Source organism: Oncorhynchus tshawytscha, linkage group LG04 (assembly GCF_018296145.1).
Source record: "Oncorhynchus tshawytscha isolate Ot180627B linkage group LG04, Otsh_v2.0, whole genome shotgun sequence".
In the NCBI taxonomy this organism is placed as follows: Eukaryota; Metazoa; Chordata; class Actinopteri; order Salmoniformes; family Salmonidae; genus Oncorhynchus; species Oncorhynchus tshawytscha.
The window spans coordinates 60,468,463-60,756,820 of NC_056432.1; the positions used below are offsets into that span (position 1 = coordinate 60,468,463).

Genomic DNA, 288,358 nt, shown 5'->3' on the forward strand with positions numbered 1-288,358 from the left:
ATCCCCCTCCGTCCTCACCTCTCTAACTATTCCTCCCTATGCCCCCCCACCCCCACTACATCCTCACCCCTTTAACTATCCCTCTCTACGCCCCACACCCCCTATGTCCTCGCCCCACACCCCCTCGCCCCACACCCCTCTAACTGTCCCTCCCTCTTCAACTGGCCCTGGAGACAGCTGGGCAAACACTGACCCGTATCGCCCCTTTATCCTCACGACCCCCAGATTCCCTGGTCGCTTCCCAGCCTCACTCCCAGCCTCGCCCCTGGCTCCACCCTCTACCTCGCCAGCCTAGCAACGGGGACAGTGGCCCACCTATGGCACCAGGGCCCTCTGTGGGACTATACACATGAGACGCTGGAATTCTAACACCCTAAGAGCTCTGGCAAACAGCAAAGGTCAGGCAGAGACACAGACACTGAAGCAGGGTCCGGAATCTGAATGTGTGTGAATCTGGCTGAAAATTCCATTCAGGCTACAGCCAGCGATAAGCAAAGATAGCAAGGCAGTGTGAGTTCTGCCACAGACAGTGAGAAGAATATAGGAGGATGAGAGAAGACAAGCTGCCCTCTTTCCTCCTTTGTGGGTAGATGGGAAGATGAGGCGCTCCATTGAGTAGGGTTAAGCGTGGTGTTCCTGCGGCTGTGTTTATCCAGTGGTATGGCGACAGAGCTCAGAGTATTGACGGCCTGCCACCTTGTCCTCTCCCCGAGGGCAGGGCAGAAGGACACATTTTCATGACAACTACACATGTGCACACAGTGAAATAGGATGACTGGAATAAAAACACTACACCCCTCTCCTCTCCCCCTCTCTCTCTCCCTCTCATTCTCATTCCTCCCCTATCATCATTTATGCTATTTGTGTCCGTACAAATTCCCCTACCTCTCTGCATCGCTCTCCCCCAGTCTAGCTGTATGTTCTCTTTGTCTGAACACATCCCTTTTCATTCCACCATCTCTCCCTCTACCTTTCTCTCTAATGCTGATGAATGCACACATCATCTCTGTAGAGAAATGAAAGACAGAAAGGGATATAAGGAGGGCAAATGGTGAAGCGCTAATGATGTGCTGTACTATACCTGCAGTAGTCATTATCTAAAGTGGCAGTAGATAAAAGAGCCAAGGCTTGACCAAGATGTTACTTAGTCAAGTAGAGTTCCACCGAGCTTTATTTCTGTCAGTGACTAACATGGTGCATTTCTTAAACTGATACACATATGAAGAGAGAATGTCTAACACACACACTTGCAGACACTAACACAGATACACCCCCCCCCCCCGAGCCTGCTCCATTCCCCAGTGGTTTCAGTAATTAACCCCGCGCAGTGCTTATACAGGCTTATATAGTCTGTGAAGTACACATTTGCATACATAATACGTGGAGTTCTGCATCGGTTCCACCCAACAAAACAGTCCTGATGCCTGATGCTTGTCTTTTATTAAAGAATGTGCATTGAAGTGAGAGAACAGGGCTCAGAAATGCCTGTACTCTGGCAATGCAAACAGGAAACAGCCCAGTGTATAGGCTAGGCTAGTATAGTACAGACTAGCAGCCTGCCTGCCGTCCCATCCTCTAAATTGACAGCTAAAGCAAGGATCATTAGCGCCATGACGAGTCTGGAGGAGACGCGAAAGTGGCTTCATTCGAGACACTGACCTGTAGTCAGGCACCATGCAGCAGCAACGGACCGATCGATGACCACACCACAGCACCTGACAAACACAGGCCACTGCTAAATATAGACCTGCGAATTAGGGCTGCATCTGTGTACATTTACTTCTATTTTAATTATAAGGCTCACACAGAGATGAGGGCAGTATAACCCCATATTGGACAGGATCTGAACACACAGTGAGACTTCTAAGGACTGGATAGCCATAAAAAGGATAATTTCAATCAATGTAATGCACCTTGAGGACAAAATTGTACTTTTTCAACGAGCTATATACAATAATTCAAAAATCCCATTTCCCCAAATATAGATTATTTTAATTAGACCAGGAGTCACCCAGCAGTAAGATCAGATCAAATCTGTTGCTTCCCTCCAAGTGCAACCAGCAAACCATCACACAAACTGAGCCAATCGTTCAACCAAGCACAGCGGCTTTCACAACACAGCTGAGGGGTGATGGTGGTGGTGATGGTGGTGGCCATGATCCTGCTCAAAAACAAAGCTGATCTGTCAGGTGAAATAGGTCAGGTAGCCATTTTCTCCTGGGAGGGAGGTAGACTCTCTCACACTGCCTCTCCTCTCCTCCACCGGTAGCCTAGCGAGTGAGTCAGTGTGTGAGCTGCTGCTCTAGGGTCTAATTAATGCAGCACACTGTGCACCCATATGGCTACATGTGATTAAACAGATCGAAAAGAGAAGAGAGAGAGTCAACCACATGGGTCCCCATCTCCCTCTCTCTGGCCATGCAGCCTGGATTGCTGCGTTAGCTTGTTTTCTCTCTCTCTCTCATGGGGCTAAGACAGTGATTCGACCTTGACACAAAGGAGTTAGATTAGACCCAGGGAAATCAATACTGAAAATGTCCAAGTCAGTCAAACATACAATTAATTCTATATTTTGTCATGTCATTATGCCCAGGCTCTTTTTCATCTCCAAGGCCAAAGCAAGGTAAATATGTATTTGTATGTTCCTGTGGGGACAAAGGCTGCATGCGTTTCTCAGCCAGCTGAGCAGGCTGGGGCTCCGTCTCTATCTCCCAGCTATTACTGGTGCCATGGCTGCTGGCTTTCACTCTGTGTGCATGTGTTTGATTAGGGAGGGGCTCCCTGGGCTCACGGATGGGTGCTTTTGGAGATGTCATTTCTCTTCCTCCTCCTCCTCCTCCTCCTCCTCCCCTCCCAGCTTCCCTCTCTCTCTCCCCTCTTTGTCCTGCTTCACACATCTCAGGCATCAGGCGCTTTGGGGATGCGATATCTCTGCCTGCCTGCCTGTCCAATGACAGCAGCTCTCCTCCCCTTCCTTCCTTCCTTCCTTCCTTCCTTCCTTCCTTCCTTCCTTCCTTCCTTCCTTCCTTCCTTCCTTCCTTCCTTCCTTCCTTCCTTCCTTCCTTCCTTCCTTCCTTCCCTTTCCTTTTCCCTTTCTTTCTTTCTTTCTTCAGGGGCTGATGTGTGTGTACTGTATGTGTGTGGGGGAGAGGGAGAGGGAGAGGGAGAGGGAGAGGGAGAGGGAGAGGGAGAGGGAGAGGGAGAGGGAGAGGGAGAGGGAGAGGGAGAGGGAGAGGGAGAGGGAGAAATAGATGGAGAGGGAGGGAGAGAGAAAGAGATAAGTGCATGTGTCAGAGATATGATTCCATATCTGTGCATGTGAGACATTCACTCACTGCCACTGAAAAGGTCACTAGATTTATTTCCGGCAAAAACATAGAAGTGTGTTATAGGGGCAGCCATTTTACTCCTTCATAGCAATTCCCTCGGCACTGTCTGCAATTACATCAGTCCTCCTTTCTGGGGAGAACCAGTCACTCCATTAATGCGTTCAGTGCCACATCTCCTGTGGCTTCCCAAAGTTAATGCATACATCCTCCATCACACATGACACAATGTGAGCTAGCACTGCAATCCTATATCACTCCACCATGACCAAAGGGAAGAAATGTCAGTCCAGCACCAACCGAAGGGGATGGGAAGGGTAGCGGTCAAAATTACTGTAACTCATCTGTGCTTAGTATGAGGCCATTCCAGAAATGTCAAAACACCACCCCTACAATTAGAAAAATACACAAAAAGACACAAAGACAAACAGAGGACCCACTCCAAAACCAGAGGAGCTGACAAGATGGTTTTGATTATTTGCGATGTGTGAGGAGGTACGTTTCCCCTTCACAGTCACCTGGGAATTGTGTTACGGCTGGGAAATCTGGAAGCAGTAAAAAAAGCAGAAAACTTCAGAGGGAGGTGGGCATGAAAGTTGGCTGGTCTGACCTGTGACCCCCTTCTCTCTCGACTGCTCCCTTTGAGCTGCTAAAAGGCGTGCGTTGTGAGAATCCAAAAGACAGCTGCGCCCCCCTTTCTTGAAGCGCTCTTGGGGAGTGCAGAGGTCGCCCTCTCTTAGTTCGGGCCTAAATGATGTGGGGTCAGGGGGGGCTGGTTGACCCCCAGTGGAGGTGGTCCGGCTGCGGCCGGGGATAGAGTATATCTGTTATGTGGTTGAGGGGCCATCCATCCTGCCTGTGAACACAGCTCCCTGTTTTCTCTGATTTACTATCGCAAGGGATAATGAAGAAACCAGCGCCGCAGGGCTCTCTCTCACACACTCTCTCTCACACACACTCTCATACACTCTCTCTCACATACTCTCTCTCACACACTCTCTCTCGCACACTCTCTCATACACTCTCACACACACTCTCATACACTCTCTCTCACACACTCTCTCATACACTCTCACACACACTCTCATACACTCTCACACACTCTCTCTCACACACACTCTCACACACTCTCATACACTCTCACACACTCTCATACACTCTCACACACTCTCTCTCACACTCTCTCACACACACTCTCATACACTCTCTCTCACACACTCTCTCATACACTCTCACACACACTCTCATACACTCTCACACACTCTCTCTCACACTCTCTCACACACACTCTCATACACTCTCTCTCACACACTCTCTCACACACACTCTCATACACTCTCTCTCACACACACTCTCATACACTCTCTCTCACACACACTCTCATACACTCTCTCTCACACACTCTCATACACTCTCTCTCACACACTCTCATACACACATACACGTACACACCACACAGATACATGTAAACGCCACACAGATACATACACACATACACACCGCACACAGATACACATACACAACACATCACAGGACGCTGCTGAGGGGAGAATGGCCATAATAATGGCCGGAACGGAGTGAATGGGATGGCATCAAACACATGTAAACTGTGTGTTTGATGTATTTGAAACCATTCCACCAATACCGCTCCAGCCATTACAACGAGCCCATCCTCCCCAATGAAGGTGACACCAGCATCCAGTGACTGCAACATATACGACAGTCACATCTAGGAGTGTGTGTGTGTGTGTGTATGTATATGTGTGTATACGTGTGTGTGTGTGTGCTGCATGGACAAGTTAATCTCATACCTCATATCTCTAGTTGAAACAATGCTGTACAATCAAATGCACTAAGATCAATGTTATTCATAGTGCTGTTATTGATCTCATGCATCGGGGAGCGAGGCAGAGTCAGGGTGCCTCAGATTACAGGGGCATTCACATGCATTTCATACTGTACTATACCCAGGGGGGCCCACTGAGCCAGCCCATACTGACAAACAGGACTGTTAATGTCATTACTGGGACAGCGTGGCAGTGTGAGACTGCACTGTGGGGCTTAGGGAACATACACGTACATACACACAAATAGCAGACCACTTTAGACTAATATAGTGTGCACACTACTAGCGATGGGGGAAAAGAAATCGATGTAGTTACATATCTGGACCTTATTTTTGACAATATATCGTATCGTTTCGACAATACATATAGAATCGTGAGAATCGCAATACATACCGTATCTGCACCTAAGTACCATGATAATATGGTATTGTGAGTTCCCTGGCTATTCCCAGCCCTAGTACACACAGTTACTGCCACATGAAGACGTACATGTTTTACCAAAGTAAATAACTACACACTTTTTACTCGTCATCCATGGCTTAACCGGATAAATGATGGATATCCCCTCGCTAGTAAAGTAAGGGATTCTAAAAGTTTAGGATTACGGTAACAATATGTTCCGATTTAGAATTTACAATTAGGATTAAGGAGTGGAGGGTAAAGAAGGTGTTGAATTAGATAGAGAGGTTTTGGTGCTGGTTTTCTCTCCAGGAAATACATTTAAGCAAGTGAACTGGATGATGAAACTAGTATTGAAACAGGCTTCAGATTATCATTTACAGCCCAAATAAGCGAGATGCAGAGAGAGTTTGATTTAGATTCCGAGTCTTTCTTAAAGTCTGACTATGTTGGATTGACTAGAAATCCGTCAGCATTTCCCATCCTGTTCAATAGTCCCAGACTTCACCTGCAGCCTTAACGTGGTAAACACTGCACATGGCATGTTGTGCAGTACCAAGGACACAATCTGCATTCGGTAATGAGCGTATTATAAACCAACGACATGAATGGGGTTCATCGTGGTAGAATGTGAGGCATTGTAGGATGCAGCTTCGATGTACTGTAAGGCATTAAGAGTACAGGGTTAATAACCTTGTGTTTCCACTTTCTGCTATGCCTTATTTAACCGGATGTGTCATGAGCGTGAATGTGCTTTTGATGAAGGCCGTCAATTTCTTCATTATAATATGTGAGACAAATGCAAAGATAATTGTGTCGCCAAAACAACCACGCGCCCATGCACACACATCCACACGCAGAGTAAGAAACACTTCACACCTGTCCTTTTAATTACTAGAGCTAGTTTATTAACATTGTTGTTGTCGTCTTTTGCCTTTAATCAGCGTGGCACAATGACTTCTAAAACAATACAAACCACTAAAAAATATCTAGTCTGTCTTTATACACATATACACATACATACAGTATTATACATATGTATACACATGTGAATCACGACCAACTACAGATACTGTATCATAGAGAACACACATTTGTGGACACATACAAGTGATCCCTGATGGGAAAAATGATCTAAAATCTCTTAAAATCATTTCATATTGACCTGAATTTGATTGTGGGACACTTGGGCAGGCAGAGGCACTGACCACAGCAGACATATAGCCAGACAGACATATATACAGACATATAGCCAGACAGACATATATACAGACAGATACACAGACAGACATATAGACGGATAGACATATAGACGGATAGACATATAGACGGATAGACATATAGACAGACAGACGTATAGACCGACAGACAGACAGGCAGACAAACAGACAGACAGATGTGACTGAACAGCTCCCCACAGACAATATGCAGCTGATTATACTATACTGTACAGGTTTGTGCTCTCTTAGTTCCTTCTCCATAGCCTGGCTATTCTCATCACACCAGCTCTGTCCCTATATCAAACCCAACACAAGCACTAAAAACCGAGGCGCCTTTGCCCCCATTAAAAGTACAGTGAGGCTATAGAAACTGGCTGGGCACTGTATTTGGCATTTGGTTTAGGTTAGCACCCTGGCAGCGATACCATAACCCAATGGCATGGTAGTAGCAGTAGCAACAATGACTTTGACAGTCGTACGAATAATATCTGTATGAGAAAGCCTTTTCCCCTTGCCCTGTGCGATGTGCCTGGTGGCTTCTGTGACTGGTGGAGAGAATGCCACAGGTTTGTGAGGACGCGAGGAGGGATACAGTCAGTATTGCCAACCAAACTGCGTAAGAGGAGATCAAATATGACAGTAACACCACCTGTGTAAGCTCAACTGTAGCTACAGTAAGTTGGCACAAGTTTACCTGGAGATACAAGCAGCTCTCGTATCTCTGCTGATGCCGTAACAACGCAGGTCTGTACTGTAGATTAAAGCTGTGCATACTCTGTGTGTATTTCCATAAGCTTCTCTAAAGCACAGCTTTAACATGAACACATGTTGACAAGACGTTTGTATGGAGAGGTTCATGCTTTATTGTCTCCACGGTTTAGTGACCATGACCTCGATTTTACGGTTTGACGGTGAATCAATTACATCTCTTAGTGGTGGAAAAGGGATCAAACAGGACAACGTGAGTGATAATAACAGGTAAGACGATATGAAGAGGATCAACAAGCAGTCAAGATGATACACGACGATGTCTTTCTGAGTAGAAACAGTTCCAGCAAATAAACACTGTCAAATATGTAGACTAACGGTGTGGAGTAGAAACATCAACAGCATCATGGTAAGATGACAATATTTGCCCTATTCCAATGGCTAAATGTCACAGTGTCACCATCGCAAATCCAGTAATGACAAACTAACACTTTAGCAGCCTGCTAAAACAGCAACATTTGCGAATAGCTGAGAAAGATATGGTTTGAAAAAACGACTTCTCTCTGTGGCCCATGCTGAAATACATTGGATTTAACGTGTTTCTCGACAGAGGTGCAAATATACTACTGATCTCAAACATGCTTTAAGTTACAATTCCATTAATTCACCACTAAATGACAAGAATTCAAATTATTTGAAAATCTTCAAATCAGCATTATCTGACATGTACAGTCAGCGAGTTTTTTTGGGGGGGAGAATATCTGAGAGATAATAGCACCAGAAATGTAATCAATTTACAATCAAAAGTATATTCATTTGGTGCCACAGTGATCAATACAGCACATATTAACAGATCAATACATCTGAACTGTGTGGTGTTACAGCATGACACAAAGGCCAATCCCTCAACAGGCCTTGTTCGTCGGTTACACCGTCAGACATGTCAACAATGAGATATTGCTGTAATCGTTTTCGCTACAAGTTCCTACAATATGTAGCTCGCTTTCTCCTGTTTCTACAACATGAACAAAAATGTGGCATACATGGACAGACTTGGAGTTGTACCTCATGTAGCTTCAACACCACACCATATTTCACGGACGTGTTGCAACAAATCTTACTGAGATACTAACTCATGCACAAACCAGTTTGGGGAGAGGGTTACCTTCGTCGTTTTAAGATGTCAGGCCAGTGTGGCATACCGTGAGTACCTACTCCTACAGTAACTTGAACTAAAATTGAAACAATCACTTCTACAAGATTGTGCAAGTGTCTATATTAGTTTTGGTAGATACTTGACTATTTCCTTTGTGGCCACTGGTCAGCAACTGCCAGTTAAGAGAGTTCCTAACTTGTCAGGAGTCCTAATTAGCATGTATAGCATCTGCAAAAACAGAAAGAAACAAAAAAGAGGAAAATAACATGGCCAGCAGTAGTTTCAGAGTTTCCCCTCGCCTTCCAAGGCTGGGTTAGAGAACAGAGAAAACAGTTGAACATTTAATCCCTTTCACGAAGAGGCTTAAAAAGCTGAAATGGTAACATTATTGTCACACAGAAAAAAATGTTTGTTTTACAGAGTCCCAGTTTGACGTGTTTACTCTCCAGTTCTCAATAGGCTTGTGTGGCCAGAGATAAACCAGCTAATGTCTCTCCCCTGATTCTCTCTGGGGAGAGCTGGGGCACTGGGGTAATTCTGACAAACACTCCTTTCTTTACAAAGATGTGTGTGTGTCGCTGGTGTGTGTGTGTGTGTAGGGAGAGGTGGCATTACAGAGAGGGGCAAGGAAGAGAGACAAAAGGAGACAAAACCGTACTAAGAAGAGCGGTTGTGAACTTCATTCATGAATCCCTATATACGTGGCTCACAGAGGCTACACATCTTCATGCATGGAGGATTACCATTATCTGCTCAGTATGTGTGACAGTGGACAGATTATCTCCTTGATTATTTGCCTAGTCGATAAACAAAAAAAGGCAGTCCCTCCCCCTAAACTGGTTGAATAGGGCACAGTCAGAGCACTGTGAGAGGAAGATTGTACTAAATGACATGGACTCTCATAGTGGAGCGCCCAGTCCGTGTTCCGCTGTGGCGAATACAACATAAGGATTAGATAGATGTTCCCTGAGCACAGTCAGCCCACTCTCTCTTTGTCCAGAGAAACAAACTCAGCGGATGGGAATCTCACGAGAGGAAGAAGCAGGGCTGAGAATAGATAGTGGGAGAATCTCATCTCACCAGCCAATGGAGTGGTAATAAGTCAGAATAGACTAGAGCAGCTTCAGCAGTTGATCACAGAGGGCAGCTCTTAACATTGATCTATAGGAGTGTAAAAGCACTGGGAGAATCATGATCGTATCAATCATGTAAACATGACGCCCCATTTTACAGCTCGGCATTCTGGGTGAAGGGTAAATAAGTTGTGCACTGTATGGCACTAAAACCTGTCAAATCAGGGATGAGATGTGGGCAATTTCCAGCATCGGAAATGAACCGTAAATTATTAAGAAAAAGTACCTCTGGTTTCTCTGGAGAGACCCCTCCTCACAAACATCTTTTACGCTTTTAAAGACGCACATGAGAGAACATTATTACATCAACAGTTCATAAATACACGCGTGTAACATTGAGGCATTTCTTTCTGCTAGTTTGACAACTATCGTTATTGTTTACTAAGACTTGCAATGTAAATCTACCATCATGTACAATAACAATACAAGAAATGAAGACCCGCGAGACAATAAAAGAAACGTACGGTGAAGAAACAAACAAACACAAAGTACAGAATTACTGCAGGCGAGTTCTGGTTCCACTTTTTCGGCAACAATGCAAAGCATTAACAACAACGACTTCTACTGCATCGTACAATAAAAACCCTCTGCCGGAGGAGCACACACTGACACACAGTCTCTGGAATGTAATGTGCATTACAACTGTACAATAGATAGTCCAACAGAAACACAGTTCTACAGCCCGGCTTTAACACAGGCGTCCCATTTATTTAAGCAGTCCGTTTCAGGCTTGTGTCGCTACCATATCAAATCTAGAATGGACCAAGCGCTGCACACACTTCCTCTAATCAGCCAACTGCAAAGGGATGAGAGCACTGGCTGCTCTAAACTATCTAACTCAAACATATTGGACCAACAAATTACTACAATTCAATCGATGACTGCAGCCTAGGAAGGTAGGAATATGTGTGTGTCTTTACAGGAGAGGTTTTATATGAAAGGTACAGTATTTCATATCTAATGGAGTTACTCCATCTATTGACACAATTTGAGTGCAGAAATCCCTTGCAATAAATCAGGGATGAGAACTGGTGACTGTTCATTATCTGTATTTACAAACACCTGTTGCTGCACATCATCTGTGAGGAGGGTTCTGGGAGTAAAAGAGTAGTAGCTGTACTACAGTTTATACTGAGTAGCTGTACTACAGTCTGCAGTGAGTAGCTGTACTACAGTTTATACTGAGTAGCTGTACGACAGTCTGCAGTGAGTAGCTGTACTACAGTTTATACTGAGTAGCTGTACTACAGTCTGCAGTGAGTAGCTGTACTACAGTTTATACTGAGTAGCTGTACGACAGTCTGCAGTGAGTAGCTGTACTACAGTTTATACTGAGTAGCTGTACGACAGTCTGCAGTGAGTAGCTGTACTACAGTTTATACTGAGTAGCTGTACGACAGTCTGCAGTGAGTAGCTGTACTACAGTTTATACTGAGTAGCTGTACGACAGTCTGCAGTGAGTAGCTGTACTACAGTTTATACTGAGTAGCTGTACTACAGTCTGCAGTGAGTAGCTGTACTACAGTTTATACTGAGTAGCTGTACGACAGTCTGCAGTGAGTAGCTGTACTACAGTTTATACTGAGTAGCTATACTACAGTTTGCAGTGAGTGCTTGATGTCCTCGTTTATTAGTCCATAACAGACACATGTTCAAAGACAGTCAAGGCTGAGTGGAAAAACAAAAACGTAAAAGCTTCTGATACAACAAAAATGTAATAAAAACAATTGTGATACATTCACATCCACAAAAGCTAAGCATAAAGACAAAAACAACTGTTTTTCTGTCACACAACTGCACTACCACAAGGCCCTGAAGACATCCTCCCTTCCCTAGGAGTGTGTGTGTCATTACGTTTGTGTGTGTGTGTGTGGTGTATATTTATGCACATATAGAAGTGTGAGAAGGAGCAACCTGAGAGCAGGCCTGTCGTGTCGGGGTTGAGGTAGGTACCAGAGTAATACTGCTTTAGGCCATTATGTGACTGAGACACAGTAGAGAGCATAGAGTTCATAGGGGATCTATCTCTACAGAAGAGAGAGCCAGTGAGAAGACAGGGTGTCCGTCGGACAGCGGCCCTAACCCAGGCTACCGTAAGAGTACTGGCCTGGCTCAGGTTGGCTCTGCCTCAGGGAAGCTCCAGCTCCAGAGAGCATGGTTCTGGAGGAACAGGTGGAGCAGTGGTGGTGGCACTCCCAGATCTGACCCTGGATCAGATCCAAGTCTAATAACATCAAGTTGACTGTGTGTTTGCTCAGGAAGATGACAGCATGAGCACACTGAACTCAGACCTGTGAGTTAATACCTGTGGTCCACCTGTTAAACCATCTCCCTCTGGATTTACATGCAGCAGTGTGATAAAGGTTTTCCTGAAGCACTTTCATTTGTCAGTCTGGAGGAGGGATGGAGTGAGGGATGGAGTGAGGGATGGAGTGAGGGATCTGGGATGGACAGGCTCGATAAGTCTGGGCTATTCCTTTATGACAGAAGGGAATTGATTTGATTTGAGCCCTGATTAAATATAACAAAGGAGTGCACTGTGCCACAGCTTCGAGTGAGTGACAGGCAGGCCAAAAATCAGATTAGAACGACTCTATGGTCAATTAAAGAGCCAATTACCTGGTATCATATCAGATACATTAACATTTGTGGTTGTCAATGCCTAGAATGACATTGTGATACATTTGTGCTTCATTTTCTTAATACATCACATTCACTCGGTATCTAGCGCACACACACACACACACACACACACACACACACACACACACAAACGCAGGCAGGCAGACAAGTACGCACGCGCGCACACATACAGTTCCATCACGCAATCATTCATAAATACACATATGATGTATGTCAATCGAGTGTAAATGTAACTAAAACCTCACCTGCCCAATGGAATATCTGCAGCAGTTCTCACATAGCAGTAAAACTGTGATTAGTGGCAGTGCAGTGCATCGCTAACAGTCTTTTCAATCAACAGAAGCAACTAAGATTCAAATAAAACAAAGACAAAATATCTCAGACAAACACGATGGAAAACGCTGAGAAATGTCTTTTACAAGTAGAATGCATACAACAATATCGTCTGTCAACTTGCATGAGGTACTGACATATCCACAAACAGCAATTCATCAACGGAGGGAAGCCAGGAGCTCTCACAACAGAAGTACATGTTTCATTATGAAAGAAAGAACAACTACAACATTGTTATCTTGAGGTAGAACGTGGACTTCAGCGTTTTCTCGAAGTGCTTTTCCGTTAGATTTTTTCTCTCTCCTTTTTCCGTCTTTCGACAAGCAGGAGAGCGGCGGTTCTTGACATCTGAGGTAGCGTGGCACCTGTTCTCGTGTTTTACGAACCGATCGCTCTACATGTAAAAGTAACTGAACGCAGGGGGAGAAGACGGATCCAAAAGGTTTCCCACGTCACATTCATTCCGGCTGAGGTAGGTTTTTGTTGAATCCTAAGGTTCACAGAGAAAGTTGAGAACCTGTATGAAGGCCGAGAACTAAAAGAAAAAAAACGATATCACTGAAAATAAAAGTCCTGAGACAGAGAATATATGAAATCACTGGAAGAAGGCCTTAGTCTTCGTTGGATGCGTTTGTGGAATCCTTGCTAGGCTATGAGGAGGCAGCAGTCTTTGACATTGAAAGAAAAAGTAGAAATAAGGCCAATAACTTAAAACCTTTTTGTGAGATAGTAGAGAAATAAAAACATATTAGATTCTGAGATAAAATGACGAGTGTATAACAAAGACATTCTGGACATCTATTCTGTGTGCTGCCGGCAACCAGAAAATGAAGGAAGTAAAAAAAACCCAAGAACACATCATTCACCTGCCAAAGCTAAAACCTAGCCGTCCATCACAAAAGCGCACCAAAAACCTAGGCCGGGGACACCTCCAAGAACGAGTCCAAGACCCTATAACTTTTCCAGAAAGCGACTTATTTAACTTACCAATAATACAATTATTTGCACAAAGAAAAAACGAATATGAAAGGAAATGCTTCGGTCGACCTGAGTGTGATACGAGTCTGAGGTGACACTGTGACCGTGTCACAGACTTGACCTTCATGCTTCCATCAGGTCTGGTCCTGCTGGGTGACCCCGGCCACAGCCCTGTCACTGGCCCCCCGGCCCTCTGCTGGAGGCCTCTGGAACTGTGTCTCTCTGTCCTCCTCCACAAGGCTGAAGTCATCCAACGGCAGAGTGGACAACTGGGTCTCGTTCAGCGCACAGGACACCAGGGACTTATCCAACTGGAAACACACACACAGTAATGTAGTTAAAGATGGAATGTGTAGTAGGGGAAACAGCGCTACCGTCCACTCCACTGCCGTTGCTGTTGTTCTGTTGACGAGGTGAAAATTGCAGTAGAAATAGTGCTGTTCTATCGCGAGTGCAATGAGGGGAAAACTGTGTTAGTTGTTTGCAGTAACTATGCTGTTGTTGTAATATTGTTAACGGGCGTGGCAGTTTCACCAATGAACGATTCCAGCTTTAATATGGTAATATAGAAAATGGCCAATCTAATGTAAATCTAACGTAAATCTAACGTAAATCTAGCCCATTGCATCATTCTAGACTTGGATAAATTGAACTCTTTTGACTTGATTTCAGTTGACTACTTGGTGTCTGGCCCTCTACTCACCATGCGTGAACTGTCTGCTAGGTCTCCACAGTGGGACGGGCCTGAGAAGAGTCTCTCCAGCTCGTTACTGTCTCCCCTGCTCTTCCCAGCAAGGCTGCCGTTCCCTTCCATGCCTGACCTGCTCACCCCGTTTAAGGCCAGGGCCCCCTGGGAGGAGGACGACGATTGTAGGGAAATGTTACGCCCGGCCTGGGGGGTGGCCTGCACTGTCTTACACGTCATCAACCTGGAGGAACACAATTCCCACAAAAACCCACCGTCAGGCCCCCTGCCAGGATCAAGCCCACACAGACAGACATAGTCCCCTTGTTGTTGCACCAATACTCACCTCCCCCTGTAGCTGAACATGAGGAAGAGCACGCAGAATACGATGCAGGTGACTCCTATATGGATGCCGATGATGATGCCGGCTGTAGAGGTCTTGCTCTGTTCATCCTTCAGACAGTCACAGGGGGTGTTCAGCACTGTAGAGACACACACACACACACACACACACACACACACACACACACACACACACACACACACACACACACACACACACACACACACACACACACACACACACACACACACACACACACACACACCCAGTAAGGACAACAGCAATGCCACGCAGCACAGTGACACACACATACACACAGAGAAACAAAGCCCACAGCACAGAGCTGTCATACAGTACACCCCCAATCTAATCTAGTGCTGCCAGCCAGACTACCAATGCTGTGGCAGCATGGAGTGATCCAGTCAAACGGAGAGCTGTAAACACACAACAGCAGCCTGCATGAGGCCTGTTCAACGCTGCTCTGAAAAGATTACAGGACGTGTGAGCCCTGGTCTGCGTGGGTGTTTGTGTGTGCGGGCAGCAGGAAGTCACCTGATTTCTCCACAGCCTCCTTCAGTGAGACGAAGCGCATGGTGGCGTTGCCGTCTCCGTGTTGGTTGAAGGCCAGAACCTTAATCTCATACACCAGGGTTGGATCTGAGGAGAGGAGGAACAGAGAGAGAGAGAGAGAGAGAGAGAGAGAGAGAGAGAGAGAGAGCAGTTGAGACATAGCCACATGAATAGAGTTGGCTTCTAATGTACAATCATTCAAGGCATCACGTTAAACACTGTGTAACAATCCCTTCAACACATCTCCATGGATCATCCGACCCCCATCCCCTAGCCCCCGTCCCTAGCCCCTGTCCCTAGCCCCTGTCCCTAGTCCCTAGCCCCTAGCCCCCAGCCCCTAGTCCCTAGCCTCTAGCCCCCAGTCCCTAGCCCCCAGCCTAGCCCCCAGTCCCTAGCCCCCTGTCCCTAGCCCCCAGTCCCTAGCCCCCTGTCCCTAGCCCCCAGCCCCTAGCCCCCTGTCCCTAGCCCCCAGCCCCCTAGTCCCCCAGCCCCCAGTCCCTAGCCCCTAGCCCCCTGTCCCTAGCCCCCTGTCCCCAGCCCCCCTGTCCCTAGCCCCTAGCCCCCTGTCCCCAGCCCCTGTCCCTGCCCCCTGTCCCTAGCCCCCTGTCCCCAGCCCCCTGTCCCTAGCCCCCAGTCCCTAGCCCACAGCCCCCAGTCCCTAGCCCCTGCCCCCCTGTCCCTAGCCCCTGTCCCCAGCCCCCTGTCCCTAGTCCCTAGCCCTGTCCCTAGCCCCCTGTCCCTAGCCCCTAGCCCCAGTCCCTAGCCCCCTAGCCCCCAGTCCCTAGCCCCCCCTAGCCCTAGCCCCCAGTCCCTAGCCCCCCCTGTCCCTAGCCCCTGTCCCTAGCCCCTGTCCCTAGCCCCCTGTCCCTAGCCCCCCCTGTCCCTGTCCCAGCCCCCAAGCCCCCTAGCCCCCTGTCCCTAGCCCCCTGTCCCTAGCCCCCCCTAGCCCCCTCCCTAGCCCCCAGCCCCCTAGCCCCTAGCCCCCTGTCCCTAGCCCCCTGTCCCTAGCCCCCTGTCCCTAGCCCCCAGCCCCCTGTCCCTAGCCCCCTGTCCCTAGTCCCTAGCCCCCAGCCCCCCTGCCCCTAGCCCCCCCCCCAGCCCCCTGTCCCTAGCCCCCTGTCCCCTAGCCCCCAGCCCCCAGTCCCTAGCCCCCTCCCTAGCCCCCAGTCCCTAGCCCCCTGTCCCTAGCCCCCTGTCCCTAGCCCCCTGTCCCTAGCCCCCTGTCCCTAGCCCCCCCTGCCCCTGCCCCCCCTGTCCCCTAGCCCCCCCCAGTCCCCAGCCCCCTGTCCCCCTAGCCCCCTGTCCCTAGCCCCTGTCCCCAGCCCCTGTCCCTAGCCCCTCCCTAGCCCCCTGTCCCTAGCCCCCTGCCCCTAGCCCCTGTCCCTAGCCCCCAGTCCCTAGCCCCCAGCCCCTAGCCCCCTGTCCCTAGCCCCCTGCCCCTAGCCCTAAGCCCCTCCCTAGCCCCCTAGCCCCTGTCCCTAGCCCCTAGCCCCCAGCCCCCCCCCTAGCCCCCTGCCCCCTAGCCCCCCTGCCCCTGCCCCCAGCCCCCAGCCCCTGCCCCCAGTCCCCCTAGCCCCCTGTCCCTAGCCCCCAGCCCCTGTCCCTAGCCCCCTGTCCCTAGCCCCCTGTCCCTAGCCCCCTGTCCCTAGCCCCCTGCCCCCAGTCCCTCCCTAGCCCCCTGTCCCTAGCCCCCTGTCCCTAGCCCCCTGTCCCCAGCCCCTAGCCCCTGTCCCTAGCCCCCTGTCCCTAGCCCCCTGTCCCTAGCCCCTGTCCCTAGCCCCCTGTCCCTAGCCCCTGCCCCCCCCTAGCCCCCTGTCCCCAGCCCCTGTCCCTAGCCCCCTGTCCCTAGCCCCCCCTGTCCCTAGCCCCCTGTCCCTCCCTAGCCCCCTGTCCTAGCCCCCTGTCCCCAGCCCCTCCCCTAGCCCCCCCAGTCCCTAGCCCCCTGCCCCTGCCCCTAGCCCCCTGTCCCCCTAGCCCCCTGTCCCTAGCCCCGACCCTAGCCCCTGTCCCTAGCCCCTAGCCCCCAGTCCCTAGCCCCCAGCCCCCCTCTTCCTAGCCCCTAGCCCCCAGCCCCTAGCCCCCAGTCCCTAGCCCCCTGTCCCTAGCCCCCAGCCCCCAGTCCCTAGCCCCCAGTCCCTAGCCCCCAGTCCCTAGCCCCTAGCCCCTGTCCCTAGCCCCCAGACCCTAGCCCCTGGTCCTAGCCCCCTGTCCCCAGCCCCCTGTCCTAGCCCCCTGTTCCTAGCCCCCAGCCCCCAGTCCCTAGCCCCCAGTCCCTAGCCCCCTGTCCCTAGCCCCCTGTCCCCAGCCCCCTGTCCCTAGCCCCCTGTCCCTAGCCCCCTGTCCCTAGCCCCCTGTCCCCAGCCCCTGCCCCTCCCCCAGTCCCTAGCCCCCTGTCCCTAGCCCCTGTCCCCAGCCCCCAGTCCCTAGCCCCCTGTCCCTAGCCCCCTGTCCCTAGCCCCCCTGCCCCTAGCCCCCTGTCCCTAGCCCCCTGTCCCTAGCCCCCTGTCCCTAGCCCCTAGCCCCCAGCCCCTAGCCCCTTCCTAGCCCCTAGCCCCCCCCTAGCCCCCTGTCCCTAGCCCCTAGCCCCCAGCCCCTAGCCCCCTGTCCCTAGCCCCTGTCCCTAGCCCCCAGCCCCTAGCCCCCTAGCCCCCAGTCCCTAGCCCCCTGTCCCTAGCCCCCAGCCCCCAGTCCCTAGCCCCCAGCCCCCAGTCCCTAGCCCTGAGCCCCCAGTCCCTAGCACCCAGCCCCTAGCCCCCAGTCCCTAGCCCCCTGTCCCTAGCCCCCAGCCCCCAGTCCCTAGCCCCCCTAGTCCCTAGCCCCCAGCCCCCAGTCCCTAGCCCCCTGTCCCTAGCCCCCTGTCCCTAGCCCCCTGTCCCTAGCCCCTGCCCCTGCCCCTAGCCCCCTTCCCTAGCCCCCTGTCCCCAGCCCCTAGCCCCCTGTCCCTAGCCCCCAGACCCTAGCCCCGGCCCTAGCCCCCTGTCCCCAGCCCCCTGTCCCTAGCCCTTGTCCCTAGCCCCCAGCCCCCAGTCCCTAGACCCCAGCCCCCAGTCCCCAGCCCCCAGTCCCTAGCCCCTAGCCCCCTGTCCCTAGCCCCCTGTCCCTAGCCCCCTGTCCCTAGCCCCTGTCCCCAGCCCCCTGTCCCTAGCCCCCTGTCCCTAGCCCCCTGTCCCCAGCCCCTAGCCCCCAGCCCCCCTGTCCCTAGCCCCCAGTCCTAGCCCCCTGTCCCTAGCCCCCTGTCCCCAGCCCCCTGTCCCTAGCCCCCAGCCCCCTGTCCCTAGCCCCCTGTCCCTAGCCCCTAGCCCCCTGGCCCTAGCCCCCTGTTCCTAGCCCCCTGTCCCCAGCTCCTAGCCCCTGTCCCTAGCCCCCTGTCCCTAGCCCCCTGTCCCTAGCTCCTAGCCCCCAGCTCCTAGCCCCTGTCCCTAGCCCCCTGTCCCTAGCCCCCAGCCCCTAGCCCCCAGCCCTCTTCCTAGCCCCTAGCCCCCAGCCCCTAGCCCCTAGCCCCCTGTCCCTAGCCCCCTGTCCCTAGCCCCTAGCCCCCAGCCCCTGTCCCTAGCCCCCAGCCCCTAGACCCCAGCCCCTAGCCCCCTGTCCCTAGCCCCCAGCCCCTAGCCCCCAGCCCCTAGCCCCTGTCCCTAGCCCCCTGTCCCTAGCCCCCAGCCCCTAGCCCCAGCCCCCAGTCCCTAGCCCCTGTCCCCAGTCCCTAGCCCCCTGTCCCCAGAACCTAGCCCCCTGTCCCTAGCCCCTAGCCCCCTGTACCTAGCCCCCTGTCCCTAGCCCCTAGCCCCCTGCCCCCTAGCCCCCAGCCCCCAGTCCCCAGTCCCTAGCCCCTAACCCTGTCCCCAGTCCCCTGTCCCCAGTCCCTAGCCCCCTGTCCCCAGTCCCTAGCCCCCAGCCCCCAGCCCCCCTGTCCCTAGCTCCTAGCCCCTGTCCCCAGTCCCTAGCCCCCTGTCCCCAGTCCCTAGCCCCCTGTCCCCAGTCCCTAGCCCCCTGTCCCTAGCCCCCTGTCCCCAGTCCCCAGCCCCTAGCCCCCAGCCCCTGTCCCTAGCCCCAGTCCCTAGCCCCCTGTCCCCAGTCCCTAGCCCCCTGTCCCCAGTCCCTAGCCCCCTGTCCCCAGTCCCTAGCCCCCAGCCCCCTGTCCCTAGCCCCCAGCCCCCAGTCCCTAGCCCCCTGTCCCCAGTCCCTAGCCCCTGTCCCCATCCCTAGCCCCCTGTCCCTAGCCCCTAGCCCCCTGTCCCCAGTCCCTAGCCCCCTGTCCCTAGCCCCCTGTCCCCAGTCCCTGCCCCCTGTCCCTAGCCTCTAGCCCCCAGCCTCTAGCCCCCTGTCCCTAGCCCCCAGCCCCCTCCCTAGCCCCTGTCCCCAGTCCCTAGCCCCCTGTCCCTAGCCCCTGTCCCCAGTCCCTAGCCCCCTGTTCCTAGCCCCTGTCCCTAGCCCCCTAAGTCCCCAGCCCCCTGTCCCTAGCCCCCAGCCCCCTGTCCCTAGCCCCCTGTCCCCAGCCCCTAGCCCCTCTCCCCAGCCCCCTGTCCCTAGCCCCTAGCCCCCAGCCCCCTGTCCCTAAGCCCCTGTCCCTAGTCCCCAGCCCCCTGTCCCTAGCCCCTAGCCCCCTGTCCCTAGCCCCTGCCCCCTGTCCCTAGCCCCCTGCCCCCTGTCCCTAGCCCCCTGTCCCTAGCCCCTAGCCCCCTGTCCCCAGCCCCCTGTCCCTATCCCCAGCCCCTGTCCCTAGTCCCCAGCCCCCTGCCCCTAGCCCCCTGTCCCTAGCCCCCTGTCCCTAGCCCCTAGCCCCCTGTTCCTTATCCCCTGCCCCCTGTCCCTAGCCCCCTGTCCCTAGCCCCTAGCCCCCTGTCCCTAGCCCCCTGCCCCCTGTCCCTGCCCCTAGCCCCCTGCCCCCTAGCCCCCTGTCCCTAGCCCCTGTCCCTAGTCCCCTGCCCCCTGTCCCTAGCCCCTAGTCCCCTGCCCCCTGTCCCTAGCCCCTGTCCCTAGCCCCCTAGCCCCCTGTCCCTAGCCCCTGTCCCTAGCCCCCTGTCCCTAGCACCTAGCCCCCTGCCCCCTAGCCCCCTGCCCTAGCCCCCTGTCCCTAGCCCCCAGCCCCTAGCCCCCTGCCCCTAGCCCCCTGCCCCTGTCCCTAGCCCCCTGTCCCTAGCCCCCTGCCCCTGTCCCTAGCCCCTGATCCTAGCCCCCTGTCCCTAGCCCCCTGCCCCCTGTCCCTAGCCCCCAGCCCCTAGCCCCCTGTCCCTAGCCCCCTGTCCCTAGCCCCCTGCCCCCTAATCCCCAGCACCTAGCCCCCTGCCCCCTGTCCCTAGCCCCTGTCCCTAGCCCCCAGCCCTTAGCCCCCTGTCCCTAGCCCCTAGCCCCCTGTCCCTAGCCCCCAGCCCCTAGCCCCTGTCCCTAGCCCCCTGTCCCTAGCCCCCAGCCCCCTGTCCCTAGCCCCCAGCCCCTAGCCCCCAGCCCCCTGTCACTAGCCCCCAGCCCCCTGTCCCTAGCCCCTAGTCCCTAGCCCCAGCCCCTAGCCCCTGTCCCCCTGTCTCACCCAGCTGGGTGATGTTGTACTGGGTGACGTTGCGGGTGAAGGTGAGTGGTCCGGTGAAGAGGGGGGTGTGGACCCTCCTGTAGTACAGCCTGAAGCCCTCATGTTGGCCCATCTTAGAGGATGGCTCCCACACGGCCTGCACCACACTGCTGTTCACCAATTTAATGAACAGTGACGGGGGTGCTGGCACTGAAACACACACAGTGGTGTTAGAATCCACTAAACATCCATATAACAAAAACAAACTACTCGATACATTAAATTAAACACAAGCCATCAGGCTTGTTAAGTCAACCATGTTTTAGTCTATAAAACAGGTCTTTAGTACTTTCTCAGTATATCTCAGTCAGGTATGTGGCTACAGTACTACAGACTCCTGTAGGTGTTTTACAGAACCTTTACAATAAACAACTCATATAAACCTTTTTTGGTCCATGTAATTACCACCAATTAAGTGAGCGTTTATATGTGTGTGTGCGCAAGTCTTTGTGTGTGCTGTTTGCTGTTTGCGTTCGCAAGGCACACCTTCGCCGAGTGTGCTCTCGGTGGCGCTCTCGGAGGGCTTGCTGGCTCCGCGGGACGTGTAGGCCTTCACATAGAAGGTATAGCCGGTGGAGGGCTCCAGATCACCCACGACCTGCTGTAGTGTCACCTTACTGACGGCTTCCTGGTACTCCATCTCCACTGGGTCTGAGAGAGGGATGGACATGGAGGGAGAAAGAGAGAGAAAAAGAGAGAGCGAGATTGTTCAATTTAACTGTAAAAAATTGAGTTGTTTCAACTAATTATTACTAAGTAACTATTTTTGTAAGGGGTAGATCAGCTTTAATATTGCAGATAAATTGTGGCTTCTATCAACGTAATTATCTGCATCATTTCCAACCCCCCCATATATTTTTATGGAAAAAATATTTAAAAAAATAAATAATATATATTAAAAATATATATATTTTCCTAACCCTACCAACCCTGCCCTAATTGCAGTAAACTAATGAACAACAACACTTAGGCTTCTACTTCCAGCTTATAAATAGGCAAAAATGCAGTACATTTTTGCTCAACTTGTCTCATATGTTCATTCAGCTATACATTATGATTTGAGCATCTTAACTAAAAGAGGCTGTGAAACTGGTTAACCACACAGTGCTTTTCAACTTACATATTTGAGATACATTATTACATGAATCATTATTCAACATGTCCTCAAGTGGGATTTGAACTCACAACCTCACGGTCCACAGCATTCCAAGCTTCCTGCTACACCACCATGTCTGTGTTAATTCTTTATTAGTCACATGCGCCGAATACAACAAGTGTAGACTTTACTGTGAAATGCTTACTTACAAGCCCTTAACCAACAGTGCAGTTCAAGAAGAAGAAAATATTTACCAAGTAGACTAAAATAAAAAGTCATAATAAAAGTAACACAAAAGGAATAACGAAACTATATACAGGGGGCCCCGGTACTATACAGTTTTTCTGAATAGTCGGCATATTACTCTGTCCTAATATTACTACTTAATCACTATAATAAATAAAAATCGTTTTTCTTGAGTGTACTTTTAACAGAGCTGAGATTTACTTTGAAGTGCAAAGTGTAGCAATAGAGATGAACTCCACTATTGACAAAGACATGGTGGTGTAGCAGGAGAATTGTACTGCCATGAACCAAGAGGTTGTGAGTTCAAATCCCAGGTGAGGACATGTTGGGTATGAATTACTGTAAAAATGCACACTGTCAAATGAGTTGAAAATATTCTATGTTGAAAGCACTGTGTGTGAAACTAGTTCCACAGGTTATTTTTAGGTAAGATGCCCAAATAAGAATTTTTAGTTGACTGAACCTATGAGACAATTTGAGCAAACACATCATTTTAAGTTGCTTGAATCTTTGCCTTCATTTTCTTAAGGTGGAGCTACAGTAAGTTTGGGCCAACTCATTCTATATTTTTGGGGGTAATACCTGGACCAGAAATGTTTGTAAACACACAAACAAAGGCTGCGGAACTAGTTACTTAATAATAATTAGTTGAAACAATTAGATTTTATTTTACAGTGTACTGTCAGGATTTGGTAATAGGGTCTGTGACTGTGAACAACAGAGCTTAGTGAATCGAGGGGGTGGCTCTAGGTGAGTGCTTGTTAAATTTGAAGAGAGAGGGGGTTACAGTTCGTTATGGCCCTTAAGTCAAAGTTCCTCACCCATAACCATTATCTATCTACCTCTAGCTCTCAGCCCATTGGGGCAGCCTGTCTTTGGTAGGTAATTAAAGCAGTTCCTATAGGCTAGCCCCTGGGGCCTTTAATTATACATCTGATAGCACTACAGAAGAGAGAGCAGCAGCTGTGCCTGGGTGACGTACTCCTTCGCTGCTGCACACACACACATGTCAGCACACATGTCACACACACACACACACACACACACACACACACACACACACACACACACACACACACACACACACACACACACACACACACACACACACACACACACACACACACACACACACACACACACACACACACACACACACACACACACACACACACAATCAAACAACCACACACACACTGGAGATTACCACCCCAAACACACCTCACACCCCCAGCAAATAAACACTAACATGGCAACATCAAATTTAGTCTCATTCAATTATCAATTAAAAGCCACTTTTATGGCTCCTCTACATGAAGGATGAGGTTGGCTGAGCGTCCATCCAACCTGGCGTGGCTGGAGAAACAGGTGTCCTGTTACAGTACGTCCTCACTGCTCTCTCCTGCTGTCTGTCTGCTGTTCTCTCCTCTCTCCTGCTGTCTGTCTACTGCTCTCTCCTGCTGCCTGTCTGCTGCTCTCTCCTGCTGTCTGCCTACTGCTCTCTCCTGCTGTCTGTCTACTGCTCTCTCCTGCTGTCTGTCTACTGCTCTCTCCTGCTGTCTGTCTACTGCTCTCTCTTGCTGTCTGTCTACTGCTCTCTCCTGCTGTTTGTCTACTGCTCTCTCCTCTCTCCTGCTGTCTGTCTACTGCTCTCTCCCGATGCCTGTCTACTGCTCTCTCCTCTCTCCTGCTGTCTGTCTACTGCTCTCTCCTGCTGCCTGTCTACTGCTCTCTCCTGCTGTCTGTCTACTGCTCTCTCCTGCTGTCTGTCTACTGCTCTCTCCTCTCTCCTGCTGTCTGTCTACTGCTCTCTCCTGCTGTCTGTCAACTGCTCTCTCCTGCTGTCTGTCTACCGCTCTCTCCTGCGGTCTGTCTACTGCTCTCTCCTGCTGTCTGTCTACTGCTCTCTCCTCTCTCCTGCTGTCTGTCTACTGCTCTCTCCTCTCTCCTGCTGTCTGTCTACTGCTCTCTCCTGCTGTCTGTCTACTGCTCTCTCCTCTCTCCTGCTGTCTGCCTACTGCTCTCTCCTGCTGTCTGTCTACTGCTCTCTCCTGCTGTCTGTCTACTGCTCTCTCCTCCCTCCTCTCTCCTGCTGTCTGTCTACTGCTCTCTCCTCCCTCCTCTCTCCTGCTGTCTGTCTACTGCTCTCTCCTCCCTCCTCTCTCCTGCTGTCTGTCTACTGCTCTCTCCTCCCTCCTCTCTCCTGCTGTCTGTCTACTGCTCTCTCCTCCCTCCTCTCTCCTGCTGTCTGTCTACTGCTCTCTCCTCCCTCCTGCTGTCTCCTGTTTTCTCATTCTCATTTTCTACCTCTTACTCTTTTCTTTTTCCTCTCCCTTCCCATCCTCTCTTCAGTTCTCTCCTGCTCTTTCATCCTCTCTCCTGCTATCTCCTCTTTGTAGCTTCCCTTCTGCTTTTTCCTGCTCTCTCCTCCTCTCACCTACACTCTCCCCTCCTATTCCAGCTCTCAGCTCAGTGAGGGCCCAGGGGAAGAGGAGCTAGAGGAGGGGTGACGCTGGAAGAGAAGCTCTAGTCAGCCCAAGGGGAAGCCAGCCTCCCCTCCCCAGCACAACCACCTGGTGCCCCATACAGTCTACACCAACCCACCGCTCCATAACACACAGACCACTCTACCTACTGTACACACCACACTCCCTACGGTTCAGTATCATCTCTACCACACGCTAAGGGCAGACATCCCAATAACCTCAGTAAAACAACATACGTCTCATAGAGAGCTAATGCATTGAAGCAAAACACCTTTCTTTCAGGTGACAGCTAGATGGTAGAGAATGTACTACAATGACTCAGTATCTAGTCTCCCCATAGTGAACCAGTTCACCTGAGGCAGAGCAGTATTGTGTGTTTCAGACGGTGTTACCCACGAACCTGTGGTCCTGCGGATGTGGAGCACGTAGCCGATGATCTCCTGAGTGTTCTGGGCAGACTCCTTCCAGGACACCTGGATGGCGTTGGGTGAGAGGGCCTCGGCCCGCACCACACTAGGCATCCCTGGCAGGCCGTCTGCCCACAGCACGGTGAGACGGGCACTGGCCTGGGTGGAGCCGGCGCTGTTCTCAGCGATGCACTGGTAGATGGCTTCGTCCTCCTGACTGATGCCATAGATGGTCAGCGTGCTTGAGGAAGAAGAGGAGGGAGGAAGAGGAGGCCGAGGTGGAGGGAAGAAGGAGGGGTAAAGGAAGAGGGAGGAAAGGAGACATAGGAAAGACGTGAGTCTCTGGTTTGCAGCGAGAAGGATTAGGATATTATTGGGTTGTGTAGAGAAAGCAAACAGGAAGCTCTCAGAGATGAATATTGATTTCGAAGATGACTGTATTGTGCGTGCGGTGGCATTTTCTGAGGAAGACAAAGCCGGCAAAACCTGACAAGGGCTTTGTTTAAAACTCTCACAGCAGGCAGTCAAGCAAATAATAGAATACGGTATGAAATCCGTCTGTGTAGCATCTGAATCAGTCTTATTTACAGTACCCCAGTAGTAGGGCATTTCTACTAGCCGGTTCCCTCCTCTTTTATGTCTCAATCCTAAGCAGATACACTGTCACTACAGAATGAGCCTGCTGGGAGTGGATTAGTCGTTACTCGAGGATGGGATGGAGGTGGAGGCTGGTGGTGCACACCTAACTCCCCTGCTTTCAATGTTTCTCTCTCCACCCTTCTTCCCCTCTGCCTCCCTTCCAATCCCTCCTTCCTCCCTCTATCTGCCATTGCTGAAGGATGACTTGATGGTGTGTGTGTGTAGTATGGGGTGATGTGTGTGGGGGGTGGAGGGCATGGGGGGGGGGTATTATTAGAGCTGAATACATAATCATCCGCTCTTCTCCTCTTAATCCTGGGGGGATGAGAAAATAAAAGATTTAACACAGAGCATAATATGGAAATGAAGCCCTCCAGCATATTGCATTTCTTTGGGATAGACGCCGACAGCTAGTGTGAGAAGTGCGTTTTTGAAAAGCTTCAAGGTGGGAGTGTAAGATCAATCATTGTTTGCAAATGAACGCCTTATATTCTATCCATTTCTCACGTCTTGCCTGCTGATTAGGTCTGCTATTCTACAGAAAGGCCTCAAACACAAACTTCAATCTATCTCTTCTCTCCGTATCATTGTGTGTCTGACTCCAGTTGACTTAGATATGTCTGCAGTTGTTTAAACGGGCTGGAGGTGTCCACACAGACAGATGGGCCACATCCGTCTTCACTACCTTTCCAGGGCACCTCGAGCCCGTTTAAATGTGGGAGGAAAAGGGGCCAGTTTGTTCATGCTGTAGGTGTGTGGTCTCTGAATGAGAAACCTGTGGGTCTTTAGGGTTTCCCGATTCAATGAACAAAGTCGTTGACGTGGAAAGACTGAATGAATTCAAGGACACAACATGAGCATAAGGACAAGATCATTTAGGGTTGCTGGTTTGTAATCTCCGAGCCGACTAGATGAAAATGACTTACATGTAAATGCCTATACTGTACCCCTCACAATAAAGCCCCACAGTGGAGGTGTCATAATACCCATAAAACCTAGCGGTCAAACAAGGAAATGGTTCCAATTGTTTTTCCCTTAGGGGATTTTAGAAACACTTAAAATAAGGGCTGTGTTTCATGTAGGCTTACCCTGGTGTGACGTTTTGATAACTGTTGTAAATCTCTCTCGGACAAGGTGACTTTTATCAATATATTCAGCTCTATTTACTCTCAGATTTGAAAATGCAAATTAGCATCAAAGTAGACATCATGCAAGACTACAAATCCCTGCAAGCTCCTGCACGTCATCTCTTAATCCACAGATTCTTACCTTCGCCTCGATTCGGCAGTCTTGTCCAGATCATCATGATATTTGTAGTTCTATATGATATCCACATGAGCAGCTAATTCGCATTTCATTTGTTGGGGGTAAATACAGGCAAATATATTGATAAAGGTCCCCTTGTCCGAAAGAGATTTACATGATTATCAAAACGTCATGCCGGGGCAAGCTTACACGAAACACAGCCCTTAATTTAGGTGTTTCTAAAATCCCCTATGGGAAACACTTATGGTGGAAAAACAATTGGAACCATTTCCCTGTTTTGGCTGCTAGGTATTATGGGTATTATGACTCATATTGTGGTACTCTATGAGGAACCATGAGGGGAGAATGTAGTCCGGTTTAATTACTGAGGTAAAGAACAGTGACTTTATATACCTGACGTTTCACAAGTGAAGGGGAGGAGGGGACTGGTGTTGAGACAAAGAGAGAGAGAGAGAGGGTTGGGTTGTGAGGAGAGCCATTATTCCAGAGGATAGGTTGGCCCAGGGTCTGCCAGGTGGAATCAATCTCACCAGGCCTGTCTAGTTATTTATTAGGACGGAAAAGGCTTTCTGTTTCACCTTCCTGATGGGTTATGGCTAGAAAGAATGCACCTTTAATTAAAAAAAATATTTATTTTGCATTTTAGCTCACCCTAACCATAACCCTTTGACCCACCTTCACCTGATTCTCCTAACCTGCTACATACAATTTCCTAACCTGCTGCATAAGTTAGGAAGTCTGAGAAAAGCTGTAACCCTTATTAGTCAAAACCCTCCTGAGGCACACCTTCCTTCTCCTTCTCCAGGCCAATCTCACCTTTGACCTCTCAGGTGGCAGCAGTCGAGCGCCCTCAGTCGTCACATTTCTGACAGCCTTTCAAGTGAGGGATGGATGGAGTGTTTTCAGCCAGGCAACCTGACCAGACGCCACAGACACACACCAAAGAGGCCCCAAGGGAGGAACTATTGAACGTCAGCCTGGCCTGAACAGATCAGAGCAGGAAGGGGATTCTGGGAAATTTCACAAGGCACTGCATATTTCAGACAGTCCGGCAGCAGCCCCCTGGCCCTGTAGTTCCCCAACACTGTTCTCTCTCCCAGTTTACATACACACACACCTGGGTTTCCGTTTGGAAAAGGTGGTGCTGGAAATTTGACCGGCAACATTTACATTTACCGGACATTAGAGAAACTACGTCCCAAGGATCCCGGTTAGCACGGACCCAATTGAACCACGACTTACATTCGAGCAATGAGGAAAAAGTAGGTGGTTGTATTCGGTAAACGTTTTTATTAAAAGTATGAATTTCAGCAACCCGTGAAGGACCGCAATTGTATAGGACAAACACAAGTACAGCTAAGCGTTTTCAGAATATAATGTTTACGAACTGTTTTACCCTATTCATATGTATATACTATATTCTAATCAAGGCTCATATAACTACTGCTGTACACACCTTTTCTATTCATATACTGCCCATAATGTCTATAGACACCATCACACTGTACATATACAGTTGAAGTTGGAGGTTTACATACACCTTAGCCAAAAATATTTAAATGCAGTTTTTCACAATTCCTGACATTTAATCCCAGTAAAAAATTCTTAGGTCAGTTAGGGTCACCACTTTATTTTAAGAATGTGAAATGTCAGAATAATAGTAGAGAGAATGATTTATTTCAGCCTTTATTTCTTTCATCACATTCCCAGTGGGTCAGAAGTCTACATACACTCAATTAGTATTTGGTAGCATTGCCTTTAAATTGTTTAACTTGAGTCAAATGTTTTGGGTAGCCTTCCACAAGCTTCCCACAATAAGTTGGATGAATTTCGTCCCATTCCTCCTGACAGAGCTGGTGTAACTGAGTCAGGTTTGAAGGCCTCCTTGCTCGCACATGCTTTTTCAGGTTTGGCCACATATTTTCTTTAGGATTGAGGTCAGGGCTTTGTGATGGCCACTCCAATACCTTGACTTTGTTGTCCTTAGGCCATTTTGCCACAACTTTGGAAGTATGCTTTGGGTCATTGTCCATTTGGAAGACCCATTTGCGACCAAAGTTTAACTTCCTGACTGATGTATTGAGATGTTGCCTCAATATATCCACCTAATTTTCCTCCCTCATGATGCCATCTATTTTGTGAAGTACACCAGTCCCTCCTGCAGCAAAGCACCCCCACAACATGATGCTGCCACCTTCGTGCTTCACGGTTGGGATGGTGATCTTCAACTTGCAAGCCTCCCTCTTTTTCCTCCACAACATAATGATGGTCATTATGGCCATTTTTGTTTCATCAGACCAGAGGACATTTCTCCAAAAAGTACGATCTTTGTCCCCATGTGCAGTTGCAAACTGTAGTCTGCCTTTTTTAAGGCGGTTTAGGAGCAGTGGCTTCTTCCTTGCTGAGCAGCCTTTCAGGTTATGTCGATATAGGACTAGTTTTACTGTGGATATAGCAGTATAACGGCTGCGGGGTCCCATGGTGTTTATACTTGCGTACTATTGTTTGTACAGATGAACGTGGTACCTTCAGGCGTTTGGAAATTGCTCTCAGTGATGAACCAAACTGCAATCAGGTCTACAATTTTTTTTCTGATTTCTTGGCTGATTTCTTCTGATTTTCCCATGATGTCAAGCAAAGAGGCACTGAGTTTGAAGGTAGGCCTTGAAATACATCCACAGGTACACCACCAATTGATTCAAATTATGTCAATTAGCATTTCAGAAGCTTGTAAAGCCATGACATCAATTTCTGGAATTTTCCAAGCTATTTAAAGACACCGTCAACTTAGTGTATGTAAACTTCTGACCCACTGGAATTGTGATACAGTGAATTATAAGTGAAATAATCTGTCTGTAAACAATTGTTGGAAAAATGACTTGTGTCATGCACAAAGTAGATGTCCTAACCGACTTGCCAAAACTATAGTTTGTTAACAAGAAATTTGTGGAGTGGTTGAAAAACGAGTTTTAATGACTCCAACCTAAGTGTATGTAAACTTCTGACTTCAACTGTATATTAGATTCCAGACTCCGACATTGCTCGTTCTAATAGTTATTTATTTATTAATTCCTTTCTTTTAATGTTTAGGATTTACATGTGTTGTTTTGTATTGTTAGTTACTACTGCAGTGTTGAAGCTAGGAACATAAGCATTTCGCTACACCCGCTGTAGCATCTGCAAAATATGTGTACCCGACCAATACAATGTAATTACATTTTATTTGAATTTTTGCTTTACTACTAGAATCGAATGATGGTGGCTCAATGCTGTTGCTAGAAAATCCCACAACCAGTTATCAAAACGCAACTCCGACCTCGATGCAAGAAAACAGAGTTGAGCACTCAGCGAGCGACATTCCTGCCCCTCTTCCCAGAGACCTTATGCTTTGAGGTTGGATGGGTCTGACCAGACTTATAACGTGACTCCTGTGCTGTACCCTCTTCAGCAGCTCTGACTAGCAACCATTGGGCTGCCAGGCAGACTGAGGAACCGGATGCTGCTGCTCCCTAGGATTGTGTCAATCATCTGGCAGATCACACAGAGTCTTTGACTGGTTAAAGAAAGAAACTATAGCTACTGCAGTCAGAGGAACAATAGCATCACACAGGAGGACAACCAACGCATAGAGGCTTTGAAGTGCGAGAGAGAGAGAGACTGAGAAAAAGAGAGAAAAGGAGAGAAAGAGCATGCCAGAAAGAGAGTGAGAGAAAACCATTCCTGATAAGGGGGGGGGGGGAGGAAGAGAGAGAGAGCATCTTAGAAACAGAAAGATAGAGTGTGAGTCAGTGTTTTGGGCAAAGTGTGTGTAAGTTGGGAAGAAAAGATCTGTGGTTGGGCCATCTGCCTGGTCTTGCTGTCATGACAGACCGGCAGGTTGACAGCATCATTTACTCATCAGTTCAAGGCCACTTCATCGATTAATGGATTCCCCCCCAGGCTGGGTGAGGGGGCTGGAGCTGTGTGGTCTCACTGGGCTGGGGCTAGGGAGCTGTGTGGGCTCACTGGGCTGGGGCTAGGGAGCTGTGTGGTCTCACTGGGCTGGGGCTAGGGAGCTGTGTGGGCTCACTGGGCTGGGGCTAGGGAGCTGTGTGGGCTCACTGGGTTGGGGATAGGGAGCTGTGGGCTCACTGGGCTGGGGCTATGGAGCTGTGTGGGCTCACTGGGCTGGGGCTAGGGAGCTGTGTGGGCTCACTGGGCTGGGGATAGGGAGCTGTGTGGGCTCACTGGGCTGGGGCTAGGGAGCTGTGTGGGCTCACTGGGTTGGGGCTAGGGAGCTGTGTGGGCTCACTGGGCTGGGGCTAGGGAGCTGTGTGGGCTCACTGGGCTGGGGATAGGGGGCTCAGCTGTGTGGGCTCACTGGGCTGGGGCTAGAGAGCTGTGTGGGCTTACTGGGCTGGGGATAGGGAGCTGGATGGGCTCACTGGGCTGGGGCTAGGGAGCTGTGTGGGCTCACTGGGCTGGGGCTAGGGCCTGGGGCTAGCTGTGTGGTCTCACTGGGCTGGGGCTAGGGAGCTGTGTGGGCTCACTGGGCTGGGGCTAGGGAGCTGTGTGGGCTCACTGGGCTGGGGCTAGGGAGCTGTGTGGGCTCACTGGGCTGGGGATAGGGAGCTGTGTGGGATCACTGGGCTGGAGCTAGGGAGCTGTGTGGGCTTACTGGGCTGGGGATCGGGAGCTGGATGGGCTCACTGGGCTGGGGCTAGGGAGCTGTGTGGTCTCACTGGCCTGGGGCTAGGGAGCTGTGTGGTCTCACTGGGCTGGGGCTAGGGAGCTGTGTGGGCTCACTGGGCTGGGGCTAGGGAGCTGTGTGGGCTCACTGGGCTGGGGCTAGGGAGCTGTGTGGGCTCACTGGGCTGGGGCTAGGGAGCTGTGTGGGCTCACTGGGTTGGGGCTAGGGAGCTGTGTGGGCTCACTGGGTTGGGGATAGGGAGCTGTGTGGGCTCACTGGGCTGGGGCTAGGGAGCTGTGTGGGCTCACTGGGCTGGAGAGCTGTGTGGGCTCACTGGGCTGGGGAGCTGTGTGGACTCACTGGGCTGGGGCTAGGGAGCTGTGTGGTCTCACTGGGTTGGGGATAGGGAGCTGTCTGGGCTTACTGGGACGGGGCTAGGGGCTGTGGGCACTGGGCTCACTGGGCTGGGCTAGGGAGCTGTGTGGGCTCACTGGGTTGGGGCTAGGGAGCTGTGTGGGCTCACTGGGCTGGGGCTAGGGTGGACTCACTGGGCTGGGGCTAGGGTGGGCTTACTTGGCTGGGGATAGGGTTAGCTCACTGGGCTGGGGCTAGGGTTGGCTCACTGGGCTGGGGCTAGGGTTGGCTCACTGGGCTGGGGCTAGGGTTGGCTCACTGGGCTGGGGCTAGGGATCTGTGTGGGCTCACTGGACTCAGTGGGCTGGGGGTGAGGGGGCGTGGGAGGGTTCTGTTACTCAGCCACTGTGGCCGTGTGTTTGCAATGTTGTCACTGAACGAAGGCCCGTGAAAGGCAAGGGGTGGCCATTCCAGTTCTCACCACTCTAAACTAGAGAGAGGGATATAGGGAAAAAAGGGAAGAAAGGAGGGAACAGGGGGAGAGCAGGGGCTTTGAAGAGGGAGTAGCGATGAGCTGTCTCTAGCTCACAGAAGGCCCACGGAAATGACTGATTTCAGGGTTAGAGGTCAAGGCCAATGCCCAGGTCCCAGCTCGCTGGAATAACAAGACAGGGCTTCCACAGAAGGAAAACAGAAAAAAAGGAAAACATATTTCCTTTTAATAGGTTCAGATACACAACAACAAAAAATGCAGTCCAGTGGAATATTCCTAGAGGGAGTAGGACACATCTCTTCACTGAAACTTACTCACACAAATAAATCATAGAAGTCTTCATTCCCCATAAAAACATAGGAGAAGATTAGTCAGTTTAGAGTCAATTCTCACCTGTCAAAACTATTCCACAAATCATGCCATTTCTACAACATATACTAGGCTGCCATTCTACCCAGGAACTCTGTTACTTTGCAGTGTAAATAGTCTGGGTAGCCATTTGATTAGATGTTCAGGAGTTTTATGGCTTGGGGGTAGAAGCTGTTTAGAAGCCTTTTGGACCTAGACTTGGCACTCCGGTACCGCTTGCTGTGCGGTAGTAGAGAGAACAATCTATGACTAGCGTAGCCGGAGTCTTCTAAATTTTGTAGGGCCTTCCTCTGACACCGCCTGGTATAAAGGACCTGGATGGCAGGACGCTTGGCCCCGGTGATGTACTGGGCCGTACACACTACCCTCTGTAGTGCCTTGCTGTCGGAGGCCGAGCAGTTGCATTACCAGGCAGTGATGCAACCTGTCAGGATGCTCTCGATGGTGCAGATTAGTGAGAGCATACTGGTTCAGATTATCCTGACTATGTCATGGGCGGGCCAGGCTGGTTTAGATATTCCTATTAACAGTCCTTTCATACTGTAAGTGTCGTACTCCCCTGAAAGCAGCCAGAGCAGCACATTCTGAGGCCATGATTCTAATGGCGGTCAGCCAGGCATTTTCATTACTGGGGTAATGGTGTTTCATGTTTATGGAACAGCCCGTGACCACCCCTCAGTGCCCTGCGTGAGAAGAACATCAACTCTCTGCCCTTCTAAGTCAACCAACCAACATCCAGCAACCAACATCCAGCACACACACACACACACACACACACACACACACACACACACACACACACACACACACACACACACACACACACCTACCCACACGAAGTAAGTCCATCGTCAAAACAATATAATCCTACTGTTATATTTGCATTAGCTGCCAATCTGAATTTATTGTGACACCATTTTAGCTCACACAGAGTTCACACCTGTCAGACTGTCACAGTGTGTAATTGGGTACAGTGTGTAATTGGATACAGCGTGCTGCAGGGAGACAGTCTAAAGGGCAATGCACGGGAGAACTGGCATGTTTGATATGTGTGTGTATGTATGCATGTGAACGTGTGTGTGTGCTTACGTGCGTTCCTTGATTAATGTGAGTAAAATACACAATCGATCCCCTTGCTTTCTTATCCTATCCTCTCTGGCAGGTCTACAGCATGAGACAATCCTGTAGGGAACAATATGCAGTATGTGCATATATCTCTGGTGTTGTCCCTTCCATCTTCCGTTAGGAAAATCTGGCATCGGCCAACATGACCGGTAAGATTTTAATTTACTGGCCATTTGAGACATTTACCGGACCCATATGCATTGGCTGCGTAACCCATCGGTGTCCACAGTGCTCAGAATGACAGACATCACATTTACAGTAGATGATGGTAATTCATCTGAACAGAACTCCTGTAAGGAAGCAGCCAATAAAATATTTGCCAAAATGCAATTCGTGGGAAAACAGCATTCTAAACAGTTCACCTGATGAGAGCGTCTCCATATGGGACCGAGATGAAAACCTCAGTTAGAAACATAGAGGAGGAATCTATTAGCAACAACTAGGATGAGTTGCTAATATGACCAGGATTGTGCCTTTGGGTTCTGAACAGCGAAAGAAAGTTGATATGAAAACCAATAGAACAACAGAGAAATGCTGGTTAATGGCATCAGGAAGTCTTTCTGAAATAACTGCTTCCACATTTCTATGGTTGGATTTTAACTAGGCTACTTTGAAGCAAGGCAAGACATGGCTCATAATATGTTTCTATGGTTAATTTTAACTAGGCTACTTTGAAGCAAGGCAAGACATGGCTCATAATATGAAGTAGAACGTTCAGGTTTCAAACAATGAAGTATATGTTTTCAAAATTCATACTGCCTCCAGCTCACACTGCAAAGTAGTGGGTGGCGTGCTGATAGCCTGCCTACCGTTGCCCACACACGCACACACACACACACACACACACACACACGCACACACACACACACGCACGCACGCACGCACGCACGCACGCACACACACACACACACACACGCACGCACGCACGCACGCACGCACGTACACACACACACACACACACACACACACACACACACACACACACGCACACATACACGCAGGCACGCACACACACACACACACGCACATGCACGCACGCACACACGCACACACACACCGCTAGGAACATTCTAATTAGAATCACACTGCTAGGTAATCTTGCACAGAGGCAGGACTCCAATATTAGATACAAGCTTTCTATATAACAGCAGAAACAGTGAGCTGTAGGGGCATATCATTACCTCTGCCTTGCACCTGTAAGGAAGACTGGGGCCTGTTGAATGTGGTTGTCTATCCTTTCATTCACTCCTCCATAGGAAAGGAAAACAGAAGGATCTGCTGTGACGACAACAGAAAATAAGGGCTACTTGGGCTTGAACTGGGCTTGCATTGCTCGCCCAACCAAGAGACTGAGTTCCTTGAGCAATCCGACAAAGACTTCTGTAGAACTAATACTGTAGCGCACCAGATGGAGACGTACGATGAGCTGTAGGAATGTATCAGAATAGCAATGAGGTAAGCTACCAGCCTCATACCCAAACACTTACCGCACAACAGTAAAACTCAGCACTTACTGTAGTCCTACTAAGTAAGTTAGGATGCCACGTAAAGTTATGTTCCATAAATGGCTACATTTTGTGTTCGGCTACCTCAGTTTATGAGCCAATTAGCTAATGGTGGTGCTGGAACTCTGGCCTCCATACTTAACCAGTCACAGCGTAGTGGGTGTGATGCATGAGAGGCTCCAGAGAGAGATGCAGAGCAGTGTCAGGTGGAGGTCTATCACTAGGCTGCCCTCTAACCCCTCTCCATCTCTCTTTCTCTCCCTCCCTCTCTCTCCATCTATCTTTCCCTACAACACAGTCTGCTTCCGCCATCCAACTCCAGTGCCTAATGTGCTCTCCCACTCTCTCTCTCTCTCTCTCTCCCTCTCTCTTGCTGTCTACCCCCTCCTCTCTCTCTCTGCCCCTCGCTCCTCTTCACCTCTGCCTGGCCCTCTCTCTCTCTGTCGCTGTCTGCCCCACCCCTCTCTCTCTCTCTCTCTCTCTCTCTCTCTCTCGCTGTCTAACCCCCCTCTCTCTGCCCCTCACTCCTCCTCACCTCTGCCTGGCCCTCTCTCTCTCTCACTGTCTCCCTCTCTCTCTCTCTCTCTCTCTCTGCTGCGCCCTCTCTCTCTCGCTCCTCTTCACCTCTGCCTGGCCCTCTCTCTCTCTCTCTCTCTCGCTGTCTGCCCCACCCCTCTCTCTCTCTCCCTCTCTCTCACTCTCTCCCCTCTCTCTCTGCTGTCTGCCCCACCCCTCTCTGTCTCTCGCTGTCTACCCCCCTTTCTGTCTGCCCCTCGCTCCTCTTCACCTCTGCCTGGCCCTCTCTCTCTCTCGCTGTCTGCCCCTCCCCCTCTCTCTGTCTCTCTCTGCCCCTCGCTCCTCTTCACCTCTGCCTGGCCCTCTCTCTCTCTCTGTCTGCCCCCCTCTCGCTCTCTCTCTCTCTCTCTCTCTCTCTCTCTCTCGCTGTCTGTCACGCCCCCTCTCTCTGTCTCTCTCTGCCCCTCACTCCTCTTCACCTCTGCCTGGCCCTCTCAATTCAATTCAAGGGCTTTATTGGCATGGGAAACATGTGTTAACATTGCCAAAGCAAGTGAGGTAGATAATATATAAAGTGAATATATAAAGTGAAATAAACAAAAATTAACAGTAAACATTACACATACAAAAGTTTCAAAACAATAAAGACATTACCTCTCTCTCTCGCTGTCTGCCCCACCCCTCTCTCTCTCTCCCGCTGTCTACCCCCCTCTCTCTCTGCCCCTCGCTCCTCTTCACCTCTGCCTGGCCCTCTCTCTCTCTTGCTGTCTGCCCCACCCCTCTCTCGCTCTACCCCCCTCTGTCTGCCCCTCTACCCTGCCTGGCCCTGTCTGCCCCCTCTCTGTCTCCTCTTCACCTCTGCCTGGCCCTCTCTCTCTCGCTGTCTGCCCCCTGTCTGCCCCTCGCTCATCTGTCTCTCTCTCTCGCCCCCCTCCCCCTCTCTGCTCCTCTTCACCTCTGCCTGGCCCTCTCTCTTTCTCGCTGTCTGCCCCCCCCTCTCTGTCTGCCCCTCGCTCATCTTCACCTCTGCCTGGCCCGCTCTCTCTCTCGCTGTCTGCCCCTCCCCCTCTCTGTCTCTCTCTGCCCCTCGCTCCTCTTCACCTCTGCCTGGCCCTCTCTCTTTCTCTATCTCTGTGACTGTTAGAGGGGAGCAGTGTGTCTGAGTGATGGTAGTGCCTCGGCCTCTCTCTCCCCATGTACCACTAGGTCTGGAACACCTGCATCATTTACATGTACTTCACTGTCCCACTTTATTGATTTTCTTGTGCATATGTAATGTAATCACTTCACCATCCGTTGCATTTATAAATATTAACACACACAGATGGATTCTCACTTTGGAAAACACGACTGGTGTCCGTACAGCACTGAACTCATCATGTATACTGCAATCAACCTGTATATAGAACAGACCTTCTTTCATTTCCCACAGCCAGAAAGAAATCTAACCTATAAATCTTTCAAAGGCTGACAGTTAAAATGTATAAATAATACGATCTCCCCTGTCTGCATGAACAAATATAGGTCAGCTTCATATGTCACGACATGCGGAATATTCTTTGTGTTATGGGCTCTGGTCAAAACTAGTGCACCATATAGGGATTAGGTGCTGTGAAATCTTCAACTGGAAAACATCCAAACACATGCAGGACATTGACGAAATACCTTGAACAGTATGCGCACCAAATTCAGGAGAACCATATTACTGAGCTATAACTCCTAGCTATGTTTGGAGTCTACTCTTGGACCTGAATGAGAAGCATTCTGACACCGGCCACCAGGCTGTCTGGCTCCGTGTTTAACAGTTCTGGGGAAACACCGGTGGTGACAACCACTCAGGACAATAAAACAGCAAAGCTCCAAATACAGTAGCAGACTTGAATCATTATCACGACACAGAGCCACTCTCCTAGACCTGGAGCGAGGCCAGTCCCAGGCTCATTACAACCCTCCCGTCTCTCCCTGCCTGCCCCAACCCGCCCGCCCGCCCGCCCAACACAACACTAAACACAATAGCCTGGCCTCATAATCTCTCATATGGAGAATGTTAAATGACACAATACACTGGCCGGCCCTTCTGTTCTGTTCCTGGAAATTCCACCGGACAGCCTTGGGAGCCGGTCCAGCAGTGATTCGATAGATACCCTCGTAATGTAATGTTTTAAATGGAGCTGTGACAAGTTAGTGTATCTCTTGGCAGACATCTTGGCCAGCTGTTTCATTAGTGCAGTAGATCAGCTCAGAAATAATGGAGCGTTTGATTACGCCGATGACACTGCCAGCCATACACATACGGCATGTAGCTTTGTTACAGTGGATGGATGGCTGCATGCATGAACGGATATAGTGTTATTACCATACAGAATGAGTACAGTCCCTGTTGCTTTCAGCACATAATTCAATAGAACACACTTAGTGTATGTATCTCCATGGCTGTATGTTAACTCACGTGTTGTTGTTCCTGAGCTTGACGTGACCTCCAGGCTCCAGGATCTGCCCCGTTCTTCAGCCAGGTGAGCTGGGGCACAGGGTCACCCTGCGCCTGGCAGGTGAAGATAGCAGTGGTGCCCACCGGCCGGGAGATGGACTGGGGAGGCTGCACAAACTCTGCTGGGGCTGTGGGCAGACGCAGAGGAAAGACAGATAGTGGGCTACTTACTAACTGAATATAAAGTGCCTTGCTACATAGATACAGTAACTTGCTGACAGGGCCTTTCTCATTCCCCATACTATGCTGCACAACAACTATGTTTTTTCACTAGTGGTTTGAAAACATAAGCTACCAAGGTATATTGAAAAAGCAGGAAGCTCCCAGAGCCTTCTAGAGGGAAGGAAAAGAGGAGAGAGGAATGAAGGCGTATTATCCTGGGCTTAATCCAGCCTAATCACATTCATCAGAATTAGATTGTGTGTGTGTGTGTGTGTGGGGGGGGGGAGTCTGCGACAGAGTCTGGCAAAACAATTATTAGCTGTGGATCAGATTGACGTCATCGGAACTGAGAAGAAGATCTGGGAACACAAAAGGAGGAGGAGAGGGAACGGGGAATCTATTCACAAACGCAGACTACCTATTATAGAACACAAACGGAGTAAAAGGCAATGCAGTGCAGATACAGTATCTTTCCCCCGAAGGTCTTTCAGTATGGCACACTACACAACTACTGACCTTCAGCCTCCAGCCTATGATCCCTCCCTCGTCTCTTTGAGCTATGAGCCATGCTCCGTTTGCGCTAATTGACACAGTGGTACAGGTAATGCAAATCTCTATTACCTCTTAATTAAACAGTGTTTTGTTTCGCCTCAAATTTGTGATTACGCTCCACCCGGATCTGATCCGAGCAGTTGGTTGGTATTGCTGTTGGGGTACTTATCTCCCCTCATTATTCATAGCTACCCGTATTATAAGCCACATCAATATTGTCATTTATGATAGGATGACTTGAGTTATTTTCCTAATAACTTCCTAGTGAGTGGGAAGACAATTAAGACTGCAATTATGGATCATCTAGTCGTAATTTACAACGAGATCATTCCCACAATCAGCAACTATTTTCCTTTCCACTCTCACATTAGCAGGTTTATTTGCCTGTCAGCTATCCTTCTGGTTCTAATATTTCTATCTATACTATCTTCCTGTAAACAAACCCTCCCCTTTCTAGTTCTAGTTATTTAGCATCCTCTATCTATACTATCTTCCTGTAAATAAACCCTCCCCTTTCTAGTTCTAGTTATTTAGCATCCTCTATCTATTCTATCTTCCTGTAAACAAACCCTCCCCTTTCTAGTTCTAGTTATTTAGCATCCTCTATCTATACTATCTTCCTGTAAACAAACCCTCCCCTTTCTAGTTCTAGTTATTTAGCATCCTCTATCTATACTATCTTCCTGTAAACAAACCCTCCCCTTTCTAGTTCTAGTTATTTAGCATCCTCTATCTTTTCCTTTTCTCATCTTAAGAGAAGAGGTGCTATGATGGTTTTCTAATCTCAGCTATCTCTATACTGTGTGTCACCCTGTCAGTAAAAGTGTCGGGACCTGAAATTCACACCGTTCTAGGCACTGTGGTATGATGAGGATTAGGTTGGCTTTATCCTCCTGTCCATCTCTCCCTCCATCTCACTTTTCATCTCTCCGTCTCCACCTTCATCTCTTTCTCTTTCTCTTTCTCTGTCCCTTTTCATCTCTCTCTCTCTCCATCTCTCTCTGTTTGCTCTATAGAGGCTATGTGTATGTGAGTAGGGCCTGGAGGGAAGGGCTGGAGGGAGGCGGAGGGGTGGTGGGTCAGGGAGAGTATTGATGTGCAATTGTGGTGTGGGTCTGATCAGCACTCTTTCCCTCATTCCCTCTCTATCTTTCTCTCTCCCTCTTTCAATCCCCTCCTCTCTCTCTCTCCCTACTCTCTATTACTCTCTTCCCCCAATCTCACTTCTTCCCTCTCTCTCTCCCTCTCCCCCTAATCTCTCCCACTCTCTCTTCTTCCTTCTCTCTCCCTACTCTCTCTTTTTCCATTTCTCTCTCTCTCCCCTCAGTTTCTCACTCTGAGGTAAATGAAGGGTAGTGCAGTGAGCAGAGGGATGCTGTGCCAACCATCTGGCCAGGAAGATCACATCAATTCTCTTAAGAAACAGCCTACCTTACTCTGATCAAAACAGCCGGCCGGACGGCGGGAGGGAGTCACCTGTATGCTGCTACTCTATACAGTCACTGAGGTCTTATCACCATAACAACCCTCTCATAGCAAGTCAGTCAGTCAGTCATATGGTTCCCGACTGTGACATACATCCCCTGCTGCCATGAGAATATGAAGCAATGCTGCTTGAAGGCTGTGTCCACAGCAAGGCTTTAGCCTTTTCGTTTCTTATCATAAAACACATGTATTGTATATCGCATCAGATCATTAGCTGAGGGCGCTTTCTAGTTTTCACTGATCAATAAAGAAACCATAGACATTGACACATAATCAACAGCATGGCTTTCTTCCAGAGCCTTCTATAGCAGGGCCTTGTCTAACAATGGACGGGAAGATTAAATGAAATATTGACTGGGAGCAGTATTGCTATTGGCTGGGGCCAAGGGCAGGGCTCTTTGGCTGATAAGCATGTGAGGCACACGCTGAATGCTTCCTGCTTCGTCGGAAGGCCCTACCCACACTACTAACCACCTCCAATTGGTCAAATATGAGTAAGAAAATCACACAACGAATGAGACACACACACACATTTATCTTACTAACCTTGTGGGGACCTAAAATGTATTTCCATTCAAAATCACACACACACCAGTGGAGGTTGGTGGGAGGAGCTATAAGAGGATGGGCTCATTGTAATGGCTGGAATGGAATGATATCAAACACATCAAACATATGGAAACCGCACATTTAACTCCGTCCCAATAGTACCATTCCAGCCATTACAATGAGCCCGTCCTCTTATAGCTCCTCCCACCAGCCTCCACTGACACACACACACACACACACACACACACACACACACACACACACACACACACACACACACACCATACTGAGTGTGTGTGTAAAGGCTCACCTTGGACCACCAGACGTCCCTGAGCGGTTCTGCGTACACGGGTCCCTGGTTTGTTGGCAGCGCAGACGTAGACGCCAGAGTGCTGGACCCCGACATCTGTGATCATAAGGTTCCCTGTACCCAGCACTTGGATGCCCTCCACACCTATCGGACGGCCATCTGAGGAGAGAGGACAGAGTAGAGGAGAGGAGGAGAAAAGAGAAGAGGAGGAAGGGAGGGGAGGCGAGTAGGGAATAGGAGAGGAGATTAAATGAGGGAAGGGATAGAAATAAAGAGAGAGAGAGAGAGAGAGAGAGAGAGAGAGAGAGAGGAGGAGAGGAGTGAGATAGCAAATTAGCTGAGTTAGTTTAGAATATAAAAAATATGCCCTTTAAATATACACAAAAAGGCTATAAAAAAGGCTATTAAAATACCAAGGGAGATAAATGATTGATTAAACATACTATAATGTACACAAAGGATTAAATGCTGGAGAAGAGGAGATGCTATTTTAGTTCGCCCCATACCGCTGCGAAACACATTCCACAGTAAATATCAGAGCAGTTCTCACAAGTGTGATAGAGCACGTCTTGTGGGAATCACCATATTCAGTACAAAGGTGGCAAACGAGTCGAGTGTATTGGGCGAGGGCCATGGGCCACGCCGACACAGCCAGTCACACAGAGGAACTATGTTGCCATGACTCCATTGTGTGTTAGTGTGTGTGATTGTATGTGTGTGTGAGGGAGTCTGTTATACCTCCCCAGCCCCATCCTCCCCAACCTGCTCTGACAGGCTAGTGACACACACACACACACCCACCCACCCACCCACACACACACACACACACACACACACACACACACACACACACACACACACACACACACACACACACACACACACACACACACACACACACACACACACAGGTTTGATCTCATGGTTTGACAACGCCCTCTACTGCCTTAGGCACACCATGCTTTAAAATGGGGAAATGCCCTCTGAGCAGGCAGAGCTACATGGATAAGCTAGGCTGCCACTCCCCTCTGTCCCTCCATCAAATACCCTGTCCTGCTCTCCATCTCTTCCTATTTCAATGGCCTTATACTGGGGGTAGGACCAACAAAGACATGGCACAGCCAAAGATATTTCAGTCCCTCTTTATATTTGTAACATCTGCGTCCTGTGTGTCCCGGCTTAGAGTGTTAAAGGGCTGTGCGGGGGACATGGCCGCAATGCTAAAAGCCTGCAGAGAAAGCAGACTGGCCATCCTCCTCTCCTCACATCTTCAAACAGACAGCTAGCAGACAGCTAGCAGACAGCTAGCCAGCCAGCCAGAGACTGGGGCCATATGGTCTGGCCCAGGCCTTTTATAGGAGGGCAACACACGTCTCCTCTGTGAACACTGTGAGCAGAGCCACCACAAGGAAAGGGAGGGTCATTTGGAAACATTCCACAAAACCGGGACCTCGACAAGACAATGCACTGTGGGCTGAAGAGAAACATGAGAATGGAAAAAGGTGAACAGTGCATCCAGGCAGAGTTCACGAGAATGCCTTCAAAATAGAATATACAAACCTCAGCCCTTTCCGTGTTTGTGTAGCTGCAACAAACAGCACCAGCAGTGGGCTGTAGGCTACAGGATTTTTAGTAGAACATAGGAACCTATTATTCAGACGTATTTACAATCCAATTGAAACAGCCTGGTCAGCTAAGTCAGCCAGTGGAGTTTCCTATTGACTGTAGTAGAAGCTACGGCTAGTACAGTATAACTTAAACATGCTCCATGGTACTATTAAGTGCAAGCCTCAGGCTCTCAGCCTGACCCTCCCACTCCCAGCCCCAGTCCAGTGTCATAACTAAAGGGACTCAGCTAGGAGTGGCTAAACAACTGTGAACCATATAATGGGCGTTATTACCCCTCTACAATAAGCCTGACTCAAGTCGGGCTAGCTGCTGAGTGAACTGTAAAATCAACAGAGTTGGACACAGTTTACAGTTCCTCCATGGCTACCTCTTATCTCTCCAGACACACTCACTCTCACAGAAACTTGATTTCTCTCTCTCTCTCTCTTTCGATGTGTGTGTGTGTGTGTGTGTGTGTGTGTGTGTGCTGTCTGAATGGATGCAGCCATCTCTATGTCAGTCTGTAATTTAGTTAGTGTCAAAGCGTAGCCCAGAGAGTACCGGTGCTGATGAATGAAAAGCTCCAAACAAACTCTGGCATTAAGGAATGACTGATGTGAATCTATTAAATTAATTATGCAGCTTATTCCCACGCCTTCACTCCCTGTAATCTAATACACGGAAATCCAGAGGCGTCATGCCCACAAGGAGACGTGCCCTTCAGATTTGTCCTGTTTTTACATTTTTCAGATGTTAAATTAATTACTCAACTTAATTGAGCCGGTGATGAGCAGGACTCGCAGGAGGAATGTTTGTAAATTAATTTGATCAAGCTATGTAGCTTATTGATTCCTTCTTGATTAATAAATAAAACAAAACATTTTGTTGTTTCTCTGTAATACTAGCAACCAAGCAATTTTATGAAGTTGGCTTTAGCTAGCCAGCTAAATAGGTTCCCAGTCTCCCAACCTCATAATTAGCTACCGAGCCATTTCAAGTTATTAATCAAGATAGAGTAGCTTGTCTAACTATCTCTGCTGGCAAGCCTGCAGGCAAGGTTGCTAGACTTTAGAAAATACTAAAACAGTTTTAATTATTGGGTTATTGTACTATATACCGATGTGGCAGTTGTAGTAAACTCATATGGCATAAAAGTTCTTAATGCTGCAATATATCACTTTTGGGCAACTTGACCGAATTCACATCGAAATGTGAGTAATAGATCTGTCATTCTCATCGAAAGCAAGTCTAAGAAGCGGTTGATCTGTTCTATGTGCGCTATTTCTATGCTTCCCGTTCTTAAGTTCCGTTTTTGCGGAACGGCGTATTGCTTTCGCCGTATTGTACACCAACTTCAAACAGCTGAAAATACAAAGATATATTTCACAGCGGTTTAGATTGTACAATGATTCTCTACACTATGCATTGCTAGTTTTGTCACAAACTGAAATTGGGTGAAGTATTCTAATTTTAGCAAACAGGAAATGGCAGAGCAAATTTTTTTGAATAATTTTGCATGCCCAATTTTTCAGTTTTTGATTTGTTAAAAAAGTTTGAAATATCCAATAAATGTCGTTCCACTTCATGATTGTGTCCCACTTGTTGTTGATTCTTCACAAAAAAATACAGTTTTATATCTTTATGTTTGAAGCCTGAAATGTGGCAAAAGTTCGCAAAGTTCAAGGGGGCCGAATACTTTCGCAAGGCACTGTAAGTGATTAATTTTATCGCTATTTCTGACTTTTGTAATTCCCTTACTTGGTTGTAAAATGTTTGTATGCTTTTGTAAGCGGGGCGCTGTGCTCAGATAATCGCATGGTATGCTTTCGCCGTAAAGCCTTTTTGAAATCTGGATGAACAAGAAATTCATCTTTAAGCCGATGTATAACACTTGTATTTTTTATGAATGTTTATTATGACTATTTCTGTATTTTGAATTTGGCGCTCTGCAATTTCACTGGAGGTGGGTCGAGGTGGGTCGCTAGCGGAACGCCTGCACCAGAAAGGTTAAATAGCCATCACTAGCGGGCTACCACCCGGTTACTCAATCCTGCACCTTAAAGGCTGCTGCCCTATGTACATAGACTAGAATCACTGGTCACTTTAATAATGTTTACATACTGCTTTACTCATCTCATATGTATATACTGTATTCTATTCCACTGTATTTTAGTCAATGCCACTCCGACATTGCTCCTCCTAATATTGATATATTTCTTAATTCCATTCTTTACTTTTAGATTTGTGTGTATTGTTGTGAATTGTTAGATATTACTACCCTGTTGGAGCTAGGAACACAAGCATTTCACTACACCCACAATAACATCTGGTAAATATGTGACCAATAAAATTTGATTTGATTTTAGATATTTTTTTAACATAAAATTAGACATAATGATTATGGCTCTAGATTGTTTCAGTTTTTTTTTTTTTAAACAGGTGTTTAACATACTTTGTGCCCCCTCTAAAATAGTGGTTGCATGCTGCTGCTGAAATCCCATCCCGTCAGCATTTAATTACAGCAACATTGTGCAAGGCACTATCCACAATCTGATTATAGCTCCTTTCTGGTTGGGGAGGGGCTGCAATTTACATTTTGAACAGCAAATCAGATTGGATAATAGCTTAGAAAAACAAATATCTGATTCCAAAATTGGTAGCGGCAGAGTTTGAGTGATAGCCAAGAGGAACGTGTGAAGTGTGGGGGGCTGAATCCTGCCTGGGCTGAACACCTCTAAGCAATTACGGTGGATCTCCCACCGTGTGTCACTTACTCACTTTCGCGGTTCCCCTCTACCAGGAGAGTAAAGAATGCATTCATCAAAAAATAAGATTGTGTTTAGCCCCCAAAGACTCATATAGGCTGCAATCCCCTACTTCATTTGTACATAAGATGAATGTTCTTTTAGACATTACGTAAAATAACATACTACACGTATGTACACAATGCAGAGACGAGCTAACCCAGACACACATACATACATGCACACTTCCGCAAACACACAAACATCAATGCACATGCACATCCACACAACTGCACGTGCGTACAAAAACACACACAAATACACACTGGACAGCAGTAGCCTACTTAATCACTGTGCTGTACCACATTAGAAGCAGTCACTGAACACTCCATTTTTCCTCCCTTCATTTATATCAAGGTCAGCAAGATAATGTCTGGTAAATAGGCTTTCAACCATCTGGGAAACAATGGGCTCCGTGCACGCTGTGAACACAGCATGCCATGACCAATTTCACACACAAAGCCGCCCTATCTTATTGTATCAGAATGTCCCATTTAACAGAATGTCCTCTTCAATCTCTGTATTTTGCCTGTGTGCTTTAGGTAAATGTATATATAATTCAGCTATACTACTATGGTGACATGTTTTTCTATCAGCTGCAATAGTGATGTATTTCAAGTCGGGTTTCGGATGATTGCAAACTAGACAAGCAATCTAACACGGAACCTTATGGAAGATAGAAGGGTCCTATAGCCCTCAAGGCCTGAGAGGCAGGGGGGGTTAATGCCCGTGCAGCAACCCTGTAGGCTGTAGCTTTGATTGGATGTAAAAGAGAAAGCAGGGTTTTGGTCTTACCAAGCCTGCTCCATGACACGATGGGGCGGGGATATCCTGTAGCAACACATTCCAAGATGGCCGTCTGGTGAACGGTGAGAGTGAGGTTTTCAGGACCCACGAGGATCATGGGCTCTTTGTAAACAGAAGACTGGGAGACTGGGGGAAGAGGGGGGTGACGCAAGCGTAAGTGTACGAGAGCTTTATGGATTGCAACATTTAATTGGATTTCACCGTTGCCCATCATCTCCAGCGCGAGCATCTTGGCGGTGAGGCTGTGTGAGATGATGCATGGCCACATATTTGTGCGGTGGGTGGGTATCCAGGGAAGGTGTGTATGTGTGTGTGTACATATGTATGTACGTAGGACTATTGAGACCTGAGACGGTGAGGCGAGCCCCGGCACTGTGCTTTACTCCTGCACTGTTGTGGGCCACACAGCAGAACACACCACTATCCTCCTGACGCAGACCGGTGATCTGCAGAACACCAGTGGGGAGCAGGGTATACCTGCCAGAGAGAAGGAATGGGAGGAGGGTGGGAGAGAGAGAGGGTGGGGGAGGGAGGGCAGAGAGAGAAAGGGAAAGAGAGAAAAAAATAGAGGGGGGAAGAGAGAGATAGAGGGAGAGAAAAAGAAAGAGAATCAAGGGAGTAGATCATTGTTTGCTTAATTAAGTGTGTTTACACACACAACTTAAACTCCATTTCAAACAGCTAGACAGACACAAGGGAGGCTACAGCACACTGGATACCAGGTGGTGAGGTTTGGCAGGGTAACAGTTAAGTGAAAGTTGTGAAGCTGCTACAGTGAATTTGCGTCTAGACAAGACAGATTTTTGTGTGCAGGTACAGTGGACCTACAGTAGTTGGTAGGGACAGCTGAGGTGATTAACACAGAGGAACCCTACTTTACTGTACCTCTCATCCTTAGTGTCCACGGAGCGGCCATCTTTCTCCCAGCTGATGGCAGGCTCAGGCAGGCCGTGAATCTGGCACTGGAACCGCCCAACGCCCGCCTCCTCCGCACGCACCGACCGCGGCTGGACATGGAACTCTGCCATCGCTGGAGAGAGGGGAGATGCAGCGGTCAATTCAATGTTTGAAAACCTACGCAACATTTTCTTTTTTTCCAGAGCATCTTTCATATATTGCTGCCATGTATAGTAACAGTGTACTACTGTCCTAAACTCAGTGGCACACCAACCCAGTTAATCATAACCAATTACCAGGGAGGTATTACCTACAGTTTATTCATCTTTTTATACCCATCCCCGCACTGGAAGGCAATTAACTTATTGTCCAAAAAAAAGCTATAAAAAAAGGAAATAACGGCTCCATCTTTCAGTGGAATGAGTCATAATGCAGTGGCTTTATCTAAAGCAACACTGGGCAGCTCTTAACCTTGAGCAGACACATTGCAATAAAATGAACCAAATGAGCAGAAGAGACAGCAGTCTGACTAGGGCAGGGAGCTGCCATGTGGTTAGGTAATTACCTGTGTTCTGCTGTCAGCAATCACTGTACAGGAAAGCCTAGTGATCATTACCCCTAGTTCTAGGGGAAAGCCTGTGTTTGGATAATCTGACCCTCATCAGTGACACAGTAAATGAAAGGTTCCTAGTTAGCCATGACACTGAGTAAATCAGAGGCTCCTAGTTAGCTTTGGATCATACCCTATTTTTTTATATTTTCATTTTACCTTTATTTAACTAGGCAAGTCAGTTAAGAAACAATTCTTATTTTCAATGACAGCCTAGGATCAGTGGGTTAACTGCCTTGTTCAGGAGTAGAACAACAGATTTTCACCTTGTCAGGGATTTGATTTTGCAACCTTTCAGTTACTAGTCCAATGCTCTAACCACTAGGCTACCTGCCGCCCCTATGCTATGCTAACAAACACAGCTGGGCTCAGAGAGAGAGAGAGACCGCTGACAACAAAGAGTAAAGAGTAAACACTGAACCACTGTAGTGAGTGCTCCATCAGGTGGGGAGGGACATTTATATACATACAGTAGGGTTCTGGGGGAGAGTAATGACAGTGTGAGTGGCCAGGCCAGGGCTGCAGATGTACTGTAGTGCTGTGGCCAAACAACGGACAATCAGCCAGATAGTCAGCCAGGCCCAGGCAGGCACTTCGCTCCCTGAACTAGATCAAGTCCAATTAGCTCCCTTACTGTGCCCAGTGATTAAACAGTATGGTCAAATAGAGGAAGGGGGCAGGTGAGAGAGGACAGTGATGTAGGGAAGGAAAGGGCCAGGTGGAAGAGGACAGAGATTTAGGGAAGGAAAGGGCCAGGTAGGAGAGGACAGAGATTTAGGGAAGGAAGGGGCCAGGTGGAAGATGAAAAGTGATGTAGGGAAGGAAAGGGTCAGGTGGAAGAGGACAGTGATGTAGGGGAGGAAGGGGCATTTGAAATAATGCTATAATTTCACAAAATGTTACAACAACAGAGAGCACGCAGTTGTTCTCAGGGTGCTATTCTAACAGCAGCCTAGGCTAACAGCAGACTAGGCTTATAACAGACTAAGCTAACAGTAGCCTAGGCTAACAGCAGACTAAGCTAACAACAGACTAGGCTAACAGCAGACTAAGCTAACAGCTGCCTAGGCTAACAGCAGACTAAGCTAACAGCTGCCTAGGCTAACAGCAGACTAAGCTAACAGTAGCCTAGGCTAACAGCAGACTAAGCTAACAGTAGCCTAGGCTAACAGCAGACTAGGCTAACAGCAGACTAAGCTAACAGCTGCCTAGGCTAACAGCAGACTAAGCTAACAGCTGCCTAGGCTAACAGCAGACTAAGCTAACAGCAGCCTAGGCTAACAGCAGACTAGGCTTATAACAGACTAAGCTAACAGTAGCCTAGGCTAACAGCAGACTAAGCTAACATTAGCCTAGGCTAACAGCAGACTAGGCTAACAGCAGACTAAGCTAACAGCTGCCTAGGCTAACAGCAGACTAAGCTAACAGCTGCCTAGGCTAACAGCTGCCTAGGCTAACAGCAGACTAAGCTAACAGCTGCCTAGACTAACAGCTGCCTAGGCTAACAGCAGACTAAGCTAACAGCTGCCTAGGCTAACAGCTGCCTAGGCTAACAGCAGACTAAGCTAACAGCTGCCTAGGCTAACAACAGACTAAGCTAACAGCTGCCTAGGCTAACAGCAGACTAAGCTAACAGCTGCCTAGGCTAACAGCCGACTAAGCTAACAGTAGCCAAGGCTAACAGCAGAAGTGAAGGAGAAGTCTGATGTTCGCCATCATTCTGTTCAACTGATTATGTTAACAAAAACGTTTTCTGGTGAGTGTTTTGCATTGATTAGTGTCAGTCTTGTGGACCGCCTGTAGGTTAATCACTATTTGAATGCGGGGGAAATAGCACACCGTTGTCTGGGCTACATGCGCTTGGACAGTAGAATGCCTTTTCAAGTCAAATGCAACCCATAACCCATTGCCCATGAGAGAGAAAATGAGTTTAAAATAAAAAAATCACTTTGTGCGTCCTCCGAACTGTAGACTACATTTCCAGTGTGCAACTGTAAACAATGCACTGTCAAAGCCACGTGAGGTCTGAAACAGCAGTAGCTGAATGCACCATACATAAACACTACATCCTAAAGTTTGTTGTTTTATTAAATTAAGCATTTCAAATGTCATGAATTATATCCTTGTGTTTAACAATATAACATGGACAATTTAATTTAATTTAAACAACTCTTTTTAAATAGGCGACCCAAAAAATCTAAAAAAAATGAATAATGTCATAAGTGTTTGAATATTCAGTATTCAGATATCTGGATATTTGATTAACCGTGCTCATCCCTAATGTAGGGTAGACGTTACTCACATGGATATAGGAGAATAGTATGAGAAGTGACGCATATAATGTATAGTCTAGATTGCATCATATAGGATCCATTCCAATTCCATCTGATTGGATGATTATACAGTGATGTAGCCCACTGTATAGTGCTTTCAAAAATGCTACAGGATGAGATTCAACATCAAAACCTTTGAAGGTCTGCTGTATCCTCATGCGCTTCAAAGACCCCGATACAACCTTACTTAATGGAACTGACAGTCCAGTCTGGCTCACTCCAATTGTTAACACATACTGTATCAGTGTGAAGCAAACCTCCCCAGAATGACAACACACATAGGCACAGAGAATTTGTTGATCTCCATAGGTGTACATTTACATTTGGGGCGATCTCGCTTTATACATGTAAAATATATGTTTTTTTAAATTTCACCTTTATTTAACCAGGTAGGCCAGTTGAGAACAAGTTCTCATTTACAACTGCGACCTGGCCAAGATGAAGCAAAGCAGTGCGACAAAAACAACACAGAGTTACACATGGGATAAACAAATGTACAGTCAATAACACAATAGAACATCTGTATATAGTGTGTGCAAATGAAGTAACGAGGTAAGACAAGAAATAGGCCATAGTGGCAAAGTATTTACAATTTAGCAATTAACACTGGAGTGATATATGTGCAGATGAGGATGTGCAAGTAGAAATACTGGTGTGCAAAAGAGCAGAAAAATAAATAAATAAATATATATACTGTATCTATATGGAGATGAGGTAGGTAGTTGGTTGGATGGGCTATTTACAGATGGGCTGTGTATAGCTGCAGCGATCGGTAAGCTGCTCTGACAGCCAATGCTTGAAGTTAGTGAGGGAGATATAAGTCTCCAACTTCAGTGATTTTTGCAATTAATTCCAGTCATTGGCAGCAGAGAACTGGAAGGAAAGGTGGCCAAACGAGGTGTTGGCTTTGTGGATGACAGTGAAATATACCTGCTGGAGTGCGTGCTACGGGTGGGTGCTGATATGGTGACCAGTGAGCTGAAATAAGGCGGAGCTTTACCTAGCAAAGACTTGTAAATGAGCCAGTGGGTTTGGCGCCGAATATGTAGCGAGGACCAGCCAATGAGAGCATACAGGTCGCAATGGTGGGTAGTATATGGGGCTTTGGTGACAAAATGGATGGCATTATGATAGACTGCATCCAATTTGCTGAGTAGAGTGTTAGAGGCTATTTTGTAAATAACATCGCCGAAGTCAAGGATCGGCAGGATTCAGTTTTACGAGGGTATGTTTGGCAGCATGAGTGAAGGAGGCCTTGTTTTGCGAAATAGGAAGCCGATTCTATATTTAATTTTGGATTGGAGATTTTTTTTAAAACCTATATTTAACTAGCAAGTCAGTTAAGAACAAATTCTTATTTTCAATGACAGCCTAGGAACAGTGGGTTAACTGCCTTATTCAGGGGCAGAACGACAGATTTGTACCTTGTCATCTTGCAACCTTTAAGTTACTAGTTCAATGCTCTAACCACTAGGCTACGCTGCTGATGCTTAATATGAGTCTGGAAGGAGAGTTTACAGTCTAGCCAGACACCTAGGTATTTATAGTTGTCCACGTATTCTAAGTCAGAACCGTCTAGAGTAGTGATGCTAGGCGGGTGGGCAGGTGCGGGCAGCGATCGGTTGAAGAGCATGCATTTAGTTTCACTAGCATTTAAAAGCAGTTGGAAGCCACGGAAGGAGTGTTGTATGGCATTAAAGCTTGTTTGGAGGTTTGTTAACACAGTGTCCGAAGAAGGACCAGATGTATACAGAATGGTGTCGTCTGCGTAGAGGTGGATCAAAGAATCACCCGCAGCAAGAACGACATCGTTGATATACAGTATACAGAGAAAAGAGTTGGCCCGAGAATTGAACCCTGTGGCACCCCCATAGAGACTGTCAGAGGTCCGGACAACAGGCCCTCCGATTTGACACACTGAACTCTATCTGAGAAGTAGTTAGTGAACCAGGCAAGGCAGTCATTAGAGAAACCAAGGCTGTTGAGTCTGCCGATAAGAATACGGTGATTGACAGAGTCGAAAGCCTAGGCTAGGTAGATGAAAAGACGGCTACACAGTGCTGTTTTTTATCGATGGTGGTTATGATATCGTTTAGGACCTTGAGTGTGGCTGAAGTGCACCCGTGACCAGCTCGGAAACCGGACTGCATAGCGGAGAAGGTACGGTGGGATTCGAGATGGTAGGTGATCTGCTTGTTCACTTGGCTTTCGAAGACTTTAGAAAGGCAGGGCAGGATGGATATAGGTCTGTAAATAACAGAACATACTGTAGGTTTATGCTTCAAACAACGTAATCTATGGAAGAGAACATGGCAGAATCCACAAAAACACCTGTGCAGATACATCCATAATGTGTGCTTCCTAATTCAGCAGCTGCATTTCACATATCAGCTCCCTGTGGAACAAAGCAGTGATGTGGGCTCGGTGCTGTGATGTGGGGGTTGGGGCATGCAACACAAACTCAATTAGAAAGAGGCCTGTCTTTTTCTCAGCTCTCCCACCATCTTCAAGACAAGTGCACTTATTTAAATGTCAACCATAATTAACTTGGACCAAGCAGGACTTATCTGAACACTCTTAGCATAACAAGAGGCCTAGACCCCCTCCTTGCTCTGTTCCTCTGTTCTTTTTCAACTGGTAAATGTATTTAAGCTAAGCTAGAACCCCGCGCGGCTCTACGGATCCCACAGAAAGCTCGCTATGTCCGGAGCGGATCAGCCTTCACACAGTCGTTTTTGTGGCGTGTTGTTTTTGTTAGCCCCAATTCCCCGAAAAACAAAGGCGGAGGGAGGGAGTTAGTAAAAAGAGAAAAAAGTCTGAACTGAAATGAGGCCTAGGAGATGGATGTATAGAGACCACCGTTCTGATTAAAATTTTACCAAGCTCATTTAGAATTCCTCCAACCCTGGCTGTTTGCTCTTCAGAGGTTACATACAGGAAGAAATAAACCTCCTGTAAAGCCCTACACCTATTTTAGTAGCCTAATATTTCTTAATTACCACCAGTACTAAAATTATATTATTACTTTGCCTCTGACACTCTTATTCAGCCTGATAAATGTACTGTACAGGTGGTCAGTTTCTGTTTTGTATTCCCATACACATTATACATTTAAACAGCACATTTTTTAACTGAGGCATTTTAGGATTATTGCCTCTCTCAAGGACCCAACTAAAATATCCTCATCTGGGATTAGCAACCTTGTGTGGCCATAAAGAGATTTGCCTAAACTCCTCCAATTGGCGATCTTCGTGGTCAATATTTGTGGGTATATTAAAAAAAACATTGAACACAATCATGGTACCAATAATTGCTTTTATTTCATCAGATGTATATCCTTGAACCAATTACTTTAAAACCACACACAGATGAAGTTAAAAGGATAATTTAGTTGCTAATTTAATTGCTAATTTAAGCTACTCCATGACGGGGGGCCAGCACTGAGCTAGCCTGCAAAGTCACTTTCTACTGTAGCTCAAACTGCGCATTCTATGTTTCCAAAAACTCTTCCATGTAGCAAAATGGTGACAGGCTGAAACGACACGTTCTGATCTTCAAATGCGCCACTGAGCATTCTCATAGGAAACAATGGGGTGACGTCATCAATGGCTTCGTCCATTACTTTTTTTTACAGTCTATGAGAATCACGTCCCAGTGACAGGCTCTGGGATTAAAACACTGTCAACCCCCTGTGGCTTTACCTTAAAATTACCATATCCAGCAGCACAGCTCTGAGCAGAGCCCCTCATTTACTGTAACTAGTATACCCTATATCATAATAATCAAATCAAAATCAAATCAAATTGTATTTGTCAAATGCTTCGAAAACAACAGGTGTAGACTAACATTGAAATGCTTACCTACGAGCCCTTCCCAAAAATGCAGAGAGAGAAATCGAAAAATAATAGAACAATTATTACACAAGGAATAAATGCTCAATGAGTAACGATAACTTGCCTATTATATAAATATAAGCAGTGGCCACTGTAATCTAGAGCACTATCAGACGGTACGAGTGTCAGCAGAGGCTCCTGTGTAGAGAATTGATTTAAGGGGAGCCTGGAGGCCGTGTGGAGGTGGTGATACATATACGTGTATTGGAACAGTCAGCCAAGGGAGCTTAGTGAACAGAACACCATGTACAGAAACAGAGAGAGAGGACTGAGCACATCACTGATGTGATTAAAGCAGCTCCCTTTCTTTTCACACATGTATTCACAAGCAAGTACGCACGCATACACCGATTACACGCTGCTGTTTGTGCGCAGTCCATGGCCAACGCTGTCACAGGCAAACAGAGGACACCGAGGCAAAAAGAGAGTGGGCAAAGAAAACAACGAGAAAAAGAGGGACGATCACCTCCTTAAAGAGCTTTCATTCTGTTGCATCTGTGCCAAGTAGTCATCATGTCTCCTGATCTGGCTGTTGTGTGTCCCCGTAGACACGATCACCCCCCCGCCCCAGAGGGTTCCTGCCCTCAACCCTCATGCATATAACATGGCGGGCTGCACATAGAGAGAGAGAGAGAAAGAGAAAGAGAGAGAGAGAGAGAGAGAGAGAGAGAGAGAGGGTGAAAGAGGCCCACACCTCCGCTCTGCTCCACACTGCCCGCTGCCATCACAGGAACACAGCCTGCTACAAATCCACACTGACACACAGCCCGGCCACACAGAAACACATAGACGAGAGACACATGCAGTATTTATACACAACAGCACAACACGGCTGGGAGGATTAGTATAAACGTGGCTATATAAAACACAAACACACACACACACACACAGGTTGATCAGCGTGGCAGAAGGCCGGCAGTAGAGTCAGCAGTAGCGGCTCTCCAGTCAGCAGTAGACTTGTTTTTATAACCCTTTTTAGGATTCCTCATAGAGTGTTACTCTGGCAAGTGTTCAGAAACCCTAAGACATTATAACAGATCGTCCGTTCCCAGCACGGAGCCACAGTGTAAATTAAGCAGATCTAATTACGGGGATAGAAGGCTGAGAGAGGACAGAGATCCATCCATTAAGGAGTGCAGGGGGAGAGGAACGTGATGCTTGGATGCAGCTGGTTTCACAATGACAATCACCACAGGAGTGTGAACACTGAGAAAGTGACATGGAGAACAAATCAGCGAGGTCCCACAGACCCTCTATTTATGACACAGTTGCAGAGTGGGTCAAACCTCTCATTTTATCTCAGCCAGGTAGGGACTCCCCTCGACCCTCAGATTCCTGGAAGAGCCCAAAGGGCTTTTTATGGCATTCCACCAAATACCACAAAACCTGCTCAATGTCAAATGTGATCCAACAATTTCACATGGACTCATTGACACAGATACAGACCAACAGACAGTCAATAATGAAAATAGCCCAGACGGACAGAGCTCTTGGGCTTGATTTGATTTAACAGTCAAAACACGTTTATGTGACAACAACATGGGCAGTAAAATATCAAATTCCACCTATATGATATGATAAGGCACTTCACAGGTTATACAGTGTCTCTGTGATGTACAGTACCAGTCAAAAGTTTGGACACTGTCATGCCCTGACCTTAGAGATCCTTTAAATGCTCTATTTGGTAGGTCAGGGTGTGACTAGGGTGGGAAATCTATGTTTATATTTCTTTGTTGGCCGAGTATGGTTCCTAATCAGAGGCAGCTGTCTATCGTTGTCTCTGATTGGGGATCATTCTTAGGCAGCCCTTTTTCCCACCTTCTGTTGTGGGACCTTGTCTTTTTGTGTTGCATGTGTTGCACTCCTAGCTTTACGTTCGTTGAGTTGTTTATTGTGTTTGGTGGAACATTTAATATTAAAGAAAATGTACGCCTACCACGCTGCACCTTGGTCTTCATTTAACGACGGACGTAACAGACACACCTACTCATTCAAGGGTTTTTCTTTATTTTTCCTATTTTTACATTGTAGAATAATAGTGAAGACATCCAAACTATGAAATAACACATGGAATTATGTAGTAACCAAAAAAGTATTAAACAAATCAAAATATATTTTATATTTGAGATTCTTCAAAGTAGCCACCCTGTGTCTTGATGATTCTATATGTGTTACTTCATAGTTTTGATGTCTTCCCTATTATTTTACAATGTAGAACATTGTAAAATGAAAGAAAAACCCTTGAATGAGTGGGATTGTCCAAACTTTTGACTGGTACTGCATGTTTCCCCTGGATTGGATGGGATGAGCCATCCTGATTCATTGATATGACAGAGTTAACGGTGCCAGAAGAGAGACACACGTCGCTCCCCAGCACTCTCAAACCTCCAGCCTTCCAAGTTGTGAGGCTCCATTGAACTCCCATGTTATAATGTTATTGTCCCCCCAACACTCCCCCACCTACCACCCCCACCTCCACTCCCACCCATTCCACCCCCACCACCTCAAACCCTCTGGGCTCCCTCAGGCTCATGGGATCATCAGGCAGGGAGGGCACCCATTGTTCTAGCACTAAAACCTCTTGCTCCTCTCCTCTCCTCCCAGTAAACCAGTATAATGGTAATGGTGGCCATAAATCATGCAGATGGTATATGATGCAAATCCAGCGTGGAGAGTCACTGCTTCAACATGCTTTAAATAGACAACCTGAAATAGCATTTTAGGCACAGGGACTCTAGAGATAGCATTTGAATGCAGATGTGCTGTTTTATCGGCCCTAGACCCTCCTCCTACCCTCCACCCTGACCGCCGCACCCTTGCGATTACTCTGCTGGTCTGTGGCGTGTGTTAATCTCACCGGGAGGGGGGCTTGTATTGATGCTCTATACTGTACTTTGTCTTCTCCTGGCACTGCATCCCATTTTCTTCTTTCAACGCATTAGCCCATAAACGGTGGGACACGGCAGCTTTTGCGTAAGCACACGCATCACTCACCCTCACTGTCTCAGGGCTGGGGGCAGCCAGGCTCCTCCCACACACTTCGCAGTAGATAAGAGGCTGAGGGTGAAGACCCAATGACAAGTAGCACACACACACACACACACACACACACACACACACACACACACACACACACACACACACACACACACACACACACACACACACACACACACACACACACACACACACACACACACACACCTACTATCTCAGCCCAGAGGTGCTGTCTGCATCTCATTCTAGGGTGCTGTACTTATCTAAGACTGGACCCTCTGATACTGATAGTCACCATGGTAATTACTTTCTTGACTTCCTGGCTAGATGGAGATTCACTCTGTGTTTTACTCATCAGTCTACGGTACAGGGCCAATGTGAGTCACTGTCACCTCTCTGTCATTCAGATCAAGTACAACCCAATTTTTCAGCTCAAGTAAAACCCCTTTCCCTATAACATCTGTAATGTGTTTTACAATTGGATTTGGTTCCTCGCTGTATGTGGCTTGTCTGAACCGTGCTTCCTCTAGCCGATTGACGGTGATGCACCTTATTGAGAGGAGCCGTCTGTCCTAAATACAGTTATATTGATGGATTTGCTGGAGCGGGCGCAGTGCACACTATGCTAAATAAAGTTAGATGGATGGGTGTCATTAAGCCTGTCATACAGGGACATGGTGCAGGTAGCAGCAGCGTCAGATACACTCACTGCTGATCTATGGCAGGGCCACCAAAACACACCAGATCTCATCCCATAGACTCACTGCTGATCTATGGCAGGGCCACCAAAACACACCAGATCTCCTCCCATAGACTCACTGCTGATCTATGGCAGGGCCACCAAAACACACCAGATCTCCTCCCATAGACTCACTGCTGATCTATGGCAGGGCCACCAAAACACATCAGATCTCCTCCCATAGACTCACTGCTGATCTTTGATCTCCTCCCATAGACTCCACTATGGCAAAACACACCAGATCTCATCCCATAGACTCACTGCTGATCTATGGCAGGGCCACTCAAAACACACCAGATCTCCTCCCATAGACTCACTGCTGATCTATGGCAGGGCCACCAAAACACACCAGATCTCCTCCCATAGACTCACTGCTGATCTATGGCAGGGCCACCAAAACACACCAGATCTCCTCCCATAGACTCACTGCTGATCTATGGCAGGGCCACCAAAACACACCAGATCTCCTCCCATAGACTCACTGCTGATCTATGGCAGGGCCACCAAAACACACCAGATCTCCTCCCATAGACTCACTGCTGATCTATGGCAGGGCCACCAAAACACATCAGATCTCCTCCCATAAACTCACTGCTGATCTATGGCAGGGCCACCAAAACACACCAGATCTCCTCCCATAGACTCACTGCTGATCTATGGCAGGGCCACCAAAACACTCCAGATCTCCTCCCATAGACCCTCCTTATAGAGCAGGGAACTCTTAGACTATACACAGAGAGAGTCTAGTCTATATCTACCGAGGAGTCTATTTATAGTCTGTTTCAACTAGTCTACTTCTCCCTAAGCACAACCAAATATGTTGCTGATTAGACCACACCAAAGGCTTTGTGTTTGTGTGTGAAGGGTTAGTGTATCTTCATCCTTCTGTAGACGCTGTTGAACAGAAGAAGAGGCCAGCGATGCTCTTCTCTTGTTAAGGATCTCTGGTGTCATAGCTTTATGTGAACATAAAGGCATGGTGGTGACTGAAGGACAAAAACGCCACCGCCACAGAGCAGCTAATTAGCGCATTATTGGGACTACATGTCTTTGAAAAGGACATATAAAGATAAAACCTTTTTCATATTGTTAACAGCAACTGTGGCTGAGGCCTCAGAGCACTCTGTGTTAGTATCCAGAGCTATACATTAGTAGCTGGAAGAGAGGAAGATAGTGAGGTCATTAGGAGACAACCATAAAAGCTTTGTTCTGATGAAATGGAGCCAGCCAGAGAGGCTGCTGGGAAAGCCCTGTCACTCATTATGTAATCTAACGTAGCAGGCGTAAAAATACATCTGTTTTTCAGGGGAAATGGAAGTTAGGTTGAAAATACTGTATCCTTGAAAATCAGAAACATTTGCTTTCTGACGACCCCATGGAGAGTGTTCTGCCAGTTGTAGTGAAGTGAGGCGTTGGCCCCCCTAGCCATCCCTGAGCCCCACAGCAGCCACGGCCCCAACCCTAAGCGAAGAGGAGGCCCCTCTCTCTCTCTCTCTCTCTCTCTCTCTCCCTCCCTCTCTTTCTCTCTCTCTCTCTCTCTCTCTCTCTCTCTCTCTCTCTCTCTCTCTCTCTCTCTCTAACACCGAGCCTCTCTACATACATAAGCATGCAGGCCTAATTAAAGTGGGGCCTATTAAAACTCAACAGATGCTGAAAATTAAGAGATTATTTAAATGACTGCGACAGAAAGGACAGGGGAGGGGAGGAGAAAACCGAGGGAGGTAGATAATAAGAAAAAAAGAAGGACAGAAAGAAAATAGGCAGGCACACGCAAAGTTGCATACCATTACAAATTAATTAGCAGCGTTTTTCCACTGTTGATGCAGTCATTCTTAATATTTTGTGCATGTCATTAGTAGATGTTTACGGGCGCTGTGCGCAAAATGCAACAAAGGCGAGCCTTGATGTGTGAGAATAAAAAACCCCAGAGAGGGCTGTTTGTTTTAATAATTGATTGGCCAGAGATATGCATGCTCATTAAGTCACTTCAAACACCGCAGTTAACAATCACACAGAGACCATATGAGTGGCAGGGACAAACATGCTTAGAGTAGGCTGAGGCAACCCTCACCATGGCCCAGCTCTCGCTGTGTGTGTATGTTTGTGTGTGTGGCAACAGGAGCCCCTGTCTTCCCAGGCTGAATCCCCTCAACCTGCCTGTCACCCACAACACAGAACAGTATGGCAGAACAGAACACATCTGAATACAACAGAGTAGACCAGACCAGAGGCTCAACAGTTCTCAGAAAACTAGGCCGCTGCCACTGACACTCATTTAATATCTCATTAGCTTTGCATCACACCAAGGCCTCACCTCCCCACCCTGGCTTCAGAGGAGCCCTCTTCATTCCACTGTGGAACACAGGAGAGAACAGAGAGACGTGTTTGTGTTCACATTCAGGCTTCGTAACAAAATAAATCACACGGTTACCCTGTGGATGCCTCGGTGCAGTGACAGAGAGGAGATGCATCTTTCAAAAAGATAAAAGTCCTCCAACAAAGTTGGGAACTTCTTAGCTCTGTTGGGAGCGTTTACAGGGCAGCTTGTGGTCACAACGCCTCTGTCAGTTGGGTTAACACCGCCACCTGTTGAGGTGGTGTGGGACAACGGCACACTTTACTTTCACTTTATCTTCACCACAAAAGTTTCTTTCCACGGACTGTAGCCTAAACTGGGACACAACATGACCCATTCAAAGCCTATTATCCTGGGCCTGTATGTAACAAAAATAACCAAGAGGGCTTTCAGCTGGGACACACAGGCAACACTAGTTTACTCCCATTCTATTGGGGCCTGGAATTCTCCACTTGAAAGAACCCGATCTCCTCTTAACCTGCCCCCTCTCAGCGTGGCCCCCCTGCCAAATGACCCCCTCATTAAAGGCTTTGCACTGGGATGGCTCCGGATGCAGCATGCCGATCTGGCTTTGACGGCCCACAGTCTCACTGGCTTGTCATTTCAAATCACCTTCCTCCTCTCAGCAACAACACTGGGGCTGTGGAGAGGGACTCTCTGGTGTTAATGGGGTTACCCCGGGAAAGAATATGGCAGGAGCGCGGCGAGATGTGCCGAGGCTGGGGCTCGCCGTACCAGGAATCATTAAAGCAGCAGTGAGAGAAACACTCCCTGGCCAAGCGACACAGAGCACAGTGAGCTGAAACACTACAGTGTCCCGAGAGAGAGAGAGAGAGAGAGAGAGAACAACAGAGAGGTGGTGGGAGGGGGTATGGGGTGGGGGGGAGATGGGGAACAAATAGGAGTGGAGGAGGGGGGAGAATGAGGGGGAGAGGGAAGAGAGAGGGAGCAGGAAGGGGTGGAGGGATGGAGCGAGGGATCACGAAGACAGGAAAGGCAAACGAGGGAAGCAGAGGGAAAGGGAATGTACGTACAGAGGGGGACACAGTGGATGAGGTAGAGAGGGAAACCTATTCTGCTCTGAACAGATTGGCTGATGAAAGACAAACATTTTCACATTGAATGCCAATTTAATTACACCACTATTATGCACATCCATGTCTTCAGGTTGGCCTTTTCACAGTTTTAATAATCAAATCACGCATCCCCCCTCGTAAAACAATATGCTCAACAAGCCATCCATCTCACTCAACCGTCAAAGCCATTTTCACTTAGTTCCTATCATCATTAGGTACACTACATTATATTTTCCCCTCATGTAGTCCATACTACAATCATCTACCTCTGGAACGGCAAGCAGCCATTCATTCACAGGGGGGCTATACTGAGCCATAACTAATGTACCTTAAAAAAAGATTTCCACTATCTCGTCTTACAGACAGAAAATTATTTCAGCACCTGTTGGTGGAGAGAGACGATACATCCATGCTGTTGCCTAGGGCCACATATCTAATCAATATCACCAATAGCAGTTGATACAACTGGCTGTTATGAATTAAATGAGATGCGCTCTCGCTCTCGCTCTCTCATTCTCTCTCTTGTCCTCCAGTCATTTCATTCACCTCCTCGCCAAGGAAACATTTCTGTTTTATTCCAATGAGGAAAAACCTGCCTCTTAAAGTGCCATTTTCTTTCTTAGTTCCCTTTCATGTGGAGTTTGAAATATCGAAAACGCTTACTGACATCTGGGGTGAAATACCATTTATATTCAAATGGAAATGCCATTAGTTCTTTTCCTTGTCTTTTTTCCCTCCTTGTCACCACAGAAATGAAAAAGATGAATTTGGTGCTGGCTATACAGGCCCAGTTTTGAATAACAAAGTGGATGGACATTTGGCATCACAATCCTCCCCAGCCAAAGGGCCATTACTTCCCCCTCATTAGAGAGTAACTGTTGAGGGCCATTCTTTCTTAGGGCCACAGACGGGATAAATCTCTGATTCTCTTGCACTCAATGTTCATGGTCACCAGATCAGCCTAAACACTAGTCTATTTTCACACATTGGCAGAAGAAGTTAATAAAATGACCTTTATAAAATAGGAGTGCGATACTCTACTGTATGTATGAGAGTTGGTGTCATAGAGCTTGTTCCAGTGTTAGTGTGGTGGCAGTGAACTTGACAGTGGGCCTGGGGCCGGTGGGTCGGTGTGAAGAGGGAGTGTGAACAGGAGGTGACGGATGGCCCCACATCTGGCACTCCCACGTCCCCTATGAAAGGAGTCTTGGCCTGGGCGGGACGGCCCAAGTGCGCTCCACTGCACTTCACAGGACCCTGCATTATTTGGGACCCCAACATGGTGACGTAAATCACTGCCCCCCACCAACACACATGCACACCCACTGTGACACACACACACACACACACACACACACACACACACATGCTTGCGCACAAACCACACACACATACACACACATACATACAGAGCCTTGCAAAAGTATTCATCCCCCTTGGCGTTTTTCCTATTTTGTTGCATTACAACCTGCACTTTAAATTGATTTTTTGGGGGATTTCATGTAATGGACATACACAAAATAGAAAAACATTACTTGTTTCAAAAAATACAATAAAAATCTGGCGCAAACCTAACACCTCTCATCACCCCGAGAACAGGGGATGGGGATGTTTTTCATCTGCAGGGACTGGGAAACTGGTCAGAATTGAAGGAATGATGGATGACGTTAAATAGAGGGAAATTCTTGAGGGAAACGTGTTTCAGTCTTCCAGAGATTTGAGACTGGGACGGAGGTTCACCTTCCAGCAGGACAATGGCCCTAAGCATACTGCTAAAGCAACACTCGATTGGTTTAAGGGGAAACATTTAAATATCTTGGAATGGCCTAGTCAAAGCCCAGACCTCAATCCAATTGAGAATCTGGGGTATGACTTAAAGATTGCTGTACACCAGCGGAACCCATCCAACTTGATGGAGCTGGAGCAGTTTTGCCTTGAAGAATGGGCAAAATCCCAGTGGCTAGATGTGCCAAGCTTATAGAGACATACCCCAAGAGACTTGCAGCTGTAATTGCTGCAAAATGTGGCTCTACAAAGTATTGACTTTGGCGGGGTGAATAGTTATTTTTTTGTCTTATGTGTTTCACAATAAAACATATTTTGCATCTTCAAAGTGGTAGGCATGTTGTGTAAATCAAATTATACACGTTTTAATTCCAGGTTGTAAAACAACAAAATAGGAAAAATGCCAAGGGGGTGAATACTTTCGCAAGCCACTGTACATGCTAGCGCACAAACACAATAGAAGGTCCCATTAGGAATCTAAAGCTCTTGGCTTTGAGAGGGGGAGGTCCACTGCTTCCCCCCTGAGAGACTACTGGCCCAACGTGGGCAAAAGCCATGTGTCATTGTCACTGTTAGGGAGGGTCGCACCCCAGCACCCATGAAGATGAAATATACCCTGGCTCATACTCTCACTGCCTTCACCATCTGTTAGTGGAACCATCCACCTGGTTCATGTGTTGGATGGAACCACCACACAAACCAGACAGTGATGCAACCAGCCAGCTAAACAGGGTATACCTAATGCATGACTTGAAGTGCTTGTTGTGATTGAATTTAAATTGTACCTTTATTTAACTAAGTCAGTGAAGAACAAATTCTTCTTTACAATGACAGCTTACCGAGGAACAGTGGGTTAACTGCCTTGTTCAGGGGCAGAATAACAGATCTTTACCTTGTCAGCACAGGGATTCGATCCAGCAACCTTTCAGTTACTGGCCCAACGCGCTAACCACTAGACTACCTGCCACCCCTAGGTGATGACTAATGGCCATCACCCTAGACGGCACTCTGTGATGAGACCAGAGAAAATCACAGAGATCACAGTTCATGGGAGAATAGTTTGTTTATTATTTTTCTTCCTCTCTCCTCCAACCCTAGCCTCCCAGCCCCTACCCAAATGGTCATACGCTGTTGCAATCTTCGCTCTCTCTCTCTCACTACTCTCTCCTCTTCTATCCTATCATCTATCCCTTCTGCTCAATCCTTCTCCTTCCTGTCTCCTGGTTCTGCCTCTTCAACCCTACCCTCCTCCCTTTCAGCCTCCTTTGACTCCCACTGTTCCCTTTCCTCCCGGCCGCCTCGACCCTCCTCGCCTGCTCTATGGCTGAGAGACCCACTGCATGCTCACAAAATAGGGCTGTGGGCAGCTGAGCAAATATGGCAGAAAACTTCTATTCCAGAGGACATTCTTCCACTCCCTCCTGTCTACCTTCTCTTCCTCTTTATTCGCTGCTCAAGTTGCTTTCTATCACTCTAAATTCCAAGCCTCTGCCTCCAACCCTGGGAAACTCTTTTCCATCTTCTCCTCCCTCAATCCACCCCCTTCCCCTCCCTCTTCCCTCTCTGCGGACGACTTGTCAACCACTGAAAAAAAGGTTGAAGACATCCTCACTTCATTCACTCTGCCTATAGAGTCTACTGTTCCTACTCACACAGAACTACCCTACACCTTGACCTCTGTCTCCCCTCTCTCTCCAGATGTAATTGTGCGACAAGTGACGTCCAGCCAGCCAACAAGCTGCCCACTTGACTCTATCCCCTTTTCCCTTCTCCAGACTATCTCTGGAGACCTCCCATTCCTCACTTCCATCATCAACTCATCCCTGACCACTGGCTGCGTCGCCTCAACACGTGATGTCTCTGACCAACTCTCTCGTTATCACTCTCAGAACGATCTTCTTGACCCTAACCAGACGGGTCACTCAACTGAGACTGCTCTCCTCTGTGTTACGGAGGCTCTCTGCACTGCCAGAGCTGACTCTCTCTCCTCTGTTCTCATCCTCCTACATCTATCTGCTGCTTTCGACACCGTGAACTATCCGTGAACCCTCCTCTCCATCCTCTCAGGGTTGGACGTCTCAGGATCTGCACAGTTCCTAATCAAGGCCCTTGTCATATCCCGTCTGGACTACTGCAACTCTCTGTCGGCTGGGCTCCCTACCTGTGCCATCAAACCACTGCAGCCCATTTGGTGTTCAACCTTCCCAAGTTCTCCCATGTCAACCCGCTCCTCTGTACATTCCACTGGCTTCCAGTCGAAGCTCACATCCACTACAAGACCATGGCACTTGCCTACGGAGCAGCAAGGGGAACTTCCCCTCCCTACCTTCAAGCCTACACCTCAACCTGAGCACTCAGTTCTGGCACCTCTGGTCCCTTGGCCGCCCCACCCCTACTCAGCCTGGTCAAATCTCTTCTCTGCCATGGCACCCCAATGGTGGAACCAGCTTCCCACTGATGCTAGGACAGAAGAGTCCTTGCCCATCTTCCGAAAATGTCTGAAACTCTACCTCTTCAAAGAGTATTTTAAAGAAGACATCTCCGTCTTACCCCCCCCTCCTCCTACTAGCTCTGACTTTGCTGATAACTTCTTTATTGAGGAAAAATGCACTTAATACAACTGTGATATGTGTTTGTCTCACCTAGCTACAGTGTATTGCAAAAGTATTCATCCACCTTGTTGTTTTTCCTATTTTCTGGTCTGTATGGAGGAGTGGGCCAAAATCCCTGCTGCAGTGTGTGCAAACCTGGTCAAGAACTTCAGGAAACGTATGATCTCTAGAATTGCAAACAAAGGTTTCTGTACCAAATATTAAGTTCTGCTTTTCTGATGTATCAAATACTTATGTCATGCAATAAAATGCTAATTAATTACTTAGAAATCATACAATGTGATTTTCTGGATTTTTGTTTTAGATTCGGTCTCTCACAGTTGAAGTGTACCTATGATACAAATTACAGACCTCTACATGCTTTGTAAGTAGGAAAACCTGCAAAATCGGCAGTATATCAAATACTTGTTCTCCCCACTGTATACACCAGTTCTGAAAGGCCCCAGAGTCTGCAACATCACTTAGCAAGGGGCACCACCAAGCAAGCGGCACTATGAAAACCAAGTAGCTCTCCAAACAGGTCTGGGACAAAGTTGTGGAGAAGTACAGATCAGGGTTGGGTTATAAAAAAATATCAAAAACTTTGAACATCCCACCGAGCACCATTAAATCCATCATTAAAAAATGGAAACAATATGGCACCCCAACAAACCTGCCAACAGAGGGCTGAACACCAAAACTCACAGACCAGGCAAGGAGGGCATTAATCAGAGAGGCAACAAAGAGACCAACGATAACGCCGAAGGAGCTGCAGAGCACCACAGCGGAGATTGTAGTACCTGTCCATAGGACCACTTTCAGCCGGTACACTCCACAGAGCTGGGGTTTATGGAAGAGTGGCCAGAAAAAAGCCATTGCTTAAAGAAAAAAATTATCAAACATGTTTGTTGTTCGCCAAAAGGCATATGGGAGACTCCCAAAACATATGGAAGAAGGTACTCTGGTCAGATGAGACTAAAATGTAGCCTAGTCAAAGCCCAGACCTCAATCCAATTGAGAATCTGAGGTATGACTTAAAGATTGCTGTACACCAGCGGAACCCATCCAACTTGAAGGAGCTGGAGCAGTTTTGCCTTGAATAATGGGCAAAAATCCCAGTGGCTAGATGTGTCAAGCTTATAGAGACATACCCCAAGACACTTGCAGCTGTAATTGCTGCAAAAGGTGGCTCTACAAAGTATTGACTTTAGGGGGGTGAATAGTTCTGCACGCTCAAGTTTTCAGTTTTTTCGTCTTATTTCTTGTTTGTCTCACAATAAAAAATATTTGACATCTTCAAAGTGGTAGACATGTTGTGTAAATCAAATGATACAAACCCCCCCAAAATCTATTTTAATTCCAGGTTGTAAGGCAACGAAATGGGAAAAATGCCAAAGGGGTGAATACTTTCGCAAGCCACTGTATCTCAAGATGAATGCACTAACTGTACGTGGCTCTGGATAAGAGCATCCGCTAAATGACTCAAATGTAAACGTAATATGTAGATTAGGTGCTGTGTTGTGTGGGTTCCTGTCGATGTTAAAGCAGAGTTTTACAGAGCGAGGCCCTGCCTGCCTCACAGCCACAATTCATTTCCCTGCTGCACTGATTAAACTCTTCATCCATATTCATGGCTGCCCTCCGCTCTGAGACGAGTCAGATGAAGGGATGACTAAAGGAGGGACCGAGGCTGGGGAAAGAACGAGCAGAGGGAGAGGAAAAAACAGGGGAATATATACCTTTCACATACCTGTATATAAAAAATAATTTATTGTCAACCCACAACCCTTGTCGACCCACAACCCAAGCAGAAGGAGAAGCATTATGTAGGTACTGCACTTGAAGTAGCTCATTTCATATTGAGCGCTGTTGTTAAAAAACATTTAGACTCCCTTCCACTGCCAGCTACAGCTCTCTGTCCCCATGACTCAAAGCTATGCCACCAGCGTTTGGTAAAAAGCATGTGCTGACTGGTTGCCCCGGTGACCATCTGAAATAGGCAGGGAGGATGGCAGAGCCCCAATAGTTAATATTGTGCTGTTTACTGGCAGGCCAGGCTGGCTCCCTGGCTGGCTCCGCGGCTGTCTGTAATACATCACTGTGTGTGGAGCACATGCCTGCCATCCACACTCCACATCTGCACTGGATATAGAACGCTTCCAAATGTTCGGCGTCCTTTGTTGTGTTGGTGAATTTAAGGAAAAAACTCCCATTCTCCCTCTCTCTCAATTGCTCTCTCTCTCTCTCTCTCTCTCTCTCTCTCTACACTCACTCTCTCTTTCTCTCTCTCTCTCACCTGTTCTCCCTCTACCCACTCTCTCTTGCTCTTTTGAAAGGATGGACAAGCAATTATGGATTTTAAATGAAAACCACCACATCGATGGAACATGAATGGGCTCCCACATCAAATACACATTTCCCCATCCCTCTGTATTTACCTAAATGCTGATAAAAGCCAGGGCGCTCCATTAAGGGGATGGATTTGTGAAGAAATACACCAACACAAATCCATCTGTTTCAAACATAAAAGCAGAGGGAAGAGGCTGAGTGAATAGCTCATAAAACAGTGTAATCGATGACCTCAGGATATCCATATATATCCATTATACATTATGAAGCTCAAATCAGAGCTTGTTCGCAAGGTTCTTAGAGAGTCAGGTACACTGCCATTTCTAGGGAATCACCCATGTTACCTTAGAGACAAGCCATACAGAGAATATCCTGCAGCAGTAGCACTGTCCCACTCACACTGAGCCTAAAACACATACTGTATGCAGTGTAAGGCATGATAGCATGTACAGGTGCACATGGAAGCACACGCACAGACACGCACGCACGCACGCACACACACACACACACACACACACACACACACACACACACACACACACACACCCCTGTCTGCTCCGTCAACTCAACTGACAGCAGTAATGAGTTTCTTCTTCTTTCTCCTCTGCGTAAGCCAACTGGCACCGACTCAAGGGAATCTTTTAGGCTGAATTGCGGCCATTAATCACAATCTAGGGCAAAACTGTGCCATCACGTGTATGGCAAGCAGAGATGCATTTACAATGAGAATAGAAGACAGAGGGGGAGCGGGAGCTCAAGAGACAGGGAGGAGGAGGGAGGGAGAAACAAAGAGAGATAGCCAACGAGATGGAGGAGGAGAGCGAGCGAGAGAGAAAAAAAGTAGTACGGTAATGTTGCTTAATTCACCAGAATGACTTCACTGGTGAATCCTGTGTGGCTGCTACAGTGCAGCGGTTGGGTATTCCTCCTCCTTCGCTGACAGACACGTTAAGCTGAATAGAGGATGAGGACATAGAGCAAAACAAAAGCCCAGACGCCACACTATGGATATGAGCTCAATTACTGGGAGGAGCCCCCCCCCCACTGCATCAATCACAGCCAACAAGCCAGACAGATATTGAGTGAGAAGGAGAGGCTATTCCTTACTTCAGCAAGCAACAGCACCCCAAAAAACACTAACCATAGCACGCACGTAACACCCTCTGCCTTGGCGCTGAATAATGATCTTAAATGCATAAATTAGGGAGTGTGCACCGGGGATAAATAAAGAGATACGATTCTCACTGCGCCAAAGGCAACAGCAACACACTTGATGAAGCAGCCAGCTTGTATGTAGTATGTAGTGTATGTCTATGATGGAGGGAAGGACAGAGAGCCAGGAGGCAGAGAGCAGAGCAGAGTAGGAGTGTCTCTACCTCATCATAACTCTACACTGGGCTACTATACTCTATATACGGCCAGCCAGCTAGCAAGCTAGCCAGCCAACCAACCGGCGGCCATCTTAAAATCTGGTTCTTTGTGACACAGAGATGTTGTCAACATCGTGTCCTGCATCATGTCCTCTATCATAAGACAGCTGGCAGTTAGGTGGCTGCTCTCCCTCTTTTCTTTTCGTCCTTCCATTCTCCCTTTCCCTTCTTGTTCTCCGGCGAGCCCTCAAGCTGCCAGCTGACCGCGTTCACCAGGGAAATCATCCCTCCTGTCGATCAGCAGGCCCCGCCCCTCCAGAGCAGGCTAATCCATATGAATTCATGCTAATATGAAGCGCACCGCCTCCCGCCTTTCTCTCGCTCTCAGTGTGTGTGTGTGTGTGTGTGTGTGTGTGTCGTTTCACCATACAGACACACAACCAGATCCTCAGTGTGGGGTCTAGGCCTACGCCAGCACCATGCAGCACACTGACAGCAGGAGGCATGGGAGGGAAATAAATACAAATGATAAATATAGGCTCTGTCACAATCACTTAGTATTCAACCTGGGTTAGATACAAAAGCCTGTTTGCTTGTTCCTCCTTATTCTCCTCCTCCTCCTCCGACCACAAATAATAACAGACAAAGATGACATGTTTATTTGTTATTTGTTTCATTATAAGGTTTTCTTGGTTCCATGAAATGTTGCTATTTCAGTCATACAGTATGTGGACTACCCCAGCTTTTACTTTCTGTCCATCAGAGAAACTATTACAGACCGAACTGAACATTAACACTCATTAAGATTAGAGGGGATTTACAGTCAGGAAAAAACAAACAGTTCTTTGAATAGGCTATAAATCCCACTCAGTGAAGCCGGGTCTTAAACAAATCCAACCCGTAAACATCTGTCCCAGTAATTGTCAAAAACAGCCGTTTAAAACGGGCCACTTCAATCTCCTAATGTCACTCTGAAGCCTGGATTAAATGGGATTAGTTTCATTGTGACTCTACAAGCAGCTCCCTTTGGCTATGTGGCTACAGTCAAGAGGGGTGTGTTTTCACCTGTGAGCTACTTCACTTGAGTTCAGTGTTGAACACAGTATCCATCAAACCCACATACTACACTCCTCTCCAGCTGGTCCTAACACGCCTGGTCTAGTTCTCTCTGCCCTTACCTTCAGTTTGGTCAGCTCTCTTCAACATTTCACATTTCAGATCCACGTCCAACATGTCAGGTGTGTGAAACATACACACACACACACACACACAGGTTCCCTCCTTTTTCTGCTCAGCAAAGCCCATGGCCTCACGGTGGGGACTAAATAAAGGCTAAGCTAGCTAGCAGAGAGACACAGAAACAGTGAAATGACAGAGCAGAGTACATAGCCAGCCTGTCTCTATTCTACCTGCCAGGATGAGGCTCCAGTACAGACCTGTATTGACCCCACGTCTTCCTCCCAGTGATGGGTATAAACGTCTTCCTCCCAGTGATGTGTATCTCCCAGTGATGTGTATCTCCCAGTGATGGGTATAAACGTCTTCCTCCCAGTGATGTGTATCTCCCAGTGATGTGTATCTCCCAGTGATGTGTATCTCCCAGTGATGTGTATCTCCCAGTGATGTGTATAAACGTCTTCCTCCCAGTGATGTGTATAAACGTCTTCCTCCCAGTGATGTGTATAAACGTCTTCCTCCCAGTGATGTGTATCTCCCAGTGATGTGTATCTCCCAGTGATGTGTATAAACGTCTTCCTCCCAGTGATGGGTACAAACGTCTTCCTCCCAGTGATGTGTATCTCCCAGTGATGTGTATGAACGTCTTCCTCCCAGTGATGTGTATAAACGTCTTCCTCCCAGTGATGTGTATAAACGTCTTCCTCCCAGTGATGTGTATCTCCCAGTGATGTGTATCTCCCAGTGATGTGTATAAACGTCTTCCTCCCAGTGATGTGTATAAACGTCTTCCTCCCAGTGGTGGGTATAATAAGAATATACGCCATTTAGCAGGCACTTTTATCCAAAGCATTTTACATATGGGTGGAACCAGGAATCCAACCCACTAAACCGACGTAGCAAGGGCCATGCTACAGAGGATCACGAACTACATATTTGCTAGTCTTAGGCACAGAGAGGGACGGGAGCCACCCCCCTACCACTGCCTTTTCATTCTCAAATGATGCCGCAGCGGGCAAATAGAGTAGTCTAATACACTGTGGGGTTGTTATATCTCTTGGCAGTGCTGGCAATAAAAGAGTGGACTTTATGACTTACTTACACACTTTAATATCGCGTTTATAAATAAAAAAGCCCAAGACACATACATAAATATGATAAAGGCCCCTGGTTGGGAGGTGGATATAAATTCTTTATGTGATAGCAGAACTGAACATATCCTAACCCCTGGCACATAAGGAAACCACAAGAGGCACAGAATGTGACATGGAATCCCCAGGTCCCTGTTAACCTATATTTGACATACATACCAAGCGCATATTAAGTACATTAAAAAAGGTCATAGTGACATCTATCATCTACAGTAGAGGGAATGTACTGTTCTGTTGGAACAGTACATTAACTGTTGGAGTGAACTGCTAATGTGTGTGTGAGGAGAGAGAGAGCGAGAGAGAGAGAGAGAGGGTGAGAGAGAGAGAAAGAAAGAGATAATTTAATTAAGAGAGAGAGTTAGAGAGAGACAGACAGAGAGACAAAGAGAGTGTGCCGTGTTCATGTGTTTGACTTGAACTGTGAGTGTACTATATAGGGGTAAATGTACGTGAAGGTTAGTGTAAGTGTGTAATCTAAGGCCACAGAGGGGCAGGCATGTTGTGTTCTAGCTGCAGAAGCATGAGCGTTCAGCTACAGGTAGTTGGGTCTCTCTCTCTCGCTCTCTCTCTCTGTGCATCACGCCTGCTTCATGTGGAAGGCTGCCGTTTAAACAAAGCTGGCGGGTTCCTCAGCACCACATTGGAATGGAATGTTTCTTCCTGGTTCAAGGTCCAACCTCCAGAGCCAGAAGGGCCCGGAGCTCACTCCTTCCACTTTCATCTTCTTTCAGCCTGTTTAACTCAAGGCTGTTTATTTGACTGTGGCTATTCAGAACTACTCTGTTGTTCAAATTACCGTTGTTATATTACCTAGAGTACGTTACGTTATATTACTGTCATGTTACCTACAGTACGTTAAATTAGTGTCACGTTACCTACAGTACGTTATATTAGTGTCACGTTACCTACAGTACGTTACATTATATTACTGTCACGTTACCTACAGTATGTTATATTACTGTCATGTTACCTACAGAATGTTACGTTATATTACTGTCACGTTACCTAGAGTATGTTATATTACTGTCACGTTACCTACAGTATGTTACGTTATATTACTGTCACTTTACCTACAGTATGTTACGTTATATTACTGTCACGTTACCTACAGTACGTTACGTTATATTACTGTCATGTTACCTACAGTATGTTACGTTATATTACTGTCACGTTACCTAGAGTATGTTACGTTATATTACTGTCACGTTACCTACAGTATGTTACGTTATATTACTGTCACGTTACCTACAGTACGTTACGTTATATTACTGTCATGTTACCTACAGTATGTTACGTTATATTACTGTCACGTTACCTACAGTACATTATATTACTGTCACGTTACCTACAGTATGTTATATTACTGTCACGTTACCTACAGTACGTTACGTTATATTACTGTCACGTTACCTACAGTATGTTATATTACTGTCATGTTACCTACAGTATGTTATATTACTGTCACGTTACCTACAGTATGTTATATTACTGTCATGTTACCTACAGTACGGTACGTTATATTACTGTCACGTTACCTACAGTACGGTACGTTATATTACTGTCACGTTACCTACAGTACGGTACGTTATATTACTGTCACGTTACCTACAGTACGGTACGTTATATTACTGTCACGTTACCTACAGTACGTTATATTACTGTCACGTTACCTACAGTACGGTACGTTATATTACTGTCACGTTACCTACAGTACGTTATATTACTGTCACGTTACCTACAGTATGTTATATTACTGTCACGTTACCTACAGTACGGTACGTTATATTACTGTCACGTTACCTACAGTACGTTATATTACTGTCACGTTACCTACAGTATGTTATATTACTGTCACGTTACCTACAGTACGTTACGTTATATTACTGTCATGTTGTGGAATTGTGGAATTCCATTCCAGACCCAAGTGACCTGATCCACACACAACAGTGTAACTGGCTTTTTAACCCTGTCCATTTCAGCTGCATTGTCCCCCTGTGCCAGAGGACCCAAGGAGGGAAAGGGAAATGCCTGCCCGCTCTCTCTCCTCATCCACTCCTACCTTCTAGTCAGCTTAAGAGAGACTTTCCACTCTAAACATTCTCATCTCACAGAATACAGCTAGCGAATGTACTGAGCAAGCAAAGATGTCGCATTTCATTTCAGACTCTCCTTCATGAAGACAGAGAAAGTAATCAACATATAACCAGATAGATATGGATACAATATGAAGTTCTGCTGTGATCAAAAACACCTCCTAATATGTTCTAAGCTGGCTCTGATGTTGTCGTTCCGCCAACAAGTATGAAAACAACAGCAGCAAAGATGGCCGACCAACTGCCTTTGTACACGAAAAGCGATGTATTCCCACTGACTAACCGTTCAGCCAGCTTGGAGGAACATTAAACCATTGGAACAGATCTCTGGCGACAGCGTGACAAATCAATGTTTTTCTCTGTGTGTGAGAGACTGTTGGTTTGGCTCTGGCCTTTCACAATTCCAAACGGAGGCCGTGGTGTTGGTGTTTGGGGAAAGGGGTCAGGGACTGTGGCAGGCTAGGGCCACTTCATTCACTGCCAAAGCCAAGGTCACTGCAGCTGCCCTGGGGCTATGGGAGAGGGGGATGCCCCCCCCGAGTGGAGAATGGAAGAGAGTGGGAGAGGAGGAGGAGCGTTACGGGGAGGATTGAAAAGGAGGAGGGGTATTCTCCCCTAATGCACACACAGAGGTCACCGTTTCCCAGCTGAACCCTCCCCTTCTCCCCCTGACCTCTGCCTTTCCCATTTCTGAGTATATGCAGAGACAGAGTGGGGGAAGGGTTATGGAGAGGGAGGGGAGAGAAAAACACCCATCTACCCAGGACAGGGCAGAACACAGTAGTGAGGAATGACAAAAGGGGGCCTCAGTCAGCAAGTCAGTCCTTCCGTCAGTCAGTCAGTCAGGAAAGAATAGCGCTATGGTCATTCTCACAAAGAGGAGCCAACCAGAGGGTCTGGTTTTGTTCTGAACAGCATCTCACCCTGTTCCCAGCCACTCCAAAGACTTCAATTCACCCCAACAATGGCTGCTGCAACTCTCTCCCTTGGAGGTACCCAACATAAAGGGGTCTGCGGCTGAGGCCCAGAGAAGGGGAGTGGGGCAGTTAGTTGACTGTGTCCTGTCCTGTCCTCTCTGTCAGATTAGCGCTGTCTCCTGCCTGTCCATCACTCTGGTCTAAGGCTGGGCTTTGTCCCTCTGGTTCATGTGAAGAGGTGTGGAGAGGAGAGCCCATCCTCCACTTACTGGTCTTGGTATTGACAATGTGGCCGACTGTGGGCTCACAGAGAATGGCCAGGCCTGTGGGGCCAGAAAGACAGACAGACAGAGTTGAAAACAGGAACAGCAGCATGCCCTCTAGCCCAGCCACCAGACCCTCTAGCCCAGCCACCAGGCCCTCTAACCCAGCCACCAGACCCTCTAGCCCAGCCACCAGACCCAGATAGACAGACAGACAATGTCTGACGAGACACATCCTCCATCACCTCCTCCTCCCCTCCTGACGCTCTACGTCCTCTTCCTTTCACACTTTTACATGTCTTTACCAATCTCACAGGTTGTACAAAATGTCCTCCAAAGGGGAGGACAGGAAGAGGGAGTTTTTATTGGTGGATGGTGCTGGCCCTGTAAAGCTTTTTAACAGCGTTTTTTGTCCGTAAAGGCAAGTGTAGTCAAGCGTGGTGATGGGGCAGTGGGGAGGGGCCTTTTGAAAGAACTACCACAGAGAGTTGGCAGGAAACCTAGTGAGACATTACATCACAGAACACACACAAGAGTAGACATTGGACAGTAACACTGGTAGTGATGGGTGGATCTGGACCATCACACACTATGGGAAATGTATTTTACTGTCAACACAAAACAGACACTTAGCAGGGCAAGCCAGCAGGCGGGCAGGCCGGCATGCACGGAAACATACACATACACACACACACGTATGCACAGACACACGCATCACGCGCATGCCCGCGTGCAGTGCTCTCACGCACAGATCAAATGACCAAATAACCAGATGTCAACATTTCAGACTCCCAGACTGGTCCTCAGAATCAAAACACATTGGAAATCTGGTAAAAACTCTGGGCTAGACTACAGCCCTCTTGTCTCACCTCTGACCCCACCTCTGCCCTTTTCCCACTCACCTCCAACCTCTATTACTGAGGAATTCCCCCTATGAGCCTTAAAACCAGGGAAGAGGAATTCAGGGCCCTCTTTTAATTAGTTTGTTTGAGAAGGGCTAGGGTGGTCCAGAGACTTCCAGACCAAGACAGAATTCATTAAAAAGATACCACCCCGCCATGTGCCTCCCACGACCTTCCACCCCCTTCCCCCCCCACACACACACTTCACAGAGGGACAAATCCTCACCACAAAGGAGCTGCATTTTAATTTGAACCAAAACCCAGCTGCATGCAGACACTCTGATGGTCATGGTCAAGGTTAGAGCCTTTCATCAACGATTGGCAGAAAGACAACTGAAAAGACACATATTTTGACACAGGCTCTATTTTCTTCAAATGTGCACATTTACAACAACACATTTTCTGAAATCATGTTGTAATGGGTAATTGGGAGAAATATTTAGGACACACTTCGGACAGAATAATCTCCACCAGAGCACGTTGAGCTGCACAGAGGGAGCGGATAGTGGAATTGGAAGAATTTGACATCTAAAATATTTACTTCCAAACTATTAGAGACCTTTCTACCAGCCTCGAGACTGAGACTGAAGCTTGAGTGACAGCGTTTTTTCCTTCTGATCCCATCTCACGTCAATTAGCCACATTCCTCTTCTCACCTCTGGTATGGAACTTGCCGAGTAGCATGGAGAGTAGCATGGAGGGAGGCGTAGAAGGACTGAGAGAAAGATAGCTTGACGAGAGAGAGCGAGATGCTTTGAGACTGCAGGGAGAGAATGATGAAGAAAGAGCGAGAGAACACAGAGAGAGAGAGAGAGAGAATAAGGAAGAATGAAAGATGAAAGAGAGAGCGGGGGGGGTGACATTACTGCCTGGCTCCTCGCTCTTGTCCCTGTGCGATAGCCATTGCCACTCCATCTTTGATTTACAGATTGTGGGAGAGAGAGATAGATTTCAGCTATACCTATACCCGCCGTCCCCCTGGCGGGCGGCCACGCCACAGACATGTTGTTGTGTTTTCACAGCGCCCCTGTCACAACAGTGCTGTGGTCTGCTGTGCTGTGGGAGGCTAGACCTAGGACAAATGGCCTTCCCCTGAGACATGCAGCTGTTTGCCAGGCGTCTCTCTCTCTCTCTCTCTCTGCAGCAGTTGCTTTGTTCTGAAATAAGTGCATTATCAGTTATTGATGTAGCTGGCGCTTTGCCAGCTTTCCCTTCCTCTTCTTAGTAGGAGGGAAGGAAAAAAAAATATCTGCAACTAGGAAGCCTACACTTCCCAGTTATGAATACGACCCGCAAACATATAAAACATATACAACATTATGCCACTTGTGATAATATCACTCCTCGAAAAAAGATATGACGGGGATTTCAATCTTGTTGAACATGAAGCAGCGAGGCGAGGAATCGGGGAACTTTTTGTTTGAGCAGTTCAATATCCCAGGCAGTATCCTTTTCAGTCAACGCACTGCAATCAATGCATTTGGGTCTTTATGCATAAATGATATCCTCTTTAAAGTTCCTTCAGTTTACTGTGAGGCATTGTATACACACGCAAATACTTAGAGAGAGGGTGACATCAAGCCCCAGCCACCAGCCACACTTACTGAGCAATGCTGCTTTCATAGTGTTTACACCCCCACCCTTTCTTTCCCCTCCTCCCTCCTCCTCCCCATACAGTATGACTGTTATAGCCCTGCTCTGCACACCTGGCATTCCCATGACCTGTGTCAGCATAGCCCAGTGATCTGTGATGGTCCCTGTGCATCAGAACGGCTCAGTGGTACAGTAGCTCCTGCCATTCACACAATACAGTACTAAACAGACTCTAATGGTCATTGTGTTGTTCTGCAGCTCCGCTCAAGGTTGCATTCCATAGGATTCCTCTCTCTGGAATGAGAGGCCTTCCAGGGAACGTTCCAAGGATCCTTTCAGGGCTGGGAGAGGGAGCTGAGAGCCCAGGCTGGCAGCTACCGACTGGGGAATGGAGCCTGAGTGAAACTGGGTGGAGGGATGGATGGGTTGGAGGTACTGTAGGCTGGCACATGGCCTAGGGCACTACCTAGGGCACCTCTTTGAGTGAAACGGAGATGCAGAGCCTCCATTTGGCTTGTCTCCTGTGGCTTGTCAGCTGAGGTAGAACTAATTCCAACACTATCTTCTTACTGACGCATATCACATCAGCACCATGTAGGGCATGAAATAAACAGGTAAAGGGGTAATACTGTACAGCCAACCAATAGGAAGAAAGGAGCTCCAATTCCAGAAGCTCCCAGATCTGTGATGTGTTAAAGAAATAATAGAAAATTCTAATTTCTTGATCCCGGTGGGGGACTTGGGTAATCGGAGGTGTTTGTAAATATAATTGCTTCAAGTGTTTTTCCAAGGGTTCATTTCACCTGGCTGTTCGTTCGGCCTTCAGATACAAAAGCATAATGGAGCCAAGGCACACAAAATGGAGACAAGGTAAATACTATTTCCAAGAAAGCCACGAGGAGAGAGAAGAGGAGAGTTCCCTTCCATATCTGGAATGTCCTGCTTTAGATTAAAACAGGCATTGAGAGTATTGGCAGATGAACAGCGCCTGTGTCAGAGCTGAGCTGTTCTATTTCAAGCTGTCACGTCTCATTGACTGCCTTCACACACACACTACCATTCAAAAGATTGGGGTCACTTAGAAATGTCCTTGTTTTTGAAAGAAAAGCACATTATTTTCTCCATTAAAATAACATCAAATTGATCAGAAATACAGTGTAGACATTGTTCATGTTGTAAATTACTATTGTAGCTTGAAACGGTTGATTTTTAATGGAATATCTACATAGGCGTACAGAAGCCCATTATCAGCAACCATCACTCCTGTGTTCCAATGTTACGTTGCGTTAGCTAATCCAAGTTTATAATTTGAAAAGGCTAATTGACCATTAGAAAACCCTTTTGCAATTATGTTAGCACAGCTGAAAACTGTTGTCCTGATTAAAGAAGCAATAAAACTGTCCTTCTTTAATCGAGTTGAGTATCTGGAGCATCGGCATTTGTGGGTTCGATTACAGGCTCAAAATGGCCAGAAACAAAGACTTTCAGCTGAAACCTGTCAGTCTATTCTTGTTCTGAGAAATGAAGGCTATTCCATGCGAGAAATTGTCAACAAACTGAAGATCTCCTTCAATGCTGTGTACTACTCCCTTCACAGAACAGCGCAAACTGGTCCTAACCAGAATAGAAAGAGGAGTGGGAGGCCCCGGTGCACAACTGAGCAAGAGGACAAGTACATTGGAGTGTCTAGTTTGAGAAACAGACGCCTCACAAGTCCTCAACTGGCAGCTTCATTAAATAGTACCTGCAAAACACCAGTCTCACTGTCAACAGTGAAGAGGCGACTCCGGGATGCTGGCCTTCTAGGCAGAGTTGCGAAGAAAAAGACACATTTCAGACTGGCCAATAAAAAGAAAAGATTAAGATGGGCAAAAGAACACAGACACTGGACAGAGGAAGATTGGAAAAAAGTGTTATGGACAGACAAATCTAAGTTTGAGGTGTTCGGATCACTAAGAAGAACATTAGTGAAACAAAGAAAAAATAAAAAGATGCTGGAGGAGTGCTTGACGCCATCTGTCAAGCATGATGGTGGAGGCAATGTGATGTTCTGGGGGTGCTTTGGTGGTGGTAAAGTGGGAGATTTCTACAGGGTAAAAGGGATCTTGAAGAAGGAAGGCTATCACTCCATTTTGCAACGCCATGCCATACCCTGTGGATGGAGCTTAATTGGAGCCAATTTCCTCCTACAACAGGACAATGACCCAAAGCACAGCTCTAAATTATGCAATAACTATTTAGGGAAGAAGCAGTCAGCTGGTATTCTGTCTATAATGGAGTGGCCAACACAGTCACCGGATCTCAACCCTATTGAGCTGTTGTGGGAGTAGCCTGACTGTAGTGTATGTAAGAAGTGCCCATCAAGCCAATCCAACTTGTGGGAGGTTCTTCACGAAGCATGGGGTGAAATCTCTTCAGATTGACAACTAGAATGCCAAAGGACTGCAAGGCTGTAATTGCTGCAAATGGAGGATTCTTTGACGAAAGCAAAGTTTGAAGGACACAATTATTATTTCAATTAAAAATCATTATTTATAACCTTGTCAACATCTTGACTATATTTCATAATCATTTCGCAACTAATTTAATGTATGTTTTCATGGAAAACAAGGACATTTCTAAGCGACCCCAAACTTTTGAACGGTAGTGTATATCTTATGTGATTTCCCTTCCCAGAAGTCTGTTGTTTGCCAAGAAATAATCGTAATAATTTTTCACAGTAATATGTCCCTTGGCTAAATGCACATGAAGATGATAAAGACAATTACATTGATGGAAGCAACAATCTATACGCAATATTAAAGCTGATCCACCCCTTAAAAAAAAGAAAAACAAATAAATAAATGCACTTGAAGATATATCATACGGAACTCCTAAAGTTGGTTGTCCTCTTACATTTATGTACAGAGCCAAAAAAAAGAAAATTGGTTTGGTATACTCTGACATGAATTCATAAATCTAAATAATGAAATGACTTATCTTGACCAGATTGGCATCCATTTAACTCAGATCCGAGTTCTCCATCTGGGAGGTAGATTAGATAGACACCTGTGAAGACGTATAATCAGTCAACAGGCGTCCAGACCTCTGAGCCCTTCAGCCCAACTCGGCATTACAGTTAGAGAAATCATATTATACCTCAATCTCCCAAGAGCAGAGACAGAGCAAGAACCAGAGAGAGAGAGATATGACCATGCACAGCCAGGTAAAATAGACACATTAATCTGCATAGTGCTAACCAGATTGGTCTTTAAGACGTTATATACGCCTGTTTTCCAAGCAGGGACGCAGGCCTTTGGTAAACAGGAAAAAGGGGCATGTCATGTTGCATTTTCTCACTGAGGTGAATTGCAGAGGCAGTGGCAGAAGATCTCAGCAGCACCTCTCTCATCGTGCCTGGGGAGAGGAGTGGAGAGGAGGCTGGGAAGGGGGCGGGGGCACGCTGTCCTGAGCGGTAACAGAATGTTGGTGTGTGTGCATGTAAATACAGTAGATTGATATATTTTAGTGAGGGAAGGAAGGATGAGTGCAGTTTATTCGTTATGGTGTTCGGCAGGTTTTTTCCCATCTGTTTGAGTTGAGAAGTTTGGTAGACAAAGTCTACGCCCGTTCTTCATGGTCAACAGTACTACTCCTAGTAGAAGTGGGAACTATGGACGGGATTCTTCAATTAACTTTTTCATGCAATTTTTTTCACTTGCGAAATACTGCACTAAATATCTAACTAAGACCTTGGCAACAACCTCAAAATGAATGACAGATTCCTTGATTTATCTAAAATTTGGACTGTTTTGAGGAAGTGTATACTGGCTATGTTGTTGCAAACAGTAATATTGTCGTTCTTTTCTCATTTTCCCAGTGAAGGTATTTTAAGGGACTATGCGAAGCACAGGCGTTCTCTTCGCCTAGCCGAGTTCTGCTAGGAGCAAAACGAGCCTAGTATGATGGTTCCTTTACCCTGTTGCCTCCATCACAGATCACTCTCTGAGCACTGAGACCTGTGGTTGTTAGCTCCATTAGGAGAATTACTCTCATTATGTGTCTGTCTACAAAGTATCTGTTACCTTATATCTACCGAAATTGTGAAAGAAAAAAAACACCGGTGTGGTCTACAATCTCTCTCTCTCTCTCTCTCTCTCTCTCTCTCTCTCCCCAAGCCAATTTCCCAGCAGATCCGTAGGGAGGGAGGCCCAGTGTACTGCGGTTCTATTGAGACATTCTCCTGACCTGTGCAGCCCAGTCATTGAGCTGAGTGTCAGTGGGAAGTGCAGCAGCAGGGCAGTTTCAAAGGGCTGGTGGAGGGAGGAAGGGGGGTGAGGGCCGGGCTGGTGGAGGGAGGAAGGGGGGTGAGGGGTTGAGGGGCGGGGTTTCACCCACAGACAAAGGAAACCCGAGGGAGATGGAAGGCTGGCGCTTCAGCGTCCACCCAGTCAGGAGGCTAGGATGAATGGGAGGGGTACGGAGTAGCATCTCCTCCAACTACTCCCACACAAAGACACACACACACAATAACAATCAACCAACGCCTGGAAACACACACACACCTTCGCCCAATACCTGGAAAAACCTTTTAAAGCTGTTACAATGTGTCAACACACTCATCACTCTCCACAGAGGGCTTTCTGGGTGTCTGCCTGAGTAAGTATAGTGTTACTGTTTACCTCTGTGGCTGGCTAACATGCCAGTATTCTTTACATGCACCCCACCTCCTAAGAGGAACTGATAGTTACGTTCACACAAATGACAGCCCTGCAGCGCTGTTACAGGTAGCCTCTCTCTCTCTTCCATTCCGCTCCTCTTTTATCCCTGACAGCCCCTGCAATCTTCTGTTTTATTAATCTCTCATTCAACTCCTGGGAGGAGTAGAAAAGTAGTGTTAAAATCCAAGCAGTGGAGGTTCTACAACGTCTGTCTGGGATACTATACAGTGACTAGTGAAAGTATACACACCACTTACGCAGTCGTCACAATTTGCTGCCATGCTTTAAAGCGACCAAGCTTTAACTTCCTGACTGATGTCTTGAGATGTTGCTTCAATATATCCACATCATTTTCCTCCCTGATGACGCCATCTATTTTGTGAAGTGCACCAGTCCCCCCTGCAGCAAAGCACCCCTACAACATGATGCTGCCACCCCTGTGCTTCACGGTTGGGATGGTGATCCTCGGCTTGCCAGCCTCCGCTTTTCCCCTCCAAACATAACGATGGTCATTATGGCCAAACAGTTCTATTTTTGTTTCATCAGACCAGAGGACATTTCTCCAAAAAGTACGATCTTTGTCCCCATGTGCAGTTGCAAACGATCTTTGTCCCCATGTGCAGTTGCGGTCTTGGAGCAGTGGTTTCTTCCTTGCTGAGAGGCCTTTCATGGTTATGTCGATATAGAACTCGTTTTACTGTGGATACACATACTTTTGTACCTGTTTCTTCCAGCATCTTCACAAGGTCCTTTGCTGTTGTTCTGGGATTGATTTGCACATTTGGCACCAAAGTACATTCATCTCTAGGAGACAGAACGTGTCTCCTTCCTGAGCGGTATGACGGCTGCGTGGTCCCATGGTTATTATATAATCTGTCTGTAAACAATTGTTGGAAAAATGACTTGTGTCATGTACAAAGTAGATGTCCTAACCGACTTGCCAAAACTATAGTTTGTTAACAAGAAATTTGTGGAGTGGTTGAAAAACGAGTTTTAATGACTCCAACCTAAGTGTATGTAAACTTCTGACTTCAACTGTATACTGTATCCTCCAACCTCATCTCCCCCATATACACACATAATAATATTCATCCAATACCTAGAAACACACACCATTGCCAATACCTGGAAAAACCTTTTAAAGCTATTACAATGTGTCAACACACTCACCACTCTCCACAGAGGGCTTTCTGGGTGTCTGACTGAGTAAGTATAGTGTTATAGTTTAGCTCTGTGGCTGGCTAACATGCCAGTATTCTTTACATTGCACCCCTCCTCCTGAGTTAAGCTAAGCTACAAGAGTGTTTTGCTAGCACAGACTGGAATATGTTCTGGGATTCTTCCGACGGCATTGATGAGTACACTGGCTTCATCAATAAGTGCATCGATGACGTCGTCCTCCACAGTGACTGTACGTACATACCCCAACCAGAAGCCATGGAATACAGGCAACATCCGCACTGAGCTAAAGGGTAGAGCTGCCGCTTTCAAGGAGCGGGACTCTAACCCGGAAGCTTATAAGAAATCCCACTATGCCCTCCAACGAACCAGGCAAAGCGTCAATACAGGACGGACTAAGATCGAATCATACTACACCGGCCCCCGACACATGTCGGATGTGGCAGGGCTTGTAAAATATTACAGACTACAAAGGGAAGCACAGCTGAGAGCTGCCCAGTGACACTAGCCTACCAGATGAGCTAATAGATAAGCTAAATAACTTATAATAACTATGCACGCTTCGAGGCAAGTAACACTGAAACATGCATGAGAGCATCAGCTGTTCCGGACGTGTGATCATGCTCTCCGCAGCCGATGTGAGTAAGACCTTTAAACAGGTCAACATTCACAAGGCTGCAGGATGCAAAACTGATACAGGCACCCTAACACATTGTTTATGGTTATGTACCAAAATACAAAGATACTGGTCTGGTGTTCTGCAAGAAATTGAAAAGATCCTAGGGGTTGATCTAGATTTGGACCCAGTTTCTTTACTGTTAGGTCTCCCTAGTAGACATGTTACTTCTGTGGGTAAAAGGAGGCTTTACAACATCTTTACCTTCACAGCGAGGAAAAACATCCTTTTACAGTGGATTAGTGATAAGGTTCCTTCTATTAAAGATTGGCATAAAATACTATTTGAATGGGTGCCTCTGGAATATCTGACATGTACATTGCATTCTAAAAACAGACCAGTTCTACAAAGTATGGGAACCTTATCTAAATTACCTAGAACCTGAGGTATCAGCTATTATGCTGCAAGGATTCTCTTAGAATGGCGGGGATCTATGTATTTCAGAACTACACTGTACGTTCCATGTGTGGAACCTAACTTCTTAGTTTAAACTGAGCTTTTTTGTTTAATTTCTGTTTGTAAATGTGTTTAAAATGTATGTATTGAGAGACGCGTTTGATGGGCATGGGGTGAGAGAAGCACCGAGCGGGAAGAGGAAAATGGTGTACGTATGTATGGGTGTGTGTGTATGTATGTATGTATGTATATAAATCAAATCAAATCATAAATCAAATTTTATTTGTCACATACACATGGTTAGCAGATGTTAATGCGAGTGTAGCGAAATGCTTGTGCTTCTAGTTCCGACAATGCAGTAATAACCAACAAGTAATCTAACTAACAATTCCAAAACTACTGTCTTATACACAGTGTAAGGGGATAAAGAATATGTACATAAGGATATATGAATGAGTGATGGTACAGAGCAGCATAGGCAAGATACAGTAGCTGATATCGAGTACAGTATATACATATGAGATGAGTATGTAAACAAAGTGGCATAGTTTAAGTGGCTAGTGATACGTGTATTACATAAGGATGCAGTCGATGATATAGAGTACAGTATATACGTATGCATATGAGATGAATAATGTAGGGTATGTAAACATTATATAAGGTAGCATTGTTTAAAGTGGCTAGTGATATATTTACATCATTTCCCATCAATTCCCATTATTAAAGTGGCTGGAGTTGAGTCAGTGTCAGTGTCAGTGTGTTGTCAGCAGCCACTCAATGTTAGTGGTGGCTGTTTAACAGTCTGATGGCCTTGAGATAGAAGCTGTTTTTCAGTCTCTCGGTCCCAGCTTTGATGCACCTGTACTGACCTCGCCTTCTGGATGATAGCGGGGTGAACAGGCAGTGGCTCGGGTGGTTGATGTCCTTGATGATCTTTATGGCCTTCCTGTAACATCGGGTGGTGTAGGTGTCCTGGAGGGTAGGTAGTTTGCCCCCGGTGATGCGTTGTGCAGACCTCACTACCCTCTGGAGAGCCTTACGGTTGAGGGCGGAGCAGTTGCCGTACCAGGCGGTGATACAGCCCGCCAGGATGCTCTCGATTGTGCATCTGTAGAAGTTTGTGAGTGCTTTTGGTGACAAGCCGTGTTTCTTCAGCCTCCTGAGGTTGAAGAGGCGCTGCTGCGCCTTCTTTACGATGCTGTCTGTGTGAGTGGACCAATTCAGTTTGTCTGTGATGTGTATGCCGAGGAACTTATAACTTGCTACCCTCTCCACTACTGTTCCATCGATGTGGATAGGGGGGTGTTCCCTCTGCTGTTTCCTGAAGTCCACAATCATCTCTTTAGTTTTGTTGACGTTGAGTGTGAGGTTGTTTTCCTGACACCACACTCCGAGGGCCCTCACCTCCTCCCTGTAGGCCGTCTCGTCGTTGTTGGTAATCAAGCCTACCACTGTTGTGTCGTCCGCAAACTTAATGATTGAGTTGGAGGCGTGCGTGGCCACGCAGTCGTGGGTGAACAGGGAGTACAGGAGAGGGCTCAGAACGCACCCTTGTGGGGCCCCAGTGTTGAGGATCAGCGGGGAGGAGATGTTGTTGCCTACCCTCACCACCTGGGGGCGGCCCGTCAGGAAGTCCAGTATCCAGTTGCACAGGGCGGGGTCGAGACCCAGGGTCTCGAGCTTGATGATGAGCTTGGAGGGTACTATGGTGTTGAATGCCGAGCTGTAGTCGATGAACAGCATTCTCACATAGGTATTCCTCTTGTCCAGATGGGTTAGGGCAGTGTGCAGTGTGGTTGAGATTGCATCGTCTGTGGACCTATTTGGGCGGTAAGCAAATTGGAGTGGGTCTAGGGTGTCAGGTAGGGTGGAGGTGATATGGTCCTTGACTAGTCTCTCAAAGCACTTCATGATGACGGATGTGAGTGCTACGGGGCGGTAGTCGTTTAGCTCAGTTACCTTAGCTTTCTTGGGAACAGGAACAATGGTGCATATATATATATATATATACGTAGGTATGTGAGTGCTGTTTTTTGTTGTTGTTGCTTTGTCTCTGTTGTTGTATCTCTTAAATATGGGTGAAAATTGTGGAATTCCAATAAAAAATACTGTTACACAAGGCTGCAGGGCCAGACGGATTACCAGGACGTGTACTCCGAGCATGCGCTGACCATCTGGCAAGTGTCTTCACTGACATTTTCAACCTCTCCCTGACCGAGTCTGTAATACCAACATGCTTCAAGCAGACCACCATAGGCCCTGTGCCCAAGAACACTAAGATAACCTGCCTAAATGACTACCGACTCGTAGCACTCATGTCTGTAGCCATGAAGTGCTTTGAAAGGATGGTCATGGCTCACATCAACATCATTATCCCAGAAAACCTAGACCCACTCCAATTTGCATACCGCCCCAATAGATCCACAGATGATGCAATCTCTATTGCACTCCACACTGACCTTTCACACCTGGACAAAAGGAACACCTATGTGAGAATGCTATTCATTGACTACAGCTCAGCGTTCAACACCATAGTGTCCTCAAAGCCCATCACTAAGCTAAGGACCCTGGGACTAAACACCTCCTTCTGCAACTGGATCCTGGACTACCTGACGGGCCTCCCCCAGGTGGTAAGGGTAGGTAACAACACATCCGCTTTGCTGATCCTCAACACGAGGGCCTCTCAGGGGTGCTTACTCAGTCCCACCCTGTACTCCTTGTTCACATCCACATCACCAACAAACTAACATGGTCAAAGCACACCAAGACAGTCGTGAAGAGGGCACAACAAAACCTATTCCCCCTCAGGAGACTGAAAAGATTTGGCATGGGTCCTGAGAACCTCAAAAGGTTCTACAGCTGCACCGTCGAGAGCATCCTGACAGGTTGCATCACTGCCTGGTAATGCAACTCCTCGGCCTCCGACAGCAAGGCACTACAGAGGGTAGTGTGTACGGCCCAGTACATCACCGGGGCCAAGCTTCCTGCCATCCAGGACCTCTATTCCAGGCGGTGTCAGAGGAAGGCCCTAAAAATGGTCAAAGACTCCAGCCACCCTAGTCATAGACTGTTCTCTCTGCTACCGCACGGCAAGCCGGAGCGCCAAGTCCAAGAGGCTCCTAAACATCTTCTATCCCCAAGCCATGAGACTCTGCTGCTACTCTCTGTTATTATCCATGCATAGTCACCTTACTAACTCTACCTACATGTACATATTATCTCAATTACCTCGACTAACCAGTGCCCCGCATACTGACTCTGTACCGGTACCCCCTGTACATAGCCTTGCTATTGTTATTTTACTCCTGATTTTGAATTGTTTGTTACTCTTTTTTTTTTTAGGTATTATTTTTAAAACTGCATTGTTGGTTAAGGGCTTTTAAGTAAGCATTTCACTTTAAGGTCTACACCTGTTGTATTCGGCGCATGTAATAAATACAATTTGATTTGATTTGATTGCTCCATGTCAAGGTAGTGGCATCCTTTTTGATCTTGAGGAATTTATGGATATCGTAGATATTGACTATGCCAGAGAAAACAATTATATCTTCTAAATGCCAGTGACGGCTCCTCAGATGAGAATGGGGAGGACCATCCTACTCAGTGAACTCATCCTTTTCAGAAAATAGTCAATTGTGAAACATATTTTTTTTATAAATATTTTTTAGATAGAACTATACTAAATGTATTCACATAACCAAATAACTGATAAAAACACACTGTTTTGCAATGAAGATCTACAGTAGCCTCAATAGCCTACTGTAGATGCCAGGTAGACTAGTGACTGAAAGTCTGTTGGGCCAGTGACTGAAAGGCTGTTGGGCCAGTGACTGAAAGGCTGTTGGATCAAATCCCTGAGCTGACAAGGTAAAAATCTGTTGTTCTGCCCCTGAACAAGGCAGTTAACCCACTGTTCCCCGTTAGGCCGTCATTGTAAATAAGATTTTTTCTTAACTGACTTGCCTAGTTAAATAATTCATTTGAAAAAAGCACTTGCTTGGGTACATTGACTTCAATACAAGAAAAATGGATTTGAGAGGAAATTATAGTTACATTCACACAGATGTCAGCGTTGTTACAGGTAGTCTCTCTCTACCATTCTGCTCCTCTTTTTATCCCTGACAGCCCCTGCAATCTTCTATTTTATAAACTATCATTCAATAGCCCAGCGTTAGGTTGGGAGGGCAATTAAAAACCATCTGTCTGGGATACTCTAAGTATAGAAAACGCACACAAATGGCAGTCAGAATGGAGTTGTACCTATTTGTTTATGTTCAACTTCACTCTTCATGTTTGGCCTCTCCTTTTCTCCACCCAACACCACACCATGCTTCTCTTGATCCCCCAGGGTTACCCAGGTCAATTACAGACTCAGAGCCTGAATGGGCCCCAGAATTCAAATAAATTATAACTTAACAAAGCTTAAACTCTTTCCAATTAATGCATAAAAAAGGGGACAAAAGCCTGTCATTTCGATTGATCCTATTTTGTAAGCGAGGGCTTTTATGATCAGTTGCCTGGTGACAGGCGTGCGGGGTATAAAAGGAGGACCAATCAGTAAACCGCTGGTCCGAACGGTCTACTATACTGAGCGCTGTAATTAATTGAAATGATGAAAAGCTTCCTGAGCCTAAGCTAATGAGGAACTCCAAGAGAAACAGGAGGGAGAGATGGAGAAGGAGAGGGAGAGAGGCAAAGCCATCAAAGAGATAACATTTACAAAAATAAGTGTTTCCTGGACGGCTGGCCAATTGAGCGGGCCGACGGGGAGCCCATGCTGCACCAGCTCCCAGCAGAGAGCTCACACACATGGCAGACAAGTAAATAAGAAGAACAATTTATGGTGGATGGGTTTGAGGGCCGGGCGGAACACTTTATCTGAGGGGGACTATAAAGAGGCTTCACTAATCGCGCCACCATTTGCATGGCAGCACTGCCTGCCTGTGACTGGGACTGCCACGGAGCCGTGGTGCAGGGAGCGAGGCTGTAATGCACACAAATTATCCTAAAGTACAAATTGAGCATGAGCCCCGACACAGACAAATACATCAGACAAAAAAATTGCCTTTGATCTTTAGAAGACTTGAGCAACAGATCTATGCCACCTCTCTTTAAAGGAGAGAAAAAAGGTCTCCACTTCCTTCCCGTCTCAAATGTATTTCTCTATTGGTGGGCCCTAAAAGGATAAAAGAGATCTGAAATGGTTCAAGCCTCTCTCATATGCTAAACTGCCCCTGCTGGAGGTTGCCTATTAGTGTCTTCCCTAGGAGAGGCCTGCTGCACTGACAGAACATAACCCAGCACTCCTGTCTGCCTCTGTGTTCCTTCCTTCCTTATAGCTAATTCACTTTCACACTTCTTCCTGTATCACAATCCTCTGTACCAAGTATTTAGACAACCCCCCCCAAAAGTGCAATAAAGGAACAGCTGAGCGCTAAGTAGATGCATCTAACAGAAATGGAAACAATCAGCACTTCTTCCCTCCACTCCACTGGCTGGTTATAGGTAGACAGACAAGAAAGGCCCTGATGGTGTACCCTGAGATAATCAATATGTAGTTCAAACTCTGAGTGGGAGGAAGGTATGAGAAATACTCCCTTCCTTCACCTGTTCCTCCTCCCTGGGAGGAAAGAAGAGCAGAGATGTTTCATTTTGCCACATCTCTTCTCATGTCTCCTCCAGTGAGTGAGCCAGGGTTGATTCCTACTGCGCTTCATCCATTGATTTATATATACACTAGATAACTGAAGCTACCGCACCCCCATTTTGGCACTCCCCCACTGTTGTAAAAAATATATAGGAAGCTATAGAAATTTATTTATGAATGTCTACATTTGTTTATGCCATGTTTATTCTATTACGGACACCTTAATGCATGCTTTTAAATGATATTATGTGAGCTAAACATACAAATGTAAATTTTTTAAAAGTGTAATTTTTTTTCTCCATAAATATAATTTTGAGATTACTAATGTTACTGTCCTTACTACAACAACAAAAATTCTTAAATACATGTCATTTTTTCCTTGAAACTTTGAAATACTGTATAATTCCATTAATTCCTATGGATGACTGTTTCTACTGGGGAGTACCAATATGGCCGACCGGTGACTTCAAAGCCTCTCAATGGCCAATACATAGCATCAGCAATCCAGGGTTTATATAGGTCATTGGCTCCATTCAGCAGTGAATCACTCCAGTCCATCACATCCTTTTACTGAAGAATAAAAAACAAACTAACAAAGGCTCCAACTGGATGATATAAAAAAAATCAAGAACTCGGCCCACTGCTTTTGAAGAAGGAAATATGGATTTTGCTTCACGTGATAACAATACCCAGTGTGGATTGTTCAAGCCCCCCGCGATGTGTAATGATTCATAGATCAAACTCCATATCTAGCAGGGCATCTGTACATGCTGCTATCAAAGGGACATTGACTCTGGTTTGTAAGCCCAGAAGCATTTCATGTCTGTGACAGTGCACCCAGGAGCACACAGAGACTTTACTGACCTTTACTGAGAGGATCATGCTTTAACCACCATTTCCCCAAACAACAATAGACATGACCACGCCACGATGGGCATCATGGGACTTTGGGGCTGTGAATTCCTGCGGAGCCCATTTGTCCGTTCTCTACCTGGGCATTTCCACTGAAAAAAAACCCATTAGCACCAACTTGTGAAGTTTTTAGGAGCATATCAAATTGGGTGTCAAATGAAAGCTACGAGTCTATATTTATGGGAAATAAAGGCATAGATACGTTTTTCAACAATTTTCCATCTTAGAAATGAGGCATAATAACATATTTGATTTCTGGGTAAACAGATGGAAAAGGGGTCTCAGAAAACATCTACCAGAAAAGGTCTTAAAAGGTATACCTTCTGTAAGTTTAAGAAATATGACCTTGTAATTCCTTTACTAAAAACCCACATATCTTTACACTTTAGGATATTTTCAAATGTCTCTACCTAATGAGAGGATAATGAAAGCTCACAGAAGTAACAAGTAAAGGTAGACCTATCAATTCGTTTTTACGGATATCAATTTTGTTTATGAATTATTGAGTGATTAAAACTCATTATTCCGTTACCAAATCAGTAACTGAATTGGCTACAATGGGAAATCCTAATAGTCACAAACCACAGTTGGGTCACATGCTACTGTTCTCCCTTTTATGTTCAGCTCATAAATGTTTTCTTTGTCTTTCTGGTGTCTGGTGGTAAAACCAAGAGTATTAAAACAGCCTGAGTCTGGACAACTCCTCCCTCTATCTCTCTCTCTCCCTCTCTCTCTTTTTTCCTTTCTCTCTCCCTCTCCAGTTAATGTCACCTCTCCCAGCTCTTACTGACACCTACCCATGAGCCCCATCTCTTTCCATTTCCTGTAACTAGCATCCTCACCCACTGAGCACCGACCAACACCGGAAATGTAGTGGAAATTTGGTCAGTTTACCCATGGCCTTGATGTTAACGTCCACAGATGGACCGGACTGGACCAAATCTATCATAGAGGTATGTTTCACAAGTGTGTGTGTTTGGATAGCACAGTACAGTACAGTGAGTAGAGCACAGTACAGTACAGTCCAATACAATACAGTAGTATAGTACGATAAGGTACAGTACAGTGAAGAAAGGTAGAGTATAGTACAGTAGAATAGAGTATATTGTACTGTACAGAACTATACTATACTTTACTGTACTAAACTCTACTGAACTATACTATACTCTACTGTACTTTACTGAACTCTACTATACTGATCTCTACTGTACTCAACTGAACTCTACACTATCCTACTGTACTCTGCTATTGTACTGCACCGTACTCTACTGTGCTCCAAACTTGTGAAAACATGAGGAGAACGACATTCATATTCATAATTATGCATTTCTGTGTAGTACAGATCAGGGATCCATGATGCAATTCCGTTACCGTAATTCTGTTACCGGGTGTAAATCCACTTTACTTACTGTAGTTCAATAACCAAAATATATATATTTTTAACTCAATGTGCCATATCATAGCTGACACCTCATTCTTTCTGCAGACATCTTTTAATCTTCATTCAGAGCAGATATTTAACAGAGTTTTTAGAAAACATGGCATAAAAACCTGAGGGAGATTTTACCGTAATTCTGTTACCAAAGTTTGCATTTGCACAGTTCTTCCACTAAATGAGCTTTTATGTACATTTTTCAGTGGAAATTGTTAAAAGTAGTCCTTGTGCATAGAGTTGTATGGTTTGATAAACTTTGTCAAAGTGTAATTCCGTTACCGTGAAATTGCCCTGCTGTTCTTTTTCACTATGATTGCTTCCTCCTGTCCTAAAGCCTGGTGTCCTGCAGGCTCAGATAACCAAATAAAGATTCATTAAGGAGAAGGCCCTGCACTTAGCCTCTTTGTCACTCAACAAAGACATCAATTGCCTGAGTCCAGCATCGGCAAGCAAAACACACACACACACACACACACACACACACACACACACACACACACACACACACACACACACACACACACACACACACACACACACACACACACACACACACACACACACACTACTATCATATGGTAGGCATGTCAGGACACAGCGCCTCCCCATTCCCAGCAGGTAAATATCTCATGCTTCATTAGAATGGGGCCCTCTCACAACACACCCTCCTTAGGGGTCAAAGGCCATAATGTCAGAATGTGACCTCCAGACCATCAGTAATCCTTAAGCTAATCAATATGAGTCACAGGGCAGGGGTCATCCATTTAAGCGACCCTGAAGAACAAAAAGGAAGGAAGCCCAGAAGAGAAGAGAGCACAACATTATCTGTTCAAGAGCAGCCAGCGGTGGAAAAAGCCCTACCACCCGAGGTAATGAGCTTGTACTTGACACAGAGAGAAAGAAGCTGTCTGCACATAGCATTACATCCTAGTACATCCTGTAATCAGATTGTGGAGCACATTCAGAGAGATCAGAGAGATCTGTGCTGGCCAGGTGTGGATACATGAGTAGATTCATTGTGTGACACATTCATTGTATCACTGGATATGAAAGGTTGTTTGTAATACCAGCTGTAGACAAGACCAAATATTAGCCATCCCCCTCAGGAGTGAATATTCTAAATGGTCCCAAAATTCTAATTCATCCTTTGTCTTTAGTCTGTACACCTCATAAAATTCCCCTTCTGGTCAATGATTCTATATGCAAAGTCAGCAGGGTCAACCACACAATTAAGAGAATAAAATGCAAATGTTGGCCAACTCTTTCAAATGATAATAGACTCAAAGCTAATCCGATAGGAACAGATAACATAGGTTTTAAAGCAATGCATACTGCATACTGGACTAACATTGCAGAAATAAATAATTCCATTATTATACCTGCTATGGGCATGCTCGAGTGGCGCAGCGGTCTAAGGCACTGCATATCAGTCCCTGGTTCAAATCCAGGCTGTATCACATCCAGCTGTGATTGGAAGTCCCACAGGGCAGCGCACAATTGGCCCAGGTTTGGACGGGGTAGGCCATCTTTGTAAATATGAATTAGTTCTTAACTGACTTGCCCAGTCAAATAAAATAAAAAATATTCCTCAGGTGCTCTCAGCAGAGATTTTCATTTCAACCCCCCGGTTTTACATCCACTCCACCCTCAGACCACTAAATCATAAATAATAATGAATGGAATACCCAAATCCAGGATTTTCTCTCATGTAAAAGCGGGGAGGTGCTGAAATGGTAACTATGGGCTGACTTTTGAGAGAAAGCCTCCCTACGGAGGTTTTAAAAGGTTTCTTGTGTCTAGCGGCACTACTGCGCAGGAATGACTTTTTCCCGTGGCCTGCGAGATGCAAGGCCCTCCCCGTGACCACTTAGCCACCTCGGTCCCATTGAGCAGCGAGGCTGCATGGACACAACAGCACAGCAGTGAGTTGTCTCCTTCCTGGCCTGTGTTACACACAGGGCAGGAATCTAAGCCCTCTGCCAGCCTTTGTCTGTCAGTGTGTAACTCGACGCAGCACAGAAGAGCTTTCAGAAACGTTTAACTGTACAGTATCACAAAGGTGCTGCTTTGATTGCTCCCCACGACCTCTGGAGTGAGAGGATGCCTGTGCATTTGAGTTACTATATTGTAGGCAAGTGTGTGTGTGTGTGTGTGTGTGTGTGTGCAAACACAAGGTTTTTTTAAAAGAATACTGCACATTCAATTTACCCATTGTTCTCAGTTTTTTTCTTATTCCACAGAAACACATGGGTCTGTCTACTGTTCTCCAGCAATGAAGCACTGGAGAACACCACATCATCCTTAACAAACATATGAAGGTACAGAGTCCAACACAAAGGGTCTTCTATTAGCCGTTAAAGGACAAAGGCTGCTGCACAAGCTTGGAGACCACATCAATTAATGTGGCTGCCTTACTTAAACAACTTCTTATGGCTGCAGGGGCAGTATTGAGTAGCTTGGATGAATAAGATGCCCAGAGGTGCCCAGAGTAAACGGCCTGCTCCTCAGTCCCAGTTGCTAATATATGCATATTATTATTAGTATTGGATAGAAACCACTCTGAAGTTTCTAAAACTGTTTGAATGATGTCTGTGAGTATAACAGAACTCATATGGCAGGCAAAAACATGAGAAGAAATCCAAACAGGAAGTGGGAAATCTGAGGTTGGTCGATTTTCAACCCAGCCCCTATTGAATACACAGTGGGATATTGGTTATGTTGCACTTCCTAAGGCTTTCCACTAGATGTTAACCGTCTTTAGAAACTTAAATGAGGCTTCTAATGTGTTGTGGAGCCGGATGGGAGCTGTTTGAGTCAGTGGTCTGGCAGAGAGCCAGGTCCTGGTCATGCGCATTTCACATGATAGCGACCTACGTTCCGTGGCTTTTCTACAGACATAGGAATTCTCTGGATGGAACATTATTGAAGATTTATGATAACAACATCCTAAAGATTGATTCTATACTTAGTTTGACAAGTTTCTTCGACCTGTAATATAACTTTTTGAAGTTTTCGTCCGACGTTCGGCTGGACCTGCACGAGCGTTTGGATTTGTGTACTAAACGCGATATCAAAAGTAACTACTTGGAATAAATAAATAATGGACATTATCGAACAAATGAAGCATTTATTGTGGAACTAGGATTCCTGGGAGTGCATTCTGATGAAGATCGTCAAAGGTAAGGGAATATTTATAATGTTATTTCTGATTTCTGTTGACTCCAACATGGCAGATATTTATTTTTTCTGAGCGCCGTCTCAGATTATCGCATGGTTTGCTTTTTCCGTAAAGTTTTTTTGAAATCTGACACAGCAGTTGCATTAAGGAGAGGTATATCTATATTTCCATGTCTAACAATTGTATTTATCGACATTTATAATGAGCATTTCTGTACAATTACGTGGCTCTCTGCAATATCACCGGATGTTTTTGGAACTAGTGAACGTAACGCGCCAATGTCTACTGAGATTGTTTTTATATAAATATGAACTTTATCAAACAAAAGATACATGTATTGTGTAACATGAAGTCCTATGAGTGTCATCTGATGAAGATCATCAAAGGTTAGTGATTTATTTTATCTCTATTTGTGCTTTTTGTGACTCCTCTCTTTGGCTGGAATAATGGCAGAATTTTTCTGTGAGTTGGTGGTGACCTAACATAATCGTTTGTGGTGCTTTCACAGTAAAGCCTATATGAAATTGGACACTGTGGTGGGATTAACAACAAGATTACCTTAAAAACGGTATAAGATACATGTATGTTTGAGGAATTTTAATTATGAGATTTCTGTTGTTTTGAATTTGGCGCCCTGCACTTTCACTGGCTGTTGTCATATTGATCCCGTTAACGGGATTGCAGCCCTAAGACACCATTAACCCTCTGCTCTATGGTCACTTCACTGTTCAGCTACAATGACCCGAAGCCTCATGAAGCAAGGAGTCAAGACCTTCTGAAAATAACCAGCGCCACATAACATAACACATTCACTTTGAGACCAACTCCGTGGAGGCTGCTGAGGGGAGGACGGCTCATAATAATGGCTGGAATGGAGTCAGTGGAATGGTATCAAACACATCAAAAACATGGTTACCATGTGGTTGATACCACTCCGCTGACTCCATACCAGCCGTTATCATGAGCCGTCCTCCCCTCAGCAGCCTCCAATGGAATAACTCCATGTAAGCTATACTGTCTATGTGTTTAAATTACCATCACCACTAAGTTTTATTCCGTTTCCAGTCAAGTCAAGCACAGCCTTGACAAGGCAATAGCCGTATGTTTACAGTGTAATCTACACATACACTGTGCAGTTTACATAGGTAGCTACAGTATCAGAATGAGAAACGCCAAGGCAGGAATAAGAGACGAGGCAGTGTCCAGCACAGTGCTGTTCTATGTCTCTCTCCAAACAACAGCCACATGTCTGGTCAAACAGAGCAGAGGGCTAGAGGACAGGGGGGTGGATTTTTTTTGACAGAGGGATACACACATGGAGATGGTGATAAAGAGTGAGAGGGGGAGAGAAATGGAACGGGGAGAGAAAAAAGAGAGAAAGAGAGAGAGAGAAGGATAGAGTTCAATAGAGACTGCTCTGAGAGACTGTCTGAACCAAACAGCCACATTTTCTCTCCACCAAAGAGACAGATTGTAAGCATGTTATCACTGTGCCATGGATCCAATGCTTAGCACTTGACGTGGAACTCAGGTGAATCCAAAAAAAGAGCTTTGTGGCTAGAGCAGAGCGCAGAAAATTGATCTTGGTGCCAGCAACCAGCGAGAGGGCCATCAGCAACACATTGAGATTACAGCAGGCACAACAACGCAGTGTGAACGCCAAGTATGAAGGCTTGCTAATAGTAAATTCCAGAGAAGAGCACAGATTAAGTATGAAATATTACTAGGGGCATGCAACATTACACGAAGAGAGGGCAAAATCCAAAATGCTAACGTACCTTTGGAAATAAGGCTTCTTTGTCAAAAGAATGTGGCTCCCTAAGTCGCTCACGTTGGGCTGATCCAAACATAATGTGGCTCCAATATTAAAGCTGGGTAAATACAGTATCCTGCTGGTTACTCTGACTATACAGCCATGTATCCAGCAGCGGTCGGCTACATGAGAGACATACTGTAGACATGGTTTGACAAACCCAACGTCAGATTTCCCCACCTTCCAACAATAGTGATGGCAAAAAGTTCAGCAGATTTAAACTTCAACCTACATATTATTGAGTTATTGTATGCATATTAATTGTATTCCTTGAGTCATACTTGCTAGCAATCAACAAATACCTCTCCGATTACCAATGTTGGTAATATGTTGGTGATTGCTAATTATGCTTTTCAATAACATTGTAATAACATGTTACTACCATGGCAGTAATAACCCCGTAGCAAGGTTATTAAAGGAACACTTACTAGCGGCCTGCACCCTGGCCCTGCGGCTCACCACCAGACCAAAGGAGTTCTGGCCCACGCACTCATAATCCCCTTCATCAGTTGAGCCGTCAGACTTGGTCCTCTGGAAGCGTCCAATCAGCAGAGTGCCGTTGTGGAACATGGTGTAGTATTGGTCATCCACCAGGAGGATTCCATTCCTCCTCCACTGCGTGGTGATTGGTGGGATACCGTCCACCTGACAGTGCAGCATTAGGGGCTGCTCCTGCACCGCGATGATGTCACTGGGCTCCAGGGTGAAGGAGAGCTCTGCTCCCGATGTCACACCTACACCAACAGCAGAGAAATACACACATTACACCTACACAGAAAATACACACAGTGCTCATGAGCAAACAGCCTTAGCAAGCTAGGTTAGAGTTTGGTCTCAAGAGAATTCATTCACACTCACTAGCAAGAACATGCTTTCCAGCACAGTGAAAATGAACTATCCACACCTACAAACACAAGAGAATAGACTGCCAGGTGAATGTAGAAGGAACAGACTGGTCAATCCTTTCTAAACACAGAGCAACCAAGGAGTTGTGGTGGCAGATATTGATGTGTGCTATAGAATATAAAACAAAATAACTGTACACTGTCTGATTACTGTGCATGCTGCTGTCTGCCAGCTTCCAGTCCCATAATAAACCACCTTGATGTGCTGCTGACAATCCGCCTACCTACTGCCTTGGAGACATGATGCACTCAATACCGCCTCGTTCTGCCATTGTGTTAAACGGCACACATTGCTGGCTAGTGATGGAGGAAACAGAAAAAGTACTCAATTGTCATACTTGTGTAAAAGTCAGATACCATAAAATGAAATGACTTAAGTAGAAGTGAAAGTCACCCAGTGAAATACTACTCAAGTAAAAGTAGAGTATTTGGTTTATACTTTAGTATCAAAAGTAAAGGTAAAATTGTAAATTGTATAGCGGCACAATTTAATTACATTTATTTATTTACAGATAGCCAGGGGAACACTCCAACACTCAGACATAATTTACAAATGAAGCATATGTGTTTAGTGAGTCCACTAGATCAGAGGCAGTAAGGATGACCAGGGATGTTCTCTTGATAAGTGTGTGAATTGTACCAATTTCCTGTCGTGCTTTTGGGTGTCAGAGAAAATGTATGAAATAAAAAGTACATTATTTTCAACAGGAATGTAGTGAAGTAAAAGTAAAAGTTTTCCAAAAATTAAATAGTAAAGTACAGACACCCCCCCCCCCAAGAAATTACTTAAGTAGTACTTTAAAGTATTTTTACTTAAGTACTTTACACCACTGCATATCAGGATATTATTTTTGCTGATATATCGTATCGTTAAACAATATCGCAATATTTTTTTTGTGCTAGTTGGCTGTACTTGCACCAAAACTCCAGTATTTGTCCTTCAAAGCTTGTTCTCCATCATTAAAAAAAAAATAGGGAGTCAATTTGTTTTCAGCACTTTTATTTCCATGACTGATTCAAACTTGTTTTCTCATAGCTCTCTCTTTTTCCTCTGCTGCAGACATATGATGAGCAATATGTTTGGAATATGTTTCAAATCGCAATAAAATCACAGTTTCGAATCACAATAGAGATCATGAGAATCGTGGGAATCGCAATACATATTGTATCGGCACATAAGTATCGTGATAACATTATATTGTGAGGTCCCTGGCAATTCCCAGCCCTATTACTGGGCCACTTTGTTTCCTTACTCTGTAATCACCTGCAGGGTCAATCATCAACACCAAGAGCAAGGTCACAGCGATTATGTGATTGTCACTTTGAAATCTGCTTCTTCTGCCAGGAATAAAATGTAATTCAGAAGGTGTTTGTAGGCTGTTAAGGCCCTGAAGGCTGCTGGCACAGAGATGCTGTAATAAACATTCATTTAGGTCAGTAACTCAAACGACTGCATTTTGAATGGCTTGAATACAGATTTGCTCAGATCAATAGTGGAATGCAACAGAGAAGGTTTTGAATTGTCTGCTTTTCAGAGACACAAGCATTGCCTTTTGAGGGCAGATAGAAAAAGAAGCTAAAGATTATGGCCAAGGTCACTGGGGACTGTCGTGTTTTCATAATTTCATCTGCTGCACTCCTTTCATCTTTGTCTTACAGTAACATAACTGGAAGACTATTTACTCTTCCCTTAACCTGTTGATTTGATTTGAACCTGGTGACATATGACAGAGAGAGAGAGAGAGAGAGAGAGAGAGAGAGAGACAGAGAGAAAGAGAGAGAGAGAGACAGAGAGAGCAACAGAGAAAGAGAGACAGAGAGAGACAGACAGAGAGAGAGAGAGAGAGACAGAGAGAGAGCGAGAGAGAGAGAGACACAGAGAGAGACAGAGAGAGACAGAGAGAGAGAGAGACAGAGAGAGACAGAGAGAGAGAGAGAGAGAGAGAGAGAGAGAGAGAGAGAGAGCTGATTGAGGACTATCCAGCTTGTGTCCACCTACACTGAGAAAAATATAAATGCAAAATGAAAAGTGTTGGTCCCATGAGATGGTTCCTGAGCTGAAATAAAATACATTTTCCATATTTACAAATAGCTTATTTCTCTCAAATGTTGTGAACAAATTTGCTTACATCCCTGTTAGTTAGCATTTCTCCTTTGTTAATATTTATACATTTTTTATTTCACCTTTATTTAACCAGGTAGGCCAGTTGAGAACAAGTTTTCATTTACATCTGCAACCTGGCCAAGATAAAGCAAAGCAGTGTGACAAAAACAACAACACATAGGATAAACAAACGTACAGTCAAAATACAACAATACAAAAATCTATATTCAGTGTGTGCAAATGTAGTAAGATTAGGGAGGTAAGGCAATAAATAGGCGATAGTGGTGAAATAATTACAATTTTGCATTAACACTGGAGTGATAGTTGTGCAGTTGATGATGTGCAAGTAGAGATACTCGTGTGGAAAAGAGCAACAACAACAAAAAATAACAATATGGGGATGAGGTAGTTGGGTGGGCTATTTACAGATGGGCTGTGTACGGGTGCAGTGATCGGTTAACTGTTCCGACAGCCGATGCTTAAAGTTAGTGAGGGAGATATAAGTCTCCAGCTTCAGTGATTTTTGCAATTCGTTCCAGTCATTGGCAGCAGAGAACTGGAAGGAAAGGCGGCCAAATGAGGTGTTGGCTTTGGGGATGACCAGTGAAATATACCTGCTGGAGCACGTGCTACGGGTGTGTGTTGCTATGGTGACCAGTGAGCTGGCATATGAAGAAGCCATTTAACAGCATGTGCAGTACACAGGTGCACCTTGTGCTGGGGACAATAAAAGGCCACTCTAAAATGTGCAGTTTTGTCACACAACACAATGCCACAGTTTTGAGGGGCCGTGCAATTGGCATGCTGACTGCAGGAATGTCCACTAGAGCTGTTGCCAGATAATGTAATGTTAATTTTTCTACCATAAGCCGTCTCCAACATCATTTTAGAGAATTTGGCAGTGCGTCCAACCAGCTTCACAACCGCAGACCATGTGTATGGTGTTGTGTGGGCGTGCGGTTTACTGATATCGACGTTGTGAACAGAGTGCCCTATGGTAGCGGTGAGGTTATGGTATGGGCATTTTATCGATGGCAATTTGAATGCACAAAAATACAGTGACAAGATCCTGAGGCCCATCAAAGGGCCATTTTTAAAGGTATCTAGATGCATAGCTGTATTCCCAGTCATGTGAAATCCATAAATTAGGGCCAAATGAATTTATTTCAATTGACTGATTTCCTCATATGAACTGTAACTCAGTCAAATCTGTGAAATTGTTGCATGTCGTGTTTCTATTTTCGCTTAGTATATTTCCATCTAGTGTCAATGAATGTCTCTGTGTGTGAGTTTGTGCAGTGTGTGTGGGCTGAGACAGAGAGCACAGGGCAGTGTAAATAAGGAAACTATCCTTGTTATTCTTCTCACTCCTCTCTCTGAACAGCTCAGCCAGAGCCAGAGAGCAGGGTTAAATGATTACCTGGTCATGATAAAGTCTTACACAACAAGAACGGAGCAGATACACACACACACACACACACACACACACACACACACACACACACACACACACACACACACACACACACACACACACACACACACACACACACACACACACACACACACACACACACACACACAGAGGCGCACACAATAATTCACACTTGCAAGCTCGTATTACACACACACACCCACACACATACTTCCCTTCTGTGACTTATTACCGAGGTACTGATTAATTCATTAATATCAATAGTTATGATTGGCGATGATACCAGAGTGAGGTGTAGTGTCTGGTTCTGAGAGGGAACAGAAGGAGAGAGAACAATAAATAAAGGATGTAAACAAGCTGACCTGACTTGGCACCATAAAAGTAAAGCTTCGCGGACTCTCCTGCACCTCCTGCTCTCAGTATCAGGTTTCAGCTGCTCAAGGACTAAGCACTAACAGTCCCTGCCTCGGACCCAGGAATCTGAGTGGGGGATTGGGCGGGAGGGGAAGCACAGGGGTCAGCACAGAGGACCTCCGGTGTCATCCCTCAAATTCCAGCCCAGGAATACTCCCCTTTAGGTGCAGACAAGGAATTCATTGACATGCTCTCCTTTCTAACCGTTTCCCTCCCGCTCTCTCTGCGAGGTAAGTAAAGCTGCTACGAGACCAAAGCGACATCAGTGCTACTGCCTCTGAAAAACAAGGGGGTGGTGAAATATTTAACCCCTTGTTGGTCGTGCTGCCTGCACAGAGCTCTCTGCTCCGCTGCCCCAACAAAGCCTGAGCGTTCCACAAGCCAGCGCAGTCAGCACAGCTACCAGTACATGAACAGCAAACAAAGAGGACGCGGGTACAGAGGCAATCAGTCACGCTTCCTGTTATGGGCAATGTTGGAAGCTAAAACAACCATTATACACTAAAAAGCTTCTGGACACAAATAAAGAATTAGATGATACAAAAGTGTTACATACTACATTTTCTTAGGAGACAGAGGGGGCTCTGTTTCTGACCTCTGGATATAGAAGGGATGTTCATGTCAAGCCTTCAAAACTGTTACAGGGCATTAATAGATGTCATCCAGCATCAGAAACCCAGATAAAGTCTCAATGCAAGTAGTATTTCGTCGCCCGTAGTAACATCAACAAACTGAATCCGTGTTATTATCATGTCAGTGATTTCAAGAGCAGCAGAACATGGCTTTATTAATGTATTTCACAGCGATGAGCCATTCATGAATGCATTGGAGTGTGTCCTTTTAGCTGAACAGGAAGCTGATGAATTCAATGAATTTTTGTTGTTGTAAATGAATAAAGCATGGAGAGAGAGCAGGGTCATGCAGCATTTCAAATGAGAGCTTTGACTGATTGGCTCATCAATGTCATCAGATAGACTCGGAGGTCTGTGGACTCTCACAAAGCACTGATGACTGCCTCCAAGACATTCAAAATGAATGTCCACATGGAACATTCATGACTGGTTCCAACTAGAGGTTGACCGATTATGATTTTTCAACGCCGATACCGATTATTGGAGGACCTAAAAAGCCGATACCGATTAATCAGCCGATTTAAAAAAAATGTATTTGTAATAATGACAATTACAACAATACTGAATGAACACTTATTTTAACTTAATATAATATATCAATACAATCAATTTAGCCTCAAATAAATAATGAAACTGTCACGAATACCACCGAAGGTGGCTCCCCTTCCTGCTCGGGTGGTGCTCGGCGGTCGTCGTCGCCGGTCTACTAGCCGCCACCGATCCCTTTTTCCTTTTCGTTTGTTTTTGTCTAATTGTTTTCACCTGTTCCTTGTTGGGGTTTTGGGATGGGTGTTATTTAAGTTCGTTTTGCCTGCTGGTGTTTGTGCGGGCTTGTTGGTTGTTACGTTTGGTGATGTATTGTGTTTTTTTTTTTTTTTTTCGCTGTCCAGTATGTGTCTAGGTTTCGGGTTGGTTTAGCACCAGTGTTTTGGGCATTCACCCATGTTTTGGACCTGTTACGATTTGAAGGACATTAAAGCGTTTTCCCGTTCATTTCGCTCTCTGCATCTGACTCCTCACTCATTTCACTCACCCGTCGTTACAGAAACATGTTCAAATTGGTTTAAATAATGCAAAAACAAAGTGTTGGAGAATAAAGTAAAAGTGGCAATTTGTTGCATGTAAGAAAGCTAAAGTTTAAGTTCCTTGCTCAGAACATGAGAACATATGAAAGCTGGTGGTTCCTTTTAACATGAGTCTTCAATATTCCCAGGTAAGAAGTTTTAGGTTGTAGTTATTATAGGAATTATAGGACTATTTCCCTCTATACCATTTGTATTTCATTAACCTTTGACTATTGGATGTTCTTATAGGCACTTTAGTATTGCCAGTGTAACAGTATAGCTTCCGTCCCTCTCCTCGCTCCTACCTGGGCTCGAACCAGGAACACATCAATAACAACCACACTCGAAGCAGCGTTACCCATGCAGAGCAAGGGAAACAACCACTCCAAGGCTCAGAGCGAGTGACGTTTGAAATGCTATTAGCGCACGCTAACTATCTAGCCATTTCACTTCGGTTACACCAGCCTCATCTCGGGAGATGATAGGCTTGAAGTCATAAACAGCGCAATGCTTGACGCACAACGAAGAGCTGCTGGCAAAACGCAAAGAAAGTGCTGTTTGAATGAATGTTTACGCGCCTGCTTCTGCCTACCACCGCTCAGTTAGATACTTAGATACTTGTATGCTTGTATGCTCAGTCAGATTATATGCAACGCAGGACAAGCTAGATGATATCTAGCAATATCATCAACCACGTGTAGTTAACTAGTGATTATGATTGATTGATTGTTTTATAAGATAAGTTTAATGCTAGCTAGCAACTTACCTTGGCTTACTGCATTTGCGTAACAGGCAGTCTCCAACGAGAGAGAGGCAGGTCGTTATTGCGTTGGACTAGTTAACTGTAAGGTTGCAAGATTGGATCCCCCGAGCTGACAAGGTGAACATTTGTCGTTCTGCCCCTGAACAAGGCAGTTAACCCACCGTTCCTAAGTCGTCATTGAAGGTAAGAATGTGCTCTAAACTAACTTGCCTAGTTAAATAAAGATTACATAAAAAATATTTTAAACAATTGGCCAAATCGGTTCCCAAAAATAACGATTTCCGATTGTTATAAAACCTTGAAATCGGCCCTAATTAATCGGCCATTCCGATTAATCGGTCGACCTCTAGTTCCAACACTGTCTTTGGAAAAAAAGGAGAAGAGGAGAGGTGAAATAACAGACGGTAAGAAGAGAGAGAGAGGATAGAGAGAGAGAAACAGAGAAAGGTGGACACCATTACCAGCACATGGGCACAGCAGAAGCACTGAACACCTAGCTAAGCTATAGAGAGGTCAGGGTAATGGATGAGGAGGGGAGGGATGGCTGGCCATGTGTGTGTTGTGTGCTGTGCTGCTGGGTGGTGTGCTGCGTGGAACAGGAGAAGAGAGGCCAGCACAGCTGTAGATGCCAGAGGTCAGAGCATTGACACACTGTCAAAGAGACTGAGAAAGAGGCACACACAGTCAGGCAGACCCCTCCTCTTAATGCTCCCTTTAACAAGGGGAAGGGCACCCTGGGGTTTAGGATTACCACCGTGGGAGACCAGAAGCCTGCCAGGCTGAGAGAGCCTAGTGGTGGCTAAGTGTGGCTCGCGCTCAGGCTTACTACTGGCATTCAATTAAGCCCACCGTGCTACTGTACAAAGGACTGGAGGGAGGGAGGCATCCACAGCCTCACAGCCAAACTGCTGCAGTTGGCTAAATAATAACCAAGCTCTATTCAACATTGTTAGAAATCAAGCGGTCATAGCTGCATCACAGCACAATCTGTTGCGGTGCAAAAACATAAAAAGCTTGGTTTTATCAATCACAGACAGTGAGCATCCTGAACACTGCAGAACAATGCATACTTAATGCTCCCATAATTTCCTCCTCAGTAAAAAGCACTCCTGGGTAATTTGTCCCTTGTCACATGAGGCACTTCAATTTCAGCAGCCACTGCTGTTGTAGTCTAATCAGACCCATACAGTCACAGATCTGGATCAGATCATTACAATGCAATCAAGAGGCAGGTCTCAATTTCTGATGCACAAAAAAACATAGACTTTTTAAAAAACTCCAATCATCTCACACAATAACAGTACATTATGAGGGTAAACGTGTTAAGCGTTTAAATAGCAATATTGCACCGGGAGCCACCCATCTCGTCATCCCTCACACTGTTTAGATATCAGAAGCAGGACCTGATCTTTGTCTCATCACTTTCTCCACTCTTAAATTTCACCTTCTCAGTGAAATAGCAAGGCTCTCTCATCCACCTCTTCCTCAGTTTCAATGCCAAGTCTACTCAACCCTGTAGGCTACCATCCATTGCCAACTCGTCCATGATACAGGCAACATTTTGGTATTATTTTTTACACCTTATAGTGTGCTCTAAAATACGGAGGATGTCTAGATTCTAAAAACATTCATTTATTCAACATTAAAAATATTAACATCTCAAAAGTGCCCTTTTTGATGTTGTTCAATTTAAGACATTGTTTACATCAGATTTCCAGAGTGGGCTCTATGCTAATTGTTAAGTTATGAGCACCACCAACATAGTGAATGGGAAAATGGATTCAAAGGGAACTCTCTGGTGATTTGCTGAATGTACAATCCCAAAGGAGGGCTGTGATTGGTTAACGACCTATAATGTCAATTTCTCATACTATAATATGTCTTATCTTCAAAAGTACCAGAGCCCACTCTGGAAATATGTTTGAAATGTTTGAAAAGTATTTTGTTCCAAACAATATGTATAAAATAAGCTAAATCAAAAAGGGTACTTTTTATGTTGAATAATTCATGTGAAAATGTGTTTTTCAGATTCTATTCATTCTCAATATTTTAGAGCAAACTATAAGAAGTGACCCCAAGATGTTGTCTGTATCTGTCACGACTTCCACCGGAGTCGGTCCCTCTCCTTGTTTGAGCGGCGTTTGACGGTCGACGTCACCGGCCTTCTAGCCATCACCGATCCACTTTTCATTTTCCATTTGTTTTGTCTTTGTTTATTTACCCTCTGGTTTCCCCCATATTTGTGTGCGTGTTTGTTTTATTTGAAGGCTGTATCTGACAGCTGGTAGATTGTTGCCAGGTTTTGTTATGACGCCTGTTTATTTATATTTATTTGTATTTTTCCAGCACCATAGTATTGTGTTTATACTGGTGTTTTTTTGTATTAAATACCTTGTCCACGCATCTCAGCTCTCCTGCGCCCGACTCCTTTCACCACTTACCCACAGCCTTGACAGTATCATGTACAGTTCACAGATCATAGGGTCTTACATTAGGCATGTACAGGTCTAAAAAGGGCCTAAAATGGCCACTTTCATCATGATTTTCTCAAAAATGGTTTCTGATACAAATATAAAAAGCATGTCAAACATCCATCCTTCCGAATTAAGTTTCTATGTGAGAAATGCCAGAACAATCTGAGATACAAAAAAACTTTTTGGGGCTATCCTTGCATGGAATCACCCAAATCAATCATGCATGTATTTAATTATTTTTGGAAAGGGCACACAGAGCTGGTTTTGCCGCTTATAGATGTCCCCCTGTGTTTGTTATGAAGTTGACGTGTTAATGAAGGAAAGTCACCCAGTAAAATACTACTTGAGTAAAAGTCTAAAATAATTAAGTTTTAAATATACTAAGTATCTAAAGTAAATATAATTGCTAAAATATACTTAAGTATCAAAAGTAAAAGTATAAATCATTTCAAATTCCTTATATTAAGCAAACCAGATGGCACCATTCATTTTTGGGGGGGAGGGAGTAGCAGGGGCACACTCCAAGTTCTCTTGAGAAGTGTGTAATTGGACCATTTTCTTGTCCTGCTAAGCATTCAAAATGTAACAATTACTTTTGGGTTTCAGGGAAAACATAAGGAGTAAAAAGTACATGATTTTCTTTAGGAATGTAGTGAAATAAAAGTATGATATATACAGTGGGGCAAAAAAGTATTTAGTCAGCCACCAATTGTGCAAGTTCTCCCACTTAAAAAGATGAGAGAGGCCTGTAATTTTCATCATAGGTACACCTCAACTATGACAGACAAAATGAGGAAAAAAAATCCAGAAAATCACATTGTAGGAATTGTAATAAATTTATTTGCAAATTATGGTGGAAAATAAGTTTTAACACACACCTGAATTAATTAAGCTATTAACATCCCATCATGCTTAGGGTCATGAAGAATGGTGTCACATTCCTCCAATAGAGTTCCAAACACTTGTAGAATCTATGCCAAGGTGAATTGAATCTGTTCTGGCTCATGGTGGCCAAACAGTCTATTAAGACACGTTATGTTGGTGTTTCCTTTATTTTGGCAGTTACCTGTATATCGCTTCATTTACATATTTGAATACAATATTTCAGAAAATGTGAAATAATAATAATCTCATATTTGTGTCTACATTCAACTTGTAATGGACATTTTGATACACAGTGGGGAGAACAAGTATTTGATGCACTGACGATTTTGCAGGTTTTCCCTACTTACAAAGCATGTAGAGGTCTGTCATTTTTATCATAGGTACACTTCCGCTGTGAAAATCCAGAAAATCACATTGAATGATTTTTAAGTAATTAATTAGCATTTTATTGCATGACATAAGTATTTGATACATCATAAAAGCAGACCTTAATATTTGGTACAGAAACCTTTGTATGCAATTACATAAATCATACGTTTCCTGTAGTTCTTGACCAGGTTTGCACATACTGCAGCAGGGATTTTGGCCCACTCCTCCATACAGACCTTCTCCAGATCCCTCAGGTTTCGGGGCTGTCGCTGGGCAATACGGACTTTCAGCTCCCTCCAAAGACTTTCTATTGGGTTCAGGTCTGGAGACTGGCTAGGCCACTCCAGGACCTTGAGATGCTTCTTACGGAGCCACTCCTTAGTTGCCCTGGCTGTGTGTTTCGGGTCGTTGTCATGCTGTAAGACCCAGCCACGCCCCATCTTCAATGCTCTTACTGAGTAAAGGAGTTTGTTGGCCAAGATCTCGTGATACATGGCCCCATCCATCCTCCCCTCAATACGGTAGAGTCGTCCTGTCCCCTTTGCAGAAAAGCATCCCCAAAGAATGATGTTTCCACCTCCATGCTTCACGGTTGGGATGGTGTTCTTGGGGTTGTACTCATCCTTCTTCTTCCTCCAAACACGGCTAGTGGAGTTCAGACCACATGACCTTCTCCCATTCCTCCTCTGGATCATCCAGATGGTCATTGGGAAACTTCAGATGGGCCTGGACATGCGGTGGCTTGAGCAGGGGGACCTTGCGTGCGCTGCAGGATTTTAATCCATGACGGCGTAGTGTGTTACTAATGGTTTTCTTTGAGACTGTGGTCCCAGCTCTCTTCAGGTCATTGACCAGGTCCTGCCGTGTAGTTCTGGGCTGATCCCTCACCTTCCTCATGATCATTGATGCCCCACGAGGTGAGATCATGCATGGAGCCCCAGACCGAGGGTGATTGACCGTCATCTTGAACTTCTTCCATTTTCTAATAATTGCGCCAACAGTTGTCGCCTTCTCACCAAGCTGCTTGCCTATTGTCCTGTAGCCCATCCCAGCCTTGTGCAGGTCTACAATTTTATCCCTGGTGTCCTTACACAGCTCTCTGGTCTTGGCCATTGTGTAGAGGTTGGAGTCTGTTTGATTGAGTGTGTGGACAGGTGTCTTTTATACAGGTAACGAGTTCAAACAGGTGCAGCTAATACAGGTAATGAGTGGAGAACAGGAGGGCTTCTTAAAGAAAAACTAACAGGTCTGTGAGAGTCGGAATTCTTACTGTTTGGTAGGTGATCAAATACTTACGTCATGCAATAAAATGCATATTAATTACTTAAAAATCATACAATGTGATTTTCTGGATTTTTGTTTTAGATTCCATCTCTCACAGTTGAAGTGTACCTATGATAAAAATTACAGACCTCTACATGCTTTGTAAGTAGGAAAACCTGCAAAATCGGCAGTGTATCAAATACTTGTTCTCCCCACTGTACGTATACATAGATTTAGAAAATATTGTATTCGGTGTGGTGCCTGGCCTTAGCCTATGCAGTATACTATTAAGGCTACCTGTAATTATGTAGTTCTAACATAGTATGGCTTCTGTTGACAAAAAATATATCATGCTAGAATTCGATCAATAAATTAGACTCCGTTTCAGATTCTGTTTTTTTTTTTTTTTCCTTTTTCCTAATAATGGAAATAACAATAAAATTATAGTTTTTGTGTTCAGTCAAGTCCTTCCTTCGAAATGGCTATCCATGTTTTGACCTTATCCTTACAACCTCACAGATTATCTCTGACAGCAGCCAATCAGACTCTGTAACACCCATAACATCCATAACGGTAATTCTATGGTCTAAAGTAAAAAGCTATTTTTGTAGCACTTTGCCGTGGGAGATCAAAACATTATCTTTATTTCTAGGGTAGACCCTGTAAGTAAAGACTATATGTTTGTATACCTAGCCACAGGAATCTACCCATGTCAATTATGAATCATTATGAACCTTGCTTTTGCTCCTCATACTATAAACACACAGACACGGGCACACGTACATGCACACACACACTCACAGACGCACGAACGCACGCACGCACACACACACACACACACACACACACACACACACACACACACACACACACACACACGCACGCACACACACACACACACACACACACACACACACACACACACACACACACACACACACACACACACACACACACACACACACACACACACACACACACACACACACAGCTGCAACAGGGTGTCCTTCACCTTTCAATTATCAAAGCAATAAGCTGACCCACAGACTAAATCCCAACACCAGGAAGATGATATTGACAAGAAATATCTACTAACAATAATCACACTATAAGCTCGAAAAAAATATACATCTCATACAAATTACAACTGTGTTTGCATTGTGATGATGACTCACCCTGGCCAATGCATTAACTCCCACCTGCTTCAATCAACAATATTCCTATGTCTAGTTCCCTCTAGTCCGGCGGTCTGACATGTGTCCATAACATTGTCAACACATGGTCATTCCCTATGGGATAGGTGCACCTGAGGTCTCTGTGTAGACTACTCATCTTTCACCAAACTAACATAGAAGAATAACAGTTTTGTGTGCAGTCTATGGCTAGCCTACAAATTATATTACAGGGTCCAAGATGAACCTCACAAGAATAACACAAGTAAACAACAATAGCATCCTTATAGTGAATGTGACTAATAAAATCATTTGTTTCACGATTCAAATCCAAACAACCAATAAGAAAGATTGATGCTAATTGGGAGACGTGGCTGTTGCTCAGCCAAAACAATTTTTTGTTGTTGCTGTTGTTACTGTTGCTATTTGCCTTTATTTTGAACAAACATCTAACAGTGCACACCTCTCTGGTCATACCTTGCAGGATGAAAACAAACAACGGACTGTTCTATTCAAGCTTCACTACAGCTTCTAACCATACACCTTCTTACCTCAGTGGTTCTTACCTCAGTGGTTCTTACCTCAGTGGTTCTTACCTCAGTGGTTCCTCATATTGACTGAAACTTTAAACGGCACAAAAAGTGATTCAATTATTGCAGGATTTTAGTGAAACAAATCAATTGAAACGATTTCATTTCTCTTAAATGTGGCGGCTAGAATACATCACAACAACTCCCTTATAAGTCACTCACGAGCCACACACAAAGAACTCAAAGGCCTCAAATAAAAAATGTATGCATCATGTTTACTTCTTCACTCCTCCTTCCTTACTCCTTCACTCCTCCTTCCTTACTCCTTCACTCCTCCTTCCTTACTCCTTCACTCTTCCTTCCTTACTCCTTCACTTTTCCTTCCTTACTCCTTCACTCTTCCTTCCTTACTACTTTACTCCTCCTTCCTTACTCCTTCACTCCTACTTCCTTACTCATTCACTCCTCCTTCCTTACTCCTTCACTCCTCCTTCCTTACTCCATCACTCATCTTTCCTTTCTCCTTCACTCCTCCTTCCTTACTCCTTCACTCCTCTTTTCTCACCCCCCATACTACTGCTCCAGCCTTTACTGGAAATGTGATTACATGGGTGGTGTGTTCCTGTGGGTCTCTATGGCATGATGCTCATCATAAAAGCATCCCTCTATCCGGGTTACATGCTGGGAAATGGGGCCTCGCATTGAGGGACTAAAAACTGTCAATCATACTGAACAAAGGAGCCAAGAACATTTTAAAAAGAAGTTCATCTGTACAAATATTCTCCTCAGCGGGCAATAACTGCTGCCTTTTTATTCATTCTCACAGCAATAAATTGACTACACAAAGACTCAGTCAATTAAAGCTATCTCCCCCTATGACAGATGATAAGCGCATCAGTGCTCAGTGCTCAGATTTTTTTTTTAAAGGCTAATATGCTCTATGCAGACAAGTGGCAGAACTTTTTTTTTAAGCAATAACATTCCATAAATGCATAAAAGGCTGGTTTGTGTGCATCAATGGTAATGATTCATAGTGACCACAGCCAAGAAAGAAAGGAAAGAGATACTAGTCTTTCAGACACTCTTTGGCACAAAGAGTGTATTTGGCACAAATCAACACAACAGGACACACACACACACACACACACACACACACACACACACACACACACACACACACACACACACACACACACACACACACACACACACACACAGACACCTAAGAACCACATGGACCATAATGGGTATAAACAATTATAAATCTTATTTTCAATGCATTCAATTAATAGGACAGCCTACTTAAACATCATAAAATCAAAATGATCTCATAACCTATTGTTATTATTATTATTATTATTATCAATATCATCATAATTATGATCATTATTAGCCTACCACTTTTTATTGGTTCAAGTCATAGGCTACAATGGTAGGAGCCTATCATCATCATCATCATCATCACCATCATCATCTGCCTATATCATTTTCAGGGTGTGAGGTTATTATACAATTATGCAACAGACCCTTTGTGGGTTAACCTATGTGGTTTCTAGGACGAAGTATGCTGCACGTGGCTACATACAATACAACCAAAGGGCGCATGGATTCAAGATGGTTTTTTTAAGCAACATCCATGCTGTTATATAGGCTAATATGATAATATTTTCAGAGTGTCAAACAAGTTCGTGCCTGCTACACATCACCACCTACTCATGTGTGAGATCATTGATGAACAAATATCGGTTTCTAAATTCCATTGGCACACACTCACAAACACACCAATATAATACACATGGAACTGAATTCCCCAAAAGAAGATGAACGTTCAAGGAATAAACGCAAGAGAATAATATGTTCAAGTTCACGGCCAGCCGAGATGGTCAGTGCTTCTATAGTTTCGTTCAACCATGTCTGCAGCGGTGACGGTATAGAAATATATAGGGCTAGATATGATGCACTATCTTTGGTCTGCAGCACCAGCTTCTGATAGGGGGAAAAGGCGGTTCCGTTCCAAAAAGGTGTTATCCTGCAGAGGTAGTAGTAGCCTAGAAAGGATATCAATAAACACTTACCGACTAAAGCGTTGAGGAGTAATCCAAAAATGCATGGAACAAGGCAGAGCCTTCTGGTAGCCATTTAATCACTTTGAAATATATTACGATACTTGAAAAAACAACGTGAGGCGATCAGAAGAAAACAGACATACGGCTAGCTCTTCATGTTCCGAGCTACAACAATTGGTGGCTCGCAGGAGTAGAACTTGCTTGCGCCATTTTGCACATCTATCAAGAATCTGTCAGCATCTCGTGCTCTCTCCTCTATTCCTCTGTATCCCAGAGCCGCTGCCTCACACACATATCCACGTTGTAGCTTTTCCCATGAACTACACTTCTCTTCCATCTGTCTCCCCTCCTCCCTCTACTGCATTCGCAAATTTTTTTTTTTAGGAGTCTCTACTCTGGGAACAAAAGCGATCAGACCGCTGCACTCACAAGGCATATATTAAAGCCACTATTAAGCTATGCTTAGTTTGCAAGTGGATCTATATTTAAAACAAATATTATACCATAATTTGTACCATTAGAGTACTGTATCCAAATAATGTATTCCCATCGTTATAGGCTAAGCCAAATGTATAAACGTTTGCTAGTTGTAGCCTAACATTAATTTCATGTTTTCTAATGTGTAGTTTAGGCCTATAATAATACAATAATTAAAATATTTAATGTTGTGAATAATATTCGAACAATACTGTTATCTGTTGAGTTGTATTACTAGTATTATGAAATATAATGATACATGTTAGTCAAAGGACAAATAACTGAAATATAATTTTTGGTGAAGGTGTCAAAATGTGAAATGAAAACAACATGATTTTTGTTGAAGGTGTTAAAATCTGAAATGAAAACAACAATGGCAAAGTGCGCTCACAAATCACCCCGTATGCTGCTCGACATTTCAGTGATTTATTGTCCATCAATTATTCTGGACCACTTTCGGATCACATCGTTGAAAAAAAAAAGATGTTACATGGTCGACCAAGAGAAGAGGAGTGACATCTAACGGTGATGAACATTATTACAATTTATCAGCAGAGCATCACTAGGTGGAATTCCCCAATTGAAGCGCCGTTATAGCGTAGTTGTCGCCTCTGTTCAGCTATTATATTCCACTCCTTGCTTTTCCTGTCATTTGGCTAATTCTCTCTATGTCCATTCAGAAAGTTTCATTAAGAGAGGTACAAATAATACGTCACTGAAAAGAGCATAACAAAATTGTAAAAATGTAAGCAAGTCATGAAGATCTGCATGTGCGAGGAATGAAGACAGGTGAGTTTTGTGTTTCTTTCCTCTCATTAATGGGATGCTACTGAAGCAAACGTAGCTCGATTAAATCTTGAAAATCTTGTATTTTTCCATATATCATTATTTCTTTCTCATTACGGAGTCCTCTCTCGCCATTTTAAACAACATGATATTTCATTGATCCTACCTCCTCACATTGTTTCTTGTTGTTCTTAAAATTCAAATTCTATATTGCGCCAAGTTTGCGCGCACCCCATCTTCCATAACGTTGTCATGGAATATATCAATGTTGTTTCCAACCATATAATTAAGAATGACAAGAATTGAATTGGATCTCAATGTTTCCAACTACCAATCAGCAACTGCACCGTAAATCCGGATGCATATTGAACGTTGAGATTGCTGAAAGGCCAGTCTCTTTGGCAAATGACAGGAGTGGAATGTTAGCTAAAAAATACTGTTATCCAGACTACAGTTACTGTAACTGTAAATTTAGAAGGTGATATTTCAGAATATGTTGCGAGTAGGCCTAGATTATATGTCTATAATCTAGGCCTATAGGTAAAGTAGCCTGTAAATGAACTGTGGTGTACTGCTATATTGCATGAACACCTTTATAGCATACGGTAAGCCTAGCCTATGGTCCAGGAAGGCTCAATCACATTTTGGCATTAAAAATATAAATATGCCTATTCATGGACTCTGTCCACTTTCATTCATTTCATGATAATATTGTATCTTTAATCTCCATATATGCTCTGTCCATTTTCATTCATTTCATGATAATATTGTATCTTTAATCTCCATATACCCAAAACACAACAAAATGATTTTATATAGGCCTACTAAAGTTGTTATTGTACTCCATTATGTTACTATGCGTAAGGCAATCCTACTATGCAAACGACATTTTCATGAGTTATCCTTAGTAATGGACAGGTTTGATTTCCTTAATAGGCCCACCTCTTATGGTGTGATTGCAATCTTGTAGGTTGTAATTTACATATTATTAACCCCCCTCTCTTGTTCTAAGCGCCTGGTGACTCAGTTTGAGGTAGCCTAATGGAACCAAGTAGTACACCTACTCTAAGTCTGCAACATTAACCGACGGTCATGTGTAGGAGAAGATATGTGTGAGAAATGTTCAAAGATAAAGCCTCTGTTTTTCTCTAAGGTGAACTATTGTAATCACAAAACTACACATACCTCCTACTAAGTTCTTCAAAGATGACAAGTTATTTTGTATTCTTGTATCGATATATAATTACAGTGTGTCTATAATGTTTCTCCTATTTTAGTGTATGGCATGTGTTCCACCTAGGTGTAACGAATTGAGAGTTGTGGGAACGTACGTTTTTGGTTTCCCATTGGTTCCGGGAACAAAGCCATACATTTCCTGACCAGTAAAACCATGTTTTATTAATGTTCTGAGATCGGAAATGAAAGGTTATTTGAAGGTAATTAAATAATGTTCTGAGAACGTTCCTCAAATGTTCATATTTTGAAGGGCATTTTAAGGTTATGGAGGCCACTTAATGTTTCAGTAAGACTTTAATTATCACTACTAGTTTAGGTTAACTGTTTTCAACTCCAAGCAACAATAGGACACATGGAAATTAATTTGTTTGCTATTAAAAATGCAAACACATTTCTTCTTTATTGTGGCAAAGCATCATTAAGATTCTAAGCTATGATTTTCTGTTTTCTATCCATTGAATGAATCCACTGCACCACCAGGATGGAGCTAGCATGCCATGTTTTTAGAACTCATGCAAAGCTGTTCAATTTAGTCGATTCAAACAGACCCCATTTCAAAGGAAACAAGCACTCAATAACGTTCTGAGAATCATATGTTTCTTATAGCTTGGTGAGAGCGTGGTTGTCCTATGGTTATTTTGCATACAACCTTCCCACATCATTTTGTGAATGGTGCAGGATATTTGCTTGGTTTTGGAACATTCTCAGCACATTTGAGGAACTTTACAAAATATTGTTATTTTCTTGGTATTTCATTGTTTTAACAGAACGTTTCCCTAAAAGTTCAAACGTGGTTACATTTACTGTTTGGTGATGTCCTAGAAACGTTCTCCAACTGGTTTGGCATTGTGAATGTTCTCAAATAGTTATGAAACAACGTTCTGTGGGAATTTCAGTACATCAGCATAACATTTCCCACAGGTTTCCTATGGTATTATTTAAAGTAATGTTCACGTAATGTTCAGGGAACCTTAAGAAACAACGTTCTTCTGTGGGAATTTCAGTACTTCAGTATAACGTTTTCTGCAGGTTTCCTCATGGCTCTATTTAAAACCATGTTCTCAGAACATTAAGAAAACGTTCTGTAAAAACCACAAGAAAACAGTGAAGTTCAAATAACTTTCTAAGAATGTTATTTAAAAACATATACATTCCTTTCTCACGTCAGCAAAACTCTCTCTATCCTCTATCTTGTTAAGTGTGTTCAGGTGTGTTGGCCGCGCCCACTAATGCCACACCTGATCTTATGTGCTCGCTGGGCACTGACACCGGTTACACAGGGAACAGGGAACCAAGAGCAGTCAAGGCAGAACTCTCCGTAGCCATACGTATCCATGCATGGTTGTTCATGGGTGACTGTAATATTAGTGAAACATCAAGACCAAAGATGATCAGAAGGAGGTCAAAGAAGGGTTACAAACAGTCAGACAAATCTTTGCTCAGTTATCCTCATCTCTTTATTAAGATGTTTTATTTACACAACAGTAGTTTGCTCAGACATCTTGAGTTGCTGTGAGTTTGACAAGTTCACTGATGGTAACACAGTGTGGATAAACTTCTAAAAAAACAAGATTACTTCTCATCCATGTCCACAACTTTGACCAGCCATATATACACTGAGTATACAAAACATTAGGAACACCTGCTCTTTCCATGAGTTACACTGACCAGGTGAAAGCTATGATCCCCTATTGATGTCACTTGTTTAATCCACTTTAATCAGTGTAGATGAAGGGGAGGACACATGTTAACCATTGAGACAATTGAGACATGGATTATGTATATGTCTCATTCAGAGGGTGAATGGCCATTACAAAATATTTAAGTGACTTTGAACGGGCTATGGTAGTAGGTGTGAGGCGCACTGGTGTGAGTGTGTCAAGAACTGCAATGCTGCTGGGTTTTTCAAGTTCAACAGTTTCCTGTGTGTCTCAAGAATGGTCCACCACCCAAAGGACATACAGCCATAAGGGGTGGAACTCAATATTAGGAAGGTGATCGTAATGTTTAGTACACTCAGAGTATATGTTACAACCACCTCCAAAACTAAAGGTTTCATCAGGAATTTATCGCTAACACAAACATCCTCTTGTTTTTTAAAGACCAAGTTAAATTGCACTTCTTGACATTTTTGAGACTGACAGTCTGAAGTTGCCATGGCCCCAACTTCTATAACAATTTAATAAACCAATGCTGGAATGCATAAAAAGGGGAAGACATATTACTGTGCAAAGCTGATGCCAACATGGAAGGGGCCATGTGTAGTGATGGACAGGTATTTAGCAGTGGACAGGTGTGTTAATCAGCGAGGATGGCTGTGACGAAACACTGTGCAAGAGGGAGAGAAGAGCATCAGAGCACTGGCCGGACGTACGTAATGTATCACCGACTCACTCATAGACACCCTCTACTGCCTCTGTCACGCAGCGATACCGCCACCAACATGTTATTCCTACTTTCACAATGCAAGCGCTTTTTCAAGACACTGCAGACATACACATATGAAGATAATAGAAGTGCTCATTCACAAGAAGTGCTCCAACAGCAAGAGTTGACGATGATAACGCGGGTGAGTATGACGTGAAAGAGGTTGTGTACATACGACACATTGAAAATAATGTACTGTAAAAAAAAAAAGAAAAAAGACTGAGTTCTGCTGGTGGCACAAGACCAGGGTCTCTATGATTGGACATTCAGGATAAAGCACAGTTCAGCTGGTTAAGAAGTAGAAGAAGAATGCACAAATGTGACATCACTGGACAAGGTAGCTCACCACAAAGCACCAGAGAGGACACAGAGCCAGAATACATTGATCTTTTCTTTTTTAACAAAACTAAAAACAAAATAAGATATGCCATTTAGCAGAAACCTTTTATCAGAATCTGTGTATCAGTGTTTGTGGTGAGGTTTTGTTTGACAACTAATGACGTGCTTCAGAGTCTGGTACACTGTACATGCTGGTACACTGTACATGTTCCTCTACAGTTTTATGCAAAGACAGGCCACCTGAGTAGGGAACAGTAAAGACCAGTATTCTACAGAAATGTCTGCACTGAGAGGTAAGACCTGCAGGTAGACGGTCCTCTTCAACAATCAATCACCGCTCCTCAAATCCACTCTTCTTGGCACTGATATCACAAGGGTTTCCCTGCACTACTTTCCCTAACCTCACCTCTACTTGCCTTCACCCTCCGCCCCTTACCTCCCTGCCCTCATCCCTCTCTTCACATCATCCCCCTCCCACCTCCCTGCCCTGCACCTGCATCCACTCACCACTCAAGTGTTTATTCTTAGTCTAAAATAAATCCACTGCAACAAGTGATATTTCCAGCCGAGATAAGACAAGACAAGCAGTATTACGTCATCTTCTGCCAGCTTGGCTCCCACAAAAGGATTCTTATAAACATAATCTCCTTATTCATAATGATCTTCATTACATTAACAAGCAACCAACAAAATGAGGTATTCTATTGACAAAAGTTATAAAAAAGAGAGGATCCCGTTATTGAACTAACATGCATATTTGATCAGATTAGAGCAAGATTTTACTACATTGAGCATCACATCTGCTTACTTATATGCTTACAGTAAGGAACACTATGTACTGCAAGATATGTGGTTAGAAGGAAACAGTAAAAAGAACCAACTGGACCTCTTCAGTGAGAGCAGACATTCTTCATGCCGGAGGCGGTTTTATGTCCTCAACGTTGGCTCTGTTTTCAACAGACCACACAAAGCTGCTGCAATAGGTGTCCCTCGAGTAAGAGTTTGAAACAGAGCTGAGAATGACACTACAAGGTGTGTATGTTAAAAACAGACGCTTCGGTAGAAATGTGGGTAAAGAACATGTAACACCTTCTCTAATGTTGCATATATACAATGCGTACTGTACGCCTGTGAGATTCAAATGAACTGTAAACAGTCACCTTCTCACAGCTTCACTCAGTCTAAAAAAAAGATATTGGTAGTTATACTGTACACACAGTCCTATTAAATATTGTATTGGGTGGACACCTTTCATTAAAATGTAACTGACTAAATAAACCTGAATGAGTTCATCAGAGCACAATGATTCATTTCTAAAAGGAATTTTGAGTCCATAATGACTGGACTAATTGTATGGATCATAGATGGACTGAGAACGTTTTCCTGAAGAGCGTGCTGTTCCCAATGGACCAGAAGGATACGTCTTGAGAAAGAAAAAAAAAGCCAAAACAGGAGCATGTAGTGTACGAGACTGAGAATGTATGGGGTTTTCAATGCATTTAAGGGTTGTAAGATGAGAACACAACATTGACCATTGATCAACATTGATTTTGCTTAGATAAAGTTTGAGCATGCCTGATCCTGAGTGAGGTCTGTTCAAAGTATAAAACTGGAATGCTTTAGTTATGAGACTCTTCTATATGCCTCTGAGTTCTAGCACCTATCTGGACTATCTTGAGTCCTCATTCATCTGACAGACCATAAGACTCAATGTCTTGGGCCACGTTTACAACAGGCCCATTATACCTGTATAGTCTTTGATATGGGCATACTCTAATTTAGACAAAAAGCCTCACACAATGTATGACAAGATATTCTTGTCCTTGTGTGGAGACTATTTTGAAGAAAACATTTTGTTAGGGTACACAAAAGGTAACTATAAGAAATGTAAGCATGCATTATGTTAAATAAAATAATAAAGATGCTTGTTTAAATATGCTATAAAGGAAGAACAGAAAACATGAGGGTAAAACAACATAGAGGATCTGTGTTTGTCAGAAGGATTATTTACAGTCCCAATATAAAGTCTACACCACTTTGAACTTTTTTCCCACATTCTGTTGCGTTACAAAGTGGGATTGAAGTAGATTTAATTGTATGTTCTGTCATTGATCTAAACAAAATACTCCATAATGTGAAAGTGAAAAGAAAATTCTACACATGTTTACAAATTAAACAACTAAAATATAGTTGTTGCATAAGTATTCACCCATTTGTTTAGGCAAGCCTAAAGTAGTTCAGACGTAACATTTGGCTTAACAAATCAAATAAGTTACATGGACTCACTCAGTAAGAAATAATAGGGGTTGAACTGATTTTTGAATGACTACCCCTTCCTCTGTCTGCCATACATACATCATCTGTAAGGTCCCTCAGTCAAGTATTGCATTTCAAGCAAAGATTCAACTACAAGACCAGGTATGCTTTTGGAAAGCCTCATAAAGAAGGGCAGTGATTGGTAGATGGGTAACCACAACACATCAGACATTGAATATATCTTTAAGCATGGTCAATAATTATGCTGTGGATTATGTATTAAATCACCCAGAGACATCAAAGATGCAGTCGTCCTTCTGAACTGAGCTGCAGGACAGGAAGGAAACTGCTTAGGGATGTCACCATGAGGCCATAAGGGGATTTTAAAACAGTTAAGAGTTCAATGGCTGTGATGGGAGAAAACAGAGGCTGGATCAACAAGATTGCAGTGACTCCACAATAATGACCTAACTGACAGAGTGAAAAGAAGAATACACATTTTCCAAAACATAGATATGTATACAACAAGGCACTAAAGTAATACTGCAAAAAAACATGGCAAAGGAATACACTTTTTGGCCCAAAAGCAAAGCCTTGTGTTTGGTGCAATTCCAACACAACACATCACTGAGTAACTGCCTTCTTATTTTCAAGCATGGTGGTGGCTGCATCATGGTATGGGTATGCTTGACATTGGCAAAGACTGGGGAGTTTTTCAGGATGAAAAGAAAACGGATGGTGCTAAGCACACAGAATCCCAGGGAAAAACCTGCTTCCCTCTGCTTTACACCAGACACCTGAGGAGGAATTCACCTTTCAGCAGGACAATAACCTATAACACAAAGCCAAGTCTAAACTGGAGTTGCTTACCAAGAAGACAGTGAATGTTCCTGAGTGGGCAAGTTACAGCTTTGACTTAAATCTGCACAATTGTTTTTGGCAAGACTTGAAAATTGCTGTCTAGCCATTATCCCCAACACCTTGACAGAGCTTGAAGATTTTGCAAAGCTTGAAGATGTGCAATGCTCTTATGAGACTTACCCAGGAAGACAGCGGTAATCACTGCCAAAGGTGTTTCTAACATGTATTAACTCAGGAGGGTGAATACTTACCTAATCAAGGTATATTAGTGTTTATTTTTCATTAATCTTTAAAAAAAAATATGTAATTTTTCTTCCACTTTAAAATGACAGAGTATATAAAAATGACAATTAAATCCAATTTAATTCCACAATGTAACGCAACAAAATGTGAAAAAAGTTCAAAGGGGTGTAGACTTTACATATGATATTGTGAACGACCTCAGGCTGGCGAGAGTCAAAAGTACAAAGAAAGAATGTAAATATGGCTGAAAACAGAAGTGGTTTCTAGGTCTATTTCTCTATGATATTTCCAGCCCCCTCTCACCTGCAGAGGGAGGAGCTCAGACACAGCTGAGAAAGGATGAGTGAGATGGCATCACAAAGGGTGAGGCCTCCCAACGGAGGCTTGTTCATCTGTAGTAGGTCTAGTAACAGGCTAGCATATAGCAGGCCTGGTAACTAAACTGCTGCATGATTTACCTAAGGTGAAAAGTGATTTGAGGTAACTGGTAAATTAAAAATGTTTTTTTCTTCTCCCGTCCAAAGTAAATGTAACATTGAGGGGGGTGACGACAGCTGGAAACCCAGATCTAATGGGACAACCGATAATGAGGAAAAGGGCAATAAACAGATCTGAGACAGTCCGTTATGTACCATACGTGTCATTTCCTGTAGGCAATACACATTGATGTATATAGAAAGAAGAGGACAAGAAGTTATTCCTGAAAGTATTGAAGGCTATGAATTCAAACAGTTAAAAAACAGATTCCAAAAGTTGCACCTATCTGCATGACACAATTCAAATCACCAACAAACCATCCTGTAAAGAAATGAGGTAGTGCTGTTGACTGGGAGCAAAACCAGGAGACTGCTTCTATAAGTTGTGTTATTTTGTCATACACCTACACATCTCATCTAGTCCACCCCCCCAAAAAAAATATTGCAACCTATATCAACTACATGTACTGTATCCGGTTCCTTCAAATTATCTTCAATTGCCTCATTTATTTTCCTTTTTCTTCATTTTCAACATATTTGTCCTATTTTTATTGAATATAATCATCTATATAAATATACAGAGGTTAAAAATTGCACCTAAAATATTAGGCACCTGAGACCCCCAAGTCAGGGAGACCCCCAGGGAATGTGTGTGGATCCTGAGACAGCAGGAGGTTGGAGAGAGAGACACAAGAGGTCTGCACTCTCAGTGTCTAAATATAAGGCTTCTTTCCTGGTGCTGGGGCAGGAGCATCCATATAGTGGAACAGCCAATAGGAACAGCTCAGTCATTGGAAAGGAGCCAGAGTGAGAGTGAAAGGGCCACAAGGTCACGGTTCTGCTCTATCTTCATCCATGGTGCTGAATCAAGAGCCTCTCCTCCATCATCAGTTGACCAAAGGTAGGTCTTGAAGTACCACACGGCCCACGCTCAATCTCAGAGTCCAACAGGTCAAGGCTTATGAAAAAAGGAATATCCTCCTTTCTACATTATGCTTCCGTCATCGTACGTCTGTAACAGGAGCCTGTAGCAAAGTTCAGAGTAAGGCCAGACTAACATACTGCTGCTATGCAACAAAATGAATACCCATACATACTAGCACTAAAAAATATATACTGTATATATACACATATAAAACAATGGATTCAAAGTACCTATAAAACTGAGCCAAGAAGAAGAAAATCAGATACTGAGGTACTTTAAAAAACAAAAAGAAAATGGATTCATCATGGATGAGAAAAAGAAAGAAGTCCAACTGGTCTTGGTGTGGGGGTTTGTTTCTCCTCTTGCTAAGGGCAAAGGTAGCTGTGCGCTGCAGAGTTAGAGTGGACAAGGCCGGTGCTGACGAAAGGAGAGGGGGACGGGAGAGGGGGGCAGTGTCTGGAGTCCCCGTTCCCCAGGGTCTCCTGCCCTGTCCGCAGGGGCTTGGTGGAGTGGAAGCCGTTGGTGAGCCCCATTCCCATATGCCGCCCCACATCTACAGTCAGCTGGGCTGCCACGCCCACCATTCCCCCAACCATACCCTCTGGCTGCCCATTGTGATTGAACACTGGCTCCAGGACAGGGCCGGGAGGGACCTTGGGCAGGGGTTGTGTCTCTAGGGACTCCTCCCCTGGTGATGGACGTTGTGGTGCCTGGGCAGGCTGTCTGACTGGCTCCCCTGGATGCTGTGGTGCCTGGGAAGGCTGTCTGACTGGCTCCCCTGGATGCTGTGGTGCCTGGGAAGGCTGTCTGACTGGCTCCCCTGGATGCTGTGGTGCCTGGGAAGGCTGTCTGACTGGCTCCCCTGGATGCTGTGGTGCCTGGGAAAGCTGTCTGACTGGCTCCCCTGGATGCTGTGGTGCCTGGGAAGGCTGTCTGACTGGCTCCCCTGGATGCTGTGGTGCCTGGGAAGGATGTCTGACTGGCTCCCCTGGATGCTGTGGTGCCTGGGAAGGCTGTCTGACTGGCTCCCCTGGATGTAGTGGTGCCTGGGCAGGCTGTCTGACTGGCTCCTTTGGGTGTAAAGGGGCCTGGGCAGGCTGTCTGACTGGGGAGTAAGCTGCCTCGGACAATGAGGGCCCCCTGGTGGCCTGAGAGTCCTCATCCTTGTCACTCCGCGCCTCCTGCTGCTCTTTCTCCAGGTCGTTCAGCTCAGAGTGAACTATGACCTCTGCCTCCACCTGGTTACCGCTGCACAGGGAGGAGCCCAGTCGGTCCTCAGGGTCGCCCTGAAAAACACACACACAGCCCATGTAACAGTGGAGTCCTACAAGGCAGTGTGTTTGTACTCCTGTTGTTCTGTATTAACATACAACTATAAATGACCTTACACCAGCGGTATCAATCATGACTGAAAGGCAGCCATAATACAATTATAACACAGTCATTATTTCTTGCTATGCTATCCAGCTTTCTGAACTGCATACCATTCTCTAAACGAAATCACTGAGAATACGACTGAACTGTCACCAGTAAAATAGAGCAGCGGTGGTATGTGGTGTGACTGCAAAATAAATGAGGGATTCATTATAGATTAATTATAGCTCTCCCCTCCTACACTTTTGAAGGGTATGAGAGCGCCTTAACAGTGGTAGAGTAATTAATTTATCAGACGCATGATCAAGCGGCTCATTCAGCTTTCAGCCAGAGTGTCACGTTCTAATTAGCTATACGTCATCCGGACACCTCGTTCATTGTTTCATTACTTCCTGTTCAGCTCTCACACAAACCACTCTACCTCTACACCATCTCTCTCTTACTGCTCTTCTACACGCACGCACACACACACACACACACACCACGCTCACACACAAACTACGCTCACACACACACACACACACACAAACTACGCTTGCACGCACACACACACACACCACGCTCACATACAAACTACGTTCGCACGCACACAGACACACACCACGCTCACACACAAACCACTTTCTACCCCATCTACGTTTTATTCTTGTACACATGCATACACACACAAACACGCACACACACGCGCGCGCATGCACTGACGCATACACACTCTGCTCACATACCTTGCCATTCTCTGTGGTGGCCATGTCCAAAGTTCCATTGTTGAGCATTGGAGAGTCCTCTGTGATGGTATCCCTGTATTTGGTGATCCGGTTGGCCCAGTTACGACTAACTGACCCATTCCAAGCAGCCTGGAGAATGACAAGGTCAGAAGAAAAACACGACTCAACAAGTAACCTTGAAAGGTACTATATTTTTAGTTGTGTCTAGTGTGGTATCTAGTGTCCTGACTACTCACCTTGAGCTCAGCTCCTAGGGCATCGTCCCCTACTCCTACATTACCCATGAGGCTGTGCTCCTCAGTGGGCTCCGTGAGGGGTTGGGCGCGGCCATGGTCATGGTCCAGGCTGCCCAGGGGCATCAGGGTCTCTAGCTCATGGCAATCACTGCATTCTGGCACCATGGTGGGCACAGACCTACCCCCACGGCGGTACTGTGGAGGTAGAGCTGTGGAGTCCAGCCCTCCAGACACCTCTCTGGTTACACAGCACAGAGGAGGGACACGGGTTATGGATCATGGTTATGTCACTGCACATGGTTTAAACTCGGAGCACAGTATAAAAACAAGGATTGTCATTAGCAATTGTGTTTTTTATAGGAATACTTCGGGATTTTGACATTGAGGCCCTTTATCTACTCCCCCAGAGTCAGATGAACACTTGCATACCATTTAAATGTCTATGTGTCCAGTAAGAAGGAAGTTGGAGGTCGTTTCGCGAGCCATTGCTAACTAGCGTTAGCGCAATGCTTGGAAGTATGGGTATATACTAGCACGCAAGCAGACACCCATAGACTTTCAGTCATGGCACTAACACGGAACTACCTCTTAACTTCCTTCATACTGGACAAAGAGACATGGAAATGGTATCCATGAGTTTATCTGCCTCTGGGGAAGTAGACAAAGGAAGGCCTCATTGCCAACATCCCGAAGTATCCCTTTAAAAACAAATATGAGGAATGCATTGTCATAGATAGTCATGACAACTACAACAGTAGGATGAACAGCATATTGTCACTCCATCTCAAATTGTGATGGCTAGCTGGATTTACTATAGTACAGACTGGAATTCAAACAGTTGAGCTAAATACCAAAACAGACAGTAATAATAGTTGTTCCGTATTAATGCAAAATTATTCAAAATTATTCAAATCTGAAATGTCAAATGTGCAGCATTAAGACATGGACCCCCTCCCCCCTGGGTCTCACACAAAAGTCACCCTAATACTGTAACTACACAAAACATCTCCAAATCCTCCACTTCTATTTAAATCAGTTTACTGCTCTCCCTGCCAAACCCAATGCAGGGAACCAATGCAGACTTTTGTTTCATATTCTTTCCTGCTCATTAACCGCACAGCTTCATAATAGACCAAGAGCAGCCATCCGTGGTGCTCTGTCTTTCAGGACACACTCAACAACATCTGCCTGTCTGTCTCTCTGCTGCTGCAGCTTCACACTCACACACACGCGCACACACACACACACACACACACACACACACACACACACACACACACACACACACACACACACACACACACACACACACACACACACACACACACACACACACACACACACACACACACACACACACACACCCTTAAATCTTACAATGCCAGTGAAAGCTTAATGATCCTCAAATCCTAGACGTACATACTAAAGTAGACATACTAAAACAGAGTCATTTGCTTTCAAGTGGCCTCTTCTTACCTGGCCTTGCCGTTGCGGAAGCTGACACACATACAAAGGAGAATGCTGAGCAGCCCCAGACACACACCAACTATGATGCCTGTCACTGCATGGATGTCCAGCTCTATAGAGAACAGGGAACAGCCCAGGAAGGCATGCAGGAAATGGGGAGAGAAAACAGACGAGATACTGGATGAGTGTCTGAACCTGTCAGCACAGGACGCAGTTAGAGAACAGAAGTTAGGTGGGAGGATGAATGATAATATACTGTATATGCAGTATGATGACAGCCGGATTCCAAAAATTCTGCAGAACCTATTCTGTCACCCCTCAATCAATTTCAGCGGGCCATGAAGGAACCAATTCACACTTCCAGGGAGGGAGATATTAATTCAGCTTGGGCAATGGCTGTCTGTCTGGCAGTAGAGTGGAGAGGGGACAGATGGTGCTCGCTCCACTCTCGCCCGCCCACCATCCACCTCGCCCTCAATCACATTGCATTTACTACTGGCAAGATTGTTTGATGGAGCCGAATATGGGGCAACTCCACAGGACCAGAATAAACCTGCTACTCATCTTACTCTGTCTTTCTACGTCTCAGTGGTTTCAGCTAATGCCCTGAGCCAACCGGAGGAGGGTGGATGCCCCCTAGCGCCAGTGTTGTGACCTTTTGCTTCTGAATGGAGCTCTCTCCTGGCTTGCTTCTAGATGCTCGAGTTTAGCTGTTGTGTTCATTATTCTCTGACAGACAAAGTGTAATTGGGCTACAAATAGATGAGGATTGATGGAGGTCTCCTTGAGAAGCCCGACGAAACTGCAGTAGCATTCAACAATGTGCACATATCTATCTTTCCTGCCAAGCCCCCATAGAATGAGTCACTCTCTCAGAGCCCCCTTCACCGTGGTTATAGGCAAGGTGTCATCCACAGCTCTTCTGCTTCTCAAAGTCAGATATGAAGTTGATTCATAGAGCTCTCTGGGTGCAGCGGGTGCTGAGGCCACCCCTTTAATATTCACCTCAGAAGGCCAGAGAGTGAGGAGAGATATGACACAGGCTCCCCAAAGTGACAGCCTCCTGCAGGCTTCTCTCTCCCGCTGGCAGGGATGGATTGACCACTTTAAAGGACTCTGTGTGTGTGTGTGTGTGTGTGTGTGTGTGTGTGTGTGTGTGTGTGTGATTGAGAGTGTTGGGAGATACTTATGTAAGTGATGACGCACACGCACACCATCACAGTATGTGTAGACAGTAGACCCACTCACCATATTTCCTGGGAGGAGTGCGCACATCCTTCACTGGGGAATAAGGCCCCACCCCCACCTCAGTGGACGCCCTCATCTTAAAGAAGTATTGTGTACCACTAGACAGCCCTGTTACCTCAGCACTCATGATGGTCCCTGAGAGGGGGGATAGAGAGAGAGAGGGGGGGATAGAGAGAGAGGGGGATAGAGAGAGAGCGAGAGAGAGAGAGAGAGAGAGAGAGAGAGAGAGAGGGGTAAGTGTGTGTGAGAGAGGGGTAAGTGTGTGTGAGTCATTAACAGTCACATTTGCATCCACTTATAGAACCCACACAGCTCCCCGCAACAGCCACACCTTCAGCCACCCACCCACCATCTTGGGAGAGGTTGTTCCACAGATGCTCAGGTTGGCTGAGGTTGATGGTGTATAGGATCCTGTAGCTGATGACGATGCCATTGGGCTCCACAGGCGGACGCCAGTTCACCAACACAGAGGAGAAGTCCAAGGCACTGAGTTGCAGCTCCGCTGGGGGGGTGGAGGGTACTGGGGACACAGGGGGTGAAGTCAGTAATCACACCCCAGAAATAAAGCACCACAGCGAGCTGGCCACACAGGCTTTGTGTGGCTTGCTGGGACAGGTGTGACACCCCTCTGGGACAAGGTGCCCTTGCCACCTGGTCATAGAGGGAGGGCTGAGGGCAGGGACTGGGTCTCAGGTGACAGAGGGTGGTAGTATGGGGTCCGGCAGGCAGCTACCCCTGCTGTGTCAAACCAAAGACCCCTACTTCGCTGCTCTGGTAATGCATCTTCTCCTGGCCAGTTTTCACAAAGCGTCTCAATGCTGATCTAGGATCAGTTTGACCTTTCAGATCGTAATGAATAAGATTATATGGACAGAGAGGACTTGATCCTAGATCAGCCCTCGTTCCTGGCCCCTCCCTGACACCACTTGGCTGAACTGATTGACGGGCCCTGTCCCAGACAGCTCTTGGCCAACACAAGGGCCACTTCCATCTGGACATTTAATTACAGCCAATTATCTCCCTACGCTGCTAAAGATTAATCCCTTCTCTGTTAACCTGCCTCAATCACACTTGCTCAGTCCCCCTCTCTCTCTCTCCCTCTCTCTCTCTTCCTCCCTCCCTCTCACACACACAGTTTTGTATTGCTATACTTGTGGGGACCAAATGATTGATTCCCATCCAAAATCCTATTTTCCCATACCCTAAATCTAACCCTAACCTTAACCCTTTACCTAACCATAACCCTAATCATAAACCCAAACCCCTAACCCTAAAACTAACCTAACCTTACCTCCTAACCCTAACCTTAATTCTAACCCTAATTGTAACCTTAACCCAACCTCTAAGCCTAAAATAACATTTTTCCTTGTGGGGACCGTCAAAATCTCCCCACTGGTCCGAATCTTCCTTGTTTTACTATACTTGTGAGGACTTCTGGTGCCCACAAGGATAGTAAAACAAAAACACACAAACACATACACCAACGAACTATACACACCTCTGTCAGAAACAAAAACACCCTCACAGAGAAAGAGAAAGTGAGCGACAGAGCATATTGAACACAAGCATCCACCTATATGTTACACTGATGCACAGATTTGTCCTCTACACTGATGAGAACAGTAGAGACTTACTGTCAGTGAGAGTGGACTCCTCCACGGTGCCGCTGAAGGGACCAACCACGTCTCCTCCAATGGACTGCACAGCCAGCTCATAGCGGGTGTAGGGTTTTAGCGCCCCCAAGAGGATCTCCTGAGCAGAGCTGCAAAACACAGTTTGGAACATAAAAAAATGAATGAAGAGTCACAAATGGGAAAACCTGCACATCCTTCCTTCCATTCATAACCTGAATATAGATTTAGTCATTGTGGAATAAATATTACATTTCAATGAAAAGCGCTTCTTTAATCTGATTCTTTAAATGGAATTTCCATTTTCCTCCAAGAGAGTCTGGATATCTCTTCTACTGTCCTGTGTTTGACCCAGGACCAGGAGATGTGTTGTGTTTGGGGTGGTGGTGGTCGCTGACTGACCTGGTGTAGTAGGAGACTAGGAGATGTGTTGTGTTTGGGGTGGTGGTGGTCCCTGACTGACCTGGTGTAGTAGGAGACTAGGAGATGTGTTGTGTTTGGGGTGGTCCCTGACTGACCTGGTGTAGTAGGAGACTAGGAGATGTGTTGTGTTGGGGGTGGTCCCTGACTGACCTGGTGTAGTAGGAGACTAGGAGATGTGTTGTGTTTGGGGTGGTGGTGGTCCCTGACTGACCTGGTGTAGTAGGAGACTAGGAGATGTGTTGTGTTTGGGGTGGTCCCTGACTGACCTGGTGTAGTAGGAGACTAGGAGATGTGTTGTGTTTGGGGTGGTGGTGGTCCCTGACTGACCTGGTGTAGTAGGAGACTAGGAGATGTGTTGTGTTTGGGGTGGTGGTGGTCCCTGACTGACCTGGTGTAGTAGGAGACTAGGAGATGTGTTGTGTTTGGGGTGGTGGTGGTCCCTGACTGACCTGGTGTAGTAGGAGACCAGGAGATGTGTTGTGTTTGGGGTGGTGGTGGTCCCTGACTGACCTGGTGTAGTAGGAGACCAGGAGATGTGTTGTGCTTGGGGTGGTGGTGGTGGTCCCTGACTGACCTGGTGTAGTAGGAGATGTGTTGTGTTGGGGGTAGTGATGGTCCCTGACTGACCTGGTGTAGTAGGAGACCAGGAGATGTGTTGTGTTTGGGATGGTCCCTGACTGACCTGGTGTAGTAGGAGACCAGGAGATGTGTTGGGGGTAGTGGTGGTCCCTGACTGACCTGGTGTAGTAGGAGATGTGTTGTGTTTGGGGTGGGGATGGTCCCTGACTGACCTGGTGTAATAGGAGACCAGGAGATGTGTTGTGTTGGGGGTGGTGGTGGTCCCTGACTGACCTGGTGTAGTAGGAGACCAGGAAATGTGTTGTGTTGGGGGTGGTCCCTGACTGACCTGGTGTAGTAGGAGACTAGGAGATGTGTTGTGTTTGGGGTGGTGGTGGTTCCTGACTGACCTTGTGTAGTAGGAGACCAGGAGATGTGTTGTGTTGGGGGTGGTGGTGGTCCCTGACTGACCTGGTGTAGTAGGAGACTAGGAGATGTGTTGTATTTGGGGTGGTGGTGGTCCCTGACTGACCTGGTGTAGTAGGAGACCAGCGATGCGTTTCTGATGCCGGCCGGGCTGCAGCGTACGGTGTAGTTGATGATGCGGACGTTGCTGAAGCGAGGTTTCTCCCAGCGCAGCCAGATGGATGTGGAGCTGTTGGCTGTAGCCTTGATGCTGCTGGGGGGCAGGGGAGGGGGGTTCCCCTTAGGGGGCGCTTCAAAAACACACACAGACAGTTTATACACAAATATTGGTATTGTACAGACTTTCTTTAAATCTAACAGACAGAATAGAATGACACAAGCTCGCACGCACGCACACACACTGACACACACACCAATGAATAGACACACCTTTGCCATGTGCCTTCTCCGTCCTGCCCTTCCATCCTGCAGCATAGCCATCCGTCTGCTTATTGAAGGCCCACACCTTCACTTCATATAGTCTGTCAGGAACTGACACACACACAGAAATATATAGAAACGTATCTCAAGACAGAAACACACCACATTATACATAACCACAAGAAAGCTTGGCATAATGACCACGAGTTCCAAACATATTATTAATAGTCACATTTTACCATACAAATAATATCACCTGGACCAGTAGGAAGTGATTTAAACAACACTGGCATGTGAACATCCCAGACTCACCCAGACTAAAGACCTCATGATGTTTGACCCTCTTGCGGAGCTTGATGGTGTGGGCCTCCATCCTCCTCACCCGCTCCCTCTCAGGATGAGCCTCCCCATTGGTCAGGTCCTCACCAACCACCTCCCTGCAAAAGAGCTTGTAGCCGGATATCTGCGTCTGATTGGGCGGGGGCTGCCATGTGACATGGAGGGAGTTCATTTTGGCCCTAACCTTCAGCTCTGTGGGAGCAAAGATCACTGGGAAAGACGAAAAGCAAACAAGGAGCCAGCGTGAAACAACATTACTAGAGCGCATGATATGATTCAAGAAAACAAGATCCAGACACTGATTTATTGTACCAACTCAATTTGACAATCTCCTAATGGCTTTAACATTAAATAATGTAATTCTATAGACCTGTATCTAGAACAGGTGCCACCTTAATTGAGGATGATGGGCTTATGGTAATTAATGGAATGGTATCAAACATAAAACACATTGTTACTATGTGTTGTAATACCATTCCAATCTATTCCAGCCATTGTTATAAGCCGTCATCCCCTCAGCAGCTTCCTGTAATTCACATGAACTGACAATGAGGTCCTACTCAGTGAAATGTTCTTCTTCTGTGCATTAACATATTTTCTTCTTCTGTGCATTAACATATTTTCTTCTTCTGTGCATTAACATATTTTCTTCTTCTGTGCATTAACATATTTTCTTCTTCTGTGCATTAACATATTTTCTTCTTCTGTGCATTAACATATTTTCTTCTTCTGTGCATTAACATATTTTCTTCTTCTGTGTATTAACATATTTTCTTCTTCTGTGCATTAACAGATTTTCTTCTTCTGTGCATTAAGAGATTTTCTTACTCTGTGCATTAACAGATTTTCTTCTTCTGTGCATTAAGAGATTTTCTTATTCTGTGCATTAACAGATTTTCTTCTGTGCATTAAGAGATTTTCTTCTTCTGTGCATTAACAGATTTTCTTCTTCTGTGCATTAACAGATTTTCTTCTTCTGTGCATTAACAGATTTTCTTCTTCTGTGCATTAACAGATTTTCTTCTTCTGTGCATTAACAGATTTTCTTCTTCTGTGCATTAACAGGTTTTCTTCTTCTGTGCATTAAGGGCATTTGTGAGAGCTCAGTCATTGTATAGAAAAGGATAGAATAGATGTATGTCCATTTCTTAGAAATGAATCTTCTGCCTTTACCAAGAACCTCAGACACACACACACACATTGTAAGAGGCACAGAGTCAGCCTTCCCCCTGAATGGAGAGCAATTGTATGGCTGATGCAAATGTGAAGGAGAAGGTGTATTCAGCCATGAACAGTCAGCATGAATGGAAGGTTGCAGTGTTCTTTTCAGTGTTAGTATACTTAGTTACAGGTTAAGACATGAAGGTGAGTCAATCCGGAAAATGTAAAGAAATTTTAAAGTTTCTTCAAGTGCAGTCGCAAAAACCCTCAAGCGCTATGATGAAACTGGCTGTCATGAGGACCGCCACAGGAAAGGAAGACCCAGAGTTACCTCTGTTCTTTAGAGTTACCAGCCTCAGAAATTGCAGCCCAAATAAATACTTCAGAGTTCATGTAACAGAGGAGACTGCATGAATCATGCCGTCATGGTCGAACTGATGCCAAGAAACCACTACTAAAGGACACCAATAAGAAGAAGAGACTTGCTTAGACCAAGAAACCCGAGCAATGGACATTAGTCCAGAGAAATCGGTCCTTTGGTCTGAGTCCAAATGTGAGATTTTTGGTGCTAACCGCCGTGTCTTTGTGAGACGCAGAGTAGGTGAACGGATGATCTCTGCATGTGTATTTCCCACCGTGAAGCATGGAAGAGGTGTAATGGTGTGGGGGTGCTTTGCTGGTGACACTGTCTGTGATTTATTTAGAATTCAAGGCACACTTCACCAGCATGGCTACCACAGCATTCTGCAGCGATATGCCATCCCATCTAGTTTGCGCTTAGTGGGACTATAATTTGTTTTTCAACAGGACAACGACCCATCACACCTTTAACCCAATTGAGATGATTTTAGATGAGTTGGACCGCAGAGTGAAGGAAAAGCAGCCAACAACTGCTCAGCATATGTGGGAACTCTGTTGGAAAAGAAGACTGTTGGAAAAGCTGGTTGATAGAAAGCCAAGTGTGCAAAGCTTCATCAAGGCAAAGGGTGGATACTTTGAAGAATCTAAAATATATTTTGATTTGTTTAAACCTCATCGGGCTAGGGGGCAGTATTTTGACATCCAGATGAAAAGCTTGCCCAAAGTAAACTGCCTGCCACTCAGGTCCAGAAGCTAGGATATTAATATAATTGGTAGATTTAGATAGAAAACAGTTTGAATAATGTATGTGTGTATAACATAACTGATATGGCAGGCGAAAACCTGAGAAAAATCCATCCAGAATGTTTTTTTTGAGGTCACTCTCTTTTCAATGGGATTTCTATGGGGATCTAGATTTCTAAGGCACTTGCTTGCAGTTCCCATCACTTCCACTAGATGTCAACAGTCTTTAGAAATTGGTTGATGTTTTTCCTTTGAGAAATTAAGAAATAGGTCTGTTCAGAACGAGGGTCGAGTCTAGTGTACTGTTTGTTAGGGGCGCGCGACCTGAAAGCTCGCTCCACTTTGTTTTCATCCGGTATTGAACACAGTTTATCCCGTCTTAAGTTTTATTGATTATTTATGTTAAAAAAAACCTAAAGGTGTATTAGGAAAGTTGTTTGAAATGTTTGGAACAAGTTTACAGATAACTTATTAGATATTTTGTAGTCATGTTGCGCGAGTTGGAACCAGTGTTTTTCTGGATCAAACGCGCCAAATAAATTGTCATTTTGGAGATATAACGATGGAATTTATCGAACAAAAGGACCGTTTGTGATGTTTATGGGACATATTGAAGTGCCAACAAAAGAAGGTCTTCAAAGGTAAGGCATGAATTATATCGTTATTTCTGCGTTTTGTGTTGCGCCTGGCTGGTTGAAATATGAATGTCATGTGTTTGTTTGGTGGGGGGATAATCGCATGGTTTGATTTCGCCGTAAAGCCTTTTTGAAATCTGACACATTGGCTGGATTAACAACAATTGCAGCTTTAATTTGGTGTTTTGTATGTGCGATTTCATGAAAGTTTAATATTTATAGTAATTTCATTTGAATTTGGCGCTATGCCATTTCACCGGATGTTGCCGTGACAGGTTCACTTTCTTGGTTACTACTTGATTCCATAAGTGTTATTTCATCATTTTGATGTCTTCACTATTATTCTACAATGTACAACCCTTGAAAGAGTAGGTGTGTCATATATAAATATATATAGAAAGAGAGAAGGCAGGGCGCGAGGTCTCACCCATGCTGTGGTTAAAGTGGGCTGGGGTGTGGTGCTGAGCCCACTCAGATGGCACACCAAAGCCTGCTCCCGTTCCTGCCGCCATCCGCAGCCGATAGGCCTGGTTAGGCTGCAGCTCCCGCAAGGTAAGCTGAGTCTCATTCCCCCCCACCTCCACAGAAAACACGTTGTCCACTGCAGTAAACACACACACACACATACATAAGATGCAGCCCATCTTCATAATTATCCATGACCTTATTATGCAAGACCTGATGACTCATTGTATACCATGGATAGAACATAGACCACTTTATGCTTTGGGCTTATACCCCAAGTCACTCTTCAATACTTAATGCTTAGAATCCACAATTGTTCTTGGAGCCAAAATGTGTGTGACTGAGTTTAAGAGTCTTTTGTAGTCATTCAGGACACACTCCCCAACTGCCTGGCTGTCTCTCTGCTGTTGCATACTGATACACATGCCAACAGGGCATACACAAACACGCGCACATAGACACACAAACACGCACACATAGACACACAAACAGGCACACATAGACACACAAACACGCGCACATAGACACACAAACACGCACACATAGACACACAAACAGGCACACATAGACACACAAACACGTGCACATAGGCACACAAAAACGCACACATAGACACACAAACACGCACACATTAACACACAAACAGGCACACATAGACACACAAACACGCACACATAGACACACAAACACGCACACATAGACACACAAACACGCACACATAGACACACAAACAGGCACACATAGACACACAAACAGGCAGACACACAAACAGGCACACATAGACACACAAACACGCACACATAAACACACAACACAACACACACAAACACGGCACACATAGACACACAAACACGCACACATAGACACACAAACACGCACACATAGACAAACACGCACACATAGACACACATAACACACAAACAGGCACACATAGACACACAAACACGCACACATAGACACACAAACAGGCACACATAGACACACAAACACGCACACATAGACACACAAACAGGCACACATAGACACACAAACAGGCACACACAAAAACACGCACACATAGACACACAAACACGCACACATAGACACACAAACAGGCACACATAGACACACAAACACGCACACATAGACACACAAACAGGCACACATAGACACACAAACACGCACACATAGACACACAAAACACGCACACATAACACACACAAACAGGCACACATAGACACACAAACACGCACACATAGACACACAAACACGCACACATAACACACACACACCTAACACACAAACACGCACACATAGACACACAAACAACACATAGACACACATAAACACACAAACAGGCACACATAGACACACAAACACGCACACATAAACACACAAACATGCACACACAAAAACACGCACACATAGACACACAAACAGGCACACATAGAACACAAACACGCACACATAAACACACAAACACACACATAGACACACAAACAGGCACACATAGACACACAAACACGCACACATAGACACACAAACACGCACACATAGACACACAAACAGGCACACATAGACACACAAACACGCACACATAAACACACAAACAGGCACACATAGACACACAAACACGCACAACACACAAACATGCACACATAGACACACAAACAGGCACACCTAGACACACAAACACGCGCACATAGACACACAAACACGCACACATAGACACACAAACACGCACACATAGACACACAAACACGCACACATAGACACACAAACAGGCACACATAAACACACAAACACGCACACATAGACACACAAACACACACATAGACACACAAACACGCACACATAGACACACAAACACGCACACATAGACACACAAACACGCACACATAGACACACAAACACGCACACATAGACACACAAACACGCACACATAGACACACAAACACGCACACATAGACACACAAACACGCACACATAGACACACAAACACGCACACATAGCACACAAACACGCACACATAGACACACAAACACACGCACATAGACACACAAACACGCACACATAGACACACAAACACGCACATAGACACAAACAAACACGCACACATAGACACACAAACACGCACACATAGACACACAAACACGCACACATAGACACACAAACACGCACACATAGACACACAAACACAGACACACAAACAGGCACACATAGACAAACAAACAGGCACACATAAACACACAAACAGGCACACATAGACACACAAACAGGCACACATAGACACACAAACAGGCACACATAGACACACAAACAGGCACACAGACACACAAACAGGCACACATAGACACACAAACACGCACACATAGACACATAGACACACAAACAGGCACACATAGACACACAAACAGGCACACATAGACACACAAACAGGCACACATAGTAACACAAACACGCACACATAAACACACAAACATGCACACATAGACACACAAACAGGCACACCTAGACACACAAACACGCGCACATAGACACAAACACGCACACATAGACACACAAACACGCACACATAGACACACAAACACGCGCACATAGACACACAAACAAGCGCACATAGACACACAAACACGCACACATTGACACACAAACACGCACACATAGACACACAAACACGCACACATAGACACACAAACACGCACACATAGACACACAAACACAGACACACAAACAGGCACACATAGACAAACAAACAGGCACACATAGACACACAAACAGGCACACATAGACACACAAACAGGCACACATAGACACACAAACAGGCACACACAGACACACAAACAGGCACACATAGACACACAAACACGCACACATAGACACATAGACACACAAACAGGCACACATAGACACACAAACAGGCACAAACACGCACACATAGACACACAAACAGGCACACATAGATACACAAACAGGCACACATAGACACACAAACAGGCACAAACACGCACACCTAGACACACAAACAGGCACAAACACACACACCTAGACACACAAACAGGCACAAACACGCACACATAGATACACAAACAGGCACACATAGATACACAAACAGGCACACATAGACACACAAACAGGCACACATACACACACAAACAGGCACAAACACGCACACATAGACACACAAACAGGCACACATAGATACACAAACAGGCACACCTAGACACACAAACAGGCACACATAGACACACACACAGGCACACATAGACACACACACAGGCACACATAGACACACAAACAGGCACACATTCAGCCATAATTAACATCATTCTCTACTACAGGAATCCTAACTTTAGATGCGCACGCTTTATGGTTGCATACATCATGCATTGATTTGAGGCTTTGTGCCCTCCTGAAACATGAACACATATACCACCACGTTCTAATACCGGACAGCCTTATAATAACACAGGACAGCAGTGTAGTACTGTGGCCTCCGTGCCAGTAGATGGTGATGTACTTGCCTTGTTCCAGTGTGGAGTAGTCGATGCGGTAGCGGGTGACAGCTCCTCTGCTGTGCTGGGAGGACAGGGGCAGCCACATCACTCTGATGTCTGTAGGAGAGGTGCTGAGCAGGGACAGCTGTGGAGGGGCACTGGGTACTGTGGGGTAGAGCATGGCAGGACATTCTTATTATTAATGTGTCATATAGTTTGCAGTACAGATTAGAGGTCGACCGATTAATCGGAATGGACGATTAATTAGGGCTGATTTCAAGTTTTCATAACAATCGGAAATCGGTGTTTTTGGGCGCCGATTTGCCGATTTTTTTATATATATTTTTTTACACCTTTATTTAATCTTTATTTAACTAGGCAAGTCAGTTAAGAACACATTCTTATTTTCAATGACGGCCTAGGAACAGTGGGTTAACTGCCTTGTTCAGGGGCAGAACGACAGATTTTCACCTTGTCAGCTCGGGGGATCCAATCTTGCAACCTTAACTAGTCCAACTTAATAACGACCTGCCTCTCTCTCGTTGCACTCCACAAGGAGTTACGCGAATGCAGTAAGCCAAGGTAAGTTGCTAGCTAGCATTAAACTTATCTTATAAAAAACAATCAATCATAATCACTAGTTAACTACATATGGTTGATGATATTACTAGATATTATCTAGCGTGTCCTCTGTTGCATATAATCTGACTGAGCATACAAGTATCTGACTGAGCGGTGGTAGGCAGAAGCAGGCGCGTAAACATTCATTAAAACAGCACTTTCATGCGTTTTGCCAGCAGCTCTTCATTATGCGTCAAGCATTGCGCTGTTTATGACTTCAAGCCTATCAACTCCCGAGATGAGGCTTGTGTAACCGAAGTGAAATGGCTAGCTATTTAGCGCACGCTAATTGTCGTTGTGTTGCTGGTACGAGCCCAGGGAGGAGCGAGGAGAGGGATGGAAGCTATACTGTCACACTGGAAATACTAAAGTGCCTATAAGAACATCCAATAGTCAAAGGTTAATTAAATACAAATGGTATAGAGGGAAATAGTCCTATAATTCCTATAATAACTACAACCTAAAACTTCTTACTTGGGAATATTGAAGACTCATGTTAAAAGGAACCACCAGCTTTCATATGTTCTCATGTTCTGAGCAAGGAACTGAAACGTTAGCTTTCTTACATGGCACATATTTTACATGGAACATATTGCACTTTTACTTTCTTCTCCAACACTTTGTTTTTGCATTATTTAAACCAAATTGAACATGTTTCATTATTTACTTGAGGCTAAATTGATTTTATTAATGTATTATATTAAGTTAAAATAAGTGTTCATTCAGTATTGTTGTAATTGTCATTAATACAAATAAAAAAATTAAAAAATCGGCCGGTATCGGCTTTTATGGTCCTTTATGGTCCTGGATCTAGTGTCTGGTGACTTAAGTAGCCGATCATATTCTCTGGAGGGTCACAGCATGTCAGATCAGGTACAGGACACTCTTAGTATCCATACATCAACCATACTATTCTGCAGGCTACTATACCAATTTATTCATTACATTATCTCCTAGCAACAAAGTAGAATCACATAGCTAGTTGACGGGCAACAATATCTACTTAGGTGTGTTACTCACGTATAATAAAGGTTGTATTACAGTTGACCGTGTCATACGTTCTTTTTACTCTCAAGTGTATGATGACTCATGCAGGCTGTCATGTGGATGCATTAGATCTAACTGTGTCTCTGTTGTTTTCCTTTGAGAAGTGAGGTCTTTGGTCTACTCACCGTCCTCCAGCATCTCCACGGTGACGGGCCGTGACGGGGGGCTGGCTCCCATGGGGGAGTAGGCCACCACGTAGAAGGTATAGGATGTGTGTGGCAGTAGCTCCTTCACATGGTACTCTGTGGTATCGTTGTTCACGGCAAACTGGTATTCCATGTGATCAGAGCCTGTGGACCACACAAGCCCAGTGTTTTACCTGGAGCACAGGACACACTCAGCCTGACCTGACAGTGTCCTTCTCTGCCATGCTATCAAGGAACCAGGCACCTATGTATGTTAATGCCTATACACTTGAAACGAGTTAGCAGCCTTGTGCATAGATGTCGTACGTACAGGCCACACACACACACACACACACACACACACACACACACACACACACACACACACACACACACACACACACACACACACACACACACACACCTGAAGTGGGCTGGTAGTGCACAGAGAAGCCTATAATCCGGTCACTGTTGTGTTCGGGCCGTTCCCAGGTGAGGAGGGCGGTGGTGCTTGATTGGGGCGTGGCAGAGAGCTGGTGTGGCGGGCTGGGTAGACCCTCTCGCACAATGACAGACAGCTTGGCTGTGGCACAGGCCGTCCCCAGAGCGTTGTCAGCGATGCATTGGTAGTACCCTGCGTCATCCAGACCCAGCTGGTTGATGAGCAGCACCCCAGGGCTCTGGGTCTTCACCCGTCCGTTAGACTTGACCGGCTTGCCATTCTTCAGCCAGTGCAGCGCCGGGGGAGGCTCCCCAGAGCTGTTACACACAAACCTGGCTGTGTTTCCCCGAGAGAGAGACACCGTCTCTGGGGGCTGGAGGATCACTGGTGGGGCTGGGAGAATGCGAATAGAGAAACATCCTTCTAAGGAAAAAATACTTCACAGCAGCATATATATTACAATTTACTAGAGGACCAGAGAACTAAGATAAAAGCCAAGAATACAAATCAGAGATCTAAGATCGAAGCCAAACATGCAATCTATACCAAATTCTCACACTCACATATTCTTCCTCTTACCTGGCACATGCAGTTCAGCCGCAGCGATGACAAACTCGCGGGTCTTGGGTTTGTTGGCACGGCAGACGTAGACGCCTGCATGGTAACGCCGTGTGTTGGGGATCACCAGGTTGGTTTCCAGGACAACCACGTCGGTGGCGATGGGCTTCCCGTCTGTGTCCAGGAGAAAGAGCAGAAAGGAACAGAGAAGAGACAAGCGATTTCAAAGAAAAAAATATCAGAAAAGACCAAACTAAAGCAATTAAAAACTGTAGTTTCATGCACACAACACTAGGCACTGCCATTTCAAGGCAGCTCAGTTCAGCAGTTGAACGTCAATCACAGAAAAGTATAGTGAGCATATCCAGCCACTAGGTGGCACTGTAAGACCTCTGTGATGACGGGAGTTTTGTCAGCAAAGGTAGAAATATGAAACACAATGAAGATGATATTACAGGAATAACACAGGAGCTTAGTACCAAAGTATTGGCCAGGCTCTCGTTGTGACATTGGTATTGAGTCTATTCTTTCATTTAACTAGGCAAGTTAGTTAAGAACAAATTCTTATTTACAACTACGGCCTACCCCGGCAAACCTGGGCCAATTCTGCACCACCCTAAGGGACTCCCAATCAGGGCCTATCTGATACAGCCTGGATTTGAACCAGGGACTGTAGTGATGCCTCTTGCACTGAGATGCAATGCCTTAGACCGCTGCACCACTCGGAAGGGATTGAGAGAGAGTCTTACCCTGTCTGCTCCAGGACACCAGGGGCTTGGGCTGCCCCCCCTGGGCCATGCACTCCATCACTGCTGGACGCCCTTGCACCACTGTGGCATTTTGAGGAGGTGCCACAATCACTACCTCACTTTGGGCAGGGCCAGGACCTGGGCACACAGACACAACACAGACACAGGAATCAACAGCTGCCTTACAACCAACTCCAACCCTCAATGTCTTATATCAGACACCGTCATTCTAACGCGGCATGTCACAAATGACCTACCGATGAACTCAGTTTAGGCAGGGTCGTGGTGCTACCTGATGTAAGACAATGCTGGGGCCCTTGTCAGGATTCAGTGTAACAACTCTGAACACGCAACTCAAGACAACTGGGAATGGTCATCCAACTCGGAATTCCAAGCTGGAAACTCTGGCATCTTTCTAGAACTCAGACTTTCCGACCTGAAGATCACTGACGTCATGATTTGACCATGTTTCCTCGAGTTCCCAGTTGTTTTGAAAGAACCACCAGTCCTGTCCTGTCCTCTCCATCACTATGACATCACAGCAGCTCTCAATAGGGGAGGAAAGATCACCTGACACCAGTCTAGTTTCCCCTTGGGCCCACAGTGAAAGCTTGGCCCTCTCGGTTAGTTAGGATCAGTGTTACCAATTTAGTGACTTTGTCGCTATATTTATCAAGTTTTCAGACCCCGCCAGTGACTTATATTGGTAAAAGAGTTTAGCGACAAATTCAGCAACTTTTCAGGCTGCCTTTGGGGAGTTTTGGCTCCTGAGAGTTTCTATGGTTTTGATAGCATTTAGTGACTTTCCCTACACAATTCTGCCACAAACAAGAATGGGAGAAGCTGTCTGTGTAACAAAAATCACAGCAACGGTGCACACACAGGCAGAGAAGCACAAGGGAAGAGGGTTTGCGGCAGGCCAAAAACACGACATCGGGGACCACAGCTGTGCCGCAGCAAGGCCAATTGGTACTGTGACATAGTTGTGGCAATGCAAAATGTCATCTAGCGACTTCTAGCGACAAATCAAGGAGCCAATAGAGATTCTCACTGAAAAATCGTTGGCAACACTGTTTAGGAAGATGAGTGGAGGAGACAGAGCTAGCTACTAGCCTGGTTAAAACAGAATGAATGCTGCACAACCAGGCTAGCTAGCTGCCCCAATGGGCTTAAGAGAGGAGCAGAAGGCTCTATATTATGTATGCTAAACCTCTTTGGAGTCACTTATTGTAGACGGATTGACAGAGAGAGAGAGAGAGAGAGAGAGAGAGAGAGAGAGACAGAGGGCATCTGAGGGAGAGGGGAGTCAGATAATGGAGGAGAGGCAGTGAGGGCCTTACTCTGAGAGCATGGTGGTGTAATTCTGCCAAACTATATGACTAAATAAATCTCCATCATTTTCTTGGAGGAGTAGAAGAGTGCATTAGCAGAGCAGATGAGGCCCTTATTTTTAGTGGCTCTGTGTGAGTGGCTCTAGGGGTAATTATGGTAGGAGGGGAGGCCCATCACACTGCCTGGGCTGGGGCCTGCTCTGCCCGTCTCTCTGCTCAGAGCCTACATTATGATAATGTGCTCCAGCAGGGTCCTGGGATACTGTAAGCACATTATAAATTCATCATTGAGCATACATACAGCACTACTTGGTTATGCATGAGGGCTTAAGGTTTTAAATGGGCCAGTCGAGTTCTCCCAGGATTGCAGGATGTGCCTTGATAGGGTTTTGTATAAGTTCTGTGCTCAGAGTGTGTGTGCGTGTGTGTGTGTTTTGCATGCGCACATGCATGTGTATGCGTGGATGAGAGAGAGAAAGTACACTGAACAAAAATATAAAAGCAAAGCGTTCGTCCCATGTTTCATGATCTGAAAATACCTGATATTTTCCATACGCACAAATAGCTTATTTCTCTCAAATTTGGTGCACAAATTGGTTTACATCCCTGTTAGTGAACATTTATCCTTTGCCAAGATAAACAGCATGATCATTACACAGGTGCACCTTGTGCTGTGGACAATAAAAGGCCACTTTAAAATGTGGAGTTTTGTCACACAACTCAATGCCACAGATTTTTTGAGGGAGCGTGCAATAGGCATGCTGACTGCAAGAATGTCCGGCCTCACAACCACAGACCACATGTAACCACGCAAGCTCAGGACCTCCATATCCGGCTTCTCCATCTGCATGATCGTCTGATGAGGGGTGGTGGTGGGGGGGGTGGGGGGCTGAGTAGTATTTCTGTCTGTAATAAAGCCCTTTTGTGGGGACAAGCTCATTATGATCGGCTGGGCCTGGCTCCCCAGTAGGTGGCTGCCCAGTCAGGTAAGGCCCATAGATTAGAGCCTAATACATTTCTTTCAATTGATTGATTTCCTGATATGAACTGTAACTCAGTAAAATCATTGAAATTGTTGCATGTTGCGTTTATATTTTGGTTCAGTATATAAAGGCATAGACGTAATGTACAATTGAATAAGTGGAGTTGATGTTCTCAGCATTATTCTGTCAGGAAGATGACATTGGTGTTCAGGTATTCCATTCATAAACCTCTTCCAAAGTGAAAGCTAGAGATATAATGGCATTAGATTTGACATGTTTTACGTAACGCCTCAAAAAGTCTGGGAGTGCTTTCTTCTCTGACCTTCAGGTTTCTAAGGCAGCAGGGCTTTGTGTCACACCAAATACCTGCTCCTGTAAGCTAGCATCACTTCACACAGTCTGTTGGATATTGGGAGGTGTGAAAAAGGCAGGAATGCTGTAATTTCTTCACCTGCCCTGGCTGTCTGTGTGACTGTGAGAGTGGTGTGTGAAATATGTGAAATATGTGTTGTGTATGTGTTGTGTGTGTGTGTGTGTGTGTGTGTGTGTGTGTGTGTGTGTGTGTGTGTGTGTGTGTGTGTGAAAGTGTGTGGTGTTTGTGTACTCATCCGTGTGTGTGTGGGAGAGAAAGAAGATATACAGTAAGTGTGTCAAGGAGTATTGAGTCATCAACATAATGCAAAGTCTATTTGTGAATGTGCGTGTCACGCCCTGATCTGTTTCACCTGTCTTTGTGATTGTCTCCTCCCACCTCCAGGTGTCACCCGTTTTCCCCATTAGTATTTATTCCGGTGTTCCTTGTTTGTCTGTTGCCAGCTTGTCTTGTCAAGCCAACCAGTGTGGTTTTCCATGTGCCTGCTTTTTTTCTTCTTATCTCTCTTTTGCTAGTCCTCGCGGTTTTGACCCTTGCCTGCCTTGACTCTGAACCAGCATGCCTGACCATACTGCCTGCCCTGACCTCGAGCCTGCCTGCCACTCTGTACCTCCTGGTCTCTGACCTTGTTATGATCTTTTGCCTGTCCACGACCATTCTCTTGCCTGCCCCTTAGATTATAATAAATATCAGAGACTCGAACCACCCGCCTCCCATGTCTGCATCTGGGTTTCGCCCTGTGCCCTTATAGTGCGTGCCTGTCTGTGAGTGTGTGGACATGCTGCAGGGTGCAGAGAGGTGATTCATCTCTGTTTCCCTCTCTGTTCCACAGGATGCAGACATTCCCACACAGTTCAGTCTTGTGTCCAGGCAACAAGCTCAATAGGGCCAATAGGTATAAAGACTCTGACATGTTTCTGATGCTCAGACAGTCTCTCTCTCTCTCTTTCTGTTTGCGTGCCAACGCTCACATAGAAGCAGATCTAGACATAGGCCTTTCACAGACACTAAAGTTTGACGGAACCAATTGAAGGCCAGGATTGATTTCCATCAGTAATGCACCTTTTGTCAGAAGGGAAGAGACGTGGGTGAGGAGAGCAGAGCGAGGCTGTGTATACTGCTTACAGCCTGATGATATCAGAAATGAGACCATAGGTCTGGAGCCGTCTGTCTCTTTACCTCTCTCAGGAAATACATATAAGCAGGAAGCCATCCACTAAATAGGCTATTTAAAGACCACACTCAGACAGAGAGGGTCAAGCACGTCCAAAGGGATCACTTGGCTACAGACGTCATCAGAGAGAGAGAGAGAGAGAGAGAGAGACTGAGAGAGCATAACATACCCGTAGTGACAGTGAGGATGGCATCCTGGCTGAAGCGTTTCCGGGCAAAGTTGGAGGCCACACAGCGGTACGCACCCCCATCCTCCTTAACCGCCCCCAAGATCTGGAGCACACCGTTAGGGAGAGAGATGAACCTGGAGACGGAGGGAAAGGGAGAGAGGGTGGGAAGGAGAGAGAGTGCAAGAACTAGTGCTTAGTGAGATATAATAACTCACTGGTAATCTCCAACTGTGTACACGCTCATTACGGCCATACAGAACTGCAGGAGTAGGTCTCCAGTGACGGCCATTAGGCTACACTCTCCTTATATCTAACAGCTATTTAGCATAACGCCGTCCACAAAAATGGAATCTCAAATAAAAGTAGACAAAAGAAAGGAAGAAGAAAGAAATGACACTAAATACATTGTATTCCTAATGACAAAGAATACGTAAACAGGGGAGAAAAAGAAGAGACTAGAAAGAAAGAATTATTTAGAAATCTTTACTGATAGATGTAAGAGAACAATGAGCTCTCAATCTAGGTCAGAGAGATTGCGCATTGCAAAACAGCATTTAGAAGCAGCCATGGCTGCTGGTTGTGCCGACTCTTGTCAATATTTATCTCTCTTTCACCCATCAGCTCCTCTTCCTCCTCCCTCCCTCCCTCCTTCCCCCTGCCATGGAAGACAGGTCAGGTTCCACACACCCACCCACACACACACACACACACACACACACACACACACACACACACACACACACACAAACCCGGATGGTTCCTCCAAGCCTGAGGCCTGGGCTTTCCACTATTCAACTCCTATTCCACAGCCTTTTAACTCTATGATGATGGACTAGTAATGCCCTGACAGACAGACAGAGAGCTCATCTGTGCAACAGAGAGACTGCACACAACACTGGTCTCTGGTCAGGGTCTCATCTCTACTGCTGCCCATTAGTACCACTTTGTGTCAGCACAACAACACCACAGCACTGTACAGCTTGGTTCAGCATTTGGTTCAGCATTGGCCTATGGGTCACACAGGGATAGACTGTTTTTGAGCCAGATGCCTCTAATAATGTCAGGCAGGCACAAATGTATAGCCAACAGCTGAGCTGAGGCAGAAACGTCAATAGTGTTAAGTGCTTGGGTAAATGAGCATGAGAGCGGGACCGTTTCTGGTGACTAGTGAGAGTGTGTGTGTGTGTGTGTGTGTGTGTGTGTGTGTGTGTGTGTGTGTGTGTGTGTGTGTGTGTGTGTGTGGCACTGCTCGGCTGTGAGAGTGTGCATTTGAGTTTTCAGGCAGACGAGACGGCATTAAATCGGGGTTTCTATCAGTAACGCTACATGATTCTCCACTGTTCAGCCCTGAATGTCAATACACAGAGTGTTGTTAGCACACTGGTCCTGCCCCCCCCTTTCCGCTCCTCTGATGCCCTTGTCCACTCTGTGTGGTCAAGGGTGGTCAGCAGCAAGGGTCCTGGAACGTTATAGTAATTTTAGTCAGTTTTAACCATGTTAATGAAGAAAAGCTGGCCATTTCCTGGCCATTCAACATGAGACACACATTTAAACAAGTCGTCCTGTGAACAGCCATATGTGGGCCATGGCCTTTGAAGGGCAACTCGTCAACTCGGCACATGATCACTCCGAGGCAAGCCATGAACAGTAATTCACTGTATACTGTATACCGCATAAGTGTGTGTGTGTGTGTGCACATGCGCGTACACACATGCCGAGTGTGTGCGATATGCATCTAAATGACTAACAAACAGCTGCTAGTCTTTCTATGATTGGTAAGGACAGAGCAGGTGGAAAAAATGTGTAACTTAATTTAAAAAGGGCCAAATCTCTCCCATGAGGGAGACGAAGGGAGCGAGAGCGAGGAGAGAGGAAAGGCCAGGGAGGAGAAGGGAGGGAGCGGAGTCATGTGCAGTAGATTATGTGCATCTTTCTACCCAATTCGATTCAAAGCACATCAGTTCCCAGTTACTGGACTGGCCTCAGCCTGTAGCCATGTGAAAGGGAGATGTAAGAGAGTTTTTGGGAGTAGAACAAACAGAAGAGAGAAAGTGACCAGGCTGCACTTTGTGGCCCTGACCTTCAGCCTCTGGCTGACAGACAGAGAGGAAACCAACAGATCTGTGTCCATCCCTTATCTCTGAACTCTGCACTACTGAAAAAGACCAATATGTACTCATTTAATTGAACTTCCTACCAAATTCTCAGGTTATTCCCTGACTGCCATTATGCAATGAAGTAGAATGGTGGAGGAGGGAGCACAGCTCTCACATGATCAGTGGCAGCATGGACCTTAGAACAGATCCAGTCTCTGCTGTCCGGCTGGAGCTCTCTCAGGGGACAGCATTGGGACCAAGTAGAACAGACAATCACTTACTGTCAGGCTCTGCTGGAGTGCATCACCATGTGTGTGTGTGTGTGTGTGTGTGTGTGTGTGTGTGTGTGTGTGTGTGTGTGTGTGTGTGCGTGTGTGTGAGAATGTGCATGTGTGTGTGCACGCGTCTCACCTAAGCTGGCTGGGGATGGGTTCCTGGTCCTTCTCCCAGGTTATCCTTGGAGTGGGCACTCCGTCTATCTGGCACTCAAAGCGGGAAGCACCCCCAAGGGGCACCACCTGGGCCTCTGGGTCCTGATGGAAACGAGACAGCGCTGGGAGTGAGGGAGAAAGGTGAGGGAGATAGAGAGTGACAGCAAGAGAGAGGGAGAAAGAGACACAGAGAGAGAGATGCAGTCAGCTAGTCTGTAGCCCACACGTGATAACTGTAGTTAACAGCAGGGGGCAGCAGTGTGTCCTGGAGCTGAGTCTTATAGGGCTAAGGGGGCCCCTGACCTCAGGCCAGACTGATTTGGGGCATTATGGGGGAACACAAGAGCTCTGACTACCTCATCAATCAGCTCCAGGGTTGCAAGCTGTTCTGTCCAGCCTGCAGTCCTAAAGTCCTGAACATACCAATCCAAGATTACCTTCAAATTGTATTCTCACCAAACTGCTGTGACAGACTAGACATAAAGCCATACATAAAGCACTCGAGGAAAAAGTCACATCCTTACATCCTGAAGTTGTTCCTAATTTCTCCATTGGACTGTAATATCCCAAGACATACATTAAAAATACATTTTGAACTGATTAGAAAATGTGACGCGTAAACCATGCTTCATAACACATATAAGGGCTAATCCTACCTAGCGACCAAACATAAATCTGTCACAACTACTTCTGAGCTGATTCTCACATGGCAAAGTTCTTCAGAAAGCCACATATTATTAGCTGACTAACAGCACAAATAAGCTCAGCACCTGTCATTGCATAAACTAGATGCTGTACACACACACACACACACACACACACACACACACACACACGGAGCAAAGTTTCTCAATGAGCACACAGAGCAGAGCTCCACAGAGCAGCTAGATAGATAACAGGTCATCCAATAGTGTAAAGTAAGCTAGCACTTGTAACTCTTGTGGCCAACTGGGCTAATGGTTAACTTACTGAGTGAATGGACCAGATGAAGTAGATTACTGTATCTGTAAATCTGTTAGCATGTCTTGTGCTCTATATGAGTTCAATCCATAGCACATTTATTTTTAGTCTCTCCCTTCTCTGTCTGTTCCTGTTCTCTCTGTGCCTCCTCTCTCTTTCTCTCTCCTGTCCTCTCTATTCCCCCTCTCTTTCTGTCTTTGCCCCATTCTTTGGCCCCTCAGCGATCAGATTGCAACTTTCTTCCCCTCCCCTTGTACTCTCTGACCACAACACATGGCTTCCCTGTTCTCTGTCTGTCGACATGTCCACCAACTCCTCTCCTCCCCTCCTCCTCTACCGCGATTTACCCCCCTCTCTTTAACTGACTCACTCGCTTTTTGGACGGAGTCACATGAAGGGAGCATTCAGAACAGCAATGCACATCAAACATGTTTAGAGTATTAAAGACGAAGGACTGTCACACAATTATCACATGTGGTGTTCTGCCTCCTAATTGGTGGTGGTAAAGACATGAGACAGACAGAAAGACAGACAGACAGACATGGGCCTCTGGTCTCTCTGCTCAATGTCAGTGTGCTCGTTGAGGCCCATTGCATGCAGGCCCTTGGCACTGCTTGTCTCCAGCAGCCCATCCATCTCACAGCAGTAGTAGTCTACAGCACATTACATTTAACAGCTCCCTCCACAGACACCTTCTGAAGGACACACTTATTAGTTTCTCTCCCAGAACAGCCTCTGCCTTCACCATCCCAAACTCCTCAGTTACCTCCCACCCAAATATCCCATCTTTCCTTCCTACCCAACGTATCCTCCCCTACCTTCCTACTTCCTTCTCTTTTCACCAATCCTAACTCCTCAGTCACCTCCCTCCCTTCATCCCTCTCAGTCATCACCTCCCTACCTCATTGTCCCGTCATTGTCCCCAAACAAAGCATTCTCATAAATAGGCATGCGACAGCTGATAAAAGGAGGAACCTCCACAGAGGATACAGTCCCATTCTACACAAAGCTAATGACTGAATAAAGACTGCCACTTTTACAGAGGATAATGAAAGCAGCTCTATGGGAGGAGAGTGTGACGGGAGATGAGAGAGGGAGGGGAGGAGAGAGGAGAGGAGAGGGGAGAGGGAGGAGAGAGGGAGGGGAGAGAGGAGAGGGGAGGGGAGAGGGAGGGGAGAGGAGAGAGGGGGGGGGAGGGGAGAGGAGAGGGGAGGGGAGAGAGGAGATGAGAGACGGAGGGGAGAGGAGAGAGGAGAGGAGAGAGGAGAGAGGGAGGGGAGAGGGAGGGAGGGAGAGAGGGGGGAGAGGAGATGAGAGATGGAGGGGAGAGGAGAGAGGGAGGGGAGAGAGGGAGAGGAGAGGAGAGGAGAGGAGAGGAGAGGAGAGGGAGAGGAGAGGAGAGGAGAGGAGAGGAGAGGAGAGGAGAGGAGAGGAGAGGAGAGGAGAGGAGAGGGAGGGAGGGAGGGGGGAGAGGAAATGGGGGATAAACCGGATCTCTTGCTACCTTCTATCTCTCTCACTCCCTCTCTCTCCATCCTACTCTTCACCCCTCTCTCGCTCTCCCCCTTTCCCCCTCTGTCCTCAACCCATGGGTGTGGAGCCTACCTGTTCCCAGGACACCCCCGGTGTGGAGCCTTCCTGTTCCCAGGACACCACCAGTGTGGAGCCTACTGTTCCCAGGACACCACCGGTGTGGAGCCTACCTGTTCCCAGGGCACCACCAGTGTGGAGCCTACCTGTTCCCAGGACACCACCAGTGTGGAGCCTACCTGTTCCCAGGACACCACCGGTGTGGAGCCTACCTGTTCCCAGGACACCACCGGTGTGGCGCCTACCTGTTCCCAGGACACCACCGGTGTGGAACCTACCTGTTCCCAGGACACCACCGGTGTGGCGACTACCTGTTCCCAGGACACCACCGGTGTGGAGCCTACCTGTTCCCAGGACACCACCGGTGTGGAGCCTACCTGTTCCCAGGACACCACCGGTGTGGCGCCTACCTGTTCCCAGGACACCACCGGTGTGGCGCCTACCTGTTCCCAGGACACCACCGGTGTGGAGCCTACCTGTTCCCAGGACACCACCGGTGTGGCCGCCCAGCCACACGATCAATCTCTTGCCTGAGACAGAGGAGGACCAAGTATGGAAATCCCCCTGAGGAAAATGGCTGTGCTCCTATGTTGGGACACCAGACCATCATGCCATTCCATGTGAGTCGGACCCTGGTGGAGTTGAGCGGGCACAGCCCCGCCCTGTCTGAGAAGTAGTAGTACTCACTGGCCAGGTGAACGGCGATGGTGCGGCTGGTCAGAGCTCCAAAGGGGCCGGCGCTCACACAGCTGTAGCCCCCCTCCACCCCTTGAGGTGTCCGACCATCCACAGAGGTGGGCAGCACCAACAGTGATCCGTTGGCAAGGGTCCTGAGGGAGTTCCCCTCCCCCTCCAGCACGGGGAGCCCATCCTGCAGCCAGGTGACGTTGAGGGGCGTGGCCAGGGGCGTGGCCCCCAGGTGACAGTCCAGCAGCAGGGGCTGTCCCGGCTCCAGCACCACGAGGACAGGCCCCGCCCCACAGCTCAGCTCCACCGTCACAGGCTTCTCTGGAGGGGGAAAGGGGGAGAGAAGGGGGAGGGAGAGAGTTAGACTCCAAATCCTGACTGACATGAGTGGTCTGAGATTAGTGTGCCTGGGGAGACAGGTTAGCATGAGAGATGGAGGAGGGAGAGAAGGAATGAAGGGGCGAAACCAGGAAATGTCAAATTGCTAGTAAACATGCAACACAACTGCATATCTTTAGAATGCTTAAAGGTTCTTCCCTGTAGTTTGTACATTCCAGTGTTCATCTTTGGCTGTATGCATATCCCCGTTTACAGCGTCATAGGTGAACTTCACATCCTATTGATCAACCTGTGTACTGTCAGGTTTACTGAGTTGTAATATGTCCAGAAAAGTGTTGGACAAACAACAACCAACAATCAAACATTTTGAAGTGAGAGACTATTCCCAGACTGAAAAGTCCAAAAACCAGAGGTGGGACATTGTTTTACAAGTCAAAAGTAAGTCTCAAGTCTTAGCACTCAAGTCCCAAGTCATGTCCCAAGTCAAGACCAACAAGTCTCGAGTCAAGTCTCAAGTCAAGACCAACAAGTCTCAAGTCAAGTCTCAAGTCCTAAACTTTGAGTTTCGAGTCCTAAACAAGTCATAATGTGCTCCTCATCAAATATAATACCATTTCATGTTTTTAACAAGAGTAATAGTTAGTATATTACATTTATGCAGGTAGCCTAGTGGGTAGAGCGTTGGACTAGTAACCGAAAGGTTGCAAGATCGAAGGTGAAAATCTGTCGTTCTGCCCCTGAACAAGGCAGTTAACCCACTGTTCCTAGGCTGTCATTGAAAATAAGAATTTGTTCTTAACTGGCTTGCCTAGTTAAATCAAAATAAAATCAAAATGAATGCTTTTAAAAATCTACTTACTTTCCAAATAAACTTTATATTTCCATAGAAATACATGGGTAGCCATAAGAAAGACCCCCAATAGCGATCGACTATCGAGGATCGCTATGGGGCGCAATCGGGCGATGTAGGCTTGTACGCAATCGCCCAACCTTAACACACACACACACACACACTGTGCGAGTGGTTACAGTAAGCTAACATATGTGAATGGCTTTAGGAACAGTAGTAACATCAGGCAGGATTTAGGCTACCAACTGCCTAGCCAGTCAACCCTGGGTGCAATGATCACATTCCCGCACTGACTGACTGTGTGGAGGCTCATTGACTTAACATTACGTTAGCCAACATGCTACATTAGCAAAGTTATGAATGATATAGCTGTCGGCTATATTAGCCACGACTTACCGTTATTTGTGCAGCTTCAAATGTCGAACAAAGTTGGAAGTTGTTGCGCCTCAGTCTGCCATTTATTTCCTTCATGTTTTGCAAGTTGCAATCTGTTTTTTGTTGATACAGCGTAGTCGTTATATTCAAAAATAATAATTTGGGGTATCATCTTTCCAAGGGCTCCATCTGAATTCACCAGCCGACGTTCCTCTGCAATGCCACGCGCAACTTTTTCTCAGCTGGCACAATTTGATTGGCTGCTGTCCGATTCAAACTGTAATCCGTTAAATGAAGAGTTGATGCTGCACACTTTTTTTAATAGCATCATTTTTTATATTTGGGCTTTGGGAGGGTATCAAGTCAGGTCGAGTCATAAGGCTCAACTCCAAGTCAAGTCACGAGTCATTGGAGTTAAAGTCAAAGTCGAGTTGCAAGTCATCATATTTATGACTCGAGTGTGACTTGAGTTCAAGTCATGTGACTCGAGTCAACACCTCTGCCAAAAACAAAGCATATTGCAAGCAACAAATAACAAGGATTTGTACAGTGCATTAAAAAATTATTCAGACCCCTTCCCCTTTTCCACATTTTGTTACGTTACAGCCTTACTCTAAAATGTATTACATTTTTAAAAATCCTCATGAATCTATACACAATACCCCATAATGACAAAGTCGGAAACAGGTTTTTAGAAATGTTTGCGAATTTCTAAAAAAAGAATAACAGAAATACTTTATTTACATAACTAAAACTCCAAATTCAGATCCGGTGCTTCCTGTTTCCATTGATTATCCTTGAGATGTTTCTACAACATGATTGGAGTCACTCTGACAGAGCTCCAGAGTTCCTCTGTGGAGATGGGAGAAACTTCCAAGAGGACAAACATTTCTGCAGCACTCCACCAATCAGGTCTTTATGGTAGAGTTGCCAGAGGGAAGCCACTCCTCAGTAAAAGGCACATGACAGCCTGCATGGAATTTGCCAAAAGGCACCTAAAGGACTCTGACCATGAGAAACAAGATTCTCTGGTCTGATGAAACCAAGATTGAACTCTTTGGCCTGAATGCATGGAGGAAACCTGGAACCATCCCTACGGTGAAGCATGGTGGTGGCAGCATCATGCTGTGGGATGTTTTTCAGCGGCAGGGACTGGGAGACTAGTCAGGATCAAGTGAAAGATGAACAAAGCAAAGTACAGAGAGATCCTTGATAAAAACCTGCTCCAAAGTGCTTAGGACTTCAGACTGGGGTGAAGGTTCACGTTCCAACAGGACAACGTCCTGCACACAGCCAAGACAACACAGGAGTAGATTCAGGACAAGTCTCTGAACGTCCTTGAGTGGCCCAGCCAGAGCCCGGACTTGAACCTGATCGAACATCTACCTGAAAATAGCTGTGCAGCGACGCTCCCCATCCAACCTGACAGAGCGCTTGTAGCTTCATACCCAAGAAGACTCGAGGCTGTAATTGCTGCCAAAGGTGCTTCAACAAAGTACTGGGTAAAAGGTCTGAATATTTATGTAAATGTGATATTTAAGTGTTTTATTTGTAATAAATTTGCTAACATTTTTAAAAACCTGGGGTATTGTGTGTAGATTGATGAGGGGGAAAACTATTTAATACACTTTAGAATAAAGCTGTAACATCACAAAATGTGAAAAAAGTCAAGGGGTCTGAATACTTTCTGAATGCACTGTATCTATTGTCCCCCCGGGTGGGTTTCCCTCTGGTTCTGTTCTGAGCGAGGCCTTGTATTTTAATTAACTTAATGGGAGATGGAATTATTTCCTTGATTAAATGAGGGCTGACCCTCCACCACCCCTGTCTCAGAGCAGGGTAATGCTCTCAAAGCCTCCACTACACACTACACACACCACGCCCTGGCATTCATCTGACACACACACAACACACATAACAAGCACACACACACTTACACGCACAAAGCTCCATTGTCCCTGTTTGTGGGCAATTGTTTTTTTGTGTTTGTGTATGTGTGTGTGTGCGCGCGCGTGTGCGAGTGTGAAAGAGATAGCACGAGAGCACCTTAAAGCAGCAATGTGCTGTTCTGTTATCCAGAGGTGTCTCTGGGATGAACGAACACATCAGAGCAGTTGGCCTACTTTTCATCAGCTAATGAACGAGGGCTGCCTGCTGTATGTCTGGCTGCTGTAGCCAAGGCACACTCAGTCACCCCAGCTCACCTCCACTGCGCCGCTCTCTTCTCCTCCATTTACACTAATTAGGTCTTATTAAGTCATTAAACAGTTTGCTGCCATTTCCCTGCTCCCTGCCAGAGCTTTTCCTGGACCCTTCTGTGTGGAAGCCATTACCCCACATACACACAATGACCCACACTACCACCTCCAGCTACAGTAATCACATCAACCACCCTGTGAAGAGAGACAGACAACAACCGCAACATCTTACAGCACTGAGACAGACTACTCTAGAGGAGACTGTACTTAACAGACACAGAAAAACACATACGCACGCACGCACACACGCACACTCACACACACACACAGAGTTATCATCACTCAGAGATGTTATGCCTGTCTAGTACGGATGGCGAATATGGGGGCTATGAGATATCCATCTGAGCATGTGCATTAGAGTTGGGGGTCAGGGGGGGTGGGGTCCACTCCAGAAGACCCCTGCTGGGCATTCATACTGAGCCATGGTGAATGGACAACATGGCAGGGAGCTCCTAGCTTACACGCACACACTCTGCCTGAGTGAGAGAGAGAGAGAGAGAGAGGAGGGGGCTTGGAGGGAGAGAGAGCGGGAGGGACAGAGAGTGGGAGGGAGCGAGAGAGAGAGAGAGAGAGAGAGGAGGGGGGGGGGCTTGGAGGGAGAGAGAGTGGGAGGGACAGAGAGTGGGAGGGAGGGAGGAGAGAGAGAGAGAGAGAGAGAGAGAGAGAGAGAGAGAGAGAGGGACAGAGAGAGGGAGGGAGGGGGCTTGGAGGGAGAGAGAGCTGGAGGGACAGAGAGTGGGAGGGAGGGAGAGAGAGAGAGAGAGGAGGGGGGCTTGGAGGGAGAGAGAGCGGGAGGGACAGAGAGTGGGAGGGAGGGAGAGAGAGAGAGAGAGAGAGGGGGGGGGGGGCTTGGAGGGACAGAGAGTGGGAGGGAGGGAGGGAGAGAGAGATGGAGGAATGAGGGAGGGAACTGAAAGAGAGAGGGAGAGACTGAAAGAGGGAGAGAGGAAGCAAGAGAGAGAATAATCACAATACAGAGAGAGGGAAGAAGAGTAGTGAGAGGAGAGATGGACAGAGGTGAGGAAGGCAACAAGGACGGGGGTGGATGATGGGCAACTCCACGGTAACTTTAAAATGTATGCCAAATAAAATCCATTGATTCCAAAGTTTAACAAAACATACAATTCTATGCACAAGTACTACTTTTAACAATTTCCACAGAAACATTTACCTCCCAAAAATGTTTTCGCTTTGGGAGGGTTTGTGTTTTTTTTTATTGGGCACAGGGGAAGGTAGTGCGTAACTTTCCCTGGTTTATATTCACTCCTTTGCAGGTTTTACTATAGAATTTCTTCCATCCTAGACACATTTCCTCATCTGCTTGCAAGAGCCTCCCCTATATCAAGGTGTTTTTGTACTTCCCTTATGCACTATGACTTTCCACATGCTATTTTTTTACTATACCAAAGGTCAAAATAGTCCACCAGTCTGCCTATCCTGCCCTCTATCCACCAGTCATATTGACAATAGTGGTAGGTGGATCGTTTGTCCAGATCTGCAATAGGCTAAATAGCAATCATACCACACTTTCAAAGCTGCATACATTATCAATGTGAATCCACAAGCACAAATAGGAATAGTTGATAGGCAGCGGAGAGGCCAGGTAGGTCATTGAGCATGAAAGAACAGTAGACATGAGACACGCAGCTCAAAAAGCCCCTGCTATTGATCTTGTTTAGGGACAACACAATTATCATAGACTAGCCTACAACACCACAATGTAATGCATCATTTGATTATTGTTTTCAAGTGAGTAAAACATTCTAATCTAGGCTGCAGTGAAAAATGTAATTTGAATAAGGCGCAAAAGCCCTGTGATTTGAATGTTTCATTCCATTTGGATCAGTTGTAGATATACTCTTGACAGTTTATAAGGACTAGAAAGGCACAGCAGCAGGTCCGTCTTGCTGTATTCTTACTTCTGATCCTGAGATGCGCTGTCTGTCGCGGATCGTCATTCACCCAATTTGTCATATGGTAATTTGGCCACATGCTCCCGGCAGGCCCAGTTATTCAAGGAAAAATTAACTCGCGCTCTTCCTCCTCTTCAATCCGGGCGGTTATTCCTCACACACCTATAACCTAACGCCTTAATATAGCCAAACTATTTTGTCGTTTAACTTTTAGCATGTATAATCTTTTATATGTGGAATAAACACAACCAGGCCCAATGTTTTAATTTGATTAGGCAACTTCAAAAGTATCGCAGATTCGTCCAAAATATAATTCCAGCATCCTCAAAATTCAGTTTTCCATCCAACCTTTTTTATGCGAGTAAAGTACATGTCGAATAACAAAATGTAACGACAGGCCTAATGGAAACAGCAAATTTTGTCGGTAAACTTTCAAATGTTGACAAAACCAAATATGCTAGACAAGGTGGGATCTTTTTGTGTCTAAAAAAATATTATGCGATAAATGTCAGTGGAAACGCTTATATGCACAAATATTGATATAATAACCATCATATCGAACAAAACTTGGAGTCACGCGATGATATGGTGTGTGGACCTCCCACTACGACTCGGGAAAGCATTCGGTTTATTAAACTACAGATGAAATCAATTATAATGAATTTCACAGATTAATGCTCCTTTCAATGCTAAATATCGAGGGTCTTATTCTGGTGACATGATGATCAATGCTTGGCTGCCGTTTGACAAATAAAAATTATATTGCACCTTTGTCCATAATAATCTCATCATGTAGGCTATACCCGCACTGTATTTGCGAGCTGTTGGCTAGAGCGCATTTGCCAATACCAGATCGGGCAGATTCGCTATACATAAGGAACATTTTTAGTGACAAAGTAGGCCGAGAGTTGAAAATGCCATGGAAACAAATTTAATTTGTATTTTTTTATGTGCTCTACATGTTTACGCACATACTTTTATCCGCAACAAGTCAATTTGAGGGAAACAACTCTGAGGGGGAAATTAGCATATTGTTTTTATGCGGATTTTTAGAAAAGTCGCATTAAAATCTGTCGCCAATTGAATGGAAACCTAGTTATAGACACACTAAAGACTCCGGCAAGTGCACTAGTCGTCACTTAGATTATGCCTGCATATCATTGTTCACCGGCAGACAAGCCAAAACAAGTTTGTAAGAATTGTACTTAAATTCCCCCTCATATTCATCTGGAGGTCGAGCATTTTAAGCAGCTAGGCTGGCTATCTGTGGACAAAAGAGTAGTATTAATTAAACTTGGTCTGGTCCACAGAATTATCACGGATAGAGTTCAGTACAGTGCATTAGAGTACAGTAAAGTATAGTTCAGTACAGTAGGATATACTGTACTCTACAGTAATATACTCTTCTTTTCTCCACTATACTGTACTATATGTCCAAAGGTATGTGGACACCTGCTCGTTGAACATCTCATTCAAAAATCATGGGCATTAATATGGAGTTGGTCCCCCTTTGCTGCTATAACAGCCTCCACTCGGCTGGGAAGGCTTTCCACTAGATGTTGGAACATTGTGCTGGGACTTGCTTCCAATCAGCCACAAGAACATTAGTGAGGTCGGGCACTGATGTTGGCCGATTAGGCCTGGCTCACAGTCGGCATTCCAATTAATCCCAGAGGTGTTTGATGGGGTTATGGTCAGGGCTCTGTGCAGACCAGTCAAGTTCTTCCACACCGATCTTGACAAACCATTTCTGTATGTACCTTGCTTTGTGCACCGGGAGCATTGTCATGCTGAAACAGGAAAGGGCTTTACTCAAACTTTTGCCACAAATTTGAAAGCACAGAATCGTCTAGAATGTCATTATATGCTGTAGCGTTAAGATTTCCCTCCACTGGAACTAAGTGGCCTAAACCGAACCATGAAAAACAACCCCAGACCATTATTCCTCCTCCTCCAAACTTTACAGATAGCACTATGCAAATCAAATCAAATCAAATTTTATTTGTCACATACACATGGTTAGCAGATGTTAATGCGAGTGTAGTGAAATGCTTGTGCTTCTAGTTCCGACAATGCAGTAATAACGAACAAGTAATCTAACTAACAATTCAAAAAAAAAAACTACTGTCTTATACACAGTGTAAGGGGATAAAGAATATGTACATAAGGATATATGAATGAGTGATGGTACAGAGCAGCATAGGCAAGATACAGTAGATGATATCGAGTACAGTATATACATATGAGATGAGTATGTAAACCAAGTGGCATAGTTAAAGTGGCTAGTGATACATGTATTACATAAGGATGCAGTCGATGATATAGAGTACAGTATCTACGTATGCATATGAGATGAATAATGTAGGGTAAGTAACATTATATAAGGTAGCATTGTTTAAAGTGGCTAGTGATATATTTACATCATTTCCCATCAATTCCCATGATTAAAGTGGCTGGAGTAGAGTCAGTGTCATTGACAGTGTGTTGGCAGTAGCCACTCAATGTTAGTGGTGGCTGTTTAACAGTCTGATGGCCTTGAGATAGAAGCTGTTTTTCAGTCTCTCGGTCCCAGCTTTGATGCACCTGTACTGACCTCGCCTTCTGGATGACAGCGGGGGAACAGGCAGTGGCTCGGGTGGTTGATGTCCTTGATGATCTTTATGGCCTTCCTGTAGCATCGGGTGGTGTAGGTGTCCTGGAGGGCAGGTAGTTTGCCCCCGGTGATGCGTTGTGCAGACCTCACTACCCTCTGGAGAGCCTTACGGTTGAGGGCGGTGCAGTTGCCATACCAGGCGGTGATACAGCCCGCCAGGATGCTCTCGATTGTGCATCTGTAGAAGTTTGGGGCAGGTAGCGTTCTCCTGGCATTCGCCAAGCATTGGGGCAGGTAGCGTTCTCCTGGCATTCGCCAAACCCAGATTCGTCCGTTGGACTGCCAGATGGTAAAGCGTGATTCATCACTCCAGAGAACGCGTTTCTACTGCTCCAGAGTCCAATGGCGGCGAGCTTTACACCATTCCAGCCGACGCTTGGCATTGCGCATGGTGATCTTAAGCTTGTATGCAGCTGCTCGGCCATGGAAACCCATTTCATGAAGCTCCCGATGAGCAGTTATTGTGCTGACTTTTCTCCCAGAAGCAGTTTGAAACTCGTAGTGAGTGTTGCAACTGAGGGCAGACGATTTTTACGAGTTATGCGCTTCAGCACTCAGAGTTCCTGTTCTGTTAGCTTGTCTGGCCTACCACTTCGCAGCTGAGCCGTTGTTGCACCTAGACGCCATTGGACTCTGGAGCAGTGGAAACGCATTCTCTGGAGTGATGAATCACAGCATTTACAGTGGACCAGGACAGCTCTAGCAGTGAAGAAATTTCCCGAACTGACTAGATAGAAAGGTGGCATCCTATGACGGTGCCACGTTTAAAGTCACTGAGCACTTCAGTAAGCCATTTGGTTGCCAATGTTTATCTATGGAGATTGCATGGCTGTGTGCTCGATTTTATACACCTGTCAGAAACAGGTGGGTGCACAGTGGTTGAGAATGCTGGTTAAAGTAAGTGGAAAGAGAGGGGGCTCATGGGTAGGTGTCAGTAAGAGCTGGGAGATGTGACATTAACTGGAGAGGAAGCGAGAAAAGGGAGATTGTGTAGACTCATACTGTTATAAAACTCTTGGTTTGACCTCCAGACAACAGAAAGACAAAGATAACAGTATGCCAGTGGAAGGGAGAACAGTAGCAGGTGACATACCAGTGGTGTTTGTGACTATTATGATTTCCCATTGTAGCCAATTCAGTGGCAGCGATTACAGATTTTTTGGTAATTCCTTGACCAACTTTAATCACTTATGGTAGGTCTACCATGACTTGTTACTTCTGTGAACTTTCATTATCCTCCCTCCTGGGCATGGGCCCTCAGATCCTCAAAAAGTTTTACAGCTGCACCATTGAGAGCATCTTGACTGGCTGCATAACCACTTGGTACGTCAACTGCTTGTTATCTGACCGCAATGTGCTAAAGAGGGCATAGCCGTGGGAAGATGGGGGTGCTGCAATTTAGCGCTACAGGCGGCTATATGCCCACGTTACAGACGCGCTACAGACGGCTATATGCCCACGTTACAGACGCGCTACAGACGGCTATATACCCGTGTTACAGACGCGCTACAGACGGTTATATGCCCACTTACAGATGCGCTACAGACGGCTATATGCCCACATTACAGACGCGCTACAGACGGCTATATGCCCGTGTTACAGACCTGCTAGAGACGGCTATATGCCCGCGTTACAGACGTGCTACCGACGGCTACATACCCGTGTTACAGACGCGCTACAGATGGCTATATGCCCGTGTTACAGACGTGCTAGAGACGGCTATATGCCCGCGTTACAGACGTGCTACCGACGGCTATATGCCCGTGTTACAGACGCGCTACAGATGGCTATATGCCCGTGTTACAGACGTGCTAGAGACGGCTATATGCCCGCGTTACAGACGCGCTACAGACGGCTATATGCCGTGTTACAGACGCGCTACAGATGGCTATATGCCCGTGTTACAGACGTGCTAGAGACGGCTATATGCCCGCATTACAGACGCGCTACCGACGGCTATATTTGCCCGTGTTACAGACGTGCTAGAGACGGCTATATGCCCGCGTTACAGACGTGCTACCGACGGCTATATGCCCGTGTTACAGACGCGCTACAGATGGCTATATGCCCATGTTACAGACGTGCTAGAGACGGCTATATGCCCGCGTTACAGACGCGCTACAGACGGCTATATGCCCGTGTTACAGACGCGCTACAGATGGCTATATGCCCGTGTTACAGACGTGCTAGAGACGGCTATATGCCCGCGTTACAGACGCGCTACAGATGGCTGTATCAGTCCGCTAATAAAGGACTAGTAAACCTCCAAGCCCCTTAGTAACCCGGCTGTTAGCAGCGAGCCCAGTTTACCTGTTTCCAGTGTTCTCTCATCATCGAGCTGCAGCCCAGCTTACCTCCCACTTATGTCTGGAAGGGCTGGAACACATCGCTGGAGAGTTTGTGGCAAAACTGAAGAAGGTTTTTGAACCTGTCGGAAGGCTGCTTGACACATTGCTGCTTGACACATTCCTGCACACAGTATCGAAGGAGGTTAAATATGAACTCGCAGCCCGGGTACTACCGACAGATCTTGACTCGCTCATTGCCTTGACCATCTGGACCGATGGGCAGCTACGGGAACGCAGGAAGGAGAGGGGGCCCGATTCCACTCGCCCAAGGATTCCCCCTCGTCTCAGAGGCATCACGGAAGTCCCAGACGAATCTGTTGACAAGAGGACCCGAGGCTACCCGAGTTCCCCCTAGAGTCTACAAAGTCTACCGAATCACCTCTTCCTGCACCTTGGCAGGGCTAAGCTGTCCCCAGCCAAATGTCTACACCGGCTTCACATGAAGAGTGGCCTGTATTGCGGGACTACTGGTCATTTCGTGTCCTCTTGTCCACTAAAAGACCAGGCTCACCAGTAGGGGCGAGTATTATAGTGGGCCATACGGAAAAACTTTCCTCTCCCCTTACTCGCACCCCTTTCCATGCATTCTGCTGTGGGAGAACCAGTCAAAATCTCTTCGGGTACTGATCGACTCTGGGGCTGATGAAAGTTTTATGGACGCTACTCTGGCGTCCGAGCTGGGCATCTCCACTCAGGCCCTCTCCATTCCGATGGACGTTAAATGGGCTGGATGGGCACTCTTCAGGCCGGGTCACCCACATTACCACTTCCAACAACCGACGAGTGTCAGGGAACCACAGCAAGGCTATCCAATTCATGCTAATTAAGTCTCCTCATGTTCCCATGTATTAGGATTCTCTTGGCTCCAGCAACACAATCAAATTAATTACTGGACTGCTGGAGCCATCATGGGCTGGAGACTGTTTAGCCATGCTCATTACCAGAAGTCAGCGCAGCCTGCCCCAGGACGTCTTCCAGTGGGCTCAGAAGTTGCCCCGGACCTCTCCGCCATTTCTGCAGAGTACCAGGAACTCAGGGGGGTTTTCAGTAAGGCCCGGGCCACTTCACTTCCTCCGCACCAACCCTATGACTGCGGGAACAACTTTCTCCCAGGCACCACACCGCCCCGGGACGACTGTACTATCTGTTGGATCCGGAGACCAAGGCTATGAAGACCTACATCAAGGAAGCTGTGCATCGACTACCGGGGCCTCAATGACATCACGGTGAAGAACCGCTACCCACTACCACTCATCGCCTCGGCCTTTGAGCCGTTCCAGGGGGCCACCGTTTTCTCCAAGTTGGACCTGCGGAACGTCTACCAACTGGTATCTGGGCAAGAATTCTCGGCGACATGCTGAACCTGTTCATCTTCATCTACCTCGATGACATCCTCGTTTTCTCCCATTCAGCCCAAGAACATATGCTCCAAGTCCGACAGGTCCTTCAGCGCCTCTTGGAGAACAAGCTTTTTGTGAACTCCACCATCCCCTTCCTTGGTTACATCATCGCTGCAGGGAATGTGCAGATGGATCACGGGAAGGTGAAAGTGCTGGTGCATTGGCCCCAGACTACATACAGTGTGCAGCTGCAACGTTTCCTGGGATTTTCCAACTTTTATTCCCACTTTATCTGTGGCCACAGCACCCTTGCTTCTCCCTGTCTGCACTCAACTCTCCCAATGTTCAGTTCATGTGGTCCCCATCTGCTGATTGGGCATTCCGGGACCTCAAGCACAGCTCCCATATTGGTTCATCCTGACCCGTCCCGTCAGTTTGGGGTGGAGGCTGATGCTTCGGATGTCGGAGTGAAGGCTGTCATGTCCCAGTGTTCTGCCATGGACCTCAAGTTACATCCCTGCCTCTTCTTCTCCCACCACCTCAAGGCCACGGAGAGGAATTACGATTTGGGAAATTGTGAGCTTATCACCATGAAGATGGCTTTGGAGGAGTGGAGACACTGGCTGGAGGGGGCGGAACATCCGTTCATTGTGTGGATGGATCACAAGAGCCTGGAATATCTCTGCACTGCCAAGCGTTTCAATTCCAGTCAAGCTGGAAGTGGGCCCTGCTTTTCACCCAGTTTAACTTCTCCCTCTCCTACCGACCGGGATCCAAGAATATCAAGCTGGATACGCTGTCATACCGCCATAGCCCCGCGGCTACACCCTCAGACCCCAAGACCATCCTTCTCACCTCGTGCCTGGCACTCAGCCGGGGAATAGGGAAGCAGGTCCGTGAAGCGCTGCGTTCCCAGCCGAACCCCGGGGGGGCCCAGATAACCAGATTTTTATTCCCGATGCTGTCTGCTCCTCAGTCCTGGAGTGGGCCCACTCTTCCAGGCTTGCCTACCACCCGGGCTCCCGTTGGACCCTGGCCTTTGTGCGGCAACACTTTTTGTGACCGACCATGGTTCCAGACGTCCCGCGTTCGTTGCCGCACTGCCTGTCCCTCACCGTCCCTGGTCTCACATACCTCTGGACTTTGTCACGGGTCTTGCCCCGTCTGATGGCAACACCGCCATCCTGACAGTAGTGGACTTGTTTTCCAAAGTCGCCCACTTCATTCCCCACCCCAAGCTACCTTCTGCCAAAGAGATGGTCCAGCTCATGGTGCAGCACATCAAGAATAGACGGACGAGTTTTAGAAGAAAGTTCTTTGCTTCCGGCCATTTTGAGCCTGTAATCGAATCCACAAATGCTGATGCTCCAGATACTCAACTTATCTAAAGAAGGCAAGTTTTATTGCTTCTTTATCAGCACAACAGTTTTCAGCTGTGCTAACATAATTGCAAAGGGGTTTTCTAATGAGCAATTAGCCTTTTAAAATTATAAACTTGGATTAGCTAACACAACGTGTCATTGGAACACAGGAGTGATGGTTGCTGATAATGGACCCCTGTATGCCTATATAGATATTCCATTACAAATCAGCCGTTTCCAGCTACAATAGTCATTTACAACATTAACAATGTCTACACTGTATTTCTGATCAATTTTGTGTTATTTGAATGGACAAAAAATTAGCTTTTCTTTCAAAAACAAGGACATTTCTAAGTGACGGTAGTGTATGAGTCTGGAATATATATACTCTGACATTGCTTGTTCTTGTTCTTTGGATTTGTGTGTATTGTTCTGTATTGTTAGGTATTACTGCACTGTTGGTGCTAGAAACATAAGCATTTCACTGCACCTGCAATAACATCTGCAAATATGTGTATGTGACAAATACAATTTGATTTGATTTGAAAGGGGTAGAGAGGCAGAGAGTGAGAGGCTAATGTTTCCATGCCTGCTGTTAAGTTATACAATACCTCACCCTTCTCATAACTTCTACATGGTAGGAAATGGCAAGTCCTGCATAACAGAGTCACAGAGTGGAGGAGCACAGAGAGAGAGAGAGAGACAGAGAGAGAGACAGAGAGAGAGACAGAGAGAGACAGCGAGAGAGACAGAGAGAGAGAGAGATGAAGAGTAAAATGTTCTGTTCCCTTCATATGAGAAAGAGAGGAGAGAAGGAGTGGTGGAAGGAGAAGGTGGATAATGTATCGGGCATACACCAGTTGTCAAAAAAGACTCAATCATCTAGGCCTTTATAAAAGAGATTAACTTTACCTTCACTAAAGCATATAAAACCCAAAATAATGGTATTTCTAGGATCTCTTTTGTGGTTTTATTTTGTGGCTTTATTTCTTATCAAAGCAAATGACAGGGTAACTTCCATACAGACATACAGACACTGGTCATTCAATCAATGAACTCAATATTCAATATGAATCTCTATTGTTATCAGAAACATTATTACTGCACACAAACTGTGGCTCTGGTATGACTAAATGGATCATATTTCAATAAAAATAGTTGAAAAACATTTGTCCATATCTATTCAGGAACGATAGATAGTATACTGGGATCTGTCACACAACGGCTGTTTTTTTGCTAAACCGCGAATGTATGATGCATTTTAATTTACCGGATATTCTCATTAGAAGCTCAGCAATGCTATCACGGTTAACGGAAACCCTGGTGTGTGCGTTTGCACGTGTATGACTGTTTGCACGTGTATGTTTGTGTGTGTGAGTGTAGGTGTACATGTCTGGGTACGTGTGTGTGTGTGTGTGTGTGTGTGTACTAGAGGTCGACCGATTAATTAGGGCTGATTTCAAGTTTTCATAACAATCGGAAATCGGTATTTTTGGGCGCTGATTTGCCGATCTCTCGTTGCACTCCACAAGGAGACTGCCTGTTATGCGAATGCAGTAAGCCAAGGTAAGTTCCTAGCTAGCATTAAATTCATCTTATAAAAAACACTCAATCATAATCACTAGTGAACTGCACATGGTTGATGATATTACTAGATATTATCTAGCGTGTCCTGCGTTGCATATAATCTGACTGAGCATACAAGCATACAAGTATCTAAGTATCTGACTGAGCGGTGGTAGGCAGAAGCAGGCGTGTAAACATTCATTCAAACATCGCTTTCTTTGCGTTTTGCCAGCAGCTCTTCGTTGTGTTTCAAGCATTGCGCTGTTTATGACTTCAAGCCTATCAACTCCCGAGATGAGGCTGGTGTAACCGAAGTGAAATGGCTAGCTAGTTAGCACGCGGTAATAGCGTTTCAAATGTCACTCGCTCTGAGCCTTCTAGTAGTTGTTCCTCTTGCTCTGCATGGGTAACGCTGCTTCGATGGTGGCTGTTGTCGTTGTGTTGCTGGTTCGAGCCCAGGGAGGAGCGAGGAGAGGGACGGAAGCTATACTGTTACACTGGCAATACTAAAGTGCCTATAAGAACATCCAATAGTCAAAGGTTAATGAAATACAAATGGTATAGAGGGAAATAGTCCATTAATTCCTATAATAACTACAACCTAAAACTTCTTACCTGGGAAAATGGAAGACTCATGTTAAAAGGAACCACCAGCTTTCATATGTTCTCATGTTCTGAGCAAGGAACTGAAACGTTAGCTTTCTTACAAAGCACATAATGCATTTTTACTTTCTTCTCCAACACTTTGTTTTTGCATTATTTAAACCAAATTGAACATGTTTCATATTTACTTGAGGCTAAATTGATTTTATTGATGTATTATATTAAGTTAAAATAAGTGTTCATTCAGTATTGTTGTAATTATCATTATTACAAATAAATAAATACAAATCGGCCGATTAATAGGTATCAGCTTTTTTGGTCCTCCAATAATCGGTATCGACGTTGAAAAATCAGAATCGGTCGACCTCTAGTGTGTACGTGTGTGTGAATGTGTGTGTGTACCCACAGGAGCAGGGAACATTATGTGCACTGCGCCAGCCCTACGGAAAGGGTGGACAGAGACAGATGGGCTGATTGATAGCGCAGTGCAAATACTGTCTGACGATCAGCAGGACGCTGGAACATGCGTTTGCCCCTGTTTGTGTTTGTGTGTGTGTGTGTGTGTGTGTGTGTGTGTGTGTGTGTGTGACAAAATGACAGACAAAATGAGGAAAAAAATCCAGAAAATCACATTGTAGCATTTTTAATTAATTAATTAGCTAATTATGGTGGAGAATAAGTATTTGGTCAATAATAAAAGTTTATCTCAATACTTTGTTATATACCCTTTGTTGGCAATGACAGTGGTCAAACGTTTTCTGTAAGTCTTCACAAGGTTTTCACACACTGTTGCTGGTATTTTGGCCCATTCCTCCATGCAGATCTCCTCTAGAGCAGTGATGTTTTGGGGCTGTTGCTGGGCAACATGGACTTTCAACTCCCCCCAAAGATTTTCTATGGGGTTGAGATCTGGAGACTGGCTAGGCCACTCCAGGATCTTTAAATACTTCTTACGAAGCCACTCCTTCGTTGCCCAGGCGATGTGTTTGGGATCATTGTCATGCTGAAAGACCCAGCCACGTTTCATCTTCAATGCCCTTGCTGATGGAAGGAGGTTTTCACTCAAAATCTCACGATACATGACCCCATTCATTCTTTCCTTTACACGGATCCGTCGTCCTGGTCCCTTTGCAGAAAAACAGCCCCAAAGCATGATGTTTCCACCCCCATGCTTCACAGTAGGTATGGTGTTCTTTGGATGCAACTCAGCATTCTTTGTCCTCCAAACACGATGAGTTGAGTTTTTACCAAAAAGTTCTATTTTGGTTTCATCTGACCATATGACATTCTCCCAATCTTCTTCTGGATCATCCAAATGCTCTCTAGCAAACTTCAGACGGGCCTGGACATGTACTGGCTTAAGCAGGGGGACACGTCTGGCACTGCAGGATTTGAGTCCCTGGCGGCGTAGTGTGTTACTGATGGTAGGCTTTGTTACTTTGGTCCCAGCTCTCTGCAGTTCATTCACTAGGTCCCCCCGTGTGGTTCTGGGATTTTTGCTCACCGTTCTTGTGATCATTTTGACCACACGGGGTGAGATCTTGCGTGGAGCCGCAGATCGAGGGAGATTATCAGTGGTCTTGTATGTCTTCCATTTCCTAATAATTGCTCCCACAGTTGATTTCTTCAAACCAAGCTGCTTACCTATGGCAGATTCAGTCTTCCCAGCCTGGTGCAGGTCTACAATTTTGTTTCTGGTGTCCTTTGACAGCTCTTTGGTCTTGGCCATAGTGGAGTTTGGAGTGTGACTGTTTGAGGTTGTGGACAGGTGTCTTTTATACTGATAACAAGTTCAAACGTGTGCCATTAATACAGGTAACGAGTGGAGGACAGAGGAGCCTCTTAAAGAAGAAGTTACAGGTCTGTGAGAGCCAGAAATATTGCTTGTTTGTAGGTGACCAAATACTTATTTTCCACCATAATTTGCAAATGAATTCATTAAAAATCCTACAATGTGATTTTCTGGATTTTTTTCTCATTTTGTCTGTCATAGTTGAAGTGTGCCTATGATGAAAATTACAGGCCTCTCTCATCTTTTTAAGTGGGAGAACTTGCACAATTGGTGGCTGACTAAATACTTTTTTGCCCCACTGTATATCAACTACATGTGGTTTTGGAAAAGGTATCTGCTGATGTACATATTTAAAAATGTATATGTATATATTTAACCTTTATTTAACTATAATGTCCATATCCTCATAATTATTACACAAATACACGATATTGTATCTAAATGAATAACTGTACAAGAAATACATTTATCATAACAGGTATGCATAGTAGGAAGGGTCATTAAAATCAGTTGTCAAACATTGCAGCAACAAGAAGGAGGAAAGTCCCAGGCAGCCATTAACCAAGGTGGGCAGGGAGGGACTCTCCAGTTTCACCACGCGCTAGGGAGCTCCGTGTACAATAACATTGACATGCCGCCAATTTTATACAGCCAAACATACCTCACAATTGTCTAAACATTTAACCTAATAGCTTTTATCTGTGTCACCTACAGCCTGCTGAAGTAGGGTCAAATGTCATCAGATTCTTCCTGGAGAAAAACGGAATCACTGTCTGGTGGAGGGGCGAAGAGGTAAAGCACATCAACATCTCTCTCTGAAGGGGAGGCAAGGGGCCTTCCCCTGTTAGCACACACTTTGGCTCTTGTTTTAGTCCTCATGTTCCCTCTAGGCACGCATTATTAGCAAAATTATGATCATTCTACACAATTAGGCAGGCCCACTTTACTGACGATGGACCAACCCGTCTGGCGTTTGCCAAAACTGCCCTATAGCCAGGCCATTTTTGGCATACGACATGGGATATACTGCATTTTGCCTTATATTTCCCAAAGTGTGGGTCATATTCATTCTGCTCCATCTATGTACCTTGTCTGTCTCTGGATCAAACTACAACAATGGAGAAGTTGGGAAACACTAAACAATACATTGCCTTGGTGGTGATTTTCAGTTTGATTCTCAAGAGTAATATCCACATGCTGTAATTTCATCCAGGACAGGCTGAGTAGAGTTTGAGTCACACACTGAGTGGAGAAAGGCACGCCACCCAACCCCAGCAGCAGCTGCAGTGTCAGGTGCTGGCCGTTCCAGCGGTTCAGCTACAGCACGATTCTCACAGTCACCCACATGAGTTTTCACACCGCTCTCAAGTTGGCACAAACTGGATTTATACTCTTTATCATGTTCGTACTGTTTATCATATAGGCCAGGCGTACAGTAAAGTGACCAATCATAATGCAGTTCAGGAGAGGTAGGAGAGGCCCAGGGAGCTTGACTCTTTCCCACTCATGTTTATATTTATACTCGAAAGGACAGTCTGCAACATATTAACAATAGGAGGCAGACAGATATAGAGATGGGGAGAGAGAGAGAGAGAGAGAGAGAGAGAGAGAGAGAGAGAGAGAGAGAGAGAGAGAGAGAGAGAAAGAAGAGAGGGGAGAGAGAGAAACAACAGAGAAGAGAAACATTGCCTGAGCTAGCATTTGTTCCCCTCCAGTGCTTCATGACTGCTGGTGTGCTCGCTCTATGTACAGTACTCATTCATACAAATCCCGGGCTGCTCCAATCACAGCCCTGTGTTCCTATAGGCTTTACAAAGGGCCTCAGAGCAGCATATGGCTAGGGGCCTCGGTGCGGCCACGGCTACATCAATGGGTCAACAACACCAGCAACAAAACTAACATGGGACGGACGGTAGGCTGCAGGAGGGGAAGCCCTTCCAGGGCAACCACAAGGTCATATTCTGTAGCTGTATGGTTGGAGAGAGAGGGACACGGACTATTCAAAACCCAGAACTACCCCCCTGACTTTTTATTATTGTGTCTGTGAGATTTGATTTGATCAATTCAACCAAGTGGTTTCGGAGGGAGACACTTGATAGTTTCACGAGGCAGAGATCAACAGCACTGATATAAACTGACTGGTTGTTTGTTATGAATCATGATGATACATTGGTCATATACTGGTTAGAATGTTCTGTTTTCTCTTTTTAAAATGGGTTAAATTGCTATTTTTACCCTGTAGGCACCTGCAACTTATCACAGGTGAGAAAAACTACATAATAAACGAGACTCACTTGCCTCCAACCAAATTCATTAGAATTTTTAATAACTTAAGTGAGATAAATCATTTTAAGTTTAGATTTTTTGGGGGTGTTCTGTGCAGTTGTAAACCAAACAAATACGTGTGAAGACCAAAGGTTTTTTCAATTTCAACTTATTTTCGAATAAATAGTGAATGGTGCAACGGGGACAACATATTTGACCGCAACTGTACATACATACATCATGGTTGGATTTGTGTCACAGGCTACACCGTTTTGTTAGTGTATGTATGCCCATGTGTACTCTGTACAACCTCTTATGCCCAGTCCAATATAAACCCCTAGCTCCTGCTTCTACTGAACCCCTCCAGTCTCTTAAATTGGATGCCCCCCGAGAACGACTGCCCCCTCTTATTGAAGCAACCGAAGTTCAAGGCCAAACACGGTACTGCAGGCATTGTTAGCAGAAAATGGGATCCCTCATTATAGTGAATGGAAAAATGGTGATCTTTGTGGTCAATCTTCATGATAATAAATTAAAATTACACTACAATCCTGTTACCAATAATTGCTTCTAATTCACCAGATGTATGTCCTTAAAATTATTATTTTTCAAATCGCACCCAAAAGAAGCTATAAGGATAATTGCTAATGGCAGCATACCGTACCCCGGTCGGCCTTCGACTTGAGTTACTCAATAAGAGGGGGCAGCACTGAGCTAGCCTGCAATGTCGGTTCCTGAAGCAGCTCAAATGATGCATGTTATGTCTCCATGAGACGACATCTTAAGTGACTTCATTTGGCTTCAATGCGCTATTGAGTCTTCACGTAGGAATGAATGGTGTCACATGATCAATGGATTGGTCCCTTCATATATACAGTCATTGATTGGATTAAGCAATATGGTGGAAAACCTCACCTAGCATAAAATAGGGTTAATTAAGCAATAAGGTAAGAGGGGGTATGGTATATGGCCAATATACCAGGGCTAAGGGCTGTTCTTAAGCACAACGCAATGTGGAGTGCCTTGATACAGCCCTTAGCCGTGGTATATTGGCCATATACCACAACCCCCCGAGGTGCCTTATCGCTATTATAAACTGGTTACCAACGTAATTAGATCAGTAAAAAACATGTTTTACCATACCCATGGTATATGGTCTGATATACCACAGCTGTCAGCCAATCAGCATTCAGGGCTCGATCTATACCATATTTTTTATACCCTTCTTATCTTTTCAGATACGCAAATAGTGTTTAGAGGTAGGGGCTAGGGATTGATTTGGGTCTGGGCCCTACTCTGCACCTTGTCTACTCAATCAGGGTTCTCACCCCTCATGCAGCAGCCCCTCCCCTCCTCAGTCCCCCTCCCCACTGCAAGCCCCATGCTACTCCTCCTTGGTCATGTGACTGAGCGGACAGCAGTGCGGAATGGAAGGAATGTGATCGCATGACTGTTTACCCAACCAGCGCCGTGAGGAAGAGAACCCTACACACACACACACACACACACACACACACACACACACACACACACACACACACACACACACACACACACACACACACATACACACACACACACATCACCATCTCTGCCTAAAGCACACACACACACACACTAGCAACAGAACAAAAACATGTAGCCTGAAGCTTGTGACTCGTTTACCACACATAGACACGTCTTTCAACAGCAAAATGATTATCCCTTAGATAACACAGCTGACAAACCATAATGAGCCAGACATAATAAATAAGAACAATCTAAAACAAATATATTGATGAAGTTACCGTGTGGCATTATACAATACAAAAATGAATCCATCAAATCAACTACTTTTCTTCAAGATAGCAGTATCGTCCTGTTAAAACTAGCCAACAGTAGGCAGTGGCCACACAGCAGCAGCACCTGAGTGTTTTAACATTCAGCCCTAGCTGTAATGAAATACTCTGGGGATCATCTGACTGGACCCATCCCTGTGATAAACGTATCACACAGCATATTGATCCAGCACTATTGATCCTGGGCTGTTTATAGCCCGGGGGGGGGCATCAATACTCACAACGCTCTCTCTGAAGTCCTGTTGGCACTGATATATATTTCTAGAGAACATCAAAACTCCCCACAGCCAGTACTGGGAACTCCCCACAGCCAGTACTGGGAAATGGACATGAGCGGGTCATGCAGTGCAGCAGTTGTCCGTGTGCTGTGGTTGATTAAATAATCATCCCAAACCGATTGCAGAGATGAGGCAAATAAGTAGCTATACATCAACCAAAAACCAATAAGCCTTTTTAGTGCGGAGTTGGCTTAAGTGTAAAGGTTGTTTTGAGAAACTTAGAGGAATCCTAGACGTCAGCCTACAGAGATTTAGGTGCAGTCTAATTGAACAGAATGAGCTCTGCACTTATCCCAGCTGGCAGCCATCAGAGCAGGGAAGGAGGCTTTAGAGACCAGACATCTCCAACAGCGCAGGAGGATGGACATCTTACATTCACAGGTGGACGGATCTCAGCATCATGACGTACGGTACACATACACATTCAACTTTCTGGTGCAGATCAAAAGTCTACCACAGAAAAGTTTAATTGGTGCACCGGTAATAACAACAACAACAAACATTCCACTCCATTATGTACAATATTGTTACTAGGGAGCAATTACAGTGTTACTACACACACATGATAGTATGAAGTAGAGGTCGACCGATTAATCGGCATGGCCGATGGACATGGATTAATCGGCATGGCCGATGGACATGGATTAATCGGCATGGCCGATTAATTAGGGGCGGTTTCAAATTTTCATAACAATCGGTAATCTGCCTTTTTGGACGCCCGATTATTAACTAGGAAAATTGTGTCACTTCTCTTGTGTTCAGTGCAAGCAGAGTCAGGATATATGCAACAGTTTGGGCCGCAAGGCTCGTTGCGAACTTTGTGAAGACCATTCCTTCCTAACAAAGGCCGTAATTAATTTTCCAGAATTTTACATAATTATGACATAACATTGAAGGTTGTGCAATGTAACAGCAATGTTTAGACTTAGGGTTGCCACCAGTTCGATAGAATATGGAACGGTTCCGTATTTCACTGAAAGAATAATCTTCTTTTTTTTCGCTCTAAATGATAGTTTCCGGATTTGACTATATTAATGGCCAAAGGCATCAATGCCTCTGCATCGTCAGCTTCCTGACTACTCGTCTAAGATTTGACAGTAATCTGGTTAAAGTCGAAGGGAAGCTCTCTGAACCACCAACTTGTTCAACCACAGAAACCCTGAACCTGAAGACGACCACCACAATAAAGAGCCCAGTAGACACCAGAGGCCAGACATACAGTAAAAGTGAAAGTCTTCCTGTCTCATTCAAGCTACTTCCCTCTGAACAGTCCTTTATACCACCTCTGAGACTAGGATTGGTCCTCTGACACTACCAAACATGAACAGACACACCCGGCCAGCCATACAAACCAACATCTTCACTGGACAAAGATATGCAGCTCAAATTCAGCCTGGGGCCTCTTTAAATAATATGCATCCTAATTTAGCTGTGTATCTCCAGGGGGATCAAGATGCACTCACATACAAATAGAGTAGGCACTAGGCTTGGGCGGTATGCTGTTTATACCATTTACCGGGGTATTTCGAAATACAGATGGTATGATTTTCAATACCGTTACGGGGGTTGCGTCCTATGCCACTGCTTATAAGTTAAGTATAACTAGAAGAAATCTAAGATGTGTCAAATAAATCATATCTGGCTCAGGGCTCCAGCTATGCATTTGGTTTTCTGACTTGCTAGCTAGGTGGCTAGATGTCAAGATCCAGCTTCTTGTTTACAGCAAAGACATTCAACCCCCTCCTGGATTAAGACCGCTGTTGCCCAAATTGTTTTGTGCGTCAAAAAAGGTGCACCCCGTATACCCCGGTATGGTAGAGAAACGGTATGATAATCTGGATACCTCACAATCCTAGTAGGCAAACATGTAGGCACAGTCAGACACACACAAAGACACATACTACACTCATCATGCTTATAAAACATGCCATTTCCACCCCACTGGGCTGTCAGAAACACACCAATCACACGTCAAGGACCAAGGGATTGAGATATGGGCACAATAAATCAAATAAGACGGCTTGGATTACAAGCGGATTTTTGCCAGACAAAGTTCAAATAATGCTAATGACTTTAGCCAAGCGCATAGTCATTGTTGCAACAAACTTAACATAATTACTCCATTTACAGAACAGCTCAAAGAAATGCAATTATCTTTATTAAGCAGGACTTGTTCACAAGCATCCTCCAGGGGCTGATGTAGGGTGCTGCAGACAGGGGCTGAGGTAGGGTGCTGCAGACAGGGGCTGAGGTAGGGTGCTGCAGACAGGGGCTGATGTAGGGTGCTGCAGACAGGGGCTGAGGTAGGGTGCTGCAGACAGGGGCTGATGTAGGGTGCTGCAGACAGGGGCTGATGTAGGGTGCTGCAGACAGGGGCTGAGGTAGGGTGCTGCAGACAGGGGCTGAGGTAGGGTGCTGCAGACAGGGGCTGATGTAGGGTGCTGCAGACAGGGACTGATGTAGGGTGCTGTAGACAGGGGCTGAGGTAGGGTGCTGCAGACAGGGGCTGAGGTAGGGTGCTGCAGACAGGGGCTGAGGTAGGGTGCTGCAGACAGGGGCTGAGGTACGGTGCTGCAGACAGGGGCTGATGTAGGGTGCTGCAGACAGGGGCTGAGGTAGGGTGCTGCAGACAGGGGCTGATGTAGGGTGCTGCAGACTTGGGCTGATGTAGGGTGCTGCAGACAGGGGCTAAGGTGGGGTGCTGCAGACTAGGACTGAGTCACCAAATGCAACCAGTTAATTTGTTTTATTTTATTTCATTTCACCTTTATTTAACCAGGTAGGCAAGTTGAGAACAAGTTCTCATTTACAATTGCGACCTGGCCAAGACAAAGCAAAGCAGTTCGACACAAACAACACAGAGTTACACATGAAGTAAAACAAACATACAGTCAATAACACAGTAGAAAAATAAGTCTATATACAATGTGAGCAAATGAGGTGAGATAAGGGAGGTAAAGGCAAAAAAGGCCATGGTGGCGAAGTAAATACAATATAGCAAGTAAAACACTGGAATGGTTGATTTGCAGTGGAAGAATGTGCAAAGTAGAGATAGAAATAATGGGGTGCAAAGGAGAAAAATAAATACAGTAGGGGAAGAGGTAGTTGTTTGGGCTAAATTATAGATGGGCTATGTACAGATTTTTGTAGTTCGTTCCAGTCATTGGCAGCAGAGAACTGGAAGGAGAGGCGGCCAAAGGAAAAATTGGTTTTGGGGGTGACCAGAGAGCGCGTGCTACAGGTGGGTGCTGCTATGGTGACCAGCGAGCTGAGATAAGGGGGGACTTTACCTCGCAGGGTCTTGTAGATGACCTGGAGCCAGTGGGTTTGGCGACGAGTATGAAGCGAGGGCCAGCCAACGAGAGCGTACAGGTCGCAGTGGTGGGTAGTATATGGGGCTTTGGTGACAAAACGGATGGCACTGTGATATAATATCTGTGATTACATTGAGGAAGGTAGGAATGAAGGGGGCATTGAACAGGACCAATGATGAAGGACTAGGAGGGACAGAGGTCAGTCGAGCCTCAGACAGAGGTAGGAAGAGTGAGGAGTCAAATTGAAGCAGGGGTCAGTGGGCTGATTAACACTGAGCATTAAATTGTTGACCATGGATGAGATAGGATGACTAGAGGGAGTCAGGATTAGAGAGTAAAGGAGAATAGGAGACAATGCTGGGAACCATGGAGAGGATGCCTCTTTTGAGTGAAGTAGTGATGAGGGTTCAGTGAAACCCCAGTAATTTGGTCGGTGTGCATGTGACACTCCTAGCGGGAGTACTGGGTTAGAGGGAGAGAGAGAGACAGAGAGCTTATCTAAACACACAGACACTCACTCTCACAGCATTCATTTGTTCCTGATGAGTTCAGAGGAGTCGACATATTTTCATTTGATCTTTCAAATGGAAAAAACAAGCTCTTTGTTTGTGGATCTGATACAGCGACATCCCATGCACCCAAACTCTCTCCAGTCAATTCATCCCTGACCCACTATCACCCCCTACTCCTACCCAGCAACCTCCATTCGCCGGCTCCAGTTCCCACAACACCCTCCCAACCAACCCACCACCCTTAACATTCCTCTTTCTCTCTCCAAACATACCACTCTCACAAACACACACACACACACACACACACACACACACACACACACACACACACACACACACACACACACACACACACACAGGAAAGCTCCCACCAGTCCAGTGAAGGCTCTACAATGCTCCACTGTGGGCTGTGGGAACACACCCCAGGGTGTATGAGGGCTGAGGGAGATGCTCACACACACTACTGTGGGCCTTGTGATGAGCACATGCCACTGTTGCCTGTTCCAAGCACACACACGAGCACGCACACACACACACACACACACCCCTCAAGGTAATGTACTGTAGTTTGTATCTCCAGCTTAAACCTCATTGTGACAACATGATGGATAGAATGGGTAGAAAATGCATTATCATGGAACACAGTTTGTGTTCTCTAGCCTTGAAAATGCATTAGTCCAAATTACATGATCAACAACCTCTTTACCCATCCTATAGGTTTGTGAGACATACTTGAAGTCTCACTTGTACATATTCAGCTAGAACAGGGATGCTCCTCCATGCATCTTGATTAACAGGAAAGCATTGTCAGCCCTGATACCACTATTCCTCCACGTTTTTCAAAGAAATGATCCAATATGTTTGCCTTTCCTCTAACGTGAGCTACTTCAGATAGGCTAAAGCAGAACAAAATCCCATCGGCCCATTTCATGTTTCTACTCTCGTGCTCCTGTACTTTTCTTTGTCGACAATTCTGTGGCTGGTCTCTCTCGCTCAACGCCTGGCTGCCTCGCTTCCTCGCCGCCTATCGGTGGCTCCATGGCTCTCAAATCACCGCTTCCCTTCTTCATCTGAAGGCCACCGCGATGCCTGAAAGGCAGCGACCAAGTGCATCCACTCCCAAGCCCCCAAAACACAAGGCACATGTTCGATATGACGATTCAAACATCACAACATATAATAAGCCTTCATTTGTTTGGAGGCAAGAGCACAAACAGAAATACAATTATGTGACAATTGATAAGAAACGTTTTCGTGTGTAAGGTATGAGAGCAGCTCATAAATAATTGTAATAACAGTGTTATTTAGGCATACACCTTACTAGAGGCAAACTCCTGTTGTAGCAATATGGGGTATTGCATTAGATTTATAAATCGTGACATCTGAAAAACGATTTTGTCCCACCGGCAACGCTTTTGAATTGTGAGAAATGATATTTGTGCAGAAAACCCACAGGCCACATGTTTAACGCTCATTATTTAAACCTCCTGAAACGCAACTCACATTCCTCAAACTCAACCCCACAGCACATGTCTTCAATGAACGCATGCCTCCACTGTAACATTAAATACGTTATGGGCAGATAATGGTTACATAGTTGCATATGTGCAACTAACTTTGTAACCGGCAGTCCAGCATTTGGGTATAAAGAGAAACCCGACAGACAGCGTGTGCTGGAAGACGAATGGGCTATTGAACAAAAGTAAGAACGGTATAAGCCTTTGCTAGATAGACCTACCATAGTCCTGTTACCTAGACTCAACAGTTAGATACAAACACTGCAACGAGTAAGGTGCAAAATGTGTTCACTAACCAATCTCTTCCTATCGCACCTGCATATGTTCTGAAAGATAACTATAATAGAACACATTACTAACTTGAAAGGCATGCCCAAGTCAATAACATTTATATTAAGCTAAGCGACTTACCTTGAGCGGATGGTCCACAGAAGCCCAACGAAAGTAGATAGAAAAACCAGATAGTCTCCACCGCCATGTAAAGCATTGATTTCCAGCAGAGGGGTAAAGCAGCGTGCGGGTCTCTACAGCCAGCTATACCGCGATCAACATGCATATCATGGAATCCGCAATTAGATCCTCTCTGAAATAGACTATTAGTTGGCTATTAGTTAATGTATTTCCCTTTGGCATAGTACCCTGCTTTCACTCAGAACATGGTTGCATTTAGTGGGGAGAGAGCCGTCGTGTCTCTCGGCCTTTCATCGCCATGTTGTGAGCGAATGTAAGTGTGTGTTGGCTGCTCCACACACACACACACACACACACGCACACACACTCGTACACACACACGTACGGACGTATGCACATATACACACACACTCCCTGAAACACACTGGCAAGTCCCACTTTAGGTGTCTCCTGGAGTCACCTGAAACGCTGCCAATAATTTCACACACCCCCTATCTTTGTTGTTGAGCTCTACGCCTGTGAATAGACTGCTGTGTGCCGCAGCCGTGCCTATATAGCCGGCAAGAAACTAGAATCAATTTCGCTATATTGGGCTCCCGAATGGCGTTTAAAGAACTGCATTTAAGTACAAGAGGCGTCACTACAGTCCCTGGTTCGAATCCAGGCTGTATCACATCCGGCCGTGATTGGGATCCCATAGGGCGGCGCACAGTTGGCCCAGCGTCGTCCGCGTTTGGACGGGGTAGGCCATCATTGTAAATACAAATTTGTTCTGCCTAGTTAAATAAAGGTTAAATAAATAATAAAATACAATTATGCAGTTTCATATGGAAGACACAGCTTGGGCAGCTGAGTCAACTGACGCTTAAAACAGCCGATTTTAGCATTTAAATACTGGTGGGGCAAACAAAATAATTATAATGGGGATGCAAGCCAGCAAAGCCACAACACTACACTAAACAATACATGAATTGCACTATAGCGGTGACAAACGGTGCCCACAAACTGTTAGGTCCGACATAAAGCTGTCCCAACAGCAGTCCCAACATCTTACCACTGCTACACCTGGCTATCAGCGGAGCCTTGTCTGGCAGCGAAACAGTTCATTCAGCTTCATTTACTGCCTTTAAAAAAACTTAGCTGACATGGCTAACTTGCTGAAACAAATGTGGTTTCTACTGACAATTGAGATGTACAAACTATGGCATAAGGGGACAACAAGGGGATAAGAGGCAATCTGTCATTTCGATTAAGACATTAATGAGCAAGCTAGGACGTCAATATATCTATTTGTTCAGCACTTTTGAAATGTACCGCAACAGAATTCAGAACAAGGGCCAATCTTACAGTGTTCTCCCGGTACACCAAGCCAGAACCGTAGTATAAATAAAGAGGGCATATAAGCAGACAATGAAAGCTTTTACAATATTCTATGATTACATTTCTCTAAAACAGGATATAGGCTACATCTGCACCACCAAGTCAGACCAGTAGGCGAAATTAAGAGGGGAAAATATACGAAATGATTAGGGTGTGGCGCATGGGCTACTAACAGCTTACTACACAACATACACTTAGTATTACTTTCTTAGCTAAGGAATAAATATCTCCCTGACATATTACATCACTTATGCAGCAGCATACAATACATTTTTGGACTCACCTTGTTGTGCTGTGCTCACTTTTTAAATTTTTTTTATTTCACCTTTATTTAACCAGGTAGGCTAGTTGAGAACACGTTCTCATTTGTAACTGCGACCTGGCCAAGATAAAGCAAAGCAGTGTGACACAGACAACAACACAGAGCTACACATGGAGTAAACAATAAACAAGCCAATAACACAATAAACAAGTCAATGACACAGTAGAAAAAGAAAGTCTATATACAGTGTGTGCAAAAGGCATGAGGAGGTAGGCAATAAATAGGCCATAGGAGAGAATAATTACAATTTAGCAGATTAACACTGGAGTGATAAATGAGCAGATGATGATGTGCAAGTAGAGATACTGGTGTGCAAAAGAGCAGAAAAGTAAATAAAATAAAAACAGTATGGGGATGAGGTAGGTAGACTGGGTGGGCTATTTACAGATGAACTATGTACAGTTGCAGCGATCGGTTAGCTGCTCAGATAGTTGATGTTTAAAGTTGGTGAGGGAAATAAAAGTCTCCAACTTCAGCGATTTTTGCAATTCGTTCCAGTCACTGGCAGCAGAGAACTGTAAGGAAAGGCGGCCAAATGAGGTGTTGGCTTTGGGGATGATCAGTGAGATATACCTGCTGGAACGTGTGCTACGGGTGGGTGTTGTTATCGTGACCAGTGAACTGAGATAAGGCGGAGCTTTACCTAGATGACCTGGAGCCAGTGGGTCTGGCGACGAATATGTAGCGAGGGCCCGCCGACTAGAGCATACAGGTCGCAGTGGTGGGTGATATAAGGTGATTTGGTAACAAATGGATGGCACTGTGATAGACTGCATCCAGTTTGCTGAGTAGAGTGTCGGAAGCTATTTTGTAGATGACATCGCCAAAGTCGAGGATCGGTAGGATAGTCAGTTCAACTAGGGTAAGTTTGGCGGCGTGGGTGAAGGAGGCTTTGTTGCGAAATAGATAGCCGATTCTAGATTTGATTTTGGATTGGAGATGTTTAATATGAGTCTGGAAGGAGAGTTTACAGTCTAGCCAGACACCTAGGTATTTATAGTTGTCCACATATTCTAGGTCGGAACTGTCCAAGGTGGTGATGCTAGTCGGGCAGGCGGGTGCAGGCAACGAAAGGTTGAAAAGCATGCATTTGGTTTTACTATCTTTTAAGAGCAGTTGGGGGCCACAGAAGGACTGTTGTATGGCATTGAAGCTCGTTTGGAGGTTAGTTAGCACAGTGTCCAAGGAAGGGCCAGAAGTATACAGAATGGTGTCGTCTGCGTAGAGGTGGATCAGGGAATCGCCAGCAGCAATAGCGACATCATTGATATATACAGAGAAAAGAGTCGGCCCGAGAATTGAACCCTGTGGTACCCCTATAGAGACTGCCAGAGGTCCGGACAACATGCCCTCCGATTTGACACACTGAACTCTGTCTGCAATTGAACAGGAAGGTGGCGTAGCAGTTCTTCGTGGGCACATTTTGTCATTAAACTTTGTTATCGAAGTCTGACATTCTATGGATTTATGGTGCTTTCAAGACAACTGGGCACTCTGAAAAAACAAGGTTGAATTATCATGACGTCAGTGATCTTCAGGTCGTAGGTCTAGAAAGAGGACAGAGTTCCCGACTTACAATTCCAAGTTGGATGACTGTTCAACACTTATTTTCCCAGTCGGAACTCGTTTGTTCTCGAGTACCCAGTTGTCTTGAATTCACTGAAGTCAAATTTCCTAGTTCTGAGTTAACAGTTGTTTTGAGCGCGGCAGAAATCATGCAGCATGGCCAATGTTGAATGTTTATTATTTTACATGTGGAAAAGAGACCCTTAAACCCAGAATTGGGACTACACACCCACTCCACTGAATTACAGGCTAGTGATTGCTCTGCAATGCTTGCAGTTAGCGACTGATTCCTTTCAAACCAGTCATTGTTGAATTTGCCATTTCCAACTTGTTGTGTAATGTTTATGTCCAATGGCCAATGAGAACTTATACATTTTATCTATAATTTCTCTTCATATGACAAAGATTAAAAAGGATTTTCATTAGATTGTCAACTTGATTAATGATGATGACTGCTAGCCTAGATTTGAAAGTATGATGTTGACATGATAAGTCCAATCAAGCTACTGTAGATGTAACGTGATTTGACATTATATTTATCTATGGCCAATGACATTGAGCTTTCTTGGATGGGCACTTCTAATGTAACTCTATGGCAGCACCCAAGGAGCTTGACTTTTCAGGCTCTACCCTTAGATTTGGCAGTAACGTAGTGTCCCCATGAGTGACAGAACACTGAGCCAATCACGGCGCAACTAGAGAACATTATCAACCCCTACGCTCCATATTTTCCGCTGACTGCCCCACCACCACAGAAAGCACTGAGCTAGGCTGCCCCACCTGCCCTGAATTACGTGTTGCCACTGGTGGTGTCCAAGGTTGGGTGCACCTACCATGTGTTCAAAATGCACACATGGCACTCATACAGCCTACAGCAAAACAAGATTTCTCCCAGATAACTATTCATATCACACATCATTATGATAGTCAACGTAATACATGCTCCCTTGTTGCTCCATGGTTTAGCCAGTACCCTTAAATCAGTTGAAAAGACAGATCATTTTTATCTCAATTCTCAGGGCATACAGCCTCACCCTCACCAGAGAGGGAGAGAAGAGAGGGAGGTAGAGAAAGGGTAGAGATGAGGACCAGGGATTGAACATGTGCTCCTTCGCTAGTGAAGGGGCTCTGACTGCATACCAATCACCCATCTAGTCGCCGCCTGGCCTGCCCTGGCCTGCCCTGGCCTGCCCTGCACCATGTGTTAAGGGACCCGCCATTGGTTTTCACATGATAACACATAGCAGGAGCCAGCTGGACCCCAGCCGTCTGAGAGAGAGAGGAGACAATAACATGCTGTGGCATACCCAGCAGCCCCATGTGCCGTTTCCGCTCTGCAGCCAGGGGAATAGTATGCCTACAGGAGGAGATTGGTTGGAGTTGGAGAAATGTGGCTGAGGGATTAATGCCTGCACAGACACTTTGCATTGCAGCCCCTTGTTTCCAGGGATCTGACGGGTCGATCTGAGTCCATCCTGTTATTGTGGTGAATAGGTAAGAAGAACTCCCATCTCCTGTTCAATGCCTCGGCAATGTACAATGCACTCTGTCTATGCCTGGTGTTGAAATGCGTCCCGTGTGATTGGATTATGGCCACGTTCAGAGAGATTGGTGTTTTGGGCCAGGTAAGATGAATTTCAATACCATGTGCAGACACAAATCCTGTGACTGTGTTGTTATTTGGATAATTTGTTATTGGATTAGAAAAGTTCATTTTGAGTGTAATACCAGATGTGGTTGGGACTTGGGTGCTTGTGGTCTGACAACGCTTTCTCTCCTTTCACCAGCCGTCATAAAATACTGAGTGCATTGGTTACTTCAACACAGGAACATCTGTCCGTAAGAGGTAGTACAGTATATAGTATGACCCCTGCAATTAAAACTCTCCACCAACATGCAAAGTTTAGTAGGCTGCATTCTGAAAGTGATTACTTACCCAAGAGAAATATGTTCCTACTTCAACCAAAACATGAATGAATGAAGCCTTTATAAACCCTTTATAAGCTGGTTTGCATATGACTTTAGAAATGGCTTTTAAAGTTGCTTGTTAGAAGTGTGATCTCAAACGGTCCTGAGAAAGAAAAAGAGACAGAGCGGACAACTTCTATGTGTGTGACATGTGACATGTGACATGGCAGGAGCAGAGGCTGCAATGTTGCAGTTTTAAAGCAAGTTTGCTGCAATTCTACACGGTCTGCCATGTGGCGGGGAGATGATTTTGCAATTTTATAAAAGGTTTCATGAATTTCTATTCATTTCACAATGGGGCGTAGAAGCAAAATGAGCCGTTTTACAGCTAATTTACTGCAATTCTACATATTTTGCTATAGGGTGAAGAGAAATGTTTGCTGTTTTTAATATGATATCTGAGTGAGAGTGACTAAAGATCAATGGGGGCCCCCAGGTCGGTAATTCGACCATAATTACTACAAGTTTGGCTAGACTAATTTACCAATCTAAAAAATGTTAACTGACACTGGTGACTGTCAGTGACTGACATAAAAAGTGAAATTCTGCTGATGCACAAATTTGTTTTGAAATGGCTCCTTATGCATTCTACTAATCCAGTAAGTTGAGACCACGACCAAGTTCATCAATTATTTTTGTAAATGATTATTTGTAAATTATTGTTCATCCGCAGGGCCTACAAAAGGGGGGGGGGGGCGCAGGCCGCCAGTTGCCCATCCCTGCACTACATGAATGTTAGCTTGCCCAAGGTAGAAAGGGGGGGCGCAGGCCGCAAGTTGCCCATCCCTGCACTACATGAATGTTAGCTTGCCCATGGTAGAAAGGGGAGGTGCAGGCCGCCAGTTGCCCATCCCTGCACTACATGAATGTTAGCTTGCCCATGGTAGAAACAAAGTCGCAGTGCTCCAGACATGCATGTTTACAAAGTGATGAGACGTGATTTGTCCTACTAGTGCCACAGAGGTAGTTAACAACAGAAGAGACGTGGTCCTGAGCAACTCTACTCTGATCTCTGATCACTCTATTCTCCCAAAACCACAAACCGACAGAACCTGCCAGAACAACAACAAATGTACCCCATCTGTGATTTGTTAACACTATAGAAACAAGCCCTGTAATAAACCATGTTCAGATGGCACACATTTTGAGATCTGTGGCGCTGTGATTCTACACTGGTCTCTCTCATTACCACATCAAAGGTTATTTTTGTCAAAGGATAATACAATACAGATATAGGATCTTAATTTGAGCCAGTTTGCTACAGCAAGAAAATAATCCTGTAACAACAGGAAATTTGAATTATTATGTGGATTATAATCAATGGACATTTTGTAGGGGTTGATAGATTTTTTGTAAGGTAAAATCAAGTCTGAAATTTCAAAGTGGAAATTACGAACTTCGGACGCCTTTTTTAAACTAAAATACACTACAGGTTTAAATTGCTGGAAAGTCAACAGGGTGATCAAATTAAGATCCTACATCTGCTCCAGGAACTATGAGCTGCTATTTTAACTCTGGGCCTCCTTTCTCTTCACAACAAAAACAAGTCAGAGAGAGCGAGCCAAGAGAGCTAAAGATAGGGCAAGCTTATTGCAGACAAATTATTTACACACTTTGAGGTTCCACTTAATGAGGCCAATTAGGATAGTAAAGTTGTCAGGCTTCAGTGAACAGGGAAAAGTAGTTTTTATTTTGGCAATGAACCCAACCTTTGTGTTTTTCCTGTATGTGAACAAATCAGATTTTTCCTTCTTCTCCTAGGGCCTTTTAAAATTAGTGGTTGTGTGTGGGACTTTACATCTTGGACAATGGATGGCAGTAGTAGACAGGATTACTATGCTCAGAGGAGAGGCTGAGGCAGAGCGATTGTAAAACCAAATAGGCCCAAACCCTGCCCTGTCTCGCTGTATACTTTTAATGGTTGCCAAAAAGGCCATGCTAATTAGTTGAGATAAGCATCCATTTTCTTCTCTTGCCTCCCCTCCCAGCCACCTGTACGGTCCCATATCTCTCCTGGCCTCTATCTGTGGTTCCTGCCCTGGCCTTTGTGCTCTGTAGAGGTCACAGTGTTCTTGAAGTGCCGAGGTGTTTGTATTTTGGTTGTGTTGACTGCAGTAGCCTCCACAGTGGCTGAGTTTCATCCCCCCCAAGGTCAGGTCTATCTGTCTGACAGGCAGCAGCAGGGCTGCTCTACAGTAAGGAGAGGAGAAGGCACAGACAGAGCACTGCCCTCTGGTGGAAAAGCTGAGGGTATGTTAAATCAGACAAACATGCAATGAGTTATGTCAACAAAGAACATGCTACAGGGGACGAGAAAAGACCAAAATACGTATCTTATGTGTTTCTTTTTTCATTTACACGTCAGACGATGCAATTAGTGCGCAATTCAAACAACAAAAGTGGTTTTGGTGAAATTAATAGCTTTTTACTACCTCCTTTTCTTCTCAGAACAGCCATTCAACCAACACTAGTGTAATAATTTGGGGAGCAAACTGTGCATTATGGAGAAGTTCATGGTCCATGTTTGCATATGTAAAGTAGGTGAGTGTGTGTGATTGGCCGGCTTGGTGTTATCCCACCCCGTTCCGCTGGAGGGGTGCCGAGTGCATGCTTGGCGAGGAGGAAGGGGTCTCCATAGAAACCAAGACTAAGGGTGACTGGGCAAATGGTTTGCTTTAGTAGTACAATACCACTGGGGTCTCACTGGCAGCATGCCCAACCCTGGAGCACTGAGGGGGGAACGGGGTGGGAGGAGGACATTCATATTCAGAGTTTAACAAGGCAAACATGTACTTACCTCACACACACACACACACACACACACACACACAACTATTCAATGAGGTACCAGGGTGTGTGTGTTTGTTCATGATGTAATGCCTCCCTCTTTTCATTATTCTGAGCACATCCTGGGTTATGATCTCATGGGCAAATGCACAAAAGCCCAGCCTTCTGCCCACTCCTACCAATCTGCCTACAGAGGGAGAGGTGAGGGGTGAAGAGAGGGAGGGAGGGAGGAGAGAAAACATTAACTCTGTCCTCTATCTTCTTTTCTGGGCCGTGGAACATACAGTCGGCACAGCCCCAATGAGGCTCATTGCGCCTCATCAATGCAGTGTTGGCCAAGCTGATGAGGCAAGCTGACTTTCCCATCCTAATCTCCTCTGTTGAGAGGGGCAAAGAGAGGGGAAGCCAGGGAGGAGGAGTGGAGGGGAAGCAGGGTGGGCAGAATCCCTCTGAACACAACCTATAACCAATATTCTGTGAAGGAAGCGGTTTGTATCCTAATTAGCTTAAAAGTAGATTTAAAATCTCAGTAAAAGGCTGTGTGGCTCGGTCCTGCTCTGGGAGAGAAAGCTCGGTCCTGCTCTGAGAAGGAAAGCTCGGTCCTGCTCTGGGAAGGAAAGCTCGGTCCTGCTCTGGGAAAGAAACCTTGGTCCTGCACTGCTAACATGTCGTTGTCTCAAGTGTCCCATCAATGGGGGCCTTGTTAGCTGTGGGAGAGAGAGCCCTCACCACAAGCCAACTCTTATCTGTGTTTTGGCATTCTATTGAAGGTGCATGTTATTAGAGATGGTTTTAATAAGCACTGTCGAGACTGGACCTGCCGCTGGTGAATATTCATGGAGTACAGAGAGAGGGTCAGATAGGAACAGGAGTAAGGATGGAGGAGAGGGGGAGTGGAGGGAAGGAGGGAAGGAGGGGGAGAGAAAAGTTGAAGAGTTGCAGGAGTCTTAAGAAGGGAAGCAGGGAGCTCAGAACATTTCAAAGACATTTACATTTCCATCTGTGAGTCTCTGATGGAGATTATGTGTAGCATGGAGTATGTTCATGCTACATGTACGTAAAGAGAATGGAGCTGATATCTGTACATTCTCTGCTGTCAGGGAGGCAAGAAGGATCTCTCCCAGAGATGTGCTGACCCCTAGTCGGCCCCTGTTACATCTGAAAAGCTTCAGAGACATTCCAACATAGAGATCTTATAAACTGGAAACAGACATTTCCTCTGGCTGGGAAGATTTGGGGGAATGATTCAAACGACATCACCCATACACTCTTATAAAAAAGAGCTCCAAAAGGGTTATTTGGCTGTCCCCATAGAAGAACCCCTTTGGGGTTTCATGTAGAACCCTCTGTGGAAAGGGTTCCCCTATGGGGACAGCTGAAGAACCCTTTTAGGTTTAGATAGCACCCTTTTTTCTATGAGTGTAGTAGCTCATCTCAATTGTGATGAAATTTCCAAATACTATGTGGCGTTTCTAAATATGGCCTGTTTATCCTCAACGCTCCACAGCATATCCATCCACTGCGTTAGTTGGTGATGGACAGATGCTGTCAGAGTGAAAAGAATGCTTCAGAAAAAGATGATCATTTATAGAGGGAATAAATAACCCTGTTTCATGAAGGCGGACTATTCCAGAGAGGAGAGAAATGTATTGATCATTTAGTCGTCTACTGCAGATCAATAGGAGGCTGAGGGGCCAGGGTTTTTGGGGGGAGGTTTGTGATGCCCAGCGGTGCCTCTCTCTCTCGCAGGCCACTCTCCCCCATCTCACCCCTGTCTCTAGTGAGGACAAGTGGACAGATGCCTACCTGTAGCCCTGTGGACAGGCATACAGGGGCCTTTGAATACTAATTGGCTCTTGTTTATTCATTTTCCAGAGCTCTCTCTCTCTCTCTCTCTCTCTGATACTTTAAGTTTGTCACAGGCTAAATTGTATAGTATGTGATGTGTGTCATGCGTTTTGAGGAGTGGAGACTAGACAATGACTGTAATGTGTCTCCTTGGGCAAGCAGATGCCAGCCGTGCTATTTTTAAGGATTTCATCACTGAGAATTATTGCCATTACTTCTCAATGTGACACATCAGGAAGATGATAGTCCTTGTGGTTTTATAATATGAGTATTTTCAGCTTTTTTTGTTGTTTCCAGATGTATCAACTGCCCTCAAAACACTTCACTGTTTCATTGGAGAGGGGAGGTGTGCTGCCAAACGGCCTTCTTGTGGAGAAAACAGTGTGCAGGACAATCTTTCCTCTCCCTGAAGCTGTATGTGTGTGTGTGTGTGTGTGTGTGTGTGTGTGTGTGTGTGTGTGTGTGTGTGTGTGTGTGTGTGTGTGTTGTATGTGTGCGTTGTATGTGTGTGTGTGTGTGTGTGTGTGTGTGTGTATGTGTGCGTTGTATGTGTGTGTGTGTGTGAGAGAGAGAGAGAGGGAGAGAGAGAGAAAGAGAGAGAGAGACAGAGAGACACAGAGAGAGAGAGAGAGAGAGAGAGAGAGAGAGAGAGAGAGAAAGACAGAGAGACACAGAGAGAGAGAGAAAGATTCAGAGATTGACAGAAAGAGAGAGGGGGGAGAGAGAGAGGGAGAGAGAGATTGAGAGATTGAGAGAGAAAGAGAGAGAGAGGGAGAGAGAGTGTGTGAGTGTGTGTGCGTGAGTGTGTGTGCGTGTTTGTAGATAGGCTGGTCTGTGGCATCTTACATTACTGTATTGGCCTCCAAGCCAGAGGCTGGGGGTTTACATGACTGGCAGCCTGAGAGCAGCCAAGCATGCTCTACACATACCAAGTGCCTTCTCAAGGGTTATGTGGGTGCTGTGTGTAATTGTGTGTGTTTTGAGCATGTGGAGTGTTTTTGAACTCACATGTACTGGGTGCATGTCAGTGCAGGCTGCTGAAGGGAGGACGGCTCATAATAATGGCTGGAATGGAGTAAATAGATAGGCTGGTCTGTGGCATCTTACATTACTGTATTGGTCTCCAAGCCAGAGGCTGGGGGTTTATATGACTGGCAGCCTGAGAGCAGCCATGCATGCTCTACACATACCAAGTGCCTTCTCAAGGGTTATGTGGGTGTGTGTGTGTGTGTGTGTGTGTGTGTGTGTGTGTGTGTGTGTGTGTGTGTGTGTGTGTGTGTGTGTGTGTGTGTGTGTAGATAGAGACCACATTCTGAACAACAAGTAGAAACCACAGCTCTGAAAAAAAGGTGACTTAAACAAACAGAGACATAGGCACAGCAACTTTACATAGGTTAACCAAGAAAAGCCAAAAGCCATTTTTTTGAAGCACTCCATCTAAAATAACACAGGAAAATGAACAAACCCAGAGTCACCCAAGTAGCTTCAGCAGCAGCAGTAGCAGTAGCATACTGCCCGACACTCTTTCAGTTTGAGGAAAAGTGGATCACAGTGCCCCCTAAAGGTTGCTGAACAGAAGTGCTACTGCAGGATTCCTGTGTTCTCCTTCTTTGTTGTGATGACTCCCACACCCTTCCTCTCAGCATGGGGCTCTTGGCATCCTTCAGCCTGTTGGTTTCAAAGCAAGGCCCATGCCTGCCAACACAAGAATCAGGTTACTACAGGGCTTTAGTTATGCAGAATAAAAGCCAAGTAGTGGAAATGAAATTACAATTTAACAACGTATCATGCAGTGCACTGTAAGGTTAAGCTCCTTAGCCTGTTGATACAGGAATCGCCAGATGTCCATACATGCTGCTGTACGAGCAATTTCAAATAATGGCCATGCAATTTTCACCTGGATTAATGTTAGAATGGACTCAGGATTTAACCTACAGGAAAGCACAGTAAACTTACAATGCAAACAAGGTACCCTCTCTAGATGCTCTGTAGGGACTTGACTCTCTCTCATGCTGTGTCTGGGACAGGCAGAGCCCAGTCAGCCCAGGGATCTAGATATAGCTGTACTTAAAAAAAAAACATTGTATCACTAACATCCCGGTCAGCCATACGTCAGGTCTAACCTTAGCTTATGTCACCAGCTCTGATGAACACAGACTCATTGTCCCTGTCTCACCGGCTGACCTTCAGCCCCCACCACCCAGCCAGCCACCATAATGAAATAGACAGGGCCATATGAATTTGGGAGCCTCTGGTGGAAATAAATCACAGGCTGGCCTTACAGAGAGGAGCTAAATGACTGACTGCCTCTGTCCTTACGTGAACTGAACTTCAGCGGCTAGGCTAGGCTATACTGTCTTGTCTGTTTGATATTTCAATGTCATTCTTCTTTTTTTTTATCTCTGTGAAAATGTAAGTGGCTGGAAGAATCCTGATAAGGTTTTAAAAGAGAGACGTGGTGGGCAAACATGAGGGGTTTATCTCGGCGATGGAAAAGATTAGAAGCAAATATAGTGACTCATACACTATAAATATTATTATATGTCGATGAATATTTAAAAAATTACACATTTTATGGTAGATTTCTTCAACTGTGTCCTTAGACTTGATTTGATTTTTAGTAAGGATCTCTTTTAGCCCAAGGGCTAGTGTTCCAAGAGTCCAAGACTCAAGTACATATTCATCACATGCAAATATGTGCATATTTTAACTTTGTGAAAGATATTGTAATATATGTATGAATTATTAATGTTGTGGATATGAGTAATTGAACATAGGGACAATTGGATCTGCAGCTGAAAAGGGCTGGAGAGGCTCTATGGTCAATGCATCCAATTTGTCATGCTAAGCTATTTGAGGACAATGAAGGAAGGGCTATACCAGACAGTGCATTTTGGGTATGCCAGTCATTATTGTTGGAATAGATGTGTAGAATGTTTAACTAGTGTTGAACATAAAGGTTGAGGTTTACTGTAAACAAGAGAAGCACAGTGAAGAGATCCGCATGCTAAATTCATCCATAAAGCATTAAAACATACATGTCATATTACTCTGTAAGATGAGGAACATTCATAGGATGAGTATGTCAAGGGGATAGATAGATGAGACTGTAACTCCAATCAGTAAAGCGGTGCTGAACTGAACCCCCTAGCTGGCAAACCAGAAACAAACCAATATCAACACTGCCATCTGCTGGCCAACATCCCCTCCTGTTTTGTACATTATTGATATAAGACATTAATAAACAGTAAACAATGTTAGTCCTGCCCATAAACCCCATGACACCTATCAAACAGTATAAATGAGACCTCTGACAGACCGCAAATGCTGACCATAATTTCTGCATATGAATATCAAACATTAAGTGAAAGATTTTATGCCAATTATTAACCAAAATATATACTACTAGATAATTATTGAATAATAATCCTGTATTTGATTAATTTCATAAACTTTCATTTGGTGATCATTATGAGTAAAATGATCGAAGCGCACCAGTAACACCAGAGTAGGTCACAGATTACTTCGCTTTCTCTGTAGACAGCGGGCTATTAACTTCAGAACCGTGGAGAGCAGCCGCCATGGAATGAGGGAGAGTCAGATAGCGATTGGATAATCATATTAAGACGCAGATATCGCGAGTAGAGAGCAGTGTGCCTATTGGTCAGGACTGACGGGACAGCAGATTTACTGACAATGATAGGACAGCTACCGCATCGGAGATACATTACTTCCACGACCTCGTATAAAAAGTGAAATAACAGTGATTTATTCTACTTTATCTCTTCATTATCAAGCTTTGTCATTCCTCACATTCGATGAGGTGGAACTGATAAGCATGCAGCCGAGGGACAGGACATTGTAAATAGCAACAGTGCGCTCAGGACAGGAGGTAAGCAGATTATGTTTCCAATGGAAGTTCGTAATGCCTTTAGGGTCAGTTGATCCCTATCAGGATAGCACTAACTTCAAAGATAGCGGGTTGACTTGAAGCGAGTACCAGTAGTATATCGGTCTATTCAGCGAATTCAAATCAAAACAGCATGAATGTTAGGCTATGAAGACTCTGGCTGCCTTATTGAGTCTACTCGCGCACCGGAAGGATCCCAGTTCTTAAACCCTGAAGAGCCACCATTGAGCCGATGACACCAACACGTCTCTGTGTGTGTGTCAGCAAATCTCTTCAGTCGAATGTGACAAGTGACAACGTTGAGATTATAGATCTTCAAAACACTGCATTGGATAAAAGCATAGCTACTGTATGTCACAAGTGGTGTCACACATAAGCTGCACACTGGCATAATTGATCCATCTCTTTCTGTCAGTAGTCTTTGTTCAATTACTATGTTCGGCCTACTAATATAACTTGCAAATACATTTCACCTGTGAGTGAGAAAGCTGATGTTTAGTGTTGTTATTGAGTTTTAGAATGACTGCATTTACAAAGCTACACTTTCTTTATTTGTAGGTTCAAAAGATTGAGGACCGAAACAATCTGAACAACAAAACCAACAGTCATGGCTGGTAAGGATTTGCATGAATTGAAATTGACACACAGTATGCATATGTTTTGGTACATAATCATGGTGTTCTATGAAAGTAATTTACTGTATTGTTTGGATAGTCTCTGATCAACCAATCATACAAACACTGGTATCTAGCCTAACATGACACACCTGCCAATGCCATTAATGTATGATTGCACATTTCTCCAGCAGAGAATAACTTCCCTCCAATACCGGGGTTCATCCCCCTGCAGCCGTGTTTCTACCAGGACTTTGACGAGGAGATCCCTGAACAGCATCGCACCATGTGCAAGAGACTCTACCACCTGTGGATCTGTGAGTGCCCACTGCCCACTACCCACAGCCCACTAGCCACTGCCCACTGCCACTATCCACTACCCACAGCCCACTACCCACAGCCCATACTAGAACAACTCTAGTCAGTCACTCTGTCATAGAGTCCACATATTTAGGGGTTATGATCTCTTATTGCACTATTATACTGCTTTCATACTTTCTGAGCTGAGCCAAGAGAGCCTAGCAAAGCTGCACTGCGCTGGCCTGATTACTCATCAACCGTAGTTGCTGGAACTGTGCTGGAAAGGAACGTGTAAAAGGAAAATAAGTGTGCCAGGACAGTACGGTTCAGGAAGCCACAATGGTGTGAAACAAGTTTCCACTCTGTGCAGAGTTTCTGTGTAGCCCTCTCTCCAGAGTAGCCTACTGTTCAGATTAGATCATTGTGGTGAACACACGGGAGCTGACAGTTAACCTCTCCCATGCTTCATGGGTTGTCTTCATCCACCACAGCTACAAAGAATGACGGAGGGTCTTCTGCTGTAACTAGGTATGTGTAGGTCGTCAGTGGTCGGTGCCGTTTAAAATGAGGGAAGACCATTTTTTTTAAATGAGCATGAGCATGGGCTAAGTCAATTATTTAGTGACGTGACTCTATTTGTATATAATTTTACATAAAAAGGATAACTTTTCCACTGTTTCACTATTTACATTTTTCTGAAATTCACTGAGGAGGATAGTCCCCCGCTTCCTCCTCTGACGAGCCTTCACACTAGTGTGTCTCTGATCCAGGCCGGTGGGAGATTATGCATACGCTGCCCCTTCTCATCTATTGACTTATATTTTATTCTCTCTGCAGATCCCCCCCCCTCCATTAAGTGATTAACATTTACACAGGTATTCTGAACCACTTATACACCAATAACAGTGTTGATGGAATAATCTGTTATATCCTTTCTGTCATTCCTTTTGTATGTTGTGCTTGATCTGCATGTTTGATGTTTCTATGAGTTTATGTTTCCGTGATTTCAGTCATTCTAAAATGTATTTGAATCCATTTAACTAATCTCTTTGAATAGTCACCCTTGTTACATTAGATGTATTGGTCAAGAATAGACAGAATTGTACAGAAAACTCAAAAGTAACCAATTAAAATACTTCTAGCCTTCACTTCATTTCTTTGCCTGAGATGAAAAAAGACTAATCACTTAATGGGTCTATTATTATAGCTCTGGTTGGGTTTGTAGTTCGGATGAAGGGATATCCCTTCCCTTTGTGAACCAGTAATTGAAGCTGATTGGCTGCCTGTGGCAGTTCTGTGGAGCAGGCTGGAACTGAACCCCTAGCTCACGCAGTGCTTTAATTACAACCAATTCGATCTTACGAGAAGTAGGTTTGCTAGATTACTGAGACTTAGAGCAAAACAGAGAAGGGGAAAAAAATATGGACACCTGCAGAAAGGGCACTCAAGGAATCGGAGTGGACAGAAAGTGCACATTTATCTGAGAGCTGGTTCCCTGACTGGTGTTATTATGATACTTTTGCTTTGTTCTACTGGTGTGTATAACAGTGTGTTCTCCTGGTGATGTGTTTTACAGTGCATGCAATCACCCTGGCTGTGAATCTGGTGGGCTGCTTTGTGTGGATGCTGGGTGGAGGGGGCGTGACAAATTTTGGCATGGCCATCATATGGTTGATTCTCTTCACCCCCTGCTCCTATGTGTGTTGGTTCAGGCCCATCTACAAGGCCTTCAAGTAAGTGGATGTCAGACACACCCATAAGGTATCCAACTACCACTAGATCGTTTTAATATATAACTAGGGCCCATAGTTTTTCTTGATCAGGCTATGTGGTCAGGAACCCCCCCCGTCTTACTATGACACCATTATGCTTGATTATAGTGATATACCGTCAGTCAAGGGATATCAGTTACCGCCAAGAGAAATCTTGAAAAGGGATTTACTTATTAACAAGTACCGCACTGTATAATGTGTTGTGTGTCCGTGTACTTACAATTCCTTTTGTTGTTCTCCTAGGACTGACAGCTCGTTCAACTTCATGGCATTCTTCTTTGTGTTCATGGCCCAGGTGGGCATCAGTATTATCCAGTGCATAGGGATCCCAGGCTGGGGAAACTGGTAAACTGGTTACACATTCAAATCACTTTTAATAATAAGCCCATTATAAATGATTATACACATGTATAAATGCTACAAAAATGTTCCATAAAGTATTATAAATGAAAGTTATTGTGTTACCGACAAACTCTGTTTAGCCAAAACAAGTATGTCTTTAAAACAACAGCAGTATAACCTCCTACATTACCACATCCTGTCATATCATTTACAATGCAATAGATGACAGTCAGGAAATAGCCTCACTGAGGACATTTATGACTCCATTCTGTCATTCTGAGTTTAAGGGCTAAATGTCACCTGGCTTCACTTTGATTAGCAGATATAATTGTAATGGCAGCTTCCATAAAGTGTATAAATGTCAACATTCAGAAATGGATGGTTTTATATGTGGGGGACACAACTTTTTTTACGGCTGAGCCAAGATATTAGCCTACTACATAAAGTGATCATGCTCTTTCCACGACATTGACTGATCAGGTGAATACAGGTGCAAGCTATGATCCGTTGTTGATGTCACTTGTTCAGTCCACTTCAATCAGTGTAGATGAAGGTGAGGAGAAGGATTTTTAAAGAAGGATTTGAAAGTCTTGAGACAGTTGAGACATGGATTGTGTGCCATTAAGAGGGTGAATGGGCAAGACAAAATATTTAAGTGCCTTTGAACGGGGTACGGTAGTAGGTGCCAAGCGCACCGGTTTGTGTCAAGAACTGCAACGCTGCTGGGTTTTTCCCGCTCATCAGTTTCCCTTGTGCATCAAGAATTGTCCACCACTCAAAGGACATCCAGCCAACTTGACACAATTGCGGGAAGCATCAACATGGGCCAGCATCCCTGTGGAACACTTTCAACACCTTGTAGAGTCCATGTCCCGACGAACTGAGGCTGTTATGAGGGCAAAAGGGGGGTGTAACTCAACATTAGGAAGGTGTTCCTAATGTTTGGTATACTCAGTACACAGGGGCAAATGGTAAGTGTTTTCTTCTTCTCTGTATCTCTCAGCGGCTGGCTGGCCACCATCTCTTTCTTCAGCTACAACCTTTGGATCGCCTTGCTGATGCTCATCCCCACCCTCTTTTTCACTGCCACGGCAACGCTGTCCTTCATCGCCCTCACCAAGGCAAGTCTGTACCATCTGTGTTACATCACAACCATGGGACACGTAGAGCATGAAGATGTGCTGATCTTTATGTCAGTCACTCATGCCCATTGTGCCGGCTGGTGCATAGGGCAGCAACAAAGGTCTCCATTGCTCTCTGTCATCTTTATGTGCAGCCTGACATTTTCCTGTCGTCCCACTGCTCCCTCTCTCCAGGTCCATAACTTCTACCGTGGCAGCGGGGGAAGCATAGGCAAGGCTCAGGAGGAGTGGACTACAGGGGCCTGGAAGAACCCCCACGTCCAGCAGGCAGCGCAGCAGGCAGCTATGGGAGCCGCCACGGGGGCCATGATGCCGGATCAGCAGTACTCCAGCAACACCCCACAGTACAATGACAACCAGATGTAGGGGATAAAGTGGAGGGAGGGAAGCATGTCAAAGCATGAGCAGGAGTTTGTTATCTGTTTATCCCCCCCCAAAATGTGTCTTCATCACAGCAGCTCTTTCAATAGGCAATGGGTCTTCAACCCTTTCTTTGCCCAGGGTCCCTCTCCCAGGCAAACCGGCAACCCAGCAATCATACCCTAGCCATTATTTTCTTCTCACATGTCTTGACTTAGCATCAAGTGAATGATATGTTTGCAAAAATGTATGTCCAAGTCAAGAAAGTTTACCAGCAGCCAGCGGCACTTGACGCACTGGTAGCCTACAGTATGCCAGATACTTCAGTGTCAGCTGGTAATTGGCTCCAGTGAGTGTAATTGGCTCAATATTTGGAGTTAAGAAATAATGTCGACATCATTAGAAAGAAGACATTCTCCTATTTCTACTGTAATCATTTATTCTGTTGTTGCTAGCGATATAACCCTGCTATAGGGCACTACACTACACTATCACACCATACCAGCTGACTCTGTACACCCATAACGTATAGACATTTCATGTTCCCAGCAACAACACCGAATTACAGGATCTGGTTTCTACTGTGTGATGTCATATTCCTGCTTCTGCTGCTTTGTTTTGACGTGTCACATCAAAGACGTGTCCCTATCTTATGTCACTGTGTTAGCAGGGCCCTGTGGCCACATGCACACAGCACCAACTCTGCTTGTCAGAGCTTATTCTGATCACCCACTATCCTCTCCTCAATGCTCTTCGGGAGGGGGGTGGTGGTTTTTGGTAGCCTCCTCCTGCTCATGACTTGTAAAGTCCTGCTCCTGATACAGTATTTCAATTATACATGTGTTTGTTTTATACACTAAGTTACTGGACTCTAGGTTTTGTCGTGAATAAATGTCATCTTACATGGAGAGCCATGTAAGACTGTGTTTGAGTGCATTACCTTTTTTTTTTATCTACAGAAATTTCAAAGCGTATAAAATATTTTTATCACAGAAAGTAGCACAGAGATATTTTACCAGGGGTGTTTATGTACAGTAGGAGATAGCTTATTTGAGGTATAAATATGTATTTTAAGAATGTATTCTACGTCAAGTGAATGCCAGCTGATTGAACAAAAAGGGCTCTCCTCTAAGCCATCAGGGTGCTTTGTGATTCTCAGGTAAAGCAGAGCTACAAACACTGGACACAAACTGTGAACCTTTCCCCTTTATGTCCATGTGTATGTTTTTGATAGCTTATATAATATGCATTTCAAATGAAACCATAATCCTTTTGCCTCGGGGATATTTGTTTTATTTGATTCATTCTGTAACTTGAAAAATGTATTACTGTGAGCTAAAGAAGGCCAGTATGTACTGTAGTTACATGACATGGAGATGTGTAGAAGTATGCTCTTTTCTCTTATTTATCAATGTTATTTTAACCCTTTAAACTTGATATTAGAGCAGCACTCAACTACTGAGTGTGTGAACATCCTCGAAATGTCAGTATCCCACGTTTTACTGCAGACATCTGCATTTCAATACCGTTGAAAGTAGCAATAACTCCTGTTTTGATAACCTTCGTAGTATGCGCTACCTTTGATTTAACACTGAGGAGGTAGCGAGATTTGGAAGTCCACTTCCTTTGAGTTTGACCCGGGCGTCGGTGTTGATGTCCCTGGGGCTCACTGTGTACGTTGATATCTTTTTATCAGGCTAGCTCAGAGGCTGTTTTGAAGAGACTCAAATGTAGAGCTAACTGTGTGCTCCCAGCTCCCAGGCCTCAGCTGAATGATTACAGGCCAGTCGCATTGTCATTATCCACAGTCATGGAAATGGGACTTTCTTCTTATAGTCTGAGAAGTATACCAAAACATAGAACTATTTTTAGGGGACTACTGTACATTATGTCTTTAGAGCAAGGATTTACAAGCCTGTTCCTGGAGAGCGCTACCGTCCTGTAGGTTTTCGCTTCGGTCCTAATCTAGCGCACCTGATTCTAATAATTAGCTGGTTAATCATCTGAATCAGGTAAATTACAACTGCGGTTGGAAGGGAAACCTACTGTAGGGTATCTACAGGAACAGGGTTGGTAGAGCCCTGCTTTAGATAGACGTGACATCTAATGTAAATTAATCAATCTGAGCTATAAATTAATTGCTAGGATTTCACTTTTGTTTCTCGTTATGTACTTGTTTTGCATTGAATGTCTACATGTCTTAGAGTGTGCTCTTTTTAAAACGTGTTCTTAAATGTCTTGTCTGTGGTTGACAATGTTAGACAGCAATATTGTACTGTATGTCTTGTTGTATGGTTGTTTGACCACAGAGGGGCGCCAATGATTCCTTTTATTTGTATGAGAGAAAGTCCCTGATTTTCAAGCTGCCTGCGCTCAATCGTCTGTCTATTCATACAGGAGACTTTAGGTCTATAGCTTAGTCAGTATTCAGTCAACAGCTCAATGGTTCCTGCTCTTCCCAGGTAGTAGCTACATGTGACCAGGAAGGAAGGGAGAGATAGAGCCTTACATTTAAGTGGGCTCCAGTAAGCCTCAGCCTGGCTCATACTGCCCTCCTGCCACCTCTCTCTCTCACAGGGGCAGATGGCTGAGCAGGCGGTCCCTGTGAACACATTACAGTGTGCTCTATGCTGTAGGGGAAAGAGAGACATTTATGGAGCAATATGGGTGCCACTTTCTCTGGGGTAGTAGGGGTTTGAAAATGACCTACGTGGGCTCGTGTTGAGAGAGAGAGAGAGCAGTGGAAAAACAGTGTTCCCCAGGTGTTCATTAGTTCATGTTCTAGCTAGATCACTAACCTGGCCTAATCTATATATACAATGGCCTCTTAACCCCTCAAGTAGCTGTATTCAACATTATTACAGTATGCACATTACTTTGGAGAAATCCAGCAAACCTATACTTATTTTCTCTCCTACATCTAAAAGGAATCAGCTATGTACTCAGTGTAGGAACTGTGGTGTAAACTATGCAGATAACCCTTGACTGTGGAAGGGATGTGTTTGCAAGTACAGTTGTTTGGGCTTCGGGTTAGCCTGCGACTGATGTGAAGATAGGTAGAGCCCTGTTAGCTTAAACTGTGATATAATCAGCATTCAATTAGCTCCCTCTCTGCAGTAATCAAGCAGAAGCAGTGACCAAAGTGTTCCCCTGGTACACATTCATGTGCAACCACCACAGCTCACACAGTACCAGCAGATGCTGTTGCTTCTCTGTCATGTCCATGTCATTAAATGTGTGGGAGATCATTGAACCAGTGGTCATCTCGGAGAGGCAACTGGACAGTATTCTGAAGCACAGTTAGAAGGGGACTTTTATTCTAAAGTGTAAATGTTTTAGACTTAATTGTTACGTACATTTAAAAAATACAATTTGTCTTGTCATTTTATGTTTTGATTTCCCTTACGGACATTAAAAAAACTCTATTCCATTTTACACCATGAATGTCTATATATTATCTGGTCTTTGTGTGTCTTGGCTGTGTGTTGTTGGGAAGTGGAGCCATGGTATGAATGTTAGTTGGACTGTCTGTTAGTTGGACTGCCTGTTAGTTGGACTGCTAATTAGTTGGACTGTCTATTAGTTGGACTGTAGTTTTGAAAGTAGTGCTCACGATCCAAAACGGGTCCCCGACAATTGTGCGGTATTGTGTACAACGTCATCCATTTCATATGATATGTGACATCCCTCCCCCGCAATCAGTATGATATGTTACGAATTCCAATTCGTACAATATGTTAAGTGCTTAAAGAGGAATCTGCAGTTGCTATCAATTTGTTGACTTGAATTAATGAATTATTTATATGTACCCATTGAATCTTGATGAATATAACTTATAAATGCCTCACAAGCTTAGTTCAACTGTCGGTACGACCCAAAATATAAGCTTGTTTTAACTCCAATGTTTGTTAAGAAAGTAGATGTAAACAAACACGATATAGACCAAAAACATGGTGAAAACTTTCATTTTTATATAATGGATGGTCAGTGTTAGCTCTGGTTAAATTTCTCCAGCCCCATCCCTCAGCTTTTTACTGAAACAGGGAACGGGGACATCACTTTGCTATTCATTAAACTGGTGATTGCCACTTTAAGATCCCGTTCAAATCTCTAACTTGTTGTCTGCAAGTTATTCATGTCACTTGTTTACCCACCGTATGTATCTGTGCAGATCGTTAATCTACAATCACTAAAGCATCTCACAATGTATGGCACCTATTTGTTGCAATTGCCTTGTCTTCATTTTAATCAAAAAGTTGCATTTCATAATTAAAATGTGATGTTGAAATACTTTCCAAAACATTAAGCACAACAAATGAAACCAAGAAACATTTTTTCTCTATCTAGTGAGAAAACCTAGATTGAGCCTGTGCATCCAGGTGGCAGTGACCAGAGACTGCCTATAGATGGCAGTGTTGATCCAATGTGAGTGATGGGTGCTCTGTTAACTGTGCAACCAGTTGTCCACTGGGGGCAGTATACGATCTGTGTTTTTCTCCTCTGCCAGTATGTGATTTCCCCAGATACACAGCCCTGAACACGAACAGAAAGATATCCCAGATAGTCAAGGTGATAAAAGCGATATGGCCAGCATTTACTTGTCTGGCTAATAACTTTACTCTTGGTAAACTCAAATTTACTGAGCACAATTTCACCCTGGAAATCCTCTGAGAAGGTGCCTCATCATAGATTAGATTCAAAAGCCCTTTAAATTGATTTATCCGTGGATGTCCCCTTGCTTTCCCGTTCTCCTTGTGTTGAGAGTGATAGAATCACTCAGAGGAGCTGGAGGAGAAATTACAGACTGATATAGGCACCCAGAGGACCCACTAGCAGTCACGGACCAGCCCTGTTATTGGTATAAACATGAAAAGCTATCTGTTGAATTGGGCCCAGGTTTTATGAAAGAATAAGTCAGATAGATGCCTTCTGGTTAATATGAAATAGCTCTTGTTGGCAGCTATGGAATTGCTTCATTGATTCATAAACAACTAAGGTTGTATAGTTATAGTGCATAGTCAGCATGTTATAAGCATTTAGTAACATTAATAGTATTTAGACAGTTGCTCTTTTTAAAACATATTGTTTTGGCTTTCATGATAGTGTAGTAGACATGAATAGACCAGGAACTCAGCTTAGCAACATCTCACCCAGGTCTCAAAGAAGATGTGAAAACTGCTCTCGGTGTTGAATTTACAACATAAAGTCAATAGCCATTCCTCAAAATGTGTCGGCATTAACCTTTGACCTGGCTGTGTATCCCCCTCCACCTTCAATATTTTGATTACCGTTACCATGACAAACTGCAAAAAAAAATCATACAGTTAACACATCTCTTCCCCATGATCAGTCAAGCTTGCAGTACATGAGAGGAGAGGGCGGTGGAGGGCAGTGTGAAGAAGGAGGGGGGTCCACACAGAAGTCACAGTGTATGACCTGGAGCAGGCCAAACACAGAGGGGCGTTATGTGCTACCATTCAGCAGAGAGACAGACAGAGAGTTCCCATTCATGCTGTTCAAAACACCCCCAGGGACCTGGGCTGAGGGATCACACCCTGGCTACTGCTAAACCATGCTCTAGGAGGTGTGTGTCTGCAGTCACTTACCTAAACCAAACCTGGACTTCAGGCTCTCTCTGGGATCCCTCAGGCATGTGATGAGTCACCTGGACCATGGTGGAGCTGAAGATCAGGTTAGGTGTGACCTGGTCTCAGTTGGCCTTGTAGACCAGGACTCTTGGAAGGCCAGACTTTGGTTTCTCTCATTTAGTGGCTCATTAGGATAAATATCACCAGCTCAGCGGTTAACTAACAGAGTGATTAATGGTTAGTAGAAGGCACACAGAAAGGCAGTATGGCAAACCCACAGGCATCCCCTGTTCTTCTTTTCTTGAGTGTGACTTAAAATGATGTATTCTGGACACAGGCAAACACACTCTCCAAGAGTAGCAGTGATCATGTGGTAAGAATTCCCAACCCAGCTCATCTTCTCACGCACATCACAAGATGGATTAGAGCAGCCAGCCAAGAACTAAGGAGGGGTCACCAAGATGTCTGGAGTCAGGCCACTTTACTCAGCTACAGCAAAGACCGCTGCCACCACCAGGGTGTGAAGTCACCCATCTGATGATGGGAGGCGTCCCATTGACACCCAGAGGAGACAGGGACAGTACAGGCTGTCGTGTAGAATGAGTCCACTGAAATATGGTGCTGTCAGAGGAGGGGAGACGCTGAGCAGAGTGGCGCGGGCGGCTGCAGCCGAGGCCTCATCACTCTCGGTGGCTGACTTCATCAGCTTTCAGTGGGAAGGATGACGTCTTTAGACTTTCTGTACATACATACATACGGACAGATATACCCCTCACTAACTGGGGGAGTCCCATCTCGCCTCCTGAACATCCAGTCATTTGTTTAAATTGTCTGGGACCATAAACACGAATATCCCAACTTCAATTTCTTCCCCTTTCAAAGAAGGGGAGTCTTAATGAAAATGTATTACCCTGTTGTTGCAGCCGTGCGGTCGTTCGGACTCCCAGGGATACTGAAGGAATGAGACATTTGCATACCCCTTTAAAATTGATGAGTGGAGAAAGTGAGAGAACCCAAGTTTGAAGAAGAATACATCTTTGCCTCAGACACCAAAACCAGGGCCAGATGTTTCAGAGATGAGGCACGAGGCATTTAAACTGTCAGGCTGTGCACTCGAGCGTGTCGTCAGTCTACTACTCAAGCTGCTTCCCAGCCTCGTATAACGGCCATCACTTTTGATACAAAGTGCTAACACAAAAAGTGAGAAGTTTGTTATCTCAGATATATACGGCACACTCGGCTCTGTATAAAATATGTGCAGGATGAGGCAGGATGGGACATTATCAAAACAAATGAGCCAGTGACTGCAGCTGCATGTAAATCAGAATATATATATTTTTCTCACAGTTCAAATGATGGAAACAGTTTTTTCTTCTTGACTTATACTGTGCCCACTCAGTCATCGCTCCCTTTCTCTCCATCCAACCTGGACTCAGGGGTAGATGCAACATAGTAAATGGAAATCCGGGACACAAATTAGTATGATATGTATTGTATGGGTATGGTATGTACCAGTGGCGGTCTGTAATATGTCGCCCTTTCCTGCAGTTGAGTGACCAAAGCGTCCTCTAGTGGTCTCATGGGTGGAATGTTATTAATATTTTTGCGCAGCAAATCTGGTGTTTCTAAGTCAAGCGTTTTTTGTTATATTTCATTCATGTATATAAAGTGTAATTGTCATGTGTGCTCCCTCGCCGACATCTAGGTCACAAGGCTGCTCGTTTTGGCGCACACCTGTCACCATCGTTAACGCACACCTGGAGTCCAGGTGAGTCATCAGACTCAGCTGGACTCCATCACCTCCCTGATTACCTTCCCTATATATGTCACTCCCTTTGGTTCCTTCCCCAGGCGTCATTGTTTCTGTTCCAGTGTTAAGTCTGTGCGTTGTTCGTGTTTTTTGTTTTGTTTTATGTTGCGTTTATTTATTAAAACACTCCCTCCCTGAACTTGCTTCCCGACTCTCAGCGAACAGCGTTACAGTAATATTGGGATGCAAACGAAATATTTAAAAACATTTCAACTCTACACTGAGTGTACAAAACAGTAAGGACACCTAGCTAATATTGAGTTGCACCCCCCCCCCCCTTTGCCCTCAGAACAGCCTCAATTCATTGGGGCATGGACTCTACAAGGCGTCGAAAGCGTTCCACAGGGATGCTGGCCCATGTTGTCTCCAATGCTTTCCATGTCCCAATTTTCTCTAGGCTTAAAAATCCTTCTTTAACCTGTCTCCTCCCCTTCATCTATACTGATTAAAGTGAATATAACAAGTGACGCCAATTAAGGGATCATAGCTTTCACCTGGTATGTCTATTTCTTGGAAAGAGTAGGTGTCCTTAATGTTTTGTACACTCAGTGTATATCTGACATGGTACAGAGGTCTTCTTTTTATTCAGCCCATAACCATGTGCGTGAGGTGTATACTTTTGTTTCAAAGTAGATTGGTTTAAGATTACCCGATTTAGACCACTGCAGGAAAAGGTTTTAAGATGAGGGTGCATTTTGTTTATGAGCATGGCTTTATTTCTATTATAGCATATAAGATGACTGTCATTCATATTCCTTTCACCCAGCTCAATGTAACATTGACAGGTTTAGGCTACTACATGATACTAAAATGTTCACTATACCTATCATGAGGTTGCTACAACCTAGCCTATGAATGAAAGTTTACAATATAGGTGCACAGATCAAGAGGAAATATATGTTACAAATTTCAATTTGTGGCTAACACTAAGGTTAACTAGGTGGCTAACGTTTTTTTATTCTACCTTTATTTAACTAGGCAAGTCAGTTAAGAACAAATTCTTATTTTCAATGATGGCCTAGGAACTGTGGGGTAACTGCCATGTTCAGAGGCAGAACAACAGATTTTTACCTTGTCAGCTCGGGGATTCAATCTTGCAACCTTTCGGTTACTAGTCCAACGCTCTAACTACTAGGCTACCTGCCGCCCCATTATCTAGGATAGGGGTTAAGGGTTAAGGTTAAGGTTAGGGTTAGGAGTTAAGGTTAGGGGAAGGGTTAGCTAATATGCTAAGTAGTTGAAAAGTAGCTGAAAAGTAGTAAATAGTTGCAAAGATGCTAAATAGCTAAAATGCTAAAGTTGGGCTACTAGACGTTTGCGTTATACTCAGACCTATTCAACCCGACCAACCACCGTCTTTTAGTTTTGCCTTAAGTAACCTTCTTTCTTATGTAACCATATCAAACGTAACATATACTAATTTGAGTGTCCTGGATATACAGGTACTATATTACGTCTAGTCTATGAGACCAGGCTGCTCCATCTCTCCTGCTCTCATTCTTTCAGCCCTCCTTTCCTAAAGACAATCTCTCCTTTCTCTTTAACCACAGAGCAACATGTTAATCCTCCCTGAAAACAAAGGTGAGCCTTTATTCATTGAATTAAGTTGAAAAGCACAGTAAGAGACAGAAGATGAATTACCTGTGGCCTTGATGTTTTGCCACAGAATATGTGTGCAGCAGGCAGGCTCTGCAGATTGAGACCTCATGTCTGGGGGTTATTTTTTGGCAGTGTCTGGTTGCATAATAATTCCTTTTCTCTCCTTCCTCTAAATTCAATTATCCTCACCAAGAGAATGCTTGAGTGGGGAGAATAGCAGTCTCAAGTTGTGTCTTCAAGCCTTGTCTCATCGCAAGCCAGCTGGTCAAATTATGTTGGAATACTTAGTGAGTTTGCAGGTAGTTAGTTCCATCATTGATCTGAGAGTAAGTAAGGATAGAATGCTAAGGCCAAGTCAGAACACTTAGAAGCTTTATAATTGTGTCAGAGGAAGTAAGATGGTAAAGACCAAAGGTGGACTAATGAATATTGATGGAGAGGAGACAGACAGGCAGAGGCAGGCAGAGATACATAGACAGGCCATGGAATGAATATCCATGTAGCTATGACATGATTAAGTGTTCCTGTCCACTCCCTCTGGCCTCGTGGGTGTTTTAATAGATGGATCTCTAGGACAGTAAGCTGTCCTGTACCTCTCCTATGGGTGTGAATGGACCTCAACATTGTCCTGAGTGACGGTCTGTGACACCCTCACAATGAGGATAATGTCAGATTTAACTCTGCAACACTGTACAGCTCACCATGTATTTTACAAGTCACTCATCACCCTCATCGACCCTCCTCACATCCACTGCTTCCTTTCCTAGAGCCTAAGAAGTACAAGACCTCAGTTGAACCCCATAGAGCCACGCCAGTAGCATGAGAGCTCTTAGATGCCAAAATGTGTTCCCAATGTTTACACAAAACTGAATCACATGCCATAACTTGGATTACATTCACACTTGTCCAAGTTTTATGTAAGAGCCTAGAAATGCCTACCCATCCTGTTCATAAAGCTGATGTCAAATTACGTACAGTAACAGCAGTGTACTCAGTTACCCTGTCCTCTCTTTCAAGCAAGCACGCACACACACACACACACCACACACACACACACACACACACACACACACACACACACACACACACACACACACACACACACACACACACACACACACACACACACACACACACACACACACACACACACACACAAATACCTGGAGGACTTTTTGGAAGTGTCTGTGTACCGTAAGGAAAAGGCTGAGAGCAGCCTGAGCAAATAGCCATCACAGAGAGGAAGTCAGAGTGGTCAGGGTAATACAGGGACAAACAGGAGGAACATAACAACCATGGGGATGACACAGGAAATATTGGACATTTTGTTCTCCGGAGATGAGAAATATTTTTATTCCAAGGGATGACAATGCTTCCTGAGCAAACAACACTGACTTTCGTCACCCAACATATTCAAATCATAATTCTTTACACAATCATGATAAAACATTGCCTTCAAGGTCCAATGCAGCCGTTTTTATCTCAATATCAAACATTTCTGGGTAACAAATTAAGTACCTTACCGTGATTGTTTTACAGTTTTTTCCGACTGCTTACACACAAAATCTTTTCATGTCACACGATTTTTGAAACCTCTCACTTAAAGTACAAAACTACACACCAAATATCCAAAACCATGAGCTATTTCTCAGCCTTTGACTCAGTTGTCAATTGCATAAAACACTTTTTTCAAAACACTACACACAATTCTCTACCTAAAACACAAAAATCTAACAGGAAGTGACTTGCTTTCCTTTAACAAACACAACCAATCAAAATGCTACACTTATTCACCAGGTCACACACACACTCCTCACATGTGCAAACACTAATAGCTTAACTGATCACTAACCAATCACTGCTTTACTGTAGTATAGGCCTATAAATAGGTCAAAGGTCAGATTACCTGTTTTGAACAATGAATGCCAACAATGGACAGAGAGCAAGAGGAGTAGGAGGAAGAAGAGGACGAGGGCAAAGAAGAGAAAGAAGGAGAGCCATCTCTGATGAGATTAGGGCAACATTTGTTGATCATGTGATCAACCACGGTTTGACCTTGATTCGATTTACAGTGGCGTCCATAATTCGAACCTTCAGAAATGAGAACAGGTATGCAACTATATAATGACTATTTTAGCATTACAGTAATGTACTATAAAATACGTATGACTGCATAGTATTGCATAAACATTTGTAACTCTAAGCCATCCATTTACTGCACTGCATTTAATGAATGAGGTTGGTTATCATGCTGTACTACATTTTTTTGTACATTGTTTACAGTTCCTATGCTGAACACATACTGTGTTTGAATTCTGTACAGAGTGGAAAGGCAAAGACATCATGGAGGACGAGGACGCTTGTTTACAGATGTACAAGAGATTGCAATTATAAATATGGTTTTGGCCAACAATGCAATTAGGATTCGAGAGATAAGAGAGCATATCTTGAATAATGACACCATATTTAACAACATCAATGCTGTAAGCCTGTCGACCATACAACGCATCCTCCAACGGCACCGAGTGACGATGAAACAACTTTACAAGGTGCCATTTGAGAAACTCTGACAGTCAAGAATATGCGAACATGACTTTGTAGAGGTAGGTATGCAACACTACTTCCAGTACTTCAGACATACCATATTTACTCATCTGTATATCCTTTTGTCTGTTACAGAGAGTATTGGAGCTGGATGCCCATGTAATTCGCCATTAATTTATTTATGTGGATGAGGTTGGCTTCAACCTCACCAGAACCAGGCGCCGCGGAAGAAATGTAATAGGACAGAGGGGAATTACTAATGTCCCTGGACAGCGTGGGGGTAATATAACTGTGTGCTGCCATCACTCAAAACGGGGTCCTCCATCACAATGCCACACTGGGTCCGTACAACACCGGCCATATGCTCACTTTTCTGGATGCAATTTACACAATGCTTGTCCCTGATCCAGATCAGGAGCCTGCTAGATTTGTGGTTTTATGGGTCAATGTTAGTTTTCACCGGGCTGTTCTGGTCCAAAACTGGTTTGCCACCCATCCACAATTTTGTATAGTTTTGTACCTACCCCCATATTTACCTTTTCTAAATCCCATAGAGGAATTCTTCTCAGCCTGGCGCTGGAAAGTGTATGATTGCCAACCCTATGCCCGCATGCTGCTTCTCCAGGCAATGGAGGACGCATGTGGGGACATAGAGGTTACCTCGGTCCAAGGTTGGATACGCCATGCTAGGAGATACTTCCCTCGATGTTTGGCAAGAGAAAACCTATCTTGTGATGTGGACAAAGTATTGTGGCCAGACCCAGGCCGGAGAAGAGATGAAGCGTAGCTTAGCACTGGTGCTTAGCACCCCCCTCCCCCCTACCAATTCCTGGACTGCCCCCCCCGGGACCCCACACACACAATTGCGTTCTTTACTGTATTCTAAAGAATATACTTTTGGTTTACATATGTTTATGGTTTTGTTGTATGCTACTGTATACAACAGTAATGTTTGGCCTAATAAATATTTTCTGTTTCTACATTACATTGGTGTTTACAGTGTACTTGTTACCCCTCTCAGCCGATTACTTTCACTGTAGAACATTGTATTGAAATGTAGATATAAGCCTATGAAAGACCATTGAGCTTCAGATTTAGAACAACCGTGTTTACATGGTATATCCCAAAATGTACTATTATGAAAGCAGTGTTTGCCAATGATTTGATGCAAATGCTTCATTCTGACATGTGTTTATGGCATTTTGAATGTAGTGTTACATTTTGAAGGAGATGTGAGGCATTTTGCATTTTGTGTGTGCAGTTTTGGGAATTGTGTGTAGAGTTTTGAAAAAAAGGAGACAGTTTTGAAACCGTGTGTAAGCAGTTGGAAAAAACTAAATTAAAATGGTTAAATTTTGCTAGGACTGTCTGGGTGTGGTTTGAGTGGGGAGGGGGAAACTGAAAAATAGCTGTTATTTGCAGAGAGGTTTGGAACTCTCTTTCTTATTGGTCTAACTAATTTACCGCATGGTGATGTCACCATGGAAAGCCGAAACTCCCTCCCACCAAAAAACACTGATATTTCAGGCGGTCTTTTCAAACAGCTTTTATACTAAAAGGGCATTGATCATTATCACTATTTCACAGTATTATTCCAACCTTATAGTATGGAAATATATATAAAATACAGGTTATCTAATTTTTGACTTGCACTGGGCCTTTCAAGTATTACAGTAAAAGTAAAGTTGAAGTGAGTTTAACAGAGGGCAAATCCCTGTTTTTATAATCTTATCCTGCTGCATTAGTAATACAGGAAAAGTATCGGCCAGACTGTTACACAGGCAAACAGTCCCTCCCTCACAGTATGAATCTAGGCTGCTCCACTCTCCTGGTGAGACAAGCCTGTGAAATATCCTCAAACACTTTCACTCAGCCTCTCTGTGTGTGTGTGTGTGCATGTGTGTGTGTGTGTGTGTGTGTGTGTGCGTGCTTGCGTGCTTGCGTGCTTGCGTGTAGGTGGGTTGTATCTGTCCTCTTCTCCTTTCATTCTCTTCCATTGGGTTTTTCAAAGAAACCAAATCAACTCTTCTTTGTTTGAAGAACCTTCTAATAACCCTTTCTACTGAAGGTGATTGTTCCTTTTAGGAAGTCTTCAAAAGGGTGGATATTGCTTGCTGTGATGTTTTCTATACCCCCTACTCAGGCTTTCCTGTTACCTCTTGTTGCTTTAAGTGTGTATCACTAACCCACATATTTGTAGTCTAGTTAGATTGGCCTGTACCGTGGGGTCAGGAATGCTCCGTAAAATAAGCCGTAGCCCTTCAGCTGCTGTTGGAAAAGCATCATTATAGAGAAACACGTCAAAAAATGTTACTTTTCAGTATTGGGGTCATTTGAGAAAGCTTTTGCTTTTTATAAAAAAGGCTACACTTATTTTTGTTTCTTTACCGAAGGCACTGTGTGCCCATATCCATATTCCTATATGGACATCATGGCATTGGATGCCCATAATGATGTTCAACTGTAACGCCAGCCCAATCGAGCTGATCTTGCAACATGTCTCCGGACAGGAGATGTGTGCTCTGTTTCAGGCTTACTAACATCGAGAGAGACTGATGACCACCAAGCCTGCTCGGAGACACAAAGTAATTAGTTGTGCGATATCACATGATGAATGCACGGCACAAATGAGACAGCCGTGTCTCTTGCTTGGCCATGAAGATCTGTCTGTATATTTGTATTCACCGTATATTTTAGTGAACCTGAAAAGGTCTGTTTTGCATTCCTGCCTGGGTGCTGCATGATAAATGTACACGACTACACAGACAGACCTACAGTAAATGCCATAATGCATTAAACATACCTTCACCTGACATTTTCAGAGTAGGAAACCATAAATAACTTTTCAATATTCAAATCTCAGGGCATTTCTGAATCAACAGCACTGTTTGTCTGGATGTGTGGCCTATTATGTGAACACTCCTGAGCAGTGTAATCCCAAACTGACCATGGAATTCTTATTCACACACAAGAGGAAGAATAAAATGAAGGCCCCATAACAAAATGGATGTATGTCCAAATCCTAACATGAGATACACATATGAAACTGGAACTTTAAGTACTTTCCAGCATTGAAGTTTGGTCTAATGTTTATGTCTCATGCATGCAGATGTCCAGAAACCTTGAATACATTTTTGATCCATTATTGTGTTATTATCCCACAAAATGCAACATCTTTTTTTTATTTTTTAACACAGTGACAGAAACCACATCGGTATCTACAGCCTGTAAACAACAGTCACATGTCAGTCCAAACACCTTATAGAGAGATGTGGAAATGTACGTCTTTGTTAGGTATGTCATTTTTGACAGGTGTTCAAGAACAGAAGAACTCAAGCAAATCAACATATACTCATATATTTAATAATACCTGCTATAATCCACAAGTCTAATAGTGTCATTCCATTGATTGATTAGAATCTCCTAATTATACTTTCCACCTGTCTTGGTAAACAATATCAAGAGCAACCAGAATACAAAGAAGTGTTGGTCAATGACAGCACTGATAGACTACTATGTACAATCTTAAAAAGGTAATGCTAACGTGTAATATGGTATATAAACAGCATACAAGACTAGACCTGATTTGCATTTGTTCATGTTTCTAAATCCTTTCTCTTAAATGTTTTACTGTAGGTGTGTGTTGCAATGGAGTTTGTGTGGGAGGCCACAGTGGGCCATCATCACAGGGATGTGTAATAGAAACAGTACACTCAACTAGAAACAATAGCTCACTCTTTTAGAGGTAGGTAGAGGCGGCATTTCGGCACTCTGTCTGTCTGTAATGCCAAGCTAAACCTACTAGTGTAATGCATCACAACGATAGGTTTTTACCACATTAGTTTCTTCTTTACAGTCACTCTCTGCCGCAACACACTCAATTTGAACAAATCAAATGCATGATCTGGATTTGCATTTAAAAAAACTATATATGAGTTCCTGGAATTTCACAAATACAGCTACAATTTAAACACAGTACTAAAGACCCTTTCGTTAAAAAAAGAGAAGAATCCAAATACAATCAATTAAAGCAAGTACAGTTCTCCATAGCAAAAACCATGCATCAGTGGGTTAATTGTCATGTACATTCTTCTTACAAAGCTACAGATAACCTATTTGGCATCTGACCAGTGTTGGTAGTTAAAAAAGACAAATCCAATGTAAGTTTCATACTGAAAAGCACCTTGAAAATAAATGGCAACTAAGCTGCCAACTAAGCTTTATGTTTTCCTGTGAGACAAATACAAAAATGAAGGACGAGGAGGAAAACTGACTTTGACGGTATTTAGAGGCGGTAACGCTCTAGGTTCTGACAGCCTCTTTATGTTGAGGGACTACTTGATGGAGACGAACGCGTGCAAACAAACAAGACCTGGCTTCTCCGCTCTCTGTCGTCTCTCCATAATATTACACTATGCAAATGTGCTCAGAGAATCACAATGTTTCAACCTGGCACAAAGAGGCTGAGAGAAGAAGAAAAACAACAACACTATAATGGTCCTAGTGAGTCACTGGCTGGGCTGCCATGTCACCCTCCCAGACAGCGTGGATGAATGCACCATTTTTTAAATTTGTTGAACTGCAGTTGAGCCCAGACTCGTCTGGGTCCACTAATATCAGCACCAGCTCCATTTCACACCTTATTTAAAACTAAACCGAGCCACTCTGCTCACAGCTGTGAGCAACGTATTCACAATGTCCAAGATGTTTACTATTTCATGGACAAAAGCCTCATTAAGGCTGTCAGTGTAGAAATAAGAGCAGTGGGGTTGGTCTGGGAGAGAAGGTTATGGATAATATAGAAGGAAAACAACAATGGAGACGGTGGGAGACTGGAGTGATGAGTTTGGTGTGGGTTTTCAGTTTGTGTGCTTGTGTAAATATCCCCATGTTTTCTTCAGTGCCACTGGAACCCTTGTTCACTCTGGGTCCAGGAAACCAAAAACAGCACAAACAACAGCAACAGCAACAACAATAACAAAACAAATGGAACAGCACTGTCCTGGAGGACTCACCCTGGTTGGGCAGCCTTCCCACGTCCGATCAGGACCTTCAGGAAGGACACAGAACAAACAACACAATGAGGTGGGTGTTGATAACACAGAGAGACAGAGAGGTTAGCCTACCTGTCCACACATTCTTATTGAAGGCCCTTTCTGTAGACCGAGGCAACGTTATTATAGTAAACTTAAACTGAAGCTAAAACAAAAACCAATCATGAAAAGACTATTTAGAAACTGAAATGAAATAATGAATAAACCCGTTTGAAAAACTAAAACTATTATCTTTGACTCCAAAACGAACTCAAATGAAATAAAACAATCATGAATTACTGTATGTTGTTTCATTTTGTCCCCTAAACTTTGGACAGAAATCGAATGGGGTTTTCATGCTTTTGAAGTGTTTTAAAGCTACTGAAATGCTGCCAGGAGATGGGTAGGTTTCAAATAGGCCTAGTTTGTGCATCACTGTCACTAGCTATCACTAGCTAACAAGGAAAGAAATTGGCTAAGTAGCCAACTTCATTCGCCTTTAGGAACGGACTGGCCGAAATGTCAGATGGGCAGGTGCATTTTTAGCCCAGTGGGCCTGTCTAACTTTTTTGTTGTTGTGCAAAATCATCATTATCTGGCTAATAATGGGGGCCTTAAATAAATAAAATGGGCTGGTGAGGGGGCCTCAAGTAAACAAAATGTCTGGTTTATCAGGGCTGATTTCTGGTCCCAGTCTGCCCCTGTTCGTCTTATATGTACCACTAAAGTTTAAAAGCATTGGATTGGCGTAAACATGGGTGAGAGAGAGTTTCCTTCCACCATATTTTTTAGTACCAGTCTCAGCGCTTGAGATGGAGTTTATAATTTAAACCTGATCAATCAGCCCCAAAAACCTTACAATACAAATGGCTCAACATGCTTTCTGTCCCTAACACAAAAACGAAAACTGAAATTAAACAATAAAAAAACAAAATTGCATGTTTGTTGTTAGTTATTCGCAACTAGGACATACCTAGAGGGTATATACTGTCATTATATGTTTCTATATCGTTCCAATGTCAAATAAAACTTCACATATCACTGTTGTCTCATATAGGGTGACATGGTTTTCTGAATGCTTTAGCCCACTCACCATTTAATTATCTGTGTACTCCATATATACTCCATAGAACTAGAGGTGCTTTATCACCTCACCTGTACATTGTCATTGCTCAGATAAAGTATGCTCTAAAGCTGAGTCACTTTCATAAAAAGGATTTATCAGTAATTCGGAGTGTAAAAATACACTTCCTAATCAACCCATTGAAAGTCCCAATAGCCTTACTGCTCCTTATGAGAGGCAGTATAAAACTGTCAGTAATCATTCATCTTGGTGACATTGATGACATTGATGAACATGACTCACAGAATCATTAGGTAATACACTAAAAAACAGTTCTAACAGGTAGTTTGGCATAATAATGAGAGCTTGTCTTTTGACTAGTGTCATAAAAGAGATGTTGCCGTACTCACTGAGATATCTTGCAGTTGGTTGTTGTGACGAAGCGTCCCGTGTAGTGGATATTGCACCTCACCACGTTGTTGGTGAAGTCGGACTCCAAGATAAGGTACTTGGGGTTGACCTGGAGCTGAGAGGCAGAGGAGGACACAAGAGGATACCACTACAGCTAGGCAGGTAGGAATAAAACAATAACTTACACAGTACTTTCATCAGCAAAACAAAGGAGATGATTGTGGACTTCAGGAAACAGCAGAGGGAGCACCCTCCTTTCCACATCGACGGGACAGTAGTGGAGAGGGTAGTCAATTTTAAGTTCCTCGGCGTACACATCACGGACAAACTGAATTGGTCCACCCACACAGACAGCGTTGTGAAGAATGTGCAGCAGTGCCTCTTCAACCTCAACAAGCTGAAGAAATTTGGCTTGTCACCAAAAGCACTCACAAACTTCTACAGATGCACAATCGAGAGCATCCTGTCGGGCTGTATCACCGCCAGGTACGGCAACTGCTCCGCCCACAACCGTAAGGCTCTCCAGAGGGTAGTGAGGTCTGCACAACGCATCACCGGGGGCAAACAACCTGCCCTCCAGGACACCTACACCACCCGATGTCACAGGAAGGCCATAAAGATCATCAAGGACAACAACCACCCAAGCCACTGACTGTTCTTCCCGCTATCATCCAGAAGGCGAGGTCAGTACAGGTGCATCAAAGCAGGGACCGAGAGACTGAAAAACAGCTTCTATGTCAAGGCCATCAGACTGTTAAACAGCCACCACTAACATTGAGTGGCTGCTGCAAACATTATGACTCGACTCCAGCCACTTTAATAATGTAAATTGATTGAAATTTGTGTAAAAAATGTATCACTAGCCACTTTAAACAATGCCACTTAATATAATGTTTACATACCCTACATTACTCATCTCATATGTATATGTATGTACTGTACTCTATATCATCTACTGCATCTTTATGTAATACATGTATCACTAGCCACTTTAAACTATGCCACTTTGTTTACATACCCTACATTACTCATCTCATATGTATATACTATACTCAATACCATCTACTGTATCTTGCCTATGCCGTTCTGTACCATCACTCATTCATATATCTTTATGTACATATTCTTTATCCCTTTACACTTGTGTATAAGGTAGTAGTTGTGGAATTGCTAGGTTAGATTACTCGTTGGTTATTACTGCATTGTCGGAAATAGAAGCACAAGCATTTCGCTACACTCGCAATAACATCTGTTAACCATGTGTATGTGACAAATAAAATTGGATTTGATTTGATTTGGAATTCTGGGCAGAGACTGGTGGGAGAATCTTGATTTGAGATACTGTATGTGTAAATAAAACATTTGAAGTGCTGCTTAAATCATCTGTTGATATCAATGGAGAATTGATGAGGAACTAAGATAGCTTTATATGTGTGCTCTAGGCTCATTTATGTGCTCTCTGACACCTGGAGTTGCATGGCAAATGGTCCAGGAACCAAGGACAATGCCCAATGATTTGTCAGCCCTTCCCCTTCTGAGGGGCCAAGAATTTTGGACCCTCAGAGGGGGAAGGGCTGACTAGTCCTTCGACATTGTCCTTTGTTGTATCTCTGCTATCTCTATAGTATCCAAATATGGTTTCTATCTGAAACTTGTTCACTGAGGATAACTCTGATGCTATCTATATATATATGTATTTTCTCTGTGGTTACTGTTCACTGAGGATAACTCTGATGCTATATATATATATATATATATATATATATATATATATATATATATATATATATATATATATATATATATATATATATGTATGATCTCTGTGGTTACTGTTCACTGAGGATAACTCTGATGCTATCTATATATATATATATATATGTATTATCTCTGTGGTTACTGTTCACTGAGGATAACTCTGATGCTATCTATATATATATATATATATATATATATGTATTATCTCTGTGGTTACTGTTCACTGAGGATAACTCTGATGCTATCTATATGTATGTATGATCTCTGTGGTTACTGTTCACTGAGGATAACTCTGATGCTATCTATATGTATGTATGATCTCTGTAGTTACTGTTCACTGAGGATAACTCTGATGCTATCTATATGTATGTATGATCTCTGTGGTTACTGTTCACTGAGGATAACTCTGATGCTATCTATATGTATGTATGATCTCTGTAGTTACTGTTCACTGAGGATAACTCTGATGCTATCTATATATATATATATATATATATATGTATGATCTCTGTGGTTACTGTTCACTGAGGATAACTCTGATGCTATCTATATGTATGTATTATCTCTGTGGTTACTGTTCACTGAGGATAACTCTGATGCTATCTATATGTATGTATTATCTCTGTGGTTACTGTTCACTGAGGATAACTCTGATGCTATCTATATGTATGTATGATCTCTGTGGTTACTGTTCACTGAGGATAACTCTGATGCTATCTATATGTATGTTTGATCTCTGTGGTTACTGTTCACTGAGGATAACTCTGATGCTATCTATATGTATGTATGATCTCTGTGGTTACTGTTCACTGAGGATAACTCTGATGCTATCTATCTATATGTATGTATGATCTCTGTGGTTACTGTTCACTGAGGATAACTCTGATGCTATCTATATGTATGTATGATCTCTGTGGTTACTGTTCACTGAGGATAACTCTGATGCTATCTATATGTATGTATTATCTCTGTGGTTACTGTTCACTGAGGATAACTCTGATGCTATCTATATGTATGTATGATCTCTGTGGTTACTGTTCACTGAGGGATAACTCTGATGCTATCTATATGTATGTATGATCTCTGTGGTTACTGTTCACTGAGGATAACTCTGATGCTATCTATATGTATGTATGATCTCTGTGGTTACTGTTCACTGTTCACTATCTATATATATATATATATATATGTATTATCTCTGGATAACTCTGATGCTATCTATATATATGTATTATCTCTGTGGTTACTGTTCACCGAGGATAACTCTGATGCTATCTATATGTATGTATGATCTCTGTGGTTACTGTTCACTGAGGATAACTCTGATGCTATCTATATGTATGTATGATCTCTGTAGTTACTGTTCACTGAGGATAACTCTGATGCTATCTATATGTATGTATGATCTCTGTGGTTACTGTTCACTGAGGATAACTCTGATGCTATCTATATGTATGTATGATCTCTGTGGTTACTGTTCACTGAGGATAACTCTGATATCTATATGTATGTATGATCTCTGTGGTTACTGTTCACTGAGGATAACTCTGATGCTATCTATATGTATGTATGATCTCTGTGGTTACTGTTCACTGAGGATAACTCTGATACTATCTATATGTATGTATGATCTCTGATGTTCACTGAGGATAACTATCTATGCTATGTATGTATGATCTCTGTGGTTACTGTTCACTGAGGATAACTCTGATGCTATCTATATGTATGTATGATCTCTGTGGTTACTGTTCACTGAGGATAACTCTGATGCTATCTATATGTATGTATGATCTCTGTGGTTACTGTTCACTGAGGATAACTCTGATGCTATCTATATGTATGTATGATCTCTGTGGTTACTGTTCACTGAGGATAACTCTGATGCTATCTATATGTATGTATGATCTCTGTGGTTACTGTTCACTGAGGTTACTGTTCACTGTTCACTGAGGATAACTCTGATGCTATCTATATGTATGTATGATATGTTCACTGATCTCTGTGGTTACTGTTCACTGAGGATGATGCTATCTATATGTATGTATGATCTCTGTGGTTACTGTTCACTGAGGATAACTCTGATGCTATCTATATGTATGTATGATCTCTGTGGTTACTGTTCACTGAGGATAACTCTGATGCTATCTATATGTATGTATGATCTCTGTGGTTACTGTTCACTCTGATGCTATCTATATGTATGTATGATCTCTGTGGTTACTGTTCACTGAGGATAACTCTGATGCTATCTATATGTATGTATGATCTCTGTGGTTACTGTTCACTGAGGATAACTCTGATGCTATCTATATGTATGTATGATCTCTGTGGTTACTGTTCACTGAGGATAACTCTGATGCTATCTATATGTATGTATGATCTCTGTGGTTACTGTTCACTGAGGATAACTCTGATGCTATCTATATGTATGTATGATCTCTGTGGTTACTGTTCACTGAGGATAACTCTGATGCTATCTATATGTATGTATGATCTCTGTGGTTACTGTTCACTGAGGATAACTCTGATGCTATCTATATGTATGTATGATCTCTGTGGTTACTGTTCACTGAGGATAACTCTGATGCTATCTATATGTATGTATGATCTCTGTGGTTACTGTTCACTGAGGATAACTCTGATGCTATCTATATGTATGTATGATCTCTGTGGTTACTGTTCACTGAGGATAACTCTGATGCTATCTATATGTATGTATGATCTCTGTGGTTACTGTTCACTGAGGATAACTCTGATGCTATCTATATGTATGTATGTATGTATGATCTCTGTGGTTACTGTTCACTGAGGATAACTCTGATGCTATCTATATGTATGTATGATCTCTGTGGTTACTGTTCACTGAGGATAACTCTGATGCTATCTATATGTATGTATGATCTCTGTGGTTACTGTTCACTGAGGATAACTCTGATGCTATCTATATGTATGTATGATCTCTGTGGTTACTGTTCACTGAGGATAACTCTGATGCTATCTATATGTATGTATGATCTCTGTGGTTACTGTTCACTGAGGATAACTCTGATGCTATCTATATGTATGTATGATCTCTGTGGTTACTGTTCACTGAGGATAACTCTGATGCTATCTATATGTATGTATGATCTCTGTGGTTACTGTTCACTGAGGATAACTCTGATGCTATCTATATGTATGTATGATCTCTGTGGTTACTGTTCACTGAGGATAACTCTGATGCTATCTATATGTATGTATGATCTCTGTGGTTACTGTTCACTGAGGATAACTCTGATGCTATCTATATGTATGTATGATCTCTGTGGTTACTGTTCACTGAGGATAACTCTGATGCTATCTATATGTATGTATGATCTCTGTGGTTACTGTTCACTGAGGATAACTCTGATGCTATCTATATGTATGTATGATCTCTGTGGTTACTGTTCACTGAGGATAACTCTGATGCTATCTATATGTATGTATGATCTCTGTGGTTACTGTTCACTGAGGATAACTCTGATGCTATCTATATGTATGTATGATCTCTGTGGTTACTGTTCACTGAGGATAACTCTGATGCTATCTATATGTATGTATGATCTATCTATAACTCTGATGTATGTATGTATGATCTCTGTGGTTACTGTTCACTGAGGATAACTCTGATGCTATCTATATGTATGTATGATCTCTGTGGTTACTGTTCACTGAGGATAACTCTGATGCTATCTATATGTATGTATGATCTCTGTGGTTACTGTTCACTGAGGATAACTCTGATGCTATCTATATGTATGTATGATCTCTGTGGTTACTGTTCACTGAGGATAACTCTGATGCTATCTATATGTATGTATGATCTCTGTGGTTACTGTTCACTGAGGATAACTCTGATGCTATCTATATGTATGTATGATCTCTGTGGTTACTGTTCACTGAGGATAACTCTGATGCTATCTATATGTATGTATGATCTCTGTGGTTACTGTTCACTGAGGATAACTCTGATGCTATCTATATGTATGTATGATCTCTGTGGTTACTGTTCACTGAGGATAACTCTGATGTTCACTGAGGATCTATATGTATGTATGATCTCTGTGGTTACTGTTCACTGAGGATAACTCTGATGCTATCTATATGTATGTATGATCTCTGTGGTTACTGTTCACTGAGGATAACTCTGATGCTATCTATATGTATGTATGATCTCTGTGGTTACTGTTCACTGAGGATAACTCTGATGCTATCTATATGTATGTATGATCTCTGTGGTTACTGTTCACTGAGGATAACTCTGATGCTATCTATATGTATGTATCTCTGTGGTTACTGTTCACTGAGGATAACTCTGATGCTATCTATATGTATGTATGATCTCTGTGGTTACTGTTCACTGAGGATAACTCTGATACAATCTATATGTATGTATGATCTCTGTGGTTACTGTTCACTGAGGATAACTCTGATGCTATCTATATGTATGTATGATCTCTGTGGTTACTGTTCACTGAGGATAACTCTGATGCTATCTATATGTATGTATGATCTCTGTGGTTACTGTTCACTGAGGATAACTCTGATGCTATCTATATGTATGTATGATCTCTGTGGTTACTGTTCACTGAGGATAACTCTGATGCTATCTATATGTATGTATGATCTCTGTGGTTACTGTTCACTGAGGATAACTCTGATGCTATCTATATGTATGTATGATCTCTGTAGTTACTTGTGTCTGTATAGGGTGAACTCTGAATTACTATATGCAAAAATATTTGATGTTCCTCTCAGGAAGTCTCTGTCTTATTTACATTGGTCTCCTCCCATCAAGGTTTTAAGTGCTGTGACACCCTGTGTAGATTGGGCCTGGGAGTGTTTAGGTTACTGCCAACTTGGTATCATTTGATTGCTCAATGGTGGTTGGTTTTGGGTTGAACAGCTACACCTTCAGATGTTATAAATGGAATGAAATGCCTTTGATCTCTCTCTCATCCTGTATCCAGTCCATGTCCCAAAAATGGTCAAAGACTCCAGTCACCCAAGTCATAGAATGTTCTCTCTGCTACTGCACGGCAAGCAGCAACCGGAGCGCCAAGTCTAGGACCAAAAGGCTCCTTAACAGCTTCTACCCCCAGGCCATAAGACCGCTGAACAATTAATCAAATAGCCACCCGGACAATTTACATTGACCCCCCCACACCTTTGTTTTTACACTGCTGCTACTCTCTGTTTATTATCTATGCGTAGACATGTTTCAAATTACCTCAACTATCCTGTACCCCCACACATTGACTCGGTACACCCTGTATATAGCCTCGTTATTGTTATATCATTTTCTTGTGTTATTTTTTTATTCCATTTTTTTTTAAACTTTAGTTTATTTAAATATTTTCTTAACTCTATTTCTTGAGCTTCATTGTTGGTTGGGGGCTTGTAAGTAAGCATTTCATGGTAAGGTCTACACCTGTTGTATTCAGAGCATGTGACAAAGTACATTTGATTTAGAGGAAGGTTGTAGAATCCATTCCAATTTCTTAGGCTTCCAGGCCTCTGGACTAGTAAACACATTTGTTTTCATGCTTTGTCCTGTAAATTCATTTTATAATCTACTGTATATACTTAGAATAATGCCTTGTAATGCTTGTTAATGCTTTGTATCTTAAGCTTTATGGCTTGTAGGTGAATCCATTCATTGTACAATGTTAATTAAATACCTACCTTTGACATAGACAATTCTCAGACCAATTTCTGCTAGTCAACGTCAACTCATTGCCTAATGCTTGCTTGTATATCTTAATTATCTTTATGGAGTCAGAGAAACATTTTAATAGGCTAATTGTTTAGTCTTCTTACGAGTCGCATGTGAGGTATTTATAATATTGTATATACTGTATATTGACATGTCAAATATTACTGTCCACTACATGCAAACCAAGTTAGGATTTGTCCCACATTGAAACACTTGAGGTCAACACAGACAGGCAGAGAGCAATGGGACTGAATGGCAGTCAAAACTAGTAGATCGGTATGAGCCACAGTCTAGGAAACAGTCTAGGAAACGTAATGTTTTATAGCTTTAGACAACTTTCCAAATGTAAAACTTTCCGATACATTTTTCCAGTAACCTTTTCCAATGGAATGTTGCCTTTGGAATGTCGCCTTCCTGGAAGATTACCAAGATTACCATCAGAACTTTCCTCTGCTCTTAGTCTCACCTTTAGTATGTAGTTCCCAGGTTGGATGTCTGTTATATCGATCCACTGGCAATCAATATCAGCGTTGTACGTATCGTAGCAGCCCGGACTCAGACCCTGGAGGAACATAGAGGAGAGTTATTCATGTTGAACTTCAACAGTCTATGCTTATAGCTCAGCACCAGAGAGACGTGCCTCTGCACCATCTCTGACTCATAGAAAGACTGAGTGGGGTGGAAGAACTGTTAAACAAGAGACATGTTGTCGTTGCTCGCTGAAATCTCAGATGATGATATATTGTTGCAGTACCTAGTGCAAGACCATGACACCGACTTGCCATCGGACAAATGAATGATGCCATGGCAAATGTATTGGCAAATCTACCTTAGTGAGATATGTGTTGGTGTATCTACCTGAGTGTGAGATGTGCAGGCATAACGCTTCAGGTGACCAAAGTCACAGGTGGTGTCCTCCAGACAGAAGCTGGCCTTGTGTCCCTCAGCCACCTTCCTTCCTGTGGTGACCTCCAGCAGGTCATAGTGGCTGAACTCATCCATGCTGTGGTAGTGTCTGTGGGTAGACAGAAGGGCAAATAGGTGGCCGGTAGTGCAAAAAGAGGGGAGTAAACGTCCACTTTTACCTTATTAAACCTCTCTAGGGTACGTGGGACGGTAGCGTCCGGTGAAATTGCAGAGCGCCAAATTCACAGTATTATAAATATTTAACTTTCATAAAATCACAAGTGCAATACATCAAAATAAAGTTTAACTTCTTGTTAATCCAGCCAAGGTGTGAGATTTCAAAAAGGCTTTACGGTGAAAGCAAATCATGCAATTATCTGAGGACAGCACCTCGCTTACAAATGCATGACAAATAATTTTCCAACCAGGCAGTTGCGACACGAAAGTCAGAAATAGCGATATAATATATGCCTTACCTTTGAAGATCTTCAAGATTGCTTCAATCACGTGGATTGGGATATGTTCCGCATTGCTTCAAACAACAACATTGACGAATACGCTGATTCGGTGAGGGAGTTTATTAGCAAGTGCATCGGCGCTGTTGTACCCACGCAAACTATTAAAACATTCCCAAACCAGAAACCGTGGATTGATGGCAGCATTCGCGCGAAACTGAAAGCGCTTTTAACCAGGTCAAGGTGACCGGAAACATGACCGAATACAAACAGTGTAGCTAGTCCCTCCGCAAGGCAATCAAACAAGCTAAGCGTCAGTATAGAGACAAAGTAGAGTCGCAATTCAACTGCTCAGACACTAGAGGTATGTGGCAGGGTCTACAGCCAATCACGGATTACAAAAAGAAAACCAGCCCCGTCGCGGACCAGGAAGTTTTGCTCCCAGACAGACTAAACAACTTATTTGCTCGCTTTGAAGACAATACAGTGCCACTGACACGGCCCGCTACCAAAACCTACCAAAACGCTACCAAAACCAAAACTCCCCTTCACTGCAGCCGATGTGAGTAAAACATTTAAACGTGTTGACCCTCGCAAGGCTGCAGGCCCAGACGGCATCCCCAGCCGTGTCCTCAGAGCATGCGCAGACCAGCTGGCTGGTGTGTTTATGGACATATTCAATCCAGCCTTATCCCAGTCTGCTGTTCCCACATGCTTCAAGAGGGCCATCATTGTTCCTGTTCCCAAGAAAGCTAAGGTAACTAAGCTAAACGACTACTGCCCCGTAGCACTCACTTCCGTCATCATGAAGTGCTTTGAGAGACTAGTCAAGGACCATATCACCTCCACCCTACCTGACACCCTAGACCCACTCCAATTTGCTTACCGCCCCAATAGGTCCACAGACAATGCAATCTCAACCACGCTGCACACTGCCCTAACCCATCTGGACAAGAGGAATACCTATGTGAGAATGCTGTTCATCGACTACAGCTCAGCGTTGAACACCATAGTACCCTCCAAACTCGTCATCAAGCTCAAGACCCTGGGTCTCGACCCCGCCCTGTGCAACTGGGTACTGGACTTCCTGACGGGCCGCCCCCAGGTGGTGAGGGTAGGTAACAACATCTCCACCCTGCTGATCCTCAACACTGGGGCCCCACAAGAGCCCTCTCCTGTACTCCCTGTTTACCCAAGACTGCATGGCCATGCACACCTCCAACTCAGTCATCAAGTTTGCAGACGACACTACAGTGGTAGGCTTGATTACCAACAACGACAAGATGGCCTACAGGGAGCAGGTGAGGGCCCTCGGAGTGTGGTGTTAGGAAAATAACCTCACACTCAACGTCAACAAAACAAAGGAGATGATCGTGGACTTCGGGAAACAGCAGAGGAGAGTAGTGGAGAGGGTAGTAAGTTTTAAGTTCCTCGGCGTACACATCACGGACAAACTGAATTGGTCCACCCACACAGACAGCGTGGTGAAGAGGAGGAGGCTGAAGAAATTGGGCTTGTCACCAAAAGCACTCACAAAGTTTTACAGATGCACAATCGAGAGCATCCTGTCGGGCTGTATCACCGCCTGGTATGGCAACTGCTCCACCCACAACCGTAAGGCTCTCTCCAGAGTGTAGTGAGGTCTGCACAACGCATCACCGGGGGCAAACTACCTGCCCTCCAGGACACCTACACCACCTGATGTCACAGGAAGGCCATAAAGATCATCAAGGACAGCAACCACCCGAGCCACTGCCTGTTCACCCCGCTATCATCCAGAAGGCGAGGTCAGTACAGGTGCATCAAAGCAGGGACCGGGAGACTAAAAAAACAACTTCTATCTCAAGGCCATCCGACTGTTAAACAGACACCACTAACATTGAGTGGCTGCTGCCAACATTATGACTCAACTCCAGCCACTTTAATAATGGAAAAATGGATGTAAAAAATGTATCACTAGCCACTTTAAACAATGCTACTTTATATAATGTTTACATACTCTACATTACTCATCTCATATGTATATACCGTACTCTATACCATCTACGGCATCTTGCCATCTTTATGTAATACATGTATCACTAGCCACTTTAAACAATGTCACTTTTATATGTTTACATACTCTACATTACTCATCTCATATGTATATACAGTACTCAATACCATCTACTGCATCTTGCCTATGCCGTTCTGTACCATCACTCATTCATATATCTTTATGTACATATTCTTCATCCCTTTAACACTTGTGTGTTTAAGGTCGTTGTTGTGAAAGTGTTAGGTTAGATTACTCGTTGGTTTATTACTGCATTGTCGGAACTAGAAGCACAAGCATTTCGCTACACTCGCATTAACATCTGCTAACCATGTGTATGTGACAAATACCATTTGATTTGATTTGTTGGCACTCCAAAAGGTCTCAGTTACATTACAAATGGTCCTTTTGTTTGATAAAGTCCTTCTTTAAATCCATAAAAACTCAGTTTAGCTGGCGCGCTTCAGTCAATAATCCACCCAGTTTCCCTCCATCAAAATGCATACAAAATTAATCCCAAACGTTACCAATAAACTTATCCAAACAAGTCAATCAACGTTTATAATCAAACCTTTGGTACCCTAATACGCAAATAAACAATCAAATTTAAGACGGAGAATAGTATGTTCATTACCGGAGATAAATAACAAAGTGTTTTCCTCCACGCGCTTGGAAACACTACAGCCAAAATGGGTCTTTTTTTTAAAAACTGCCTGAAACTCTTTCTCAAGACTGTTGACATCTAGTGGAAACCCTAGGAACCGCAATCAGGGAGAATTTCGCGATAATGAAAGTGCCAGCCATTGAAATCAGTGTTATGCTGAATTCTTTTTTTTGGTGGATGGTTTGTCCACGGGTTTTGCCTGCCATTTCAGTTCTGTTATACTCACAGACATTATTTTAACAGTTTTAGAAACTTTAGAGTGTTTTCTATCCAAATCTACATATATATATATATATATATATATATATATATATATATATATATTTTATATATATATATATATATATATATATATATATATATATATATATATATATATATATATGCATATCCTAGCTTCTGGGCCTGAGTAGCAGGCAGTTTACTTTGGGCACGCTTTTCATCCAGACGTCAAAATACCGCTGCCTAGCCCAAAGAGGTTCAAATTTATTTGTGACAGGTAAAAAGCGTCTGTGTGTAGTGCAGGAGAGAGAGGAGGCATGGCACAGGGTGATCAGCAGGGGAACAATGGAGAGTCTAATTTTAACATTTATAAATTCAGTTAATGACAGGTACAACAGCCAATACTAGAGGCATGCTCAATTTGCATAAAGTATAATTACATGATAATCAGTAAACCAACACAAAGCAAACTGTTTACTGCAGGCCACCATCCAAAGTCTTTAAATTAGATGTGCTTGTTTATTTGAACAGCCCATTGCCCTCACCTGTCAACACTTCAACTCGGTGCAGCTTGACGAAGCATATCACAAAGTACCAAAGGAGACTAGAATGTAATTAATACCTACAACCATGCACTGATGAAGCAAGACATTAACAATCGATTGATGTATGAGGTCTCGTTAATTACTTTCTATCAATTTGGAAAGTTTTAATCACTACCGCACGATAAGTGAAGGATTGAGCATCTGTTTGTGTGTGTGTGTGAATGTGTTTACACAGCTCTGACTGTGTTGGAATGCTGCGTTTTGCCACTGCTAGCCTGGTTACCCATGAGAACAAATCATATCCTCAGAATGTGAAATGAGTTGCACCGCTCCGTGTCTCAGTGCACTGCTGGTGCTGGTCCATCTGAAATAGTTTACTCTAATAGCCTTTTACCATCTTGTAGCTGGGATGTGGACCAATGCCAAGTGTCAGACAGTGACCTGAGAGGGCTGGCTGTTTACAGTTGCCCTCTGCAGACCAGCATGTTGTGAATATCCTTTCCATACTAACTGTTAACACTGTGTTACTCAGACAAATCCGACAGATACCGCTACACTGTAAGGTTGAGAATACAAGTGACATACATGGGGGATTCCTTTAAATATGCATTAGAAACAGTGTTGCACTGTGAATAAGAAGACATCCTCTGTCTTATTCAGTCTCCTGCTGTTTGGAATAAATGGCAGCATGGTAAATGTAAAACATATTGCATCTCGATTCCCAGATACAGTAATGGCCTCGTATTTCAGCCAAGTTAAATTTCCTATGAAAGACGTCATCTGAACTGTGAACACAGCGCCTAATGGCTGAAAAGCTGGAGTGCTTTGTCAACCTATTCATCTCACATGTACTTAAATGTATCCTAATCCTAATTATTGAAATGAATCACTTTTTCTTGCAATTTTTACCGAAAGTCACATTCCAGATTCCAGACACTAAGAATTTTGTCAGTGTTTGTTTTGGTGAATGTAGTGCAGGTGTGGTAATGCTGGAGCTGGTTCAGTCAGTTTGACTCAGACTGTATAAATAATAACCTAGTCTCCTTACCTCATGTTCCCTGTTTTAACATAGCTACAACTTTTTACTGGCGTAGTCATTAAAGATTGAACGGAGGGAAAGGCAGACGGGTACTTTCCACCAATGGAGGAGGTGACAAATGAAAGAAGTCATTCTTTCCATAGCAGTTGAAGATGGTAAACAGCTCCTCTCAGGTGAGGAACAGTGTGTTTCCGCAGGCTAAAATCTACACGATATGATTCTCTAAGGGGGGGATCTGTACCGACTACACAGGGAATCTGTAAACCCAGAGGAATTGAAAGGGCTGCACACTGAGCATCCTGAGAGGGCAGCTCTCTGCAAAACACCCTCTGTATGTGGTGTGTATGAGTGTGTTTGTGCGTGTGTTTGTGTGTATGTGTCTATGGGCAGGGGTTTTGAGGCGGGTGTTCAGTGCAATGGGGGTTTCAAATATGGCCATAATTTCTTCCCACGACAGACGTTTATTTATAGATGGTAGCCTTGAGATTGTTATCTCTCTGTGAGAGTGGGACAGACAGGGAGACACTGGGCCTAGAGCTGTCTGGACTGGAGGGCCCTTTCCCTCGCCTTGGAATCCTGGATCTCCCCCTGTGACTATGTCAACTAAAGAGAATTAACTTTTGGAAGGACACATGGAGAAGGCTGGAATAAGACTGGCTTGTAATCCTAACAAGCAAACATTCCAATCCCACTTTGCACTTTATACCCATGAGTCATTTCCCAGTTGTGTTAAAATGCAGTACAGACTTCCAGGAGGCCAGGCAGGAGAAGGGGGGAAATATTTAGTGGATGGTGTTTGCATTCCATATAGTGCAACCAGATTACAGGAATCGCAGAAATGTATCACATAACACCTGGGCAAACAGTAGCCACGACCTTTGACCTTAGAGGTAAGGGGTCACTGTATGCTTGTGCTGCATAGAGATAAAGAGAACAAAAGAGGACCAAAGATATCTGCATGTACAGTGCCTTCGGAAAGTATTCAGACCCCTTAAGTTTTTTCTTATTCTAAAATGTAAAAAAAAAAAAAAAACTCAATCTACACACAATAGCCCATAATGACACAGTGAAAACATATTTTTAGAGATATTTTGCAAATGTAACCAAGATTAAACTTTTTGGCCTGAACGCCAAGCATCACGTCTGGAGTAAACCTGGCACCATCCCTACGGTGAGGCATGGTGGTGGCAACATCATGCTGTGCGTGTGTTTTTCAGTGGCAGGGACTGGGAGACTAGTCAGGATCGAGGCAAAGATGAATGGAGCAAAGTACAGCGAGATCCTTGATGAAAACCTGCTCCAAAGCGCTCAAAACCTCAGACTGGGGTGAAGGTTCACCTTCCAACAGGACAACAACCCTAAGTACACAGCCAAAACAACACAGGAGTGGCTTCGGGACAAGTCTCTGAATGCCCAGCCAGAGCCCGGCCTTGAACCCGATCGAACATCTCTAGGGAGACCTGAAAATAGCTGTGCAGCAACACTCCCCAATCCAACCTGACAGAGCTTGAAAGGATCTGCAGAAAACAATGGGAGAAACTCCCCAAATACAGGTGTGCCATGCTTGTAGTGGTATACCCAAGAAGACTCGAGGCTGTAATTGCTGCCAAAGGTGCTTCAACAAAGCACTGAGTAAAGGGTCTGAATACTTATGTAAATGTGATATTTCGGTTTTTTATTTTGAATAAATTAGAAGACAAATAATAATTAGAAATTGTAATAAATAAACATTTCTAAAAACCTGTTTTTGCTTTGTCATTATGGGGTATTGTGTGTAGATTGTGTGCAGATAGATGATCCTAAAATCAATTTTAAGATATTGCTGTAATGTAACAAAATGTGAAAAAAGTCAAGGGGTCTGATTACTTTCCGAAGGCACTGTACGTCATCCGGAATTTAACTGTGAACATCTGTTGTACTGTTTGATCATTATTGACATTGTGTAAATGGATTATTGAGATGTACATAATTCTTAATAGAGAAATCTGAATCTATTTAAATTAAACCGAGTTCATACTATGTTTGTCGCCATAAAACACTGATTCTAAGGTTTTATCCTAAACTTTCTGTACCGTACAACATTTGCTCAATACACAAATGAACATATGGATGGATTAAGAGGGTACACTCTGACTACACATTGTATTACAATATTCCATTGGGGGGCAAAATGTAGGACAGTAAAGTTGATTTGGCAAAGAGTGTTCGTTTTCTCAAAACAAGCACACTTGTTACTGTGTTATTTTTATTTAGTTAAGTTAATAAGAACAAATTCTTATTTACAATGATGGCCTAACCCGGCCGATGCTGGGCCAATTGTGCACCACCCTATGGGACTCGCAATCCTGGCCAGATGTGATGCAGCCTGGATTTGAACCAGGTACTGCAGTGACGCTTGCACTGAGATGCAGTGCCTTAGACCGCTGTGCCACTCGGGAGTCGAGGAGTTCTGTGCTGTTCCACTAACACACAATCATGTCATCATATAATACCAGGTCTATGATGCCAGGGCACAGATTGACAGGAACATTTATGGATTATATTCCCATTTCCATTGGCCAATCAAATCAAGCTGTTGCATTGGCTAACTCCCGCCCTGGAAACCAATGTATAAATGAACAGTGATGTCAGCAGGCAACATTGCCAATCTGCTAACGGGCAGTCGACATTCCATAGAGCTGAGGACAGTAAGTACAGCCTGAGACTTGTTGCACAAACCCTTTGAACCCAGACATACTGTGACCAACAAAATCATTGTGGAATGCAAGGTCATAGAGGAAGGGCAGGGCAGAGGGTGTCCAAACATATCAGTGATGTCATGACATACTGTATTAAGTAAAGCCATGATTTCACCAAAAAGATCAAACGTGAACGCACCGAACTCAGTAAACCAAACTAATAGAAAACGAATGAGCTAAACAGACAACTTTTAATGTCACGTGAAACAGCAAATCTGATTAACCCTGTAGAGCAAGGGTCTTACAGTTTTTAGTATAATAGCAAGGTTGTGTACAATGGCAACGGAGAGGATGGCTGCTGTTTTATGGGCTCTTAACCAATCGTGCTATTTTGTTTTGTTTTTTTCGCATTGTTTGCAACTTATTTTATACATAATGTTGCTGCTACTGTCTCTTATGACCGAAAAGAGCTTCTGGACATCAGAACAGCGATTACTCACCTCGAATTGGACAAATCATTTTTCTTTAAGGAGTCGGAAGAGAGGGATTTACTCCATACACCCGAACAGGCCCTCATCCCCGTCATTTGCATTAGAAAGAGACTGAGGTTTCGAGGAAGGAGATAGGGGTGTCTTGTGAGGATCCGGCAACGAGTGGCTAATCTGCCTTTGCCATCGGTACCATTGGCCAACGTACAATTTCTGGATAATAAAATGGACAAACTAAAAGCACGTACTGTATATCCTACCAACGGGACACTAAAAACTAATATCTTATGATTCACCAACATGAATAACATGAATAACCGACATGAATAGCTGGCGGGTTATACACTGTACCGGCAGGATAGAAAAGCAGCCTCTGGTAAGACAAGGGGTGGCACTCTATGAATAGTTGTAAACAACAGCTGGTGCACGATATCTAAGGAAGTCTCAAGGTTTTACTCGCCTGAGGTAGAGTATCTCATGATAAGCTGTAGTGGCTTCTACCTAGAGAGTTTTCATCTGTATTTTTCATAGCTGTCTACACAACACCACAGACCGATGCTGGCACTAAAACCGCACTCAATGAGCTGCATACTGCCATGAGAAAATAGGAAAATGCTCATCCAGAGGCTACGCTCCTAGTGGCCAGGGACTTTAATTCAGGGAAGCTTAAATCAGTTTGACCTCATTTCTATCAGCATGTTAAATGTGCAACCAGAGGGAAAAACATTCTAGACCAGCTTTATTCCACACAAAGAGACGCGTACAAAGCTCTCCCTCGTCCTCCATTTGGCAAATCTGACCATAATTCTATCCTCTTGATTCCTGCTTACAAGCAAAAATGAAAGCAGGAGGCACCAGTGACTCGGTCTATAAAAAAGTGGTCAGATGAAACAGATGCTAAACTACAGGACTGTTTTGCTGGCACAGACTGGAATATGTTTCGGGATTCTTCCGATAGCATTGAGGAGTACACCACATCAGTCACTGGCTTCATCACTAAGTGTATCGAGGACGTTGTCCCCATAGTGACTGTACGTACGTACCCCAACCAGAAGCCATGGATTACAGGAAACAATCGCACTGAGCTAAAGGGTAGAGCTGCCGGTTTCAAGGAGCAGGACTCTAACCCGGAAGCTTATAAGAAATCCCAAAATGCCCTCCAACGAACCATCAAACAGGCAAAGCGTCAATACAGGACGAAGATTGAATCGTACTACACCGGCTCCGACGCTCGTCGGATGTGGCACGGCCTGCAAACTATTACAGACTACAAAGGGAAGCACAGCTAAATAACTTCTATGCTCGCTTCGAGGCAAGTAACTGAAACATGCATGAGAGAATCAGCTGTTCCGGATGACTGTGTGATCACGCTCTCCGCAGCCGATGTGAGTAAGACCTTTAAACAGGTTAACATTCACAAGGCTACAGGGCCAGACGGATTACCAGGACGTGTACTCTGAGCATGCGCAGACCAACTGGCAAGTGTCTTCACTGACATTTTCAACTTCTCCCTGTCTGAGTCTGTAATACCAACATGTATCAAGTGGACCACCATAGTCCCTGTGCCCAAGAACACTAAGGTAACCTGCCTAAATGACTACTGACGCGTAGTACACATGTCTGTAGCCATGAAGTGCTGGTCATGGCTCACATTAACACCATTATCCCAGAAACCCTAGACCCACTCCAATTTGCATACCGCCCTAACTGATCCACACTGCCCATTCACACCTGGACAAAAGGAACACCTATGTGAGAATACTATTCATTGACTACAGCTCAGCGTTCAACACCATAGTGCCCTCAAAGTTCTTCACTAAGCTAAGGACTGTGTGGTGCAAGGACATCAACCTCTCCCTCAACGTGATCAAGACAAAGGAGATGATTGTGGACTACAGGAAAAGGATGTCCAAGCACACCCCATTCTCATCGATGGGGCTGCAGTGGAGCAGGTTGAGAGCTTTAAGTTCCTTGACGTCCACATCACCAACAAACTATCAGGGTCCAAGCACACCAAGACAGTCATAAAGAGGGCATGACAAAATATATTCCTCCTTAGGAGACTGAAAAGATTTGGCATGGGTCCTCAGATCCTCATAAGGTTCAATAGCTGCACCATCGAGAGCATCCTGACGGGTTGCAATACTGCCTCGTATGGCAACGGCTCAGCCTCCGACCACAAGGCACTACAGAGTGTAGTGCGTACGGCCCAGTACCTCACTGGGGACAAGCTTCCTGCCATCCAGGACCTCTATACCAGACGGTGTCAGAGGAAGGCCCTAAAAATTGTCAAAGACTCCAGACACCCTAGTTATAGACTGTTCTCTCTGCTACCACACGGCAAGTGGTACCAGAGTGCCAAGTCTAGGTCCAAGATGCTTCTAAACAGCTTCTACCCCCAAGCCATAAAACTCCTGAACATCTAGTCAAATGTCTAACATATATTACCTCAATTACCTCGACTAACCGGTGCCCTCGCACACTGACTCTGTACCGATACCCCCTTTATATAGCCTCTCTATTGTTATTTTACTGCTGCTCTCCAATTATTTATTACTTTTATTTTATTTTAGATTTTTTCTTAAAACTGCATTGTCGGGTAAGGGCTTGTAAGTAAGCATTTCCCTGTAAGGTCTACACCTGTTGTTTTTGGCGCATGTGAGAAATACAATTTGATTTGATTTGAGTTACATAAACCAATAGCATATATGGGTTTGGTTACTCACTGATGGCAGCTGTGCCACTCCCAGGTGTGTCGGGGTCGGTTGGGCATGAAGTCAGCCGTCCCCTGGTTCTTAACCCTCTGTGGGAAGCGAAGCAGGACTCTGATGTCATAGTCTGTAGTCTCACTGCTGTAGGCAGTGCTGTGGGGAGACAAACACAAAGTATGGAATAGCAATGAGTGAAGGAAAGTACAGATGGCTACAGAGAACTAGTCTCCCAAGGGTTGTCCCGGTGAGTTTCTGATACCTCAGGCTCACAATGTGTTCCTGCAACTAGACAGAATTGAGCGGGCCTGGAAAAGCTACAGGGAAGGAATATGATAAATAAATAATTCACATTACAGATTACTGTGATTAATCTCCATAGCCTACTGCACACCTTTTCAGTCTTGTAGCAAGGACACCTTTGTAGTGGACAGGTATACACTGTGTAGAGACGTCCAGTATGAACACATTTTAGAATTGTTTTAATAATAACCTGCATTCCAAAGTATCAGTAAAAATCTTTGCAATTCATCTTATGGCTGTTGTTGACATTGGTGTGTATAACACATTATACAAGGCCATCTGTCCATGACTGCTGATAACACAGACAGGATATGAGAGGGCTTTGAGGAATGGCTGTGCTTGAGATGGGAAGGAGTGCAAACAGAAGAGCATGTGGGACAACAAAGTTCATCGCCATCATTTAAATGCTCTGCAGCCTGGGCAATTGTAGCGTACCCATCTAACCCTGGGGCCAAGGTTAGATAGACACGCTTTAGGCTGTGTTTACACAGGCAGCTCAAATCTGATCTTTTGCCCAATTATCGGCAAAAGATATGATCTGATTGGTCAAAAGACCAATTAGAGGCAACATATCTGAATTGTGTAATTGCAGCCTTAGTGACAGGCACCAGATTTGAGGTTATTGATGTTGCACTGTGAACTGGGTTCCAAACTCTATGTACTGGAAATTAGATAAGGAGTAACTTTACTAAGTAGGTAGATAAAACTGTCCGGTGCTGAGACATTAAATGAGAATATTCACAGATAGGCACATTGAATCTTTCAATCTGTTCTAACTGGAGGAGACTGATTGTTCATCAGCATGTGCATACTGGCTTGCAAAAACCGGTGATAATCTTTCATGCCATTAAAGTGTGCAGAGTGACGACGAACAACATGATGTGTGTTCTCCTCTTCCAAAGCAAACACAGACACTTATTAAAACACTTAAAAGGTTTCAAATGGTCTCTTACCTTGCCAAGCATTTCTCCTCGGCAGCACAGCGGAGAGAGTACATGTGAGCCCTCTGGATATACGTGGAGGCCTGCACATAGTTGGGATCAGGAACCAGGTCTGGCAAACCTAGAACAAGACACTTGGCTCAACACATAGTATCCTTCAACAGCAATTGATTCAATCATGTTAGTACTAGCACCTTGATGCCAATGTCAACTTTAACAGGTCTGCATCATCCCTTGACAGAATATAGAGTGTTGATGTGGTGCACCGACCAGTGAGGTCATTCCTCAAATAAAACAGCACAGCTTTACACCTTGTTCATCAGCTATATTTCATTCCCCTGCATCACGTTATTGTAAGGACTTTGATACAGATGCAGTACAAGGTCCTGCCTTAAATGACATGCAGCTTATAAATCCTTCATAAACACTGCAAATATTTGTTACAAATCATCTATAACCGTATGTCATGCTTTATAAAGGGTTCATAAATGTGGCATAACTGTGTGACATAACCACCAATGTCAAATGTGACACAACCTACTATGTCAAATATAACATAAACCTGCGCTTTATAAAGGGTGGTTTAAGCACAGCTTAATAAAGGCCTTATAAATCATATTCAATTGAGGCTTCACAAAGCATTTATAACCCTTTCATGCACCTTAGTAGAGCATCGCAATGGCAGGCTATTGGGTTTGATTCCCAGGACCACCCATACGTAAACATTTATTCACGCATGACTGTAAATCGCTTTGGATTAAAGCGTCTGCTAAATGTTCTATATTAATTCACTAAAACATTTCTAGGATGGCCCAACGCCTTTCCGTCTTGGGTGCAGAGTCAATATTGGACCAGAACTCAACTTCCTCCAAAATGCTGTGCTGCAGAATGAAACACACTCTAATTTGCAATCATGCACAGCAGAACACGTTGGCACGGCCTTTTTCACACTTTTGTAATAGAAAAACAACCAAATAGGATTTTCTGTGTTCACAACAATGCTTAAACCACATTAGGGGATGATTTTTGAGGTCTGGAAAAAAATCTAAGAAACTAAGATTTTTGGGTGTTGTTCACCTTTATTTCAATGAGCATGCCCTGCACTGTTGTTTGGTTTGTGGGTTTTCTGTAGTGAAGTAAGCGCACATGTAATGTGATTTGGGCGCCAATGGAATTGGTTGAGTAAAAGGCCAGCAACACCATATTATTCAGAGCCCCATGAAATTACACCATCTATACATTCTAGAGACCCTACTGAGTATTCCCAACAATACTAAGCCCATACTGTACGTATTCCATATACAGTGATTCGCATTGACCTTGGAACATATTTTAAAACCCAAATTTTATGCAAATGTCACTTAAATGTGAGTCATTGTTAATGTTTAGACAATTATTGTTCATATATCATTAATGGTTATTGACACTTTTCTACTATTACGTTGGGCACATTTATTTAAAAAAATCAGAAATTCCGTGACACGGAAGTACTTTTTTAGTGTTGCTGATGAGACGCTGATCATGTGATGAGTTCAAATGCCCACTTGTGCTGCCGCTGGACAGTGAAAAACAAGTAAGTTAACCTTTATTTATTGTAATTTAAATGATATTGTAGTCGTTAAGTGTTGAGTTAGATTACATACTAGCTACCTCAATTGTTATTTAAAATAATATTGGTGACTTCACACGATTTGCTAGCTAGCCGAAATGTAGCTAGCTAGCAGGCTCAGCAAAATAAAAATCCCCCTAGATACAGCCACGTCTCATAGTCACGTCATGATAGTAATATTATGAGGTGAATATAGTTTTCTTCCTTCCCATTTAGAGTTAATTAACATGAACATATTAGCATCTCCTGGCTTCCACACATAGCATACAAGCCACTGACGCAGACCTTTAAAACATCTACATTTTAAAAAGTCAATAAATCCATATAAGAATAGTCTACACCATCACAATAAATCCGTTATTTATTTTAGACAAGTCTAAGGAAACATGATATGAAGAAAATGTTGTCTATTTCAGAAAAACAGAATTGCATATTCTGAGCTCTCCTTATGTTAGGCCCTGATCTGGCTATGCCATATGGCTGTGGGCTACACTAGTTCCTCACTACATATCCGTCGCCAAACCCACTGGCTCCAGGTCATCTATTAGTCTTTGTTAGGTAAAGCCCCACCTTATCTCAGCTCACTGGTCACCATAGCAACACCCACCCGTAGCACGCGCTCCAGCAGGTATATTGCACTGGTCATCCCCAAAGCCAACACTTCCTTTTCCTTTCCTTCCAGTTCTACGCTGCCAATGACAGGAACGAATTGCAAAAATCTCTGAAGCTGGAGTCTTATATCTCCCTCTCTAACTTTAAGCATCAGCTGTCAGAGCAGCTTACCGTTCACTGTACCTGTACACAGCCAATCTGTAAATAGCACACCCAACTACCTCATCCCCATATTATTACTTACCCTCTTGCTCTTTTGCACCCCAGTATCTCTACTTGCACATCATCTGCACATCTATCACTCCAGTATTAATGCTAAATTGTAATTATTTTGCCTCTATGACCTATTTGTTGCCTACCTCCCTACTCTACTACATTTGCACACAATGTATATAGATTTGTATATTTTTATTTTCTATTGTGTTATTGGCTGTACATTTGTTTATGTGTAACTCTGTGTTGTTGTTTTTGTTGCTCTGCTTTGCTTTATCTTGGCCAAGTCGCAGTTGTAAATGAGAACTTGTTCTCAATTGGCCTACCTGGTTAAATAAAGGTGAAATAGAAAAAATAAATAAATAAATTTGCCAGACAAGATTTGCTTAGTATTCCATTGCATTATTTTATAGTATGAAGAATAGTATGAAGAATACAGTTGAACATAAAATAGAAAGGATATTTTCTCCAAATGATTTCTGAGGGAGTACATACATGCGGCCATTCTGTGTTGAGTGGTTAACAAATAAATTAGTCCTCCTATATGCTTAATTTAGTGTTAATTACGTAACTTTAGTTGTGATACAAACATTGGGCTACATGTTTGAATTTTTTTTGTATTGTACCCCATTTTTTCCACCAATTTCAATCTTGTCTCATCACCGCAACTCCCCAACGGGCTCGGGAGGCGAAGGTCGAGTCATGCGTCCTCTGAAACATGACCTGCCAAACCACACATTCTAACACCCACCCACACCAATGTGTCGGAGAGAACACTGCTCAATTGACGACGAGGTCAGCCTGCAAGCGCACGACCCACACAAGGAGTCGCTAGAGCACAATGAGCCAAGTAAAGCCCCCCGCGGCCAAATTCTCCCCTAACCCGGACGACACTGGGCCAATTGTGCACCGCCCTATGGGACTCCCATCACGGCCGGTTGTGATACAGCCTGGGATCGAACCTGGTTCTGTAGTGACACCTGTAGCGATGCAGTGCCTTAGACCGCTGCGCACACTCAGGAGGCCTATATGTTTAGACTTTTAATTTCCCCCTAAAAAGACCCATGCCTTTTTCAGCCATTGTGCCCTTGGGCTGAATATAACAATTATAATTCCCATCACCCGGCTGCGTGCTCTGAAGCACCTCTCACTTCCATGGCTGTCTCAGATATCTCAATTCTTATTAACCAATGCCCATCACGTGATCTGTTTCTTCCCCCAGGCATCTCAGCACCTGTAGGCTACAAGTGAAGACAGACACATTGGGGACGCAACTGCGCGTCCTTCTTATTGAATTCTGAGGCAAATTTTGAAAATATTGGAATAACTGTCCACATTTACTATTCGTCAGCCAACAAGATGAGTAGGCCTAACGAACAGCAAAGCACTAGCCCATGTCAATATTCTATCCCCATAGTATAAAAGTTGATCTATTCTATTGGTCAACTTGTCCTTTTGTGCGAGAAATCAAAATGTCAAACATCGTCTGGGACAGTTGTGGGATGCGATACATCCCATATTAATACAACCACTCGCATCATTAAAAAAAATGAGGCTGATGCAACTGTGGTTTACTGTAGCTTAAAATGTTGATAAACTATTAGAATATTTTTTCACATTATAAGCGCAGCAATGTAACATGGCAGTAGGCAATAGGTGTCACAATGTTCGTAATAATGGTCGGACCAAGGCGCAGCGTATGTAGAGTTCCACATTATTTATTAAAGAAAGTGAAACTTAGAAAAACCAAAACAATAAAGAATAAACGAACCATGACGACAATGCAGTGCTAACAGGCAACTTAACATAAACAATATCCCATTACCCACAGGTGGAAAAAATGCTACTTAAGTATGATCCCCAATAAGAGACAACGAGAGCCAGCTGCCTCTAATTGGGAATCATACCAAAACCCCAACATAGAAAAAACCACCTAGAACCCCACATAGAAAATATAATCTAGACTAACCCCCCTAGTCACGCCCTGACCTACTCTACCATAGAAAATAAAGGCTTTCTATGGTCAGAACATGACAACAGGTCCAAAATGTTATCAATTAGAGGGAAAAACACCATTCTCAAAAGTGACCGCAAATATGATTATGCCCGTCATTTTATTATAAAGGTGCATTTTTATGGTGAAAATTATCTTCCCCAAACTTGAAACTCACACGCTGCCTATATATGCCAGCTAGGCTATACGCCGGTTATAAAACAAATGAATGTGCTTAATTCTAAGAAGTTATTTGGTCACTTTAGTTGTGATTCAAACCTTATGATACAAAACATACAGTGGGGAGAACCAGTATTTGATACACTGCCAACCAGGTTTGCACACACTGCAGCAGGGATTTTGGTCCACTCCTCCATACAGACCTTCTCCAGATCCTTCAGGTTTCGGGGCTGTCGCTGGGCAATACGGACTTTCAGCTCCCTCCAAAGATATTCTATTGGGTTCAGGTCTGGAGACTGGCTAGGCCACTCCAGGACCTTGAGATGCTTCTTACGGAGCCACTCCTTAGTTGCCCTGGCTGTGTGTTTTGGGTCGTTGTCAATCTGGAAGACCCAGCCATGAACCATCTTCAATGCTCTTACTGAGGGAAGGAGGTTGTTGGCCAATATCTCGCGATACATGGCCCCATCCATCCTCCCCTCAATACGGTGCAGTCGTCCTGTCCCCTTTGCAGAAAAGCATCCCCAAAGAATGATGTTTCAACCTCCATGCTTCACGGTTGGGATGGTGTTCTTGGGGTTGTACTCATCCTTCTTCTTCCTCCAAACACGGCGAGTGGAGTTTAGACCAAAAAGCTCTATTTTTGTCTCATCAGACCACATAGCCTTCTCCCATTCCTCCTCTGGATCATCCAGATGGTCATCGGCAAACTTCAGACGTGCCTGGACATGCGCTGGCTTGAGCAGGGGGACCTTGCGTGCACTGCAGGATTCTAATCCATGACGGCGTAGTGTGTTACTAATGGTTTTCTTTGAGACTGTGGTCCCAGCTCTCTTCAGGTCATTGACCAGGTCCTGCCGTGTAGTTCTGGGCTGATCCCTCACCTTCCTCATGATCATTGATGCCCCATGAGGTGAGATCTTGTATGGAGCCCCAGACCGAGGGTGATTGACCGTCATCTTGAACTTCTTCCATTTTCTAATAATTGCGCCAACAGTTGTTGACTTCTCACCAAGCTGCTTGCCTATTGTCCTGTAGCCCATCCCAGCCTTGTGCAGGTCTACAATTTTAGCCCTGGTGTCCTTACACAGCTCTCTGGTCTTGGCCATTGTGGAGAGGTTGGAGTCTGTTTGATTGAGTGTGTGGACAGGTGTCTTTTATACAGGTAACGAGTTCAAACAGGTGCAGTTAATACAGGTAATGAGTGGAGAACAGGAGGGCTTCTTAAAGAAAAACTAACAGGTCTGTGAGAGCCGGAATTCTTACTGGTTGGTAGGTGATCAAATACTTATGTCATGCAATAAAATGCAAATGAATAACTTAAAAATCATACAATGTGATTTTCTGAATTTTTGTTTTAGATTCCGTCTCTCACAGTTGAAGTGTACCTATGATAAAAAATTACAGACCTCTACATGCTTTGTAAGTGGGAAAACCTGCAAAATCATCAGTGTATCAAATACTTGTTCTCCTCACTGTATAGGCCTATGGGCTAGGCTACATGGCGTGTGCAACTATGATTTTAGAGGTTAAATCAGTTTAACATTGCAGATAGATTGTGGCTTCCATCAATGTAATTGTCTGCATCATTTCCATTCCCCCACACATTTTTTTTGTAAATATACACCACCGTTCAAAAGTTTGGGGTCACTTAGAAATATCCTTTATTTTGAAAGAAAAGCAAATTTTTGGTCCATTAAAATAACATCAAATTGATCAGAAGTACAGTGTAGACATTGTTAATGTTGTAAATGACTATTGTAGCTGAAAACGGCAGATTTTTAATGGAATATCTACATAGGCGTGCAGAGGCCCATTATCAGCAACCGTCACTCCTGTGTTCCAGTGGCACGTTGTGTTAGCTAATCCAAGTTCATCATTTTAAAAGGCTAATTGATCATTAGAAAACCCTTTTGCAATTATGTTAACACAGCTGAAAACTGTTGTTCTGATTAAAGAAACAATAAAACTGGCCTTCTTTAGACTAGTTGAATATCTGGATCATCAGCATTTGTGGGTTCGATTGCAGGCTCAAAATGTCCAGAAACAAAGCACTTTCTTCTGAAACTCGTCAGTCTTGTTCTGAGAAATGAATGCTATTCCATTAAAGAAATTGCCAAGAAACTGAAGATCTCAGACAACGCTGTGTACTACTCCCTTCACAGAATAATGCAAACTGGCCCTAACCAGAATAGAAAGAGAAGTGGGAGGCCCCAGTGCACACATGAGCAAGAGGACAAGTACATTAGAGTGTCTAGTTTGAGAAACAGATGCCTCATAAGTCCTCAACTGGTAGCCTCCATAAATAGTATCCGCAAAACACCAGTCTCAACGTCAACAGTGAAGAGGCAACTCTGGGATGCTGCCCTTCCTCTGTCCAGTGTCTTTGTTCTTTTGCCCATCTTAATCTTTTCTTTTTATAGTCTCCACTTTTATATGATGTAAAAAAACAAGATTTCAAATGTTGCTCCATAAGACTGAATCCAGGTGGTGTGTCACACATTCGACATAGTGGGTTATGTCACAGTTGACGTTGGTGATCATTTTATTTAGCGCTTATGAAGCCTTTAGAAGCTGAACGTCATTTAAAGAGGGACCTAAGATTTAGTGTAGACTTACGACCACAAGTTACATATGGCAGCACATTCAGATAGGTGGAAATAAGGGTCTTGTGGTCAGTAGTCAGGAATCACTAATTACAGTACATTTCAGATGATAATCTTAGCAGAATTAGTATCCCTCCCTATAGGTCACTATAGATTCTGATCTTAGTGTACAGAAAAAAGCTAATCATGCCAATAAAAATAAAAATGAGTCTACATGAATGAGTCATTCATTCTTTAAAAAATTATTCCCTAGAACCTGCATGTGAAAGTGAAAACATGGTTGGTACACACAGGGAGAAATGATGCTAAGACGCTGGGGCTTTCCTAATATGATGTGATGTTTCATGACGCTAATCCTAATATGAACCTGTCATTCCATGTTACCCTTTGCCATGAAAAATACATTCAGACTATTCATATCTGGAGGGGATAATGCTAAGAATTAGAAAATCGACTTCACCAGAATACTAGACTTACAATTATGTTCTGCTACAGTATCCAAAGTTTATATTTCATATTTGTTGTAGGCTCCTAGTAATCAAAAATAGAAGGATCTTTCACATGTATGCAAGAAAATGTGAGAGAGAGAGAGACAGAGAGAGAGAGAGAGAGAGAGAGAGAGAGAGAGAGAGAGAGAGAGAGAGAGAGAGAGAGAGAGAGAGAGAGAGAGAGAGAGAGAGAGAGAGAGAGAGAGAGAGAGAGAGAGAGAGAGAGGCATGCTAAGGTAAAACAACAATGATCTCACACCCTGCTGTTCCTAAACTGGTCCAGTGATGGACTCTGTCAGAGAAACAGAAGACTAAATAAAAAAGCAGGCCTGAGTTGTCAGAGCCAATGTGTGTCCCATTTCCAGTAAAGGGCATGCCAGAAAGGGTCACTGGGATACCTTATCACCACCCCCTTCCTTCCCCCTTTACCTCAACCTCAAAGGCCAGACATCCACTTAAATGTGAACCAGTTGGAGCAACATAAAGTCAATCCCAAGTTTTGACCTCTGGTACCATAAAACAAAACTACCATCTGCTTCATTTTGGTTCCAGTATAATTGACAAAACAGTAAAACAACTGAAGGCATATGGGGATATGATATTTAGCGTTGTGCTTTCCTATTCCCACTCTGTCGTTACTGTTGTTTACAGCAGGCCTTGGATACAGTTTGTTTATAGGAATTCTACAGAGAAAGCGTCCTATCTCCTCTGCCTGTTTACCGTCCAGGTGAGCCTTCCCCAGTTTAGACACAGGTTCAAGTGAGGTTTCTGTCTTTCCCAGCACTGTGTACACATCCTATTTGTCATCTCTCTCTGAAGCAGACTTACAGGCCACGGGAAGCTTCCTGGGGCAGACCATGTAAACACTGTAAGGCCTGTGTGAAATACAGTTTTTCCATCCAGCAGCGGACTCTTCTCCCTCTTCTTTCGGCAAGGCCTTTGTTCTCTGGCCCCCTAATCTCCGGAAACTGGAAATTGGGTATTTTTTCAGAGGGATAAAGTGTGTCTGAACCAAAAGCTGATCAGCCCTCGAAAGCATTTGACAAGGCTACATACTGTATCATATTCTAAATGGGGCACTAGAGAAAATATGTTTTTTTGCCATTTCTGTAATTATGTCTTTGCCTGAAAGTGTACAATACACAACATGCAAACACATCCCTTTTACTAAGTCAATGGCATGTCATTTCTTTTTGAGAACAGCTCTTTCATTAAAGTGGGTGCATGTGAGAATATGTGAGAGCTTAAGAGTGGTGAGAGAATAGAGTGCAATACAAATATTGCACTATATAATAGTCTGTGACGGTTGCCGTCACAGCTCTCCGTGAACAAGACACGTCCGAGCCTATTGCAACACACCAACACAGGTTCTTTCCATCACCTCATTTATTCTTGTTTCCATTAAGGCCATTTGGCAATAAACAAGACAAGTTACTACTTTACTTATCTCTATTGATAATTCAATACAGTAACACAGTAAACTAGTTGAATCAAAGTTGTTTCACATTAGTTAACAACTCAACCAAATATAAATCAAAACTAGACATTGAACTGATGTCTGTGCCCAGTGGATTTATTTGGATAGTCCATATGTAGATGCTCTACAGACTATCACTAACATTTCAAATAACTATCTACTAACCCTAACCCTAATCCGAAATTTAACCCTTACCCTAACCCTAATCCTAATCCTAAACTTAACCCTTACCCTAATCCTAACCCTAATCCTAAACTTAACCCTTACCCTAACCCTAATCCTAAATTTAACCCTAACCTTAATCCTAATCTTAACCCTTACCCTAACCCTAATCCTAAACTTAACCCTTACCCTAATGTTGCTTATCAACAGATTACTTATCAACAGATATTATGACCATCCGTAGAGCATCTACAGATGGACTAGCCAGACTATCCAAATAAAATGTGACCCTCAATACTTCTGTATCTAATCTCTCTTTGATTTGAGTTATTGTATTCATTTGAGTGGGAACAAAGCGAACCGGTCTCCACATTTGAAGGTATGTCAGTTAAATTGGAATCCCTTGCAGCCTCCCTTTGCTTCGATTGACTGTCAGCCCACTGGAAGAACTTCTATCACATGAATTAAATGGCGTGTGAGAAAGCTGAGGCATCTGCACACATGTTGGCTGTGTCTTGGACAGAGAAGAATGCTTCCACATTCCAGTGTCTTAATGCGTGAGACTGAGTTATGGAACTGAAGCACAAGGCACATTAAAGAGCCTGATGCACAGCCTGGCCAGGCAGAGGAATAGAGATATGTGTAAGTCAGTCTTCCATGCTCCCAACCAGGGGAGACGATCCCATCAGATGTCCCACCCCCTCAGGCCATGGAGGCTCCTAGCAGCTAGAACAGAGAAAACGCCCACACACGTGTTGGCAATTGCGTTACTTGCCACAGGGCTTCAGTTACTCTAAATAAATGTTTTCCACATCCAATAATAAAGTCAGTGTCCACCCCCTACCCTCACCCTGCTCCCTAACCCAGCCCTGTGATTGGCTCTCAGAACAGAGTCTATCAATTACCCATGGTTTTCGAGAAATGGTATGTTTTTAATTACGAAACAAGTCCTGGGCCTTTTGGCTGGGCCGCTGCATATCTAAGAGCAGCTCATTGATGCTCCCTCCCTCTTCACCCCAGCTCATACTAAATATTTGTTTGATTTCCTGAGGCAATGGACCCCATGTGTTACTGGGACTTTCCACTCTCCCTCTCTCTCTCTCTCTCTCACTCCCTCCCTCCCTCCCTCCCTCCCTCCCTCCCTCCCTCCCTCCCTCCCTCCCTCCCTCCCTCCCTCCCTCCCTCCCTCCCTCCCTCCCTCTCTCGGAGTGGTACAGGCAGCACCTCCCTCTCTCCCATCCAGCTCACCCAGGCCCCAGTCACCCTCCTCCAGCCAGCCCCAACACTGAGGTCACCTCTATTCCCAGGTTCTGCACCCAGACCTCCCCAAGAGCCAAGCCATTTTCAGCAGACTATTACTCCCCAAGCTATGACACAGTGAGCCCTGTGTGTGCGCTCACCACATTGGCAGGCCTTTCTCAACACCTGGTTTCAATAACCCCTGTGAGTGACTGGGAAAGATGAACCGTCCTTCAGTACAGTCTGCTTTTGTTTGGCAAATTGGAATTGAAAGACTTGAGCCAGTAAATAACAATGCTATTCTAGTTATTTAAAGGGATTTCCATGTACTGTGTTTTGGGCCTAAGAGATGTGAAATGAAAGACCTCTAGAAAACAGTGTACTTCTCCAGCTGCAGAGGCACATAGCTGGGGAGACAGGTGGTAAGGGTTCTGCTCCCCCTGGGCTCACAGTGTCCACCGCTGTCACGAAGCAGCAGAGGAGCAGAGGAGAGGAGCCCACATTCCCTTCTTGTTTTCTCTCCTTCAACTGAGGAAGAACCTGGATGTGACCCCACAAGTGCATCATCCACTTCACATGTGCGCTGCCATTAGGATCTGGTGGTTGATTCGTGGTTTGCACGACTGTCTTGTACTGCTCACATCAAACATGACGAATCTCTCTAGTTTCTTTAGGACCACATACAGATAAACTTTCATACTCTCAAAACGAAATACTGTACATTCTGATGATTTAAAACATCTGGTTGGACAGTGGACAAAGAGCTGGCTTTGTTATAGGACATAAGACGTTCAACTAAATGGCTTTGTGCATGTACATTGCGCATACCTCTCTGTTCCGGCCGGTAGACACTCCCGACGTTGACGCTGGGGTTCTCCACGGCCGTGTTGGGGTTTCTTCCTGGCACCACAGGCGGAAGGAAAGGAGGCTGTGGCTGCACCTGGGGCCTACCGAACGGGGGGAACTGCTCGTACTGGGGGCTTCGTACTGGAGGCTGAGCGCCACCCATTGTCCTATCCAGGGCAACTGGCACTGTGTCGGCAGGGGCAGCAGCAGGATCCTCTCCTCCATTGTAGAGGCTGTGTGTGTATCTGCGGTCCAGGCCATCTGAGATGGGTGGCTGGGCAGCCCGTGCTGGCACAACAGGCATGGCAGGTACTGCAGGGTTGGGCCCGTAGCCATAGGACTGGTAGTAACGGTAGCCATCCTCACCATAGTCCTGCGGGGAGCGTGGAACCACAGGTGCCAGACCAGCGCCAGTTCCATACCCGACTCCAGTGTATCCTCCACCGACACCAACATATCCTCCACCACCAGCACCGTATCCTCCACCGCCAGCACCATAGCCTCCACCTGTGGCCCTCTGGAAGGGTGGCTCCGCGTAGCCCCGACCTGCTCCCTCCACCACACTGGGATCATAGGGCAGGGCGTAGGGCTGCTGAGGGAAGGGGTATTGCGGGTAAGGCTGGACAGGGACGTTGTAGGAAGATGAGAAGGATGATGAGGACGACGAAGAGGACCCAGTGGATGGCCTGAAGCGGGGGTTGGTGGAGCCTGTCCCCACTGAGCCCTGGCGCCAGTTGTTGGGCACCTGTCCGAAGCCAAATGGATGTCTGGCCTGTCCTCTCACGGTCTCCGAGCCTCCCCTGGAGGGGGCCTGCCTGCGTACGTTCCCTCCTTGTGGTCTGCGGGGGGTTCGGGGGCGGGAGTCAGCCACCACCACTCTGTGACTTCTCTCCTGGTCCTGTGCTCCAGCAGGGACGTACTCAGCTCCACTGTTGAGGAGACTGAACCTCCGGCCGTTGTTCTCCCACTGGATCATTTGTCTCCAGGGGGTGGCAGCGACATCCTGCCCCACAGCCTGGTCCTGGGCCTGGGCCCATCCGAAGCCCAGTAGCACACACACCAAGCTCTTCACAACAAGAGGCAGCATCATCATGACACTAAACACACCTCAACTCACCACCACACAGATAAAACAATCAACAGCCGCTCAAAAACGACCAACCACCTGTAGCCTATGTCAACACAGCATGAATCCTCTTCTAGGGGTATGGAGCAGCATGTGGTGGGAGTGTGGAGAGGATAGCAGGAGGATATGCCAGTGGTTCTGTCCATTCGCTGCTCCTTACAGCTGGCTAGAGAGGCTGAGGATCAGTCTGTGTCCGGAAGCAGTCATCTCCGGGAGGGGGGGGGGGGGAGTGGGCTCCAGAGGCCCCGCTGGTGGTGCTAGTGTCTGTTAGTGCTGTGAGAGAATGCCCTGTCTTCCTGGCTGTCTAGCTGCGCTGTGACTGTCAGTTGACTGAGCATTGCTCTCACTCAGCCTTCTGGAGAGGAGTGCCTGCCTGTGTGCCTCGACCGAAGCCTTCTATTTGCTTCTCTGATTGCTTACAATGGGCTGTGAAAAAAAAAGCACTCAACTTTTTTTTTTTTTTAAGGAGAGGTCCCACATGGCCCTAGTGCTAGAGCGGTTTCCTGGACTGACTGCAGGAGCCAGGACTCGCTCTGTAAGGCTTCCAGAGTCAACATCACCATCTGCAAAGGCATTCAGATTTATATCGCGGCTCACTTTCCGTTGCCCAAATTCTTTTATCATCCTGAACAAGCAGAGATGCGTTGAACATGGCCTGGATTCACCCACACAGGTGTCTAGCAAACCCTTTTACCTCATAACTATGTACAGATGGGAAATATCTCGCACCAAAAACAACTTCCTCACTCAGATCAGTTCAGTTACAATGAGCAACAGGTTCCTTTAAACTGGAGAATTGATGAAGAGGAGAGAGTGTGAGGGACAGCTTTCAGAGAAACACAGAGGGATCAGATAGTCTTTGATTCAATACTTGAAAGAGAACAGCCATTGAAAACAGTCACTATTATTGCCTTCTGTATACTTATTTCCTGATATGAGGGGATTTTCCATCTGGTTATAGAGAAAGTCTTGTTTTTTTAATCTCAACAATCCACCCACTATGTAGTTCTACTCATGTTTGCAAATGTGAAGTGTCCCCCACCCCAAGACCTATTATGCAATGAAGTTGAGGTCAATTAAGCAACCCACCCAGCATCTCCCCTGTGGCCAGTACAATGCACAATACACCCATACAGAGCTCCCAGATCAAACCGTGCGCACCAAAATGGTAGTAGTACCCCCTTTTAAATAATATTGTAAGGTAACATTTTAGATGAAGTTGCTCTTATAAACGTGTAGTATTGCTGTAATCACACTAGTACACAACTGTTCTCAAAGAAAGGTAAACATATTCCAAACATGAGGATAAACAGCAGATCTGGTTCCTGCTTGCCTTGACAGAGTGAAGAGAGAGAGACTGAGAGAGAGAGAGAGTTTTATATATAATATTATATTTTTCCTGTTATCAAAGTCAGCGGTTTCCAAGGTGTTTGAGTTGGCATGGGCTTTTGTCGGGAGTGGGCAGAATGTGCCACAGACCAATGAAAGGACAACATTCCACCACCACAGACAGGATCAGAGGTTTAAATGAATCAGCTGAGATCTGCCAACTCCGCTCGGCTCCTTTTGAAACATGACTCAGTAAAACAAGCTGATTTTGTTTTTCTTCACATTTTTTAAAAGTCAGATCAATGTCCTGCAAAGAGCTAGCCTGGTTCCAGATTGGTTTGTGCTGTCTTTCCAACTCATATCTTTAAAAAAAATGTAACCTTTATTTAACAAGGAAAGTCAGTCAAAAACAAATAGTTATTTACAATGATGGCCTACAGTGGATTAACTGCCTTGTTCAGGGGCAGAACGACAGATTTTTACCTTCTCAGATTTGGGATTCAATCCAGCAACCTTTCGGTTACTGGCCCAACGCTCTAACCACTAGGTTACCTGCCATCCCTCCTGTGGTCAACGCTAATGACGAAACGTAGGAGGCGCTCCTCTAGGGAGTGGGCCACAAGATTCCTGTAGAGGGCATCAATATGTGTATGATACTGTGATGCTGTATACAGCAAAGCAGAGAACTAAATCATTCCCAGGTGCCACTTGGCTACAGCTCTACACAATCTACGTTGTTCAAGGCTGTATGGAGCAACCAGCACAAACTCAAGAGGGATGAGAGGGGATATCATTTGAGTATTGAAATGTTTTACTGCATCTTACACACGTCAAGCAGATATTCTTGGTACGGCCTTAGTTTAGCTAGTTCTGTCATTGATGAATTAGGATCATCCAACAGGTCAAGACTGGAAAACGACCGTAGGAAGATAGCAAGCAGTCCAGAGGAGAAAACAGGGAGGCAATTTCAACATATCTCCCCATTCGGAGAGTTGGTTGGAGTCACTAGCACTTCTCACATGCTTTCCCTTCTTGCAAAGTGGATTACCTGCTGAACAGAACAGAACAGGGAGCACAGCCGTTCTGTTGTTATTCCCACTCCTGCCTGCAGCACAGTTGATCTCTAATAGCCTGGTATGAGCAGATCATTATTTTCTTGTGCAGCTATCACAGGCTGTTAAAATGTCAACTACCTTTCATTCACCAATGGAAAATTATTACAGGTTGGAGGCAATTACCCGCGATTTACCATGTTATTTAACAGCAGGGGCATTGCTATGCTGCTGTTGAGACAAGTGCTCATTTATTGCAAAGTTCAGTGGCAGAATAGGTCTTGTTTTATTCTCGCTGTTAAAACTGTAGTACCGATTCTCTGCTGCTTTCTTCTATTGTGTAGAATGCTACTGCCCTGGTCATTTCATTATCACTCGTCTCACTACTATAGTTAATAACCTCTACAGGATCGGTGCGTCCCCCGCCGGACGGTTGAGCTAACGTAGGCTAATGCGTTTAGCATGAGGTTGTAAGTAACAAGAACATTTCCCAGGACATAAACATATCTGATATTGTCAGAAAGCTTCAATTATTTTTAATCTAACTGCACTGTCCAATTTACAGTAGATCTTACAGTGAAATAATATACTGCTATTGTTGAGGAGAGTCCACAGCTGTGAACTTGAAAATGTATTAATAAACGAATTTGGCACATTTGGGCAGTCTTGATACAAAATGTTGAAAATAAATGGAATGGTTCATTGGATCAGTTTAAAACTTTGCTCATACACTGCTGCCATCTAGTGGCCACAATCTAATTTGCTCCTGGGCTGGAATAATACATTATGGCCTTTCTCTTGCATTTTACAATAATACATTATGGCCTTTCTCTTGCATTTTATCAAGTATAGCCAAGTTATGGTTCAGTTCAATGTACTTAATGGTTGGTAATGTTAGCATGTTCCGAGTTAGTGGACCTCCTCTGTGAATATAATGATCAGACGGTTGTCTCAGTGGGCCGAATTAGTGTCTAGGATTCCCAGTATTCTATATAAAGCAATGTAGTTCAACTATGTAGTCATATAGCTGACATGCATCTACATGCATCCTTCTGACATGCATCCTACTCTCCACTTACTCCATGAAGTTGATATACCATGGAAGTTCACTGTCCTGATCCTTCAACGATCCAGTATTTTCCTTCCACCCGGGGGGAGTGCATTCCAAGACCACTGTTATCCATCCAATCTACAGAGCCACACAGGTTATTTGAGGATAGATCCATACATAAGGTAACCATCTCTCCATCTCCCATGGCTCTCCCCATCACCACACAACACCCTTCATGGGACTGCCTTAGCTGGGATTTTATCCCCATTAAGCTGACATAAAATGATGGAAATTCATCATGGAAGAACAGTGCAAGATTTCTGTAGTGGCAGACAATTGTTGACTCTGTGACATGTCCTAATTATGCTACCTCCATAGCTTCTGTTTTTAAAGACAAGTATTTCCCCCGAGGACACTGGGTTGTTTTTATCCCTTTATTACCACAGTCATACAGAATTTCATATCATTACAGTTTTTAGGCTTAAATTAAGTTTAGAGTTGTTGTTTTTTTAAAGTTATAGAACAATCCCAGGAGATTCTCTTTCAGAACAAAACATGTTGGTTTCAAATAGCAAACTCACAAGACTGATTGTAAGTGCCCTAAAATCCCATCTGTAACACATTCCGTTGAGATTTGGTTTGAGCTGTGGCAGCTTCTCACGTCTCGTAGAAACACTGTGCACTTTGTGAAGAACCGCGACAGAAGACATTGATCTGAAGGGACTGTGTGGCTGTGTGCTGGGGAAACCCTGAGGGAGCAGGTGCCCCACTGAGAGAGAACAACCCTGAGAGCTCCACACAACAGGACACAAGTATATGCTCTTGTTCTGGGATCTCACATCTAGAGTATAGTCACTTTCTCAGCTTATGATCGAGGTGAAATGTCTATGTCCTCTTGCATGTTGTTGGTTCTATGGTTGTATGTAATTACCCTAGACTAAATGTACTACCATAGTCACATTATGTTTTAAATGGTTACGTCTCCATTCAGCTACAGTATTTGCTCAGCGTGTGCTCTTTCACCCAAGTCCCTGCAGCACATCTGTGCTAGATAGATTCACATGCCTTGAATACTGTCAGTACTCTCCAGATGTCTGTTGGGAATCACATTCAGTAGTGCTCTCATTCCTTCCTTCCGCTCCTCCCTCTCTTTTTTCCTGTCTCTCCTGGGATTTGAGCTCAGAACGTTAATCTTCTGAAGAATTGTCACTGTGGAATGAGAAGTAAGAAGTCCATCATTTTGTCTTAATTCCAGTAATGAGAAGCGATAGGTGGTACTTCCTATTTTACTGCTCCTTTGACGACTCCTGATGAGCATAATACTAATGTCTGTTTGATCTTAGCCGGCTCGCAGGAAAGTAGTCTCCTGTATTTAGTTACTTCCGCTCACCAGCCCGAGTTTCACTTCAGCATGTCCACCGCAGTAATATATACAGCTGAGGGAGGCTGGCTATTGTAAGATCGTTTGGTCATACAGTACTGGACGAGAGGCTGTAGCCTCTGAAGTGAACCCGACTGTTTTCAATGACATTTTATTGGCATCCAATGAGAAGGAGTGATGCACCTGCAGACAGTATTCCTGGCTCGACATGAAGCACAAGGACGACCAGGCAAACGCTCTCCATCAACAAATCATTACATTCGGTTTCATCAATACATATTTTCCACCATAATTTGCAAATAAATTCATTAAAAATCCTACAATGTGATTTTATGGATTTTTTTTCTTCTCATTTTGTCTGTCATAGTTGAAGTGTACCTATGATGAAAATTACAGGCCTCTCTCATCTTTTTAAGTGGGAGAACTTGCACAATTGGTGGCTGACTAAATACTTTTCTGCCCCACTGTACATGTGCAAACACAAAACCACCGGCATGTCCATATTCCCACCCACACTCCCAATGCCACTATGTTATTGAAAGGATCCCTGACCTTCTGGTTTCCACCAATGTCTCATCGGTTGTGACCTCAATACGCTTCCCCATCTGCTCCCCAAATGTTACAGTGGAACATTTCACTGGACAGACAAATGGAGGAATACACAGGTGGTCCTCTCCTCACCTCTCCTCTCTCCTCACTGTTTTCCTGTCCCTCTCACTGAGATATTGTGATCTGCAGCCCTCTGCCTCCAATGTAATTTTCTGCGCCTAGAGCTCATTTGAGATGGGGTTCCATCGGATGGTGGCCTTTCGCACATGTGGCACATACAGGCTCAAGGGAAGGACAGCGGCATAACACCAAATCAAAATCAAAGATAATAATACAAACAGCCCCGCAGGTCTCTCTAATGACTAAGGTGAGCCCCAGACTCTGGCTCTGACTGCACCGCAATACTAATGAGCAGTCTCATGGACGGGGAAATGTCGAGGAGAGTGACTGGCATAGTAAGTGGTTCCTCATCTCACTGTGGGTTTCACTTGCACAACACCCGCACAGTTAGCTAACACGCCATGTTATGATGACTGGCCATGAAATCTAAATTCCAAAGAACAGAGGGAAAAACAAAGACAAAGGAGGGGGGAGAGAGTGAGAGAGAAACGAGAATAGGAGTATTCCATTGTCATGTGTTTCCCAAAGCAAATGGAGCCTGTAAATTTGATGAAGCGGCCCTTTCAATTAGCTCCCGACATCCACAGCTGTTCCCTTGGGAGTCGTCCTCACAGATGTTCAGTGTGCTGTTGTCTGCAAACCCCTGAAACTCTCTATTCTCCCCCTCTCTCTCTAGCCTACTCTCTTCTCCTGTCCTCTTCTTCTCGCTCTAGTCTCCTCTCCCTCTCCTCTCCCCTCCTCTCCTCCTCCTCCTCCTCCTCTCCCTCTCCCTCTTCCTCTAGCTTCCTCTCCTACTCCTCTTCCTCTCCCTCTCCCTCTAGCCTCCTCCCCTCTTCCTCTCCATTTCCTCTTCCTCTCCAGTCCCTCTAGTCTCCTCTCCTCTTCTCTCCCTCTCCCTCGAGCCCCCTCTCCTATCCCTCAAGTCTCCTCTCCCTCTCTCTAGCCTCCTCTCCACTTCCTCTCCTTCTCCCTCTAAATTCCTATTCTCTCCCTCTCTCTAGCCTCTACTCTCCCTCTCTTCTCCCTCTCCCTCTCCCTCTCCCTCTCCCTCTCCCTCTTCCTCTCCCTCTAGCCTCCTCTCCTCTCCTTTCCTCTCCTCTCCCACTAGCCCCTCTCCTCCCCATCTTCCTCTCCCTTTCCCTCTAGCCTCCTCTCCTATACACTCACCAGACAATATCACAACAAGGTCCTGGCTGACTGAATGATTATAAAGAGCTAGCAGACGCTTATTGGTTTGAATCTGAAATCTCAGACCGCTGCAGCTTGATATTGCTCAAGGACAAACAGACACTCTGCCTCATAAATGGCTCGCCAGACAGGGAGTGACAGACCCACAGATGAACAGACAGTCAAACAGAGGCTTTCCTTATGTGAACACACACACACACACACACACACACACACACACACACACACACACACACACACACACACACACACACACACACACACACACACACACAGGCCTTTGTGACAGACATAGTGATTTATCTGATACAGCCGTGGGTGCCACTTCATTATGTGGAGTCTCATTGATAAGAGAACAGCTATACAACTATTTTCTTTCTCTTTATCTATTATGGGGGGTTGTGTTGCTACAGAGACATCTACGGACCCTGGCTAAATATCATTATTCATTTGGTTCCCAGGCTTTAGGTCATTATAAGTCTACACATACTACAGTACAGCCCAGAAATTCCTGCTAAAGGCCACAAATATGGCTTGCTCTTTACCGAAGACTATGAACACACATACCCTCTTACGAAACAGTTCTACAAGCAGCAGAGTTTACTGCCTTCCTTCCCTCTGGATAATTAAATCATTTTATTCATTTTGGACAGGTGTTGAATGTGGAGCTTCGTACTGAAATTCCCACTTTAAACTCAGCCTCCTTTAAGGTCAGGGGTCAGGAGCGTGAACACAGGAACCTAGACACCTCACCCCGTTCTCTCACCCCTTCAGCCTCTCACCTGACCCCATTCCCAAGTCACTGTTTGGAGAGAGAAGGCCATTGGCCTGAGTAACATACAAACACACAGCATATGTTCACTTTTTCATCTACAGCTGGTTGGTTTCATGTATATAATTCAGTCAGACTGTGTTCCCAATCTGTGCTGCATCAGGCAGTAGACTGTAATGAATAGAGATGCACAATATTCTTCACTCCCGTGACTAGACTCCATGCACATCTTATGTTACCTATAAAACACAATTAAGTCTCAGTTGACAAGCATGATAAGAAAATAGACTGCTCCAATCAATACAAAACTGTCCTTGTTCTCCCCAGACTAAAGAGCAGAGCAGAGTATTTCTCATTGATGTAGCTATGCTGTTCTGAGCGGCGGAGGCCAATGTATTTCACTTCAGAGGTAGGGAGAGAGAGAGAGAGAGAGAGAGAGAGAGAGAGAGAGAGAGAGAGATAGAGAGAGAGAGAGAGAGAGAGAGAGGGGGAAATAAGAGGGAGGGAGAGAGAGAGAGAGAGAGGGGAAATAAGAGGGAGGGGGAGAGAGAGAGAGAGGGGAAATAAGAGGGAGGGGGAGAGAGAGAGAGAGAGAGAGAGAGAGAGAGAGAGAGAGAGAGAGGGGAAATAAGAGGGAGGGAGAGAGAGAGAGAGAGAGAGAGAGAGAGAGAGAGAGAGAGAGAGAGAGAGGGAGAGAGAGAGAGAGAGAGAGAGGGGAAATAAGAGGGAGGGAGAGAGAGAGAGAGAGAGAGAGAGAGAGAGAGAGAGAGAGAGAGAGAGAGGGGAAATAAGAGGGAGGGAGAGAGAGAGAGAGAGAGGGGGAAATAAGAGGGAGGGAGAGAGAGAGAGAGAGAGAGAGAGAGAGGGGAAATAAGAGGGAGGGAGAGAGAGAGAGAGAGAGAGGGGGAAATAAGAGGGAGGGAGAGAGAGAGAGAGTTTTTTTGAGTTTTTATAAAACCTTTATTTTTTACCAAGTGTTAACATAAATAATGACACACTGCCTTTTCAGAAATGAAACAACAAATGTAATTCCTGTAATTCCAACAAATGTAATTCCAAATGTAATTCAAAAATAAATACATAACATATACATTCAACTTATTTCATCAGCAAAAAATAATTTCCCCTCCTCTACAAAACAAAGCGCTCCTTCGTAGGCCCACTTCTCCTCAAATAATAGGAGATCTTTTACAGCTGAAAAGAACTCAAAATATACTTTTATTCTTGCTTTCACTAATCCTTTAAAAACACATCTTACATCCTGCCCATATCCCGTTTCTATCTTATGTTTCCTACTCAGAAAAATTGACATCCTAGCTTGTCCCAAAATAAAATTTAACATTTGACATTTTCTTTTCTGTTGTTTACTATATTGAAACCCCAAAATAAAAACAGTGTTATTGAAAAACTCCCCTACAGCTTTAAACAAAGATTCCAGCATTTCCAATAGAGGTTTTATCCTCTCACACTCCATAAAACAGTGAAAAATGGTTTCTCTTATATTACAAAAAGGACATCCATCTCTAACATCTGAGTTAATAACAGATACAAAAGCATTAACTGCAATGATGCCATGTAAAACCCTCCATTGCATATCACCAGTACCCTTTTGTAACGGTGGCTTGTACAGTGCTCTCCATGCTGGCTTTACCTTGTCATCAATGCCCAATTTTACCCTCCATGGAGTGTCTTTTCTATTTTTCAATTTATCTTTATTCAACACCTTGACACACCCCCTATACAAGTCCTTCCCATTCACCTCATCCAAACCCACCTCCTCCAACCCTCTCAAATCCAGCAATAACGCCTTTCTTTCTGACTCTGGGATATTTGGTGTAATCCCTAGTTTTGGAAATGAGACGTCTTCATCTTGCACCTTCTTCTTGTGGCTACTAAGCATACCCCATTCTTCCGCTGACAGAGCCTTCCTACAGCTCCCCAGTATTTGTCCGACAATCCTTTCCGACCTCATCCCCAAATGTTCTGCCACCCGTCTTCCATCCATTAAGGCGGGCCCAGCCATGGCCATTAACTGTTTTAAGGTGATGATTTTCCCCTTCACCAGAATCTTGGAGAAATGTGGAACAGCTGCAGTTGTACAATCCAGTCTTGCCCCATACACCAGAGGTTCCTCCAACAGCCAATGCACTGACTCCGCTGAAGTTCGTCTGGACACCTTCATTATGCTCCACACTCTGAGAAGGCCTCTGTAAAACGGAGGTACTCCCTCCCTAGAAATCTGGCTACTATCAACCAGAAATAAAGCCTTCTTTAAACCTAATCCTCCAACCCGCTGTAATATACGACCTGCCACCCCTCTCCACACCACATTTTCCGGTCCATAAAGCAACCTTTGAATAAACTGAAACCGGAAAGCAGCAGCCCTACTAGCAAGATGTACAAGACCTTGTCCCCCCTCCTCTTTTGACAAATACAAAACACTTTGTGGAACCCAGTGATATTTATCCCAAAAGAAATCCACAATAATTGCCTGTATCTTAGCCAGAAGGCCAGATGGTGGTTCTAAAACTGACAACCGATGCCACAGTGCAGAGGCAATCACATTGTTAACTATAATAGTGCGCCCCCTATATGACATACTACATAATAACCAACGCCATCTCCTCATCCTCCCTTCCACCATTTCAACCACCCCACTCCAATTTTTTTCCATAGTCCCCTCATCTCCTAGGTACACTCCAAGATACTTAAAACCTCCCTTACACCATTCTAGCCCCCCTGGCAAAGCCATGATCCGTCCAGACCATTCTCCAATCTGTAAAGCACAACTCTTTTCCCAATTTACCTTTGCAGAGGATATTCCCCTAAAACGATCAACCATTAGACTCAAGCTATCCACCTCCGCTTGATTTTTCACTAGCACAACTACATCATCAGCATAGGCTGAGAGACGAATAGGAGGAATATCCTCTGAAAGGCACACCCCTGCAATGCGACTTCTAATGCTATTTAGTAGTGGCTCTATAGCAATGGCATATAACATCCCTGACATAGAACATCCCTGCCTAATACCTCTACACACTTTAAAAGGAGCACTCAAACCACCGTTAACTTTCAATACACTTTCAATGTCACCATATATCACCTTTATCATGGCAATAAAACCAGAGCTGAACCCAAACGCCTCAAACGTGTGCCATAAATATTGATGTTCAACTCGGTCAAATGCCTTTTCCTGATCAATTGAAATTAGACCAGCATCCAACCCAATAGCCCTAGAGACGTCCAAAAATCACGAATCAGAGAAATGTTATCCCCTATCTGCCTGCCAGGAACACAGTAGGACTGATCCGTATGTATGATTTGCCCCATCACCTCCCTCAGCCTGTTGGACAAAGCCTTTGACAATATCTTATAATCAGTGCACAATAAAGCCACCGGCCTCCAGTTCTTCACCTCCCTCGGGTCACCCTTTTTGGGCAGTAGGGTGAGGACAGCCCTTCTGCAGCTTATTGGTAGTAACCCTCCGGTTAAACTATCATTAGCTACTTCTAACCAATCCTCTCCCAACATAGCCCAAAAAGACTTTAAAAAATCAACGGGAAGCCCATCAATGCCTGGTGCCCTTCCATTTTCCATTCCTTTTAATGCAGTGTATAAATCCTGCAAAGACAATGGTTGCTCAAGCTCAACCTGAGCTTCTGCATCCACCTTTGGGAGCCCATCAAAGAACTGCTGTGTCACTGTTTTGTCCTCTTTATATTCACACTTGTAGAGCTCCGCATAGAACTCTACTGCCCTCTTTCTAATTTCACTAGGGCTAGTGAGCTCTTGTCCAACAGCTGATTTGAGACAATGAATAATTTTTCTTTGTCCATTCTTTTTCTCTAAACCAAAGAAAAATTTGGATGAGGCATCCATTTCAGATATTCCCTGAAATTTACTTCTCACCAGTGCCCCCTGTGCTCTGATACCCAGCAGGTCTGCCAATGCAGCTTTTCTCCTCTTAAGGACCTGAGTATGGCCTCGATCTCCTGTGGTCTCAACCAACGGCATGAGTTCCACTATTTCAATCTCTAGGGCTTTCATTGATCTGGTGATATCCTTGGTGACATTCCTCGTGTATTGATTACAAAATTGTTGAATCTGGATTTTCCCTATATCCCACCATTGTTGAAGGGATACAAAACTGGCCTTTTGAGACCTCCACCTCTCCCCCAAAAAACTGAAACAGTTCCTGAAGTGAGCATCACTCAATAAAGTTATATTAAAATGCCAGTATGCGCTTTTGGGTTTTACATCGTTAATGAACACCACCTCTGTTATTAAACAATGATCAGAAAATCCCACTGGAGTTATCACACTTGATTTACAGACCTGAGATTGATGCTTAAAAACATAAAACCTATCTAACCTGGCCATAGAGATGATGTTCTCTCTCACATGCGCCCAGGTGTACTGCCTTGTTCCTCCATGTTGACTCCGCCAAATATCACACAATTCATTTGTTACAATAAGGTGTTTTAAAAACGTCCTTGAGGCTATATGAGGTTCTTGGTGATTTCTATCTAAATCACTAACTGTGCAGTTAAAATCCCCAGCAATAAACAAATAATCTTCTTTGTTACATTTCTCAATGGTATTTGATAATGTCTCTAAAAAACATACCCTCTCAACTGTCACCACTGGGGCATATACATTTATCAGACACATAGTGATGTTTTCATACCTTGCTCTAACTTTTAATAACCTCCCCTCAACTATCTCTTCAACCTCATATGACAAAGGCAAAAACCCTTTTGAGAACAAGATAACCACACCCCCACTTTTTGAGTTTTTACGACTACACACCACTGTCCCCCCCACTCCTGTTGCCACATAACTTCATTTTCCAAATTACTATGAGTTTCTTGTAGAAAAATGATGTCACTTCCCTTTCCCCTAATTAACTCATACACCATGGCTCTTTTTTTAACATCTCTTGCCCCATTTACATTTAAAGAAGAGATCTTAAAACTGCTCATGGATTTAAAAAAATAAACAGAGGAAGATACAGCTACCACATCTCTTTACAGAATTAAAACTGCAACTGAACTCTTTCACTTTCTTTAGAATTTACATCACTCATCACTCTCGTGACCACTTTCTTGAGTCTAGCAATTTCAGGGCTTTTCAAACTTCCCCCTGTAATTTTTGACATCAGAAACTTTGCTGATTCAATAAACAATTCACGTTCAGGGAAAAAATCAGTTACATTGTAATCCTGCATATATTTCTTCCCTTTTGTCAACTTCAGAAATTGACGTATCCTCTCGATCCCATACCTCCCTTCCACCCCATTTATCTCACTATATTGTTGTGACGCGTCAGATGACTCACTCTCGCTATCCTCCCCAGAAGAATACTCCACCATCTCTATAACTTGTTCATCTTCAGCTGATTTATCACTCTCTACCTTTCTCTTAGAATTAGACCCTTCACTACCCCTTAAATTCTTCCTTTTACTCCTAGGTATTTTGAAAACATCCGCTTCCTTTTCCGTTATTTCAATCTCCTCTTGACTTCCAATTTCATTTTCCAGCACCACCTCAGCGACGGCAGTCGCAATCTCACCTACTGTTTCCCCTCCCTCTTTGTTCTGATCTACCACAATTACCCCCGTATTCACACTGCCTTCCTCTCCTACTTTTCCAACCACATCTGCCCACCTTCTCTCTTTCCCTGCACCCGTATTATTTTCATCCCTTCGCGGTGGTGTATTATTTGCACCCGCACTAAAGCTACTACCAGGCTCAGCTCGCTCATTCTCGGGACAATTACGCACCAAATGCCCCTCTCTTCCACATCCAAAACATTTCATTGATTCAGTAGATGCATAGAAGACATAATCAAATCCATCAATCTTAAAACTAAATGCTAAATTCAGTTCATCTCCTTCCTTTTTTAAAATCATATGCACTTGCCTCCTATGAGACACGACATGTTTCAACAACGGAGATTTACATCCAAAAAGAACCTTCTTTATTGTAGATACGATTTGACCATGACGAGATAACTCTCGCTCTAACACTTCATCTCTAACAAATGGTGGCACGTTAGAAAGCATAACTTTCTTCGCCGGATTCATAAGCGGAAATACCGGCGTCTGTGTCTCCCGCAACACAACACCCCTCTCAACTATTTTATTCACCTTTTCAATTGAATCTAAGAATATTACTACAGCGCTATTCATCCTTGAGGCTGATTTGATGCTATCATACCCAATGATAGCACCCACAGCCAAGCTACATTCTTCCACTGAACACCCGGCCGCAGCAGGAATCTTTACTCCATGCCTCCGACTAAGTTTTTCAAACTCTTCATTTCCGCGAGTGGCCATAGCAACCAGCCCCACCCGCTGGTTGTGCCCTCGCGAAAAACCAACCTCAAAGCAAAGATCCCACCACCCCTATACGTGCTTAGTGATAGTTTAAACAAAATACCCTTAAAACAACTAAACTAATCAATATATATATATATATATATATACATACCAAAACCTGATAGAGTGAAAAGAAATTCCATTCGCTCTCACAATCACTCCTACTTGACAACTCACTCCCAGCATGCACTCCCAACATGCACTCCGACGAGAGAGAGAGAGAGAGAGAGAGAGGGGGAAATAAGAGGGAGAGAGAGAGAGAGAGAGAGAGAGAGAGAGATAGAGAGGGGAAATAAGAGGGAGGGAGTCGTGCAAACACATATGCAGGGCCAAGCCAAAAAACGGCTAGAGCATTTGTTCTCGGCTGCCTGATTTAGAGCTCTGGCATTTGGGATTTAGATGGGCAGGTTAAAACATTGTCCAGGCATTTCCTGACGGCACACGGTGTGAGGATAAACCTTGGCTGGTTCCACTTCACCAGTTATAGATACAGACCCTAGACAGAGCGGCATGTTCTTTCTCCATGTCAGCCCCGGTCTGTGGAGAGGCATGGTCGTAGGTCCAGACGGTGTCACACACACCGACCAACAGAGTCTCTACACCTCCCTTCTACATCCTAGATCTACAGTATACTGTTCCCACCACACAGCAGGACATTAACCCTATATACACTTCTATTCCTATCCCTGAAGGCACACATACATCCGGCTAACATATCCATGGGCACAGGCCAGCGGAAGAGTACATTGACATGTTGTTGTCGAAGACATCACTCCAGAAGTCCTGCAAATACACAGTTACAAAGACAATTCTGTGTATGAAAAGAGAATATACCGGAAACAGTGAACGTCTACCCCAGGCGGTTCCAGTTGAGATTCAAGCATTTTGACTGGTCTTCAGTCTACCATTGTTCACAACAACAGACCAATTTTAAGATAGAAAAGAGCAGGACGTTTTCCAGAGGCAGAACAGTAATGGCTGTAAACAAGCCTGACTCCACAGTACTATTCACTGACTCAATGACTGGCGGCTCTTTGGAAACGCTTTCATTTTTCTGCCCAATCTCATCCCCACTTTCTGCTGAGCGTTTCAGAGACAGGCTATTGGGCAAGGCTCAGAACAAATGCATTGGACCAAATGCATCATCAATACAAAGGGTCCTCTAATGACCTAGTTTGTAATGAGCACAAATTGTATTTTGTTTCTGTTCATTATCAGAACAATGGCCTCACACTAATGGCATTAACCATTAGTGTGTGTCAAATAGGTTGAAAGACGAAACCTACAAATTACTGCCACCTAGTGGCTGCCATGGTGGGTAAACGTGCAATGATTGACACTAGTTGGAAGATATATTTGCAGATGCTTGGGTGCTCTCAGACATTCACTGTTATACACTGAGTGTACAAAACATTAGGAACACCTTCCTAATATTGAGTTGCAACACCTTTTGACCTCAGAAGAGCCTCAATTTGTCAGGGCATGGCCTACAAGGTGTCGAAAGCGTTCCACAGGGATACTGACCCATGTTGACTCCAATGCTTGGTTGATGGACCACTCTTGACGCACACTGTAAACTGCTAAGCGTTAAAAACCCAGCAGCACTGCAGTTCTTGACACACTCAAACCGGTGCGCCTGGCACCTACTAGCATACCCTGACCGTGTAGCTCTGTAGCTGCGCTGCTCCCTGCATATTAATGTCCTCTGCAATGAACCAGCCAGACCTCCGGTAAGGTGATACTCCCGTCCTCCGTCTTCGTCTCTCATAGGACACCTTCACAGTGTACACACACACACACACACACACACACACACACACACACACACACACACACACACACACACACACACACACACACACACACACACACACACACACACACACACACACACACACACACACACATGACCTACAGACTACACTAGAGTGCCTTTCTGCAGGCGCGATGCAGTGCATGACTACATAACACTACTGCATGTGGTTGGAGGACACGACAGTGGATGGATAATGGCACCATGACTCACTATAGGGTCACATCATGTAATAGCCGATGCTGTTACTTAGCGTATGGCTGAATGTATGAGTGTGAGTGAACCTAAGTGGTCCAAATTATACTACCATATTAATTGGACGTTGATGAACAAGTGATTGACATTCCCTAGAGGTCGCTGTAACCCGTTATAACAACCCTGGGTTCCACCCACAAGCTTACAGTAATAACTAAGTGACATGTAGGCCTAAGGGGAATTAGGATGACAACTTTAAGGATGAGAAGGCCCAAAACTTTATGGTGACAGTCTACAGGAACGGCAGCAGGTGTGGATTTGGAGAGGGTAAAGACTAGCAGAGGACTTGTGATTCTGCTTGCATCTTCAATGTGCCCTTCGAGACAACAATATGCTGGGACAAAAATAAAGAAATAAAGGGAAGGACATATTATTCTTTTCATGGTGCACTTCTCAGGTCTTTATCAAGCTGATATAGTATTCACTCTCAGCCCTTTCAACCCCTGGATTCTCCTCCACCAGAGAGATTAGAGGAGTGCCCTTTCTTCACCTGAGGAATGAGAATGCAGCGTTCGTCCCCGTCCCACCGCTCCCAAAAAAACAAAACAACGCAGGACTCTGGCTCCTCGTCCCGCCCGCCACGGCAGAAATGTCATCCCAACCCAGTCCTGTGATGTGTTTACTTAGTACAGTAAGGAGCATGGCTGTCATTCTCTGCTGTTATTCACGTTGGTACACCGCCAGACACGCAGGTCTAGCCACTCCTTCTCCATCTCTCTGTCTCTGACACACACATACACACACACACACACATTTATGTAGGATGATATCGTCCTATAAAAAGTTACAGGACACTAAAATAGCATTACATATAGAGTTACACGGTGTTCCTTTGTTGTGAATTGAAACACCTCTTCTAAGAAACGAAATAAGCCTCCAAGGATAATCAATAGGCAGCACTCGGTAACCACCAACCAGGAACAATTCTAAAAGAGAACCTACTTTTAAGTGTGCCCAGTCGAGGGGACAAAATGCCAGACGGTTATTATCGCTCTGAAATGCAATCTCCAACAAGCCAATAATGTACAGTACTCAAAGCACTATACAGAATATCAAATCGTTCTTGGAAAAGGGCCCCAGTTAAATCTATGTATGTGGGCAGAGCATAGGTTCATCATGTATGCATTGACTACTTGACTATTGCAACACCCACCCAGGCTCTCAGAGGGCTCTTCCTGCTTCCTCTACACTCAACAACAGAACACTTAACCTTCTACTAAGCACCTCTTAGCCCTAACATGACACCATGTACTTTATTTTGGCCTCATAAGAACCGTAGAGGTTGCAAAAGTGGTGAGGAGCAAAACAGGAAGATCCTCTCTCTCCTCTCTCTCTTATTCGTAACAGGAAATAACGCAGCTGCAGCCAAAGACAGCTACGAAACGATTTGATAAAAGAAACACCTGGCAATTACACTGCAGCTGCCCACATGAGAATACGAGTGCATAACCTTGTGCAGTGACATGGTCGTCATTAAGCCCCCAGAGAGGGAAAACAGGCACAGCAGCTCTGTGATCACAGTGTCTGTCTGGCTCTCTGAAGCAGAGCAGGGTAGGGCTCACTGCTGCCTGGTCTCACTGCTGCCTTCTGCTCCCTCTCTCCCCAAAACTACATGATGATGGCCAAAGACACCATGACATGAAAAAGCAGAAAGTGTCATCAAAATAACACAATTTAACTAGGCGACTCAGATCCTCTGGCCCTCTGATCTCCTGTGGTCATTAGTGGGGAAGGCTCTTAAAGAGGCTTATGGAGGGAGACGTCTAATGCCAGAAGTTAAGTCTTTGCAAAGTATTACAAACTAGGACCCACTGTCCCAGGCTTTATAATCACTTTACAATGCCTGATTTTGCTGATGATCATAGATGATAGTTAATGCACAACTATGTTGATGTTAGGAACCATTCATTGAGTGGTGAGGGTGAGTGCTGTGCTGGATTGGACAGTTCTATACCAGTTTTAGTGAAAGAAAAAGCTACGTTTGCTTGGGTGTTCAACCTGAAAAATGACTAATCTCTTCTTGCCAGCCTCAGGGATACAGGCATGGATACTTTATATGAGTCTCCCTAACAGCAGCACAGTCTGTCCTCTCCACTGCTCTGCCTGCCTGCCTGCTGCACCAGCATCAAAAACAATGACAAAGTTCATTTCAAAAGCATGTCTCCAACTCTCCGTGTTAAAGTCCTTCCTCCACCCTTTATTCCAGCTGGTATTAGTCAAGCAACACTATTAGAGCAATATCCCGCCGCTCACCATCAATGGCCCACCTGGGTAATACTGAATAGACCAATCCGGCATAATTCCTTTTTTTCCATGCCTGTTTTTCATTCACGTGCCAATATTGCAATTGATTTCATAAGTGGGGCAGAAGGTGAGCCAGCAGGGATAGATCATATGGTTGTTGTCCCTGATCATGCTGCCAGTTGGACTTTGTCTCAACAAGTTAATCATCTCGATTGTCCCCAATGCAGTGGAGGCTGATCCCAGAGAAGTGCAGGTGTTTTTGGGAGAGGGGAACAAAGAGTATATATGCATAAGGCCCTCATTTGTTCTAAAAGTACCGTCATGCTTCACTACGTCTGGACTGGGCCTCCACCACTGCGCTGGCTTAGAGAAATGCTGTGTTTAATAGTCACATGTACAGGGGTTGCAGGTGGGATTGCAAGGTACAGTTCAAATCTTCGGCTCTGAGCTGCAGGACTAAGTGAAATAAAATAATGAAAATGCTCATAAAAAACAACAGCAATAGAAATAGAAGTAGCACTATACACATCATCACTTTAGCAGTCATCAATAAATACATGTCCATTGGGTGGAGGCAGAGTAAAGGCTGTTGGGCGGGGATGTCCATAGGGGGAGTAGCAGGGGGAGCAGGTAGCTGAATAGCCACCGCTAGTCAGCCTGATAGTCTGAGGGTAGAAACTATTGGCCAGTCTTCCCATTTTTGTCATGATTGAAGCGGGGAGAACAGGGCATGGCGTTGGGGGCTGGGGTTCCTGATGATCTTCTTGGCCTTCCTGCAAAACCTGGTGTTGGTGCATTCGGCTGCACTTATCACCCTCGGCTGCACCTATTGCTGTACCAGGCTGGGATGCAGCCCAACAGTATGCTTTCGATTGTGCTCCTGTAGAACACTGTGAGGGACCTCGGAGACAGGTCGAATATCTTCAGCATCCTGAGGTTGAAGAGTTGCTGTTGTGCCTTCTTCACCACGGTATCCGTCTGGTTAGATCATTTCAGCTTCTCTGAGATGTGTACGCAGACGAATTTGGAGTTATTGGCCGTCTCCACGGCAGCCTCATTGATGAGGATGGGGGCGTGTCCAGTCTGGTTCCTCCTGAAGTTTACAATCAGCTCCTTTGTTTTGAAAATATTGAGGGAGAGTTAAAAATAAAAAATTCAGGCGGTAGATAAGCTTTAACATTGCAGATAGATCGCAGCTTCCATCAATGTAATTGTCTGCATCATTTCCAATCCCCCATATGTATATATATTTTAAAATATATACAGTACCAGTCAAATGTTTGGAAAACACCTACTTATTCAAGGGTTTTTTCTTTGTTTTTACTATTTTCTACATCGTAGAATAATAGTGAAGACATCAAAACTATATAAATAACACATATGGAATCATGCCATAACCCAAAAAGTGTTTAACAAATCAGAATATATTTTATATTTTATATTATTCAAAGTAGCCCCCCTTTGCCTTGATGACAGCACTCTTGGCATTCTCTCAACCAGCTTCACCTGGAATGCTTTTCCAACAGTCTTGAAGGAGTTCCCACATATGCTGATCACTTGTTGGCTGCTTTCCTTCACTCTGCGGTTCGACTCATCCCAAACCATCTCAATTGGGTTGAGGTTGGGTGATTATGGAGGCCAAGTCATCTGATGCAGTGCTCCATCACTCTCCGTCTTGGTCAAATAGCTCTTACACAGCCTGAGGGTGTGTTGGGTCACTGTCCTGTTGAAAAACAAATGATAGTCCCACTAAGCACAAACCAGATGGGTTGGTGTATCACTGCAGAATGCAGTGGTAGCCATGCTGGTGAAGTGTGCCTTGAATTCTAAATAAATCACAGACAATGTCACCAGCAAAGTACCGTCACACCATCACACCTCCTCCTCCATGCTTTACGGTGTGAACCACACATGCTGAGATCATCCGTTCACCTACTCTGTGTCTCACCAAGACACAGCGGTTGGAACCAAAAATCTCAAATTTGGACAGATTTCCACTGGTCTAATGTCCGTTGCTTGTGTTTCTTGGCCCAAGCAAGTACCTTCTTCTTATTGGTGTCCTTTAGTAGTGGTTTCTTTGCAGCAATTTAACCATGAAGGCCTGATTCACGCAGTCTCCTCTGAACAGTTGATGTTGAGACGTGTCTGTTACTTGAACTCTGTAAAGCATTTATTTGGGCTCCAATTTCTGAGGCTGGTAATTCTAATGTACTTATCCTCTGCAGCAGAGGTAACTCTGGGTCTTCCTTTCCTGTTGACATTTTCTGAATTGACTGACCTTCAGGTCTTAAAGTAATGATGGACTGTGGTTTCTCTTTACCCATTTGAGCTGTTCTTGCCATAATATGGACTTGGTCTTTTACCAAATAGCGTTACCTTCTGTATACCACCCCTACCTTGTCACAACACAACTGACTGGCTCAAATGCATTAAGAAGGAAAGAAATTCCACAAATTAACGTTTAACAAGGCACACCTGTTAATTGAAATGTATTCCAGATGACTAACTCATGAAGCTGGTTGATAGAATACCAAGAGTGTGCAAAGCTGTCATCAAGACAAAGGGTGGCTACTTTGAAGAATCTCAAATATATTTTTATTTGTTTTACACTTTTTTGGTTACTACATATTTCCATATGTGTTATTCCATAGTTATGATGTCTTTACTATTATTCTACAATGTAGAAAATAGTCAAACATAAAGAAAAATCATTGAATGAGTAGGTGTGTCCAAACTTTTGACTGGTACTGTATATATACATATATTTGTTAAACTATTTTCCACTAATCCTACCACCTCTCCCCTAATTGGAATAAACAAATGAACATTTATGATTTAACTTCAAGCTTATACATACTACATACATTTTACGGACAATAGTTATATTTAGTTTGTTTTTAGTGTTGTCCTTCCTCTACTCTCAACCTGTCCATCCAGTTTGATTTATATTTGCCATACATATTTAACTTTGCTGTTTCACAAACGTTTTGAACGTATGTACATTTAATGGACACTGTTTTCTTTTACGTTAGTTATCTTGTTGTTATCAGTCCCGCTCCATTCATCCCCTCCCATCTTTCTCTTAACCCTCCCAGCTGTCTCTCAACCCTTCCCAACTGTCTCTTAATTTACATTTGCCATATATTTTTTAACTGTGATGTCATGTTTCACAACGTTTGGAACCTTTCCATTCACATTGTTTCTACAGATTGTAAATTAAAGATAAACATTTTTTGCGAAAAGTATTCTTATATTATTGATTGATTGACTATGACTTTTCAAATCACCCAGTAGGGCTATCTGTGGAGTTAAATGCCAGGTAAATGTTCCCTGACCTGTGCCTGTAACGGTTTTCCTCCTCCTCTTCGTCTGAGGAGGAGAAGCGAGAAGGATCGGAGGATCAAGATGCGGCGTGGTAAGTGTTCATGATGTTTATTTTAAAGACAAACTGAACACTTAAATACAAAAACAATAAACGTAACGTGAATAACCGAAACCGAAAACAGACCGTGTGGTGAACAAACACAGACACGGAAACAAACACCCACAAACAAACAGTGAAACCCAGGCTACCTAAGTATGATTCTCAATCAGAGACAACTAATGACACCTGCCTCTGATTGAGAACCATACTAAGCCGAAACATAGTGTCACGCCCTGGTCAAAGTATTTTGTGTTTATCTTTATGTATTTGGTCAGGCCAGGGTGTGGCATGGGGTTTTTGTAATTGTGGTGTGTTTGTCTTGGGGTTTTGGTGGTGGTATTGGGATTGTAGCTTAGTGGGTTGTCTAGCAAGGTCTATGGCTGTCTGGAGTGGTTCTCAATCAGAGGCAGGTGCTTATCGTTGTCTCTGATTGGGAACCATATTTAGGCAGCCATATTCTTTGAGTTTGTCGTGGGTGATTGTCCTTAGTGTCCTATGTGTACTCGTTGTTAGTTTGCACCAGATAGGCTGTTTCGGTTTCGTTTATTGTTTTTTGTAAGTTCGTGTTTTTTGTTATATTAAACATGGATCGCAATCGACACGCTGCAGTTTGGTCCGACTCTCTTTCATCACCACTAGAAAACCGTTACAGAATCACCCACCACCAACGGACCAAGCGGCGTGTCAACAGGCAGGAGCAGCCGAAAAGGAGATGCTCACCAAGGATTTCTGGTCATGGGAGGAGATCTTCGACGGGAGAGGACCCTGGGCTAAACCAGGGGAGTGTAGCCGCCCAAAGGAGCAACAGGAGAAGAGGCAACAGAGGCAGCAGCAGCAGGAGCAGCAGCAGCTACAGTGGGAGAGGTTGCACCACCTGGAGTTATGGACATGGGAGGAGGAATTGGACGGTAAAGGACCCTGGAATGAGCCTGGAGATTATTGTCGCCCCAAAGCCGAGCTGGAGGCAGCAAAAGCAGAGAGGCGGCATTATGAGGAGCTAGCACGGCAGAGCGGATGGAAGCCCGAGAGTCAGCCCCAAAAATTTATTGGGGGGCTTACAGGGAGTATGGCTATGCCAGGTAGGAGACCTGCGCAAACTCCCTGTGCTTACCGGGGGCTGGAGAGACCGGGCAGGCACCGTGTTATGCTGTGGAGCGCACGGTGTCTCCAGTGCGGGTGCACAGCCCGGTTCGGTATATTCCAGCTCCTCGTATCGGCCGGGCTAGAGTGGGCATCGAGCCAGGTAAGGTTGGGCAGGCTCGGTGCTCAAGAGCTCCAGTGCGCCTGCACGGTCCGGTCTATCCAGTACCACCTCCACACCCCAGCCCTCCGGTAGCAGCTCCCCGCACCAGGCTTCCTGTGCGTGTCCTCGATCCAGTACCACCAGTTCCAGCACCACGCACCAGGCCTTCAGTGTGCCTCGCCTGTTCAGCGCAGCCAGCGCTTTTCTCCTCTCCTGCGCTGCTGGAGTCTCCCGCCTGTTTAACGCAGCCAGAGCCTTTCTCCTCTCCTGCGCTGCCGGAGTCTTCCGCCTGTTTAGCGCAGCCAGAGCCTTCCTCCGACACAGCGCTGCAGGAGTCTCCCGCCTGTTCAGCGCAGCCAGAGCTGCCAGTCTGCATGAAGCAGCCAGAGCTGTCAGTCTGCATGGAGCAGTCAGAGCTGTCAGTCTGCATGGAGCAGTCAGAGCTGTCAGTCTGCATGGAGCAGTCAGAGCTGTCAGTCTGCATGGAGCAGCCAGAGCTGTCAGTCTACATGAAGCAGCCCGAGCTGCCAGTCTGCATGAAGCAGCCAGTCTACATGGAGCAGCCAGAGCTGTCAGTCTACATGAAGCAGCCCGAGCTGCCAGTCTGCATGAAGCAGCCAGTCTACATGGAGCAGCCAGAGCTGTCAGTCCGCATGGAGCAGCCAGAGCTGTCAGTCCGCATGGAGCAGCCAGAGCTGTCAGTCTGCATGGAGCAGCCAGAGCTGTCAGTCCGCATGGAGCAGCCAGAGCTGTCAGTCTACAGGAAGCAGCCCGAGCTGCCAGTCTGCATGAAGCAGCCAGTCTACATAGAGCAGCCAGAGCTGCCAGTCTGCATGAAGCAGCCAGAGCTGTCAGTCTGCATGGAGCAGTCAGAGCTGTCAGTCTGCATGGAGGAGCCAGAGCTGTCAGTCTACATGAAGCAGCCCGAGCTGCCAGTCTGCATGAAGCAGTCAGTCTACATGGAGCAGCCAGAGCTGTCAGTCCGCATGGAGCAGCCAGAGCTGTCAGTCTACATGAAGCAGCCCGAGCTGCCAGTCTGCATGAAGCAGCCAGTCTACATGGAGCAGCCAGAGCTGTCAGTCTGCATGAAGCAGCCAGAGCTGTCAGTCTGCATGGAGCAGCCAGTCTGCATGGAGCAGCCAGTCTGCACGGAGCTGTCAGTCTGCACGGAGCTGTCAGTCTGCACGGAGCTGTCAGTCTGTAAGGAGCTGCCAGTCTGCAAGGAGCTGCCAGTCTGCAAGGAGCTGCCAGTCAGCACGGAGCCGCCAGAGCGGTCAGTCTGTAAGAAGCCGCCAGAGCTGTCAGCCTATATGGAGCAGCTAGTGCCGCCAGTCTGCCCAGCGCCGCCAGTGCCCCCAGTCTGCCCAGCATCGCCAGTCTGCCCAGCGCCATCAGTCTGCCCAGCATCGCCAGTCTGCCCAGCATCGCCAGTCTGCCCAGCATCGCCAGTCTGCCCAGCATCGCCAGTCTGCCCAGCACCGCCAGTCTGCCCAGCGTCGTCAGTCTGCCCAGCGTCGTCAGTCTGCCCAGCACCGCCAGTCTGCCCAGCGTCGCCAGTCTGCCCAGCGTCGCCAGTCTGCCCGGCGCCGCCAGTCTGCCCGGCGCCGCCAGTCTGCCCGGCGCCGCCGGTCTGCCCAGCATCGCCAGTCTGCCAGACTCTTCCAGATCTGCCAGTCAGCCAGACTCTTCCAGATCTGCCAGTCAACCAGACTCTTCCAGATCTGCCAGTCAACCAGACTCTTCCAGATCTGCCAGTCAACCAGACTCTTCCAGATCTGCCAGTCAACCAGACTCTTCCAGATCTGCCAGTCAACCAGACTCTTCCAGATCTGCCAGTCAACCAGACTCTTCCACATCTGCCAGTCAGCCAGGATCTGCCAGTCAGCCAGGATCTGCTGAAACCACCAGCCAGCCAGGAGCTGGTAGATCTATCTACCTGCCTGAGCTTCCTCTCACTCCTGAGCTTCCTCTCACTCCTGAGCTTCCTCTCACTCCTGAGCTTCCTCTCACTCCTGAGCTTCCTCTCACTCCTGAGCTTCCTCTCACTCCTGAGCTTTCTCTCACTCCTGAGCTTTCTCTCACTCCTGAGCTTTCTCTCACTCCTGAGCTTTCTCTCACTCCCGAGCTTCCCCTCAGTCCCGAGCTGCCTCGGTCCCGAGCTGTCCTTCAGTCCCGATCTGTTCCTCAGTCCAGTGGGGTTCTGGGTGAGGACTACTAGGCCATGGTCGGCGGCGAGGGTGGACTATCCAGGGACGAAGGGAGAGGGGACTAAGACATTAAAGGAGTGGGGTCCACGTCCCCGCGCCGGAGCCGCCACCATGGACAGACGCCCACCCGGACCCTCCCTATTGTTTTGAGGTGCGTTCGGGAGTCCGCACCTTAGGGGGTTCTGTCACGCCCTGGTCAAAGTATTTTGTGTTTATCTTTATGTATTTGGTCAGGCCAGGGTGTGGCATGGGGTTTTTGTAATTGTGGTGTGTTTGTCTTGGGGTTTTGGTGGTGGTATTGGGATTGTAGCTTAGTGGGTTGTCTAGCAAGGTCTATGGCTGTCTGGAGTGGTTCTCAATCAGAGGCAGGTGCTTATCGTTGTCTCTGATTGGGAACCATATTTAGGCAGCCATATTCTTTGAGTTTGTCGTGGGTGATTGTCCTTAGTGTCCTATGTGTACTCGTTGTTAGTTTGCACCAGATAGGCTGTTTCGGTTTCGTTTATTGTTTTTTGTAAGTTCGTGTTTTTTTGTTATATTAAACATGGATCGCAATCGACACGCTGCAGTTTGGTCCGACTCTCTTTCATCACCACTAGAAAACCGTTACACATAGAAATACCCAAATCATAGAAAAACAAACAGACTGCCCACCCCAACTCACCCCCTGACAATGCTAAATAACGACAAAACAAAGGAAATAAAGGTCAGAACGTGACAGTGAAAAAACAAGCTACATCTGGACAGTACCAAAATAAATGATCTAATTCCTCTGTCTCAATTGTAGCTATACATGGAATACAGGAAGGGACTGAGGACGCACCCTTGTAGGACCCCCGTGTTGAGACCAGTGTTGAGGAGGTAATGTTGCCTACCTTCACCACCTGGGGAGGCCCGTCAAGAAGTCCAGGACCCAGTTGCATAGGGAGTAGTTTGACGCAGGGCCGTGATCTTTGTAATGAGCTTATAGGTTACTATGGTATTTAATATATATATATTTCACCTTTATTTAACCAGGTAGGCTAGTTGAGAACATGTTCTCATTTACAACTGTGACCTGGCCAAGTTAAAGCAAAGCAGTGCTACACAAACAACAACACAGAGTTACACATGGAATAAACAAACATACAGTCAATAACACAACAGAGAAAAAAAGTGTGTATACAGTGTGTGCAAATGAGGTAAGATAAGGGAGGTAAGGCAATAAATAGGTCATAGTGGTGAAATAATTACAATTTAGTCATTAAACACTGGAGTGATAGATGTGCAGAAGATGAATGTGCAAGTAGAGATACTGGAGTGCAAAGGAGCAAAAATTAAAACAGTATGGGGATGAGGTAGTTGGACAGGCTATTTACAGGTGGGCTATGTACAGGTGCAGTGATCTGTGAGCTGCTCTGACAGCTGGTGCTTAAAGATAGTGATGGAGATATGGGTCTCCAGCTTCAGTGATTTTTTTTTGCTGGAGCGCGTGCTACGGGTGGGTGCTGCAATGGTGACCAGTGAGTTGAGATAAGGCGGTATTAAAGGCCAAGTTGTATTTGAAGAGCAGCATCCTCAGATATGCATTCCTTTTGTCCAGGTGGGTAAGAGCAGTGTGCATTGCAATGGCAATTGCGTCGTCCGTGTATCTGTCAGGGCGGTAGGCGAATTGGAGAGGGTCGAGAGTATCGAGGAAGGAGGAGGTGATATGGTCTTTGATTAACCTCTCGAAGCCCTTAATGATGGCGGAAGTGAGTGCTACTGGCCGGAAGTCATTCAGTTCAGTTACTTTCCCTTTCTTGGGCACAGGGATGATAGTGGACAACTTGAAGCAGGTGGGTATAGCGGCCTGAGCTAAGGAGATACTAACAATGTCAGAAAACACAACAGCCAGCTTTGTCTGCACATGCTCTGAGGGCACGGCTAGGGATGCCGTCTGGGCCGGCAACCTTGCGAGGGTTAGCACGTTCTCAGCGGAGACTGTGAGTGTTTAGCCCACATTGTCATTGGGGGCTCTCCTCTGCAGCTCAGGGTCATTGTGCTCAAATTGTAAGAAAAACGTGTCAAGCTCCTCTGGTAGGGTGGTGTTGGTGATTGCGATGTGGCTGCCTTTCTTTTTGCAATCTGCATTTGTTAAGAGCCCCTGCCACATATGCCTTGGGTCTGACCCACTGAATTGCTACTCCACTTTGTCCTTATACTTGTGTTTCGCCATCTTGATTGATCTGCGTATGTCAAATTTGCGATGTTTAAGCCAAACTATTGGCCCCGGTCACCTTGCCCTTTTTATAAGCAGCATCTCTCTCTTTCAGTTTTCCTGCAGGGCTGCTATCAATCCACGTTTTTCATTTCAGGAACGCTTTGAGAGACACTATCGGTATCACATCATTTATGCATTTTTCTATGAATCCAGTGCCTGAGTCAGCACATTCATTGATGTTATCTCCAGAGGTGACACAGAACATATTCCAGTCCACGTGATTAAAACAGTCTTGTAGGCTGTCTATACTTTATATGCGTTATATTTAGGACAACTGCCAATCATAGAAATGATAGGGCCACCTCTGTCTCTGAGCAATCTAGCCCTTATGCTTTGCTGTGTCACACCTGTTCCGCGACATTGCTGATTCCTACAAATGTCAATAAGTAGGTATGATGACTGTACTGTAAATTGGATCTTAATCATTGTTGGGGCATTGATAACATTGTAAATGCATAATGCATTTATCGATGCAGTCATGAATAAATACTGGTCCAATAATGCAGACCTCAGGTAATGCCTGTGTCTTGGAGAGTCCATATCTGTCTGTTTTGAGGAATGGCCTCTGTTTGGAGATTAATCATGTTTGGACGCGGGTTGGAGATGAATCATGTTTGGACACGGGGACGGGAGTCAAGCCGGGAAGGGGAAGTGAAACGGGTGGCGCAGGGCAATGACTCCTATCCTGGGTCCACTGGGGACAAGCAGGAGGCTTGAGGGGTTAATTGGGAGCCTGTTGCATGGTGCTGCAAGGGCCTGGCTCCATGTAGGGTCTCCATTCACTCTGGTGTGGGAGAGAGGATGGGTAGGGAGCTGCGTCAGAGAAGAGGGGCTCCATTGCTCAATTAGATTTCAGCAGGGATCTTCAGCATCGCTAATAAACAATAACTGACAGCATTACTTTACATTTGCTCAGTTCCCCCTGAGAAAACTATAGAACCTCCCCCCTCCCCAAGTGAATTTCATTTTACAAGAGGATTGGAGTGTATGTATAGATGATGAATCAAATGAAGACTTAGCCAGTGTGGTGTCTGAGTGCCTTGCAGAATGTGGAGAAGGAACCTCCATTGGTTCATGTTTTCCTGTAGTAGTAGTTTTTTGTTGTGCTTGTGTATTTAAGTGCGAGCCATTAAGCATGAAGAGCTGTGTGAATGGACGATCATTATAGCCGTTTAGAAATGAGCACCGTGTAGAATCCCAAGCAGAATAATAGATGATGTCTTTGTTTATGGAACCTTTGTTTTAAGAGGAGTGTACAGAGAGTATGGTTTGTGAGTGTACTCAAATAATGGGACACTTAACTCACTAGGGCGCAAAACATTTCAATGGATGCAATTAAAGCAAGGCAACTCTCATTTTACAAAGCGCTCAAGCCTATCAAATTGATCACACTTTTTCAGCAGCGGATTCTGAATTGCGGAGAGGGGGAAAGGAAAACATAGGGTCAGCGGTTTCTTTTCAATCCTTTTCACTTCTTCTCGTGTGAGGCGTACTCAGGTGCTAATGTTCTGCAGCTACTGGAGGAGAGAGAGCTAGGCAGGCAGCAGGCGGGATAGAGCCCCCAGTGTCGCTAGCTGCTCCGTGGTGTACAATATGAGAGTCAGCAGGATAAGAGTTTGGCGCCCTGCGCCCTGCACACACACACACACACACACACACACACACACACACACACACACACACACACACACACACACACACACACACACACACACAGTCAAGAAAGAGGTCAGCTGAAAGCGGAAGCCAGACAAATTACACATCCACACTGACAAAGGGGTTGGAGAGAGGGAAGGTGCATTGTGGGTCCCTCCAAGGGCCTGGATTTGTCTCAGATGAGTAATGGTGTTGGGCCCGGTGCTGGTTGATCATACATGCAATCAGTGTGAACCAGATGCTTTCAGAAGACTCAAATCCAGTCTGTGAGAGGACAGTTTGTTTCCCAGGCCCGTGCTTAAAACGTAATCTCATCTTCACCAGTAGATGGTGTGGATGTCCCAACTCTGCTGCTTTCCATGCTGGAAGTTTTTTCCTGCTTCCTTCATTTGACTAGTTTTATAATGATGTCGCTGAATTACATAAGAGTGCAGCATCCCTCTCACTCTCTCTCACCAGGCTGGCTCTCCATAAGAAATGATGCGTTAGATCTTCTCTGTTGAAAGTCCCTCGTTTTTTTTTTCTTTGTTAATGCGCAGAGCTCCATCATAGAGCCACCAACATGTGTTTTCTTCTTTCTGTTACAGTGATGGAGAAATCCAGCTTTGATCACTGACCTAATTAATGAACCAATTGATGAATGCAAATACCAGATTAGCTATGCAAATGTCACAGCGGAAAACAAATACTCTGCCCTCATTTGGAACTTCTGAAGGCTCGAAAGAAATTAGAAATGCATGAGACAAGATCTTGTTCATGATACATTTAAGAAAAAGTAAAGCTGTGGATTAGGGTCTGCGGCTGAGCTGAGTGATGATCTTTTGGGGGACATTGTGGCAGAGAAGGGGAAAAGGGAAGAGACTTCACACCGGCGAGGCCCTGATGTGAGAAGAAAATAATGAAAAAGAGAGCAGAGAGGCTTAAAAACGTCATCTTTCTAAAATGACCAGTTTTTTCCCACAAGCCTGTGCCATGTACTAAGGATCAGTGTTCCTCCATATGCTACTCATGTCCGTTTCTGCACTGGAGGGCCCAGGGATTAAGTTGCTGGCCTTGGAAATGAAGCCAAACTGGTTTGAGGATCACTGTGCAATATATATATACAGTACCAGTCAAAAGTTTTAGAACACCTACTCATTCAAGGGTTTTTCTTTATTTTACTATTTTCTACATTATAGAATAATAGTGAAGACATAACTATGAAATAACACATATGGAATCATGTAGTAACCAAAAAGTGTTAAACAAATCAAAATATATTTTATATTTGAGATTATTCAAATAGCCATCCTTTGCCTTGATGACAGCTTTGTACACTCTTAGCATTCTCTCAATCAGCTTCATGAGGTACTCACATCTCCAGAGATAAATTGGGATTGAGTCTGGGCTCCGGCTGGGCCACTCAAGGACATTCAGAGTCCTAACGCCACTCCTGTGTTTTCTTGGCTGCGTGCTTAGGGTCGTTGTTCTTTTGGAAGGTGAACCTTCGCCCCAGTCTGAGGCCCTGAGAGCTTTGGAGCAGGTTTTCATCAAGGATCTCTCTGTACTTTGCTCTGTTCATCTTTCCCTCGATCCTGACCAGTCTCCCTGTCCTTGCCGCTGAAAACATCCCCACAGTATGATTCTGTCACCACCATGCTTCACCGTAGGGATGGTGCCAGATTTCCTCCAGACGTGACGCTAGGCATTCAGGCATTCAGGTCATTTCTCATGGTCCATTATGTGCCTTTTGGTAAACTCCAAGCGGGCTGTCCTGTGCCTTTTACTGAGAAGGGGCTTCTGTCTGGCCACTCTACCATAAAGGTCTGATTGGTGGAGTGCCGCAGAGATGGCTGTCCTTCTGGAAGTTTCATCCTCTCCACAGAGGAACTCTGGAGCTTTGTCAGAGTGACCATTGGGTTCTTGGTCACCTACCTGACCAAGGCCATTCTCCACTGATTGCTTAGTTAGACCTGGAGGCCAGTTCTAGGTAGAGTCTTGCTGGTTCCAAACTTCTTCCATTTAAGAATGATTTATGTATTTCACCTTTATTTAACCAGGTAGGCCAGTTGAGAACAAGTTCTCATTTACAACTGCGACCTGGCCAAGATAAAGCAAAGCAGTGCAACAAAAACAACAACATAGAATTACACATAAACAAACATAATCGATAACACAATGGAAAAATCTATGTACAGTGTGTGCAAATGTAGAAGAGTAGGGAGGTAAGGCAAAAAATAGGCCATAGAGGTGAAATAATTACAATTTAGCGTTAACATTGGAGTGATAGATGTGCAGATGATGATATGCAAGTAGAGATACTGGGGTGCAAAAGAGCAAGAGGATAAGTAACAATATGGGGATGAGGTAGTTGGGTGTGCTATTTAGAGATTGGCTGTGAACAGGTACAGTGATCGGTAAGCTGCTCTCTTTAAACTGATGCTTAAAGTAAGAGAGGGAGATATAAGACTCCAGCTTCAGTGATTTTTGCAATTCGTTCCAGTCATTGACCGCAGAGAACTGGAAGAAAAGTCGGCCAAAGTAAGTGTTGGCTTTGGGGATGACCAGTGAAATATACCTGCTGGATCACGTGCTACGGGTGGGTGTTGCTATGGTGACCAGTGAGCTGAGATAAGGCTGGGCTTAACCTAGCAAAGACTTATAGATGACCTGGAGCCAGTGGGTTTGGTGACAAATATGTAGTGACGAGAGCATACAGCCAGCCAACGAGAGCATACAGGTTGCAGTGGTGGGTAGTATATGGGGCTTTGGTGAAAAAACAGATGGCACAGTGATAAACTACATCCAGTTCACTGAGTAGAGTGTTGGAGGCTATTTTGTAAATCTCATCGCTATTTTGTAAATCTCAAGTCAACGATCGGTAGGATAGTCAGTTTTACGAGGGTATGTTTGGCAGCATGAGTGAAGGAGGCTTTGTTGCGAAATAGGAAGCCGATCCTAGATTTAATTTTAGATTGGAGATGCTTAATATGAGTCTGGAAGGAGAGTTTTTACAGTCAAACCAGACACCTAGGTATTTGTAGTTGTCCACATATTCTAAGTCAGAACCGTCCAGAGTAGTGATGCTAGTCGGGCGGGAGGGTGCGGGCAGCAATCGGTTGAAGAGCATACACTTAGTTTTACTAGCATTTAAAAGCAGTTGGAGGCCACGGAAGGAGTGTTGTATGTCATTGAAGCTCCTTTGGAGGTTTGTTAGCACAGTGTCCAAAGAAGGGCCAGATGTATACAGAATGGTGTCTTCTGCGTAAAGGTGGATCAGAGAATCACCAGCAGCAAGAGCGACATCATTGATATATGCAGAAAAAAGAGTCGGCCCGAGAATTGAACCCTGTGGCACCCCCATAGAGACTTCCAGAGGTCCGGACAACAGGCCCTCCGATTTGAAACACTGAACTCTATCTGAGAAGTAGTTGGTGAGCCAGGCGTGGGAGTCATTTGAGAAGCCAAGGCTATTGAGTCTGCCGATAAGAATGCGGTGATTGACAGAGTCGAAAGCCTTGGCCAGGTCGATGAAGACGGATGCACAGTACTGTCTTTTATCGATAACAGTTATGACATTGTTTAGGACCTTGAGCATGAATGAGGTGCACCCATGACCAAATCAAATCAAATCAACATATATTTGTAACGTGCACCGAATACAACAGGTGTAGACCTTACAGTGAAATGCTTACTTACAGGCTCTAACCAATAGTGCAAAAAAGGTGTTAGGTGAACAACAGGTAGGTAAAGAAATAAAACAACAGTAAAAAGACAGGCTATATACAGCTCGGAAACCAGATTTCATAGTGAAGAATGATGGAGGCCACTTTGCTCTTGGGGATCTTCAATGCTGCAGAAATGTGTTGGCACCCTTCCCCAGACATGAGCCTCGACACAATCCTGTCTCTGAGCTCTACGGACAATCCCTTTGACCTCATGGCTTGGTTTTTGCTTTGACATGCAACTGTGCGACCTTATATAGACAGGTGTGTGCCTTTCCAAATGTCCAACCAATTGAATTTACTACAGGTAGACTCCAATCAAGTTGTAAAAACATATAACGGATGATCAATGCAAACAGGATGCACCTGAGCTCAATTTCGAGTCTCATAGCAAAGAGTTTGAATACTTATGTAAATAAGGTATTTCTGTTTAAAAAATGTCTAAAAACCTGTTTTTGCTTTGTCATTACGGGGTATTGTGTGTAGAGTGATGAGTAAAAAACATGATTTAATCCATTTTAGAACAAGGCTGTAACGTAACAAAATGTGGAAAAAGTCAAGGGGTCTGAATACTTTCCGAATGCACAGAGGGCAGGGCAGGGGAGAGGGATCTGCCAGTCAGTGCTCTCTACTTAAATTCAAAATCTTTTTTGACAAGTGGGCAAACTGCTCTCTGACTGACCTATGTTTCTTTTTGCCTTTGCATCGCTGTTGTTATCCAGTTTCATACATTTATAAAGGACAACATGCTAAAAACACAGGGTAAAGACTCCCCCCTCTCTCCCTATATGCATATGAGGCATTCAGAAAGCCCAGGGTTGATGGAGCAGTGCAGTGTTCGTTGATCTCCAGTGCATGCAGCTGCAGCCGATAATGCCGTTATCTGGACAAATTTGTATAGGTAAGTGGCAGCACTCTGGTAGAGCTGAGCTGTGCTGCAGCAGGAGGTTGACCCAATGCCAAGACGTTGAGACAGAAACACTTTCCCTCAGCCTGCTAAAAGGTTAAAACAGCTTGCTACCCCACTCTCTCTCTCTCCTCTCCTCTCCTCTCCTCTCCTCTCCTCTCCTCTCCTCTCCTCTCCTCTCCTCTCCTCTCCCTCTCCTCTCCTCTCCTCTCCTCTCCCTCTCCTCTCCTCTCCTCTCCTCTCCTCTCCTCTCCTCTCCTCTCCATGGGCCTCAGTGGCAGCTGTCAAAGCTCTGCTGTATGAATAACCAGAGTACACTAGTCAGAAAGCATCTACTGGCTGGGTAACCAGAGTACACTAGTCAGAAAGTCTCTACTGGCTGGGTAACCAGAGTACACTAGTCAGAAAGTCTCTACTGGCTGGGTTACCAGAGTACACTAGTCAGAAAGTCTCTACTGGCTGGGTAACCAGAGTACACTAGTCAGAAAGCATCTACTGGCTGGGTTACCAGAGTACACTAGTCAGAAAGCATCTACTGGCTGGGTTACCAGAGTACACTAGTCAGAAAGCATCTACTGGCTGGGTTACCAGAGTACACTAGTCATAAAGTCTCTACTGGCTGGGTAACCAGAGTACACTAGTCAGAAAGCATCTACTGGCTGGGTAACCAGAGTACACTAGTCAGAAAGTCTCTACTGGCTGGGTAACCAGAGTACACTAGTCAGAAAGTCTCTACTGGCTGGGTTACCAGAGTACACTAGTCAGAAAGTCTCTACTGGCTGGGTAACCAGAGTACACTAGTCAGAAAGTCTCTACTGGCTGGGTTACCAGAGTACACTAGTCAGAAAGCATCTACTGGCTGGGTTACCAGAGTACACTAGTCAGAAAGCATCTACTGGCTGGGTTACCAGAGTACACTAGTCAGAAAGCATCTACTGGCTGGGTTACCAGAGTACACTAGTCAGAAAGCATCTACTGGCTGGGTTACCAGAGTACACTAGTCAGAAAGCATCTACTGGCTGGGTTACCAGAGTACACTAGTCAGAAAGCATCTACTGGCTGGGTTACCAGAGTACACTAGTCAGAAAGTCTCTACTGGCTGGGTTACCAGAGTACACTAGTCAGAAAGTCTCTACTGGCTGGGTTACCAGAGTACACTAGTCAGAAAGCATCTACTGGCTGGGTTACCAGAGTACACTAGTCAGAAAGCATCTACTGGCTGGGTTACCAGAGTACACTAGTCAGAAAGCATCTACTGGCTGGGTTACTGGTACACTAGTCAGAAAGCATCTACTGGCTGGGTTACAGAGTACGCTAGTCAGAAAGTCTCTACTGGCTGGGTAACCAGAGTACACTAGTCAGAAAGCATCTACTGGCTGGGTTACCAGAGTACACTAGTCAGAAAGTCTCTACTGGCTGGGTAACCAGAGTACACTAGTCAGAAAGCATCTACTGGCTGGGTTACCAGAGTACACTAGTCAGAAAGCATCTACTGGCTGGGTTACCAGAGTACACTAGTCATAAAGTCTCTACTGGCTGGGTTACCAGAGTACACTAGTCAGAAAGTCTCTACTGGCTGGGTTACCAGAGTACACTAGTCAGAAAGCATCTACTGGCTGGGTTACCAGAGTACACTAGTCAGAAAGCATCTACTGGCTGGGTTACCAGAGTACACTAGTCAGAAAGCATCTACTGGCTGGGTTACCAGAGTACACTAGTCAGAAAGTCTCTACTGGCTGGGTTACCAGAGTACACTAGTCATAAAGTCTCTACTGGCTGGGTTACCAGAGTACACTAGTCAGAAAGCATCTACTGGCTGGGTTACCAGAGTACACTAGTCAGAAAGTCTCTACTGGCTGGGTTACCAGAGTACACTAGTCAGAAAGCATCTACTGGCTGGGTTACCAGAGTACACTAGTCAGAAAGCATCTACTGGCTGACATGGGCCTTTGATGACTGATTTGTGATTTTACAAGACTTCAAAGACATTAACAGGAGTGATACAGTGCTTTTAAAACAGTTCTAGCCATCACGTAGGTAACATCCAAAGAGTGAATGGGTGTGGAGTCAGGCGCAGAGAGCCAAGGATATGGGAAAAAACACACTTTAATGTCCAACCAGAACATGTCGCCGAAACACAAGCGTAATACACTCCACCTAAAATACACACTGGTATCAAACCGGACAGCGGAAAACCCACAATATAACGAACACCGATACATAACAGAAACAAGCCCGCACAAACACAAGCGGGCTAATCAAACTTAAATAACACCAACCCAAAAACCCCAACTAGGAACAGGTGTAAACAACTAGACAAAACCAAACGAAAAGGGAAAAAGGATCGGTGGCAGCTAGTAGACCGGCGATGACGACCGCCGAGCACCACCCGAACGGGAAGGGGAGTCACCTTCGGTGATATTCGTGACAACGTAAGAAGAAAACAATGCTTTTTTAAGAAGGAAGGAAAGCTCTCAGAGTGAAGTGCCTGTGCCTGCTGAACCAAAGCAGCCTCAGTAAGGAGTGGAGAAAATCCTGTTGACCTTGAGCCAAATGAGACTTTTAAGCTGTTGACAAACACTTCCATAGTAACCAGCTTTGTGGTAGCGAGCTGGCTCTTACATTTCAACTCCAATACTGAGTGAAACAAAGGCTGCACTTAGTAATCCAGGAGCTATTCAACCTGGCAAGACTCCAAACTGTGATAGGGCGAGAGACCCAATGTACCAGTTAAGACTAGGCTGATCATTACTACTAAACTACTACAGAAGTAGAGGCTGCTGTACAAAGCCTCTGTACTCCCATCCACCCTGACATGATCTGGCGTGGCGCCTAGAGGAAAATATCACAGACCTCTAGCCCATCAAGTCTTAACAGACCCATGTGGACTCATCTGCAGGGTGAACGGAAGGATTACAAACTCAACAGAGCTCAATGTGAATCTCAGCAATTCACCACCTGAAAGAGACACTCACCCTCAACTCATTGTCAGTGCCAGCGTCTTGTCTCCGCCACCACCCATGCATCTCCCTGTAGACTTCTTATGTGGAGTCATTACATCCTGCAGAATATATTACAATAGGAAAGTAGATGAGAAGGGAACGACCATGATGGCATCACTGGAAAGGAAGCTTTAGGGATGCATATTCCCCAGTGGTTCAATAATTATTGGGCTTTACTTGTTCTCAATCCATACAAGTTTGTGGGACAGGATGTTGTTCGACCTTTTAGATTCAAACAACATGTCATCATAGACACCTGCAATCATAGAAGTGGGAATGCAGCTAGCTGGCACGATTTCTCTCCATACAAATAATGTCACGCATCTTCTGCAGTGTCCTAAAAGCCTACTGTCAAAATAAAGAAGCATTTTCAGTCAACCATTCTAAAGTCAATAGGGGCTTATGAGTTTAACTAACTCCATCAGCAGTGGGCCTGAGTTAATTAAACCCTGGGAACAATGTCACGGACCAAAGAGGACAGCATTGCTACAGTACCTCACTCTGTCTGACTGTGTGAAGGAAATGCCATTACTTCAATGTTCCCTTAGTCAACTGAGAAAACATTTTCACACAGAGAAGAATGCTCACAGCCCCGGGCTATGTTAATTCAACATTTCGTCATCATTGCTTTCTAGCTACTACTAATGAAGTACTTTGTGTTTGTTGGTTGGCTAAAACTATTTAATCAAAAGTTATAAAAGACCAAACTCTGCATTGTTACCGTTCCTAGCCAAAACACTTCAGTCACGTTTCAATGCACATGATCAGGTTTAGTTTTACAACTTCAAATGGACCTGTAGAATGTAGTCTGCTTGCTCCACCCTGGTATTAAGCTTTTAAATGTTTATAGCTCATTATCAACCAGCAATTAGAGCCAGTTCAGCAATGTGGAAAATGGAATTTCCTCCATCTATCGTCCCAGGTTTTCCAATGAAGTGGCTTGCACTTGAACGCACTGAGAAACAACCGAACCTGGGCGTCGCTTAATTAAAAGAACCCAGCATCTGTTTCTTCAAACAATTAAATATGAGAGGTATTAACTTGTGGTATTTAAAAAGAGTTTTGGCACTATATATTCTTTAACAGATGATTTAACAAACATCTGTTGCCTTTTTCTGCAATGAACAAGAGTTTCCATCAGTCTGCCAAGCCTTTTCGTTTCGCTGACATTTCTCTCGCTTCAGATGCTCGCATCACATAAGTCTCACTTGGCAGCCACAGACTGCTAGCTGGTTCACGGGTCAGGTTTGGTTGACCTCAGACTTCTACTCAATCTATAATGTTCTATACTTAAACACAACTTCAGAGTAAATCTTTAAGAATTTCTTCTAGAAGCTGTCTCTGTGGGCCTATAAGCCAGCTGGTGAAAGCTTTTTATGTTTTGGAGGTCTCTAGGGATTGTAACATGCTCAGCATTCATACAAAGGCTACTCATACAAAGAATCATCTTCAAAGATTCTGACAGATCAGATATGGTCAAACCTAAATAGTCATACAATAGAAGAAGGTTATTTCCCCTTGTAGTGAATAAAGTTGTACGGACCGCAGAGCATAACTGACAGCTGAGCTGAACAGGCTGGGTGGTGTGTTGGTGATGCCCTTGTTTCCTTTGAAGGCAGAGGAGGGCCGTCACCATGGTGCCTGCTGCTGGCTCTCCTCAACTGCTTCCTGAGGGATGCTCTGATAGACATACGGACAGACAGATGAACGGACAGACAGACATGAGCAGGACATGAGTCTTCACTGTGTCTCTCAGACTGTAGTTATAGGGAATGTTATTGGAATCAAAGGTACTTCTGAAGACGGACTTGTAATGCTGGGTCATTGTTAGTGGGGTTATTAAATTGTGTGTGTGTGTTTGTGTGTGAGACAGAGAGAGAGGGAGAGAGAGACAGAGAGTGAGATCGAGGGAGAGAGAAGAG

General features: G+C 44.9%; 4 protein-coding genes across 7 annotated transcripts; 1 reads left to right on the plus strand and 3 right to left on the minus strand.

The window, feature by feature from the left end:
- Nucleotides 1–6,463: 6,463 nt before the first annotated feature.
- On the minus strand, nt 6,464–114,251 carry igdcc3 (immunoglobulin superfamily, DCC subclass, member 3). The gene is given in 15 exon segments (XM_042320972.1): nt 6,464–14,054; nt 14,447–14,672; nt 14,775–14,910; nt 15,324–15,428; nt 20,866–21,054; nt 21,391–21,555; nt 25,133–25,380; nt 38,525–38,574; nt 38,576–38,691; nt 41,622–41,780; nt 46,829–46,966; nt 47,187–47,317; nt 47,726–47,870; nt 98,296–98,601; nt 113,953–114,251. Coding segments are annotated over 15 exon segments (2,355 nt in total). The 5' UTR covers nt 114,017–114,251; the 3' UTR covers nt 6,464–13,877.
- Nucleotides 114,252–122,388: 8,137 nt separating this feature from the next.
- igdcc4 (immunoglobulin superfamily, DCC subclass, member 4) lies at nt 122,389–180,909 on the minus strand. Its single transcript, XM_042320973.1, has 20 exons — nt 180,527–180,909; nt 152,994–153,314; nt 149,737–149,878; nt 147,230–147,363; nt 143,200–143,337; nt 142,472–142,624; nt 141,875–142,285; nt 141,451–141,615; nt 139,685–139,822; nt 136,144–136,317; nt 132,790–133,026; nt 132,487–132,588; nt 132,164–132,347; nt 130,654–130,781; nt 129,369–129,539; nt 129,020–129,154; nt 127,781–127,883; nt 126,305–126,542; nt 126,069–126,197; nt 122,389–125,255 (listed from the first exon to the last, which is right to left on the minus strand). Exons 1-20 carry the CDS (start codon nt 180,669–180,671, stop codon nt 124,335–124,337), a joined length of 4,269 nt encoding a protein of 1,422 aa, XP_042176907.1. The 5' UTR covers nt 180,672–180,909; the 3' UTR covers nt 122,389–124,334.
- A 4,190-nt stretch (nt 180,910–185,099) lies between these two features.
- LOC112235731 (secretory carrier-associated membrane protein 5-like) lies at nt 185,100–202,272 on the plus strand. Of its 4 annotated transcripts, none has more exons than XM_024404239.2 (7): nt 185,100–185,288; nt 194,866–194,921; nt 195,116–195,238; nt 196,798–196,954; nt 197,237–197,338; nt 198,339–198,456; nt 198,652–202,272. In XM_024404239.2, the coding sequence occupies exons 2-7, from the start codon at nt 194,915–194,917 to the stop codon at nt 198,841–198,843; spliced, it is 699 nt and encodes a 232-aa protein (XP_024260007.1). In that variant the 5' UTR covers nt 185,100–185,288; nt 194,866–194,914; the 3' UTR covers nt 198,844–202,272. The 4 variants fall into 4 exon arrangements, with proteins under 4 accessions (XP_024260007.1, XP_024260004.1, XP_024260003.1 ...); XM_024404236.2 differs by having other exon boundaries at nt 185,101–185,288; nt 195,113–195,238; XM_024404235.2 differs by lacking the exon at nt 185,100–185,288 and adding an exon at nt 194,064–194,289 and having other exon boundaries at nt 195,113–195,238.
- Nucleotides 202,273–213,640: 11,368 nt separating this feature from the next.
- Nucleotides 213,641–250,327, minus strand: LOC112235732 (lysyl oxidase homolog 1-like). The gene is made up of 7 exons (XM_024404240.2): nt 248,772–250,327; nt 237,377–237,485; nt 236,139–236,276; nt 225,239–225,395; nt 224,847–224,942; nt 216,885–217,000; nt 213,641–215,428 (listed from the first exon to the last, which is right to left on the minus strand). Exons 1-7 carry the CDS (start codon nt 249,880–249,882, stop codon nt 215,422–215,424), a joined length of 1,734 nt encoding a protein of 577 aa, XP_024260008.1. The 5' UTR covers nt 249,883–250,327; the 3' UTR covers nt 213,641–215,421.
- Nucleotides 250,328–288,358: the final 38,031 nt, after the last annotated feature.

Coding starts and splice junctions, on each gene's coding strand:
- LOC112235731 (XM_024404236.2), top strand. Junction 196,955..197,236: donor CCCATCTACAAGGCCTTCAA/GTAAGTGGATGT, acceptor TTGTTCTCCTAG/GACTGACAGCTCGTTCAACT. Junction 197,339..198,338: donor ATCCCAGGCTGGGGAAACTG/GTAAACTGGTTA, acceptor TGTATCTCTCAG/CGGCTGGCTGGCCACCATCT.
- LOC112235732 (XM_024404240.2), bottom strand. CDS start 249,882: ATGATGATGCTGCCTCTTGTTGTGAAGAGCTTGGTGTGTGTGCTACTG. Junction 237,486..248,771: donor CTACCGGCCGGAACAGAGAG/GTATGCGCAATG, acceptor GTCTTGTTCTAG/GTTTGCCAGACCTGGTTCCT. Junction 236,277..237,376: donor GAGGAGAAATGCTTGGCAAG/GTAAGAGACCAT, acceptor GTCTCCCCACAG/CACTGCCTACAGCAGTGAGA.
- igdcc4 (XM_042320973.1), bottom strand. CDS start 180,671: ATGCATGTTGATCGCGGTATAGCTGGCTGTAGAGACCCGCACGCTGCT. Junction 129,540..130,653: donor GGAGTCCACTCTCACTGACA/GTAAGTCTCTAC, acceptor CTGTGTCCCCAG/TACCCTCCACCCCCCCAGCG. Junction 126,543..127,780: donor TTCCGCAACGGCAAGGCCAG/GTAAGAAGAGGC, acceptor CTGTGTAACCAG/AGAGGTGTCTGGAGGGCTGG.